General features: G+C 39.6%; 4 protein-coding genes, 1 long non-coding RNA gene, 1 other non-coding gene and 2 pseudogenes across 16 annotated transcripts; 5 read left to right on the forward strand and 3 right to left on the reverse strand.

The window, feature by feature from the left end:
• Positions 1-14,324: 14,324 nt before the first annotated feature.
• On the reverse strand, positions 14,325-50,073 carry CPNE3 (copine 3). Of its 2 annotated transcripts, none has more exons than XM_015237682.3 (16): positions 49,953-50,073; positions 42,972-43,111; positions 42,518-42,697; positions 40,900-40,974; positions 39,519-39,590; positions 37,716-37,799; positions 36,724-36,813; positions 33,332-33,430; positions 30,290-30,376; positions 29,346-29,405; positions 28,669-28,802; positions 24,834-24,888; positions 24,700-24,751; positions 21,313-21,446; positions 19,987-20,223; positions 14,325-18,096 (listed from the first exon to the last, which is right to left on the reverse strand). In XM_015237682.3, the coding sequence occupies exons 2-16, from the start codon at positions 43,101-43,103 to the stop codon at positions 17,986-17,988; spliced, it is 1,602 nt and encodes a 533-aa protein (XP_015093168.1). In that variant the 5' UTR covers positions 43,104-43,111; positions 49,953-50,073; the 3' UTR covers positions 14,325-17,985. The 2 variants fall into 2 exon arrangements, with proteins under 2 accessions (XP_015093168.1, XP_072807825.1); XM_072951724.1 differs by lacking the exon at positions 49,953-50,073 and adding an exon at positions 49,212-49,351.
• A 6,091-nt stretch (positions 50,074-56,164) lies between these two features.
• Positions 56,165-78,401, forward strand: RMDN1 (regulator of microtubule dynamics 1). 3 transcript variants are annotated; one of them, XM_072951732.1, is made up of 10 exons: positions 56,165-56,422; positions 59,386-59,503; positions 63,908-64,004; positions 65,666-65,825; positions 69,956-70,045; positions 72,822-72,877; positions 74,202-74,289; positions 75,363-75,393; positions 77,721-77,854; positions 78,277-78,401. In XM_072951732.1, the coding sequence occupies exons 1-10, from the start codon at positions 56,294-56,296 to the stop codon at positions 78,325-78,327; spliced, it is 954 nt and encodes a 317-aa protein (XP_072807833.1). In that variant the 5' UTR covers positions 56,165-56,293; the 3' UTR covers positions 78,328-78,401. The 3 variants fall into 3 exon arrangements, with proteins under 3 accessions (XP_072807833.1, XP_072807835.1, XP_072807834.1); XM_072951734.1 differs by having other exon boundaries at positions 56,268-56,391; XM_072951733.1 differs by having other exon boundaries at positions 56,389-56,519.
• Positions 61,364-62,299, forward strand: LOC140690293 (L-lactate dehydrogenase A-like 6A; annotated as a pseudogene).
• Positions 78,402-82,556: 4,155 nt separating the features above from the next.
• On the reverse strand, positions 82,557-167,177 carry WWP1 (WW domain containing E3 ubiquitin protein ligase 1). 7 transcript variants are annotated; one of them, XM_072951726.1, is made up of 26 exons: positions 166,987-167,124; positions 150,468-150,512; positions 146,989-147,084; positions 139,259-139,352; positions 135,178-135,316; positions 134,424-134,548; positions 131,646-131,783; positions 131,488-131,554; positions 128,583-128,767; positions 122,355-122,691; positions 115,188-115,283; positions 113,642-113,816; positions 111,280-111,334; positions 111,110-111,194; positions 110,858-110,986; positions 107,939-108,014; positions 107,761-107,832; positions 104,981-105,069; positions 101,135-101,294; positions 97,449-97,582; positions 97,217-97,357; positions 96,430-96,550; positions 91,710-91,814; positions 89,219-89,315; positions 88,740-88,812; positions 82,557-83,246 (listed from the first exon to the last, which is right to left on the reverse strand). In XM_072951726.1, exons 4-26 carry the CDS (start codon positions 139,329-139,331, stop codon positions 83,147-83,149), a joined length of 2,772 nt encoding a protein of 923 aa, XP_072807827.1. In that variant the 5' UTR covers positions 139,332-139,352; positions 146,989-147,084; positions 150,468-150,512; positions 166,987-167,124; the 3' UTR covers positions 82,557-83,146. The 7 variants fall into 7 exon arrangements, with proteins under 7 accessions (XP_072807827.1, XP_072807829.1, XP_072807828.1 ...); XM_072951728.1 differs by lacking the exon at positions 166,987-167,124 and adding an exon at positions 159,074-159,335; XM_072951727.1 differs by lacking the exon at positions 166,987-167,124 and adding an exon at positions 152,779-152,952.
• LOC116286001 (eukaryotic translation initiation factor 4B pseudogene) lies at positions 140,786-141,839 on the forward strand (annotated as a pseudogene).
• On the forward strand, positions 166,517-193,475 carry LOC116286030 (uncharacterized). Of its 2 annotated transcripts, XR_012065402.1 has the most exons (6): positions 166,531-166,623; positions 184,882-184,991; positions 185,092-185,167; positions 186,677-186,823; positions 188,117-188,289; positions 193,305-193,475. It is a non-coding gene; the product is annotated as an uncharacterized lncRNA (long non-coding RNA). The 2 variants fall into 2 exon arrangements; XR_012065403.1 differs by lacking the exon at positions 184,882-184,991 and having other exon boundaries at positions 166,517-166,623.
• Positions 193,476-224,193: 30,718 nt separating this feature from the next.
• LOC116286038 (U1 spliceosomal RNA) lies at positions 224,194-224,352 on the reverse strand. The gene has a single exon (XR_004195803.1). It is a non-coding gene; the product is annotated as a U1 spliceosomal RNA (small nuclear RNA).
• A 17,851-nt stretch (positions 224,353-242,203) lies between these two features.
• On the forward strand, positions 242,204-248,314 carry SLC7A13 (solute carrier family 7 member 13). The gene is given in 7 exon segments (XM_031692229.2): positions 242,204-242,270; positions 242,273-242,330; positions 242,332-242,381; positions 242,384-242,692; positions 242,695-242,877; positions 247,877-247,914; positions 248,207-248,314. Coding segments are annotated over 7 exon segments (813 nt in total).
• The last annotated feature ends 30,782 nt before the right edge of the window (positions 248,315-279,096 follow it).

The following is a 279,096-nucleotide window of genomic DNA, read 5'->3' on the forward strand; positions in this document are numbered from 1 at the left end:
CCTAGCATTAGCATAATTACCCAAATCTCATGCTGTGAGGAGGCTAAAAAAGCCAGGCTGTTGTCGGAAGTAATAATACATACAGAATTCCATTCTAATAAATGCCATTAGTGTGTAACATTAAGTTCTGTATAATGAGGCTATTTCCAAGTCCCAGAAGATGGCCACTGTAACAGCACTTCACTGAGAGTGTTTTAACAAATTAGCCCAAAAGCTTACAACATAGCTGTATTCAGCCAACCATGTTTACATCCATCACTATAATAAAATGTATCATTTGATACTCACCATTTCTGACTATAGTGTTTGGGTGTCATAGAAACATGACAAATTTTACAAAAGGCTGTTTGGTGTGTTTCAGGATTTAAGTCAATGAAGAGATGTTGCTAAGCAGGGCTTGCTTAATAAATGGGAGTTTCTGTGTGGAAAGAGTGGTTAGAAAAGCCAGAAAGAAAAGGTGGCCATAGGTCCTGAAAAAAATCTGATCATAGGAAAAAAAAAAAATCCTGCATTTGTGAATAATGTTCTCCACTTACATCCTATAAATAGATTAAAATATACCCCATTATTATGTTCTTCCCCTGTTGTTTCTTTTCCCTCCCAAAAGATCCTATTTCAGACAATAGCTTCATTCTTCCAGTCCCTCAGGCTAAAATCTAAGAATAATCAGTAATTCTTCCATTGCATCTAGAGTGTCACTAAGTCCTTTTTCTGTCTTAAGGCTTTCAAGTTGTCCTTTCTTTTTCAATTCCAATGCTAACACCTCAGTTTATATTTTCTGTTCAATTCAAACATTCAATTTTTACTGACTATCTGCTCGAATCTCTTGCTACCTTCTCCACCCTTTTGCCACAGGTAAAATCAGATCTTTCTAAAATACAACAATGTTAGTCCATTCGGGCTGCTGTAACAAAAATGCCACAGACTGGGTGGCTTAAAAACAACAGAAAGTAATTTCTCACGGTTCTGGATGCTGGGAAGTCCAGGATCATGGTCCAGCGTGGTCGGGTGACAGTCCTCTTCCTGGTTTCCCTCTGGGTCCTCTTTTATGGAGGCACTAATCCCATTTGCAAGGACAGAGCTCTCCCCAAACCACTTCCCAGAGGCCCCACCTCCTAATACTACTATCCTGGGGTTAGGATTTCAACACATACATTTTCTGGGCCAGGGAACTGGGAGGGACACTAACATTCAAACCATGACAATCATTTTTGACTATGCTACTTCTCTGCTCAGGGACCTACTAGTCCCTTCTATGGATTAAATCTTATTTATCCAAATTTAATTACCACTATCCCAACCATACCCTCTACTGAAGTTGATCTTTTTTCTGGAACCACCACCAACTTTTCTTCCTCTGGCATTTGTCCATGCTGCCTGTTACAGTGTGGAGTGTTGTCTCTCCTCCATCACTTACCTCTTTCCTTCTAAATCTTTCCCTATTGCCTCTGAAAACATCAACCCATGAAGGTTCTAGTCTCAAGGGATTATCTTTCGCACATTTACAACGTATCACATAGTATAGCACTCCACTGTTCTCTAACTTGTGCCTAATTATAAATTATAATAAGGCAAGGACTAGCTCTTACACTTCATTTGTATAAAGACAGAAAGCCCAGTTTATTTTTAAGGAGAGAGGATATTAATAGTCAATCCATGGAAGCAAAATAACTAGGAAATCAACATAGAAAAGATGCATGATTTCACTTGTGCTCAAAGAAATACCAATCAGAACAAAAATGGACAACTGCTTTATACCCATCAAAGTGGAAAATATTTGAAAGTAGATGATAATACCAAGTGCTGACAAGGATGTAAATTGGAACTACTATTCTGGAAATACACCTTAGAACTCAGCCGTATTTCTTCAGATATATACCCCAGAAAATTCTCAAGCAAGTTGATAAAAGAAAATGCAAGAGGAAAAGCATTGTTTTCAGTACAAAGGAACTGAAGACAACAGTAATGACTACACTGGGAGAGTGGTTAAAAATATATATATATGACGGAGAGAGGGTAGCTCAGTGGTTGAATTTGTGCTTAGCATGCATGAGGTCCTGGGTTCAATCTCCAGTTCCTCCACTAAAATAAATAAATAAATAAACTTAATTACCCTTCCCCCCAAAAATATGAAATGCGGGAATGTGGATGTGTTTTTAAGATGAAATTCTATTCAGCCATTAGAAGTAATTAATTAAATCTACACATAGCAACATAGATAGCTCTCTTTTACAAACTAGTGTGGATTTTTTTAAGAAAAAAGAATGAGATTTTCAGTATGTATATTTTCATAAAGCCTATCTGATCAAGACTATAAGGGATCATTTCCTTAATTCCTCTTTCTGATACTTTGTTGTTAGTTTATAGAAATAAAACAGATTTCTGTATATTAATACTGTATCCTGCAACTTTAGTGAATTCACTGATGACCTCTAGTAGTTATGTGGTGGTGTCTTTAGGATTTTCTGTATATAGTGTTATGTTATCTGTAAACAGTGACAGTTTTACTTCTTCCTTTCCAAACTGGATTCCTTTTATTTATTTTTCTTGTCTGATTGCTGTGGCTAGGACTTCAAAATTAGGTTGAATAAACGTGATACGAGTGGGCATCCTTGTCTTGTTCCTGATCTTAGAGGAAATGCCTTCAGTTTTTCATCGCTGAGTATGATGTTAGCTGTGGGTTTGTCACAGATGGACTTCATTATGTTGAATTATGTCCCTTCTATGCCTATTTTCTGAAGTTTTTTTTTTCATAAGTGGATATTGAAATTTACCAAAAGCTTTTTCTACATCTATTGAGAAGATCAGATGGTTTTTAATCTTCAATTTGTTAATGTGGTGTATCACACTGATTGATTTGTGTATGTTGAAAAATCCTTGCCTCCCTGGGATAAGTCCCACTTGACCATGGTGTGTGATTTTTAAATGTATTGTTGCAGTTGGTTTGCTAGTATTTTTGTTGAGGATTTTTTGCATCTATGTTTATCAGTGATATTGGCCTATAGTTTTCTTTTTAGTGATATCTTTGTCTGGTTTTGGTGTCAGGGAAATGGTGGCCTCACAGAATGAGCTCAGAAGTGTTCCATTCTCTGCAATATTTTGGAACAGGTTCAGAAGGATAGACATTAACTCTTACCTAAATGTTTCGTAGACTTCACCTTTGAAGACGTCTGGTCATGGACTTCTGTTTGTTGAGAGTATTTAAAATTACTAATTCAATTTCAGTACTGGTAATTGGTCTGTTCATAGTTTCTATTTCTTCCTGGTTCAGTCTTGGGAGATTATACCTTTCTAAGAATTTGTCCGTTTCTTCTAGGTTGTCCATTTTATTGACTTGTAAATGCTCACAGTAGTTTCTTATGGTTCTTTGTATTGCTGTGGTGTTGGTTGTAACTGTTCCTTTTTCATTTCTGATTTTATTGATTTGGCTTTCTCCTTTTTTTACTTGATGAGTCTGACTAAAGATCTATCAATATTATCTTTTCAAATAACCAGGTTTTAGTTTCATGTTCTTTATAATTTTTTTTGTCTCTATTTGATTTATTTCCTTGTACTAACTTTGGGTTTAGAAAGAGAAATTCGGGAGACAATCTCATTTACCATCTCATCAAAAAGGATAAAATACCTGGGAATAAACCTACCTAAGGGGGCAAAAGACTTGGACTCCAAAAACTATAAGACACTGATGAAAGAAATGGAAGATGACACAAACAGATGGAAAAATGTATGATGTTCTTGGGTTGAAAGAATCAATATTGTTAAAATGACCAACTACCAAAGACAATCTATAGATTCAGTGTAATCCCCATCAACATACCAATGAACATTTTCACAGAACAGGAACAAAAAATTGTTAAATTTGTATAGAAACACAAAAGACTCCAAATAGCCAAAACAATCTTGAAAAAGAACAGAGATGGAAGAATCACATTCCCTGACTTCAGAGTATACTACAAAGCTACAGTCATCAAAACACTATGGTACTGGCACAAAAACAGACACACATAGATCAATGGAACAGCATGGAAAGCCCAGAAATAAACTCACACACTTACGGTCAATTAACCTACAACAGAGGAGGCAAGAATATACAGTGGAGAAAAGACAATCTTTTCAATAAGTGGTGCTGGGAAAACTGGATGGCTACATGTAGAAGAATGAAATCAGAACATTCCAAATAACCAACAAACTCAAAATGGATTAAAGATCTAAATGTAAGACCAGATACTATAAAACTCCTAGAGGAAAACATAGGCAGAACACACACTCTTTGACATAAATCACAGCAATATTTTTTTGGGCTCCATCTCCTAGAGTAATGGAAATAAAAGCAAAAATAAACAAATGGAACCTGATTAAACTTAGAAGTTTTTGCACAGCAAAGGAAACCATCAACAAAAGAAAAAGACAACCTATGGACTGGGAGAAAATATTTGCAAATGATGTGACTGCCAAGGCATTAATTTCCAAAATATACAAACAGCTCATACAGCTTAATATCAAAAAACCAAGCAGCTCAATTAAAAAATGGGCAGAAGAATTAAATAGACATTTTCCCAAGGAGTACATGCAGATGGCCAAAAGGCACATGAAAAAATTCTCAACACACTAATTAATTAGAGAAAAGCAAATCAAAACTATAAGAGGTATCACCTCACACTGGTCAGAGAGGCTGTTATCAAAAATCTACAAATGATAAATGTTAGAGAGGGTGTGGAGGAAAAGGAACCCTCTATACGGTTGGTAGGAATGTAAATTGGTGCAGACATTATGGAAAGCAGTATGGAGGCCCCTTTAAAAATTAAAAATAGAGTTACCACATGCTCCAGCAATCCCACTCCTGAGCATATATCTGAAAAAAATCATAATTCAAAAAGATACATGCACCTCAATGTTCATAGCAACATTATTTACGATGGCCAAAACATGGAAGCTACACACACACACACACACATATATACACAATGGAATATTACTCAGCCATACAAAAGGATGAAATAATTCCCTTTGCAGCAACATGGATGGACCTAGAGATTATCATACGAAGTGAAGTAAGTCAGACAGAGAAAGACATATATCATGTGATATTGCTTATATGTGAAATATTAAAAAATGATACAAATGAACTTATTTACAAAAAAGAAATAGACTCACACACATAGAAAACGAACTTATTTTGGGGAAGCAGTCGGGGGAGGTATACAGTAAGAGTTTGGGACTAACATACACACTACTATATATAAAACAGATAACCAACAATGACCTATATAGCACAGGGGACTATACTCAGTATCTTGTAATAACCTATAATGGAAAATAATCTGGAAAAGAATATATATATACATATATGTGTATATATATATATATATATATATATATATATATAAACTGAATCACTTTCCCTTATACCTGAAACTATCACAATATTGTAAATCGACTATATTTTGATTTAAATTAAAGAAGATGTGGTCTAAATATATACTATGGAATACTACTCAGCCATAAGAAAGAATGAAATTTTGCCATTTGCAACAACATAAATGGACTTGGTGGGTATTATGCTAAGTGAAATAAGTCAGATAGTAAAAGACAAATACTGTATGATATCACTTATATGTGGAATCTAACAAAATACAACAAACCAGTGAATAAAACAAAAAAGAAGCAGACTCACAGATACAGAGAACAAAGTAGTGGTTACCAGTGGGCAGAGTGTAGGGATGAGACAGGAAGGAAGTGGGCAGGGCACAAGCATTGAAGGAATGACAGAGAAATTGAGGACAGGACAAAGTGGTTAGAACCAAGATGGCAGAAGATTTGATTTCCAGTAGACCTTGAGCCTCATGGCGCACCCACGGGGCCATGACAGTTCCAAGGCTGACCATAAAATGTCCAAGAGTGGGAGGGGCCCTGATCCTGGAAATCCCTGCCCCTTCCCCAAAGTAGCTGGAATAATCCTCGTACACATTAGCATATGAAATTACTGATCCCATAAAAACTAACAATTCTGTGCCTGAAGGTCGCTCTCTCTTGCCTTCTGAGTTGGCCCACACCCTGTCTACGGAGTGTGTATCTGCTGTTTCTTTAAACTAAACCCCCTACACCTTTCAGTCTCTCTGCCTCTTGCCTTCTGAGATGGCCTGCACTCTGTCTAAATAAACTTGCTTTCACTTTATTACACTTTGCTCTTGAATTCTTTCCCGTGAGAGTCAAGAACCTATTCTCTGGCAACAGGGAGCGGCCACATAGGGGAGTGGAAGGTACACGCTATTGGGTATAAGACAGGCTCAGGGATGTATTGCACAACACAGGGCAGACAGCTAATATTTTGTAATAACTGTAAATTGAAAATAACGTCTAAAATTGTATAAAATTTTTTTATTTAAAAATAATAGCAATAATTTTTTTTAAGTCTATCAGGGACAAACCCATAGACCAGCAAAGCCAAGTTTGTCAACTTGCTTCAACAAGGAAGACCCTTCCCCACAAGAAACACGGATGTCCCACCAAACACAAAAGGACAGGGTTATAAGAGGATACTGGGGAAAGGCAGAGGGTAGGGAGAGTTCAAAGGAAGTGATGTTCTGAGAGGCTCAAATGAAAGCAAGACTGCATGTAAAGGAGTTAATTTCAGTCCTGGGCCAACAAGCAGACTCAGGGTCCTGTTTCCCTGGAAACTACTCAGTTAAGATAAATAGACTGCAATGTCCAGAACCCCCTATCTGAAGTTATGTACCTGGTTGCTTCTGGTGTCAGAATGACTCAGATCCTCCAGGCAAAAGTGAGGTGGTTCAGTCTGTCGATAAGATTTGAAAACAGCAAAGTTTCTAACAATCTATGGTTTTAGAGAGCAAAGTTTCTCACCACTATATCCTTTTGTCGATGAACAAAAGCAGTGTTTACTGGCTCCCAATTTAAAACATACCCAAAACAATATACGTCTGTCAAAACCATGTACATGTCTAAAGAGCTATGTCAAATGCATTAGAGATGGTGGCCATGAGGGGAGAGGAACATGGAAATTGCAATAGGAATGGACAATGTGAGAAAAAATAATAAATCAAGAGCATCAGCTAATGAGGATAATGTGCCATGAACTGAGGAACATGCGTAACTCAATTCTATATGCTGCACTGTGCGCCGTGTCTAGGAAGAAGCCAATGAAGAAGTGGGAGCCCCATCAAACCTGGGATCTTTCCTTCAGCCTTCATTACCCTGAGCCACGCAGGCAGCCGCTGTAGACACAGCCGCTACTTCCTCTGCTCTCCGGGGCCTCACCTGCCAGGGAGGCTCTTCTTCTGCATGTGGGCAGGTCTCCACTTGACCCCTGCAGGCTTAGTGCTGGTGTCACCAAGCAGGACCCTGTGGGGCCTCCCAGAACAGACCCCTCGCCCCATGTCCTCTGCTGCAGCTCCTCTCTGAAATACCCAGACAATAGTATCCCATGTATACTGCCTGAGTTTCTCGGATGTTAAAAACCACCACCAAAGGGAAGAAACTAACTACTTGATGATCCTGAGCATGTGACCCCCGGACCTTCCAGTGCCTAAGAATCGATCACCATCAACCAAGCAGGGAGCTGTGCACAGCTGATCACGTACCCTAGGCCACCCCTTCCTCACTTGGCCTTGAAAAACGCATTGCTGAAACCCTTCAGGGAGTTGGGGTTTGGGGAGCATGAGCCACCCATTCTTCTTGCTTGACCCTGCTTTCTCTGCTCTAAACTCCCATGTTTTGTTTGGCCTCACTGTGCATCGGGCACATGAACTTGCCTTCAGTAACAATGTGACTTTGTTTGGTGATAGGGCCTTTCAGGAGGTAATTAGGGTTACGTGAGATCATAGGGTGGGGTCCTAATGCAGAAAGATTAGCATCCTTGTCCTTATAAAAAGCGGGAAAGGAGGGAGAGATACCAGGGGTGCTCATGTCCAGAGAAAAGACCATGTGACCACACACAGTGAGAAGACGCCGTCTGCAAGCCCAGGAGAGAGGCCTCAGGGGAACCAGACCTTCGGGCATCGTGACCTTGGACTTCCAGCCTCCAGCACCACGAGGAAGTGCGTTTCTGTTGTTAAATACCTATTCTGTGGTATTCTGCAGGGCAGCCCCAGCAGACTGATACTCAGTTTCGTGAACTCTGGTGGTTGGAGAACTAGGAAACAAGAATGAGGAGCCCATCGTGGGGACTCAAGAGGCAGCGATGAGACAGTCGGGGAGGTGGGTGTGGATCACAGTAGCTGCGAAGCAGCAGTGCATGAATATCCTGAGTGCCAGCCTTAGATTCATCAGCTCTGATGTTAGGTACGTCGCAAACACGGTTCCCAGAAACTTGGCTCTGGGGACAAAGAGTAGTTGAAGTCTGGATTTGTAACCTCCGTAGATGTTGACCACACTCCTCTCAACATCCTTCTTCAGAAAGCTCCACGGTATCATCATCTCCTGGTTCCTGATAGGCCCCAGGCCCAGAGCCCACTCATAACAACATTAATTCCATGCTGTGCTTAAAGATGTGAAATACGTGAGAGGGAAGGTAGGAATGTGGTAAACATGGATGGAGGAGACATTATTTTCCTATGAATTCCAAAAATATTTTCTGATTAAAAATGTATTTATTTTTTCCACTGTGGGGCAATTTATTTGATCATTGCTTTGTCACCCCCAGGAAGGCAGGTAATCTGCCCTGACCTACTAAAAACTTTTTTAAAAGGTGGGGTTCCCCCTCCCCCACGGTATAGCATAACTAACAGTTTGTGTTCAATTAAAAAGTAGCTGAGTGACTATACAAGAGCCAAGAGGTCGCCCCCTCTCTCTCCCTCTTCAGAGATGGCCCACAGTCTGTCTATGGAATGTGTACCTACTTTTGATCTGAGCACCCAACCCCCACACCTTGTGGCCTTTCTCTTGCCTTTCAGTGTATCTCTCTGAATAAATCTACCTTTACTCAAAAAAAAAAAAAACAAAAAACAAAAAAGAGCCAAGACATGGAAGCAACCTAAATGTCCCTCAACAGATGACTGGATAAAGAAGTTGTGGTATATGCACACAACGGAATATTACTCAGTCATAAAAAAGAATGGAATAATGCCATTTGCAACAACATGGATGGACCTAGAGATCAGAAAGACAAATACCATATGATATCACTTATGCATAGAATATTTTAAAAATGAGAAAATGAACTTATTTGCAAAACAGAAATAGATTCATAGACATAGATAACAAACTTACGGTTGCCAAAGGGGAAAGTAGGGGGGAGGGATAAATGAGGAGTTTGGGGTTTGCAGATACAGACTACAATACATAAAATAATTAAATAACAAGGTCCTACTATATAGCACAAGGAACTATATTCAATATCTTATAATAATCTATAATAAAAAAGACTATATGTAAACATATAACTGAATCACTAGTGCTGTACATTAGAAACTAACACAACATTGTAAATCAACTGTACTTCATTCAAAAAAAAAAAAAAGAGCAGCAGAGTGAGTGGAATCTCCAAATTAAATGTGGGATTCCCCCTGTCCAGTGCTGTAGCCAGCCCCAGCCTCCTCAACTCCTCCTGTATTATTGCTGAGATTTCTGCTGAAATAATCTGGCTTTACAACACATTGAGCCCTCCAGGTCTTATTCTTCTGTACTCTCTTCACTTTCCTCAGCTGAGGATCTATAAATTCCCAGGGAGTGCTCACTCAGGTTTTCTCTTCCTTACCCAGATCCCCTCAAGAGGCAGGGTTGATTTTCCAGCATCCTGTACTCAATTTCAAGTAACACTAAGTCTCACTGCTGTTGACAGAGCCTTCCAGATGCTACTGGTGCAGAACATCCACCCAACCTCATCCCTGATTTCCCCAAAGGCATGCTTTCTCCTGCCAGTAATCCGCATTCGTGATGCAGCCCTGGTTTCCTCTTGCCAGATGTGGGTTAGCGCTGACATCCCTCCCGGCAGGACCGCCCTCCTTCACCCATCTCCTTGCCTACACAGTGTGCTCTCCAGGGAATGCAAGCTAAATCTAGCACTGGCTTAAACCAACATCATTAAGGAAGCAAAACTGTTACCCGGGTACTATTCTCTTAACACACACTAGGGCTTTTGAAAGTGACCAAGAAAAGTTCAAATGTTGAACTGCAGAAAAACAATAAATTAACTTTTAATTGTGTGGGCTCCACCACAGGATGATCCACTCATACGAACAATGAAGAACCAAACTATTTTAAAATAAGATATATTATTTTTAATATTAGGTGAGTGGAGAGGAAACAATTATCATACACACACACATACAAACAAAAAGTTGAGGCAAAAGTTAAGTCCTCCATGCTAAGGTTTCAGATAGGCTCAAAATATTAATAGCTAACATTACATGGCATTTCCTGCTCACCAGACAGTGTTCTATGTGGTGTACCTTTCTTAAGTCATTTCATCTTAACTCTATGAGGTGGTCATTATTTTTTATCATTTTCACCCTTTTCCAGATAAGGAAAATGAGACATGTAATCATTAAGTTGCCTCAGGTAACCGTGAGTGCAAAGATTTCCCAAGTTAGGATGTTGGAAAGGACTCTCACCATACTGCACAGAGCACCCTTATACTCCCTACGGATTTTACGTAAAAGCAGTGGATACAATGCAGAAAGAGAAAAACAGCCCAGGCAAGCATGGTGGGGAGGGTCTGTTTTGGGGGGTGGGGTGGTAATTAGGTTTATTAATTTATTTTTATGCTACCACTGAGCTCTACCCTCCCCTCAAGCATCTGTGGAGGGTGGGGAGGGGTTTCTGATTAAAATTCCATGAACAAGCTCCCAGTGTTCTTAGTCATGCAAGGATCTGATCACATTCTGTTTCAGGACTGAAATCCCCACATCTGCGTAAGGGATCTAGGCTTCAGGAAAGTTCAAAGCTGAGTTTCCCAGTGAGAATCTTATGCCCCTGAAGCCACATAATGAAGCCAGGCTGACTAACCACTTAAGCCACCAGAAAACCTTCTGTGAAGACTGATTCTGGGGGGTCACCAGCAGAGTGGAGCGCTTTATCTTGGCCAAGAGTCAATACTCAGATAGCAAGGAGGTCCCCAGAGACAGAGGTTGAGTTTTCCCCTGCTGTTTCCTCTTCCTTCCCCGACCACAGCTAAGCCACGTACTCTCTTCTCTGGACCCCTGACAGCCCATGTCCACTAGTCATTTGACCAGTAAACGTGTAGTCTGTTGACTAACTGGCTAATTGACGATGCACAGATACATGGACGTCCCCCCCACCCCCAGAGCTCACCTCCGTAGTCACTCGCCAAAGGTGTAATGCAGAACGGGCTGGTTAGAAGGAGGGTGCCCTGTAAAGATCTACAAAGAAGGAAGCAGAAAGTAGGGCGCCCTACTCCTTATAAACATCAAATGGTTAAAGAGGCAAAACAATGTCTCTCTATAGAAGTGATGTGTGTGTGTGTGTGTGTGTGTGTGTGTCCCAGTGTTTATTCAACAAGCACTTCCCTCTGATTCCCTGAAGCCATCTTCAAGTGTTATTTGCTCAAAATTGATTACAAAAATTACCTCTTTTCATCTGTGGCCCTCAAAACTCAGCCCAAACTATGAGCTGTTCTCTAGTCTTAAAAAATGCCCAGCTCTGCTTGCCATTGTTAGACTACATGCATTTGCTTTTGCTAACTAAAATCTAATGACTTCAAACAGTCGTGATGCTGTAGGTTGCCAGTTTGGGCTAGGTTCAGCCGGTGGTTCTTTTGGTTTTAGCTGGGCTAATTCACACTCTGTAGTCGGCTGCTGGATTGCCTGGGGGATGCTGGGCTAGGAAGTCCCGGATGGGAAAGCTTGTCTCTTATCCATGTGGTCTCCAGCCTCCAACGGGCTCCCCTGGGCCTGGAGGCTCCACAGGGTTCCAGGAGAGAGAAAGCAGAAGTCAGCAAAGCTCTTGAGGTCTGTCCTCAGAAATGGCACATAATTACTTCTGCCACATTCTACCAGCCAAGTCACAAGACCAGCCTAACTGCCAGGGGTGGAGAAATAAAATCACCTCTCGATGAGAGGACTGCAAAGTTACATTGCAGAAGAGGTGGTTACAGAGAGGGGAAAGATTGTGGCCACTTTTGCAATCCAGCTAGGACTGCCAGCTAACATATGAGACACCCAGTTAATGGAGAATTTTTTAGTATAGCTATGTCCCATGCCATATTTAGGACATGTCTCTACTAAAAAATTATCCTTTGTTTATCTGGAATTGAAATTTTACATGATGTCCTGTATTTTTATTTACTATCTGGCAACCGTACACACAGATCATGTCAAGAGTAAAAAAAAATTTTTTGTTTATCTGAAAGAGAGAAAGAACTTCGAACTTGAAATTACTTTTACAGTGGGCCAAATATTGTGTTAGCACGAGCCAAGAGCTCTAAGTATACCCACAGGAAAGGAGTAACTCGGCCCCTCTCCTAGTCTAGGAACCGTCTCAGCTTAACACTGGTATTAAATAACCCTAAAATAATATAGAACAGAGTCTGTTTCACTTCAGTTACTCATCAGATAAAAAAAAATGCTTCACAGAACAGTAACAAGAGAAGGGTCTACACTTTCCGTAATTTGGACCTCTTCCAGACTTAATGATAACTCTTTTACCTTCCTAGGAGGCATTTTAAAAATCTTTGGAAGATATTAATCATTACGCTGTCCTGGAATTTACTGTATCTAATCAGACCAAGGATACTTGAAATTCATGTTTTAAGTACCTTCCCCATACACTGTGGTAAAATTTGATGTTTTCCTCTAAGAGTTTTTACGACTGGCTTGTATTTTTCCTACTATAACTTTTGTGACTGGAATTGACAGAGCAAAGGTCAGGTAAATGTGCTTCATTAAACAGTACAACCTGACACTTCTAGACGATTCCTCCCTCTGATGAGGAAAGGGAAGCAGTGAGAGGTCGCAACCGCTCTCCTGTCCCTTGGCCCCCCCCCCGGCCATGCCCGCCCGCTGCACGCCGTGATTCCGCTGTGAGTTTACGAGGACGCTCTGCGCTGGGACTCCTGTGTAACACGGCATTCAGGACACAGTGCTTGCCGAGAGCTATTACCCAGGCTCATGGCGTGGCTTCTCGCACCCAGCTTTAAATAAATCAGTCGTTGTTGCTTATTCCAGAATCTCAGACCTGAGAGGGAATTTGGAGATTCCTACTCCATGCCCCCATTACACAAAACACAAAATCCCAAATCCCTGCGTCCAGGACCATGCCAAGCACGATGAACGACAAAGGTGATGGTCTTGCTACACGCAAGGGTCTGGCAACACCGGGGTCTGTGTCGTCACTAGGGGGGAGCCAGGTTGGGACCATTAAGGACCTGATGAGATGACAGGGGGCTAACAGATGATTTGATGCGGAGGCAGGGCTGTGGCAGGAAAAGTCCAGAATTCAGAAACTGACTAGGAATAAGAACTCAGCAAGTGTGTCATCCAACAGCCGAGTCTCTGCCTGAAGGTGGCCACCACCACCTCCCTCATCAGGGCCTCCCCAAGACAAAGCCATTGTGGCCACACCCAAGTCTGACACAGCGTCCCACCCATCTGTCCCAAAATGCAAAGACCTCCAGTTTTTCAAAACCACAACTCTGATCACATCATTCCTTTGCTTAAACCCATTCAGTGACATCCCATTATTTTTAGCCTAGGTACACACTCCCCTGATGCCCCAGATGGCCCCTTAGAATGCAAGACCCACCAACCCCTCCACCCCATCTCTCCACTCTTGCCTGACCACTTGCCTGCTCACACTTTGTAATCCAGCAGACTTAAACGTCTTTCCATTCCTAAAACATTCAACTCCATATTTGCTGTTGACTTGACAGCATTTATGAAGGTGTGAACTTTCTTCACCCAGTGAACTTTCAGGTCTCAGCTTAAACGGACCTCCTCAGGAAAGTGCCTCTCGACAGCTAGATGGTCAGGTCTCCCCCACAATATATATATTATCTCATGTCTCTACGATTATTCATTTACTATTTCCTTACTCCCCCAGCCCATTATTTCTATGAAGGCAGCAACTGGTTGCCTAGGTGACCACTGTATCCCCAAGGCTCTGTCCAATGACTACATTGTAATGGAAGCATCTTTTTTAATGTCAGGTGGGTAAACTCTCCTGTTTAACACAACTATTAGGATTTGAGCGCCATGTCTCAGTGCACTATCTAACTAAGCTGAGAACCTGCCCCTTACTGCACCCTGAGGAGTATCTTGAATGTATTCAATATCTTTGACATGAATAAATCCCATAAAATAACCCCCCACCCCAGTGTTTAATTCAGTAAAATATGGAATACAGGTCACTTCAAATACTATATTCACTTTATTTCTAACTTTTCAACTGGTAACATTTAGAGAAAGAATAAAAACCAAAAAAAGGAATTATTGTATCACATCAAGAAATAATTTTATCCAAAGGGAATTCAAGTGGAAGATACATTTAACATCAATTCATACATTAGTAACATACACTTATTATCAAGTATGACATCCGGACAAGCAAAAATCAGTCTCTCGTGACCTCAACCAAACTTCCGGCTGACCTGATGAGTCACTCCCCTGACTATCCACCACACACAGAAAGAGACGAGGAGAAACTTACTGAGGATGACTTCCCAGAAAATTTACAAAATGAAAATGGCAAAGCAGGTCAAATAAAGCGTTAAGCAGTGAGGGGGCCCTAAATTTACTCTGGAAAGGCTGCTTGAGGCACTACCCAAGTGGACAGCTGTAAATCCCTGCTCTGACTTTAAATTTTTACGATTTAAAAATTTTCAATTCTAAGCACAAGGCGACACGACAGTGCTAACTGGTATACTATCTTCTCAGTTCAGGCAGATGCAAGAAACTTTACGTCTATCCAGGGCACCGTCACCCCCACTGCATGTCTGTAGTATATCTGTTCATATGAGGTGTGAAAGTCAACTTGTTATTTTTTCTCTAAATACATTTTAAGAACTAATGGCACTTAAGATACCACTCATATGTGGAATCTAAAAAAAAAAAAAGGAAAAAGAAAAAAGAGGACACTAATGAGCTCATCTACAAAACAGAAACAGACTTGCATACATAGTAAACAATCTTATGGTTATAGGGGAAAGGGGGTGGGAAGGGATAAATTTGGGAGTCTCAGATTTGCAAATTTAACCACTATGTATAAAAATAGATAAAAAACAAATTTCTTCTGTATGGCACAGGTAACTATACTCAATATCTTGAAACAACTTTTAATGAAAAAGAGTATGAAAACAAATATATGTGTATATGCATGCATATATATATATGCATGACTGGGACAGTGTGCTGTACGCCAGAAATCAACACATTGTAACTGACTGTACTTCAATAAAAAAAAAGAAAAAAGAAAAAGAACTAACAGCACTTGAATGAAAGCCGGCATAATAGGGAAAAGGGCTATTTTAATATAAAACAATATTAAACCAGTATGTGATGAGGTGAAACGTTGAAATTGTAAGAATTTTATAAAAACGGTAATTTAGAAACTGTAAACGCTTTGATTCAAAACTGCAGAAAGGTTATCAGCGACCCTAATTTGCTGGAATCGTGGTCCTTATGAATAACAGCATCTCCTGATGACCCAGGTCAAGACTGAATAATACAAAAGCAATTTTCAAAAGGGAACAATTTTGGTTAAAATCAGAACAGAAAATTTTGAAGACCAAATCATCAATGGGACAGTGGTGTCAGCAGCACTGTTATGTGGCCGATGAGAACCATGAGTGCGCGTGACCAGCGCTTCCCAGGGGTCCTGTGCAGGGGACTCCAGCGCCACCAGGATCTGGTCAAGGAGAGTGGGGAGGAGGCCTGGAGAGCAGGGCTCTGGACCGCGCCCCAGCTTCAAACAGGAGACCTTCTATCTGTTTTACCACAGACTGAGAATATAGTAAACCAGTTTGTTAAAGGCTTCATGTGTTTAAAAAGAAAATTCTGAAAACAACAGCAACATACATATGCTGTTTCTAAGCACGGAAAGAGAATTGCAACCAGAAAATCTTAGACAAGAAAGGCTCAGACCAGGGGAAGACGCACCAGTTCTTTTTTCTCCCCTAACTGATGTCAAAGGGACGTGTCAACTAAGGAGACATGCTACAGGGTAACAGACTGCTCATTAATGCCTTCAGGTCAACAGCACACACCCAGGGGCCAGCCGGCCGAGCGGGAGGGTGGTAACGGCTCACCTGGACGAGGCAACCACGATGGCAAGCAGGTCCCCCTCTCCTCAGCCTGACCTTGGCAATGAGCTGTTTCCGAGAAGCCAAGAGCTGCTCACGGCTGAGAGCTCACGTCTTTCAGAAATTTCAGGGAACAAAAGACATGAGCTGTGGTGCATGTTTTCAACAACAGTGACAGGAATGAATGGCACAGGGTGGATCCACTGAAGGATGTGTGATGAACACACAGTTGCGAATGTTAAAGATGAGTGGCCACTATACGGATATGCACAGTACTTAGTGCACAGGTCCTCAGTAAGACGTTATTGAATCTATTCTGAACATGTAACACTTGCTAAGAATTACGTTCTAAAGGTAAAAATTAGGAAAAAAATTCTACTCTAATAAAAAGCATGTAACAACCACTCCATCCTATGCAACAGTTGGATTTTTTGTTTCTAATTACAACAGGTTTTACGCTTAATACAAAATATTCTGGGCTTAGGAAATAGCACATTATTAAAATGTCAAATGGGATTTTAATTAATAACCACTATCATGAGTTTAAAAAATCAGACTAAAAGTGTTACCGAAAAAAAAAAAGAAAAAAAGGAGAGAATATCTTAATGAATTTATACAAGTATACAAATCAATATATGGGATCTTAGCAAGGAAAGTAAAAAAAAATTTTTTTTTAATAACTAAGACTTTCATTAGTTTTAAGGAAATGGAATTCTGAATTTCTCCTTCTGTTTTGTCCTTACAGCTTTCCTAGACAAAGCAGGGCTGACCATTTTGACAAACTCCAATTAAAATAAGGTAACAACGCTCAATCTAGGACAATCTGTCATCTCTGCAGAAAAAGAATCCTGAGTGTCTCATACAGGCAGGGAAGAGTTTGCATCTGACCATGTTTATAGTATTCCATAATGAAAATAAAAGATCTAGGAAGGGAAATAAAAAGGGCTTACTTACATGAGGCTCTTTTTACGTGATGATTGTACAATTTTAAGAACTGAATGTATGCCTTCCCTTCTCATAGTATTTTTCATGAAGTCCTGTAGGAATGCATGCTGCGTTGAACTATGCATGTCTGAACTGCAGCAAAATTCAGGTACAAGTGAAGTTAGTTCTATCCCATGGAAAAGCACTAAATATAGTTATAGGAACAAATTCAATATCATCTAATTTAATTCAGTTTTTTGGGGGGGAGGGGGGAGGTAATTAGGTTTATTGATCATTATTATTTTTTTAATGGAGGCACCGGGGATTGAACCCAGGACCTCATGCATGCCAAACACACACTCTACCACTAAGCTATATCTTCCCCTCTAACACTATCTAATTCAAGAAGCTCTTGTCATCAGCTATGAACATTGGCTTATAAAACATTTATTGCCTGGAGCAAACAGTGTATACCCATCTGTAAATCCCATCATTCTAACAATTTGCGATTCTTTCAATTAACATATACTCAAAAACACCATTTTCATCCTATGAAAGCAAACAACCACCACGACAAAATCTGCTTTTCTCACACTGGTTCCTGAGCAAACAGCCTCACCGCAATTACTAGCAATCACTGAATTGACTGGGCAAAGATTAACTTAGCACTTTCCTCCCCAAAAAGCATAAAAAGAATAATCCACAGAACCAGGTTTATATCCTAAATGCTGGGGTTGGGGAAAACCAGGCAAAATGACAGATTCATGATCTGGTGTCAGAGAGGAAGCCGTCGCCCCACACAGCACAGAAGAATCCCGCTGCGGTGACCACAGACCACACAGCTCCTTTCACTGGGCAGCCGGGTTCTTGGGAGGAAGGAGTTTGTATGTGTTGAAGTAACCCACCACCTGCTGGGGGATCTCCGCCAAGACACACTGAGCAAGCGCTTCTTTGGGAGCCTGGGGAGTAATTAAAAGCAAAGTGATTTTATTAGCAACCACGTTTTTACTGCCATTTTGATAAAAGACGAGGAACACATCACCCAAGAGGAAAAAGCAGCACTTCCCGATTCCCGGGCTTGTCTCAGGGACAGTCCGTGAAACATGGAGTTAAACTAACCAGCGTCACCTGGGGGTGCTTTATTATGCTCCCTAACATTTGTCAAGTCCTTTTTTGGTGCCAGCATTTTGACATTCAATGATTTTTTTTTTTAACTTTTAAATATGGGTCTTTCATTCACTTGATATTCATTTTTCAAAAACTTTCTATTTGGAAATAATTACAAATTCATAGGAAGTTGCAAAAATAGTACAGAGTTGGGGGAGGGTATAGCTCAGTGGTAAAGTGCATGCTTAGCACGCACGAGGCCCTGGGTTAAATCCCCTGTACCGGTAAAAATAAATAAATAAATAAAAATAAACCTAATTGCAACCCCCAACCTAAAAAAAAAAAAAAAAAAAAAAAAAAAAAAACCAGTACAGAGAGATCCCATGTAACCATCACCGAGTTTCCTCTAGATGTAACATCTTACATAACTATAGTACAGCATCAAAACCAGGGAATGAACATTGACACAGTTCACAGGACTAACTCAGATTCCACCAGTTTTTACACACATTCATTTGCGTGTGTGTGTATAGTTCTGTGTAATTTTATCATCTGGTAGATCTGTGTAACCACTGTCACAATCAAGATACAGAACTGCTTCACCGCAAAGACCCCTCATATTACCACATTTTTTAATACACACCCACCCTCTACCTCCCCACCCCACCCTCACTTGGAATATTGGAACATAAAATGGCACAACTGTGCCAGAAAAGTTCAGCAGTTTCTTTAATGATTAAAATGCAACAACCAGACAGCCCAGCAGCTGCACTTCTGCATATTTATCTCAGAGAAACAAAAACACAAAAACCCGCAAACAAATGTTTATAGCAGCTTTGCGTGTAACAGGTGAACACTGGGAACAGCTGAAGATGTCCTTCAGTGGGTGAAAGGTTAAGCAAACTGGTACACCCGCATCAAGGAGTACCCTCAGCGTTAAAAAGGAATGCATTCAATGACTGGGAAGACTCTCCAGAGAATTCAGCTGGGTGGGAAGAAAGCCAGTCTCAAGGTTATACATACTGTATGATTCCATTCACATAACATTCTTTTTTTTTTTTCTGGGGTGAGGGAGGTGATTAGGTTTATTCGTTTATTTACTTTTTTTAGAGGAGGTACTGGGGATTGAACCCAGGACCTCATGCATGCTAAGCATGCGTTCTACCACTTTGTGCTACACCCTTCCCCTCCTTCACACAGCATTCTTGAAATGACAACACTACAGAAATGGAGAACATAATAGTGGTTGCCAGGGGTTAAAAAGGAAATGAATGCGGGAGGGAAGCAGGTGTGGTTATAAGAGGGCTACAGGAGGGCACCTGCTGTAATGGACCTTGACTGTATCAATGTCAGTGTCCTGGTTACGACTCCGGGCCAGAGTTGTACAAGGTGTTACCGCTGGAGTAAACTGCGTAAAACAGCCTCCCGAGAGATTTTCATCAAATCAATTTCCAGTGTGCTTAATTCATCATATATTTGCATAGAGCTTTTCTGTTGTTACACAGGTGAAGATAAAACATATTTCAAAACATTCACAACAACATCGGTTTTAACAACTTATTGTGTAAGGGTCACACAGTATACAAGCTGAAACAAAACTGCCAAATCTAGTCAAGGGTCTTCAAATGGAAAATTCACATTTTTAACCCCAGTCACCTACTCAGCTGCCTGGTTATGGGAGGGCAAAGGTCTGGGTTCAAATGCCTCCGAGTCCACAGAGAACAGCAGGGAGTGGTACTCACGTTCTGGAACTGCCGGAAAGGCACAAACTGGACGATGTCCCTGATGGCTACCTCGCCGGATGGGGAGCGGAGACTTCCGCCATCGCCATCCAGAAACTCCATGGCACTGAAGTCGGCACCTCCAACTCCAACAATGATGATGGACATTGGCAGCTTGGCAGCATTAACAATGGCTTGTCTGGTCTCATCCAGGTCTGTGATCACGCCATCGGTAATGATTAAGAGCACAAAATATTGCTGCCGGAAGAGAAGATTATGTCCACTGAGCAGGCTGAGCTCCCAAACAATAAAAGCAATGGTTAATGACATCTCCAGCTCGATGAGTCATTTAGTCTCTTTCCTGCTCATCTGCCTGGCCAGTCTCTACCCAGGAAACCATCGACAAGAAATTTTCCAAGATTCTCTGGTGACAAGGAAATTTACTGATACAAAAACTGCAGGGTCATCAAAAGTGCAACAGACCACAAAAGAGGGCTGGCATAAATAAGCAGAAGCAAGACACCTAAACGTCAAAGATTAAACTTCCAGTTAGCATGTGAATAAACCCTTTGACGTAACCGAAGTATTAAATATGTCAAAGTAACGATCGAGGGAGCAAGTGGCAACTCCGTTCTAAAAAGATCAAATATGGAAGAAGCAGAATTGTTTATCAAACTAAAATATACTGGAAAAAAGTGAATTTGGTGGGGGGAGGGGGATCTTTCAATCCTGTCATCTCTGATAAATCTTTTTAGAGAGTGATAAAGTGTTACATAAAGTTCTGACTCCATGTTTTGGGCCATTTGAGTCTAAAATGGAAATAAGGTTTATAACAGTAGCTATCACATGATGCGTGTTTTCTCTGACTCAGGCACTGTGCATGTTATGTGAATCACCTCCTCTCACACTTTGGACAACTGTATGAAGTAGTCATTCCTGCCTTATTTAAGAATACTGAAGCTGAGCGAGATGTGGTACCCAAGATCCAACAGGTAATGATTAGCTAAAGCAAGTCTCTTTAGGAAGTAATCTGCAACAGCGACTGAAGGGGTAAGTCTTCTCAAGCCTTAACTTGTAAAATCTACTTCAAAAACATGGACAACAGGCATTTTTTTAAATTTCAAAAGATAGAGAAAATACTCATGAATATAAAGGTTGTTTTGCTGTTGTGTTGTTTTTAATGATCACGAATTTAACGACAAGAGATGTTACTCCCAAGCCAAGCACGACCATGTCATTGCTTCATGCCCTGCCTCTGTATCTTGATGGACAAAATAAATAGAAAAATGGCCCTAGGAGCAACTGCCAATCCACACTCTCCCTGTCCCCTCGCGACAGGGCACTTACCGAAGCCGTCTGTTGTTGTGTGGCTGCAGCTGCAAACCTGGCCACGTGATTTATGATTGGAGAAAAATTCGTTGGTCCATAGAGTTTTATCTGAGGAAGGCAGGCCCGATATGCCTCTACAATGCCTTGGATTCCTAGACCAAAAAAAAAGCAGGATTAAAAATTCTCAAGTACAATTTAACTGTTTACTACTCACCATGCTGGCTAATTTAATTTATATACCAACATACAGTGCTTTAAACAGTCAAAAGTGCCCTATTCAGGGGTTCCTCTAAGGTATGTATTACAGAACCGCATAGCTATATTCCATCACAAAAACCTATAAACTCTACTCACCCCTGGTAGAAGGCATTTGTTTTCATCTCAGCCAAATTATTCACTAGTCTACAGTAGGACTGTTGTATTGCTTAATTTTTTTCACGTGTTCATCAATTTATTTTCTTTTTTTAAACATTTTTTATTGATTTATAATCATTTTACAATGTTGTGTCAAATTGCTTAATTTTGATAGGTTTTGGGAATAAGATTCTGATGGAAAAATAACCATGAACGAGATGCTGCCTCATACGGCTGATGAGAAGAGGTAAGGAAAAGTAACTGATAAAATGGGAAAACTTTTACATACACAGAGGTCCTAAAACCATACCAGATGGCTATAAACTTAACGTTCATTCTAGCCAAGGGTTTACTCAATAACTCACAGGGTAAGCATGGTATCTATGGGAGACTGTTTCAACTCCAAATATTCACTTCCAAGTTATTCATCGCATTTTGCTGCAGAAATACTAATTCGTTTGTTTATTGGGCATGGCTTGGGCTGGGTGTTCTGTAACGGGAGACTGGGCAGGGCCATCTGATTAACTCTGACCAGTTCATACGAATGCACATGCCTAAGAAGATGTCTTGAGAACCACTGCCTGTTTTCACCCATTCTCTTGCTCTTCCCTCTGCCAGGGGAGCAGCATATCCCAGGTGGGGGCTGTGCCTTCAGCCTGAGACCCAGAATGAGAATAAATTGAGCAGAGCAGCTGCCTGCCAACAAGTAAAGGGATTTGTAGAGCGAGCAAGAAATGACCTATTATCACTTTAAGTCACTGAGATTTAGAGATTGTTGATCACAATAGCACGACCATTGGAAAGCTGAACAGCATTCCTGATTAAGGCACTGCTGATAATCTGCCCCTGATACTCAGTGGTGTCTAGAACGTAGCTAAGATACTGAAATCCTACAAAAATTCCCCTCAGTACTTGCTAAGATTTCAAGGAAATCTTAAAAGACTTTTAATGCAAACCAAAACATTTGCTTAAAGAAATGTCCAACAGAACATAGATCCACAAAGGAGAGAAATATTTACCAGCTGTAAAAGCTTCTTCACATGACCAACCCTCTATATTAATAATTTAAAAGTGCCAGTAAAAGAGTCCTAAGCACCTTGAATTTAGGAATAAGTGGTCTTACAAAAAACCTGAGAATGCAACTAATTCACACATAGAAGTGATTTTACATGCATGAGGTCAGCAGCTCCAGTAGTAACAAAAGTAATAATACTAACACAGGCCGGCAGGGTCTTACTGAAACGATACACACTGTAGAAAAACTGAGCCCCAAACCACAGCAATAATAGTATTTTCTTCCATTTCTATCATCTAGCTTGCTCTTCAATTGACAGGTATACAAAACTATTAATGAAATATCTTCATAATTTCAATTGCCTTCAGTTTCTCAACTAAAACTGAATAGTGCCGAAATCGTTCCTTTGCACTCAGGAAGAAAGTGAGACGTGTTCTTTCTGGGCAACTGAGTTCAATGATTCATTGGGAAAAGGGGGATTAAATTTCCTTGCCTTAAAATAAGGCTGTATTTTTTTCTGTGTAGTATCTCCCTTGTCTAAAACCAAACTGATTCTTCTTTCCAGACTTTAAAGCAAAAGCGGAAAAGCTGCGCATGGTGGCAGCCCAATGATGGGCTCCTTTTAAATCAACTTCTGAAACGAATTATCCCATGCTATAAGTCATCCAAATTTACTTGCAATAAGTAAAACCCAATTACAACAATTTCCAAAAATTTGTTCCAATATCATCAGCAGCATGAAGCATGTTTCTTTTTTTTCAATTATTAAGTGAACTTTTTATTTTGAGATAATTATAGATTCACATGCAATTATAAGAAATGATACAAAGAGATTCATGGTAAAAGTATTTTGTTTTCCCTAAGGGTAACATCTGACAAAACTCTAGTAGAACATCGCAGCTAGGGTATTGACAATGACGTGGTCAATGTCAATGGACAACCAAGGATCCATCATGTTGCACTTTTAAAGCTATATTCACTTCCCTCTGGCCCCTACCCTTTCCTTAGTAACTTTTGGCATCCACTAATCTGTCATCCTGAAACGTAAAAATATTCCCAGTTTCCTATGGCTAGGGATACAAAAGGTCATAGCCTGCCACTGAAAGTGTATCAGAGAACACCGAATCAGTACGAGAAAAAGAGTTCTGGAAAAAAAAAGAAAAAGGAGAAAATCCTCAAACGAACGACCCTCGACACAAAGCTCATGCTCTTTTACTTTATGAACATTCTGTAGGAAGAGAAAGAAAGAACACCCTCTTCAGTGAAAAATCTACACATTTTATAATTATCAAAAGGACCCTTTGCAGAAAATAAGCTTATTGTCTACAGTTTTATTCCTCTGCCCTATCTCTTTTCCTCCTCCAAACTGTTCAGTCTTATATAATTCTGTGGGAGATTTGGCATTTTACGTTGATGGCTCAGTGGTGTAAAAAGGAAGAGGTACTGGAATATTTCAGAAAGAAAGAAAAAGCGGAAATGAAAACAAATGTCTGACCCCGCTTCCTACACAAAGGTAAGCTACTCTCGGAGCCCGATTCTTTGTTCCTTGAGCCACCCCATCTCCTTGCAGAGCCCTGTATAGCAAGGAATCTGATGGTGGACACTTTCTTTGTAGAGAGTAACTGCTACTCTGAGAAAAGCCTCAGAAAATCCATATACCGAATGAGTCACTGTATTGCAGGTTTATTTTAGAATCAACTTTTATGGGAAAATAAGATGATTCTTCTTATGGATCTACCCTCAAGATTAAGAATTCTTTTGTTCTATTAACCCTCAGGAGGTAGAAGGATTTAGCTTGCAATCTTTATCATCATCATTGTGATCTGCACCACCATCATCTTCACCACGCCAACCACCACCAACTTGGTGTAATTCTACTTTAAACAACAGAAAGTGCAATAATATATATATATATATATGTCACAAAAAGGAACCTACAGAGGAAGTCTGAATAGGTTTAAACCCCAGGGGGGAGAAAAGTAACAAAGACTAGTGAGGCTTTCATTTTAAAATCTTCGTGTTTATTTTTAACTTACCATTACAGTAGGGATTGGATGGATTAAAGTTCATCGGGAATTCATGTGAAACCTGTGAAAAGAGGAAAGGAAGGCTGACGAGGCCACTTTGGCTTTGCTGGGAGGCAAAGCTCTACAATGCGGGTCCCTCTTACCTGCCACTGAGGAGGCACCTGAGCTCCAAATCCAAAAGCTGGAAACATCTTATCACTGGAAAGAAAATTTGAAAACAGCAAATGATGGTTTTTCTCAAAATAGAGTTTTATCTTTATAATAAAACCAATATCAGCTTATTTTTTTCAAATTCAAAACTCTTCAAAAAATATATACAAAAACAAAGATTAGCCACAATAATCACCAGAGAGAACCAATGTTAATATTTGGCAATTCTCATTCTTAGTATTTTTCTGTGCATTGATGGAGAAAAATGTCTCTCTCTCTATATTTATTACAGTGGAGTTTATATTCATGTTTTATAACATACTCTTTTCTACCTACATACTGTATGTCATTTCACTGAATAAACATGTAAATGAATCCATAAAGTCCTAAAAAGTACGAGGTATTTCACTCGTTTACAAAAACTCATTTGGCTACAACACCCGACCTCAACAACATGAAATTATTTATGGCCTTTACTTATGCCACTCGATATGAATAGTCATTCCTTTGGTCACTGAAACATGGTGCAAATGCCACATATTACAAAACTCTCACACTTCTGCAGCAAATGTGTGAGTATTTGGCCCCAAAGGTTTACAGATAAAGGATTATGGCCCAAACAAATAACACCATGTGAGTGGCTGCTAAGGACTCCACTGGGTGGAGTTTCCTCCAACTGATGGCCACCCAATGTGCTGCCATTATAAAACACTGCAATGAATGTACTCATTTTTCTACAAAGAATATTTTTTATGTTAACTGTTAATTGCATTAAGGATAGAACCTACATCATAAATGTCACAGTATTTTTCCCAGTTGATAGTCTGTCTTTCTTTTTTTTTTTTTGTTTTTAATTTTTTTTTCCTAAATGGAAGTACTGGGGATTGAACCCAGGACCTCGTGCATGCTAAGCATGCGCTCTACCACTCGAGGTACACGCTCCCGCTTAAGCTATACCCTCCCCGTCAGCCACTTCTGAATCACACCCTAAAAGGGAGAGCACGTGCGCTCTCAGTCCCTTTGTCCTCGCCCCACTGGCTGCAGAGGATGACAATCAGAGCAGCTGCCTCGGCCCCAGGATGGACGCTGTGAGTGGTGGAACCGCCCCTCAGACCTGAACTACTCCCCTCCGGACGTGCAACACGTAAGAGACATTAACCTCTCTTTGGTCCAAACCACTTTGTTTTGGGTCTCCATTTCAGCAGTTTTGTCTACACTCTATACAGAATAGTTTCCTAACATATCCAGGTATGAGTCAGGGATCCACATTCAGTTCCTGTCCAGCTTGACAGCTGTTACAATCCTTTCCCCTAACATGTCATCCCCATCACATACTGAATTCATATACACTCTGGGGTCTATTTCAAGACAGCTTATTGTTTCTACTGGTCACGTACAAGCTCCATACTCTTAATTAATACATAATATTATACACATGAAACTTATATAATGTTATAAGTCAATAAAAAGTTAAATTATATATACATATATAGCTTTAAAACAACTTTTAATACCTGCTGGAACAAACTCCCCTTCATTTTTTTTCTGAAAAACTTCTTGGCTATTCTGATTCATTTTGCCTTTCAGAAAATTTTAAGAGTCATTTTGCCAGGGTTCCACTGCAATTCTGATTAAAATTAACTAATTCAGGGGCAAATGTTGTATTTTACACAATTATCACATCTGCTTATCTAGAATCATGGCATGTTTCCATTTAAACAAGCTTCCTTCTTTGTCCCTCAGTACAAAAATTTTGTCATTTTCCATCACTAAAGACCCTAGACCCCTCATTCATTGTCATTTTTTATTATATTATGAATTGTGGTTTTTTACCCACAATAATTTCTTCACTTGGTTATTGCTGGCTGGTAAAAAATCGTTGACTTTTTACTTTACGTTGTATCTGACCACCTTTTGGAACTTTCATTACTTTCTAATATTTTTCACTTGATTCTCTCAGGTTTGAACTCATTCCTCACAGGTCTGCTAGAATTTATGTATGAAACTGTCTTGGCTGGTGCCTTTGTGAAGAGTGGCTCCTTGACCAGCCATTTCTTTCCTTCCACGGTTGCTGGGCTACTCTGGTTCCCTGCCTCTGGGGTCAACTTTGGTCATTTACAGCTTTAAAAAAAAAAATCCTTTAATCCAGATTTTCCAATGTAATAGCATAAGATGTTACAGAATATTAACATATAATTTTTAATTTTTTTCTGAATTTATGCTTATAATCTCTATCTCATTATTAATAGTCTATACATTTCCTCTTTTTATTGGAGGTCAGTGCTGCCAGAGTTTTTCCTAAATTCTGTTGAACTTGCAAAGACTCATCTCCTCATTTAATTTATTAATTTGGTGTGTGTTTTTTTAAACTTTCCGAGTCATTGCACTCTGTGCTTACAGGAAGCACAGCACAGCACAGCTGTGAGCCAGTCAGCCCAGGCTCAGTTCTGTCATGACCAGTTACCGGCTGAGTGACCCTGGACCACTCACGTTATCCGCTACGTCTCAGTTTTGTCATCTGAAGGTGAAGATGGTAACACTACCTATCTCAGTTAAGTGTGAGGATTAGATGAATATCATATAGAAAGTATTTTAAATTTTCTCTGACATATCGTAGCTAATATGTGCAAAGAATCTCCTATTACTATTATATCTGTATTTTTTCTTCCTATTTTTTAATTTTACTTTGTTGAAAACCTATTTCACTAACAAGCAAATCTTGTTTAAAAATAAAAGCACATAAAGCCAGAAATTTTCCTCTATAAAGACAGAACCATATATATTTCTCCCATTATCTTTTATTTCTAGGTAGTCTGTTGTTACTCTAATCATTAAAGAGCATTAAAGAATTTTTTTTATCTCCTTGTGGTAAATTTCCTTTAGTCATCCTTTTGTTAAGGGGGCAGTCTGAGAATATAAGCCTGTAAACTTTGTACTTTTTATCTGAGTCTGGTTACAATTGTGTTACCTTTGAAATTTTTATTGTATTTCTAGCTATTTTCAATTGAAATACTTTACCACTCTGTTATTAAACATGTCTGTGGTTATATTTTCATTCTGGATTATATAACAAAGTGTCTTATAAAGTAATTTTTAAATTAGATTTAGTAAGTTTTGCCTGAAATTGTACTAGGCTGATATTGGAACTGACTCCTTTGCTTAAGATTTGCTTGCATTTGCCTGAAAACTTCATCTTTTTAAATGTCATAACAAATTCATGAAAAGTTCCATCAATATGGAACGTGTCAACTAAGGAGACATGCTCCTTATTTTTTATCATAAAATAACAGGCAAAAATAAGTGAAAACTGTGCCTTAACAGATCCAGAACAAAAAATTACTAATGTGGATTGTTTTTCCTATTGTTTAGTAAACCTTCAAGGGGACCTATTTAAAGTCTACCAAAATCTATCCATTGAGAATCTTTCCAAAATATTTTACAGCAATTTTGTCAAGCTAGCCTTCAGCACTTCTTGAAAGTCACCATTATGAAAATAAACTTGACAATGACTGCCAAGGAAATAGGTTAAGAAATAGTGTCTATGAGTGTTTACAGAATGTGTCGTCTGGACTTCAGTAACACAGACAACTTATCCCTAACGGGTCAACTCCAGGGAAACCGGATCAGAGAAACAAAAGCACTGTCAGCCTCAGTGAGCTGTTAAACAAGCAAGCTATACATAATGTAACTGATCACAGCCAGAGACTAGGGAGAAAGCTGCTTCTCCCCAGCACCCTGATCCCCTCAGCTACATCAGAGACCCAGCAGATGACACAGAAACTGCCCTTTCTGGGTAGCTATGGAAACAGGTATTGGAGTCATACTCACGCGTCGTAGTCTTGAACAACCAATCCCACAGACCAGATGGCAGTCAAATACTCATTAACGCCATTGGGGCTGATGTAATGAAGGGAGTCAGGAGAACGTGGGTCACCGTTGGAGCCAGTGAAGTCCACGCCCACCTGCCAAATGACAATTGAAGCCCTTACTAAAGTGATATCAAGGACACCGTGCTCAATGTCCAGGAAAACACATGTTGAATGTTGAGACGCAAAAACATTTATTCCAGAGCCTGCTTCTGCCATCTCCTACCAAGTGCCTGAACCCACGGGTTTTCCCACAGATAAACAATAAAACCCTCACCATGAAGCAACGTGCTGTTCTCATCTTTCTAGATGTCTTAAATCATGAATGATTATACCCATGACTTAGACGTAAGGCTTGGTTTTTGTGTTTGTCTGACTAATGCTTTTGATTATTTACATTAGTTCAGGGTAAGCACTGATGTGTACATATCTGCTTTCTTGCAAGAGGAACAGATCTTATCAACAAGGCCAAAAGCCTCTGGGTGACTGTTGACAACCTGTCTGAGGAGTCCACACTCAACCGACTGTGTCAATTTCACCACAAAGCCAGTCTGGCAGTAAAAGAAAGTGTATTGCAAAATGGAGGGGAAAAAAGCAACATGTTACTGCCTACTTTGAAAAACTCAGTCTGCTACTCACAGTAAAATTCAGCTGACATCCTCCCATGATATAATCAAGGAACGTGCATTCCACTGTAATCTAAAAAACAAACAGTAAACTGAAAATTAAAACTCTCCTATTACACAAGAGAAGCAGAGAGCTCTCTGGTATCTGTTTTTAACCATTTGAAAGTGAACAGTACATGATATAAACATATGATGACTATCCCTGCATGTTGCGCTTAAGGCACCCCCGCACCTTCCCGTCATGAATCAGGAAGATTTTACTTCAAGATGATTATAGCAATGATTAGAATATTAAGAGCCAAAGATGACATACACTCACTGTAAGTTTTAAGAAACTAGTAATGAGTCTAATATGTTGAGAGCTTTAGCAAGTATAATAACAAGATTAAAAAACAAAAAAACAAAAAAATCAAAAACTCCCACATGAAACGTTAGCTATCTTGATTGTGGTGGTGGTTTTATTGGTGTATATACATCTATTAAAATTCATCAAACTGTACATCTGAAATGTGTGTAGTTTTCTGTACAGGAGTCACACCACAATAAAGGTGTTTAAAAAAAAACCCCAAACTCCCGCCTGTTTGTTGTAAGAAATCTCTCAGATTTTTTTTTCCCTTCATACATAACATCTTATCTTGAAATTAGGACCAGGATAGACGTGCTGGGTCAAGCCATTTCCACTAATATGCTGCAAAAATACCAATGTGCCTCATAGGTCCTAAGATAATGAAAAACTTCAATATTCTTTGTCCTGTGCTAAAAAAGTTGTTAAACCTTGGTTGCAAAGTTACTTGAAAGATTTCTTTAAATTTCCTACTCTCTTCTTTGCCCTAAAGCCGCCCAGATGCTCATGTAATTTTCAACTGTACAAACAACATGTCTGTTTGATATACACCATATTGAAAGAAAACTTGTAATGCGACCTCATTACACTGTAAGTAGTTAAGAGCGACTAACCTCACACTGTTTCACACTGATAATCCCTGAATTCTTATAGCTTTTCTTCTTTTGCCTCTTTTTTTCATTTATGCATTCAAATTCAATCTGCAGGAAGAAAAGACAAAATGCTTATTATTACTAGTGAGATAAGAAATGTCAATGTAAATTTAAATGAATGACTCTTTTCTCTTAGAGTCAAATCACCTACTGATGTAGGTCTGTTACAAAATACAGCTTTGAAACAATTACATAGTATGTTAAATATGTGAAATGTTTATCAGTAACATTTCCAAAAAGCACTTCTCAAATTGTCTACCTTTTAAAAAAAGTTTTTTTTTCAGATTAAAAAAATTTTTTTAATTAAATTTTTTTGGGGGGAGGTAATTAGGGTTATTTATTTTTAATGGGAGTACTGAGGTTTGAACCCAGGACCTCATGCATGCTAAGCACATACTCTACCACTGAGCTATATCCACCCCTTTTAAAATTGTGTACCTTTTAAAATAGTTCCCAAGAATAAATTTTGCCTCTGGAGACCATTTCCTTACAAATGTGCCAAGTAATAAAATTTTTCTTTGTAAAAAAGGAAATAAAATATTACTCCTAGCTGTTACCTACACAAAATACAAAAACACGCTACTTAGAAAATGTTTTAAAACCTCAGAAAACAGAAACATGTGAAGCCCAACTCTATGGTAAAATATTCAGCAAAGATCATGTCTCTTCACTGGGAGTACGTATTAGAAATAGATCTAGTACATGACATCTTCTCAGTACAGGTCCTGCTCCCAGACAGATGACCGTGCTTTCCACCTCCAACCCACCTACCCACGTGGAAGGCGTGGCTCAAGCCATCCTCCTCGGTAACACCAACTCCTGTGCTAGTCTCCTCTGATCTCCATCTGTCTCCTCAAACTTCTCCAACCACATACAGCTTAGTTACATTCTTGGTTAATATTATTCTCAATTGTTTCATTTCATTAATTTTTTTTCATAGCTAGGGTATAATCACTTCTAAGTTATACCTTGAGATTCTCACTGTCCTGCCTAATAATAAGATGAAAGATGCTCAGTGAATACTGGATAAGTCACCTTTTCCGGTTAACAGAAAGCAACGTACCTACTTTAGACAGAGTCATTACTAATTTTCTAAGAGGCAAACATTAAAAAGTACATTTGATGGTGGGGAGGGTATAGCTCAGTGGCAGAGCACATGCTTGGCATGCACGAGGTCCGGGGTTCAATCCTCAGTTCCTCCACACACATACAAACCCACAAAAAAGTGTTTCAAATAAATTTTTTAAAAAACAGCTTTATTAAAAAATAAAAACTGCATTTGATACAATGATACAAAACAAAATTATATTAAACAAATTCCTTGATGCTTCAGGATCTTGCCAAAGTCTACGTCATTATCATACATATTAATTATTCACTGTTAGAGATACAGAAATGCCCTAAACAGAATGCTCATTGGTAAAAAGCTATATTACTTCATCTCATTTATTCATAGTTTTACAGAGTGTTTACCAAGTGGCAGGCACTGTCCTAGGCACTGAGAACACAGAGGTAAGACACAGCCCTGCTTTTGAAGAACAAGAGAGGGTGAAAATTCAGCTGTAAATATCCTATTTAAAGATCTTTGAAATTTTAAATGGCAGAACTAATGGAAAATAGTGAAAACATGAACAAGCCAACTAAAAGAATGAAATGCGAGGCGTTATCTGGATTGTTGCTCCTCTGATTTCAGTTTGTTATTTTCCAGAATCAGTAAATGACATGCTTTTAGGAGACAGTGAACCAGCACCTAACTGTAAATTACTTTATGGGGCAAGCTCTCTAAGTCCAGCTAACTTGATCCAGCCCTCCCCCGTGAGAGATGAGGCTTTTAAGTGTTGCTGAATTTTGCTGTTGTTTTAATTCAGACTGTTAAAAGCCAACTGAATCTTTGCACTTAAGTCATTAGGTGTGATCTGAAAAGACTTTCCTGCTTTACACAAGCATTTCCATTTCCAGTCCCTGGGCTTTGTGACCAGGCTGCTGGAACAGGACTAGAGATCTCTACGTGACCTACTTAAAGTTCTAGTCCCACTATGTTTGTTTAAAACTCATTTCTCCCAGTTATTTAAATCAAATAGCTAATAAGTTTTATTTATTCCTTTAGTATTTAAGTTTTGATCTACAACTATCAGTATCTTGTTTTGGGTCACTTCACTTACATGACTTGGTAGAAAAGACCTTCCCACTGACCATAATCCTTTACCTCTTAAACCTCATGTTTGGATTTTCAAAAGCAAATGCTATATACATGAGCATTCTTCAGGTCTCTAAGGAGGTAATAAATAATTCATATTATTCTAAGTAGCCTATACAGAGAATTAACAACTTATTCAAACTAGAAAAGGTAAATAAGAGAAAGCAACTTGCAAGTTTTGTTTATAAAAGTCTCTGGAATAGTTTTTAGGCACTTTGCCTTAGAGACAGAGAAGTTTCAGAAGCACCCTTAGAAAGACGTGAGGATGCTAACAATAAACTGAATGTAGTTTAGGCAGATAAATGATCTTAAAATTAGTACAATTAGGTCACAGCTTAATATTACATAATTTGAAGTAGCATAACTATGCATTTATCCTTCCCGTGGGCGAAGATAAGTCAGAGGGGAGAGCCACAGGCAGACTGTAAAAGCCAACTTGGGCAATGTCCAAAAGGAGAATGAATGTACACGATTCAAGCCCAGGTATTTGTCTAGTGTTACAGATTTTAACTATTGTGGCCAACAAAATGCCAAAATCTCTAATATGAAGAATTTTGAATCCAACCATAAACATTGTTTAAAGCCAAAGGAAACCAAATCTTTATATATACAAATGTAAAAACTGGCCCCAAATAAGAATTTTGGATCACCCAATTCCTAAACGAACAAAATCCACGGATATCAGAGCATTACATAATGTAGAGTAAAAGCATGAAAAACGATTCGCTTTGCCAAGGGGAAAAAATGAACTAATAAATACAGGGCCCAACCATAAGGTATATGCAAATGACAAAGATGCAACTTACAGGTGAGTTTCTGGAGGCTCCTTTCAGCTTTGTCATGGTGGTTTGAAATGTTCCAATGAGATCATGTGACCCATCATTGTCATAATCATAACACTCTACCTAGAAGTAAGTATAATAAAAATTTGTAAAAATCAATATAATTTTTTTAAAAGGATTGGCTGCAATTAAATGGGACTTACCAAGAAGTGCACTTTTAATTAAAATAAGTGAAAATGTTTACTATGCAGTCCTCCTTGCAGAAGTAGGAACTGACTTAACTAACTTCCCAGAGGAGCAATACTGAAACGCTTTTCAACCCTCGCTAGCTATCCCTGGAATGGGGCTCTAGACTAGCTCACAGACAGATGAGAAACACAAATACTGTTCAAATTCCACATTAAGCAGCGTCCAGTTCCTATACACGCCTTTACCAGTGCTGATAAAGTCAAAAGGGAATTAGACCTTCTTTCTCACCCACTTTTTACCTTGTTATCACTATACAATGGCTAAAGGCCACTGTATGTCTACAGGAAGAAAGGAAGCCAGTATCCTGGGCAGCTAAAAACTGTGTAAGTGTAGATGACTTAGGATTATGGAAAACGTGTTTCCTTAGCTGCAACCTGGTGAGGCGAGGCTTCCCTTAGGAGTTATACATGCTGAAGTCAGCTCTGCAGTGTTCTGAGGAAGAATCTATCATACTGGGACATAATTACGCCTTCCATTTTAAGACAGGGTCAGCTCTAGTTTTAGCTAAGACTCTCATTAAATGCTTGCTCTTTCTTAAAGCAGACAGAAGAAAGTTGAGAGTATTTGATCTCCATGTAGTTTTGTACCAGGTTGACAGATGTAATTAAAGAGCAAATATTCACAAGAATACCTGAACTTTTCACTGAAATGAGAAAAATTAAGGTGGTGAGAACTCTTAGCAAGTAGAGAGTTTTTATTGGTTTCAAACACTTCAGTCACTGACCAATTCCGATCGGTTAACTCTTGCCCTGTATCTCTGACACTCAATTTTTGAAGCCAAAAGAAGATTAATGACCTTAAGAAGTTTTTCTAAAGGAACCAAAATTAAGATAAAGTCAAAAACAATCTTAATATTGTAATAATTTCATTTTTAAGAGTTTTTGTGACTATAGAAAACAGAATGTTATATTTTAGATTTGCATTCAGGAAACTCTAGTTTAAATCTAAGACAAGGTGAAGCCTTAATGAGGTCAAGATTTTATTTAAACAAAACTTAATAGAAGAGCTAAAACTGTTCATGTTTAAACTGCTCGAAACTTCAGGGGATGTAAAAATATTTTTAAAATGTGATTATTAACAATTAACAGTAATTAATAAATAAGAAAAACTCACTGTTGCCCCATTATAGGCAAATGTTAGATGCTAAAGGAAACGTAACATTTATAATGCTGGCATATATCCAAATACAGTTTAAGGTAAATGATGTAATGATCTGTCATTTAATTTCTGTTTTCGAGAATTCAAAAACTAGCACCATTGGCTGCTTTAAACAGTTTTTGTGAAACTGAAATGTATGCATATATACATATGTGCATATGTATATATGTAAAAGATTACACACATCACACAATACTACATTCACTAAGGCATTCCCAGGTTAAGCATGCATGATTATTTTTCTTATTCGCATGATCTTATGAAAATAATACATGCTAGAGTGATAACACTGACACGTTTCCACTGCAGCAAAGAAATCCTGACTCTTTCCTCTATAACTCTTTACTACACCTCTAAGTAATTTCCAAACACCAAGAGAATCACAGATGTATGACTTTCTGATATTGCAAAGAAATACAGAACTAAAGAAATAAAGACAGTGATGGCGTGGGAAACCAAGTTGTGTATAGTTAAAACAAATGGAGAAACTTTTAAGAATGGTAGACATTCATCAGAGAAAGCTCAGAAAATCAGTTTACTTACTATAATAAAATAGCCCTGAAAGCACGCCACTGTGTGCAAAAAACAAAGTTTAAAAACATTGTTTCATTGTTAACATATTATTATAAACAATCAAATAGTTTTGGTTTAGGCATTTTTTCCCCTCAGCCTTTCTTGCTTCTCAGATCTAATGAAGTTTCAACTTACTGTGTTTAGTGTGAAGAGCAAAAGTTCTAGATTTAGTGTAACAATAAAAAGCAACCTGTAAAGCTACTTTTCTACTGTTTATTTTGTACCTAGAGTTCACTGCTATTTGATACATCACACAAATCACCCTTATACTGCTTTTAAAAATTCTCTGCAAACTGAGGACAAAATTCTACAGATCTAAGAAATGAAGTGGTTTTCAATAATGACAGTATCTGTATAGTGTTTAAGAGTTTATAAAAGTTTCACCTGCGTTAACTTAATCCTTGCCTTTTCTTTTGGGTAGATATTATTTTTGTCTACTTTATAAGTGAAGAAGTTAGATGCCCTGCCCAAGATCCCTTAGCTGCTTAAGTCAAGCCTTGGACTGTGGTCCACCTGTAAGTCCGTTGCTTGTCCCATGACATCACCTTTCCTGCTTTCCCCATACTAATTATCAAAAACCAAAAACAAAAACAGCAACAAGAAAACCCAAAATAAACAAAAAACTCACCTCTTTTTGCTGACACCTGAACATAAGAAACGGCTTGTATCTGGAATCTTATGTAAAGACGTGACTCTAGTATAAAAGTGTCTTAAAAATAATGTATCTATTCTGATAAATGGCTGTAAGTGAAAATATCAAAAACAAAAAAATTCTTGGGGGCAGGGTATAGCTCAAGTGGTAGAGCATGTGCTTAGCATGCACAAGGTCCTGGGTTCAATCTCCAGTATCTCCGTTAAAAATAATATATAAATAAGTAAATAAACAAATAAACACATAGATGTTAAAAATTCTTTACTATCTGTTGCTGCTCCCTATTCTCCATTCTGCTTTCTTGACACGCTAAAATTAAAGCCATCCAAATGTTTTAATGAATTATACCTTCCTGTGAAAGTCAGTGACCACCACATCCTGCTCCGGGCTAAGGGCAGGAGGCGGCTCTGGGTTCTCAGTTAAAGTAGCATCTCTTTTCATTTGCTTGGGACACACCAGAAGCAAAGCATGGACTTAAGGTTCCTATTCACAGAGCAAAGGAATCTTATTAAAAGGAAGGAAGGCTTAAATTAAATACATTATTTAAAAAAATAAAGAATAAAATAAAAATCACAACATTTGATGAAGCATTAGGTCAAGAGATCACTCAGAATGTCTGCTCCTTCAGACTGACTACTTACCAGCAACATTCCTACTTCAGGGTTCCTAGATGTAAATAAAATTCAACCTTACATCATGTACTTTTAAAAAATACTACCTAATGAATTAATTTATAAAAGCAGTGCGAATGTGTGTATAGAACACACGTATAATTTCAAATTACCTTAATCGTTTTGTCCATATCTCCATAGCACAGGGAGTTAAGAGAGATCTTAAAAGGCCTCCAAACAGGATTCAAGTTGTTTTTAATAACCTGTGAAAATGAGGATTCAAAGACCAGTCAGAAAAGCATTCCATTCATCAAACGCTTTGCTCTTGCCTTTCCTAGATTCCTGCCACTCTCTCACCATCAGTCCTTCATCTCTTCATTCACCCAACTGTGTCCATGAAAAACTAGCTAGGACAATATTATCCACCTGTTACGCAAAAAATGCAATAGACTGTCTAGTTGTGATACATTCTGAGGAAAGGAAACAACTGAGAAATACGTGCACCCATTACAAAGCGCACTTAGAAATGATAGAAGATTACTGATTTTGTTGGAAACCAGAGTTTTCATTATAGGACACAGAAGATTCAAATACGTGATAAGAAAGGATGAGAAAGAATCTTGCTATGCTGGATTTCAATGGAAAAAATAGCCTAAAATTGTGATTTAAAACTTTTTTAAATGTGTACATAATAAACATATATACACAAATATGCACATTCCTCAGTTGTGAATGTATATGTGTGTGAGAGAGATCATGTGTGCAGGTAAGACTACATGGTGAATCTAGGAGAAAGATACACTGGTATACAGTTTACTGTTCTTCATAGGGGTTTTTTAGAGGCGGAGAGGGGAGGTAATTAGGTATTTACTTATTTATTCATTTTTAATGGTGGTGCTGGGGATTGAACCCAGGACCTTGTGCATGCTAGGCACACACTCTACCACTGAGCTATACCCTCCTCCCCTACAGGGTTTTAAAAATTAAGCATAGTAGCATCTCCTCATTAAAATTTAAAAAACTGACTATGTTGACCTTGTGTTTCTAGCAATTATATATGTCTGAACTCAGACTGATATTTTCATAAACACATAATTTTTTAAAATTCAGAAAACTGCAGTCCCAAAGGAAACTTCAACCCTACTTTTCAAATTCAGATACTCACCTCCGTTCGATGAACCATTAGCCAGTTTCCATCAGATGTCTGCTTGTGGAATTCCAAGTATGGATCTGATTTTCCAAATAGATCCTACGTTAAAAAAAAAAAGTAATTATCTTCCTCTAAACCATGTGAAATCAGACTTAATACATGCTACATTTTAGCAGTACCTGAAGCCTAATTCCACAACACGGACACATACAGTACAAAACAGCAGTAAACACAAATCCCGTCATGTTCCTCACAAACCACGTGGTCACGCCGCAGAGCAAGGAAGCTATTCAGAGACCTCTGGGGTCGGGCCAAATGGTCTCAGGAACTGGCATGCAGAGGTTCCCTCCCACAGGCCAGAGCTGGGATACTCTGAGCATCAATTAACCGACAGAGTTCATAACAATACTAAAAAATGAAAAACACAAAAAACCCACATTGGTCACATTTAGAGGGATTCGAATTCTGAAAAATGGTAAATATAAGAAAAAAAACCAAACATTTTAACTTGCCTTTTCTGGATCAACTGTAGCTCAGAATAAATAAATACCTAATGTGGAGAAGAATACTTCTCTCTACAGAAGGATTCTCACTAATAAACGAAGAAGCAATGGCAGCATGAGAATATCACTTTTTTACAGACCCCTTAACAAAATAATGTGTCTAGGTAGTTATCATCGGGCTCATTAATACTCCAAAAACACAGAACTTGACAATGTGAGCCTCCTGTTGGAATGAATGCCACCACCTATGGAACTGTCACACCAAAAGTTCAAAATACCATCAGATCGTATGTCTAGATTCAATTCCAGCTTACAGAACTCATGAAATGAAGGTGGAGAGAGGAGCATGTGAAATGATACCACAGGATTTCATCAGTTTATAAAGAGTGCAGAGCCTTCTACAGGACAAAGGAGTCAGTTTCTTTACTGAATAAATTCCATGGATGGACAGATAGGAAGGAGGGAGAGAGAGAGAGGGAACAAGAGAGGAAGGGAGGAAAGAAATAAAAGGAAGGGGGGAATTTATAGACTGAAAAAAATTAACAACATATGAACCAATTATAATTTTTAAAGAGTCTTTAGGGATACACCAAAATATTTATGGGTGAAATAATAAGATGTCTCGGAGGAGAGAAAGCAGATAAGAGTAGAGATGAGACAAAATTGGTCATGAGTTAAAATTGTTGAAGACAGGTGATGGGGACATGGAATTTTTTAAAATACTATTCTATTTTTGTATATGTTTCAATTTTTCAAAAAATAAAAAAAAGAAACTTGCTACTAGTCTAAGATATTTGCAAACTGAATTGTAAGGTAAATGTAAATGATAAAGAATATTGATTGGATTATAGAAATATATACAAAAATCACTCAAAGAATTATTAATCCATGCTATACAAAAATTTGTGGTGTATTATGCATTGTACTCACCCTTCAAAAAAGATTAACTTTTGGACGCAAAAGGGAAAATCTGTAATTAATAAAGCATGGAATTTTTGCTTTTTTCCTTAAGGTAATACGACTACACTCTCAAATGTCTCTTATAATAACATTAATGCTTGTATTAACTCCTCTTTTAAGCTATACAAACCCTTTGATTACATCTAGAGGAAGGAGATAAAGAGAAATGGATTCTGCTTAAACACACATACACCCTCACACACTCAAAGTAGAATCTGGAAGTAAACACACTCCCTAGTGATGCTTAGATGACAGAGGTCATGTCATAATATCAACTGCATTATTATTTTCTCAAAAAGGAATCACTGTGAGGCAAAACACGATACCCTTGTTGCAATCTGCATCACCTACCCACCTTATTATCCAGTTTTCTTGCTTCCATTTCAAACAAGACTACTCTGTTATCCTTTATTTCTTCAGCTGAAATCTATGAGTAGACAGGGTAAGTGAAAAAATACGTATATATATTTTGAGATTCTGATACATTCAGGAAGTACTGAGTTATTCTGTTCTCTAATAGTATATAAAGTCTATACTAATATAAACAAATTCTAAAATGCTTAATAACAAAATAGTACCATTAAGAGTTATCATGATTTCTTTTATGTATGGAAAATAGATATTTTCTGAGAACATGCCAAATCTACATTATGCAACTTCCTTTTTAAATGTTGTTGCCCAAACTGGCTCGTCCCTATTCCAGTATAAAAATCAAAGCCCCTTAAGACTGTACAACACTAGTGAGAACTCTCCAAATATAGAGAAGCATGAGGAACTCATACCTAGTGAACACTGTAAATTCAAACTATCAGATCAGTATTTCCATCCAAGGTAACTGAAAGACTTGTTTCACTTAAAAACAAATTCTAAGCCAACCATGGCCCAAAGGCAGTAAAGCTAATGACTGAGAATGTTCTCGGGCCCACACACAGATGTCAACGTCTCACCGGACTGAATATTCTTATGCCTCAGGAATTTAAACTAGAGCAAAAGAGCTGCTCAGAGAACTGTGTTTGATGATCATAGTCATCCTCAAACATGGCTCGCTCAGGGCGCCAGCCTTCCATCCTCAGGCAGACCTACAGTTAGACAGCTATCACTGTAGGCAGTGATTACCTGGACAGAAACTCTAGAAGAAACAATATTTAAAAGCACGGCATTATATAACTGAAACCTAAAATAGGCCAATGCATATATATTCATTTGCCCAGGGCCAGTACTCAATAATGGAAAACCTAGGTGGGAGGATGGCCAGCAAAGTGCAAGCACCCAAAAAAAAAATTGTTATGAGTTGAGAGGTTCAATGGCCAGGTCATAATACAAGATCATTCTGGAATAAAATCCATTACGGAAAATTTCTGTCGTGCTGAGGGGACCGCGTTTGACTTGTAGAGGTCCAAACTGATCCATTCAGACTATTACGCAGTTTCTTTCTATCTTGCGAAGTGATGCTTCCATGGGGGAAAGAGTTGGGGCAGGCGAGCATCGCCAAAGTGCTCCTGACTCCATGGGCAAATTAAAAAACCTCAAAGAAGGGATTCTCATACTGCATTTTTCTTTCTTTTCGGCACAACACAGTTCCCGTTGGTGATCACTATAGGGCAAGGGTGGATGGAGGGCAACATTCAGGATCAAGTGATAGAGCAAGACTGCTGAGTATCTTCTCACAGGTACAGTGTCTGCATGTCCTATTACACTAAACCGTTGGAGGCAAATGACAAGTATCTTATCCTCACCGTGATGCTTCCTCTCCCTGCAGGTCTGCCATTTTTAAGCACCAGTGGTCGAGTTAGCTTCTTACTGGAAACAATCTGTTAAAATTCAAAAGTGAGACAAAGAGCGATTTCACTTCAACAGGTGAACATTTAAATTGAATGGTTTCAAAAAAGAGTTGAGTATAAAGTTCACTTGACAGTCATTAGAAATGGAAACATTAAATTCACTCCTTAAAGATTTACAAATTATAGGGGGGTGGGAATAGCTCAGTGGTAGAGTGCACGCTTAGCATGCACGAGGTCCCGGGCTCAATCCCCAGTACCTCCATTAAAAAATTAAGGAAAAACAAAGTTTAAGGGAAAAAAAAAGATTTAGAGATTATAAAACGCATCTACATGTTTAAAACCCACTGGAGAAGATTTCCAAGGAGCCAGTCCTGGCAGATATAGTCTCCCCATCCCTGGTTGTTTTGTCAACTACTTCAAAGTTTAACTTCTTCCTTGTAATGAAAAAAGAGGATCAGGTTCTCATCACACACAAATCACAGAGCTGAAACTCCTGTAGCTTAAAGGTGGACCTGAGAATACTCAGTAAATAGGGTTCAATTCGTCAACTGACACATAACTTTTATAACCCCCACAAAATATCACTTTGATTAAAATAATGTAGTAGACCTAGGTACTCTAAAGCAGATGTATTTCTCAAATTCTTTATAATTTTAGATACATTGTAATTTTTTTCCCAAAAAATAAATACTTTTTAAATTTTCTCTCTGATACTATTTACCAAAGTTTGAGAAAACTGATCAGCTCTATGTTGTCCTTGAGACATCGGAAATACCATGAGCTCCAAGAACTTCAACACTGAAAAACAAACTCATAAAAGGCAAATCTGGGGGGAAAAAATGTTACCCATGGGAAAAAAAAAGCCTCCTGAAACCTTCCCCATTCTATTACAAATGGTCCTGATTTCTCCTTAGAAGTCAAACTCTGAGCTAGGAGCACAATGTTGGGCCCACAGACACAGCCCTGCTCTGACCCAACCTGTCATATACTGGAAAGGCAGATAATTTAGCAACTACAGCAAGATACGGTGAGTGTCGAGGCAGAAGCGAAGGAGGGATCAAGCGAGCACAAGGATGAGATCCAAACTACTCCAGGGCATCAGGGAAGGCTTGCTCGGGCCAGTCAGGTCCACGCCGAGGGCTAGCGGGGGAGCAAGCTAGGTAAAGGAATGCTGTTGGCACTTAGCGGGTCAAGAGGCACCAGTCATGCTAGTTAGAACGTCAGAAAAGTCGCTGTGACTTTGACAGCAATTATGACTTCAACATAAGAACAACACTGTACTGAAACCTGTAAACAGCAGACAAAGCCTAGAGCAATGGTATTATTTACTGAAATGATGAATGAAATACCCTTAACGGGAAAGAATTAATAGACTTTGCCAAAAACACGTTCCCTACCCTTATAAAAAGTAAGATAAATTCTACACGGTTCAAGGCAACCATACTAACATGTGATTTAAAGTGATTCCATGCTTTTCAACTTAAAAAATTAAACCAATGAGCACTTACTAAAGACACCCAATTCTTTGGTTCAAATTTAGACAAAACATAGGACAGCTGCCAGTTAAACTCACCTGTCCAAGGGTGCATTCACATTCTCCTAAGAAGTCATCATCGCTCAGCTCGATGGTTTTGTTGTCGATGTCATAAATTCCAAATTTCAACTTCTGAACCACTTCAAAGTAGTAATCAATAATAAACGTCTTGGAAAATTTGGGATTCAAGCAATTCTTAATCCTTTCTGTGCGGTCAACCTATACCCACCGCCCCAAAACAAAAGTTTTTTCGGATCAAAAGTGCACTTAGATTTCAACAACTTTATGTAACACATGTAACTAAATACAGGCAAGAAAGCTAAAGGAAGTGTCTACATGTATATGAAAAACTCCACAAATTGAGGACAAACTTGCCCCCAGAACTGCATTAACAGATGAGATGGTTTTATTATTTTTAATATCTTTAATAAACTCTTCATCTTGTCAACAGAGCAATTCAGATTGCTTTTCACCTTCAAGTATTTAATATTACCTCATACCACTGTTGACCACTTGTATTCAAAAACAGCACGCATAGAGGGTCGGACTTTGATCCTATGTCTGCATCCAAAAGATTGTCACAGGAAATATTCAGCTCCACCTTTGTAACACACTGGGCAGCCATCTCTTGAGCTGTAAGAAAACCAAGGAGATGAGAGCCAGTGAACTGGTGCCTTTAAGAAGCCCAGGAATTCCTAATGAAACATCTGAACTCTTAAGACAAGCGGTCAGACCAGGATCACAGAAGGAACCTGCTAGAATAAGATTTTGTTATTAGGTGTCTCCTGGTGATTCAGAGGTCCATGAGCCCAACCCAGTGATGCGGCTTCAGCCAGGTTCTCTGGCCGGGATAAAACTCATTTACTTATGTGACAATAAAATGCAGCTTTTAAGATGGGAAATAAGACATACTCATCTTCTTCTCACTTTACTATAAATTCTACCGTTCAAGTAGAATTTTACTTTTCACTTAAAGGTAAATGTAGCATTCAGCTACAAAACAAAACAGATTAAACCACAACCTTAATTTTATGGATGTTCATTTGACAAGATATTGAGTGAGCTATTTGCTATCTGCACGGAATTTTGGCTAAAACCCAAACCCGGGGAATGAAAGATCCCAAACACCCCCTTCTCTCCTCACCCCATCCCCCCACATTATAGAGCAGTGGTTCTCAATCTTGGCTGCTAAGCATGAGCTCTACCACTGAGCTCTACCCCCACACCCCTTTAAGGCAGCACATTAGATTGTAAATAACGTTAGGCTAAGGAAGCATTTTCTCCTTGCTAGAGAGCCCTGCGCGCGTGCGTGCACGCTCTCGGAAAAACTCACAGTAAAGAAAATTACACTGAGCTTGTCTGGTATTCAGAGACAGCAACGTCCACATTTTTAATCCCTGCCATGGGATGCTAGAAGCAGGGATAGGGAATTGGTCAAGCACAAAAGCACAAAAACAAAAACAAACAAGCAAAAACAGAGAAAGGGGCATGCTTGCTTTCCAATGTGCAAAAGGGACAAACAGGAAGGGTCACTGGCTCAGGAGTCAGAAACCCTGGACTGCAGCTCTGTGTCAGTCACACCACAAGGGCTGCAGCTTCTCAGTTTCTCCAGGAGTGCAATCACTTTAACTCCTAAAGCTTCTTCCAGGTAATGTTTTGTGACTAACTTAATTACAGTGAATATGGAACTTGTTTAGAAACTGGTACTAAAGGAGTAGGAGAAAAAAAAAGTAAGGTCAGGCAGAAGATTTATAAGAACCAAAAAGAGAAATGAAAGGAAAAGGATAAAGGTTTCCAAAGCCAGCCTCCATCTCCCATTATCGAAAAGCTGTATCTGAAAAAACATACATTTATAATACTTCCCACTTAAGGAGCTACCTTTGCTTCAAGTTGTCACCCAATTCCCCGTCCCCAGATGACTTGAAAAAATAATTCACATCAGCAAACAAAACACGGGGCCCAGTCTCTTGGATCCAAGCAGCATAATAAGGAAGTGAGTTTTACTACCAACTGGGGACTCTCACACTATTAAACTCTCAGCTCACAGCAGGGCAGCAAAGGGAATCAGCTTTTGGGTGCCATTTTTTTTTTAAATGAATTTCCAGAATTCTTCAATTATCCTGAGTAATATCTAAATAGTGATATGATTGCTGACACCTGAACATACAGAATCATGGACAGCAGGAGGTAATAGTAAAGTGTTGACATTTGGTCACTCCTACCTTATTTTTTCTTTGTGTGTGTAGAGGGGAGAGTAATTACATTTTTATTTATTTATTTAATGGTGGTACTTGAACCCAGGACCTCCCGCATGCTAGGCATGGACTCTACCACTGAGCTATACCCTCCCCACCAGTCATTCTTACTTTAAACACAAGAAGTATGTGCATTTCACCCTGTCATTGCTACAAACTGAGCAATCCACCAGAGCTCCTTTCTCGATTTCTCAAGAAGATTCCTAAGATATTTGGCCCTGCTCTGAGTCACAGCAGGATACAGAGATAAGTTTAACTTGTTTCAGGTTCCGCTGCCTTACTGTACAGTAAATACAGTAATAGTACTATTAAACTGTATTTCAGTAAACACTGTATCCCTTGGCTACTGTATACACATTTAAGAAATGGCACTGGTTGTATTTTCAAGCCTATCAAATGAACAGTTCATCGTAGGTGCACCAAAGTGAGGTGTTAATAGAAGTCAGCAGCAGAGACAGCTCAGGATTGCCTCACCTATGGAAACAGGCATCTTGGCAAAGTGAGCCACAACGTGTACACCTCACCTACTAAGTGAACCATCTTTTACCAAAAACTACCTTGATAAAAGACAGAACCGGATCCCCCAGCAGAAAATTCCAGAATGCTCAATTGAAATTTTTTTTGAATTATAAAGACACAGTGAAGCTGCCGACCAGCTGTGCAGCAGGCAGCTGGATATTTTATTAAGGCTGAGACTGAAGGTTTGGGGTCTCACTCCCCTCAGAGCATTTTTAAGAACTTCCCACTTTCTGCAACTTCCCAGATGCTGGACCAGCAATCAGAACATATCACCTGCCCCAATTATCCAACTCTGCCCAGCTCTGAAAGCACACTTTCTAAAACTTGGCTTCCTTCCTTGTCTTCGTGGCTGGGCACATCCCCGTGCTATCTAACTGGGCAAGACCAGTGTTTCACATTTTAACACTATATGCTCCTCTCTAGTTCATGGTCAAGGATGATAGGAAAATTCTTTCCACTTAAAGCAGCAACAACTACAACTACTTCGTCCTCAAGGTTTAAAAGTTCGTATGTTGGGAAAGGCCTGTTGAGATGTTTATACATTTCCTGATTTCACATACATTTCAGTTGTTTCTAACTTTCTGGCAAACTGCTTCATATTTCCCAATCACGAAGAGTTTAATAGTTCTATTCATTTACTCAACACTCATTCAATAAACGTTTATAAAACACCTACTGTGTGTCAGACACAATTCTAAGGGGTTGGGAGACAACGATGAACAAAACAAACACCTGAGACAGACAATAAAAAAAAGATAAATAAGTAAAAATAAACGGTATGCTAAGTGGTGGTCAAGTGCTAAGGAGACACAAGAAATCCTGAAGGTGGGGTGCAACTTTAAATATTTCATAAACTTATCTTGACAACACCATTGAGAAATACTTGTGTTGATTTTCCATTCTTTTAAAAAAATCCTGACCCCTAAGCAGATTGTACATTGGTTTTTTTTTCTCATTAAACGCTTCTAGAGAAGACAAAAGCTTAAACTTGTGGTTTGGACAAGTCAAACTGTGTCTAACAAGCAGTGTGACCTGAAGCCATGCTATAAAGACCCTGCGGGGACAGACATGACTTGGAAAGCTGGTCGGTTGGGTTAGCTTCTGGCATGGACAGTGATGACTTGCGGCATGTTCTTTCCCTGGACTGTGAAGGCAGTCTCTAAAGAAACTCTTTGCCCTTACGAGGTAATTTTCATATTTGCTTTCTGTTGAAATAACTGAAAAAGTTAAATCTCACAGCTGTTTACGTCTTATATAGAGAGTGTCATATGTACTCAAGTTGTGTATTTTTATAAAGTCAAATACCAAGAGAAGGGGGGCAGGGGAGACAAGTTGCTCCTTACAGTTGCGGATCCCTATTTTAACATCATCTTAGGGTCTAGACGCAGGGTAAACTCAATGCTCAGAATACTGAAGTAGCCTGATGACAATGCATATTGCAACCACACTGTTGCTTTGGTAATTTTCACCGGAACCAGACATAATACATCCACTTGGTAAGAGGACATTTCAAAATTATTTGCTAAAACAAATATGTAATTATTTCCTTCTATTTTTCATGGGGAAATTGTGTTAGTATGCTATCTATCTCATTTATATTGATAAATTTGACCACTGTATTGACTTTCAGGTCTTTTTAAAAATTAGGATTGCATACTCAAAAGCTGTTGTATATTAAAAGAATAAACTGTCTCTCCAAAAGAATCCCAATACCCTCCCCCTCAGCTTTCTCAAATATATTTAAACCAGCATAATTGACTTAAACATAGCTATTAGAATCTTGTCAAAATGCATACATAGTGATGATAACTTTGTAATGTAATGTATAGAAATATCAAACCTGGAACTAACAGAGTCAATTATAACTAACATAGGTCAATTATACTTCCATTAAATAAATAAATACAAATGCCTGCATAATGTCTGCTTTTGATTATCATATCAGACACTTAAATAATGTAGTTAAATAAAATCTATGATACTTCACATTTGGAGACTAATTTAAACCTCCTCCTCAGCCAACATCTCAATAAATCTTAAACAAATCTAAAAAACAAATATTCTACCTAATCGGACTTTAACCTGATGAGCAGTCCTTATAAGTGAGAACATGAAGGGATAATATTGGTGGGAAGGAAGGTCACCGGTAGGGTGAAGGTAATAATAGGTACGTTAAAGGAATGGCCAAGTTTGGCCTCCTCAAACTTGTTGAGTGCCACCAGAGAAAGAGGTCTTAATCCTTGCTAAAAGATACACCTAAAAGATCAACCTTTTGATGAGCAGTGGTGGCAGATGACACATTTCTGAAGGTCAAAATGTTATTTAATCATATTCACATCCAACACTGACTCTCTTGGTTGTGCTGACAGGCACACTTTCTAGCATAAAAAAATCACTGGCTAAAGAAAGCTTTGAAAAAAGAAAAAGAAGCCTAACAACGGTAGGAAAAAGAGCACAGAAATAGACAAAAGAGAAAGGGGCAAGGAAATCTATGTTAAAAGCTATACCAAGAATTGACAGGAGCAGGGGTGCAGCATGAACTGCGTACCTGAGCCCGTGCTACAAAGGAAATATTTCGGGCAATAGTGATAGCATTGCAAAGAATATATAAAAAGGGGGAGGGGATAGCTCAGAAGAAGAGCGCGTGTTTAGCATGCATGAGGTCCTGGGTTCAATCCTCAGTGCTTCCATTTAAAGATGAATAAACAAACAAGCAAACAAACAAACCAACCTAATCCCCCTTTCCCCCCCAGAAAAAACCAAAAAAAAATTTTTAAAGACTACATAAAAAGCTGTAATACTTAGGTTGCTTTAAATGTATGTGGAAATGGTGATCATTGTATTTAAAGTGTTCACAGCTATAGATAAAATTGGGAGAGGTGTCCAGTCATTAAGCAATTCTCAAAAGGCAAAACAAAGCAATCTTTTGTTGCCCTCCTGCTGGAATCTCCTGTCCTTCTCCTTTCTTCAGGGCCTCCATCTGAGAGAAGAAATCCTAAAAGAGAACCACCCGTGCTTCCCTGTGGGGTTGGGCCAAGCACTGTCACGGGGAGAAAGCCTCGGCAGGCATGGTCCTGTCCCAGACACTCACCTCTTGGAAAGTCTTCAGCCCAGAGTGGGATGTATTTTTCCAATTCATCAGCTAAAAGAAACTGCCTTTTAAAACATTCTCACAAAAGCAAAAAAGTGGCCCTGGGTACCACAGATTAATCCATCTGGTGTCCTTAAAATTGCCATCAGCCATATCATCTGCTCTCAGTTCTCCTTTCTTTTCTTATCCTTTCCTGCCTCCCCCCCACCTATGCCTCTAGGCACACACAAGTTGTGTTTGGCTCTGGCTGGCAGCACTCAGAGCTGGAGTCTGCTGTCCCCAGTTAATGACAACAGAAGGATATATGCAGCTATATATAGCTTACCACCATGTGCCAGACACTCTGCTAAGTGTATCCCAAAAATGATCTTCTTTAACCTTCATAACAACCCTATGACAGAGGAGGTATTTTATCTCCATCTGACAAATGCAGAAACAGGCCCTAAAAGGTTACGTCTCCTGCCCAAGGTCATCCAGCTGACAAATCTCAAAGTATAGATCTGAAATCTAGGTATCCATCTTCACCCAAAGAGTAATAATGTTCTTTACATTAAACCATGAAGTTTGTGTTCTGAATCACACAGACCTGAATTTCAATCCTAATGCTACCACTTACCAATTGTGCAATTTGGTAAATTACCCAATCTGAATTTCCAGAGTATGAAGTGGAACAGCAATACTACTAAAGTTGGTGCTCGTGAGCATTAAATGAGCGAACACGTGTAAAAATTGTCTGGCAGTGTCTGTGGGACGCTGTAAGCAATACTCACTTGCACTCAATCCCCACCTTCCTTCTACCTGACTATCAGTTATAAAGGCAGCGACGAAAAGGTAACACCAAGGATGCGCAAAAACAGAGGATCTTTACCAAGCGCAGCGTCCAGGGTAAGTTTGCTCGTCTCCCGGAGGTTCTTGCTCTTCAAAAAGAGCACTTCCTCCACGCCCTTGGCTGTAGTGAGCCCCAAACACTAGACAGAAGAATTCCGGAGCTGGAGCCCGAACAGGAGCTGCGGGATACGCCATCTCACAACCTCCTGCTTTACACCAAAGTCAAGAATCACTTTTGTCCACCCCATTTAGCAGCTCCTCCTGGGACCATCGGCTACTCTGAAGGGCGCCCCGTTCCTCTGGGCATTCGCTTAACGCAGAGCGGGGAGCGTGACCCCGTCCCTCCCTCCTCTAGGAGCTGAGGCGATTTCGGGGCGTGACACCATCCCCCCGGGCTGCAGGCCCGGCCCCTCGCCAGGGGAGGCTGGAGGACCCCAGGCACCGTCCGCCCAGGTGCACGAGCCCCAGGCCCAGGAGGGGCCTCGAGGCCCGGAGCTGATTCCCGAACTCCCCAGCTCCCCCCGGAGGCTCTAGCCAACCTGGGCCGCGCTAGAACGCAGACCTGGCGTGCAGCGGCTCCAGAGGCCCCGCGCGCCGGGGCCGATCCCCGGGCCGCGCAGAGCCCGGGATGCACTTCCAGCGCTAGGCCAGGGCGGGCCCCGCCGCGCCGAGCCTGCGGGCCCGGTTCTCCGCGCCCTGACTCTCCTCCTCCCCCAGGGGATCGGTGGGTTGCAGGGGCCCGGCCACACCACGCCCGAAGCAGAGAAAGGTCCGCACTCACATCTCCGTCTCTAGGGTGGAAATCGCGCCGAAGTGGAGACCAGGCAGACAGAGTCCGGAGTCGTCCGCCGCTGGGGATTCGCAGGAACCTGGGGCGGATCCGCCGGAGGGGCGGGACTGCGATTAGAGGGGCGGGACTGCGGTTGGAGGGGCGGGGCCGTCATAGCCTGCTGGGAGCTCTCCACGCTGATCCGTTCCTTACCTGTGCAGGCTCCCTAGCAGAGCTCACTTGCTTACCGAAAACCCCAAACTGACTTCACGCATTGGAATAAGTTGTTTTGGGGGCACCAAAATAAGTTTCTGGGGATAAAATAATTTATATTTCAGAAAATTTATGCTGCTCTCTGAACCGTGAAAGAATCAGCATCAGCATGAGAGTACTGAAATGCTAACTCCTAACCATTTTTATTTAGAGCGCTTTCAGTGTGCACACTACCAGAGTCTTTTGATAGTCTTAACTGCATTTCATTCTCAAAACTTTGTGACGTATTTAGTGCCATTATCCCCATTTTGTAAAAGAGGAAAATTCGATTAATTTGATTTGACAGCTAAGTACTTGGCTACTTGCCCAAAGTCACAGACTCTAAGTAAACAAAGTGCCCCGCATGACTGAGACAATGCTGCTTGTGATTCAACAAACTGCTATCAAAAACATTGCTGCATTTGATTGTTTGAAATTTAGAACTTATGCCCAAGAAAAAACAGGAAAAAAAATCAATAGGCAAACACATTGAGAAAAATATTTGCCACAAACCTGACATTCAAATAAAGGGTTAGTTAATATCTTAAAAATCTGATTTTTAAAAATAGAAAATTGGCTAAGAATATTTTTTTAATTACAGAATGGAAAAATGAAACAAACGAAAAATATAGACTTTTCGAAGTAAAACTTTTAATCAAAAAATGCAAACTAAACACTTTAAAATAATTGTATAAGTGAGGATTCATTCATGTACTTATTCAACACCTCCTGAGGGTCTGTTATGCGCCAAGCACTGCTCTATACAGAGACTGGTGATAAACTAGTGACAGAGAGAAGTTTCTATCCCAGAGGGAGAACAAATAATAAGTTATTAAAAATGAACTTAAATGATTTCAGATAATTACTATGCCGTACACAGGAAATTAATACAACATTGTAAACTGACTTTACCTCAATTAAAAAAAAATTCAGATAGCCGTAAGTTCAGTGAAAGGAAAATCAAAATGGAGTCGGTATTGCTAAGAGAGTTCTCTAAAATGCAGCCAGGAGCCCATCCAGGAACACATCTCATACCAGATGGACTGTTAACACCGGCCCAGTGTTCCAGAAACTCAAGATACTGATCAGACTCTTGCTCTAAAATAACTTGTGACAGCCTAGCGCTTAAGGAAAAATATCTCCTTTTCTGCATCAGAGTCATCCATAATTCTCGACAGACAACTTTAACCACCTTGTGATTTCTACCTTTTAAGCCTCTGACTCTCTCTTCCCAGAAACATTCTTATGGTTTTCCTCAAATCTATATCTTCCAAATTGCAAGTTTCACGTCCTCAAATAAAGCTCTTCGTTCACTGTAGCCTTGCTATTGATTATTGTTCAACAATTCAACAAGGAAAGCAATACAGGCTAAAGGGACAGAAAGGGCCTTGGGGAAGACAGGAACCCATTCAGACAGAGAAGGTCTCTCTAAGGTAGGGATACTTTATGTGAGACCTGAAAAATAAGAAAGAGCCAGTCATGCAAAAGATCTGAGGGCAGAGGAATGATAGGAGGGACAAAGGTAAGAACAGACCTAGCAAATCGCAGGGACAGAAATAAGGCTTTTGTGGTCAGAGCAGAGTGGGGGAGGAAAGAGAAGTGTTTTGTTTTGTCTTTACTAAAGGTTGGTAAAAACAACCTTATTGTTTTGTTTTTGATTCTGCTTTTACATTAAAGCGAAGGTCCTCAGGCATCACTAATTTAGCTGCAAGTTTCAAATGTTCCAGAATACACAGCATCAATACCCAACTTTCGTGACCTTTTATAACATAAGGAGTAGAGACAATGAAACGGTCTTTTTATTACCCAATAAACAACCTCTCATTTAAATATATAGTGCCACAGCTTGTCAAGGTACTTAATGCTCCTTAAACATGGTCTAAATTCCATTCCACTGTTGTTCTTATTTATTCACCCATGTATTCAACATGTATTGAGAGCAGATTATCTATCAGGTATAATAAGTTTCAAAAAGTAAAGAAAAAATAAGTATGGAACCCAACGGCTGGTGGAGATTTTAATAGATGTTAAAATCCAAAAAAGAATAAATAAATAAATGAATAAACAAATAAACCAGGGAGGAGGGTATAGCTCAAGTGGTAAGGTGCATGCTTAGCATGCACGAGGTCCTAGGTTTGATCCCCATGTACCTCCATTAAAAAAAAAGAATAAATAAATAAATGAATAATGGATGTTGAAATGAATGAGATATTCATAAACTACTCTGCTGTTCTTCTACCTCACTGGCTGTTCTTTCTAATCTCTGAAACTGTTTGAGCCTCATATTCCTAGATCTCATACTGGAGTGCCCCCAGGGTTTAGTTCTTCACTTTTCTTTTTTGTATCTTCATCCACACCATTAGTTACCTCATCTAGTCTTACAGCTTTGAAATCCATCTATATTCTGAAGGCTACTAAACTTGTAAACCTTGAAACTCTAGATTCCAACTCCCTACTCTATAATCAGATGTTGTATTCGTTAACTTCTGCTCCATAACACATCATACCAAATTTAGTGGCTTACAACTAAGTAGTCATTTATTACATAGCTTCAGGAATTTCGGAGTGACTTAGTTGGGTGATTCTGTCTCAATGCCTCTCATGAGAGTTGCAGTCAGGTATTATGAGGGTTGGTCATCTTACAGGCTGGAGGGTCCACTTCCAAGGGGGCTTACTCACACGCAACAGTGATGCTCTTTGTTGGTAGGAGACCTCAGTTCCTCTCCATTTGCACCTTTTAATAGGGTTGCTTGAGCAACCTAATGGCATGGCTGCTGGCTTCCCCTAGGGCACAAAATCCAAGAGTTCAAGGCAGAAGCTCAATGAGTTTTATAATTTAGCTTCAAGAGTCATACACCACCACCTTGGCAGCATTCTATTGGTCAAACAGACCAGCCTGTATCTAACAGTAGGAGTAAATCCAAGAATTAAGAATCATGGGGAGCCATCTCGAAAACTAGCCACCACAGATGTCTGTCTAATAAGCATTTCAAATCTAAATGTACCAATTCACCCTCCTGATCTCCCTCCCCAAATCTGTATCTCCCATGGTCTCCTCTATCTCAAGTAACAGCAAAGCTTCCTTCCAGCTGTTTGGGCCAAAACACTTACAGACATTTTTCCTCTCTCATATCCCATCCCATCTGGTCTGTCTGTCAGCTACTCCTGGCAGCTCTACTTCAAAATACATCCAGATTCTGATGACCCATATTTTCCAGCCAAGTTCAAGTCACCACTGTTTCTTTCTAGGTTATTATATCATCCTTCATTACTTGCTCTCTTTCTATTTTCAAGAGTCAAAAGGATTTAATTAAAATGTAAATTAGACTATGTCACACACAATTATACCAAAAAAATACACAATTAAATAAAAAAATCAAAGCCCTTATAATTGCCTATAAGGTCCTATATTCCTTGGTCTCCATCTCCTCTCTGATTTTATCTCTTAATAATCTCCTCCATGCTCATCCAGGTAGAGTGGACTTATGTTCATGGAAGATGCCACTTGCCTTCCCAGTTCAGGCCTTTGCACTTTCAGTTCTGTCTACATGTCAGGTCCCCAGATGTATATGCTATATATCGCCTGGATGCTAGGCTCCTGGGTAGCTTCATGGCTCATTTCCTCTTCCTTGGGTCTAATTCTATTCTATTCTAACTCTCCCTCAGTGAGTTCTTCTGTGGCCACCACCCTATTTAAAACTGCAATGCCTGCACAGAAATACACTCTACGCCCCTTCCTGCTTTATCTCCCTTTCAGCATCTATCATCATCTATCACATCATATATCTTGCTTGCTATCTTTCCTCAACTGGAATATACACTCCACTAAGAATTACTCATTTACATCTAGAAGAGCATGAGGCATGTTACAGATACGCAATAAATCTTTGTTTAATAAATGAAGAAACTGTGTCAGGCCCTGTTATAGGCAGAAATCAGATATGCTATTCAGTTTACAGTATAGCAAAGGCAGTCATTACTAATTCTTATCAACTTTACCTCCAAAATATACTTAGGATTGACAAATAATAACAAATATAAACATGAAATTACAAAATGCATTTAGAGCCATAAAGGAATTGAAAGTGTATTTGGGAGAATCAAGAAAAGTTTCTCCAAGGAAGTGATATTTGGGCTGAGAGTTGAAAGATAAACAGGAATTAAGCAGGTAAGGAATTGTGGAGTGGAGTAGGGGAAGGGGAAGGCTGCCAAGGTGGTGAAATAGGAATGAATCCTACCATGTAGGGACGTCTGAGAGGCTCATTGGAGGAAAGAAAAGGTACTGTGCCTGGAGCCGAGAGACAAGTATTATGGACTTAAAAGAGACTAAAGAGACATGATGACTAAATGCAATATATAATCAGAATTTGAACCGAGTTGGAGAAAAAACAGTTGAAATAAAGCACAGCACTGTGACAATAAGCAAAATTTGTATACTAAATAAGCATATTCTGTCGATTTCAATTTCCTGAAGTTGATCATTGTATTGGGACTAAATAAGGAACATCCTCGTTTCTAGGCATGAAGAGTCATAATATCTGTAATCCACTCTGAAAAGATTCAACAACAGAAAATAATAATAGAAATATAACATATAATATATGTAAAGAAAGATAAAGCAAATGTGACAAAATGTTGATAATGGATGAATCTAGGTGAAAAACATATGGGATTTCCTGCAACTTTTCTCAGGATCAAAAAATTTTTCAAGATGAAAAATTTAATTAAAATTTCAGTCTGACTGAAATATCAGAAACTTAATTTCAGGATTATCATGGCATCCAGTGGTATAAATATTTAGCAATATTGAGATAGCTCCAGTAGAAATATCTAAAAGTATATAGATACTTTTTAAAAAAAAAAGTGGAAAAGCAAAAAGCCTGGTTAAAAAGGCCAGGGTTCAGAAAAAGTTGGGAAGAGGCTCTATATATTTTTTTTAAATGTGCTTTAAAAACAAAGAAAATTGAGATATTACTGATGTAATCCTGAAGAAATGCGGCTGACTTAATGGGAAGTGGTGGAAGCAGCAATCATATAGAAGACGCACTGGACCTAGAGTTAGGAGACATGGATTCTAGTCTTCTAACAACACCTACTAACTCTGTGCCCTTGGTTAATAAATCTCTTTGAGCTACAATTTCACCTGTTCATTAACTTGGGATTATCAGTTACTTCACAAGGTAGCTGAGAAGATCAAATAAAATAAAAGTGTGTTAATTCACCACGTAGTATTAAAAGTATAAGTGCAACCTACGTTTTCAAAACTATGTCTACCTTCCTTATTGCCCATAAAAATTTTACATATAGTCCGTATAGTAGGTATTCCATTGGCAGCTTGTGTCTTCATCCACATCAACTCTTAAGTAGGTTCAAAACCTCTTCATTCCCTCCAAAAGGGTTCCAGTTCGGTGACAAGCAGTATCGCCCTTACTACATATTTGGAGAGGAAGCCAGGGGTTTTATAGCACACATCCCATTGCACACACGGTCAAGAGGCCTCCTCTCCCTACTCGTTCCTGACTAGACCAGCGTGGACTTTGAATTCTTTGTTCATCTCTGGCTTCTCTCTTCTCCCCAAGAAACTGCCTCTCACCCTTTTAATCTCTTCATCCCCTTCTTTAAGTGCAACAGTTTTTAATTCTTGCAAGCATTTTTTTTCCAAAAAGGATCTGCCAGTATCAGGATTCTCCCTACCTTTGAAGGTAGCAGAGAATTATAAATAACAAATCATTATTTTCTTGCATATGTGAATTCTCGGGTCTGTTTCCGAGCTTTCCATTCTGTTCTGGTGATCTGTCCTCGCGCCCACACCAGGACAAACCCCCAGCCCCAGCGAGGAGACGCAGAAGGGAGTCAGCGACCAGCGGCGCGCTTACTGCCGCAGTCTGCTCTGCGCAGGCGCGGAAAGGCTTCTAAGTCCCGCCCGAGCGGGCTATTTCCGGCCCCCAGAACTCGCGGACCGGAAGCTGCGGAGCGGAAGAGGCGCCCGCCAGCAAGCGGGTGGACGCGGCTTTCTTCGGAAGGGGTCGGGCGCCTTTTGCTCCGCCCCGCTCCCTAGCAGCCCAAAGCGGGTGAAGGGTCACGCCTGCGAGTTGTAGGTCATGGCTGTAGCCGTGCGGCTCGGGCGCTTTCTCCCTTTGGGACGTAGCTCCGCCCCGGCACCTCGGCTCCACAGCTGTGCTGTCGGCAACCGCGGGCGGTGCGTTCCTTGGCGACTCCGCGGCTCTGAGGTACCCGCGCCGTCCTCGCGCCCGCGTCCCTCCCCTGCCGGCTGGGCTCCGGCGGCCCCGTGCTCCTTCAGGCTTGGTGGCCCCGCACCACCTTGGGGTATGTGGTGACCTGAGGAAGGAACTAGGCCCGTTGCGCCTGGAGCGCTGCCGGCGACCCCGGCGGCCAAGTCCTCTCTCTTTCGCAAGCCTCCTTCCCTCTCTGAAAACTGGGGTCGGAGGACGCGGAGAGAGACCCTTCCCTTCCCATCTCCCCCGAGAGCCTGTCTCCCGCCCGTCTTTCCTGTGTAAATTCGGGGGGGAGGGGAGAAGACCTAGGCCGCTATGGGGTCATTTTCACTTTCAGTAATGCCAGATTCCGCAACAGCACCTGAGGTTATCAGTCTACTAGACTTTGAAAAGTTTGTGGTGTACCTTTGAATTCCTGTGACTCAGAGACATTGGTTTTGCACTTATCTGGGTTTTAAAAAAATTACTTTTGAGTTTCATGTTTTATCTGCATAATGTTAAGGGAGGCTGTCAGGATGTTGGATGGTCATCCCAGCGTTGATGTTTCTATTAGACTGTTTTGTGGGCCTTGGTTTGTTTACCTCTGAAAGGGTATTGAAGGGTGAGGGTGATCATATATATCATCTGAACTGGGTGTTTCACTATTTTAAATTCTAAAATACTTTTTGACTGCTTGCTATGTTCAGAATTATGGGGGGCGGCGGGGAGAAGAGGGAGGGATGAAAGACAGTAAGGCTTGATCCCTTTCCTAGGAAGAATTTATAGCCAGATGGGTTGATGTTAAATGATATAAGCAGAGGGGTGGGGAGGAGTACTCAGTACGAAACTAGTTAGCCTCGTTTCCATACTGTACAGCACAGGGAAATACATTCAATATCTCGTAGTAGCTTATGGTGGAAAAGAATATGAAAATGAATACATGTATATTCATGTATGATGGAAGCATTGTGCTGTACACCAGAAATTGATGCAACATTGTAAACTGACTATACCTCAAAAAAAAAAAAGAATGATTAGGAATTGGTAAAGGAAAGATGAGGACAAAAGAATATGCCAGTAAAGAAAGTAGCATGATACAGGCCTTGAGTAAGAAAAAGTGGCATTTTGGGGGAACTAAAAGTGTGACGGAATCCTGGAGTGGGAGAGTAGACTGAAATAAAGCAAGGCTGAAAAGTCAGGCATGTGCTAGTTTATTAGTTATCTGTTATTGTGTAACATTGTCACAATACATAAGGTCTTAAAGCAGCAACCTTTTATTATATCATGGTTTCTGTTGATTAGGTATCCAGGTGAGGTTTATCTGGTTGCCTCTAGCTGAAGATCTCTCCTAAAGTTGAACCAAGCTGTTTAGTTGCTAAGGTCTCATGAGAACCCTGAGTTTGGGGGTAGAGGGTAAGTTCTGCTTCCAAGCTCACTCATGTGCCTGTGAGCAGGCCTTGTTACTCACCAGGAGGGCTTCTCCTCAGAGCTGCCTCAAGACACAACAGCTAGATTCCCCCAAGGCAGACCTGCAATCGGAAGGAACACACAAGAGAGTCAGTGTCAAAGAAGGAAGACACACAATTTTTCTATAATCACATCTTGGAAGTAACATCCCTTTACCTCTGCGTATTCTGTTTCTTACAAGGGAGGCAGTTAAGTTCAGCCAACATTTAAGGCAAGGGGACTACAAAAGGGAGTGAATATCAGAAAGCAGGGATCATTGGGGGGCATTTTATTTTATTTTCTTTATTTTTAAATTGAGAGATGTAGACCTTTAACATACTAGTTTCAGGTGTACAATGATTCAGTATTTGTATATATTGTGAAATAATCACCACAGTAAGTCTAGTTAACATCCATCTCTATACAGTTACAAATTAATTATTTTTCTGGTGGTGAGAACTTTTAAGATTTACTGTCTCAGCATCTTTCAAATACAATACAGTCTTGCAGTCACCATGGTGTACGTTATATCCCCAAGATGTGTTTCTTTACCACTGCAAGTTTGTACTTTTTGACCAGCTTCACTCATTTCACTCAGCTCTTTGCCACACTCCTTCCCCCGCTCCTCCCCTGCCCCTGGCAACGACTAAACTCTTGTCTTTGACTTTGGATTTTTATTTTTTTTAGGATTCCATATATAAGGTAGACTATACTGTGTTTGTCTTTTTCTGTCTCACTTATTTCCCTTAGCATAATACCCTCAAGGTCCATATTGTCACAAATGGCAAGGTTTCTTTTTTTCCCAATGGCTGACTAACACTCCATTGTGTGTGTATGTGTATGTATATATATGCATATCTATAGATATAGAAATACATATATATATTCACATTTTTGTTGTTGTTGTTTATTGGTTGATGGATACTTAGATTGTTTCCATGTCTTGGCTATTGTAAATAATGCTGCAGTGAACATAAGGGTGCAGATATCTTTCTGAGTTACTGGTCTTGTTTCCTTTAGATAAATACCCAGAAGTGGAATTGGTGGATCATAGTAAAGTTCTATTTTTAATTTTTGGAGGAACCCCCATACTGTTTCCCATAGTGGCTGCACCAGTTTACATTTCCATTAACAAGAGTTCCCTTTTCTCACAACCTCTCCAACACTGGTTATATCTTATCTTTTTGATAACAGCCACTCTAACAGGTGTGAAGTGAGATTTCATTGTGATTTTGATTTCCATTTCCCAGGTGATTAGTGATGTTGAGCACTTTTTCATGTACCTCTTGACCATCTGTATGTTTTCTTTGGAAAAATGTCTTCAGGTCCTCTGCCCAGTTTTTTAATTTTTTTTTGCTATTGAGTTGTATGAGTTCTTAATATATTTATTTATTATTATTATTATTATTATTTTAATGGAGGTACTGGGGATGGCTTTGGAGGTAGGAGAAAATTGATGTAATTTTTACTTGAGATAGCAGCTCCCGCAGATTTTCTAAGTTTGATAACTCCGACCATAATTCTTTCCACAGGTGATGGGAAACCCAGGAGCCTTCAAAAGAAGTCTTTTATTCTCAGCCTTGTCTTATTTGGGTTTTGAAACTTATCAAGTCATTTCCCAAGCTGCTGTGGTTCACGCCACAGCCAAAGGTAAGCCTAAGCTAAACGCCAGGAACACTTAGAGTTATTTTAGTTTGTTATATTTTGTTAATAATTTAGTTAGTTTTGAATAGATAATGAAACTAACATGTTATAGGCTAGATTATTTTCTGCTTTTCTCTGCTTGTCATCTGGGATATGTATGTATGTATATATGTGTGTGTGTCTGTATATATGTATATATAATGCTTTCTAGCAGGTAGAGTTCCTTCAGTGAGAAATACTCCATTAATACTTTATAGTTTTATAGGCCCCTTGAGCTAAGGATTTTTTTAAAGGGTTGAGGGGTTGTGGGAGAAAAAAACGAATATACTAAAGACCCTATCTGGCCCACAAAGCCTCCAATATGTACTCTCTGGATTTTTATAGAAGAAGTTTGCCAATCATTTATAAAGGTGCAACAATTCTTTTGTTTCTACAACAAGGTGTTATACTCTTCTTGATGTAGTTAAGAAAGGCCCAGTTACTCTGAGATAGAAATATTTTATTTATAAATAGAATGCAGTTTGGTTCTGAATATCAAATAACTGGTTGAAAAATAGAAAAATTCCATCAAATTTTTTATTTGGCATGCCTGTAAATATATAAACATGTGTTAAGACTTGCCATATTTTAAAAATTAAATTTAGTTAAACCAGTTGTATCCGTGGATAGAGCCAAAATTTCTGTCTATTAGAGAAAAAACTTTTCTAACATTTTTTTATTGAGTTATAGTCATTTTACAATGTCGTGTCAAAAACTCTTTTAATTTATAGGTTAATATAATAAGCCTTTGTGTTTTTCACAGTCCTCATTTTTTAACCATCAAGAAGGTGACTGGAGAAAGAAGCAGAGATTTGATTTTGAATAGATATTCTTATTAACGTTCTGGTAGATGAAGATTTTGAGAATATTGGCTAAAAATTACTAGTTATTAATTGATTTCATTTATTTGTGATTCTTATATTTAATGAAAGCAGATATTTGAATTATTATGTTTTTGTTTTACCTTTTCTTTTTTTAACATCATTTTCATGAAGGACAAAGTAGAGGACTTGGGTTTGTGACTGATTCAATGACATATTTTGGCAAATATTTATAACAGCTCAGCTTTTTAAAACTTCCTACACTTTTCATTATAACTTCCAACTCTCACAGCAATCTTTTAAAATAGTTAGGACAAGCCATATTTTTCACAGTACAATGTTAATTTTTTTTTAAAACATCCCTTGAGTGATGTGCCCAATGGTTGCAGTTTTAAGATTTTTCTGTCTGTTCCATTCTATTAATTTTTGAAAGGAAGCTCACATGGTGAAACTTCTTCAAACTGAAAGTACCAGAGCAGAGATTGGAACTCTTATCTGTTTCTTTTCGAGTCAATCATAGTTTCAGTGTCTTTTAGCACCGTTTCATTACAGAAATGAGTATAAAAATGTAATGTTTCCCTAAGCAACACAATATAGCACTTTGAAAGGCAAAGCCAAAATTATTTATAGCCTAAGTGATCGTAGTCTGTTTTTTAAGTGTCCTAATGACAAAAAAGCACTGCATATTTAGTAAACTAAAAAGAAGATTTTAAGGTGCTAGGCCCCTGTGAGGCCTGCATGATCTGGGGCGTGACCTTGCACAGTCACTATAGCAGAGGTAAGGGAGTTGTTTCCTTACTTTGCACCTGAAGGAACTTTGGTGTGGCTTTCCTCCATTTTTCTCTTTCACCCCTTGAGAGAGTGGTCATGAATAACAGGAGTCCTACAGAGCAGCCAGGGAGTAGGCACTGAAGGAGCAAATCTCCTTTGCCCAGAGATGGCTGTCTCCCAGCCACTCTCACACATCCCATTCAGGGATGGCTGGCCCTTCACTCTTGTTTCCAAGATGGCAACGGTTAAGTATGAACTTCTTACGAATTCCAATTTAGAGGAAACCATTCATCACAGTAAGATCTCCATTAGTGGAACAGGGTTGGTTGGCCTGGCAGCATCTTATTAAAAGGCCTGAGTGATGAACTTGCCTTTGAGGATGGTTCTGAAGGCAGACTGGAGGCTGAGACAGTGGCGCTTAGCATGGCAGCGCTTTCACTGGACATGCCAAGTACTGTTTCCTGCAAAGGTTGCCTCATCACTGCAGACTCCAGCCTAGTGCACGCCCAGGAAAAAGAGAAACACACCTTGCTGTAGTCAAGTGAAGTGTACCCATCTCCAAATTAGTGATTTCTCATACTACCCAGTATCGTTCTGGCTGCAAACTGATACTTATTTCCAATCCAGTGGATATCTTAACTTTGTGTTTCCCAAAACCATATTACTGGAAGTGGCTGTAATCTGAACTCTACCCGTTTCCATTTCTTTATTGGGCAAAGGAATGGTATCTACTCTGAAAGCTGTCATAGATGGATCCTTAGAGAGCATGGAAACTCAACTTACCTGTGTGGAGTGGAGTGAACATTGCTGTGTCCCTCTGAAGGATCAAAACTCAAGATGTAGAAATGGGTAAAGATCCTGAGCAGTAGGAAGATGTCCATAAAGAAGTGATTATCTATGGCTATGAAACGGTTAAAAGGAAAGGTTATATTAATTGGGCCAGTAGCTTATCTTTGGCTGATTGAATAGAAAGCATTTCTAAGAATCTTAGGAGAGTTTCCACCATAAGTAAGGGCCTCTACAGAATAAGAAGTATTTCTTAGTATTCCTTGTATTCTGGGAGGAAAAGGTATTGCAGACCTTAAGGATAAAGCTGACCCCTGAAGTAGAGACCCATTTGAAAAAGAGCATAGAAAAACTTTGGGAAATTCAGGAAGAGCTCACGCTTTAACGTTGTTTAAAGCTACCATTCTGAAGTTACTGAAGAGATAATAGTTACAGGATTACATATCAAACTTTTGAATAAACTACAACTCATAGAAGTTGGAAGGAAACGGGGTAGAGTGACTCCTCTGTTTATTTAGCCCTCCAGCTGTTTTGCTTAGCATCCAGATGCTGGATGATACTAACAATTCCCCAGTGATTGCATCTGACCTTGTTTTCATTGTCACACCAACTATGACTTTTTTTCCTGCCTCCTGCTTCCACTTTTAAGGACCCTTGTGATTGTATTGGACACACCTAGCTAATCCAAGATAATTTACTATTTTACGGTTAGCTGATTAGCAGCCTTAATTCTGTCTACAAAATTACCCCCCCCTTGCCCTAGTAATCTATACATTTTCACAGGTCCAGGGATTAAAATGTGGCCATTATTCTGCCTGCCACAAATACTAGCTAAGAATACTGAGGCTACTACTTATTCTTTTTAAGATTCTTTGGGTTTTCATAACCCAAATTTGGAGAATCCACCATTGATAAAAATATAGAATAGAGTTGAAGCAAACTTAAGAAAATTAACCAGCCAAGGGAATGATATTAAACTATAGTACCTAACCAGATTGAAGTAGGATTATAGAGGAAAAAATCTTTACTTAATTGTCGGGTTTCTTTGCTGTTGTCATTTAATTTTTCTTAAATTATTATAATTACAATGATGATCTTAACTTTAAAAATAGTTTGCTTTACACAGTTTTGTCATAAATTTATGAGGTTTTGTTTTTGCTTTTTTTTGGTCTAGATTTTAATTTTTCATAAACTTAAAAACACTTTTAACCTCAAATAAAGTACATTAACTGAATACATTGGAATGTTGGCTTATATATAGAACTAAGTAATACAGCACCTTTATAGAAGACAAAATTAAATGTGTATGTTCCTTGGTAATAATTAGAATATCTGAAATTCAGACCTGGGTTTTTAGTAACTAGTCAACTTCTTTAGAGTGTTACCCTCTCTGTAAGGCTTACAGGTTTTGTTGTAATGTCTAAACTCATTAATGAGTTGGTTGGAGTATAGTGCCAATGAGGTAAGTTTCAGATCCTCTTTGTCATTAGCTTCGTCTAAGTTTTTGATGACAGATTTGATTCTTTTTCCACAACGATGTCTGTATAAGTTAGGCCATAAGAAGGATCTAGTAAAAGAGTGTGGTACAGTCTATGCAAATATAGTAATTTTCAGTGCTCTAAATGGCTGTTATGTCATCATTTTCTACAGTGGGTGGTACTTAATAGCAGCAACAACAACAAAGACTATGTGGCATAAATTCCTCATAGGAAATTTTTTAATTTTTTAAAATGTATCATATTTAGTCAGTACCAGAGTAAGTTTTCTAATTTGTTATTTTCCATGTTTTCAGTAAATCATTTACTGTGTGTGATAGCTTTATACTTATTTCTGCTGTGCTTACATCCAGATTCTTCAGAATTTCTGATCTTTATTTATAGGTGATTTCTATATCTACTTTCTTTTGCTTATATATGAAAATGTTTATTTTTCTTAGAATTATTGCCATCTGGCTTGGGAAGGCCTACTTTATTGTGTCTTTTTTCTTTTATAGTCTTCAGAATTGAAGAAATCCTCGAACAAGCAGACTACCTGTATGAAAGTGGAGAAACAGAAAAACTTTATCAGTTGCTATCCCAGTACAAAGAGAGGTGGGCTGTGTGTGATAGGCTTGGGTTTGTGGTTTCCTCAGATTTTTGGTTATTTAACACTTGAATATTCTTAGTGCTTAATTTTTATAGTTTTTTAAAATTTTTACTTCAAAATAACATTTCTTAGAGTTTAATTTATAGTGTGATTTTTTTCCTTATGTTAAATGACTCAAGTGCTACATGTATCTCATTGATTTAGAAAAGGTGGTTCAATTTACTCATTCTAATAGACTGTTGAAATATTTTTTTCCATTTTGTTACTTTGTTTTGGATACAAGGTAATCACTGAATAGATATTTATCTCATTTATGTATATTATTTATTTCTCATTTCTTTTAAATTAATTTCTTACTGGTTTAAGATTTAAGTGAGATAGGATGATTTTACACCACCATTGACTAATATCTGTGTGTCACTGTACAAGCAGTCTCATAGATGATCCAGAAATACCTCCTTTTTCTGTTTTCAATATCAGCTTATCTTTTTATTTAGTCCAGAGTCCACTAATATGTGCATTTATTTTTTGGGGGGGAGGGTAGAGTGGAAGGAGATTCAGCCTCATAAAATAAGTCAAATCAGGCTAAATTGCATTTCCAGATCACTACTCTACCTCATCCCCTAAATTAAAATATTGTCCTTTCTTTTTTTTTCAACTTCCTTTTTTAGATTCCCCAAACCAGTTTTTCCCCCCAAGGACCCAGCAAATTTACTTCCTAAAATGTCTATAGGATGCAACTTTCCTTCTCCGTTCTCCCCTCAGTAACTTGCGGTGGTTGTTTTGGCATTTTATAGTCATTTCGGTAATTACTTGAAAAGTAAGCTATAAGATAGTTACTCCTAGTCATTGCATTATAAATATACTATGGCTACTTTTAGTTTCACAGTTTTATGTGAATACTATTTTTTGTTAAGAAATATATAGGGTAGTGGGCTTAAAGACAAACATTTAATAAAAAGGAATGTAAGGTTAGTTTTAAAAAATATTTCTAACTCTAAATCTTGGTTTCCATTTTATTTATTAGCCATTTCATATTTTATATAATCATATTTCAATGTCAGTTCTTCAAGGAGTCCAAAGCCCTTGCTTTAACTATTCCATGCATCATGGCATAGATGACATTCAAAGGTAGGATTTACTTTGAGCTTACATTACATTTAATCATTCATTCATTAACAGTCATTTACCACATACCTGTTTTGTGCTAGGTACTGTATTTGGAACTAGGGATATGGCAGCTCTGTTTTATAGAGCATGACCCTGTCTATAAATTTATGTATTTTATAGTACCGTCTAAACCAGTTAATTGTCTGAAGCATAGTAGCCGCTGAAATCAAGCCTCAAGTTATATGTTGAATTTTGTAGGGCAAGTGTTCAGAGAGTCAAATATGAGATATTTTCTAAGGAACTTAGTATTTTAGATATTATGGGTTAAGTTAATACTTAAGAATAATGGATATTTTGTAGGAACTTTTAGCAGGTAAAGTTTTTGTATGATAGAAAATAATAAATTTAACATGAAGAATAATGGCTTTTGATACCATGTTGCTTGCCTTATCCTCACTGACATGAAAGATCATATGTATTCATTAGTGATGTGACTTTCAACAGTTTTTAAATGTGAGCTAAAATGGTTGTTATTTTATATTTTATTTCAAATTAGTGAAGATGCAGAGTTACTGTGGCGTTTGGCACGGGCATCACGTGATATAGCTCAACTTAGCGGAACCTCAGAAGAGGAGAAAAAGCTCTTGGTCTATGAAGCCCTAGAGTATGCAAAAAGAGCACTAGAAAAAAATGAGTCAAGTTTTGCAGCTCATAAGGTGAGGTGCTCAAAGTAATGAAAGTTTTACATGTACTGAGAGGAACTCAGGTTTATACTTACCTGTTATCCCTAATTTACATAGGAAAGAAAATTGTTCCATTTTCAAGTAGGGAAGAGATTTATTTTTATAACTTTTTTCAAAAGGAAGTAGTTTTTTTCTTTGCATTCTTGAACTTTTAACTTTATTAGTGTGTTTGATAAATTACTTTTGTGAAGGCTTTTTTTTTTTTTTTTTGCTTTTTATTTCTGTTGCTTGGGTAGGCTACAACATTTCTGATTTTATGTCAGATAATGTTTTGCCTATGTTTTCTTCTAAGAGGTTTATAGTATCTTGTCTTATATTTAAGACTAAGCCATTTTGACTTTATTTTTGTGTATGGTGTGAGGGAGTGTTCTTCAGTGATTTACATGGAGCTGTCCGTTTTTCCCAACACCATTTGCTGAAGAGACTGTCTTTACTCTATTGTGTGTTCTTGTCTCCTTTGTCAAAGTCTAATTGACCAAAACTTGTGGGTCTGTTTCTGGGCTCTCTTTGCTGTTCCATTGACCCATATGTGTGTTTTTGTACCAATACCATGCAGTTTTGATTACTGTAGCTCTGTAGTATTGTCTGAGTTCTGGGAGGGTTATTACTCCAGCTTTGTTATTTTTCTTCAGTAATGCTTTGGCAATTCTGGGTCTTTTGTGATTCCATATAAATTTTAGGATTATTTACTCTAGTTCTGTGCAAAATGTCCTGGGTGTTGATAAGGATGGCATTAAATCTGTAGATTGCTTTGGGTTGTATGGCCATTTGAACAATATTCTTCCAATCGAAGAACATCGGATATCTTTCCATTTCTTTGAGTTGTCTTTAATTTCCTTTGTCAGTGTTTTGTACTTCTCCACATATTAGTCTTTTACTTTCTTGGTCAGGTTTATTCTTAAGGATTTAATTTTTTTGGATGCAATTTTAAAAGGGATTGTTTGACTAATGATATTTTGGGGGTTTAAATTTCTTATCTTTCTATTTGTTTTTTGTTTCATCCATCTGTTTTCATTTTCTTCTTTTTCTACCTTTTGCATTTTATTTATTTTATTGGCTTAATGGCTATAACTCTGTATTATATTACTGTAGCGGTTGCTTTAAGGTCTATAGTATATACATCTTTAACTTACAGCCCACTCAAGTGATACAACACTTCATGTAGTAATAACTGCTCTTTGTGCTATTAGTGTGCTGTCTCTTCTGCAGATGTTAAAAATCCCAGAATACTTTGTTATTTTGTCTTAAACAGTTTATTATCTTTTAAAAAGACATAAATAAAGGAAGGAGGAGTCTTTATGTTTGCCCATATAGTTACCATCACGGTGTTCATCATTTCTTCCTGTAGAACATTCCTTCAACATGTGTACCTTTAACATTTCTTATAGTCTGTTGATGATGAATTCTTTTAACATCTCTATCACTGTAAAAATTCTCTTTCACTTTTGTTTTTGAAAAATATTTTTTCTGAGTAAAGAATGCTTTAAAGATAATGCTTAGCTATCTTCTAGCTTGCCTTATTTCTAGTAAGAAATTTGCTTTAATTCTTGTATGTGAGGTGTTTTTCTTTTTCTTGGCTGGAGGATGTCTGGCTGTTTCTTTCTTTATCAGTGGTTGTAAAATATTTGATGTGATGTGCCATGGTATGGTTTTTTTCCATGTTTCTTATGTTTCATAGCGTTTGTTGGATTTGTGGGTTTGTAGTTTGCATCAGATTTGGAAAATATTCAGCCATTCTTTTTATAAAAAGTTTTTTGGTCCTTACCCTTGACTCTTCCTCTTCTTCTGGGACTCCAGTTACTCATGTGTTTGCCCACTTAAAAATTGTCCAGAAGTTTTGTGATGAGCTGTGTGTCTTGGTTTTCACTCTTCTCCCTCTCGGTCTTTTATTTTGGTTATTTTCAATTCTGTGTCTTCAAGTTCAGTAAGCTTTTCTTCCAGTTTGCTCTGTCTTTAGTATCTTGCATTTCTCTACTTAATACGTTTGCCTTTCATCTTGCTTCTTGAATATATGAAATACAGTTATCAATCATGGTTTTGTTGTCTGTCTGTGGATTCTATCATTTATGCCATTTCTAGATTTTTTAATTGAGTGATTTTTTTTCTCCTCAGTAAGAGTCTTATTGTATGATTTGTGATTTTTGATTAATTGATGCCAGACATTATATACTTTACTTTGTTGGGCACTGGGTATATTTGTAATACTAAAAATATTCCTTGATAGTAATTTCACGGTATTTGTAAGTCATATCATTATGCTTTATACATCTTAAACTTAGCTGTATGTCAATTATAGTTCAATAAAACTGGAAGAATATTCTTGAACTTTGTTCTGGGACACAGTTGAGTTACTCAAACAGTTTGATCTTTTGGATTTTGCTTTAAGGTTTTTAGGCAGGACGAGAGTAGCATTTAACACTGAGGGCTTTTGTCTTTTCCTGCAACTGGTATTTCTAGCTCTTTGTGAGCTCGGTATTTCTAAACCTTTTGAGGGGTTCTTTTTCCGGCCCTGCATAGCCTCTTCCCATGAGGAGATAATCTTTACTCATCTGAATGCTCACGGGTGACCCTCTGTAGTTCTCTGGTCAGCGGTCTCTTCTCCAGTGCTCTGCTCTGTGAACTCCGCAGACTTCCAGTTCCATCTCTTCAAAGAAGAGAGACTGCTTAGCCTATTTTGCCTCCCTGGGCTTCAGCCTGGCTATTTCTCCAGGGCAGTCACAGGGCAATCGTCTCATTTGTTTCTGGTCTCTCAGTGACTACTGTTGCCCTGGATAATGTCTTGAGAGTCTTTCTTTCTTTTACTTTGCTTATTTTAGTGTTTCAGGCAAGAAGGTAAGTATAGCATCTGTTATTCCTTCTTGGCTAGAAGATCTATTATAAAACTTTCCTTTAAAATTAACTCATTACAGAAAACAGACACTTTGGAAATTGAAACAAAAGTACAAATATGGAAATAAAAACCACCCGTGATCACAGCTCCTATCATCTTGCTAGTATGAATATCATAAATTAACAGTCCTATGCAGTAACTAAATGCCAACCTCAGCAGAATGTGGAGGATTCATCCATAAGCTTGTGTTTGCTTTGTGTATAGATGATAGTTAAATGCATAAGAGAAGGTGATCTTATCTAGAGCCTTGATACATGGGAAAAGATCAGAGCACCAAACTTGAAACGCTATATGACCCCTCTAGTCGTCTGGATTTGGGGAACTGGGTAACTGTCAGTGGAGATTAAATGAGCATGGTCTATAGAGAGGGTATGTGTTTTAAATTACACTTTTTAATTTTCAATAAAAATATCAAGACAAAAGATTTTGGTGGAAAATAGATTTAAACAGAAGTTTAAGTGTTTGTTAAAATTTTTCTAGTTATAATTATTAAAATTTCACAGATGTAAACTCAGAGTAAAAGAAAAGGGGAGATGTTTATAAGAAAACTTGTATTTCACAGAACCTAAAGGCACGATGCACTTAGGCTTCAGGAAAAACTGGCTCAGTTGCTCTGAGGCTTCAGTGTCTGTTCTCTTTGCTGTTATCTGCAAATCTTTTTTAACTGAAACTTTTTTTCTCATCCTAAGTCTTGTGACTTCCCACAGCACCTGGGTATATGAAGCTTGGATATTTTGAATTCAGTTCTTAGAGAAAAAAAACTTAGATTATCTGAGTTTGGGTCTGTTTTCCAGCCATGGATGTGGGGACAAGGTCACAACTGACAAATATGGTATTATTACTGTAACAGTGCAGATGTGGGAGCAGCAACTCCCAGAAAAGAGGAGACAGAAATAAATGGTACTTACTAAATTGACCGTTTTTTCTAAATTTATATTCATACCGTAAATATGAATCATTCTCTCTGCATTCTGTTGGTAACTTTCTTAGAGATTCACTGTTCTCTGCCTTGTAATACAGTTCTCTAAAAACACGTCCTCTCCTTGAGTTCCATGAGGAATATATATTCCAGTGTATTTAATACGGTTTTTGTGCTCAGCTTTTTGTTAAATGAGAGTGACTACTGAGGAATAGTTACTCAGTTTGGCCTTGTATTGAATGGACTGTTACTGTGTGTTACTATTCTTACATCTTTTTCCTATTCTGTTTTTAGTGGTATGCCATCTGTATTAGTGATGTTGGAGATTATGAAGGCATCAAGGCTAAAATTGCAAATTCCTACATTATCAAGGAGCATTTTGAGGTACTGATGAATGTTCAAAGTCATTAGTTTTCTGAATAGATTTCTGTTTCATTTATCTATTACTGTATAGGCCCAAACATAGTGGCCTAAAACAGTGACAATTGATTTCTCACGATTCTGTGGATTAATTGTGCACAGTGGTACTTCTGTTCTGCTTGTTGTAGCTGAGGTGGTTTAGATGGCTGCATTCACCTGGGCCCTCAGCTGGGACAGGGATGAGACGCCCTCTCACCTACGACAGTTTCTCTCTACTTTTCTTTCCGTCCTTTAGTAGTCCAGCCAAAGCTTCGTTATAGCATGGTAGCTGGCTTCCAGGAGTGAACGTTCCAAGGAAAAAGTTCCAGTGTGCAAATTTACATCAAGCATGTTTGCATCACACCTAGTAAGAACTTGTCGACCTAATAAACAAGTCATGTGGCCAAGACCAGAGTATGTGGGAGGGGACCATACAGGGTCCCGAGTGCTAGGGTGTGTGGCCTCATCTAACAGGCTAACACAACTGAGATACCACTCATACCACTCCCACAGTAATACATGACTGTGGTCCCTGATTGTGTGTTATGTGTGTGTGTATTTTAATATTTCCCCCTAAAGTTAATTTACTTATTTATAGTAAGCTCTTCCTTAGGTGCCTGAAATTCTGCGGGAGTTTATATACTTCATGATGTGCTGCAAATACACTATTCCATTGTCCAGTAAAAAACAAACAACAAAAAAACTGCAGCTAAAAATCCAGAATGCTTTATTTCTTTTGATATTATAGACCATCTCAGAAAAAAAAAAACAACAAAGGAAGAGAAAGTAATGAAACACTTTATGGTTATAGTCTCAGTTCCTGGGTTTATGTAATGACAAGTGGAAAGAACACTGGACTAGGGCATATTCAGGCATCAATAGTATATACACACATATGTATATGTATATTCTTACATATATATTTCAATTAAATAATGTACATTTTTCACATTTTAAGACCTTTGAAATCAGATTGCATTACATACAATCAGCGGTATCCTACAATTGGCAGTGCTTTTTTTCTTTTCTTAATGGTACATAAAATAATTATGTGTCATAACTTTTATGGTATCTTCGATTGATTGAAATACAGTAATTTACTCAGTGGCATTAGAAAAATCACTTAAATTACTCTGCCTTGGAATATAGAAATAGATGACAAATAACTTCCAATGTGAATAATGAAAAATTGCAGAAAATATGTTAATGTATACTTTAAAAGAAACAGTGAAGGCTGTACGGTATTTAAAAATAAGTGTTTTGTGTGAGTTTCCAAGTGTGTGAAGTATATATAAAAAATGACAATTTAGTATTTACATACTAAAAAGATCATTTATACTACTTTTATTTTCAATTCCATGATTACATTTAAAGTCATAAGGAATTATTTTTGTACTTATTTTGAAGACATGTAAACTAATGGCAAAAAAAAAATTAGAAAAGCTTTGCTTGAGAGTAGCCCCTCTCAGTCTATCCCATAAGAAAATTAAACCCTAACGTCCCAAGACATCCACTGTGTGTGGTGAGTTAACTTCTCTCCCTTGCATCTGCATGGACTAGCTCTGTACCGTTTTTGGTGGAGTGGACAATATAGTTATTCATGTAATTTTTGTAGGGCTTAATTTTTCTAGTGGAACTCTCGTGAGGAAAAGTTGCTTAGAATATAAATTGTATATACTTTAAAATATAGTTTGACATATAAATCATATCACTGTATTTATAGAAAAGTAAAAATTAGGTCCGTGCTGATTCTTACCCGTGTTACTGAGATAAGATTTCTGCCAAGTCATACTTGGTTTTCCCTACTCTAGCTGTTTCCTCTCCTACTACTGACGTTAACCAGTGTTAGTGATACAGTGTCTGGTCCTTATGAAAAGTAAAAATAATAATGATTCTGGTGATAGAAAATACTGTGTTAAGCACCTCCTGTTATGTGCTCATTTAATTTTCTGTGAAAGAACAAAGGCATGGAAAGAGTGTAGAACTTGCCAGGGTCAAAAAGAGGTCATTGAGCTGTGATTTGAACCTAGGTGGTCTGGCTTCCCAGCCCACTCTGGTGACCAATACATGTATTTCAAAATGTGTGTCTCATACATTATTAGCTGCAAGTGAAAATGTGGATTTACAGAAAAGCATAAACTAGGAAGTCTTAATTTTTAAAAAAAAAAGGGTCTTTTCAATAGGATTAACATCAACCTGCGAGATTTCCTTAGCAGTTTGCAAAATAAGGGATAAAAGGAGGAGTAATTTCTTTAAAGTATTCTGTAGTTTATGCTTTACATTAACTTACATAGGACTTTCACATAGTGAGTAGAAATAGGGAGACTTTATCAACTTATATTGTACATAATTATTCAATTATTCTGTGAGTAAATAGTTATTTTTCCTTTGTTAAGTATAGACGGGGCAGTTAAATCAAATCTGCCTACGGGGAGAGACTTTGTAAAATTATTATGTATTTTGTTCTTTTAAGAATACCTTTTATTCAGTATTCATATGGGACTTGCCAAAAAGAACTTCTTTACTTATTTTTCCTTTCATCTAGAACTATTGAGAGCTATAGGTTATTTTTAAAATTAGATTCATTTATAGCTATCATGTTTGAAACAAATTAAAAGAATCAGGAGGAAGAAAGTTGATTATAGAAAAACTGAAATTCAGGGTTGCAAATTTTTTTTAAAATCATGGCTTCATCATACATAGAAAAAGACTTATTGGTGTTCAAAAAACAAATATGATTCATTTTCTCATTTCTTGTTAGAAAGCAATTGAACTGAACCCTAAAGATGCTACCTCAATTCACCTTATGGGTATTTGGTAAGAAAATTTCTTTAAATGTTTCAGTGGTATTATATGATCTTATTTTGTAGTATGTAAAAAAGCAAAATATAAAATATTTTAAAATATTATTTGGCAGTCAAGAGTGTCTAAACCGTACATTAACTAGGAGTTGTACTAGTTATTTAGTTTAGTATTTAGAAAATACTAAATTTGATTGTGATTATGTTAAACACTGTTATTTACATCATTTAGAAACATGTACTAAGACTGAAAAATAAGAAAGCATTGAGACTTTTTGTTAGACCTTTAAATTCCCTTTGTTGGGAAAGACTATTCTTATTTACCAGACTAAAATGAAATTGGATTAATCTAACTGTAGTAATACAGGATGCCCTAAGAGGATCTTTGAATCTTCAGTGTGTATCAGATACAGTCTGGTTGACCTGAGGAATAATCTGACTTTCAGTATCTTTCCATTTTTATGTAACCTTTGTTCAATGTACATCATAATTTTGCTAGTATGAACATATACCAATGTGTTAAGTGCTCTCTGGTTTAAGAGTGTCTCTTGAGACAGCTTTACCCTGTTTTATTTGGGTGTAGTCTGCGGATCTAAGTGTTTATTGTCTTCTAAGAAGGGTAACAGTGCAAAGTACTGTATCAAACTCTTTTGAAAGAGAAGTAAATATCCTTCAGGATAAAGGACATATTAAACTAACAAAACACTTACTGAGGATTAATGATAATTGAGGGACAGTCAGCAAGTTAGATGCTGGTGAGTGAGACAGTTTCTTCCTCGGGGAGTTCAGACACAAATTAAGATCCAACACTTTTTTTCCTACTTATTTCAGAAAGTTGTCAAGAACTATGGATGTTAAACATTTGCCTCACTCTTTCAATATGTAGACTTTGATTGTTGGTTGCCATTATTATTTATGCATATCATGTTTAGTTTTGTTCTCTTTTTTTTTCTCACTTCTCTGAGTTAGTTTGTCTTAGGGGAAAAAGAGGGGTAATGATTTGCTCTTATTTCGTTATTGTAAGGAGTAGAGGAGAGGAGCATTTAGCACAAAGTGAGCGTTCAGGGGTCAGTGATACAGTGTGTCACCATTGCTGTTACAAATATTTCTTACTATTTATACTTAGTCACAAAATACACCCTAATTGATGGATCAATATAAGTCAGTCTCTAGGTAATTCAGTATGAATATTAACCTGCTGGATATTATGTTAAGTACAAATTCTTTAAACATAGAACAGGAGAAGATTCCTTTTATAAATGTTAAGATGTTTAGTTCTCTTTAAGAGAAAAAAAGAAGGTGCAATTCAACTGAGTAAGTGTCGTTTTATTTCCCTGTAGGTGTTACACTTTTGCTGAAATGCCTTGGTATCAAAGAAGAATTGCTAAAATGCTGTTTGCAACTCCTCCTAGTTCCACCTATGAGGAGGTAGTGTGATGTCCTTTGTTAAGTTAGTACTGATTTCTTAACTGCTCTGCCACGCTACGGTGTCCACACATCTGGAGCTCTGATCAGTGAGGGACTTGAGCACGTTTCTAATGATCCAGTGCAACTGTCTTTATCACAAAGGCTTAATACGTATTGTCCATGACTGGTGAGTGTTTTTTTTTTCCCTTTAGGTGAGTGGCTGATAATTCTGGTATATTGTCAGCTAATATAGCTGATGGCTAAAGTCTACCTTCATTTTCTGTTTGAAATCTATACCAAAGTCATAAACCAGAACAAGAAATAGAGCAACTATTTCTCAGTATGTTTTAGGTGCACATTCTGTACAGTAATAGTCATTCACCTGGAAAATAAAGCATGTGTTTGTATTGATAAAGGAAGAGTAATTATAACATCTTTTTTAAAGCAGGTTTGAAAGGCTTATAGTGTCTTATATGTCCAGGGCCTTTTGATTTTCCTGTTAATAAAATCTGAAAAGGATTTTCGGTTTACCCATCACAAAATTTTTAGAGTAAGGAAATAGGCAATTGAAAAAGCTTTCTCAATATTTGTATAATAACAAGCTTTAAGTGGGACAGAAAGAATTAGCAGGGAGTTTCATGGGTACACCTGTGTGTATTCACTGGTGCAACCTATGTATTACTGAGTGGACTCAGCTCTGACTTTATCTAGTTTTAACAGTGGTCACCGTGATGCTTCAGGAAGAGGGAGATCAAAATACCTGAGGTGCACATGATAATGTTCTTTCCTCTCTGCATATGATGCTGGTTTGGTACAAGTTCTAAAGAGCAATCACGTTATTATTAGAAGTGGTCCACGTATTGTAATCTGTACTTTGATGATTTAATAGTGTTATGTTCAGTTTTGCTGTATTAACTAACTTCCTGTTGATGAATTGATCATTTTTTTTAAGGGGGACCATTATTTTAAGATGTTTTCATGTACTTCCTATCTTATATTTAACACAGTAATAGATCTTTCGAGAAAATGCTTTTTTAGGATTGATTCTGTTTTAATCCTTTTCCTTATGTTTGGGCTCTTTGTGTTTTTAACAGGCTCTAGGCTACTTTCACAGAGCAGAGCAAGGTAACATTTTTTATTTCACATACTAATTGTTAAAATTGATGAATGCTTCATATGTATAATAGAAATTTTTTAAACAAAAATAATTTGTTCTGATATATTTAATAAACTTTTTAGCTAGACATTATCCAATAATTTTTAAAGTCCTTATTTAAAGATCACCTGAGTAAGAGAAACAGGCCACTTCTGAATTCAGAGCTGCAGTTCTGGAATGGTCCTTCTTTCAGTGGAATTCAGCCTTCCTTTTTGAGAAGGCTGTGTAATCCTGAAGAGCTAACCTGTCAAGATTTAACTGTTTATTCAAGATTACACAGCCAATTAGAGGCATGTGTTTATTTTCATTTAAAATTTTTATTTTTTAAAATTGAAGTGTAATTGATGTATTAGTTTCACGTGTACAACATAATGATTTGATATTTGTGTACACTGCGAAAAGCTACAACAGTGAGTGTAGTTAACACCTGTCACCTTACATAATAAGAAAAAAGTACTTTTTCAAGATTGACTCTTTGCAAATTTCAGATGGCAATTAGATGAGACCTGGTTTTAAAAAAACGTGTCAGGCCAGTTTTTGTTCTGCTGCAGATTAACTGCCTTTTGTGAAGAAGAGTTTCATGTCACTCTTACTTGAAGAAATAGCCAGTCTAGAAACTAACATCAGCCTATCCTGTTTATCCTCCCTAATACTTACAGCACACACTAGAGAAGTAAGGGACAGAAGCCCTGTGTTGCCAGGAACACCGAAAAAAAGAAAAAAAAGAAAAGCAAATATATTTCTGTAAAACTTAATCAGAAGAAAACTAAAGACAGTTTATTACATTTGAGAGCCTGCTCATACGAGCTTGTTCAAAAGCTTTCATTGATAGCAAAGCATTTTTTAAAACATTACTTCTAAAGAATTGTCTGCATTTTAACTCTCTGTAATGTATTTATCCTCATTTACTGTTACCATCTTCCATTGATATCCTCTCATAACGGTAGTTTTACATATCATAGATGTGACCTGGGAATGCGGTTTCCTCAGAGAGACTTAGAAGTGTAACTGTAAAGTTAAAATAGGGCCTTAGAGACCTAGGGGTTCGGGATGTTGAGAAAAACATGGTCATACTCTTGTGGAGCTAAAATAATCCTCAGGAATTCCAGTCACCCTCCAGGCTTTACCTTGAAGGCAGCCTTTAGGCAGCCTTTCCTTACGGCTCATGACTGGTTTGGAAGCTTCTCCTATGCTTCAGTACCTCTTACTTCCACCATCATGGCCCTTACCATTCCACAGTATGAAGTTTATGTGTCTAAAACCAAATTCAGGTAAAGTGGGGACTGTCTTCTTGCTCCCAGCTGCATCCTCATTGTTTAATATAATGCTTGGCAGATTTGCTGAATAAGTAGATGAATGAAAAAATGAATGAATTTACTTAACTGCAGGGAAACCTTAAGCACATCGCCATGGCATCTCACAGTGTGTTCAAATTAAAGTAAATTTTGGGTTAAGGAGCAAATGGAGTTAATCATAAATTATATCCAGGAAAAAGTATGCTTTGAATATAGAAGGGTCCCAGGTTGATAGGAGCAAACTGTAAAGAGTTAATGAAGTTAGTGAAACAGTCACATGATTTCATTCATAGGCTTTTGTTCACATTTTTCCCTCAGCCAGGAATGTTCTCCCCTTTTCTGTTAAAATCCTCTTCAGCCTCCAAGTCAGCCCAGGTGTCAGTTGTTTTTTCTTTGGTTTCTCACAGCACTTCAACTGTGTCCACCAGTGAGAGCCTTCCTTTTACTCTCATGTGACGCTTGGTTGTGCTCATGCTTGCGTCTCCTTATTGTAAATTCCCAAAGAGCAGTGACTCTGTTTTAGCGATGTTTGAGGATAGCCCACATTCAGTAAACACTGATCGCATATGTGTGTAGCATCATGATTTCATTCACTCATCCAGCAAATGTGCATTGAGTACAGTTCCAGGCACTGTTCTAGGCACTCAGGATACAGAGAATAAAAGTGATTATACAGAGAAAACCCCTGTCCTTACGGGGCGTACATTCTCTCAGGACCATGTTTTCCTCCTACATGGAGTATCTATTTTATACACTTGTGGGAAATGAGAAATGTATATACTGTAGTGCCTAGCACATAGTAGACACTCAATAAATAGTAATTATATTATAAAATTTTTGAGATATGAATAGAATGATAGAACAAAAGGGAATTCCAATTAGCCTAATCATGTATTGACCACACAAAATATTACTGGAATTTAGGCCAAAAAACTAAGCCCTTAAAAATAAGAGCAATACTCTTTCACGTGAGATAAATTTTTTTTCTTTCTTATGTACAGTGGAACCAAACTTCTACAGCAAAAACTTGCTTCTGTTAGGAAAGACGTATTTGAAGCTACGTAACAAAAAGCTTGCTGCTTTCTGGCTAACAAAAGCCAAGGACTACCCAGTGCACACAGAGGAGGATAAACAGGTAAAATGTCACCAATAGGGTAAGGCTATTAGGTTTCCACTGAGGCACCATGAAGTACAGGTGAATTAGGAACTTCTTGAAAAGCGTAGTTGTCTAAGTGCATATTGTTAAAATAACAGTGTTAATTTCAAGTGTGTATAATAGCAAATAGCTACTATCAACAGATGTATGAATTATGTGTTGCAGTGTAGAATTAGTCCTGTTTGATATATACAGCAGATCAAGTAAGATTTCTAGAACATAAAAAGCAAGGGGTGTGTACTAATGTGGAAGGGCTCTGTGAGTCTCACCAGGTCAAGATAAAAGAAATTTTATAGTGTGCTCTCCTGGCTTTTTGGAAACTCTTAGATTTTATGAACTTAAATTTCACAAGTTGATTTCTGCTGTACTGTTGATTTGCAACATTTATTCTTATATTTTAGGTACAGACAGAAGCTGCTCAGTTGCTTACAGGTTTCAGTGACAAGAATTAAGAATTTTCCAGTGAAATATCTAACAAACACTGCCTTTTCATTAAATTATAACAATAATAAATACATTAACTGTTCCATGGATGTTTTCTCAGTTCTTTTAATGTTGTGACCATTTAACAAATTCAGTATACAAAATTCTAGATTTCTTTGCAAATAACAAGGCAAAATAAGTAACTGTCACGAGAGTGGTAGAGATGATTGTGCATCCGAGACACCAGCCATACAGAGTGGTACGAGATTTCTAAGGGGGACTGGATCACATCAGGATGGGAGGAGATCAAGAAAAGAAAGCTCTGGAAGAAGTGACATAGGGGGAGTGCCTTTTCAGGTTGGAGTGATTCAAGGTTGAGATCTTGCAGAGAAGGTGCAGTGAATGGTAAGAGGTTAGGATGTTGAGGGTTCTTGGTGTAAAGTAGGTAAAGGACGTGTCTTGGAGCCAGCCTGCGCGAAGAAAGGACTCACGTCAGGAGGACTGAAAATGGAGTGGTGTGCTTTTTAAAATGTGAAGTAGTCTCACAAGTGGATTGATTTTGTCACTAGGCAGAGCCCGAATTCTGTTCCCTAATGGGATGAAAGGAACACAGAAATCAAGGGTGAAATGGAAATTAAAATATTTAAAATAGAACGATGCTACTTACTGAGGGTGCCACCACTCCAAACTCTTATTAAGTTTTGTAAAAAGGAGCACCGTGCATGCCACGTAGATAACCTGAGTGTGTGTGTGCATGGGTTTTCCTGCTCTGTAACTTGTCACTTCAGTGCTACGTAAATGGAATCATACAGGATGTGACCTTTTGAGACTGACTTTTTTCATTCAGCGTAACGCCTTTGAGACCGATCTGAATCCAGTCAACAGTTCCTTCTTTTTTATTGTTGATCGTGTTTCCTTCAGTGGGCCTACCAGTTTATTCAACCGTCTGCTTGGGGCATTTAGGCCCTTTCCGATCTGTGGCTGTCATGAACATTAGGTAGGGGTTGTATAACATCAATTTCTATCTCTCTGGGATGAACATCCACAAGTGTGGCTGCTGGGTCTTTTATAGAGCTGTTTTCCTAATTTTTTTCCTGTTTACAAAGGGACACTCCCTTCTCCTAGATGTGGTACCTTCCCAGGCTCCTGATCCTGTGCGCTTTCTCAACCTCTTCTGACGTCCCAGGAGTCCGATTCTTGGCATTTCCCCACTCAGGTGAGACCTGCTACTTCTGGGAATGGACCCTAGGGCCCCATTATGCTCTCCCTGCGCAGCGCCCGCTTGCCTGTTCTCGTGCACCCAGGGATGCCTGCTAGTCGGAGATGCCTCTCCCCACATACGTGTAAACCGAAGCTTTTAGTATTCTGTCTTCTAAACATGTTACCAACACGGGCTGTGAGTGATTATAACGGCCTCTTCTTGTGGATATGTTCCTTCTTTTATGAAAGAGAGAAAAAAAATCTGATTTGGAAAGCGGCTGTTATCCTACAAGACCCTGAAAGCTCTCAATTTAACTGCTCGTTGCCAAAAATTTTACCCAGTATTTATAGACTGTGGACTAGCTGTGGACTTCGTAAAAATGACGTCTCTCACTCACTTTTTAAAATAAGCATAATTACAAGGAAAAAGAAAAAAAAAAGCCACCCGACCTCATAGAATTTTGAGGGCTAAAGGACACGTATAGGATTTACCGTATCAGTACATAATTATAAAGTGCTGTCAGCGTCTGGTTGCGTTCTCTCTGGTTGAGACCGGGGAGGAATCTGGAATTTAGGAGCGCCACTTTTGTACTTTCATGTCTTTGCTGTTGGTTTGGGGCTTTTGGATTTTTTGCATTCATGGGGCACTCATGATGCAACCTATTTTGGACTCTTGCCTGGGCATTATTGGGGGGAAAAAATAGGAGGGGTTAATTACTTTGGTAAGGGCCAAGGAGTTTATTTAATGAATGTCCTGCTCTGACCCACGGTACTGCCCTCTTAGAACGGGGCCTGCGTCTCTGTCTTCTAACTGAGGAGTATACACTCGTACAAAGCAGCCTCATAAAGGGAAAGCCGCCTCTGATGCGGTCTGGGCTGTTCCCTTGAGGGACAGACAAATCCCGAGTTGACCTCGAGTTTGGCTTTTAAGTTCGATGGATTATGAAAAGTGGGGAGGGTCATAAGAGAACCTTTATTCTCGCATCCACCTAGTTCAATGAGAGATTTCTGTTCGACGTCTGCAGTGTACACAAGAGGATCTTCTTAGGTTCAACCAAATATTCATACTCAAAAAGCCCGTGACAGGCTTCATTTGGCACCAGTTTGCTCAGAAGGCTACAGAAATGAAAGCTGGCCCAGCAGGTCTGTCAGGCCCCCGTACGAGCAAACGGCGCCCTTCCAGCAGCGCGTCCAGGGCAGCTCCCGGCACATCGTCTCCCCGGGTGCCCCTCAGGGGCCTCCTGAGGGACGTGTGGTTACTCGTCCCCACACTCCCGGCTACGGTTCCCTGTCGAGTGTCTGGAATTCGCCCAGTCCAGACGCAACGTCAGTCAGGGGTCATTTTTAGCGGAAGCAACACTGCCCGACAACGCTGCTGGCACCGCCCCCCCTCCCCCGTCTAGTCTGGGCCTGGAGGAGCCGGGCGGTGACCAAAGGCGGCGGGCAGCGCCGAACACAAAAACGAAAACTCCACTTGCTGCTTTTCGCGCTGGCAGACAGGCAGCTCATCTGATGAGGCGAGTCGTGCCTGTGACGCGCTGCCTGGGCTCGCTCCGGCGGCAGTGGCGGCGAGCGCCTCTGAGACGCAGTGACAGCACGCGCCGCGCGCGCTGCTCCCGCCGCCCGCCTCGCCAGGTGCCCGCCGGAGCACCGCGAGCCCGCCCGCGCGGGGCGGGGCGGGGGGAGAACGAGCCTCGGGTCTCATGCCGCCGGCTGGGCAGATCAGGACGGTACATCCTGCGGCCAGGCCGGGGTTTCTACAGCTGGCATGCAAGACGAGGCCCTGATGAGTCGTCCAAACTAGCCTTCTCCAGAAAGCTGGTCCGGCCCCGCTGCAGGCAGCTCTGTGTCCCCGCCAATGCTGTACAGTCATTTCTCACCTGAAGTGAGGAGCGGGGGACCCGCACCCTGTCTTCAGTCAAATCTACCACTGTTCTCACACACCTCCACTGAATGACAGTGACCCTGTCAGAGCAGAAGTCACCCGCAGTGGTGCGGGCTGCGTGGTGTAATTTAAGTAGCCCTTTTGAGGCCTGGTCACCCTTTATTGCATAGTCTGTCATATACATGAGGGTTCTATTTTGTTTTCAATCTTTAGGCTTCAGAATAACTAGAAGAGCAGCAATTAGGATTTGGGAAAGGAGTCTATTCAACCAAGTGGATCACTGACTTTTATTTCATCTTGACTATGAAATTTGAATAGAAATGCAGAATACAATCTAAATATGTAGAAAAATAAAATTTTGGCAAAACAAAAACTACTATTTAGGGAAATTAAATTGTATACTAATATCTTCTGAATGTCCTTGGTGAAATGTGTTACAGATAACATTCTAAGGTGTCAGTTCTATGGTTATAAAAATTTTTAAGTTAATGAAATTTACAGTGATTGAAATGATACAAATGGAAATTTAAATCTGTGTATTAATAAGGAAGCCCAGTTTGCTAAAGTAGCACTGATATTATTCACATCAGATTTTAATTTGTTATACATCTTTGTAGTTTAGCAAATGCCCTTGATAATGAAAAACAGTGTTATTTACTTAGGACAAAAATAATAATCTATAAAAAAGGGGGAAGGAGGGACCAAAATATTTTTTACATACCTATTCAGATACATAGAATTTTCATGAATTTAAGAGCAATGAAGATATTTAAACACTAATAATAGAAAATCATTAGCCTTATTTGAGTGTTCAAATGCTTACGTAAGTCTTCATCTGGTTTTATAAAACCAAAACTTTTAACACAAACAAAAGCAGAAAGGTTCACATTACCTTTTTATATGTTCCTAGGTATCAAACTGCATCAATTTATTATGAATTAAATTTAAAGAACATCACAGATTTTTAAAACAAAAGTACAGAAATGTCTGATTCTTTAATTCCACGAACACCTAGCATCCCAAAGACACATGTAAACAAACGCCTAAGCTGCTCAATGAATTCTCTCCAATTTCTAGGATAAACTACGTGGCACGGGATCTAGTATATGACTTCCATGTAAGTTACAATTTCATTCACGACTTTTTAACTATATTAGTGATGTAGCAAAGAGGGAAATTTTCAACTATTATATTTATTTAAAACAAATCGACAGGTTCAAGCACCTGTCTTCAGAAAAGCCAGCAGCATTTTTTAAAACATATTCAAAGATTTGGCCTAAGCCCTTAATACCTTCCTGCACAGCCATGCAACTAAACACCCTCAGGAGATGTTACGTGAGGGAGAAAAACATGGAGCAACTTGAACTTCTTCCCCTGGATAACAGAAACAAGGTAAAGCAAATCCAGATTATTTTTTTGAATGAACGGCTGTCATGTTTAATACACTTGGCGCTCTATAAAACTAGAGCCACTATCATATATGCTTATATAGATATATACTTATTATTTTTAATAAAGTCTCTTGCTTGCTTCAAAATTTAAGGATGATCTTTTTCCTGGTCAGTCACTTCAAGGGAACAATAAATAAAGTAGAAAAGGATGAACTGTTTTGCATATTTCTGTGGAAGAACGGAAAACATTTATACTTTGAGAGGTTCAGAAAATTCACTGTACAGAATGAACAGCTTATATACACTATCTGTGCAATTTTTCTTGGCTGGGGCATTTAAATGCAAGAGCTCCTCCAAGACAAGAAGCCACATTCATTCTTGTCCAAATCCCTCTGTCTCTTCTATTGCAAAAAGAAGTTTTTCCTTTAGTTGTTCATAACTCTTATATGGTGGTAGATCCAAGCGATTAAAACTGAACAAAAACAAAAACAAAATCAAATGTGTTTTCAATAAAACAAACTCTGAACAGATTTCTAATACAATATTTTTTAAAGCACATTTGAAAAACTAAACACATAGAGGAAGAACGTAAAAATTTTGTTGGAAGAATTCTAACACAATTTACTACAGATAATTTACTACTATGCTATTAGTTAATATAATATTAAATGTACACATTTTCTTATAGCAGTCTATTCACATTTAAGACCTATTCATAAAAATATTTTACCATTTCCCAGAGAAAACTGGAATGACAAATAATTGTGGCACTACAGATAAAAGCTGCAATTTTAAAATAATCGCTAATTTTTCTCTTTACCTATTATTGTTACATTGTGTCATGAGTCTCCCTAACTTCTCTTGGGTTGAAGAGTCCATTTCTTTCACTCACTCACCCAATTCATTCATTCATCAGTTATTTACCGAGAATCTTACTTATCATGTGTTTTCCCAGGAGCTGGTGATACAATGAAAAAACTAAAGACCCTGTCGTTCATCGAGCTGACATTCCAGGATGGAGACAGTCAGTAACTGAATGCGTACTTCTGTCTTTTCAAATCATCTCATCAAGTATAACCATTTCTAAAATAATATGTTTTCAGTTTTGCCAGACTCAAAGAATTCCCTGATGGGATTAACCAACAAAATACAGGAAATACTGAAAATGCTTAAATATCAGTGTTTTACAATTTACAAAGGTGTGGAATAACATTTCATTTTTTACGATACAGCCCTGCGTGGGTGAATTCGGACAGGGGGGTCCAGGGCTTGCCCCCCAGCCCCACCTCTGTCGGTGTGTGCTCAGACAGCTCTCAGGAAGCCAAAGCCTGTCTGGACTTCCCACTTGCTCGTGCGGAAGGTTTCTACAGGTGGTCCAGTCCCCCTCCAGCACTCCCACCGCTCCCGTCTGCCCTCGCCTCGACTCGGATGTAAGAGCCGGAAGTCAAGAGCCTTTTGAAACAAGGCAGCCGGTTAAAACGGTGCTTTCCTCAGACCATTTTCTTCTTTGTATGAAAAGTTGTTAAATATATTAACAGTAACGGTTAAGCAAGCAGACTACATCTTCCCATCCCTACCCCCAGCTCCCCTTCCTGCCTTGAAACTATGCCTCAAGGCACAGTCTGACAGTGAGCGGAGGTCAGGAGAAAACTGTCCACAGAGCCCTGCACTGAGACAGCCATTCACCTGCCCCCGTCGGATCCTGCCATTCTACCCACTGAGCTCCCCATCTTCCCCCTCCTGGTCGTTTCTACTGCTACCATAGTCTCCTGTATGTACCTTCCCATCAGCTCTTATCTGGACCATCAGAATTTCCTGCCGACTGATCTTGCATCCAATTAAAAAAAAAAAAAAAAAAAGGAAAAACTTCACAGCCTGTCTCGTCTTTTATCGCTGCCAGAGGTACCTTTAAAAAAAGACACGCCAGTTTGAAAAAACCTCTGCGGCTCCCAGGCCCTGTGGGGGCGGGGGCAGAGGGGAGGAAGCCTGTGCTGTCTGGCACGGCCCCCATCAACTTGCTTAATACTCTCCAAGCACACCACACACGTGGCTGTTCTGTGCCCGTGCTCTCACGGCTCTCCTGCGTTCTGGAACGCCCTTTCGTGGTATATGAAAGTGCTATTAAGAATCAATCCAAACGCTACAACTTCCTCCAAGACCTCTCCCTGAACAAGTTATAGACTTAATGATTCCCCTTCTCTGTAAACTCTTTTATTTCTGTTTTAGCACGTGCTAAATTATGACTGACAGGCCTACTTGAAAACATGTACAACAAGGTTCTAAGACTTTAGCCATTACGTTTTGTGCTGGTTTACAGACGGACAAAGACATACTAAAATCTGTTCGTCTTCGAGTACTTACTATGTGAATATCACAGTACTGTCTTAATTTTTTTTACCTTTTAGTTCCAGCTCTGAGTAGAATTTGCTACTTCTACTTTTTTATATATAAAAAGGGAAGACACCAACACACCCATGGGCTCTAAGGGGACAGAGCCTTACTGGCCTGCCACAGCACTGTGCAGAGCCGGGCGCCCCCTGCCCTGGGGAGGACAGCAGGATGGCCCAGCCTGAGAACGGTCAGCGCTGCTTCCCTGACAGATTACAGCCCTGCTCACCACAGTCACTGCTGGAAAACTCAAGTCTTTCTGGATCATCTGTTTTCATCTAGATTCTCGTCCCAGTACTGATCAACTCTGTTTCCTCTGATCTGACTTAAGTCCCACCTGGGGGAGGGGACAGCTCAGTGGTAGAGCGCGTGCTTAGCGTGCACGAGGTCCTGGGTTCAATCCCCAGGGCCTCCTTTAAAAATAAATCCCCACTTGAGTCCGCCATCTCAGAACTTTCCAATGCATTGGTTTGAACTCCTGCTTTATGATTTGCAGGCTTCTCTAGTCTTACCAATTCCTCTCTTGTCTTAACTGAAACCCTGCTAGTCTGAAACATACCATTGCCTCTGCAGCCAGTCACAACTTCCTCCTCTCAGGCAGACACAGTCGAGCTATGCAAACTTCCTCCTTCCGCCGTCGTCGCTGACCGTGCCCCTGCAGCCACTGAAAGCTCCGGCACCCACTTCTCAGTCCTCCCCCACCCACGTGCGTGACCTGCAATGCCAGGGCCTCGGGCTCTTGCCCTTCTTCAGTGACCTGTTTCTCTACTTCACTCACTGGTGTACCTTGAACCCTGTCATCACCCGTAAAGGAAATTACTAATTTAAATACTCTATTCTCTGACCATCTGTTCTTCCCAACTTACTTCAATTCCAATGCCAACCTGTTAACCCATTACTTTCTCGCCATCCTATCTCATCCTCACACTCCCCTCATCTTCACTTTTTACTTCATCCAAAGTCATCATTATAACTACTTTAGAGTTGTGGCCCACTGTTATAATCACTACCTTGCACAAGCTTTTTAAATCCTGTTTCCCTTGTTGAACTTAAACTCAAACTCTGAATGAATTCCACCTTCTTTCTCGTTCCTTGTTCCTTAACAGTTGAAAATCCCTGTGGGGGGGGCCCTACAACTAGACAGATTAGTGTCGCTTCAGAGGAGCTGCTAGGCCCGATGCCGCCCAGCATTCGCAGCCCTGTTTCTCTAGTAAATAGTCGTCTGCTTCCTGACACCTCTCCCTTTCTTTCTCCTCAAAAGGTTTTCCTTTCTTCACTGTTAGCCAGCGACCTCACCTTATTCCTTGCGAAAAAAGAAACCAGCAGTTGATAACTCTATTTTCCCTTCACAAAATCTAAACCCTATCTGTAGTTTGCCCCCAGCTTTTCCTCCTCTTCTGTGAAAACAAAAGAAATGTCCTTGTTTTTATCAAAGGCCAGTTCCTTAACTCAATTGTTTTCATCTTTCTTACAGAATGACTTCCTTTGGTTATGAGCTCTCTGCCCCCTGCCTCGGCCATCCCGCCTCTGCTGGATTCACCAGCTGAAGCTGCTGTTCTCCAGTGTTTTTGGTCACAGGATCCCTTTTCACACCTACAAACACTGAGAAGCGCAAAAAACCTTTTTTCATGTGAATCATATCCATTGATATTTACCATAAGTTAAAACAAACTTAAAAATAAGTTTATTTTAAAATAAAATAATCTTATTTTTATTAAAGAAAAAAAAAGACTTCGAAAAAGTAGTGCAGAGCAACTTTGTTTTCTATTTTTGCAAATCATTTTAATGTCTGGCTGAAGAGCAGGCATCTGAATTCCGATACCTACGTGTGTGTTTTTTCTGCTACACTATATTGTTTTGGGTTAAGTATATGAAAACTGTCCCCATACAGACATGCAGTTAGCAAGTAGAGGTTGACTTGAGTCATTTTTTCAGATAATGGTGGGTATTATTATTCTTTGATAATGTACTAAATTTCACAAGGTTACACATAATATGGATTTTGAAGTCATGTCAAAGAACCTTTGTACTCATGTAAAATCCACTGGTTTATTCTGCACTCTGAATGGACGTTTTACCCACACGTGAGTCTGTAACCTGATGCACTGGTCATCTGGAAATACCGGCTCACTAAGTTCTAGAGGATTTCCAGATGCTGAAGAAAGTCACATTTGCTAGTACCACCACCAGTCTCCTCTGCAGAGCCTTGGGAGCCTGTCAAGCTCATCACGGCGTATCCAAGCTTTCCACAGTTCTGCTTTTTGCATGAAACCTCAACTTTTCTCATTGCCAACAAATGCTGTTTCCCCTGAAGTGAAAACTCACTTCATTATTTTTCAAGAAAACGTCTGCCTAATACCTAAATCCGAATAAACAAGTTTGTCTGTCATTCTTTCAAAAAGAGAGTTTCATAAAAAAGGAAGCTGTTCAGCTTTCAACTCAAACAATTGCCTCAGGGCGTCCCCTCAGGACAACCAGTAGAGGGCTGTGCGCACACTTCCACTGTGTCGTCCAGAATATTAAACAGCTACATACTTGAAGCATCAAGGTTTAATAAAGTTAGTAATTTTCACTACTTCATAGAGAACAACCTTCAATACGCCTCGTTTTTGTTTGTGCTCTGAGCTTCAGATGTGCGGCACTGAAGAGCAGAGACACAGAGAGACTGCACTTTGCTGCCACTGCCTTGGCTTGTGCTGCGTCCACAGTTCTACCCGCCACTGCTCTGGCACCTTCAGTGCAAATGTCAAAACAGTAAGAAGGCAAAAAATGGCTTGGTATGAAAATAGTTCTGACCTCCTGAAAGAACCGTGCACCTCGCTGTAAGCCATCACCATCCTCTGCCTGGACACTGTAGCAGTTCTGCAACTCACCTCCCTGCATTCACTCTCCCCTCTGCTGCCGGAATGACTTTTCCTGGATCTTATTTGCTATTCAAAACTCTTCAAAGTCTTCTAATTGCCCTTAGAATCAGATTCCTTATAATAGCCAATAAGGCTCTACATAATGTAGCCTCTGCCTACGTTTCCAAATTCTATTAATCATCCCTCTCCATTCACACGACGTCATCTTTTATTTTCTTGAAAAATTATTTCTTACTTCAGGGTCTTTGGACACGACCCTGTACATGGAACACACTTCCCCCTTTCTTCCACCGCATGCTGCTTATCAACATCACTCTTTCCAAAAAACCTCTCTGAGCACCTATTATTACAGTGCTGTCCTGAATTCCTCTGAAGGATTCCTAGAATTTGCAAATAGTTATTTGTTTACCTGTTTGTCATTTGTGTCCCCCTCCCCAACGGAGCGCAAACTTTGTCAATAGTAGGGAGCACTTCAGTCTTATTTTTGTTGACTCAATGGACACATTTCTTAAGTATTTGTATTAACCAACTAGAAATCATTCTAAAGTCTTCAGTTATAGAATACTATATTAATCAGTCTGTTCTCAAAATTGAAATTCTGACTACTTTTAATGAATAAATAATTATAGTTCATCTTATGTAAAACAAAGAAAAAAAGAAAAAAAAAAAAAAGACTGGCTTTCATCCTGCTAGTTAAGATTCTTTGAACTTACCATGTGTGGCTTCTTGGTAACCAAGTGTCTTTGCCAACTTTTTCAATGCAAAATTTTTGAGGCCCATTACTTCCTAAACCAGGAAAATAAGACAAAATTTATCTGATCCTTTAAACTTTGGTTTTGATAAACAGTCAAGTAAGAGAACATGTCACGCGGTCACACAGAGGACACAGAATGAACTACAACGTGGGCTGCTGCTCACGGCTGCCGGAGCCCCAGCAGTGGGAACTGCAAAGCGGAAGGCGGCTGTCCCTGCACAATCACCCCCTCACAGAGCCAAGGCCAGGCAGCCCACGCGAGCGGACTTCATTTTCGTCTTACAAACGTATTTGATATTAACCATCAATCTGCCTGTCTCCTGGCAGACACCCTCCACAGAGCACAGAAGCGTAGTTCTTAGGTTCAAACCGCTGTGTGTCTAAAGGCCACGATTACCACAAACTTATGTGGGGAGGAGCTGCAGTGAGACCGGTTACCCATGAGCTCGGCGAATCCCCCCAGCGGCAGACGGCAGGTGCCCGTGACGAACTGCAGGAGCCGCATTCTTACTTCGTTGTCCGTCTCCTTCACAAACTGCGGAACAAAATCACATCTACTTCAGTATCAAATACGCACTAGATTATCTTCAATGATGAAAACAGTAGAGACCTAAATTATTCTTAAATTTCTTCCAGAAAAATTAAGAATTTAACTTGAAGAATAAGAAATTTAACACTGAAATTAGGTGTAAAACACGTGATGAGAAGAGGCTGCTGCGTTGATCATTTCTTAGGACCGGGCACCACGCTAAGTACTTCCATGATTCCTCAGGATTACACATAGGCTGGCCACCGTCATCAGTAAGTGCATCTGAGAGAGGAAACAGGGGCCTGGGAAGGCTGCCACTTGTCCGAGGTCGGGCTGTCAGGAGGGAAGCCGGGCAGACGTGGCCGGGCTGCACAACGAGAGCTGCCGTCGTGGACGGCTCCCGCCACGCACTGCACCATGTGCTTCTTGTGCATCCAGCCCTCACAGTAGCAGCGAGACAGGGGCTGTCGTTAGCATCCCCACCATTCACGGAAGGAAACGGAGGCCCGGAGGTGAAATAGCGTGTCCCTCTCAAACGGCTAACAGGTGGCAGAACTAACACCGACCCTCGGGCCTGGGTGCGCTCTAGCCCCTGCCGTCCTGACCGCCGTGAGCTGCCAGAGAGGAACGGACAGCTCCCAGATGCCACTCAGTAGCCTGCGGTATTTCCTTCCCCTAAACACCATTTCCCGACTCTGTTCTTCAGACTTGAAAACCTGAAGTACACATTCTTCTAAAAATATGTAGTTCACTGACTATCTCTTTTCTAAGAGGGACATAAACCAACAATGTGAAATACGGATCTGAATTGGTCTGAGTATCTCAGAAGGTGAGGAACTTAGGGAGGCCTGAGAGTAGAAATGTATCTTAAAAACAGGGACTAAACTTGAGCTAAGGACAAGACAAAATGTGGTGCTGATCACGACCAAAAGTGTGTCCGCCCAGAACTGTGCTGACACACCTATTTCATCAAGACAAAGAAACAGAGCGTATTATCAGGTCTGGCATAACCTCACCACTTTCCCTCAAACAAACCCAATTCAGAAACACACCTATTCATTTGGATTTTCACGACCCAAAGCTTCTGCTCCGCAGGGATACAGACACGAACGTCTAAATGGAAAATTGGGGACCACGAGGAGGAAGGATGCTGGTCAAGAGCCTACAAGGGAGGATTACGGACACCTGCACATGCTCTGTGAGGCGGTTCTGATGTTTCAGGCTTGAAAGTGGACTCATTCCTGCCTTTTAGTTTATTATTTTATAATAGGGCAGTCCGCACGTGCACGGTGCCTCCGCTGTCAGCTCCCCTGCCAGCTGCCAGCGCGCCGTCCCCTCCCCAGGCTGCATTCGTGCCCTAGCTGACTTTGTGCACAATATGTATTTTCCTTTTAACCAAATACCATCATACTACACACTCCTTCCTTTTCTTCTTAATATTATACTAAAACATTCTTCTCTAATATTTTTGTTAATTTGTGTTAAAAAAAAGAATGATGACAAGGTACAGAATTACAGAATGGATATATGACACTTTACTCAGTCACCCCACCCCATGACATTTAGGTGTTTCAAGTGTCCATTAGCGCACCAATAATGCAGCGATAAACACTCCAGGATGGGCCATTTCGCACATATGAAGTGTACCTAAAAGATACATTTCTAGAAGTGTCCACACTTCTTTAAAGTATGGAGCAATAAACATGACACATCCTTATGAGAAGGTGCAACTTTGGGAAAACCTTTCTATAATAATACAAAAACCCAGGCTTTTCACCTGAAACAGGGAAGTGTGAGTAAACCAGAAGTTCAGTTAGTAAGTTGCTCAAATGAGTTGCAATGAGTAAATTTATGTGGAGAATGTCCCTGGCCCAGAGATTTTAAATTCTCAAACACATAAACACCAAGAAAAGAAAGAAAGGAGAGAGAGAGAAAGGAAGGTGAGAAGAGAAGACGGAAAAGAAAAAATAAAGAAGAAAATAAAGTCACTCTTGGACATTACCCTCTAAATTTTTCTAATTTCTTGGCATATTATCACATTTAGAGGAATTAAGTATCTGCACTAATTTTCTCATTAAAAACATACTCCCTCCTCATTTACTTCTAGAATTAAGTAGAATTTGTGGACTACTTTCATAATACTAGAAAAAATGCTGTACTTACAACTATCACCATTAAACTGTGGCTTAGAGAAGATGGTCATTTACCCTTTCATTTAGGAAACAAGCAATGGAAACGCCTTCGGCAGGCGTTCACACTCCTACTTCTGACTTAAAATTCAAAAGCTAAAAAGCACATCCCAAAGCAGTCTCCATTTAAAACACGAACTGGTTTTAAATGACAGTTGCATTAGAAACATTTTCTTGGAGTACTTTGCTCTAAAAAGATAAAAGCAAATACCTGCCAGAACCAAATGATCTGCTTGCTGTTCCGCGTGTAATGCCGGTACACGGTGTTTCTCTGCCAGTCCGCCAGGTCCACCTCCTGCATGCCGCACAGCATGACCTGGGGAAGGAGCGCACGGTGGGCCGCGGTGCAGGCGCGGGCAGGGCGGCGGCTCACGCCTGGATCTGCTCGCATCCATGGGCACACGCGCGGTCCTGGCAACGGCCGTGCACGACTAACCGTGATCACAGAAAGCCAGTCTGACAGCACGCGTGACAGTTCAGCACGCACGATTCTTCGGAACTTTATCTCACCCACGTTTACTGAACGTAAACTGAAAACACTGAAATTCTTCAAGAAAAACAATAGCTGGGCCAAAACGGATGCACCCTTTCTTAATATCTCTTTTTACTACAAATATATCCCAAATTAGTATCCAAATTATTAAGTTTCAAATTTCTGGTTCTTCTTTTTTCAATCTATGCTATCTTATCTACTTAAAATTAAAAATATACTAACTTCCTGTTAGTCACTTATCTAGGCTTCGAGAATTAAAATATTCTACATGTGAAATTTTCAAATAACCTTCGTTTCTTATATATGGGATGAAAACTATTTTGGGCATAATAAATGGTTTAACAACTTATTTCTCACAAATCAACTATGATCCGTAATTTACATATGATAAGATGTATTTTAAGTACAGAGTTAGGTGAGTTCTGACAGATGCATACACCTGTGGAACCACCTCCATAATCGAGATGTAAGGTGTTTCCATGTGTCCCCTGTTGCAGTTATAACCATCATCCTCACCTTGCGCTCTAGGTGATCAATGATTTTGCCACAGATAAGATTTCTGAGAATATCCTGTGTACTGCACACCCACCTGCCCCCTTTTCTGTTTTCTGTTTCCACTCAGCACAGTGTTTACGAGCTTCATCCACGTTGTTATGGGTACCGGTATTTTCATATTGCTAAGTGGTATTTTGTCATAAATATACAACAATTTATTTATCCATTCACTTGTTGATGGACAGTTAGGTTACTTCAGATTTTTGACTTGGATGAATAAAGTTGTGATGAACATTTATCGAAAAGTCTTTGTGTAAATACATATTTCATTTCATGTGGGCCAGCACCTACTCGTGGAGCTGCTAGGGCGTAAGGCTGATGTATTATGTTTAACATTATAAGAAACTTCCAGCGCTATCCCAGAGTGGTAATTTATTTAGTTTGAATGTGCATCTCCCCAGCGACTAATGAGCACCTTTCTTGTTTACGCACCATCAGTGTAGCTTCTTTTGTGAAGTGAGTCTTTGCCTGTTTAAAAAAAAAAGGGTCTTTTTACTGAGTTATGAGTTTTTAATATATTCTGGATAAAGACCTTTGTCTCAAGAGTTTCTCCCAGTGTGTAGGGTGCCTTTTCATTTACTTAACAGCATCTTTTGAAGAGAAGTTTTTAGTTTTGATGAAGTCCAATTCATCCTATGTGTGTGTGGGTGTGTGTGGGTGTGTGTGGGTGTGGGGGTGTGTCTGTGTGGTCTACTGCTTTTTTACATTTTCCCTAAGACACTTCTGCCTACCCTAGGATTTTTCTACTTAGCTTTCATACTTATGTCTATAATTTATTTTAAATTAATCTTTGTTTATGGGCTCAAGCAGGGGTCAAGGTTAATTTTCTTCCATAAGAATATCCAGTAGATCCAGCACCATTTGTTTAAGACTTTCACTTTCTCCAACAAAATCTTTTCATGCAAATCAATCGACAATATACACATGGGCCTATTTCTGGACTCTCTGGCGTCCCACTAATCTATTTGTCTGTCCTTTCACAAATACCACACTATCTTAAATCCTATGGCTTAATAGTAATTCTTGAAATCAACTTCCTACAAGTTTGCCCCTTTTCAAGATTGTTTTGGCAAATCCAGAGCCTCTGCATTGCCTTGAGTTTAAGAAGTAGCCTGTCAATTCCTACAAAAACTTTTGGTGGGACATTGACTGGGATTGTGTTGAATACACAGATCAGTTTGGGGAAAATGGACATATTTACAATTCTGATTCTTCCAATACATAACATGGTACATCGCTCCATCTAGTAAAGTCTTCTTTAATTTCTGTGAGCAATGTTAAGTTTTTAGTTTAGAGGTCTTGCACATCTTTTGCTAAATGTTCCTTTTTTTTTGATGCTTTAGTCCAATTTCAAAATGTCTGTTGCTAGTAACACAAGATATACAATAGATATTTTTAAATTATTGCCCTTGTAGCCTATGGTCTTATTAAATTCACTCTATTATTTCTAGCAGTTTCTTGATAGGTTCCTTAGGATTTTCTAAGTTGACAATCTTAAGTTTTCAGTCTTTATGCTTTTTACTCCTAACTGTTGCCCTCCTACACTGGCTTGGGAATCCGGGGCAACGCAGAGCACAGGCGGTGAGGGTGGGCGTCTCTGCCTTGTCACCCAATCCCGATGAGAAATGCTCAAGGTATCACCTTTTAGAGTGATGTTATTAGGGTTTATCTTTTTTCTTGATGCCCTTTATCAAACTGAGAAAGTTACCTTCTGTTCCTAGTATGATAAGAGTTTTTTTATAAAGAATGACTGTTCTCTCTTCTTAAAGTTAAAACAGATTTTAACCTGTAAAAAGGGACATGATTATGAATAACCATTATTTTGAAGAATGGTGTGAGTAGCCCTTGTTGTGGTATTATTCATGGTTAAGAGAGACAATGCAGGGAGTAAGGGAACAAGAGGACTAAAAATCACGACAAAGTGAAAAAAAAAAATCTGTTTCCTCACAGCTCTGTATTATGAGCTAACGGCAAACCAGCAATAAATAAGGGCTTTAGTCTCCTTGCATGTGTAAGGAAGTTATATGGCCAAACTACTTCACGGGGCTCCACACGAGGGGAGCAAGCCTGCCAAGGGCCCACATGAAAGTGTGCCCCTGTCACTGTCCTTCTCGGTCTCCCGTTTCAGTTTCGTAGCTGCTCTCACGTCAGGCTCCCGCCACGACAGCCCTCTGTCACCGAGTGGGCCTCCAAATGGGAGGTCTTAATTGGGGCTATGGAATATTTTAGGTGAATGCATTTTGAGGACACAAAATGGTTTAATTTTCTTCAGATTGTTAATGAAGTTGGTGATTAAAAATGATCAATGATTAAAAAAGCTCTAAAAATATCTTCTATTCAATGCGTTTCTGCCCGATTGTGTAAGCAAGCTGTAAAGAAAAGATGTTAAGTTTTACAGGGAGTCTCCATGTCACGAAGTCTCAATCTGGATTTTCACATACTTTTCATGTCAGAGTTTCTAGAAGGCTAATTTCTACATAGGAATATTACTATATAAAATTTAAAATGCTAACTTTTCATACGCACATTAGATTACATGAATGAATCAAGTTTCTTAATAAAGGACCCAAAGCTGCTGAAGTTAAAATACTGCCCACTAGAGGAGGCGGAGAGGAAATGCAGGCACCCTCTTACACCCTGCCTAGTTCTAACCTGTATGGGGCAAGAAGACTGGGAATTCACAGTAACTAATCATTAGGGGAATACAAATCAAAACCACAGTGAGCTACCATCTCATACACATTAGAACAGCTATCTAAAAAACAACCAAACCAAACCAAACCAAAAAAAAAAAAAAAGCAGAAAATAACAAACATAGGCAAAGATGTAGAGAAACTGGAAGCCTTTACATTTTTGGTGGGAATGTAAAATGGTGCAGCTGCTCTGGAAAACAGTGTGGCAGTTTCTTGAAAAGTTAAACAGAGAATTACTGCATGATCCAGCAATACCACGTCTGGGTGTACACCCAAAGCAACTGAAAGCAGGGTCTCAAAGAGGTATCTGCACACCCATGTTTACAGCAGCATTATTCACAAAAGCCCAAAGATGGAAGCAACCCAAAGATCCATCGACTGATGAATGGATAAACAGAATGTGGTACAGACATACAATGGAATATTACTCAGTCTTAAAAAGGAAAAAATTCCTGCACTTGCTACAATATGGATGAACCATGAGGACATTATGCTAAGTGAAGTAAGCCAGTAATACCAAGACAGGTATTGTATGATTTCATTTATAAGAGGTAACAAGAGTAGTCAAACTCAGAAGCAGCAAGTTGAACAGTAACTGCCGGGGGCTGGGGAGGAAAGGGAAATGTGGAACTGTTTAATGGGCACAGGGTCCAGTTTTGCAAAATGAAAAAGTTCTGGAGACTGATTGCACAATAATGTGAATATAATTAACGTTATTGAACTGTACACTTAAAAATGTTCAAGATGGTAAACTGTATGTGTATTTTATCACCAAAAGAAAAAAAGAAAAAGAAAAGAAAAAAAAGAAGTCCTGATAAGCTTCTAACAATTCTAAATACAGTTAAGTATAGTAAAGACCACTAAAACCTCATGATTTAAAAATCTAGTCTTTGGGACACCTCACTTACTAAACCAGGATTTCATAAAGTTTCCCAAATTACTCACAAGGTCGCGCTCACTCCAGGAGTCCTGGCAGTTGGCACTGATTAACGACTTCGTGCTCACAACGTCATTACGTTTCAGAGAATGTAAGACCCTTACCCAGTGCTGGGGTTTTAATACCCCCTGAAGATTTGGATGAACGAGAGGACTGAAGATCGTGCCATGCATAGACATTCTTCTATCCAAGCTTAAAAACAGTCCCTCCTCCCGTTAACGTTCCCTGTTACGGCAGAATAAAAGATTCTAACCTCCAATTCTTTTTCATCGAAGTACTGCAGCCACTGCAGGGGAACAACTTCATTAAAACCGTCGAGGAAAGCTTTGGTCTGTTCTTGCACTCCTCGAGAAAAACGCCACTCCGTCATTAAACTGAAAATAGAGACGGTATTTAAAAACAGGAAATTTGTATGTGAGGTAAAAAGCTTAAAAACAACCAGCAGTTCTTAACCATCACTAAAAGAGAAGGCAAAGAAAATCAGTATGGTGTCTGGATCACAGAAACCAAGAGAAGAGTTTCCGAGCGGAGGCTGCGCTGAGCGCAAGTGAGACGCGGCGGCGGCGCAGGGACCGGCCGCCTCCGGCCAGCAGAGCGTCTCCATCCCCTCCCCTAGACACGAAGCATCTCCGCAGGCTTGCAAAGCCCCCTTTGTCAGCACCGATGTTCCCTGATCTCTGATCGGGACGGAGGCGGGAAGCACACAGCAAGCGGCAGCGGGAAAGCGAAGGTCATCGCACAATCTCCCTCAAGAACCCGGGCGCTATCGGGAACTTCGATAAATGTCTGTCAGTGCCAAGGGGAGTTTTGTGTTTGTTTCTGACTACATGTGAGTTTTTCAGCAGTGAAAATGAGCATGTTTATAAACTGACAGGAAGACCAAGTAGAGAGAAAACGATTGAAAAGGATTAAGTCAAGGAAGGAACGAATGTGGAGCATCTTCCCGGAGGAGCGGACGAGGGACAGAGGGACAGGGAGGCAGGAGCTCTGACACGCTCCAGTGGTTCCAGAAACGCGGGGCGAGCAGTCGAGCACCTTACCCAATGTACTCATCCTTGTTCTCCTCCGTCACCAGGATATTGGAACCTCCCAGCTTCAAGTCATGTGAAGTGACTTTTCCCAAAATCTCCATGTCAACAGAGAAGTACATTTCCAAGCCACATTCTTCAATGTTGTTGTCTCTGGGTGACATAAACATACACCCACTAGTTAACAAGAGACATAAATTGGTTTCAAGAAAAAACACTTAATTGAAAGATAAAATCTTCAAACCTTATCCAGATAAGGGAGTTATAAAACTCAGTGTCAATAGATTCCAAATCCTTAATAGTCAGTTTTTTACTTAGCATGCGCTTGTAGAAGGGCAAAGAGAAGCCAGTGTCAATAAACTTCCCGTGAAAAAGCGCCTGCCAAGAAACACATACAATTTACATGAAAACTTACAAAATAATCATTTTCTTATCCAGAGAACAATGATAACGGAGAAATCATGAGGCTTTATAGGCAAAAAAAAAGCACTTAATAACTAATTGGCATAAATCATAAAAACTAAAATATTATGTAAAATGCTAAGTATGAAAAACAAATTAAGAGTTAAGACAGCTTCTCTTTAACAGAGATCAAACACTTACGACACCAGGTCCTATCAGTGAGTGTAAGAGAGGATGACAGAGGAGCTTTACCAAACCTCCACTCTTTATTGGGATTATGTTTTATGAATTAAGTTAACCTCACCTGATGCAGAAATGAGTCTTGGGGCTCCCTGTGCAAGCGTCTGGAAAGACCCCTCCTCTCCCTTCTCCCACAGTTGCCCAACAGAGACTGAGGGCTAACCCCATCGTGCCTTTGCTCCTGTTCCTCACAGCTAATGCAGGAAGCCCCAGACCCCTCGGCACCTTGACTCTCCCCACCAAACTGCCTGTCCACCTCGAAATCTGATCCTGTGCCTCACACCTCCCCAAACTCTCAAACCATCTACAATGCTGTGCCCTCTGAAGTTCGTGATCCATCCTTAGCAAAATTCCCTGCATCCTCAGCTCTTTCCCTGAAGATCCTTCAGCATCGTGCTCTAACAGAAATCTGGAATTTTTCTGAGGACTCTGCTTCCCTTCAAATCTTCTCAGAGGAGGGGCCGTTTCTCTCCTACCCGCTGTTGTAGCCAGGCCTGGAAGTGGGGCGGGTGCTGCCTCCCATGACCGATTCCTCCGCCCCAAACCCGCCCTGGCCTTCAAGCCCATGCCAGCCCACCACACCAGCGGCTCCCCACCACAGCCATCCTTAGATCCCCGGGCTTCTTAGACACGACTATCACCAATCTGACGATTTCAACGTCCACGCTGATGATTCTTTAACCACCCTGGCTTTTCAGTCCTTTCCATGATCTTAGTCTTTACTCTCGCTTCGCTAAACATTCTCCGCACCATACCTTAGATACTGTTCTTAGCACTGACTGCGATTTCTTCATAAAGTCACTTTCAGACAGCACCTAATTTTCCAGCTCACTGCCTTTAGTAGTAACACCAGCAATTTTTGACCCCACTGGGATCTAAAAAAAAAAAAAAAAAAAAAATCCACGGAACCCATTACTTTATCACTGTCTCTCGCCCCTCACGGAGTTATTTCTCCCCTTACTCGGCTTGGTTTCCATCGTCAATCATTAAAATCACTCCCTCGTACACCTTCCAGTCCTGCCTCCCTGGTACAAAGGCATATACTAAGATAATACGGCTTTGCGTTGCCGGTAAAATCCAAAGCTGAGCTAAATACAACTGTCAACCCCCTCCACGCCTGTGCCTGGGCAGTGGAACACGCAGTGATGCATATGCACCCATGACGACCGGTCCCTGAGCAGCGGCCTCAGGCGGGAGCCCTGTGCCGCCCGGTTATCGTATTTCCCACGGATCTCATGCCCCCACTCTCTGGATGACTCTTCGCTCCTCAAATACCTCCTCACTCTGAGCTAAAGATCTTGCTTCCTGTTTCGCTGACGAAGCAGAGTCATCGTAAGAGAAACTTCGTGTGTTTCCACACATCTGCTCACTCACTACTGGCGCCTGAATCTGCCCTGCGATGGTGGAGAAGCTACCTGTTACCTCTGTCTGCACCACACAGAGCTCTTCCTCACTCTCCTACCCGGGGTCACTGCTCCCACGGTCCTCACCTCTTTGACCTCATCAAGTTCCTTCCTCTCTTGCTTGATCATCATCGTTAGCATATAAATGTTTTATTCCCCTCCCCTGTTTGGGAGTAACCTACTCTGAGTCATTCCCAATTTCTCTGATTCTTACAGCAAACTTCTTTAAAAGATCTGTTTATATTCATGTCTCCCTCCATTCTCTCTTTATTTCACTCCCATCAATCTTTCCTCTCCCCTGCTCCTGAATATCGTTCACCTGGCCAAACTGAACAGTTACTTTTCAGACCTCATCTTGCTCAACCTACCAGTATTTGATACGGTTGACCAATTCTTTCTTCTTGAAACGCACTTCCTTCTTCCTTGTCTTCTGGAAACCACTCTCATTTGATTCTCCTACCCTTTCCTCCTCCCTGGCTCTTCGGCTGGCTCCTTCTTACCTCCCTCCTTGTAAGTGTGCTTCAACTTCTTTGCCCACACTCACCCTCAGACGATCGCACAGCCTAACCCAGATACCCCTCAGGGTCAGACTTGTATATCCGGCTGGTCTACTTCTGCACTTGGATGTCTGCAAGCACCTTAAATGTAACAAAACTTAACAAGCGAAATCCCACTTCTTGACTCCCTCCACCCCCTAAACACGCTCTCACTACCACCCGGCCACCCGAGGAAAAGGCAACTGCGAGCAGGCACACAGCCCATCATTTTGGGGCCGTACTTGACTCTCTCTCTCACACCCTGCATCTAAACCATCAGAAAACCCTCTCAGCTCTACCTGCAGAACGCGTCCAGACTCCACACCACTTCTCACGACCCCACTGCCGCGCCACCCAAGCCCAGGCCACTGCCACCTCTCACCCGGGTCACCGCACAAGGTCTTCCTGCTGCTTCTGCTGCCCTCCTCTGCCCCCAGTTAGAGCCTCTCTTCTGCACAGCAGCGGGGCGAGCCTGCTCAAAGCTAAGCCCCGTCGTGCTACTGAGATCATGTCACTCCTGCTCAAACCCTTCGGTGAGCCCTGAAGGCCCCACCCAGTACCTCTCAACCTCACCTCCACCACCTCCTCTCCGATACGCTGCTCCGGCCATGACATTTCATTCAGAAACGTCCTTCCATCCAAGAGTCTTTTGCTTGCTGTTCCCTGTGCCTAGAATGCTGTTCTCCCAAACAGCTGCATAACTCAATCCCTTGTTTTCTTGTTTCTGTATGCATGTTACCCGTCGGAGGCCTCCTCTAATCACAGCGTATGAAAGGGCAGCACTCCCCTTCCCTCGGCACACACTGATTTCTTATTTGTCTCCCTCTCGTGGAACCTAGATCCCTGAGAACAGGGACTGCCTTTTTTTCATGGTTTCATCCATCTCATACTACGATGCCACAATAGGTGCTCAGTGAATTGCTGAGTGAATGAACAGATAATAAAGTGCAAATAAATAAAAGCAACTGCTTCTCAAGAAGACAAGAGTCTCACAAGGGCTTCTGCAGAACTCTGAAAATTCCAAAAACATCAATCAAGTTCAATTATTACACAACTCAGATCTTCCTTTTATAGAAAAGGAGTCATGCTGTAATGAGGCTTAAATGAAAAGACTTTGAAAGACCAAGTGGCATCAATAACCCTCATGTTCCCAGTCTCGGTTTCACACAGGTACTCAAAAAATAAACTGTTTTGATAACTTCTCTAGACAAACTTCTTGGTAACAAAATTTGTGAACATCCATAACCAAGGATAATGTGTAGCTTTTTTAAAGGTCCTCTCTAGAATACTTTTGAAATAAGCAAAATTTAAATAAATAAATGAATAAGCAACAGAAAGTCAGGACTCACCATAGCAATAAAGCGACCAATAAAACAGAAGTAGGAAAGGTGGTCTGGATTAATGGTTGATGCAGGATTTATCTGTAGACAATAATTGTTCTTGCCAGCATACTCAAATAAGCAATACATGGGGTTCAAAACTTCGTGTGAAAGTAAGAAAAACCATTCTCTATAAGAAAATAAGTCAACATTATTTTCAGCAGTCATATATATACGTGTGAATTTAAAAATGATCTTAAATTCACCCTTACATACCTCTGCTCAAGAGCCTTTAACAACTCCACCGTTCAGCCTCAGCCCCACACGACTACTACATCACCACACTGTAAGCTCCTCAAAACAAAAGCCACGTCTTTATATATTCTTTGTACCCTTAACTCTTATAGGCATTCTAGGACCTGTACGCAATGGGTTTTAATAAGTGTTTGCTGCTGATACTGGAATGCATAGCACTGCTGCTATGGAATGGCTTTAATTTTATTGCCAATGCATTAAAAATGGAACTAATATTTTATAAGGTGAAATCTTCAAATGTGATAGGCACTGTTTAACTTATTACCACCTAGTCTGCCTCATTTCAAATTAAGTTCAATATAAAAAACCCAACTAGATAAAAGATTGGTAATTTATATTACAAAATAAACTCAATTCGCAAAAGATTCTCTTCAACAGCAATTTCTTCTAAAGCAGGGTTCTAAGCTCAAATGCCTACAGTGACCAGTAAATGAATACAGGGGGCTTCCTTCTCTACGTGGGTTCCCATTCTCTACTCAGCCGCAAGCCCCCTTTCCTCACCGTATCCCTGACCAAAGTTACCATCAGCTTTAAGGCAGAATTACTTCTGGGCATATAATCACAGTCCTCAGACAACTGGGCAGTAGTGGCACAAAGTGGAAAGGAGTGTATGTTTCCCTCCAGGGAAAGCAGCTACTCTGGTTCAGCCACTGGCCGGGGGTGGGGAGGGTGGGGGTGGGGTGGGCAGGAGGGTGTTTTTAAAGAGAAACCAGAAATCTTGATTCTCAAGTATAATCTAGTGATCTTCTTTAATGTTGTCAAATAATGTAAAAAAAAAAAAATTTAAAACCACAATGGGGGCCAAAACTACGCTGGCTAGATCCGGCCTGGCTACCCGTTTACAAATGCCTTCCTAAAACTTTTCAAATCCAATCCTGGAAACTGCCTGAAGGGTAAAGAGAGTCCCTACACAACATCAACTGAGAAATGATAAAAACCAATTTATAAAACGAAGTTCAGCCCCAACACAGCAGCTGAACCAAGACGACTTCCCGCTGTGATGAGGCTGAAGCAAGACGTCCCCAGAGAAGAGGACTGAACAGATCTACTGAGAACATGTTTAGACACAAAAAAACTAGAAATCAAATTCCCAGCTGCTGAAGATCACTTCTAGCAAACAGCCCAGAGAAAACCAAACACATTCAAACAGAGAATGACTACAACATGACATCTAACCTATACCCTGATACCAGGAAAAAAGAAGGAAAAATTCAAACTAGCAAGAGGCAGAAGAGTTCACTTTCAATATATCCTTCTCTATATTCTCAAATGAAGAGATACAAGAGGTTGAAAAAATATTAGACAACAATGAGCTAGCAGAGCCTAGAGAAGAAAATGAAGAAAACAGTAAAACCACTAATGAAAAAATCACGTAAGAAGCAGCAAAACGCAGAGCAGTACTGCAAACAGTGACATGAGGATAGGTTTGAGAAAAACCAAGACAAAATAAAAAAGCACAAAGATACAGATGATCAGAGAAAAGATGACAGACATGTAAGACTGACAAAGGAGATTCCACATACCCATGACTGATGTTCCTGAAGAAAAATGGAACAAATGGAACAGAAAAAATACTCAAAGATATAATAGAAGAAAATTTCCCTTAAATTAAGGAAGATCTTATCATGTTCCCAAACAAAGATATAAAACAATCAACAATGAAATTAGTGAACTTCAAGGAAAAGGACCGTTTGGGTACCCAGAAGAAAAAAGTTTCCTTCAAGGGGCTCACCTCCTACTGACAGTGCTCATGTTCAACCCCAGAGGAGAGTGGAGCAATGTCTACAGAGCACTGGAGAAACTAGTGTTGAGTGAGCAATTTATATCCAGTGCTGCTGTTTCAATACAAAAGCAACAGAAAACACATTCTCAAACACATGAAACTACAGTAATATATCACCCTTATGAACTCCTGAATAAACCAAAACCAATACATGAATCAAAGTAAAGAGTTTGGGAATAAGAAAACCATGGTCTGGAGTAACTGACTATATGCATTAACACCATCAAAATATAAAACCCCAAACTGCTGAGGTGAGTAAGGGTTCAGACAAGAATGTGAATGTTATAAAGTCAGGTGCTGTGAAAGTAATAGCATGTTTCATTTCTAAGATGTATCTTTCTTTTTCATGTCTGAACTTTTCTGAAATTGGACAAGTCACAATAGATGTGATTTGAACACTCATTGTGATAAGTAGAGTTTCTTTTCTGAAAAAGCTTAATAAAGTTTTGGAAGAGAAAATATGTTATCACAATCAACTCTGCTAATTCCACATGTTTACTTCCACCAGTTGTGTCTAGTCCCACGTCTCTCTTTAAAAGCCAGTTGTATTAAAATTGTGATTTTATAATTCTGACCACCTATGAAATGTGAGTTTAAAAAGAGAGTTGTTTCTATGAAAAGCAAGTTTAATTCTTTGGCAATATTTAATGAAAATATTTTACTAAAAACTAAACTGCTCTCAAATTAGGTTTAGGCAAAGTAATTGAGGGAAAAAATTAAAAAGGATTTCCCATTCACAGTGCTTCACAAGTGTCTGTTAACAGTATATCTAGTGAATGTGGAAAACTGTATTCTCAAACGGACTGAGATTGGATTAAAAACACAAACATAAAACCCACATACACTGCTATAATAGCAAAAAATTAGAAACAACCGTATGCATGGTCCTCCATTAATTACGCTCTCTTTCTACAATGGAACATTGTGCAACCATTAGTATGAGCTCAATATGTGATATGGAAAGCTGTCCATGATACACAAAATAACAAAATCGAGCTGCTATCAACTGTTTAAAAAACAAAACAGCAATATGTACTATATAGCACACATGTATACAGATTTATATACAGCTGACCCTTAAACAACATGTTTTGAACTCTGCAGGATTTTTTTTCAACAAAGATAGTACCTGTATTTTTGTTTAATAAATCTTTAAATTAACTAAGTGTGGGGGAAAGTTTGTGTTCAATTAGGGATCCCAGTGTGTGGGACTGAAAGAACTAGGGTTTGAGTTCTGATTCCAGCCAGGCTGCTTCAGCTTCCTGCCCTTGCCTGAGTCACTCATCAAGTCCTTTGTTTTGCTTTTAATTGAATTATAGTTGATGTACACTCTTGTGTTTAAGGTGTACAGCTAAGTGATTCACTTACATGTATTTTTCAGGTTCTGTATCATTATAGGTTATTACAAGATACTGAATATAATCCCCTGGGCTGTACAGTAAATCCTTGCTGCTCCTCTCTTTTATGTGCAGTAGCTTGTATCTGTTAACCCCACACTCCTCTGTCTCCGAGGCAGAGACAGCAGGATGCATGTTTTTGACTACGTAGGGGTCGGTGTCCCTAACCCCCATTTTTCCAAGGGTCAACCATAAATGCAGAGAAAACGCATAGGATATTCAACATAATAATGGTTTCCTCTAGAATTGTGTCAACATTTCAATTTTTGTTTTTTAAGATAATTCTGGATTGCTGTTGAAAAAATGTATCTTTTCAAGAATATACCCACTGCATACAACGGAAGTACACTTATTTCAAAGCAGATGTGTTTTTTGCGTTACCTTGCTAGACCACCGTAATCAAGCCCTTCTTCTCCTCGGAATATGACATATAACCGCCTCCTCAAGTCATAGGGCTTTAACGCCATAATCTAATTAAAACAAAAACATGGATATTTAAACACATATATAACACAAAATCCTTCCAAAGCAATTCTATTTAAATTTCATCTGTATTTTCAAAATTACACATTTCCTTATCTTAGACGACAATGCTTTTAATTCATGATACATATCAAGTGATTTGTTCCACAAACTAGCACAGCTGTGTCTTACTCTACTAAGCTTTCTCTGATCCACTTTCATATAGTATCTTTCCTTTCTTCTAGTATTAAATGGTAGTTCTGCTTTGAGGAGCAAGAGAGGAAGAGTTTGACACAGTTTCTAAGGTTGGAAAACATCCCCTCCGCTGTCACTCTCCAACTTGTACCAAAATCTTGCAAAAGGTGACCAGCAGATTTCTCTGACTAGCAACACTCAATGAGAAGCGGAAGTTACTGCTGTGGGTCCTGCTTTTAAACCATGCTTGCCATTCGAAAAAGGAAGGGATCTCAGCTGTTGTAAAGAGTTATTTATAAGATGATGAATTTATGTGTAAGAAAGCGTATCTTCAAACAATACCTACACCAAATTTTTACAGTTCTTAAAGGCTTGCATTAAGGTTACTAGTAAATAGGCTTTACTTTTGGATAAAAATGAATTACTTCCACCAAACAAACGTCAGAACCAAAGCTGAGCCTGGGCTGGGTCGGGGCACAGCTCGGCAGCAGCCTTTACTTCACAGGCAGCCACAGGCTCAGTCGTGCACGGCGCGAGTCTCCCAGGGCCAGGGGACAGAGCACAGTCAAATCTACCTTGAATTTAGATGGATGCTTTCTAAAGTGAAGTTCAAACAGAGCTTTGGACTAGCTAAGAATTTATTAAACCAAAAAAAGTTCTGATAGTAGCTACATTGAGTATCTTGCCCAGACTCCAAAAGCTAGTAAAATGCAGCTGGGCAGTGAACGTCTCTGACTTCGGAGAGTTGTTACTCCATTTTGGCTCGTATACAGAGAAGTCCCCGTGTGTCTGTGTACACGGAGAATCCAGCGCATCGCTGTAATACGCTGGGAGGGGACTAAGAAGAAAAATTCTCGAACTCATCAGAAAAAAACTGACAATATTTTGGTTTTTTTATCTTTAAGTATTCTGCAGGTGATTTAGGAAAGGCAGACCTATTACATTCACCTATTCACGCACCAGAAGTTTACTAATGCCTGCCATGTGCAAGGCACCGTCCTAGGTCCTGCGCGCAACGGCAGCAAACTAAAGAGCTGTGCTCCCCTGGGGCCTAATTCCAGGAAGGGAGATAAAGGAAGCGGCCGTGTTACAGCGCAGCGGCGGTAACGGCACCGCGAGGGAGGTGAGCGGGGGTCTGCATGGGGCGCTGGCAGGTCTCCCGGGATCACGGCACTTACACAGAAACCGAGGAGGTGGGAATTAACACTGGGGTCATTAAAGGAGTATTTAAATGGAATACAGTACCTATACCAACCTAATTTTAATTTAGTAGCATTATCAAGACGTTTTTCTCTCAGTTAATAAAGTCTTAGAAAAGTAATTAAGTGTCAAAATGCATCAACTTGTTCCAGAAGCTCTTTAAGCTTCATTTTACTAATCTAATTTATGGCAGAATAATTTTGTCTCTCAGCCTAAGTACCTCTGCCTGTAAAAGGGAGATAGGAGCTGTCTCAAAGGGATGCTGTGAGGGTGAATTAAGCGAAATGGTGAATACACGCTGCTAATGCCAAGCATAAGGCAGTCACTCAACACGTGATGGGGTTTCTTACGACCAATATTATAATGGACAATCAGTAAGCAGTAGTTATTCTTTTTTTTCCCTTTTTTTTTGCCAAGTTTCTCTTGTTATCTCTTTTTTGTGGTAGCCTTCCTGTTCTGAATAATTTACAATTCTAAGTGCTAACTCCCTTTAGAGATGCAGAATGCAAGGGGACAAGTTGTACAGTGTTCCCTAGTATCCGAGGTGGGCTGTCCCACGACACCCCCACAGACACCAGAATCCGAGGATGCGCAAGCATGTAACCTACGCACATCTTCCCGTGCACTTTAAATCATCTCTAAATTACTTACAATACCTAAGACAGTGTACGTACTACTCAGGTATAGGCATGCCTCAGATACTGCCGGTTTGGCCCCAGACCACCGAAATAAAGAGAGTTACCACAACAGAACAAGTCACAGGAATCTCCTGGGTTCCCGGTGCTTACAGAAGCTACACTGTACTGTAGTCTATTGGGGTGCAAGAGCATTCGGTCTCAGAAGACAACACACATACCTAATTTAAAAATTCTTTATTGTTAAAAAAATCGCTCACCATCATCTGAGCCATCAGCAAGCCATCATCTTTTTGCAACAGTAACATCAAAGATCAATGATCACCATAACAAATACAGTAATAACGGAAAAGTTTGAAATATTTTAAGAATTACGAAAATGTGACACACAGACACCAAGTGAGCAGATGCTGCTGAAAAAAGTGTGCTGAATGACGTGCTCAACACAAGGTTGCTGCAGACCTTCAATTTGCAAAAAACATAGTATGTGCAAAGAGAAATAAAGTGCAGAGCAACACAACACGGTATGCCTGTCATTTGCCAGCGTAAAGCAGATTCACATTTTCCTCTTCTATTTTCTACCTAGTTGGCTGAAGCCATGGATTCAAGAGCTGCAGATACAGAGGGCGGGCTGACGGCACTATTCCGTTCTGATGAATTCTTTCTTACCTGTTGGAAGGAATCTTCAAACAGCGTCTGCCGGGACACGTTGATCTTTACATGGCTGGGTAGCGCGTTTGACTGAAAACAAAAACAGTATCATGATACCATGTGAGTTCCAGCCTGTGTGCTGTGTGAGGTAAGACTACATGGCTACGAGCAGAAGCTTTATTTACCACCGCAGTACCTGGCACAGATAACGGAAGTGAGCGAGCTTCCACCTAAAGCTGCGTTCGTAAGCAATCTGTGGACCTCCTTTTGTTCTAAAGAAAAATAAAAGCAAACCATGTGTTAACTCACAATAAAGCTGCATATTCAATACTCAGTATGAAACTGGAGTGTACCAGAGTCCTACAAATGACCTTGGAAACTTACTTGCTGAGAGAGAAGTAAAGATGCATTTAGTGGGCCAACAGAGACTCGAGCAATGAGGACACACAACACACACACACACCGGGAGAGTGCGTGTATGATGGATCTTTTGCAAAGAAGTCAGTTAAAATATTAAAATCTACTACTGACTATTTCACAGAAAACCTCGAGATAACCCTTAAATTGAAGGAGGACAGAGGCTCTAGACAGAAGAGACATGAACTTTAAACCTGATCCAAAACAGAAACAAACACGGCTGCAGAGAGTCAGCTAAGCAGAATCGAATTCCCAGGAACAAGTGACACCCAGGTGGCCCGGCTAAGCTGGTGGGTGAGGGAAGAGGCAGAGGAAGCAGCACGCAGGGAGAGGGTCTATTCACACTGAGAGGGGCTGGGCCTTTCGCCTACTGAGTGACAGCCTAAGAGAAAAGTGCAAAGAACTTTCACATCAAAGGGAACATTCTGGAGTGCATGAAAAATGCTCTCTTCTGTTGTCAGGGTCAAGTGAATTCATTCCACAAATATCTACAAAAATGCACAGTATGTACCCGGCACTGTTCTAAGCAGTGAGAGCATTACTGTTAATAAAACAGGTAAAAACACCTGTTTTTGTGGAGCCTGTGTGCTAGTGAAGGAGACAGACAAGAAACAGAATGAATAAGTCAACCACTATGGTAGAGGGGGATAAATGTCTCACCACTCCCGCTCCTCAAGAAGGGAAAACAGGCAGTGTGAAAAGGACATGGAGTGAAGTGGGGAGAATTTTTCACCTGTGAAAGGGTGAACAGAGTGGGGTTCAGAGACTAAGCAGTATTTGAGCACAGACATGGAGGACAGAAGCCACACAGGTGAGCCTGGGTGAAGAGGAAGCAAGAGGCCGGTGTGGAGGCCTCAGGTGTCAGGAAGGGGCCGGTGAGGCTGAAGCAGCGTGAATGAGCGGGGAAAACGGAGATGAGGCTGGAGAGACAGCTGGGGTCCGAAGCTGGAAGGACCCGGAAGCCACTGTGATTACTTCGCTTTTCACTCTGATTAAGATGGAAACCACTGAAGGGTTTTGTGCAAAGGAATAACTTTTTACTTAAAAAAAAAAAAAAGGAAAACAGTCCCCGTGTTACACAGAGAATAACATTAAATGAGGCGTGGGTAGAAAGCAGAGGGACGCTTAGAGGAACCCCTCCCGGTGAGACAACGGTGGCTCAGATCCAAGTGGTGGCAGTGGACGTGGTGGCCACAGCTGGATTCTGGATCCACTCTGAAGGCCAGGTAGCTAGAGTTCTTGATGGACTGACTGTGTGTGAGGTAAGCGGGAAAGAGAAGTCGAGGATGAGTCCAAGACTTCCAGCCCGGCACACCTGAGGGTGACACCGTCATCAAACACGACGGGAAACAGCCCAGGCCGGACAGGTGTGACGGGGCTCTCGGGAAGCGGTTATGAGTTGGAGCTATCAACTGAGCCGCTGAACGCGTGAAGCAAAACTTAAAGAGAAAAGCGCAAGCCAGAGACGCCTTGTGAGTCACTAGTGTGACCTGGACAAGGGTCACCACGGAAGGAGCAGAGAGAGAGGAGGAGAGACTTAAGTGCTCTGGGCACTTCAACCTCAAGAGGCTGAAGAGAAAAAAAGGACCCAACAAAAGAGAGGAAGAAATGAGACCAGAAAGGCAGAAGGATGCCAAGCAAGCTGAGTCAGGAGAGAGAAATTTCCATCAAATGCTCCTGACTGCGTCAGATGAGACAGACTCACAAAGCCGCCCCCATATGAACAACGCGGAGGTCCCCAGTGCCCTCAGTAAGGCCAGGACCAGGGAGCCTCCCTGTTGTCCGTCTGAGAGAGGAATCAGAAACAGCCATTCAGAGACAGCTCTTCCAGGTCATATTCCCCTAAGGGTAGCAACAGAAGTGAACTGTCACTGATGGATTTGTAAGGTGAAGAGCTGGGGTTTTTGCTTGTTTTTGACCTAGGAGAAATAACAGCTAGTGAGAATAGTTCAGTAGAGAAAGAAAAGCTGATGATGGGGGCTAGAAAGCCGGCTGCGGGGGCAGTAACTGAGAAGAGCAGGGCTCCGGTGCACCAGCGGAGGGACGACACTCGAGAGCGACAGTGCGAGCTCGTCTTCAGGATGAAGAGCGAAGCCCGATGCTGACAGGTGGGCAGATGTGACGGGGGAATCTGTGAGACTTTTATGGCTGCTTCTCCTTCCCTAGTGATGCAAGGACATCATACCTAAGTAGACTGCGGATGAAGGAGAGCGTTCAAATGCTTAATGATGTCATGTTTACCCGGAGCTTCAGTTTTGCTGACCACCGCGCTCCCTGATGCAGCAGCAGGAGATGGGCCTGTTACGGGCAGACCCTGGACAGACCGCCTTGGTCGGAAGCCACTTCCACTACCTGCTGTACGACTCTGCGTAAGTGAGTTACGCTCCCTAAGCCTCACTTGGAAAATAACAGTATCTACCTCAAGTCGCTGCTGGAAGATAAAATGAGCTAATGTACATAAAGCGCTCAGAAGAACCCAGGGCACAGAGCACTCACTGGCTACGCATTTACTACTGTTATTAAGGAACTCTGTGCCACAAACCCATTCTGTAATAAGGCAGAGCAAAGACGGGTAAACTAGAGCACTGCTTGTGTAGATTTTCTTGATGTGCAATGTGAAGTTTGCTGCTAAACTCGAGACTAAACGGGAAGCAAACCTTTATGTCCTCATCACCCAGCATTTAAGAACCTCACTTACACAGACGACTTCCCATTGCGAGGATCTTTGAAAGTTGTTGTTCTTGTGTTATGATCAACAAAGTACCTCACGCCTTCCCGGGTGTACCTGATTTCCCAGCCTTCCGGCAGGGGTTCTTCGTTCTGTAAGCTGAAAGGTAACGTTACAGTCACACGGTGAGCATCTTCTACGTGCAGGAAACACCTGAAGCCAGGCTGACCTGGCTCTGTCCGCAGACGCGTGCGGGACACGGAGGCCGCAGCACATACGTACCCTTGAGTCCTGGGGTCCTCCCACTGGGTTGTTTTCGTGTTATGATTCACAAAGTAAACTCTGTCTGTTGAATCCACTCTTTTTTCTAAAAAATAGAGTGAGCAGAGCATTTAACAACTATATGCTATATATACCTTTCAGATATTTTTACCAACAACCGATTCGCTTACCCCAGCCTGGTGGCAAAGGCCCGTACGGGTCATTTTCTGCAGCTAACATTGAAGCCTGATTGGAGAAGAGGGTGGGGAGAAGAAATTTAAAAACAGTATTTTAATATATGAAATTTAAAAGCAGTATTTTAATATAAAAGAATAAACTAAGCACTTGACAGAATCACATTTTATAATAATTCTCTAAAAAATACAATAAAGGAATGTGAATGTAGTAATTTAAAGACACAAAGTCCTAAAAATATAATAGATTAAGAGAAGTCAATCAAGTGATAAAATTTAATTAGTTTCTCTAACATGATTTAGAAATGATATACTGACATTAACATTTTAATCTTTTAGCCCACTCTGTAACAGTCTACAGGAGTCAAAGGCATGAGACAGAGAGTATATAGCAAATTGTGGTGTTTAGATGAGGTAATATTATTTTAAAAGAGAATCGCTAAGGGGAGGCTGTAGCTCAGTGGTAGAGCATGTGCTTAGCATGCAAAAGGTCCTGGGTTCAATCCTCAGTACCTCCTCTAAAAAATAAAAAATTAGTAATCCTAATCACCTCGCCCTGCCCCGCCCTGCCCAAAAGAAACAGTTACCACAGTTTTCCTTAAAGCAAATGCCTATAAATAAAATTAAACTTCAGTATTATATACAGACAAATGAACTTCAATGTTTTTATTAGTATCTTTTATATATTCATACTTAAAAATTTATTAATGCTTACGTATTACAACCCAGAAATATAGTCAAAAGAAAATACATTTTACCATCAATTTTAAAAGAATGACAAATATAAAAATCATTACCTGTAAAATCACTTCTTAATGATACAAGTATACACATCTTGATAAATATTTTATAAACAGATACCGTTAATTGTACTCAATATCCATTTTCTATTCCTTCTGTGATAACCACATCACTGTTTTATCTGTGGTATCAATGTGTCCATCTAAGAACATTCCATTCCCAGCCTTCCCTGTGGCTGCGTTAGCAGACTGACCACGTCTGGCCAATGAGGGACAGGCAGAAGTCCCTGGTGAGGGCATCCTTTCCAAGTAAAGGGCAGGGGCTTACTAGGAAAAAAGCCATCCCCTCTCCCAGTCTCCCCTTCCCTTTCTTTTTGCCTGGATGTAGAATGAGACCAGGGACAGCAGATCCAGAAGATCAAGGTTCAAAGCATGAAGCCGGAGGGGGGAGCACAAGGGCAGAGAGAACCTGGGCACTTGGTGGCACTACCAAGCCAAGGCAGAACTGGCCCAGACTCTGACCCTAGACCTGCTGTTGTATTTGGATAACCAAACCTCAGTCTGTTTAAGGAAATGTCCTTAAACATTCTGCTGTGTGCAGAACACACTTCTGATGTGCACTATCACCTAATTCTGCCATCTCCCAAAGGTTTTCATGTGTACAGTGAAGCTCAACCACACAGAGTATATCATCTGTTCACTATGCACAGCTAAATGGCGGACCCTTACACAGATTTCTGTACAAGTTATGGAAAAACCAGCAATGGCAGCAGGAGACGCGGGATGGCTGGGCTGGCCCGCCCACTCTCTGCTGGCTGCACAGAACCGGGAGCGGCGCAATCCGCAAATGAGAACTTACTACTTAACCCTCGAGGAAAGTGGAGTCGGATGTGCCAGCCTGAGGCAGGATTCTGAAGAAAGAGGTAAGCCTCCTTTCTGTATCTTTCCTAACTCCCTTCTAGATTTTGGGATTTCGAGTTGCCTCAGAACACTATCTAGAGATGCCCAGTACTTAAAATTCGTACTTCCTACTTACTGTGATCAAATCTATTTCACAAAGGGATTTTCCCCTCAATTAATATTGTGGGTGTTTGCTTATGGCAAAAAATAGACAACCAATTGGTCAAATTTTCAGACAGCATTGAGGTTTTCAGACAAAACTATCTGTAATCCCAAGAATGCATACTTGGTGGGCCAAAGCAGATGAAAGCGTTGTTTCTGAGAACCTGGGATGGGAATCAGAGTAGCTGGACTATGGAAAGACTGGCCTTAATAAACAGGAGGCAACTTGTTTTATCTAAAGCAAACAAAATGATTATAATTAAAGGCAGAGGACTGGGAATTGGCAAAGACAAACTGCTTTATTAAGAAATTGCACTGGTGGAAGTACCACTTAATAAAGACAAAAGCCTGAGTGTATAGTGATGCTAGTAAACTAGAATTAAAGAAAAACAAAAAAACTTAAAGTGCTTATGTACATCAGAAATGCTAATTATAAACAGCCACTGAAAAATAAACTTGTAATGCAATCTCTAACATTTGAGAAAAGTCACCAAGTTAGAAAAGGGCAAGTGCCTGGAGGACGCGGTTGTGCTAACGTCTTGTAACTCCCTCATTACCGAGTAGAGGTACCGCTGGTTGAACTGCTGCATGGCCCCCTGCAGCTGGCTCCGCTGGGACTGCCACTGCTCAAAGTTCCGGACAGATTCCATGGTGGGCCGCTGCCAGGTGGTCGTTCTCGTGTTATGATCCACATAGTAAACTCTTCCCCGATCATCGACTCTTCTTTCCCAACTACCGAATAAAATCAGCAGTGAGAAAAATGAAAATAAACGATCATCTCTTAATATACGAAACTACAATGTCGTTCGGTAACTCTTCACTCAAATCACTTAGAAACCAAGTCTGAGACATGATAAGTTGAAAGGATGTATTGACATCCTTGAGAATTATGAACGTGTCATTTGCTATTTATTTTAGCTGAATTACCTTCTCATTCTTCCCGTATGTGATTTCTAAGGACTGTCTAAAAAAGACGCCACAGTCTGAACAGTGCCCGTGTCAGTTTGACTTTCCTTTCTCCCTCTTTTTCAGATAAACACTAAGTGCTTACTGTATACTTAGCAATCTGCCTCTATCATCCCTGCCCAAGTACAGGATTCTAAGTCAACTAACTCATAGCTTTTAAACCCACCTTCCCGCGGAAGTGCAGAAGGGACCACACTGTGTCACCTCCCCCCGTTTCTGGGCACAGCGTAGAAATCAACTCACCATTTCAGCCTCAACCCCACTAAGGTCTTTCAGGAGCCCCATGTGAGAGCCAAACAGCTACCTGCTGGCCCCACGTGTGTCATACGTTTCATTCTATCACGGCTTTGTTTTAGTATTCCCTCAGAGTAGAAGGCTCTTCTCCACCAACCAGAATTCTCCCCATCCTCCAAGGGGCAGCTCACTTTAAGCCAATCTGTGTCATTAATTCTTATGATTTCAAAACCCTTTCAGCAACAAATCTCACAAAATAACGTCATTGTTGCCTTGAGTTTTCTGGACTTTGAGTATGTTCACACTGGCGGACCCTGAGTTGCGCGTGCAGGGACAGATACCGCGCGTGGCCAAGACAGTGAGGAGAACGTTCCGGGCAGAGGCAGAGAGCGAGGAGACTGTAAGCGTAACTCAGCCAGCTCTGGGCGCAGCGTGCGCGGTTATGAACGAGCAGGAAGGAGAAGGAAGACCGGTTTGTGAATGGCCTCGAATCACAGCCTCAGAGCGTAAACTTTTTTCAGTTTTCAAAATTTTTGTATTTTTTTCATGAAATGGGGAAGCGCACATATAAGCCGTCCTCCATCAGACCTGCGTCCCTTTCATACACGTAATTGTCCTGAGAACGTCACTAAAAAGCAACAAGGACCACAACTGGGTCAAAATTCTGCAACTGCTCTCAGTAAACTCACACCAGTGTTTGACAATCTCTTAAGGAAGCCCTTCCGACTAATTGTGAAAGAGACACAATATGACCAATCTGGTCTACTGGACATTCGCTCTCCACAAAGGCAGACCGAGGAAACTCATGCACCCCGCAGGAAGGAAGGATCATTCTGTGCTGCACTGGATAAACGTTTACATGCATGACAAAGCACAGCTGAAGATGGTGAGACGCTACGTTACCCCGGAGGTAAAGGCTGCGGCCTCTCCCACGTGGTGGTTCGAGTGTTATGATCCACATAATAGGTTCTACCATGAGGATCTTTTCTCTGTTCCCACCTAAAATGCAAACATAAAAGTCAAAGATGACAAACCAAGACAACCTGAAAAACTACTCCTTATAATCCAGAAAATGACAGATATATTTTACTTTAAAATACCGTATTTATATATATATGGATATGTATATACAAACACACACACACAAAATGAAGTTGTTTCTTTTCTCGATTATTAGTGCTTTTCACTTTTTTCATTTTTCCTTTCTTAATACCAGTACTAGAAACTCGGTAAGTACAGTTAGCAGGGAGCACTGAGTAATACCTGAATTTAAGTCACTAATTTAAGAACTCCAAATAATCACAAAACAGAAATTTAATCAAGGGTAAAGGAACTTTCAGCCTAATATCACTCCCAAAGCACAAAATGTCAATGAAGTAATATCCATTTTTGCCTGCTATTAAAAAAAAAATACACATCTGAAAGATTTTAGCAGAAATGGCCTTAAATCAGGAGGTGACACAGCTCTAGGACAATTCTTTCTTCTAGATGCAGAGTGCCTTCTTGTGCACGTCTACCCCTCTCTCATTTTGGTAAGTCTCTGAGTCTATGGGCATCTCAGTTTTATCTTTCTCTGTTTTATCTTGAAGACTCTCAATCTCTCATTTTCCCCACTCTCATTTTTTCCTCTGTGATCCCTGTTTCTTCCTCTCTAAACTTTCCTTAAAATGGCATAGAAATTTTAAATATAAAAAATAAAAACCTGGTTTTTCTGAGTTTAACATTCTTGGTTCCAACTGAAAGCAGAAAAAGTGAAGAATATTTTCCTTTCTCTTAGACACAAGGATCCAATTTAATTTGACTTCTTTTTGATTAGAGGCCTTTAATTAAGTTATTTTCCTACACAACGACCATACATATTGAAGTTTTTCCCTAAACAAGGTGTACACATATATACATACTTTAAATGGCATGCAAAAAATAATCATCCATTTAAGCCGCATCTAACATTAGTCACGAGATGTTTAAACAGTAACCATGAACAATGAAGGTGCCCAAGTTCACAGCTGACTTAGGATCACATAAACTATTAACCTTATCTATCACAAATCAGTGGTATAAAATCCTACACTGAAACACCCATGCTATCCTGTGCTACAAAAATCTAGATTTATAAGTATTTCACTAAAACTTGAAATTTCAGACTTACTTCCTTTGTTTTTATATAACAAAAAAGTTCATGGAAAGGTAGGATTTAAGGAATTTCATTTTAAAGACATTCAGGGAATACTTACCAATGGGCTACTGATTTGTATGAAAGCTTACTGGCCAAAAACAAATACCTACAAAGTGTATCAAGTTTCAAGAACTCCCTAATAACGATATCTTTGCTATTTTTAGGTATTAATTCCTACAATCAGTCGTTGAATTTGTATTGCTGTTCTCTATCAAAGTTTCCTGGTTTCAATCCTTCCTTAACAAGTACTCTTTACTGCTTTTAATTTAGGTTTGAATTTTTATCAAAATTACATATACGTCTTTTTCTCTTTTTAACAAGCTTGCTTTACTACTTGTTAAATTTCAAACATAATGTATTGATTTCTCACTATGGAAGATAAAGCTGTCTCTTTACTGCAAACATACACTCTGTAACTTGGACCCTCCTTCCAACAGCTCCAAATGCACTCGTACGCCATGTCCTTCCCTTACAATTTTTAGGGCTGTGTAAACCCTCCGACAGCTGAGCCATGGAACATAACATGATTTGTCTCTTTAATTGTCTCCTTTCCCCCCACTTTCTTATTTTCTATGTACTTCTTATTAATTTAACTCCAAATATTTTTTCCAGTTGCGTAAGTCTCTCAAAACATTCAAGCTCACTGGGTCTTTGATCAGTTGCACCTGCCTTCTGAGGAGCTACCAGTTCAGAGCCGCTGAGCGTGAGGGCTGCTCACATCTGCCACCAAGCTTCCCTTTCGTCAAAAAGAAACATAATCAAGAGCACCATCCATAAAATGAACTACGAAGCCCTTTTTTAGTTTCATCCTAAGTTAACCGCAAACATTTCTAATTTAACAGTCAATAAATACTCAGTAAGCACTCAGGTTCCAAGCATAATGCAAGCCACATGGTTCTTAGGTTTTCCACAACAAGGGGTCACTTTCAGATTTCAGTGTTTTCGTTCCAAAGAGAATTTATCTTCCTCAAACCAAACTGCTTGTTACACAGAACCTCATATTCAGAACTACTTTTGGATACCATCTTTGTAATTTTCTATGTTCGGTTCCCTAGATCAAGGGTAGGCAAACTTTTGCTGGGAAGTGCTAGATAGTAAGTATTTTAGGCCTTGTGGGCCAAAAGGCAACATCAAGAATGCCGTGCAGGCGCTTCCCTAATAAAAGCAAATCACACGGCCCCCCCGCCCCCCGTGGTAGGGCGCCCCAGGCTGCAGGCCTGCTGTGTACCAGGCGGCCCTCTGCTGACAACGCTGCTGGCCACCAGGGGAGGGGCCTGGCCAGTTTCTCCATCTGCCCAGCGACTCTGGGGTCCCGCTGTGCTTCCTCTTCTCCCAGGCAGCTGGTGCACCAGGAAGCAGCTCACTGAGCTGTCACTCCCAGAGTGACAGTCTACTTGGTAGGGAACAACAGTCGCCAAGAATGAGTCCCTAAGGCCTGGGCGGTGACCAGAGCGGGATTTGGGCAGCGATGGGGGGGCAGTATAGGGACAAAGGGGTACACCCAGGCTTCGTCTGGGGGACTCACAGTGACAGCCCACAAGAGCTGTCCCCGTGGACCCTGTAACAGTGAGGGGCTGGAACTGGCCAGAGACTGGATTATCCCAGCATAGAAATTCATGAACACCCCCAAACAGGTGTAGGTACCAGGCCGACGGGCGAGACTTCTTAGTGGAGTTCTTCAATTTCATGGAGACACAGGCCGACGTGTAACTGCCGCCCCTCACCTTCAACCACGCTCCTCCCCTCTCCAGTGTCTAGACACAGTCTCCCTGTCTCACTAAGACACTGTGTATAAATCCCCAAAACCCACTGTGGAAGGATTCTGGTAAAGACATTACAATAAAAACAACAGAATTTAGTTACTAACTGGGTCACTACTGGTTTCAAATTTGGATAATGGGTAGATGTAAGACTTGCTTTCTCGTAAACCACGATCAACAGCTGCTGGGCCGTGCCGTGCGCTTGCTCCTCTCTCTCCTGGCTCCTGCCATCAGCAGCTGACCGCCTTCTATGTCAGTCCCATTTTTTAAAACAAAAGACTACTCCCCAGTTCCATATTTCTTCTTGCTCGCCTCTACCAAACATTCCTCTTTCCCTGTATGTTCCCAGGGAAAAAGCTCTACACCATCGTTCCCCCTCTTTCAAAGAGCTTTCTATCACACTTCCAACCCCACCCCCCACCCCCTCCCCAGCCCATTCACTCCATCACAGAGACGTCTGAATACAGCGCTATTTCCCAGAAACCACTTTGTCAAAGGTCAATAATGAATAATCTCTCTGTCATTAAGTTCAATGAGTGCCTTTCAATTCTCCTCTGACTTGAATTTTCAGGAGCTTTTGACCTTGTCAACCATTTCCTCAGAAGCATTTACCAGCCAGGGGCTTTGCTCACTGACTCAAAATCATTTAATCAAGCACTAATTTACTTATAAATATTTATTGAGTACCTGCTGTATGGAAGACAGCGTTTTAGGCATGAGGAATACAGAAATGGACTCAGTAAAGCCCCCTTTCAGTCTAGTGGAGAGAAACTGACAGTAACACACAAACATATGTATGTCACCTGGTGATTTAAATGTTATAAAGAAAAATAAAACAAGTAACATCATGCTGATTTAAAACAAAACAAAACAAAACCCTGAAGAGCTCATACCAATTTCATTTATGCTAAGTTCTATAACAGGGAAAACTAACTTATAATCTACTGCGGTGAAAAATTGGGACAGCGATGACTTATTCCCTAAAAGTAGGGACAGGGACTGAAACGGGGCTTGAGAGAACTTTCTGGGGTGATGATAATATTCTAATCTTGATAAGGGTTTGGGTGATTTGCATTTGTCAAAACTCATCAAAATGGTATATTTAAGACATGTGCATTTTCTTCTATGTACATTTTACCTAAAAATCTTTAAACAGATATTGAACTCTAGTTAATGATAGGCAAGCTGAAGTTTCGAGAGCCAAAATGTACTGATATCTGTGACTTACTGAATTATGTTTAAAAATTAGACGAATGGAGAAATGAAGAGACAGGAGATAAAGCAAGCAGAGTAAAATGTCAGTTAGACACTGTGGTAGACAGATACAAGGGTGTTCACTGCAAAATTCTTTTACTTTTCCTGCATGCTTGTAAATTTTCACAACAGAAGGTTGGAAAAAAATAAGGCCAGGTAAGAGGGATGGGGACAGACGGGCCTGATTTGGACAGAGGGAATCGGGAAAGGCCTCTGGAACCAGGTAACATTTGAGCAGAGACATGCAGATATGTGACGAACGGCATTCCACACAGAAGTCAGAGCAAGTGCAACGGCCTTTGGGTAAGATCGCGCTTGGTGTTAACGCTCAGTCGCCACCCTCAGGCTAGAATTCTCTTCCTTCACGACACCGGCGAAGTTACACTGAGTAACACTAAGCTACCAAAGAGAGGAAGCATAGGAACCAAGGAGATTTCTGAGGAAAGAGGGAAGATGTAGATCTGAAAACTGCTGACTCACATGGTTACAGAAGCCACGTGCTGCACTGGCCGGAGAGCCGAGCGCGGCTCCACACCCCCTTCCACTCCTCACGCCAGTGACCATCCCCCGGCCCAACGTCACCCGAGGAGACCAGCGCCCACCTTACTGCAGGCTCCTTCACTTCTCACCTGGATTAGCAGCTTCTAAACTTTTTGGGCAAGAGCTCACACAGTAAGAAATATATTTGACATAATCATCTCTGTGTGCGCCAGACTATTTACCCACAGATTTTATACAGACAAACACACCAGAAAAGGACTTCCCAGAAATAACTAGCACACTTACCTAACACATTTAGGTATTTTCTGCTCTATTCTATATTGACATACTTCACTATGTGTTGAAATGCTCGTCACAATCTATCAACAGGTTGCAACCTGGGATCTGAAAATCACTCATCTGGATTCCTACAAAATTCTCCTAACGCAAAAGACAGCATGCGGTGGCTACAGCCGTGGAGAAGTGTTTACCTGGTCCCACAGAATTAAGTTTAGGGACTTACCATTTCAAACGGGCACGCTGCTTCTCTCCTTCATAAAACACACACCTGGCTGCTGTCCTAGCTTGTCTCCTTAGCTCCTAGCCCACCTACACCACTGCTGGAACGATCTGCACTTAAGTGCAAATATGCCACTCCCCTGCTTAAAACTCCCAAGCCCTCAGCAGGCATACAAAATTCTCCACAGGACTCCTTTCCTTGCTTTCCTAAATGCTCAACTCAAGCTGTAACAAAATCCTATTTCCTGAGTTCAGTTTACTCGCTTTCTAAGGACGCCAGAGATCTGAACACGCAGTTAGCTCAACTGAGAATGAAACCTCTCACCACCTCTGCCTCCATGACTGCCTTGTTCATCCCTACTCCTCTTTCAGAAATCCGCTTAAGGGTCATTTCTTCCAGAAGGTATTCTTTATCTCAAGAGCGCAGGTTTCTCCCCACTACCTCCCTCTGTGTATGTTCCCTCCCACCGCGCCCTAAACTTCCCTCTGGCGCAGCCTTCACTGTACTGCAGTCACTCTTTACTTATCTTTACCCCCCACCAGATCACGAATGTGCTTGACAGTCAGAACAGCTTCTTATATACCTGAGTCACACTTGCAGACACATGAGACTAGGATAAATGACTAAGTTGCCAAAGACAGAAGACAAAGGGACAATGAGAAATTTTTCAGAGGGAAGGAAAGATACTGTAGGGCCCCAAATGACTGCAGGAAGCAAGCTGAGATTTCCAGTAAGTAGAGAAAAGGAAGTTCAGACAAAGGTCTGGCCTGGACAAATAGATTTCACAGCTAAAGTGATGGGGAGGGGGTGCAAGACTCAACAGGGGAGGCAGACGCAGGAGAAGACCAAAGGCTGAAATCACACCTGCGCAACAGGCAAACCCAGACGAGCCAGAGAAGAGCACTGAGAAACAACAGTTCAAACGTGAGGGGCGCATGGACACAGTGACTGTGATGAGACAAGGAGGGTGACGAGGTGGAGACCTTCAGAGCCGCACCTCCAGCAGCTACGAGAGTAGACGCTCTAACTGCTGTGAGCTGTGTACGACGCCGTGTGCACACCCCAATTCTATTACAGCATTTTCATGTTGGATTGTATATACGCTTAAAAATGAGCGACTAAATAAGCTTCCTGAAGGGAGAGACAATGAATCAATCATGTGAGTATCACCAGAGCCAAGTAAAGAGTCAAAAAAAAAAAGACCTATTAATAAAACAGGACAGATGACCAAATGGAATACCCTTTAAAGACAAGCACAGGAAGCTGAGTAATTATAGTGGGAGATTTAAAGGAGATCCAGAATTACTGGGCAGCAGTGAAAACCCGAGTCCGTAACAGCGCTAATCAGCAGAGCTAGGGGACTCTCCCCAGCACGCAGTACTCACTGCGAAAAAAGCCAGCTACCCGTTCCCTTGCCCGGGGAGCCAACAATAAAGGAAGCTAGGGAACCTGTGTGTGTCATTACGCACAGGGTCATCAGGGTCACTCTAAACTGAAAGTCAACCAAGAATCAAACCAGGAGGGTCTTGCAAATGATGTAAGGCACATACGGCACATACTAACTAGAAGAGCAATTGTTTATAGTTTTAAAAAATACTTGGCTTGTTGGTGGGGGGAGGGTATAGCTCAAGTGGTAGAGTGCATGCCTAGCATGCACAAGGTCCTGGGTTCAATCCCCAGTACCTGCTCTAAAAATAAATAAGTGAACCTAACTACCTCCCCCCTAAAATACTTCGTTTTTAGCAAATAAACAAATTCTATTTATCAGATTTCAACTTACCAAATGGAAATATATACATATTCAACAGTCACATATTATCAAAAAGTTGCTACTTAAATTAAATGTAAGTTGCCTATCTTTAAAAAAAGATTCAACTTACCCCGAGGGCAGAGTCTCTGTGCTGGCGTTTGCAGACTGCGGCCGCGTGGGTTCCACGCTCCCCTCTGGCTGTCTTAATTTGGCTGCTTCAGAAGCTGAGCTACTTCCAGAATTGGAGGTGGAAGGGTCTAACGCGCTTCTAGCCTCAGCTCCGAATGCTGCACCGTTAGGATGAATACATTCACTGTTTTCTGAGGAAGCCAGGATTTCCTGAACTGGAGGATCTTCGACAGCAGTGCTAATGCAATTTGACGACAAGGTGGTTTCTTCAGCCACTCCTGCGGTACCCGCGGTGGAAGCATCACCAGTTGGTGCAGATGAGGATGATTCTCCATTGACTGAAAAGGGAAAATTCATGAGATGATCTGTTAATATCAAGGAATGGCAAGGCAATCAACTAACTCATCAATTACACTTATTCAGACCCTAATTTACAAGGAGCAATGTATCAGGTACTGATGGAAATAAAGTAAAACAGATATTTTTTTGTGCTCACATTTTAGATGTGAATGTATAAATAATAAAAATTTAAGAATATACATACACACCAATAACCCTAACTTAACGAAAGAGAAATCAACTTTAAAATACCAAATGTTTTTCTTCAAAATTATTCTGAAAATCTGCATGGGTTACATAAAAACTTTAAAATGACTCGTTTCAATCTCCCTTTCCATATGCAAATGTAGCTAATATCAAAAGAACTCTTGCCAATAGTGGGAAATATAACGTTGCATTAATTCTTAAGCTAGTCCTAGAGGAGAATGGAAAAAAAAAAAATCCAGGAACTCATTCTACACTTTCTAGAGAAACAGCCAGCACTGGGATCCAGTGACACAATTTCTGAATTTTCATTTTAAATGTGATTGATCCATTTCAACTACATGTCACTATAAAAGTGAGTCAAATTAAAACTGGAACGAGAATAGATTATTAAACAAAACTTATTAGAAAATTACATATTAAAGTTCTAAGCGAAATAGAGGAGGGAAATACAATTAAGAGTAATGGAATCTTCAGGTAGTTTTTTTTTTAGAAGAAAATGCTTTATTTTCTTAAAATTTTACAGTGTATTTATCAAAAATAAGAAAATACTGAATTTGAGTCCTCCTGATTAGAACTATACGAAAATGTTTTCTTTGTGATGTCTCAAGGCCAAAATAAAATGAAAGTGTTTGAAGATCTAGGTAAGACACTGCAGTGCAGAAATGATGATGGCCAAGGACCCGGCCATCTCCTAAGGGCTGTTATAGCCTTTTCTGAAAAGTCTCTCTAGAGTTGTTGAATCTATAACCAGAAACCTGGAAGAAACTCATTTCTTATGTGTCTAATGTACAAAAAGGAAAATGATTTAAAACGTTCTGTGATTTTTTTTTTGCTTTAGAATTGTTTGTTAAAGTAAAAATCAAAAAGAAATATATCGTAAATTAATTCTTCTGAATATATGTTCTCAGAGAAAGGAACTGGAATGCTAACCTACAAAACATCCATTCAAGAATTAAGTACTGTAATGCTGCACAGATACTCTAGATGGCAATTATTTTTAAATTACAGAGACTGAAGGTGATCACATTGTCTTGGATATTTTAACACAGAAGCATGAAACTCAAATATAGCTTTACTTAATGTGCATTTTTCCTCCTTGTTTATGAATTTTTCATCATATTCTTTTGACATTTGGTCTAATCCCTATTAGGCTTTTATATTACAGTATTTTTTTTTACATTCATAGACATTTGTGTCTGTTTTGATTAATACTTTAAATACATATATACAGCATACTGCACATTTTATTTTACATATATGTACTGATTATCGTTTCTAAGAACAGATTAGAGCGTTAGCTTTTTAAACTTAGTTATCAAAGGAATAAAGACAACTACAAAATAAGAATCAACAGAATGCGGTAATCCAATCATAAAGTTCAGTCAGATGTGCTTATACATATTCCAGAAATCAAAACGATAATTAGTTCATTTGTGTCCTTATTATGATTGTTATTATTTTTTAGATTCCTCATATAAATGATGTGATATGACATTTTTCTTTCTCTTTCTGGCTTACTTCACTTAGAATGACAATCTTCAGGTCCATCCATGTTGCTGCAAATGGCATGATTTTATTTATTTTTATGGCTGCGTAGTGTTCCATTATATATATGTATATGTACCACATCTTTATCCAGTCATCTGTTGATGGACGTTTGGGTTGTTTCCATGTCTTGGCTACTGTAAATAGTGCTGCTATGAACACTGGGGCACAGGTGTCTTTTTGAATTTTATTTTTCTCCAGATACATGCCCAGGAGTGTGACTGCTGGATCACACGGGAAGTCTGTTTTCAGTGTTTTAAGCAACCTCCATTCTGTCCTCCACAGTGGCTGCACCAATCTACACTCCCACCAACAGTGTAGGAGGGTTCCCTTCTCTCCACACCCTCTCCAGAATCTATCATTTGTAGACTCTACAGTGATGGCCATTCTGGCTGGTGTGAGGTCATATCTCATTGTAGTTTTGATCTGCATTTCTCTGACAATTAGCGATGCTGAGCATTTTTTCATGTGTCTATTGGCCATTTGTATGTCTTCATTGGAGAACTGCTTGTTTAGGTCTTCTGCCCATTTTCAGATTGGGTTGTTTGTTTCTTTGATATTAAGGTGTATGAGCTGTTTATATATTTTGGAAATTACTCCCGTGTCAGTCACATCATTTGCAAATATTTTCTCCCATTCTGTAGGTTGTCGTTTCATTTTGTTGATGGTTTTCTTTGCTGTGCAAAAGCTTTTAAGGTTAATTAGGTCCCATTTGTTTATTTTTGCTTTTATTTCCATTACTCTAGAAGGATCCAAACAAGTATTGCCATGATTTACGTCAAAGACTGTTTTGCCTACGTTCCCCTCCAGGATGTTACAGTAATCGGTCTTACATTTAGGTCCTTAATCCACTTTGAGTTCACTTTTGTGTATGGTGTGAGGCAGTGTTTTAACTTCATTGATCTACATGTAGCTGTCCAGTTTTCCCAATACCAGTTGCTGAAGAGACTATCTTTTCTCCATTGTATATTCTCGCCTGCTTTGTTGAGGATTAATGGACTGTAGCTGTGCAGGGGATTTGTAGAGTGGAGAAAGAATTCTGTGTGCTACTGTGATGGTGGGTACATGGCAACATGCATTTCTCAAACCCCACAGAACCCATACAACACAATAATGACCCTTGATGTCAACTATGGACTTCAGTTAACAATGATACATTTATACTGGTTCATTAATTTCAACAGTATACCACAGCAATGCAAGACATTGACAATAGGGGAGATTCTAAGCTGGCTACGGGGAGCATGTATCTGACTGGAGGGATTACTATTCATACACAGTGGTTCTCACCGGGGGGCAAATTTGTCCTCCATCCCCCCAAAGACATTTAGCAACGTCTGGAGGTGTGTTTGTTTATCACAACTAGAGGAAAGGGATGATATTACTGGCATCTAGTAAGTACAGGCCAGGATGCTGCTATTATCCTAAAACGCACAGAAAGCCACCCATAACAGAGAATTATTTGGCCCAAAATGTCAACAGTGCTGAAGCTGAGAAACTCAGGGTGATGTGTACGTGCCCAGACACGAGGCAGTGTCCAGTCTACAGGAGCTGCAAAATAAACACCTGTTAACAATGACAAAAAAGATAAGATAGACAGGGAAGGAAGGGAAGGAGAAGGGGGTCACAGGTTCCTTGCTCATGAAAGAATACAGAGAATTACACTAAGCAAGTAACTGAAATCTTACGTGACGGGAATGACAGCAGAAGCTTATGCAAAGCATTTCCTTCTCTACAGACAGACGACCACATCCACTGACTTGGCTTCTTAATGAATCTATCTCAAGCCTTACTTTCAGCCATTACGACTTTTGGGTTACAAGACAGACCTCCTTCATTTCACATTTAGTCCTTGAGAAGTAAGTTTCCCATGGACTTTATGACACACACATCTCATAGCGCCGTGCATTTGTACTCTCACAATTCACCCAAATAAAGTAGAAAAAGGTGGAAATATTGAAGACTCTGAGTATCATTTTTACTCTTTTTTAAAAAGTATGACATACACACTAAAGTTCTTTAAAAGTCAATTCACTCTTGAAAGTGGCTGCAGCTTTGAAGGAGGTAGAGAGCCAGGGAGCCTCTGGTAATGGCATAGTTCTGTATCCTGACTGCAGTGCTAGTAGCTACGTGAAGCCACACATGAAAACTGCACAGAAACACACACACACACACAACACAGGTGTAACTGATGACGTGTGGATTGTGTCGATGTCAATTTCCTGATTTTGACATTGTGCTATAGTTATACAAGACGTCAACATTGGCGTAGACTGAGAAGGGAGCATGGGACCTACCTGCACATTTCTTGGCAACTTTCTGTAAATCTGTATTTCAAAATAAAAAGCTAAAAGCAAAAGTCTAATGAACTTGTGAAATGTTAATTCTGCCTGAAACTTACCATACTGAGCTCTGATCCACTTTACTAACAGAACAATAATTATACATTAGCAATAGTCATTTCACACTAGAAGTTAAGGGTGAGAGGTGGAAAGTAGAAAAGAAAATTGTATTTTTCTTAAATAGCACTGTCCTAGGTGGTAGGTGTTTTAAATTTATTATCTCATTTAAGCTTCAAAAAAAACCTATAAGGCATTATTGAGTATTAGTCTCTTTTTATAAATGGAGAACCTAAAATTTCAGGATGTTAAATTTATCCAAGGTCACATGGTTAAAACAGTAAGAGGAGAAGCTGGGATTAAACCTAGTCCTGTTAGAAGCCAAATCTAATCTTTTCAGTCATGACTGCCTCCCATCTTAGCTTAGAACAAGTACCAATATTTACTTACTAAACTTGTTAAACGGATCCTCCGAAGCCTCAAAAGAACAGGACGGGGAAATGCACCCTACGCTCTGCTGCCCCCAACCCGCCCCGCCCCCGCCCTGCCAAAAGCCCTTACGTTTGACAACGTCTCTGGTGAAAAGAAGTCATTTGTCTTAAACTCCTTAGCACAGGCCCACAGTCCCTTATCTGGAAACTTTTGGGCCCAAGTGCATTCCAGAATTCCTAACCTTCCAGAATTTACAAAGGTAACATGGCATGCATACTATTACACTCACACTGAGCAGGACTGGGCGCTACACACCGAAATTAAACACAGTATTACTTCTGCAGCAAAATGCAGGGATTCTCGTAGTAAGTATGATAAATACCCTCAGGTCAGTCCTAGTCATTTTGCCATCAAATGAGTTTATCAAAATGAGTTTTGGTTTTAAAGATTTTAGGATTCTGGAATCACAAGGAAGGGATTAAACATGTAAGGTGTCATACACAGAATATGCACACTCCCACCCCCATCACCATCCCAACAATGAAAACTGATTTTTAAAGTTCTTTAGAAAAAGGAGTATCAGTTTTGTGCCAGCACCTTAAAGGGGATAACCCCACCGCTTGAAAAGATACCTGAATCCATCCTCCTACTGAGCAATGACAAATCATACAGTGACACTGGTGAAGTGGTTGCTACCAACACAGTAGGTTCTGGAAGCCTTTGTAAACCAGCCAATGGAATGGTGGCAGTTGGACTGTTTTATCAGATGTGACCAATGATAATCAGAGAACATGCAAACACAATCACGGAGCTGACTGGGAGAATGTCACTTAAAGCTTATTGTGGTATAAAAGATGGACAACTTTGAGACACTAAAAATCACACGCACCCAAATGAACAGGACAGCAGAGAGCTGAACGCCAGCGAGCTGGCTGTCAGTCACAGCCCCTCTTCTCCTAGCTGGGCTCTCTCTGTGCCTCAGTTCCTCCCGGAGACAAAGAGAAAAATACTAGCACCCATCTCAAAGAGCTATTTTGAGAGTTAGACCAGTAAATGGATATAGTGTTTAGAATATGCATAGCACAAATGTTAGCTCTTACTATTATTCCAATTGTCTTGGGTTTCATTGCACTTATTGTGAATGTCATGGGAATTACGTTCCACGGAGCCTTTATTTCTAGTCCCTCATGTGTGTATTTTTAAATAATCTAGAAAAATTCAAATATTATGAAAAACTGCACTGTAATCTTTGCATTTCTATCATAGAATGGAAGATTTTAAAAGACTGTAAAGTAAGCGTAGATATAGTTACATAAAATTTAATTTAGTCTTCTTTTAAACAATGAGTCACAAAGGGCCATGCTTACCAGTGTCATTGGCAGGCTCAGATGTGAGTGGTTTTGGAGCTGGTGTGTTTTTGGGTCTGGCAGCAACCTGAGATGGAGATGAGGGTGCGCTGTCTCCATTAACTACGTATGAACAGCATGAGTTTTGTACCACAGTGCTTGTAGGTACATGATTATCTATTCCATTAGTCCCCTCAGCGGCCAACCTTTAAAAAAAAAAAGAAAGACACCTTACTTCAATGAATTAAGTACAATTAAATAGCTTTTCATTAGAAGTTTCATATATCGAGTTCGTAACGTTCAAGCAAAGTGACAGGTACAGAGTAATGAACAAAAGATACTTTCATTACACTTTTTACATTTTATTTTTTACATCTTACATTTTACTACATTTTTATTACATTAAAGTTTAAATTACTTTCAGTTCGAAGTGTATCCACATTGTCATACATATGTACATTGAGGTATATAAAAATACTAAGTCAAAATGAAGCAATGACCAAATTGTACATTTAAAATATTTGTCTAAGAATATTAACATTTATTTTTAAATGCTCTGAAAGTATTTTCAAAAAGATCATAAAACTTATAAAAATCAATTCCTAAGTATTGGAATTTTACTGAACACTGGAAAATAAGACAAAAAAAAGTCTTTGACTATTGAGTGCAAGTTATGAACCAGCACTAAAATAATGAGCACTTGTTGATCAGAAAAAGCTAAAAATCACATCCCTGAGTTAGAACTTACAGTGTTTATATTACTGCAAATAAACAAATAAATACATCTACAACTACAAAATCAAACATTTTAAATCTTGGCAGTGGAAAAGGAGCTAGGTGATACTCATGTAAGTGATCAGGCAACCTTTTCCAAACACACAGGCTGCCTTGTACCTGTTCTCTACAGAGTAGCCTTCATTAAAAAAAATACATATAAATCAGACCACATCTCAGTCCTGCCCCACCCCTCCATCTCTATATCTAGTTCTTTCTCTCCAAGCTCCTCTTTGCTCACCTTGCAGCAGATATACTAATATATCAATTTTATTGTATATGAAAAACACGGTAAGTCTTCAACTTTATTACAAATTATTACATACAGGGAGTAAAATTATAGTGACTCACAAGATTATCCAAAAAAAGGGTTAAATATTATATTCTAGAGGTAGAATTTACAGAGCATAAATTAACTAGAAATACACTCAAGGTCTTGTCACTTGCTAATTCCTCTGCCTGGGTTCCTCCCTCAGAACTCTGCATGGATGGTGTATTTTTGACTTTTTAAGTTTAGCTTGATGGCACTTCCTCAGAGATGATTCTCTGACATTTCTCTTTAAAACAGGCCACTCCTGTCACCTGTCCTGTGTTCCAATGACTCCACAGTTCTGATCCCTGTCTCTGACTAGTTAGTTTAGTTCTTCACTTGTTTACCATTTCCCTCTATCCCACCAGAATGAAAACTTCACAGGAACAGGACCGATATTCTTAGTGCTTGGACTAGTGTCCGGCATCAAAAAGGCACTCACTAAGCACCTGACGGATAAACGAATGAATGAATGCCACACTCCCTTCCCCTGTCACCTATACATTTGGATGAGATATGTCTAGGAACTCAGACAGATAAAGTCTTAAAAAGGCTCCCAAGCGATTCTGATTTGTACACCCTTCCCCAAGCCACCCAGCAAGAGTCAGTGATCACGGAGTCCAAATAAAAGAACCGGACTGAAGTCTTCGTGGTGCTGCAGAATTAATTTTTGATTCAAAATATATTACTATGCAATAAATAATACTAGGTTTTAGGTTTTAGTCTGGTAGTGATTTAAGCTCCTTTATCCATCTAAAATTGTATTTCAAAAATTATAAAAACAGATATACACACACGCTAATACATTTTAATCTACCTAATTGTACCCTTTCAGTTAATTTTCTCAATGTAAATTATAATATAGACACTAAATAAATACATATATTTAACCCAAACATATATTCAGAAGACATACTTACCTGTTCAAGTGCTCTATGAAAATCAGTTAATGGTGATTTAGGAATAATGACATTAGTAACTTTTGATTAATAAAAGTCATACTGTCATATACCAACATGCTCTTTCAAATGTAACAAGTCAATTTCACAGGAACATATTTTCAGGTGTTCATTCCATTATGTTTGGTCTACTACGTGCGTTCATTCTAATTTAATCACTTCAAACAGAAGTCTACTAATTGTTATCAAATGTGAATGCACGGGCGGCGCTGAGATGGCAGACTGCCCTCTAAGGAGGGGGGGTGTAATCCGCGCAACATCTACCTCGCGGTGATGACAGGAAGCTGCCAACTCAGACAGCAATAAGATAACCATTTCCCCACACTGTCTGCCTCCATTTACTGATAAAGTATGCCCAAGTACAGATTCTAAAAAGCCATTTCCAATAAAGAAAAGAATGAAGTACTGACACTCGCTACAACAGGGAGGAACCTTATTCTAAGGAAAAGAAGCCAGTAACAGAAGGTCACATATTATACGATACCATTTACAAGAAACGGTTAGAACAGGCAAATCTATTGAGACAGAAAGCAGATTACTGGCTGCCAGGCGCTGGAGGGAAAGAGGGATGGAAAGCGGTTGTTCATGGTACAGTTTCTTTCTGAGGATGACGAGAATGTTTTGAAATCAGATAGTGGTGATGGTTACACAACTCTGTGTTATACTAAAAACCACTGAAATATATACTTTACTCTTATGATATGTATATTATATCTCAATAAAGTCATTATTAAAAAAAAATTCTGGTAAGAATTCAACCAAACGGCATGCTTAGATGTAAGCTTTTAAATTCTACGGCAAACAACTGAGGTTAAAATTTTAAACTTCATATATGGAAAATGTTACATTACTTTGCCACAAATACTAAAATAAAATATTCTACCTGGTGGCTGTCCTTGCTGAAGGCTCTCCATTTTCATGTAAGGCATCACCATTTTGCTGTATTTCTACTGAATGACAAAAAAGAAAGAAACTAGATTTTTATATACTTCTTGCTGGTTTTTTTCCTTCAAATTCTAAAAACACATAAAGTCAGCTTACTGGCTGGAGATGAGCTGCAGTTTGTTACATTTTCTTGCTCGATCACCAGTCCATCGAGCACAACGGTTAATTCACCAGTTTGCACTAAACCATTCTTGGTTTCCAAGGAAAGTTTTAATTGTTCTTTCACTCTTTCCACTAGGAAAAAAAAATCCTAATTTAAAAGCTTTGTCACGTACAGAAATATGTTTTAGAAATCAAAACTACTTATCAAGAATTACTGTATTTCAGTGCTTGCTGGCTACTCATGGAAGGAATTATTTGTTTGAAATCAGAAGATCTTTTCATACCACCCCAGGATCACATCCTTTACACCCAGCTGAGTAACTCCTCCCTCCACCACACACTCCCAGTGTCATCTTTAACTGCTCCTTTGCACAGTATAAACCTCAGAGAACATACAAATGCATCAAGACAGTACAGCAACCATGTAAACTTCCTCTCTGGCCCAAGGTACCACATAGGACTTGTGGTTAAGCCAAAATTTCTGCATGAGAGTCAGGGGGCTTGGTTACTAATTCCAGCTCAGGAACTTCGGCTGTACTTTGAGTAAGCGGTCAAACTCCTTAAAGCCTCAGTTTCCTCATCTACTCCATAAAATAAAGATAATAAAAAGCTTCAAACTAAAGGAACTGTCATAAGGTCCAAATGCAGAACCACACAGGAAGTTCTTAGCATCACATCCGATACACAGTTAGTGCTCAATAAGTGGTTATATATATATATATATATACAATGGGAGGGCTGAATAGGTGCAGAATTAGAAACAGACCCTGCCTGGACTAAAGCCGAAGGAGTACCCTTAGACTGACATCAGAGAATGAGAACTCGCCACCAAGATTACAGATCATAGGAAGCCACCTACAAGCAGAGGTCGGAAAGCATTTTCCACCAAGGGCCAGATGGTGGACACTCAGGCTCTGCAGGGCGTGCAAGTCTGTCGCACCTACTCAGCCCTTCCACTGTCGTGGGAAAGCCTCCGTAGAAAATACGTAAACGGATGAGCAAAGCTGGGTTTCTTCCACCCTTACCCCAAATACAGCAGGAGAAAGGATATATAAAAACACGAATTTATGAGAAGAAAATGTCAAGGCTTTGAGTACAGGAAGAAACTGGCTCATAAATTTGAAGGATAATGTCCAAGTGCTAAGCCAAGAGGCTGAATCAAAGGCAACCAAGAATCTAATCAATTATGAGTGTATTTTTAGATTATGCAAGGTTGTCTAGAACCAGGATAATTTTCTATTACTTCTATTCCAAATTAAGCAGCTAAGAATAATAAAACCTGTATTCAAGTCAAAACTCTGCAATTACTTCTGATCTTGAGCAAGTCACTTAGATTAGGTTATGTGATCAATAAAATGAGTCACTGGGATTACTGCCCATAGCTTTCCTCTGCCTTTAAAGCACTATGATTCTAACACAGCTTTAATTTTTGAAATTAATCTACTTTCCTTTTGTTACAGGCTGAACTGGGTCTTCCCCCCACTACATTCATAGGTTTAAGTCCTAATTTCTGGGGCCTCAGAAGCTGACTTTATTTGGAAATAGGATCTTTAAAGAAGTAATTAAGTTTAAACGAGGTCATTAGGGTAGCCCTAACACAACAGGATGGGTGTGAAATAAGAAGATGGACACAAAGATTGACAGTGGTGTTGGTTTGAGTGAACTATTAGAAACTACCTAAATGTCAAATAATGAGATCAGTTAATTCATAAACTAGAACTCTGGGTTTTAATATTCTTTGGACCACACAATATTTTGAGAATTTGATAGAAGTATGAACTCTCTCCCCAGAATTAGAAATACATGTAATACAGTCAAATTTTTGCATACAGTGGTTAGAAATTTACAAATAACTGACGCTTAAACTACTTAAAGAATCCCCAAGTGAGAAAAATTTAATATGGGAACATTATGTTCATATTATGTTCCTAAATGAAAAAAAGAGGAGAATAAACCAGTGGATACAAAGAAGAAAAATAAATTTGTGTCTATGAACAAGAAAAAGGCGGAGCAGGGTGGGAAGGGACACACTGGGAGTTCAAGATTTGTAGATGCTGACAGGTATATATAAAATAGATAAACAAGTTTATACTGTATATATAGCACAGGGAAATATATACAAGATCTTGTAGTAGCTTATGGTGAAAAAGAATATAAAAACGAACATACGTATATTCATGTATGACTGAAAAATTGTGCTGTACACCAGAAATTGACACATTGTAAACTGACTACAACTCAATAAAAAAAAAATTTTTAAAAAAGATGCCGAATTATCAGAAGTGGTTACCCCTCAACAGTAAAAATTACAAGTAATTTTTATATTCCTCTGTGATTTTCTGTATTCTCCATGTTTTCTAATAATAAACTAGTTACATAATGAAAAGAGAAAATTTAAGAGCTGTAATTTATTTTTTACAAATAAAACTGTTAACTAAGTAACAGAATAGGCTCAGATAATGATCATTTTTCCTCAGTTTTAAGGTATATAATAAGTAAGTAATAAACCACTGATACCACTGATAAGACAGTACATTCATGGACTGAGATTGTCTGTACATCTGTCGTATAGAGAAACGCCAGATAAGTATTTCCTATTTCATATAACACCATAAACTTAAAAGCAAGTACAGGCAATACATGAAGTTTTCCTGTATAAACACAAAACTGGGTTTTTTGGTTTGGTTTGGTTTTGCTTTTGGACTTCAGGATATTTTCAAAGTGTCTAAGATAAACTTGTAAAGAAACAAAGATTAGAACAAAGAAACTTACATTTTCTATTGTGTACTAAGAGGGCTTGTTTCAAATCTATCGTTGCTCTCCCTAATAAAGCATCTGCTTTTAAAGTGTGATGACTCCAAACTCGGAACTCCAATGTGGTCTGTGGGGTCACATTTCTGCGGGGGTAAAATTGTAACAAAAATACAGGCGTAAACACTAACTTCAATAATTTTTAAAAAGTCATGAATTCAGCTTACTTAAGGAAAAAATACTGTATGAAATAGTAAACTATATAATAAAAACAGCATTTACTTTCAAGTACACTAGGATTTTAATAAGCAGATAAAATTTTTTGTAATTAATAAAGCCAAACACCAGCAACACATCAAAAGTCTTACTTAGACTTCACAGTAACATTATTTCTATTTGAACAAATAGCTAAGATTTAAGCCAACTGCTGGTATTAGCTGTAATACTTTAGATACAAATTTACAACATATTTCAGAAATGACAAATGATTTTCTGTCCTATTTATTTTTACAAGATAATAAGGGAATATATGGCTATGTGGAAAATACTAGTTTGTACAGCAAAAGCAAGGATTACCATGGCTCATCTCTAAAGAAAATAAAATTAACCAAAAAATTTTTCACACTTGAAATTGTCTACTCACACTAGAAAGCAGCATTCCTCACTTTGAAGTCATCCAACCAAAAAACCCCTCAAAACACCACCACCACCGGAAAAACATTCCAAGAAGCAAATTCTCTTTGGAAAATCTGAACCCCTTACACCAGATACTTACACAGTTAGCTGCTCATCCCACTTTGGATTAGAAGAACTACTGGATTTTGCTGTTTTCTTACTTTCTCCATCTACAACTACTTCTGTATATATTGCTGTTCCAAACCAGTTCTTTTTCCTTTTTAGTTTGGCACTAGAAACTAACGGAGACATGATAATCACTAGTGAACACATTTAGCTAAAAAGCAGTCTTTTGCGGTAATAAATCAATAAACATGGAATTGTGCTCCTTGTGCAATGCAAACTCCTCACTGGAAGAATGAAGAAACAATACAAAAAGTCTACTGTTCATGTCTGAGAACCATTTGAACTTTTTTAAGTTTTACTGAAACATAATTCAAAATATACCCATTTTAACCATACAGTACCTTTAATATATTCACTCACAGAAGTGTGCAACCATCACCACAAGCAATTTTAAAACATGTCCATCACCCCCAAAAGAAACCCCATACTGCTGAGCAGTCACCCTCCTTTCCCATCCCACCTCCTCCCCCCAGCCCCAGGCAAGCACTAATCTACTCTCTGGTGAGGGAAGCTGATGCGGGGGGAGGCTACGCGTGTGTCGGGGTGGGCGTGTATGGGAATCTCTGAACTTCCTTTCAGTTTTGCTGTGAATCTAAAACTGCTCTAAAAAAATTCAGTCTTTTTTAAAAAGCACTGAGTCAGACATACCCGGATTCACATTTTAACTCTGCCACTTACTAGATATGTGACCTTAAGCCAGTCAACTAACCCTTCTGACCCTCAATTTTCTCATCTGAAAAGCAGGGGAACAATAAATAGTACCGGATACTTAGAATTGGTGAGTGAAGGCAAACAAAGTACTATTATCACCAACGAACGCCTAGCACCCAACGCTGGTGACTATTAATCTACTACTATCACTAGTAACTGTGCAGCATTAACGCTTCTGAGCTAACTGTAGATATATTTAAAAGACACCCATTGTATACTTTTAAACTGGCAAAATCTTCAGTAATACCAGATGCTGGCAGGGTATGGACAGTGATTTTTAAAAGACAATTTTTAATTTCATGAGGAATTCATAATATGCTGGCAAAAACGTGCACATAAAAAACTAGAATGCTACAATTTTTAATAATCAAAAGATAACCTTATTAATTCAAATGAGAATTCTAATTTATACGTAGCATAGATTTTATTTTCCTATCCCATGAGTTTCCTTTGGGGGTTATAACAGAGTGTCCTCTACTAAAAGATTATACGAATATGGAAAATCTATGAGAAAAAGAGAGTCCTCAGTACCTGTGTGTGAGAATTTAATTCAACAACTCCACTCACAATCATGCCCCCCAACCTAGTGATAAACATAAGCAATACATATGCATGAACAGAACTATAACCCTTCACTGATGAACATACAAGACATGCAGGGAATGACACGACTATTCCTGGACTTGGACCTTTTAACACTGAAAGATTTCAATTATCTCCAGTTTAATATGTTATCTTTAAGCATTTTAAGTGAAAACACTAATACTGGTTCTGAGGGAGGTTTCTTTCCAGGGGGGACAGAGGAAAAGGGAGGGAGACTCTAACATTAAGACGAAATGTAAAGAAAATTAGAGAATAGTAAAAGAATATTTTAAAATGCAAAGTAGTAAGAGCTTTCTCCCAATGTATCATTAAAAAGCACTATAAAATAAAAGAAATTAAAACTGACTGCACTGTAAGAGCAGAGGTGAAAAGAACAGAACAAATACAAGGGTGGCATTTCAACAGGAAAAGACAGGCTATTCCATAAATGTTGAAGCACGTGAAAAGAATAAAGTTAAATCCATAATTCACAACACTTACAAAAATGATACATAGGATTAAATTTTTTAATTTAAAAGTAACTATTAAGGTACTATAAGACATAATAGCTAAAAATGTGAATATAACAGCCCATTAGTTTTTCAGTCTCATATATTGTCTTTTTATCCATCTTGCACTTCGTTTCTGTCACTTTCCTGCAGAAAGCTGGACACCTAAACTGCTTTGGATGTTGAGATGCCACGTTTCCGTGTGCTATTACACTTATGCACGTGCCGCACTGCAGTGTACGTTAGCCTGTGTTACGTGGGTACTTTTCTCTTTGATTTTTTCTGTTATAGTTTTCCTGCTTTCCATGGTCAATGTTCTTATTCTTATTTGTTGCTGCCAATCAGATATGGGTTAAGAAGAGAAATAAGAATGAAAATATATAAGCTAACAGAGCATCTAATTTACAGAGCATGGCCTGCCAGACCGCAGGAGCAGAGGCGGCCTTAAACCTGGTACCATCTGATTATTTCAAAAATAAAGAAAAATCAATACATGGCGCTGTTATCTAATAAAAGGAGCGACAACTTGGAGTCCTGAGACCCTGGTTGGTTTTCCTATTACTAATGGAAGGCACTTAATCTGATTTTCAGTTTCTTCACCGGTAAAACAGGAGTACATATTTGTTCCACAAGGTATGTTACATCAGTAAGATTGTGGATTTTAAGGTGCTTTGTAATTTAAAAAACTAGATCAACAAAATGAAGAAAGGCAAAGACAAGGAGGAGAGAAGAGAGAAAAGCAAGGTGCTAAAATCCAGCGCCATTTAGCACAGGTCCAAGTTCAGCCTCCCAAGGGCATCACTGCATTTCAAAGAACAGTAACTGACACCCAAAGTGATAAACACTGCGGTTGCCCTATCCCGGCAACTTACACTCCTTTGCTCCACATCTATTTTCCAACTGGTTCTCTAGACTTCTGGTGATTCCACTAGTTACCTGACAGCTTTCCAATGAGCTCCCTTCTGGCTCAAAACAGCCAGATCAGGATTTTGTTACTTCAGCTAAGAACTCATACTTAGGTAAAGGCCACGAAGAAAGTTACATCTCAGATATGTTGGTCACAGGTCCTGCACACGTTTTAACACCGAAAACAAAAGATGTGGCTCTTAAGCTTACGTAGAGCAGAAGTGGGAGTATTAGAAATTATGCTTATAAGTGGTTCTCAAGTGGAGTGCACATCAGAATCATCCAGGGAACTGCATCAAAATACACATCCCCTTGGTTCACAGGAAACGGAAGACAAGCCTCCCTTAGACTCGGCTCAACCTCACTCTTAAGGAGAGAAATGGTATTTAAAACGACACTAAGATACCACTTCTTATCTGACTGTCAACATGCCTGACAACATTCTGATGAGGCTATGGGACAACAGGCACTCACAGAGGGCCAGCAGTAACATGGAAATGGTACAGGACCTGCGGAGGGGAACCTGGCAGCACAGGTGGCCTTTGAACAGCAGGCGTTTGAACTGTGTGCGCCGACTTACACGCAGGTTTTTAAAACTAAATATGTGCTACACGATCAGTGGCTGGCTAGATCCACGGACGTGGAATCATGGACACCAAGGGCCGACTGTTAAGCTACACACAGATTTGACCTCACGGGAGTCGGTGTCCCCGACCCCTACTGGGGTTCAGGGGTCAACTGTAATTGGCAGTATTACATGTGTTTACTCTTTGAGCCAGCAATTTCATTCTAGGAAAAATAAGACATGACACTCGCATGCTCCCGACTGCAGCATCTCCTGCAATAACAAAAGACTGGAGCCTCAGCTCCTACCAGCGATGAGCTGGTGAAATAACGCTGGCGTGTCTAGCCATCCTGCGACACAGGACATTCCTGGAGAACAAGGGCCTTGTGCCTTCATATATGTAATTCCACTTAGCAAATACTTGCCAGTGATTGAATGAATGGCTCAGATGGATGAAAGAAGGCCTTTACCAGCCCCCTCCTCCCTAATAATCATTAAGGACCAACTCAATGATGCTTATTCCAATACCCAAGCTCTCCCACCACCGGAGAGGATACAGCGTCTCTGCGTTCAGCACAGGTTCAATAAATATTTACTAAATAACTAAAATACTTTCAGAGAGTTTCTAGCTTTGAGGTCTCATGCAACAAATACACCGCTCTGTGAATCTAAAATAAAAGACACCTATGAAATAAGCCTGCTGAATTAGGTATTAAAAAGAAAGTTTCATCAGGGAACCACCATTTTAAATTATTATGAAAATAACTTACCAGTTTACTTACCAGTTACCTGTAACTGTAACCTTCCACTGTGGTTACCATTACTAGTATCAGACCTTGGTGAAGCAGTGGCCATGTCCCAAAATTCAGCTTAAACCTAAAAAAAGTTGATTTATTCATATGTTAAATTAGAGATTACAATTTTCAATATGATTAACACTATTTGCTTGAATTAACTAAGAAATCAGACCTAATTAAATATTTTCAACCCATCACATGTTGATATGGTCACAATATCCCCCATTTAAAATAAAGATTTAGTACTACTATAAGATTTACAGGAGAATATGGGCAATTAACCATATCTGGGTCAACTTGAGCAACAAAATAAATGATGATAGTAAAAATCCAGGGTCATTTGTTGATTTCTAAGTAAAATAAAAAAACAGGTTTATATATTTTTGTTATTAAATATTATATATGTTACACATAATTTATTTATTATCTGAACCACCTAAGTAAGCTGCCTATTTACTCTGCAATACTTTAATATGCATTTCCTAAGAATAAAAATATTTTCTTAAATAATAACAATACGAAGACAGAATTCTGGGAATTAACTAGTGCATTACTAGTATCTAATATACAATTCATAGTCTATAATTTCATCAACTGTCCCAATAATGCCCTTCACCATAATTTTAAAACATACTACCTCGCGCAGGTTTATAAAACACATTAGTTGTCACGTCTCCAGTAAAACCTGCATGCTTCTTTTTAGACCTTTCTTTACCCTCAAGTTCTGCTTCACTCCTCTACCCAATTTTTACTTTTTAAATACAATACAAAGCAGACCTACTTCAGCTTTCTTCTGCATGGCAGATATCTTAAGGCTAAACTTCTACCCATTCTTAGCCTACTAAGATAAAGTAGAACATTCTGGGCAAGATTGACAAATATTAATAAACATTCATGTTTATCCTATTTTCCCTTCTTTGTAGTCTTTTCTATGTTCTGTTTAGATCCTTCTACCAAATCCACAGACCTAACCATCTAAACATCATTATACTCTCTTCACTTATTTGTAGTTGCATATAGTATGTGTCTGTATGTGTGTGCGTGTGTGTGTGTGTGTGTGTGAAAAGATAAACAGTTGTTTACTATTTAAGTGATTCTAGTTAACATATTCACAGGTTCTGAAACCCCATTCTGCAGATGAGAAAACAGGCTCAAGGATGACTTCCACCTGCATGTACATCAGCCATCATGTTCATACGGGAAAACCAATGGAAGCCACAGAGGATCAACACACATTGAAGAAACTCAATGGAAACGGAAGGCTTTCAGTTTCTAGCAACCTGGCATACCAGAAAGGCCTTTCTGCTTCAACGCGAACAGGTCCTAGAATAATCAGAACCGACGCACTTCTCAAACACGGCTGTGTTCTCAAGAATTACAAGAAATTATCAAGCCTGTTCCCACCACACGCAGCAGTAGCCTAAAAAAGACTTTTTTTTAGTTGAAATAACAAAAAGAAATAATGACTAGTAAGCAAAAAAGGTTTTTTTATTTTAATTTTTTTTTCTGGACATGCATGCTGATAGCAGCCCTGGGATTAAGTAATAAAGAACTGGGCCTGCTATCAAGTAAGGAAAAGGACATACTAGACAAATATAAACAAAAAGAAAGCTGGGATTAGTTAAATAGCAGAGAAAGAGCTTTATTAAGGAGAATAAAGAAAATGAGACAAGATCCAATCCAGTAAGTGGACATAAAACTCCAAATTTGCATGCTTTAAGGAAACAGTCTAACTTTGGTTCCTTCCCCTAATCCAGCACAGTGACCTCAGCCAAGAAGAAAGGGAAGACTGTCTCCCTAACAGACTTCCAGGCTGAGGATGCTAACACTGGTGGAGGAAGCACCCATGTTCCCAAACCAGTCAGCTGCACTGATAACACAGGTGATCTGGAAGATGTGTCAACCACTCGGCACAGTTATGATGGTAACAGGCATATGGCTCCTGCAACTGACCACTGCATCCTGCCCACAGTCTGCCTGAGAACCCAATGGCAACCAGAGCCATCTCCCCAAATGCCACCTGACACCGCTTTTTGGGGAATCAAAATTGTGGTGACAGAAGGCATTACTGAGGAATTCTTTAGAGGATTAAATATCAGTGCGGTGCATTTAGCATGTGAACCAGCAATCCAGAGAGGTTAAAATGCTTCAATTACGCTGAGTTTGAGAACCCGGAGTCCCCGCTCAGTGCCCTGAGCCTCAATAAAGCATCTCTCGGTAACAGAATTCTGGGGGACACTGCTCAGGATAAAGACAAGCATGGCTGTGCTCTTGGCTGAGAGAGAAATCAGGCTTCTCACAGAACAGACGCAGACTGGAGGAACTGCCCTGCCAGAGACAGCTGTGATGACCGCCCACCTGCAAGGGTGAGGAGAGCTCTGAGGGCAAACATCACGACTACTGTGGAGGCCAGGATCGCTGCGATGACTACGGCAGCAGAGACAACGACAGAGGATGTGACGTCAGGATACACAGTGGCAGAAACGCACGCAGCAGTGGGTACTGAAGGCACGAGGACTACAGAGGAAGCCGGACCACTCTGAAGACAGACGGACGGGACGGCTGATTTTGGAGTTCCAAAGTCAATTCCTCTCGGGATGATCACAGGTGTGGACAGAGGACCCTCCCAGGGACCCAGCTGAAACTGAAGCCTCAGAGCGCTCCTAACGCCTCCCAGCCCAGCCCAGCAGCTCATCCATCTGGAGCGGCAAAGCCTGCATACCCAGCCGCGAGAGAGCAAGCAGGAGACCGGCTACAGACGGAACAGGAGGAGTCGCAGCAGCCACTAGACGACCCAGAACCGAATGACGGCCCTGGAAGACACAGCCACACTGGCAAAGTGAAGGGTCTCAACAACAGTAGCGGTCAAGGACAGGAAGAGAGTCATCGCAGACTGGGATCCTGCTACACCTGTCAGAAGTCAGACGTCTGACAGTCATGCACGAAGGAGAGACAGTGTTAAGTCTGGGGAAACGGAATACTCAGTAAGGATGAAGACTGTCACTCTCCAACTTCTAAACCACCCAAATCTGATTAGCTGCTAGAGGAAATGCTGGCCTCTCCGTCAAAGGAGAATGCTTGGGTGGAGTGAAGTGCTAATCCTACGGCCTGATCTTAGAGCTCAAACTCAGAGCAGCAGGCCCTACAAGTGATGGGGAAACCCCTCCAGCTCAGGAAGGATCAACCAGGAAAGATAAAAATAAGTATCCCAAGGGAATGAAAATGAGTGTCCCAAAGGTGAGAGTGGGAACCCCAGCATGGGTCATCAGATGAAGGGAACAAAGATTAACAGAAGAAAGTCTGAAAGGAAACATGGCAAAAAGGGTCAAGAACCCCAATCCCCAACCTGCACCTGAGCCAAATACAGAATCCAGCCTGTAAATTCAGAACTGTAGTACGCTGCTCTCCCACTTGAAAATTAAAATGAGGGAGATTACAAAACAGACCTGAATATTCTGTGCTTTTTCCTAGTCTCTCTCTACTCTAGATCATTTCTAAGCCAAACAAACCTCTATCCAGACAAGACAAAATAAAACTCACCATCTCCTGGGGAAATAAAGCCTCCAAGGGCTGTCAGAACTACAGGAAAAAACTGACAAACTGGTCACTGTCACAGGCAACTTCAACACACTCTAGTTTTTCATAGGTCATGTAGACCAGACGAATAAAAATAAAAACAAAATGATGAACAGGCATGATTTAATGAACACAACAGAACATTATATTCAATTATTAGAAAATATTCTCAAGCATATGTGGGACATATAGAAAAACAATACACACACTGGGAAATAATGAAATTACACTGAACTTCAAAGAATATATATCATATTGTTCCCAATCTGACCATAATGTAATTAAGTTAAAAAAAAAATGAAAGATAAATTTTTAAAATACAAATAGAAAATAATAACTTTTCTAAATATTTCACAAGTCAGAAGAAAACATACTAGAATTTTATCTAAAAATATTGAGAAATGAATAATAAAAATACTACATATAAAAATTCGTGGAATACGGTAAAAGTTATATTTAGAGACAACTCTATAGCCTTAAAGATTTATCCTAGGAAAAGAAGGCTGAAAATTGATGAGTTAATAGGCTAACCTGTTAAGTTAGAAAGATAATAAATAACAGTAAACCCAAAGAAAGTAGGAGATAATAAAGAACAGAAACGCATGAAGTAGAAAAAAAGGTAACAGGACTAACGAAGTCAGAGCTCTTAGAAAACACTCAAACAAATAAACACCCGGCAAGACTGATGAAGGGTAAGTAAAATAAAACAACATAAAGAGCCTCAGAAGAGAACAACGTATCTAGGGACATACGTCACATACGTCGCACTGCGGATACGAGCTGGGAAAGGAGAGACAATGAAACGGCCCTGATATTATCAATACGGAAAGAATTAAATTGGATCCCTACCTCACATCATATACAAAATCAATTCAAAATGGACTAGTTTCATACTAATATGAAAGGCAAACTTTAAAAGTTCTAGAAGAAATTACAGCAGAAAACTATTGTTTTATGTCCTCCTCCCAAAATGCAAAAGTTCCTTAAACAAGCATACTAACCAAAGAAGAAAAGAGTGAATATTCTGACGATGTGGAAACCGAGAACTTCTGTTTATCATAAAACATCACAAAGAAGACTTAAAAGACTTAAGAAAAAGAAGACAAACCACAAACTGGGAGATACTCACAAAATGTGAAACTGATTAAAGATTAGTATTTAAACTATATGAGAACTTCTACCAAAAATGAGAAAAAGACAACACAGTAGGCAAATGGGCAAAAAAAACCTGAACAGAAATTTTACAGACAAGGAAACCTGTTAGGCCAATAAGCATTTAAAAAGATGCAGAAACTCATTATTCATCAAAGAAATACAAGTTAGGACCACATGAGATGTTGTTTTCAACTCACTAGAATGGTAAGGAATAGGAACTTTGACAGTACCAGATTATAGCAAAAAAAAAGTGGAGCGGTCATAGGTTTTAGCACTGCTAGTACATGTGTAAATAGGTAAAATCCTGCAGGTAGGTGTTAAAATTGGTAATATTGCTGGAAAACAATTTGGTATTATCATGTAAAGTCGAACATCTCCATGTCTTTCAATGAGCAGTTCTAGATACAGACTATAAAAATTTTTGTACTTTTATGCCAAGTATAAGCACTCTTTGTAATAGCAACAACAACAAAAATCCCCAAATATTCCAACGTAGAAAAATGGTGAAAGGAATCAGGCTGACACACAGCGGAGCACCACAGAGCAGTGAGCATGAATGAGCCACAGCTGCAGGCGAGCACACGGACGGCTCTTGGGGATGTAACAGTAACTGAAACAAGACCAAAGGAGTTGTGAGTGTTAACATCTCCCTCTCACTGAGTCCCACCGCCAAGATTTAACATTCTACACTGAGGTCATCAAGAAGTGCTTCCAACCCCTCACGACAAAGAAGAAAGAAATGAATTACTTCAGCAGTTAACTTGACCTCATCTTTGGCTATGCATTTCTTTTGAAAATGCCATGATTCTATGATCGAAAAAGACACCTGGAAACCTCGGGGCACTGTGGATCCTGAGTCTCAAAAGCTCTTATGAACACCAACTGAACGAAGCCCACAGAAGAACCGCTGGGGTCCAAGGACAATCCAATGACAGGCCTGCGGAGCCGGCTGGCACTCTCTGGAGTCATAAAACCCCGACCCCTGGGCCTTCTGTGTGCCTGGAGCCTACTGACACCGTAACCCCCACTGCCCACTACAGGACCCTTTGCACCTGCATTTCTGCAAGATATAAAACACCTTCTCCTGATGTGTGTTTATCCTAACACAACTCACTGCCCCAGGGGATGGCCCAGCTCACTATATCCTAACACTCTAGGCAGGCAGGCCTCACATCCTGCCCTTGCCAAGGTCATAAAACCTACTGTTCAGAGAAGTCCCTGACAGATCTGACAACTAGTCAGGTCCCTGTGCACAAACTGATCATGCAGCCCCCTCCCTCCAATAAAAGACCCTGCATGTCCCCCCACCCCACCCCACCCTTCCAGCGCTCATGCAGGCATCTGTGCGGCTCACTTGCCTGCAGCAGTGTAACCAGCAAACTTTCCTGAACTCTTCTCGGCCTCTGGTAATTCTTCACCAACCCGCGTTACCGGCCCACCGTGCGTGTATAACCCACAACAGTCTTCCAAGGAGTGCGCTATAAATCTAAGAGAACTCTTCTGCCAAAACGGAAAAAGGAGTGTGTGGAAATACATCTTCCACATTTCTGCACTCTAGATAAGCTTTATTTTATATGTGGTACCGTAATATCCACAGTCCAAAAATAAGTCTCCAGGATTATTTTCTTGTTACAAATTTGAATGTGCATTCTGAGAATTTTAGATGTATATTATGTTTTATGATGCTTGAATGTTTTCTTTGAAATGCATAGATTTATAAATTAAGACTTTTCTCTATAATAAAATACCACTTGTGCAAGCTTTAAAAAGACTCTGGGGAGAATAGCTCAAGTGGTAAAGTGCATGTTAAGCATGCATGAGGTCCTGGGTTCAATCCCCAGTACCTCCATTAAATTTTTTTTTTTAAATAAAGAAAAAGACTCTAAAATATAACTATTAAACTCAAACAAAGAAATACATTTGTGGTAATACTGCTTTTAAAAGGAGGAGATAAAAAACCAAATTCAGATCAGCAGTGACTTCAGAGGGCTGGGGAAAGACAGGAATGTGGGATTACGGAGGGGCTCACAGACCGCTCCTTAACTGTGTTGGAACTGGTTTAGTGGTTGGTCCCCAAATGTTTGTTTTTATTATGAACTTCCATATGTTATATGTAACCTGGCATGTTCAAATTACAGAAGTTTTAAAAATGTAAAGAAAGAAATGGAAGGCAAGGAGATAGACATAGGACAGGGCAGATCACTGATTCACCAAACACGCTGCTGGCTGGGGGTGCGTCTGGAGCCTGAGAAGAAGAGGTAAAGACACAGCTTTCGTACAGATGCTGCGTAGTCAGCCTTCCAAGAAAAAGATGTTTCTTCTCTGTACAGTAAGTAAGGAACCTAAGGATAAGGGAAGGTGCTGATTCATCTGGAGGGAGATTAAAAGAAAATTGAGGGACTTCAGTGGTGAATTAGACAGAAAGGTAATTGCTGAGGATAAAGGCATAGGGTAAGTTACTTGAAAGGAATTGTAAAGTTTAAACAAAAACTTTAAAGTTAAACTTTACATTTCAAACACTGTGCAGACTGGGAAACTGCCAACCAGGCAAGAGACTGTCTGTTCCAACTGCTTAAAACTCTTTCTGAATCCAGATTCCCACCTCCACGCTACGTTCTCCCTTTGTTCTGTATAAATCAATCCTCAGACTCAAGAGCGCGTGCCTACAGCAGCCAGGAAACGCAAACTTAAACTGCAAATGACAGAGATGGTTCCAAATGGTTCTATTTTGCCTGAAGATGGAACATACACAGCAAATAAAATTATCTATTTCAACACATAATCAGTTCTCACACTTCATTTAATAACATAAAGTTGCGTGGCACTTAAAAACACACGTAATGTACTATTACATACATTCTTCAATGTAAGCGTCACAATAAACACTGTGTGAGTGGAGATCCAGCTTATAGATGAAGATATTGTACAGTTTAACTATTAAATATATATAGTCTTGGTTTAAAAAAAAATTGTTAATCACTTACTTTGCACCAGGAACTGTTCTAGACACTGTGGATATAAAGCTGAGTAAGACACGATTCCTTCTTTCAAGGAGCTCATAGTCTAGTGAGGAGACAAACCTGTAAGCAAATAAACAGCTTTCAGCAAGACTAAAATAGAATCAAAATGTCAAGTGGCACATCTGGGGCACACAAGAGAAAATGGATAATCTACCCTACAGGAACTTGGAAAAGGTTCACAGAGAAGGTGAACTTCTGAATGGACCGTCTTGAAGTGCAACTCTTCAAGAGAGAATTATGGGATGTCTGGAGGGTTCACAGGACTGCTGGTATGGCTGGAAACAGGCTGTAACCTGGTGAAAGGGACGAGGCCGACAGGCAGACAGGGTAATCTGCACTGTGCAGGGTCCCCCGGGGTAGCTCGTATGTACTCAGGATACACCACGCGCAGTGGTTCAAAGTTTATCCTGAAGGTAACTGACAGATGCCGGCAGGTTTCAACAATGAGAACTGCATTTTAGAACAGTAACTTTGGCAGCAGTGGGGCTAGATTTCAAATAGTGCATTTATCTGAACCAGAGCCCTGCTGGTGTGAAGGAAAAAGCTCAGCGTGTGTGTAAGATCTCTGACCCAACGATTACTGGATAGTGGAGGGTCAGAAAGAAGTATTCTGAACAACCCGAATCCCCCACTTCACTGTCTGGGTGGATGCTGGCACCGCAACCGGGACAGGGAACAGAAGGAGGAACTGTGGGAGACGAGGCTTTCAAGAGCCAGCTCTGCTGTCAAGACTGCTTGGATTCCGATTCCATTTCTGCCACCTAACAGCTGTATGACAGAGTAGGCAAAAGAAAAAACAGTCTTGAGTTTTAGCAAACTTTCAAGTGAACTGGTTATTCATCCAAATGAATTTAGGTTATAACCTATGCCCAGAGGATATGGCCAGTTAAACGTAAGCTGATTATGTGCAACCCAACCCTTTAAAAAAAATGCCACAGAGCTGTATGAAGGTTCATTATTATTCAAGTGCAAAGAACAGGGAGTCCTGAATGCAGATAAGCATCTATATTCCCAGTCTTCCAAGGTTACAGAACTACCAACTCCTCACTCAGAAGAGTATATTAATCGCCTGCGTACCTCAGGATGTCATTCTTAAGTCAGAAGCTACAGATCTGATCCATTCTGCACACTATGCATGGTATTAAGAAAAGCCAGAGAAATATCGTCACGGATCTATCTGCCTGGATCAATTAATAAACACACTTACTGACTGTCTAGAACGTAAAGCAGGTATGGCAAGGGCACAAAAAATGGCAGAAGACAAAGCCCCAGTTTCCATACCAGTAGTCTACCTTTGAAGACAGTATTAATACAGGGTAACACCTCAGTAGCAAAACAGGATGGCACACAGCAGCTGCTGGAGAAGTTTAGTCCAATGACTGTGGAACTTGAAAGGTTAGAAGGCCTATATTTAGGGAAAACTGTTGTATCAACAGCACAAAATTTAAAGCTCAGTGAATATGGCAAAAATAAAGATAGATGAACAGAATCCCCCTCCCCCAAGATACCCAAGATTCAGCAACCCTCAAGCAGAGAGTGAGCACTTATGAAAGCATAAACTACAAAACAGAGGACTTAATGTAAAACAATACAGGAATATTACTTCTATACAGAGATTACTTATGAAAATACGTTGTCAGTCATTTCAATGAATTTATAAAGCAGGACAGTAAACAAGAGTGCGACCAACTCATCCTGGTGTGCCCAGGACCATCCAGCCTTTGATCTGCCTCTTGGGAAAAGTCTCAGTCCTGGGCACACCGGGATCCTCCTTTCCTAGGAGTAACCGTGAGAAACAACAGAATGGCTCTAGTTGCACAGAAGGCTTTTTTGATGTGTCTCAAGGGTATGTTTTCAGTGGAATCCTGTTGTAATGAAGCATAATCCTGATAGATTTTACAACTTCTGTATGACCTAAATATTCAGAGAGGAAAAATCGGTTTTACAGGGACCACTTATCACCAGGCCTCAGTTTCGCACCCCTGGGACCACACGGCGGCAGGCAGGGAGAGGAAGCAGCGGCAGCTTTCTCCACACCCAGTGCCTCTCAACAGCCCAGAACCACTTACTTTCCCCAGACGCGCCGCATAATCACCACTGTGGTCTCCTAAGGACCCGAAGACATTTGCACCCTCCCGAGTGGCTTCCTAACAGTCCTGCTGTTCTTCCCCACCTCACGCCATCACCTGCACTCCAGCCCCCACATCTGTGCCAACAACCCCCGGCCCTGAATCTTGCGGATTTCGGTCCCACAGACTAGCGGGGACGACCCCACCCAGGCCTTGGAGCGCCCGCTGCTCGGCTCCCCATCTCTGATCAGTCACCTCTACCACTACTCTGCCTTCAGATTCTGCCCACGTAACTCAGGACCCTCGGCCCCCGGCTCTCCCGTTCCAGCAGCACCTGGCGGCAACCCCATCACCACTCCGTCTGCACAGCACTTCCCGCTCTGAACTGAACCGTCACATTCCCTCCCGCAAGGAAACGGGCTCAGGACGACCCTTCCCAATGTGAACAATGCAACATGAACATTATCTTTAATTCCTACTCCGCCTCCCAGGGGGCCTCCCTTCCCAGGATCTCTCAACCACTGTGCCTTTCCAACTCTGCCTTCAAGAAAACTTGGTGCGAAGGTCTCAATACATACTTCTAATTGTTTGGGACAGAAGCTAGCTAATTTCTTAAAAAGTTGTCTTGTCCACACTGATCTCGCTACGTAAATTTCATTGATTAATCCTCACAAGTGCAAATATCACCCTCCTGATGCTTCCAAGTGCCACAGGGTGAGAGGGAACAACACCTGTCAACGGTGCCATCCCAGTGACATGACACGCACCAGCAGACTCCCCCAGGAACAGGGCTATAAAGATGGGCACCACGGGGACCTTCTACCCTCCAACCACGGTTCAGGTGTTTATTTGACTCTGAAAATGCCTACCTAATTACAGGACCTGAAAAACACATCTTTCTCTCCTCTCTCTTTCTGTACTTTCAATTTCAAAGTCCCTTTTGGTGCACAGTATATGGCACTTTATGGGAAGAGCAAGGAAGTGTTTTTTATGAGGGAAATGTATTTATCTTCAAAATGCCGAATTTCCTAAGTTAATATTAATACCAACTCTTATCACTTATCTGCACCCAATTTCAGATTTTCAGCCAGAGGAGGTAAATATATTAATTTTCCCCAAGACTTCTAGCTCTGTTTTCACTCATCTTCCAATTTTTACCTCCACTTCTCCAGCGACACAAATCTAGGCCTCTTTCCCTGACTTTTACTTTTCAGATAAATCGCACACCTCTCCTTTCGTTAAGTTCATTCTCTTGCTATTTTTCACCTAACTCACCTTCTTGTGTACAATGAGTCTACATTCACTCATTTTTTTTTTATTTTTAAGTGTTACTTCTCTCAATTACACGGAAAACCCGCTTTACAATTAACTTACCTCAAAATTTCTCTCATTTATCTGTGTATCTGCTGCTACTTCAACCTAATAATCAAAAAAAAATTTTTAATATAAAAAATGTTTTAAAGAATCTTACATTGAAATTCACCATACACATTGCAATTGTAATTTTCTAAGCACTAAATCTTGATCCAAATCTAGATTCTCTTTTTACTGCCAATTTTAACTGTTTCCAAAGTATATGAATGCCTTGTTTTCAAAATTAGTCTATACAATCAATCTGCTCTAACCCATCAGTTACACAATTAATACAAATTTCTTTCCTTTTCTCAAATCAACAAACAAGGCCCCTCACTGTGACAGTTGGAGAGCCTTGCTGAATTTAGCCTCACGCCTCCTCAAATTATCACAGCACACGCCCTCAGACCTACTGCCCAAGAACTTCCTGCAATTTATTTCCTTGTTGTTCTTCATTAAAAATTCACCATTCACAGAAATGCAAGCCCAGTAGCTAGTCAAACTATTTAATTCAATTCTCTTCCTCAATCTAGTTAATTCTAATCAAGTTAATTCTAGATTCTGGGTACTTTAAATTCCATCGACCGCCCTGCCTTCAAAATAGCCTTTCATCACAGCAAGGCTCCAGTCACAGCACAAAACACGATCAGAGCAACTTTACCTCCTCTGCTTTTTCTATCAAAGCACTTGCTTCTGATTAACAAAAAAAAATAGTTACAATTACCTACCCAACACAAAACTAACCACGCGCCCTTTCAAGCAAAATGTGTTTCACATAAACTTCAATCCAGCAAACTTTACAGGGTCTACTTGTCTATACAGAATGCAAATTCCTCCCCAAAAAAGTAATAAATAATTAATAACAGACTTTGGACAGAGGACTAGAGGCTAACCTAGCAGTGACCATGACACACCAAAGTAAAGGCCAGTCCAGAAGATCAAATATCAAAGATATTTCTATTCTGAGCTGACCCAAGTGCCAGTTTTTCCTCTTTTCCAAGTCAAAGGTTACCAATTAAAAAAAAAAATTACATTTACTGCAAACTTAATATAAAATTCTAAACACCTAGTAACATTAGAAGTTACAAGAAACTCAAGTCTGACCCTGTCAAGTAAACCTTCACTTACAGAAGACTTTCAGACTGACTGGGGGGAGGTCGAGGGAGGACAAATGATTGAAAGTAAGAACCTACTGTTTACCAGCGTCTACTCTGAATTTGGATTCGAACGTGTGCTCCCACGTTTACTTAGAGGTGGTGGAACAGTGGTTAAGAGTAAATTCTGCAGCCACACTGCTCAGGTCCGGATCCTGGCCCCACCTGACTATGTTGGACCAGTGGCGAGCTCCTTGAGCCCACAGTGCCTCAGTTTCTGTATTTATAATATGAGAAAGATAATAGTACCTACTTCATAGGGTTATTAAGAGAATTAAATGAGTTAATATTGACAAATCGCCTAGAAAACTGCCTCGCACATAACAAATGCTTAACAGCTTAACAAGTAAGCCGACATGACCTTTGACAAGTAACTGAAACTCTCTAAGCAGCAGATGTCTCAGGAGAGGTCAATGCTATGTAAGCACTTTGTGAATTACAGAGTGCTGTCTAAATGCTAAACATTAAGAATATAACATGAAAAGAACAATGATATTAAATGAGACAATGTTTTGGAAACTATAGCACTTCTAGAAAAATACACACAGTTCTGCTGTATTTACTGCAATTTTATCAGTTAATTTTTCTGAATACTGAGATTACTCTTTTAAAACTTAATGTTTTGGCCTTTTGGGACACTCATCCCCATCTACTTATTTTAAATCGTTTCTGATGCAGATTCTTATAAAAATATACCACACATGCTCACGTCTCTGAAAATGAAGCCGATGCCCCTTCCTTCCAAAGGGACGAGTACCCACGTGACTTTCACCTCCTAGGATAGTCCTCCCTCTCCTCCCTTATGCCCTCCTCTTTCTTGGCCATCAAACAGACCTGGGGCTCAGATACTATTAAAACAAGGCAAAACAAGAGCAATAAAAAAAAGAGAGGGAGAAAAGACAAATGCTTTGACTACCTGACTTCTTCAAATAGTCAACCTTCTTTCTCACCTCCAACTCATTCCTCCACTCAGGCAGTCTGGTTGCCACCTCCCCACTCTGGCATCTCCCCTCCTCTTCCACGACCAAACAGGGGCCACCTCGTGCCCATTTCCTCCGGGACCTCCATGCGCCCTCAGACAAGGGTTCACTCAGTAAGCACAGACTGGGTCTCCGTGCTCTCCCTATGAAATCCTGACTCAAGCCTTTAATTTTTCCAGTAGAAGAGAATCAACTTACCATGGGGCAAAATAGAGCTGGTCAAATAAACAAACTAGATATTAGGTACTTCTTCTAACAATTTTCCGGAATTAAGTCACTCAGCACATATATAGACTAGGCACATTTCCAGGCAGGGTGTCAAACATTAGGAATACAAAAGCCATCCAAGATACGCTCTTTGCCCTTGGTGGGTTTATAACACGGCAGTGGGAAAGGATGGTTGGCAGCCCCAAGCTCCCTGGCAGGGCCGTGCAGAGAACGCTACAGCAGAACAACAGAGAAGCACCTAGACCAGACCGTGGGACAGGTGGAGAGGCGTCAGGAAAGGCCCCGGAGACGGCGACAGGTGAGCTGCGGAAGGATGCCCACGCAGGCGCTGTACGCACGAGAGGACACAAGTGCCGTCAAGACCTCCAGCGCGCCGAGGAGCGAGCCCACCAATGCGGGCAGCGCATCCACGAGAAGTTCTGCTCCGGGGAGGGTGTGGAGAGGGGGAGCGCCAGAGGTGAAACCTCATGAAACCACGACGAGCTAAGAAAGCCACAGAGAGCCAACGAACTTTCAGCGGGGCAGGAACATGCCGACAAACTTGGGGAAAACTGCTCTAACGGCGTTCTGAGGGTGGGCTGGGCCTGAAACAGAGGAAGACGCAGAGATGTTAAGGACGGGAGTCTGCAACTGGTGGGCTAACCAGACGCAGGAATAAGGACGGGGGGGGGGGCTAGGATGCCTTTTCACCACCTCCACACAGCCCTCTTCTCCTCGCTGCACCCAAACCGCGAGCACACGTGCTCCCTGCCCCTCCCTCTCCCCCTCCCCCACTCTCTTCCACACCATATCCATCCTCTGGATCCAGCAGTCCGGATGAGCTTTCCACAACAGGATGCATCGCAACAACTGTGAACACTCCAACGTGCTCTCATTTTAACGACAATAAACCCAGACTCATACGTGGCCCCGAGTGATCTGCTGCCCCCACAGCTCTCACTGGCACGCTTGCCATCCCTAACCGGATTACCTTGTGCTGCCCAGGGACCTCTGTGTTCACTGCTCCACCCGACAGTCCCCTGGCTGCCTTCTCGGTTTTAGGGCTCAACTCAAACACAATCCGTTCAGGAAGAACCTCCAGCCAGCCCAGGCACTGCAGAAGCCTCGCCCCTCCAGCTCTGCCAGCCCACCCTGTTTTACCTTTCCTAGTAATTCTCAATTATTTATGCTCATATATTCTGTCCTCTCACTCCTATCCTATCCCCACCCCGCCTCCAAGGGCAGAGACTCCACCTCATTCATCACTCTACTCCCAAAATGCAGGCTGAAGCCTGGCGGAGGGAAGGACCCCCCAAAATACTGCTGACTGACCAAGACAGAGTGCAGAAGAGATGCTGGAGGCAAAGGGAGGCGTAACATCCCGCAAGCAGAGCCCAAGAGCAAACTGAAGCCACCTGCTGGCAGGCGCTCTGTGAATGCACATGCAATCACCCAGGAAAGGCCTGCTGCATACAGTCAGCAGAACAGACAGCACCTAGGAACACAGCACTGAAGGGCTGCCCAGGAGAGGAGGACCATGCTCAGGGCTGAAGAAAACAAGAAAACCTCAGGGAAGAATTTCAAGAAGAGTGGCCACGCCCACCAGGTACCCTGGTAAGATCAGCAGGAAGAGGAAACAGTTTACTGGACTGCATGGATGCTCCCAGGCCCTGAGCAGGAGCAATCTGGACGGAGCGGCAGGACCAGAAGCCAGCGGCTGAGAAGCAAATGAACAGCCAGAAACGTCTGCTCAGATAATGTGACTGTGAAAGAAAAGAGACACAGGCTTAAAGGGAGGTGTGCATAGGTTTGATTTTGAGGATAGGAGAGACCTGCACATGTTTTCAGGCAGGAAGAAGCTGAAGTCACAGAAGAGAATGATGACTAAGACCAGACCTCTGAGGAGGCAGGCCGGGCTGAGATGTCACGCAGAGGCAGACACACAGCGCTCACGCCGAGACCAGAGAGAGAGAAGGATGCGTGAGAAGGTAGAGAACTCTGAAATGATCCGGGAAGAAAGCTAAGGAGGTTTTACCAACCGATTCCCTCAGTGAAGAAGGCCCTGGGAATACAATGGTCAGCAAACAGAGACAAAATCCTGTCTTAACAGGCATGTGGCCAGGGAAGGAATCCGAGACAGGCGGAGCAGACTTGGGCCCCGTTAGCAGCAGCACCAAACCCCGCAGACGTGTCCCACGTGTGACTTTCCAGGGCACTTTTATGTTCATGCCTAGAAGCAAAGACGCGTTAGAGCAGTTCAGAGCACAGGCTGCAGAAGAGAAAAAGGCACACACACTCCAGCTACTATCAAACCACCTCTGGTTATTCATCCGCATTATGTACACACCGTCGTTCACTAAAATCCAGCTAGAGATAATAAAATACCTGGTACTCTCCAGAAAAGCTCTTCACCCAGAGCTGACTAACGACATGTATTTCTGACCCACCACCAGTTATCCTCAACCTGGCTGCCACGTCTCACTCGCCTGGGGATCCTACGTGATTCTCACAGACACTTTTGGGTACCAATGACCTCCTACACGTGATTCCCACCACTCATCTTCCGAATTTCCTATCAGCCCCCAAGATTCAGCTCAAGCAAACATGGCATTCCAACCATGACTGTAAATTTCTCTATTAGTACTCATCTTTACAATTCCAGCCCCTCGCCCAGTGCTCAGCCCCTGCTATATACTCAAAGAAGTGTGCTAAATTACAATTAATAGAACATTAAACCTGTAGAACTGGTTAGAGTGGTTAGGTTAAAAAAAATGTACCTATAGAGCACAGAACTGAAACTTTAAATTAAAATGTTATAAAGGAAACCCCATGCAAGTAGGGTGCTAAACCACCTATACCCTCCCATCTTTGCCCTGGTAATTCTGATCTCCAAGACCATGTTCACCTCACCGAGTGGGATTTCATATCCACAGCGCACAATAAAAGCTCAGTACAAAAATGTCTAATATAAAAGTAAAGGACAAATGTTACATAAAATGTTCATTTCATTTATTAAACACTCAAACGTCCAAAAGTATATAAACAAAGTATATAAACAAAAGCTTATTAAACTTGGACACGCTGTCCCTAACTAAATATTCAAAGTAACTCAGAGTCATATGCTAATCCCCAAATCATATCTCAGTTGGACTCTAAAAGTCTGGGGGAAAGACGGCTGCTTAGAACACAGCACAAACTTTCCCAACAGAAATGTTATCACTGCTGGTGAGACACCAAGACCAAATCACAAAAACCTACCAGACCCATGAGAGCTGAAACACTCGCACTGTCCAAGGAAACTTAACTGTTTCAGAGCTTCCACAGATATGTATTTGTATGCATATGAAAAAAAAAAAAAAGCAAAACTCCAAAATCAATTGCTGAGAAAAAGTACCAAAAGCACTCTGCATGGTGCCTGGCACATGGTGAAGAGTAAGTGATAGCTTTTTTTCCCCCTAGTCTCCCTGACTGCAAATTTTTGTGTTCATCGAAATAGCTTTACTTTTCTCACTGCATTCTACACTCTAAGTTCCAGCGTGGAGGACAAATCCTGGCTACTGGCCTTGGATCCACCATGTCTCTCTCAAAGCCTGGCACACAGGAGTGTTTAATATTAATTAGACGATGATATTTGGATACTGTCAACGATTTGAATCTTAAAAACAACTAAGTAAACACAGGCTTAAAACCAGAGTCTTACTTAGTTTCTAGGTGCTCTTTTAAATGAACTACTGTACTTTTCAAATAGATCTTTTTTTACTTTAAAATTATATCAAAATGAAAGAAAAAAGTGTGAAAATTCATGTAGAAAATACCCCTCCAAGAGTTACCAGCTTAGAAAACACTGCTCTGGACAACAGTCTCATTAAGCGGCTGAATGAGCCAGGGCATCTAAATTGCCCTGGGCCCTGGCAACCTTACTAAGAAATGGGGAAGCGGGGGTAGAGCTCAGTGGTAGAGCATGTGCTTAGCACGCACAAGGTCCTGGGTTCAAACCCCAGTACCTCCATTAATAATTTTTTTAAGTAAGTAAATAAATACCTAATTAACTACCTCCCCAATTTTTTTTTTAAAAAATGGAGGACAGAACATATTAAGATTGTCTAGCTTAGAACCACTTGACTGTAACCACTGCACATTCATGAAAACATGAAAGCAGCAACCATCCAGGATCTTTGCACCAACCTAACTTGCAGCTGTCTTCATTTCTGTACCATTATTTTCTTTCCTCCAATATATTGTTTTTTAACAAAGTTGCGACCCTAGTGTACAAATCACTTTATTTTCCACTCCCTACCCCCACCCCCCATTTATAGTAAGAACTACGGGTTACAAATCTGAGCCCTTGGCCAACATCAGAGAACAACTTAATTTATGCTTGTAGCTGTGAAAACAACTTTGGCAACAATTTTCTGGAAGGCCACAAGATGGTGATGTTGCACTATAAAATGCACCTTTAAAAAAGAATCAAATACTCGATACCAACTTCCTGAAAAATGAAAATAGTTTTCCTCCACTACAAGTAAGGGATACCAAAAATGTTTGCACTCTGTTTACTAGAAAACATTAATAAGGAAGAAAATATCTTCATCAAATCTAGCAGCAACTATTGTAGTTTTTAAGCTAGACAGTTATGGTCCTTAAAGATAAACTAAAAACCCAGGCCTCTGGCACTATTACTGTGTCCTTGATCACATTCATCTCTCCTTCCCTCCTTGCTCCATCCCCTTCGAAAAAAACACACATTTTTACTTTCATAATTACTCTTAATTTAGGGACATAATTCCTATTCTCTGTTTTAAAAGAATTGATACTAAAATTTATGTCCATCAAAGGTAAACTACACCAAAATGAAAATGAAATCGTTTCTTTTAATTTGCTATAATTTCTCAGTTTCTTATAATACTATTATGTTGACAATGGCAAATTACCAAAACTTTTCAAACAGAAAATGTTTCCATTTGGTAATTTTTCCCACGCCTTAGTATCAGTAGAACAGGTTTCCCATTCCTGTGCTGCCTCATGTCAATTAAGAAAAAAAAATTCAAATAATAGCATCTTAAAACCTGGGTTCCAAACTTACAGAATCAACTTAAGTTACACTCCCCAGGCAGAAGAACGAGATAGCCGAGCATGGCTATCTGGGACTGGTGGCACTTATGAGGTTGTCTAAGTGACACAGAAACACGGCCAATCTTAAACCCGGAACCTGCATCCAATCTCAGATGCCCAGAACAGTAAGAATCACAGCGACCATGAGGCTCCTATTATTTGTCGGTCATGCCACAAAAAGAACTCTCTCTAATGTTATCAATTACCCTTCAAAGTCATTATTATTCCTACTAACAGGTGAGGAAAATGAAGTTTCAGGAATTGAAGTCAATTGCCCAGGGACACAGAACAAGTGAAAGTCAGGATTGTGAACCCAGATCTCATAGGTTCAAAGTCAATGCTCTTTTCACTACATTTGTGCTACAGAAACATGCTGTAAAGTAAGAAATGCTGAGCTAACCCCAAGCCTTAAAACAAGAAGTCTGCTGTATCAGCCTGCTGCTCCTTTTCTCTTTTGTATTCATTTTTATTAAAGTATAGTCAGTTTACAATGGTGTGTACATTCTCTTATTTTATCACTTGAGCAACTCCGTAGTTGGGTGGTTTTCTGGGGCGTTTAAGCTACTCATTAAAAATGCTTTTCTTGAAGGTTGAGAAAGAACAAGTCATCTAAAACAGAGAATGCGCAAAAGCACATAAGCCCATTAACAGTGAAAGTGGTGAGCTGCTGGGACTGAGTTTAATAAGTCATTTCCATGTATTCTGGGACAAACATCCAGGCAACTTAACATTCTTACTTTGCAAAGACCAAACTTCATGTAATTATATCATCTAACATCTCATATTTCAAAATCCCACAAACATTTCCATATAAATAATCTGTCATTTGTTTCAACGTGGAGTATTTTAACAATATAATACCAGACATTTTTTCCTTCAAACACCCAAATTTTCAAGGTTTGGTACCCTTCAAAGACACAGTACTTACTACACCTCATGAAGCAGCAAAAAGCAGAGTCATCAAAGCTCAAAGCCGAGGCCGAGGCCGACAGGTGAGTAACAGACTCACTCAGGGACACAAAGCTTCTTAGCGTTCACAGGCCAAAGCCAGGCCTGCTGCCGGGGCCAGCACTCCCCTGCGCTGCGCTGGTCACTAGGACATCGTGACCCAGACTTACGTTCCCCGCAAAACGTGTCCTGATTGTTTGTTTCCGAATACATTGAGGATTCTAACCTGCCAGCACCAAGCAGCATGGAGACGCGCTAACTCCAGCTCCAGGGCCGATTCCCAGCGTGAGAAGAGCATGCTGGGCCACGTAAGAGAACCCCTTTCAGACTCAGACGGACCCAGGCCCAAACTTCAGGTCTACCACTTGGGCACACTGGGCCTCTCCGAGTCTCGTTTTCTTATCTGTAAACTGAAGCCACGAAGCCGGTTTTGTGAAGGGGAAAAGAAGTGTTAGCAGTAACTCTAGGAGCCCAGAACTGGCTTTAGACTGGAACACAGAAGATGATGGCCAACCACTGATCATCCCCAACCCTCCCCCATCACCCCGCTGCCACTCTGAGGCACAGAAAGTCCGTCATCTCCCCGCCACGCTTCCACAGTGATAACAGGGCAGGAGGCTAGGAGAGGTACCTTCCTCACATGGCCGCGCTGCGAAACCACACAAAGCCAGCTCCCCCACATCAGCAGTTAAGGCTCAGATGGAAATGACATTTAAACACTTGAGAGGAACATCGCACTGCCAAAATCTCTGTTGTAAATACAAGTAACAAGATATTTTAAAGCTACTCAAGTAACAGAACACAATTATTAATTGGCTACTCACAAATATTGTTCCTAAGAATTTTAAAGCAGGCTGGTAAAAGTATGAACTTCCGGCTATCCCCATTCTTGGAGGAAAATACCAGAAGCCAAAACACACAGGAACTTTCCAAAATGGGATAATCAATTAGACAGCTAAAACTTTACTCCTGAATAACGTGATTCTTCTCATGTTTAAAATACAGGCACACAATCCACAAATCCAAAACCCTAAAAGCTATAAAGACTGAAACGCTCCTTCCCAGCAACACTGAACGGACCTGAACTCGCTGGGCAGCAGACTCTACCAGATACGTGGCGATTTATTGTCCTTATTTATCCATAATTAAACATTTGCCAAGGAGAGTGCAGGGTGCCGCCCCAAGACGTCACGGGGGCTTAATGCAACGTGGAATATACGGCGCGTTACCTTTCTAAAATTGAAAAATTAATTCTGAAACACATCTGATGCCAAAAACAAGGTATTGTAAACCCACCCTAGTGAACATTCACTGACCTCAGTGTCAGGTTTAAGCCACACAATCCACCAGTGAATAGGTACTCTTATCACCACTTTACATATGAATATCCAGTTTACACATGATAAAGCCAGGGCTTACCCTAAGGTTACCTTGACCAAGATCACTTAGCCGGGAAACAAGAGCCAGAACTCAAATCTAGGTTTGTGTCTCTTGAAGGCCTAATCTCTTAAACAGCCAGCAGTTAAAAGGAAATTTTAATCACAAAGAAAATTTTAAAACAAGTTATGGTTACCAAGGCTTCTAATGCAGAACAATGAAATTCCAGAGTACGAGGTACATTTTCTACTCTGGGTGCTCACACCTGAACACCACAGCTCACAGCTCACAGCTCGCAGGACAAGAAGAGATGAGCTCGCTGTTGCGTTGATCCCCCCAAAGAACTGGCCGCAGTCAGTAAAAGCAAACAAAGCCAGCAGGCTTCTCAAACACATGCCAACTACTCCTTTCCACTCAAATTTAAAAAGAATCATGGGCTTGGCATTTCTTTTTTAGCCACAAAATGTACTAACAAGACAAAAATAAAGTTGATACAAACATAGGTTAAGTTTTTCCAGGAACAGCCCCAGTTTAAAGATCTGCTATTCCAATGACAGATGCAGTCACTGGACTGAGGAGGGTTCAAGTGACAAAGACACAGGCCATCACAGCAAAAGTTGGAGAAAATAAGCTTCAAGTTTTTGACTGACTGATCAATTCAAAATTTAAACCTTCTCTCGTGACTTTCTACCCAAGTCAATGTCCTTCACGCTAAGCGATGGCTCTTCCCCACAGAGGCCGATTGTGGGCCCCATCCAAACTACTTTCTCCCCAAAAGACCAAATTCCAAATTAGACACACGTCAATCAAAATCTCAATTTCTGAGTAACTTAAGTGAAAAGCAGTAAGATTATCTGATAAATGAAAACACTATCCAACCTGTTTCAGTAGGCATTTCTAAAAAAGAAATACCTTCGTTCAAAAAAATGTCTTTTGCAGAAGTACGGGGAAATTTTTTGAACACGGAGTCCTGACACCTGCCTCCTGCAGGGTTACTTCTCTCGCCTACATCTTACTGAAATCACCAGGGATCACGTTTCTAGAGCTTGTCTGGATCCAGTCCTTGGCAATTATCTTAAGCCTCTTTAAACATCTGATAGGTTCAGATGTTAAGCTCTCTCTGTGTTTACATCATACATGTGTATTTACTGAACACTGTAGATTAAGAAATGGTCTCAGAGAATACTAGAGTCCCAAGTTACCGATTCAGTTTACACCAGCAGTTCTCAAACCAATGTGTACAAAATCATCTAAGGTACTTATTGAAAATGAAGATTCCTGAACTCCACGGCCAAGAACCGCACTCAAGAATCTACACGTTCAACCAAGATCCCAGATGACTGGGCAGTGACGGCACCTCAACAAACTCTGATGTGCACAGCACTTCATCCAGGGATGGTGTTAACAACTTCTTGTTTCCAGGCTGTACAGCCAAACCATCACCAGCTGATACACTGCCAGCCATGCTGAGTCAGTATCTTCCTCAGATTCATTCTTAACCTTTTAGCAACTTATTTTTTAAGTTAAGAGGTGAGATCTGCTATGCAGCTCTGCACGTGCCAAACTAAAATACACGTGTCCTTGAGAAACTAGAGGCTCACAGAAACGTGGACTGCCTGTTGGAATTTTCATCTTGCATTAGGAGCAATGAAACTGACTGAAGGGCTGCTAACGTCCCAGGGGTCACACTTTCTGTTTTACAAACGTTATTTCAATAAATCCTTACAAAAATCCAGAAAGGAAGATATTCTTTACTTTTTACGGAAGAAGAAACTGAGGCAACATTGCAATTAAGCAGCTCTGCCAGACTTTAAAGCTACGACTCTTAACCCACATGCCAGAATGCCTTTAATTTTTAAAACTTAAGAGCAAAGCGATCTAGTTTATTTACTCCTAAGGTAGAGCAGGCCCTAATTTACACGCAGCAAGTTCATTTAACTAATTCTCCTCCCCATACTAACTAAACACAAAGGGTAACACATCTTGGCAAGGTGGGGCTCTCTACGTGTCTACTTCAAGTCAGGACGCAAGTCAGGTTGCTTCTGCCGTCCCACTGCATCATAATTATGGGTATCCTAAACAGCTATCAAACGAACTTGCTTTCCTTAGTTAAACAAAAAGCTATCACACCTACAATTCTGTTAATGCTAGTACATTTTTAAACTACCCGTGTAATTTAGGGCAGGGAGGGGAGTCATAAAGGAACACTTGAAGGTAATCCTATCTACACCTTCCACTTGCCCTGGCATTTCCTATTTATATAAGCCACATTTCCCAGCACACTCACTCACCAAGTCCTCCCGCAACAGCCAACGTGCTACCATGTTCAGAAATTCGCAAAGACATATTTGCACTAGGAGGGAGGGGCCCATTTTTGAGTCTGTTCAAAATTCAAAAGTGTTCCAAATCCATACCTAAATTCTTTAAACAAAATACTGATTCTTGTTCCATTTAGAAGCTATCATGTGATAACAGGGAAACACACACTTTCTTCATTCCAGTTAGCCATAACATTACTTAGCGTGTAACCTGAACTGAAAAAAAAAAAAAGGATACTACTGAGACTGAGATAAAGTGATAAAGTGATAAAGTGATGAGAGATAAAGTTAAGTGATTAAGTGAGAAAACCCCAGCGTGTGGATCAATGAATCTACCTGTTCCTGCAAAGGATGACATCACCTTATTCTTTACACCTCTCTAAGTAGAGGAGACTCCACAAGAAAAGAATATTCTCTCTGCTACGACTCCTCCCCAAGGAAGGCTGGCTTATCTCAAACTTTTTCCAGACACTGCAAACAGAAATACTGTGTGAGGCACAAGGCTGCTCAAGGCCGAGGAGCTCCGCTATCCCAGGTCTCACATCTGATCACATCTAATCACAAGGGTCTACTCTCTGCTGAGGGTGCTGACCAGGACGTCTGTCTGACCCAGTGGGGAGACTGGGTAAATCACCAGCTCGGAGCAGCCTGAGCTCTGCGTCCTGCACTTTCTTACCCTCAAGCAGAGTGGGTCAATCCTGCCCCACTCCAGTGTCAGGCCGGGGTGAAGCCCAGAGGACCAACGCTTGCTCTTTTTTTCTACCCAGGGAGTGCCAGCCATTCCCACCTGTGTAATAAGCCAAACATGCTATCATCTGCACTCCAGACTCAGCTTGTCCTCCGACAGGCCCAGATTCAAAGCACTCAAAGTACCAGGCAGCTTAAGTCTCAGCGTTCAGTCTTCCAGAAGCTCTTTGTGGTATATAATACAGCTGTCTGCTCTGGTCCCTTTCCCCTGACTCGGACTGGCTGGACCTGTGAGTGGTTCTAACCAACAGAATGTGGCAGAAACGAGGCTAGGCTGGTTCCAAGTCAAGGCCTTAAGAAGGCCTGGTTGCTTCCGCTTTTGCACTCTTGTGAGCCAGAAGCCACCACGTAAGGCCACCAGTCCCCCTGGAAAGGCCATATGGAGAGAAGTGACCCTGAGACAAGACTGGTGAGAGACTGGTGCCGAACTGAACTGCAGGCTGGATGACAGCCGTCAGAGTGACCACCAGCAGAACCAGCAGAACTGCTCAAGTGAGCCCAGCCCAGCCCAGCCAAACTGTGAGCAGAAAAAAAATAAACTGGTTGCTTTAAGTCACTTAGTTCCAGGTTGGTTTGTTACACAATAATAAATAACCAAAACAGTGCTCACCTGGTTCCTTGTCTTTTTGCCTAATTTATTCAAAACCAGAAAAAAGGAGGGGTGTGATTAATTATAATCCCAAATAGTCACAAAATTCCAGAACATAAAGTCTATATTCTTCTCAACGTGAGTGACTCTACTGCTGTGTGCTCTCCATGCACCCAATTCATCCTTCAGCTGCACCAGCTCTCCTGCAGGTAGAAAACCAGAGAGTACAGACAGCCCAGGGAAAATCTACAACCCAAGAATCACAAAATGTTAAGAACTGGAAAGATCCTCCCAGAATCATCTGGTCCTTACTGACGAGGTGACTTCAAGGCAGTGACTACAGCCAACTGACGGTCAATTGGCTGCACACATCGTCAGATAAGAACGAAAACCATCACTGTCCTTCATCTCTGGATTCCACTTCACCCGCTTGCTAACAAATACTGGGGACATACCTGCTCTATAATATAATAACAAATAAGATAAGTCTGTCAAAATTCTCTGTAGACTATAAACCACAACACAAGTCTGAGCAGAAAATGTCTGCAGGTATATACACATCTGTCTCTACAGAAGAGGTTCTTATTGGTGACAGGAAGGCTCTGAAGGTTCTGTTGTTTTAAAAGGCCCCCAGTAATTATGAGTGCTGCTCCCAACCCACTGGCCCATGGGCTTCATGGATGAGCCTTAGGTGGTCCATGGACTCTCCTAAAATTATATCCACAAAGCACAGGTGCATATGGAAATTTTCCAGGCCAGCAGATTTCTTTAGTTTCCCCAAGGATTACTAATCCCCCAAAGATGAAGAACATCTGCTGTAAAGTAACACACATCTGCTGAAGATAAAGGTTCCATGGATGCTGCTCAAAATGGTACCGCTTTTCTCCCAACCAAACTGGATCGGAATCTTGGTTAATCTTCACCGTCTTCATTTTCTCTCTCATCAACAAATTCCACACTACTTCCTTCTCCTTTCCATTCCTATCATTACCACCACAGTTCGGACCCTCACACCTACAACCATGGCCCTCAAGAAGTCTTTCTATCTCCGGGTCCTACTTCAATTCACACTACACACTGCTGCCAGATTAATCCTCTGAAAACAAAGCTTCAATTGTTTCATTCCCAGCTCAAAAGTTTCATTTCCAACTCAAAAATCATCTGCAAAATCCCCATCACCTACTGAATTCAAGGTCACTAGCCTGGCACTAAAAGCAATCCATCAACTGGTCCGCATTTTCACTTCAAGGTCTACGACCCTTTATACTGGTCCAAATACTTTATATTCCATCCAAATGTAACTACTTGCTCCTCCCCACATGTATGAACTCTGTGCTCTCTTTGTCCCTTCTCTATGCCCGGATTACCTTTCCAGCCTATCAAAAGATAGTTCAATAATCATCTTCTAAAACAAAGATTTCAGAAACCAGAAACTCTATAACCCCCAACCCCACGTTGGCAAATAAGATGTGAGCTCTAACCTCTCTGAATCTGAATTCCGTATGAATCGTGACTATGTACTAAAAGACAAACCAGACATCTGTGTACAGCCCTACCTGCCTAACTTAGTCTGGGAAGGCAGAAATTGTTATCATCCTCATCTTTATATTCCCCCAAACACATCGCAGAGTCATGCAGTAGATGCTTACTAGTTGTGTACGGGAGTAAAGAAATTTCAGCCTTCCTAGGGTGAGCAGATTACTATCTCTTGAAGGCATTGATTTTACATGCAACATCCTCTATCGAGCCAGGCTTCCAAAAAACATAACCCTTGCTTACAGCTTTACAAAGCCCTTATGTTGTAGGTCATTTAAACAATTTTGCATTTTAAGGGGAGAAAGATTTGAAAACGTCAATAAGCTGATTCAGAAAGAACTGTTTCCCCACACACATAACACTTCTCAATTTGAAGCGCTCCTCAAACTTGGCCAGTAAATTTTCAATTTAAAAAATACTATTTGCGAAGGTGGTAATTCCCAGCCACAGCTAATTATCTACTTTATTGGCTAAAAACAAGTCACATAAATAAAAGAATGCCTTTCTTTTCCACTAAAAGGTCCATTTTGCTTGTATAATACATAGAGACTTAGTGAGACAAGTAAAGTGGGTTCATATATACGCATGAACTCTTGCAGAAGCATGCATACAACTGAACACTGGGTAGCTCAAGTAAAAACGCCAAAGACGGGAAAGGTAACTTGGGGCGTTATTCTTTTGCTATTACTATCAGCGTTTTAAAGCAGAAACTCACATCCTCTTGCGCAGTAGCTACACAAAAAGACAAAAATCTATCAAACAGAAAAGAAAGCCACATCAAGCCCCTGGGAGATATTTTATCCTGGAAGAGTAAAAATGTCAAAACAACAGATACTCTTATGGTAATGAAGGTTTCACATAATCACGGGAGCAAAGGAAGCTCGACTCCAGATCGATGGAATAAAGAAGACGGATCACAAGACTGATCGTTTAATTGTAAAAGCAATGGGCAGATTCAGAATTAAAACAACAACAACAACAACAAAACGTTTAAGGGATGAAAGGAGAGGGTCCAAGTCACAGACGAGATAAGGGCTAGTAAAAACTGCAAGGTCACTGGGACCTATCGGGTCGCGGGGGTGGAGGTGGGGGTTGTGTTGGGGGGAGCGGCAGAGTCGGCGAAGCACCGAGAGTGAGAAAACGACGTTCCACGGCCGGGAGTCCTTGGTTTGGGACGGCGGAGCTGTGGTGAAAGTCAGGACACCGGCGGTAAGTCCAAATATTAGGGGGTTTGGGGAGAGGTGTTTAGGGAAACAGGAGAAGGCAGGCGGGAGCCTGAGCACCGCGGCTGCCGAGTCACGGAAACACTTCTCCCCGCTCCAGGATGGGCGGCTCAGGCCTGTGCCGGGGCCACCTCGGGGCAGGACCCGTGACCCCACCCCGGGAAAACTCCCGGGCCCCGGGCCGGAGCCGGCGGCCAGGGCGGCACGGACCGGCCCCGACGGCCCTCGGAGGGTCCCGCCCCGGGGCGGACCGCGCTGGGGGTCCGGGCGCCGCCGCCGCCGCCGCCGCCGCCCTCCGGCCCGCGCACCCCCGGCCCGCGCCCCGCGCCCCGCGCCGCGGCGTCCTCACCCGGCGCGAAGCCGTCGGCTCCCGGCGGCCACGGCCGCGGCGGCTCCTCCAGCGGCCGGCGCCCTCAGCCCTCCGCGCCCAAGATCGCCATCTCGCAGCGGGAGCGGCGGCGGCGGCGGCAGCCAGCCAGGCGTCGGCCCCGGCAGCCCAGGCCGCCTGCAGCGACTCGGAACCCGCACGCCGCGCTCGCCGACACCCGACCCTCCCCCCACCCCCACCCCGGCCACGCGCCACCCCCGGCCGACCCCACGCCTCCCTCCTCGGGAGCGCGCCGCGTGCTCGCGCCGCCGGCGCCGCGCCCCGAGCGCACGCCTCCCCGCCGGCCCGGCCACGCGCGCAGCGCCGCGGCGGCCCAGAGCCTCCAAGTCCGGACCCGGAATCCGGCTTCCCGCGAGCATGCGCAGCCAGGGCGCCCCACGACGCCTTTGGAAAACTCCGCTCCTCCGGGTCTTCCGAGCGGTCGAGGGGAGGGCGGGGCTAGCCAATGGGAGAGAGGGGCGGGGCCTGAACCTGTGGAGGGGAGGGGCCACCGCCGGGATGTGGGGAGAGGCTTCTCTGAGCCGAGGTGGGTGCTGCAGACTTGACTTTCCGGTTCGCTGCCGAACCCTTGCCTGACTTCAGGTAAGGTGCTCGGGGCACTGACGTTCTTGAGCGCTTACAGCAAAAGGAGACTGTTAATAAATACTCCTTGACCTGGCTGAGTGTTTGACTTAGAACCCATTGCAAGAGTAAATAATTGCATTTAAGCAGATGGTCATACCAGAACACTTCCAGTCCCCTTTTACTAGTAATCAAACCATTCACTACCCCCGTCCCCGCAAGAGTACACTGATAAAGTACTGAGCAAGTACATGTGTCAGTGCAATGAATCCAGACAGCAGTCCCTTAAAGAAGGGTCTTTACCCCCCTTTATACGAGTCAGCCAGTCTAGAGAAGTGCTCTTGGTTCTGTGCGTTGCTTTTAGAACAAAGACCAGCCTGCAGATAGAAATCAGTGATGACCACATTACTCATCAGATGACCTGGTCTTCTACTTCAGAGAGATAATAAAGGTCACCCAGTATGGATTTCTACAATTTTTGCCCAACCGCCCCACCCAAACCCCACAAATTTCCTCTGTCCACACCCTGGCTTACTGGTTTTCCTCCATTTCAGAGACTGGATGTCCCTGCTCCCCTCAGAGAGAAACTCTCCACTGTCTCCTCCCTTGCGTGAGATCCTCCTTGTCATATCTTTAACCTCATCCTTTCTTTTGGGTACAACTCTTCAGCATAACCATGTTTTAAGACTTTTCTGTCTTAAATTTTTCCTCGACTTCAGACCTCTTTCTAGTCCTTTCTTCCATCTTAACAAAGCTTTTGAAAGACTTGTGTAGCGAGAACATTGGCACTCCGTCAATATTTGTAGGATTCAATAAATATCTCTTGACTGAATAAAAGCACATTTTCTTCCTCTCCATCACATTGGTTCCTACCCTCTGACTTCATACCTTGGTTTGATGCATTTTGTATCCAAAATGATTATTCCAAAACATATCTGAGCATACCACTCCACTGCTTACAATCTTTCTTTGGCTCATCAGAGCTTTCAAGACAAGATCAGCATGATCATCAAGGCGTCTTTCATGCTCCCATGCTGTCTCTCCTGTTATGACAAAATCTTCTGAGTTCCCTGATTGTCCTAACTCATCTTTACTTCGAAGTGTATGGTTTCCTCTAATCTTTCCCTTTTTGCATGTCCAGCTCCTTTAAAAATAAATTCAAGAGTATTTGTAAGCACACTCGACTGTCCTTTATGATTGGATTACTGCATTCTGTTGATTCTTATTTTGTAGTTGGCTTTATTCCTTTGATAACTACGTAACTTTAAAAAGCTAAAGCTCTAATCTGTTCTTAGAAACAATCATCAGTACATGTAAGTCAACTAAAAAAAGTACAGTATACTGTATATATGTATTTATGTGCAACATATTGTGTATGTGCAGTTGAACTATAATAATTCTACCTAATAAAACTGAAAAAGGAAAAAAATAAAAAGTAAAAAATAAAAAATTCCAGAACATGTTCATGACTACGCTCTCAGGCATAACCTACACATACCCCAGAGGGGTCTGCACAGCACCTGTGGGATGCATACAGGCCCCCTTCCACTTCTTGCTCTGCCTTCAGCTCTCCCTAGTCCTCAGTCCCCGCTCCCCCCATTCACCTCCATCCAGAAGAACTTACTCCTCCCTGAGGCCTGTAAGTTGACAGCCAACCTTGGACCCACCTTTCATTAGTAAATGTTTCTTTGGTTTCAAATGAACACTACTATAAGTGTCTTTCCATAAAGGATTGCCCATAATTATTGCTTACTTACTGCCTTAATTTATATCCTTAAAAGTAATCAAAGGTGTGAACAATTTTAGCTCTTTTGAAACATATTGGTAAGTTACCTTTCAGGAAGAACATGGGCTTAGGTGTCACATCGCCTGAAATCAAAACGCAGCTCAGCCACCCAGGGCCACATTCTGATTTTCATGGACCCTTTTACCTTTGTGGGCCTCTTCCTCCGTAAAATAATATTTAGAATTATACTTAGAACTTCTTGGATAGAAAGACAACGTACTGATATTATACATGAAAACATTTTCTTTGACCATTTTTTTTCTTCTTGATTTTAAAAGCCATTTAGACATTTTATGGGCCTCTAAAAGTATGGTGAGCCTGAGGCACTGTGCCTGTCATGACAATTGGGTAAGTCAACGCTGCTGTCATCTACGAGCTATGAGGTTTGACCAAAATCCTTATTTGGACTGTGTCTCAACCAGAAAATTGGTATAGTGCTACCATATGATGCTGTAAAAAGAAAATAAGTTGTTACAAATAAAATACCTGGAACTATGTGGCACATATTCAATAAATTACTGACATCATAATTGTTACTTTCAACTTTCCCACAGCACTGTATCAGTATGATTGTCCTCATTGAGCCAAAGTGATCATGGTATGTTCTCTCTCATCACAGGGCAAATATGGTATCTTATTGTTGGTCCCGTGTCCATTTTCTTGCTAGGGTGTTCACAGAAAGTCACTGTATATAACAGAGATATCCATCCTAGAGGTAACTATCCATCTCTTCCATATTTGTTTTCATTTATTATTTTTTGCTTTGCGAGTCCTTCCGTTCCTGAGATCATATCACTTACCTGCCTTTACTTCTTTCTACATGTTTGATCATTCCACTTCTGCCATTATGTAATTTGATCCTTTCAGATTTATTTTGGTGTGATGATTCACCTTTTGTTTCTCTAAATAGCTCACAGTCTCCCTCAACTCATTTGTTAAAGAGTCTTTCTCCAACTAGGATGTTTTAAAAATACGCCCACAAATTCGTCAGTACTCCTCCCTTCAAAAAGTGGAGTGTAATCCCCTTTCAAGTGAATGTGGGTTGTACTTAGTGACTTATTTCTAATGGATACATTGTAGCATAAGTGACAGGGTGTGCCTTCTAAGAGTAAGTCTTAAAAGATGTTGTGGCTTGTCTCTACTCTCTCTCAGATCACTTGCTCTGGGGAAGGCAAATACTATGCCCTGAAGGCATATCAGGTAGCCCTATCAGATGCCCACATGGCAAAGAACCGAATATCCTGCCAACAACCAGCAAGTATATGAGGCTTTCTGTCAATCCCCATGAATATGGAGCCATCTTGGAAGTGGATCCGCCAGCCCCCGTTAGGCGTTAGGTGATGCAAACATCTTCACTGAAACCTCATTAGAGACCTTGAGCCAGAACCCTCCAACTAAGTCTCTCTCAAATACCTGACCCATAGCAATTGTGAGATAATAAATGTTTATTGTCTTAAGCCACTAAACTTGAAGGATAATTTGTTATGCAGCAAGAGATAGTAAGTACACTAACCCACTGGTTCTCAGCTGAGGACTGTCTTGTATCCCAGAGGACGTTTGTATATGTTGTGAGATATTTTTGATGGTCACAACTGGGGAGCTGGGGGGAGGTTTCCATGGGCATCTTGTGGGTAGAGGCCAGAGAGTGCTGAGCATCCTTCAGTGCACAGGACAGTACCAGCCCCCCCCCCCAGCAATAGCAGCCACAGCAGCAAAGAATTATCAGATCCAAAATGGCAACTTTGCTGAAGATGAGAAACTCTGCACTAACCTGTCTGTTTTCCCTCCACCTTGAAACTTCTCTCTTTCACATGTACTGGTTTTATATCCTTTGCTCACCTGGGTGCTTCTTTACCTTGTTTGACCCTTGGTCCTAGACATCTAGCAATCTGCCTTCTGTCACTAGAGAATACTTTTACTTTTATAAGGATTTGCTGTTAATCGAATCAACCAGCGTGCACTTTTGTGTGTCTGGCTCCTTCAGTTCAGCATATTTTCAAGATTCATCTCTGTTGTTTCGTGTAGCCATAGTTGCTTCTTTTCTTATCGCTGGCTATTATTCTATTGTATAGATTTGCCAAATTTTTTTTTTATATTTGTCCTATTGGTGGCCATTTAATTTTTTACTTTTTTTTTTAACTGAAGTATAGTAAATTTACAATATTATGTCAATTTCTGGCATACAGCGTAATGTTTCAGTCATACATATATGTACATATATTCACTGTCATACTCTTTTTCATTATAGGTTACTATAAGATACTGAATATAGTTCCCTGTGTTATAGAGTAGAAACTTGTTGTTTATCAGGTACCCATTTAATTTGTTTCCAGTTTGGGGCTGTAATAACTTAACAATTTTTTCAACATTTGGTTAACGGCTTTTATGTTGACATATGTTTTCATTTTGGGGGGATAAATAATCCCTAGGGGTGGAGTGGCTGGGTCACATGGTAAGCGTCTATTTCACTTTGTAAGAAATTGCCAAACTGCTGTCCAGAGTGGTTGGACCATTTTCCATCCCCACCAACAAAGTACAGGAGTCCCAGTTACTCTGTTTCTTTTTCAGCACTTGGTAACAGCAGGCCTTTCTGATTTTAGGCATTCTAGTGGATGTGTAGCAGTAAGCCACTATGTTTTAATTTCTGTTTCTCTGATAACTAATTATGTAGAGCATCTTATGTGCTTAGGAATCATTCGTATATTTTCTTTTGGGAAGTGTCTGTTCAAATATTTTGTCCATTTCAAATTGTTTTTGTCTATTCTGTGTATATTCTATACATCAACCTTTCCTCAGATACATGTACTGTGACTCTCTTCTCCCAGATTTTGACTTTCAGTGGTAGTCAGCCTCCAAAGATGGACCCTATCGATCCTGGCCCCCTGCTGTCTATACTTGTGTACCACCCCACCCCCCACCTTAGAGCTGACTCGTGTCAGATATTCCAAGAGGGAACTATGGAAGTGATGGCATGTGACTTCTGAGACTAGGTCTTGAAAGACATTGCAACTTGCATCATGCATTCTTGGCTTGCCTGCTCTAGGGAGTCTTTGGAAAGATCCATACAGAGAGGACCTGAAGCTCGTTGAAAAACAGCCAGCAGCAACTTGCCAACTATATGTGACATCTTAGCAATGAATCCTCCAGCCTCTGTCAAGCCTTCAGGTGACTGCAATCTCGCGTGACACTTCAAGCCACAGCAGGCCAACCAAGCAATTCACATGGTCCTAATCCACAAAAACGCTAAGAGATAATCATTGTTATTGTTGTTTTGGGTCACTCGGTTTTGGGGACATTTTTTACACGGCAACAGTTAAGCTTGCATTTCGTTTTCTTAACAATGTCTTGTGAAGAACAGAAGTTTTTATTTTGACAAAGTTCAGTTCATCAACTGTTTTGTGACTCCCTTTTTATGACATTTTTAAGAAAGTTTACCTGCTCCTAGAGGGTAGAGTTTTTTTATGTGTTTTCTTCTTGGATTTCATAGTTTTAACTTTCATATTTGGGTCTATAATACATTTCAAATTAATTTTTGCATAAGGTATGAGGAAAAGGTCAATGTTCATTTTTTCTAAATGGAAGTACTGTTGTTTCAACACTGTTGAAAAGACAATCCTTTCTCCACTGAACTAACTTCGGCAACTTTAGTGAAAACTCAATGTCTGTTTTTTCACTCTTTAATCCATTCCCTTTAGCTATAAACCTACCTTTATCACACTGTATTGATTATTTTAGAAACTTTAGAAAGTGTTGAAACCAAGAAATATAAATCTTCCAAATTTCTTCTTTTTCAAAATGATTTTGACTCAGGTTTTTTTCATTTTCATGTGAATTTTAGAAGCAGCTATTTAGTTTTTATTAAAAAAAATACCTCCAGGAGTTTGGGGTTGTGAATATGTAGATCAGTTTAGGAAGAACTCACACATTAACAATATTTAGTCTTCTAATCCATGAATATGGTATAGGTCTCAATTTATGTAGGTCAGTTTCTCTCAGCAATGTTTTGTATTTTTAATAGTACTGGTATTGCATATACTTATCCTTAAGTATTTCATCCTTTTAATGCTATTGTCAGCGGATTTTAAATTTTCTTTTCTAATGGTTCATTGATAGTATATTTAAATACAATTGATTTTTTAATATTTTCCTAGTATGCTTGCTAATGAATTTACTAGTTCTAGTAGTGTTTTGTAGATTTCTTGGGAGTTTTCATGTACACAGTCATGCTTCTGCAAATAAAGAGAGTTTTAACAAAAACTACTAGAGCTGATAAACAAATTCAGCAAGGTAGCAGGATACAGGATTAACGTACAGAAATCTGTTGCATTTCTTTATACCAACAATGAAACATCAGAAAAGGAAAGTAAAATAAATAAATAAATAAATAAAAACCCTTTTAAAATCACATAAAAAATACTTAGGAATAAACCTGACCAAGGAGGTGAAAGACTTATACGTGGAGAACTACAAAACATTGAAGGGACAGACTGGGATTTCAAAATGTAGAATAGATAAACAAGATTATACTGTATAGCACAGGGAAATATATACAAGATCTTATGGTAGCTCACAGAGAAAAAAAATGTGACAATGAATATATATATGCTCATGTATAACTGAAAAATTGTGCTCTATGCTGGAATTTGGCACAACATTGTAAAATGATTATAAATTAATTTAAAAATGTTAAAAAATTGATAAGGAAATTAAAGATTTAAAGAAATGGAAAGATATCCCATGCTTTTGGATTGGAAGGATTAATGTTGTTAAATTGACTATACTACCCAAAGCAATCTACAGATTTAATGTGATCCCTATTAAGTTACCCAGGACCTATTTCACAGAACTAGAAAAAATAATCCTAAAATTTGTATAGAATCACAAAAGACCCAGAATTGCCAAAGTGATACTGAAGAAAAAGAATGAACCTGGAGGAATGACCCTCCCAGACTTCAGACAATACTGTAAAGCTACAGTAATTAAAACAGTGTGACATTGTGAGAAAAAAAAACCAGACATATGGATCAGTGGAACAGAATAGAGAGCCCAGAAATAAACCACACAACTTCAGTCAAATAATCTTTGACAAAGAAGGCAAGAATATACAGTGGAGAAAAGACAGTCTCTTTGACAAGTGATGTTGGGAAAATTGGACAACCGTGTGTAAATTAATGAAGTTAGAACACTCCCTCACACTGCACACAAAAATTAACTCAAAATGGCTTAAACACTTAAGCATAAGACAAGACACCATAAACCTCCTAGAAGAGAAAATAGGCAAAACATCTTCTGGTATATATTGTAGCAATGTTCTCCTAGGCAGTCTACCAAGGCAATAGAAATAAAAGCAAAAACAAACAAGTGGGACCCAAGTAAATTTATAAGCTTTTGCACAACAAAGGAAGCTGTAAACTAAACAAAAAGACAAGCTACAGAATGGGAGAAAATATTTGCATATGATGCAACTGACAAGGGCTTAATTTCCAGACTATACAAACAGCTCCTACAATTCAATAACAAAAACAAACAAAAACAAAAAAACAATTCAAAAATGGGCAGAAGACCTAAACACACATTCTCCAATGAAGACATACAGATGACCAATAGGCACATGGAAAAAAATGCTCAGTGTTGCTAATCATCAGAGAAATGCAAATCAAAACTACAATGAGGTATCACCTCACACCAGTCAGAATGGCCATGACTAAAAAGTACACAAATGATAAATGCTGGAGAGGGTGCAGAGAAAAGGGAACCCTCCTACACTGTTGGTGGGAATGTAAATTGGTGCAGCCATTATGGAAAACAGTATAGAGATTCCGTAGGAAGCTAAAAATAGATTTACCATATGATCTAGCAATCCCACTCCTTGGACATATATCCTTAGAAAAATATAATTCAAAAAGACATGCACCCCAGTGCTCACAGCAGCACTATTTACAATAGCCAAGACACAGAAACAACCCAAATGTCCATTGACATTTGATTGGATAAAGAAGATGTGGTATGTATGTATACACATGTGGTGTATACACACACACACACACACACACACACACACACACACACACACACACACACAATGGAATACTACTCAGCCATAAAAAATGAATAAAATAATGCCATTTGCAGTAACACAGATAGACCTGGAGATCATCATTCTAAGTGAAATAAGCCAGAAAGAGAAAGAAAAATACCATATGATTTCATTTATATGTGGAATCTAGAAAAATGACACAAATGAACTTTATTTACAAAACAGAAACAGACATACAGACATAGAAAACAAACTTATGGTTACCAGGAAGGAAAGGAGGTGGGAAGGGATAAACTGGGAGTTCAGGATTTGCAGATACTAACCACTATACATGAGATAGATAAACAAGGTCCTACTATAGCACAAGGAACTATATTCAATACCTTGTAACAGCCTATAATAAAAAAGAATCTGAAAAGAAATATATATATATATGAATCACTATGTTGTACACCAGAAATTAACACATTTAAAATTGACTATACTTCAATAAAAAAGTTTTATTTTTTCATTTTCATTCTATATGCTTATATATACTTCTCTCATTTTATTCCACTGACTACAGCACACAGTATAATGCTGAATAGATGTTGTGAGAAAGGACATCCTTGTCTTGTTGCTGATGATTTTAAGGGAAATCATTCAGTGTTTTACCATTAAATATAATGTTATCGCTAGATTTTTTCTGCATATATCCTTTACCACGCTGAGGACGTTCCCGTATTTTCTTAGTTGCTGAAAGTTTTTATCATGAATGAGTGTTAAGTTTTATCAAATGCTTTCAAGGGTCATCTGTTGGGATGATCTTATGTTTGTTTGTTTGTTTCCTTTTTAGCTTGTTGATATGATGGGTTAAATTGACTGATTTTCAAACATAAAACCAACCTTATTATATTCTTGAGATAAACTATATTTGCTCTTGGCGTATTGTCCTTTTCACATATAGCTGAGTTCTCCTTGACAAATTTTAAATATGCTAAGGAATCCGAGTTCATTGGGAATATTGGTCTGTTGCTTTATTGCAGTGTCTTTTTCTAGGTTTGTTATCAGGGTAAGGCTGGCCCAATAAAATGAGTTGGAGGCTTTTTATCTATTTTCTGAAAGAAGTTGTATAAGATTTTTATTATTTATTTCTTAAATCTTTGAAAGCTTTCATCAGTGAAGCTATGTAGGCCAGGAGTTCTCTTTCGGAGAAGGTTTTAATTATGAATTAATTTTGTTTGTAGATAAATGACATTTTAATTTTCTATTTCTTCATGTGCCAGTTTTGGAAATTTGTGTCTGTCAGGTTTTTTTTTTCTGTTTTATTTAAGTTGTCAGATTTATTGGCCTAAAGTTATTTATAATACTCCTTATTGTTTAACATTTGTTTAATATTTGATATCTCATTGCTTATTCCTAATATTAGTATTTTATGTTTTCTCTTTTTTATTTTATTAGGTTAATTAAAAGTATTTTAGTTTGATTGATCTCTTCACAAAAGAAGCTTTGGTTTCATAAATTTCACTACCTGTTCATCTTCTGTTTCATTTATTTTAGCTTTTATCTGAATTATTGCCACATTTATACTTATTTGGGGCTTTTCTGCTCTTTTTCTAGCTCATTAAGGTGAAAGTTTCCAGTGTTCACTCAGGACCTAATTTCTTTTCTAACATAAGCATTTGGAGAACAGATTTCCTTCTGAGCACGGCTTGAGCTGCCTCCCCCAAATATATTTTCATTTAGTTCTAAATATGTTCAGATATTCCTTGTGCGTTCTTTAACCCATGAGTTATTAGGAAATACGTTGTTATGTTTTCCTAATATTTGGGGATTTCCCAGATTTCTTTTTGTTATTGTTTTTCTGATTTAATTCCAATGTGGTTAGAGCATATGCTCTATCATTTCTGTGTTTTTAAATTGTTGATGTGTGTTTTTAAGTTATTGATGCGTGTTTTATTCCCCAGCGTTCTTGGTGTATTTTTCATTTGCACATGAATAGTGTGATTTCTTGTTGGACACAGTGAAGATTATTCTACACATGGCTGTTAGGTCAAGTTGAATGATTGTGTTGTTCAAGCCTTCTGTAGTTTTACTGAGTTTTGTCTACTTGTTCTTTCAATTACTGGGAGGAATAAAGGAATCTCTAACTATAAATCTAGACACACCTTTTTATTCTTTCAGTTCTGTCAGCTGCCAACTCATGTATTTTGTAGATCTATTATTAGCTGTTCACACATTAGGATTGTTATATATTCTTTATCATTACAAAATTTCCCTCAATCTCTGTTAGGGTTACCTGTTCTGGATTCTCCTTTTTCTGATTTTAATATATCGACTCCAGATTTCTTATGATGAGTGTGTGGTATCTTTTTCCATCCCTTTTCCTTTAATGATTCAATGTCTTCATATTTAAAGTAGTTTCCTTGTAGACAACAGTAGTCAAGCCTTGATATTTTAGAGAATCTGGGCAATCTCTGCCTTTTAATTAGAGTGTCTAAACCATTAAAATTTAACATGATTGTTGACACGAATAGTTTTGCTTTTACATCTTAAAGTTTCTTTTCTATATGTACCATCTCCTGTTGCTTTTTCCTCTTTTCCTCCTTACGTTGGACTAGACAAGTATTTTTTAATGTTCCATTCAATCTCCACTATTGACTTATTAGCTATAACTCTTAGTGCTTTTCAGTGATTGTCTTAGGGTCTATAGTATACATCTTTAATTTACGCAATCTAACTGTAAATAATAATATACTACTGTGTGTTTAACGTAAGCAATTTACGATAGTGTACTTCCAGTTTCTCCCTTCCTCTTCTTGGTGCTATTGTTGTCATAGTAATTTTAAGTTCTGCACGTATCTATATTATTAGCATTTTTGCATTTTTGTGTTAAATAATCAATCTTTTTAAAACATAAAAAAATGAAAAAAGTTTTACACTTACCTACATATATACCATTTCCAGTGATATTCATTGCTTTGTGTGGATCTGGATTACAAATGGATTTCTATTTCCTTTATTCTGAAGGACTTCCTTTAATATTTCTTATAGTGAAGGTCTACTAAGTTTTGTCTACTTGTTGGCAATAAGTATCTCAGATTTCATTTGCCCAAAAAGGTTTATTTCACTTTTCATATTTTAAAGGATTTTTTTTTTCCTGGATAAAGAATTCTAGTTTGATTGCTTTTTTTCCTTCAGTTCTTTAAAAATGCCGTGCCTTGTTTTCTGGCTTGGGCAATTTCTCATGAAAAGTCTGAAATAATTTTTATTTTTGTTTTTCTGTACTAATTCACCTTATGTTGTTGTTTCTTTTAAAATAATTTTCTTTATCAACAGTTTTGAGCAACTTGATTATTATGTGTCTTTGCATGATTTGCTATGTATTTACTTGCATAAGGTTTGATAAACTTCTTGAGGTTTTTTTTTTTTTTCTGTCTGCACTTCGGTTTGGATAGTTTTGGTTGTTATATCTTGAATTTCATTGATTTTTTTTCTTTGGTAGTATCTAATCTACTATTAAGTTCATCCAGTTAAATTCCTGTTTCAAGTTTTGCATTTTTCAACCCTAGAAAGTACATTCGATTTTTTTTTTAAATCTTCTCTTCTCCTCATTATATTCATATTTTCCTTTAAATATTTGACCATGTTTATAATAGCACTTTTATCATTCTTATCTGCTAATTCTATCATCTATACCATTTCCCAGTCTGCTTCTATTAACAGATTATTCTGATGTGAAAAACATGTTCATGCTTGTCTAGTAAATTTTAATTGCATGCTGGACATTGTTAAGTCTGAACTTGCTGAGTTCTAGGTTTTCTTTCTTTACTTTTTTTAAGAATGCTAAACTGTGAAGCTTTGTTCTGTAGCTAAGTTACTTGATAATTGGCTAGATTCTTTTTTAAAAATTGAAATACATATTTAATTTAGAGTGCAGCAGTAACAGCATGATGATAAACCGACACAAATTTTTACCAAAATAGAATACAATCTTTAAATCTTGTTTTCACAAGTAATATAAGTATAGCCTTATTATTAATTGGTACTGAAGTCAAAAATGATATTTAGATTCTTCAGCTTTATTAATAGGTTTTATTACAGTGATTTATCCTTACATTCTTGTATTAGTCTTTTCTTGTTTGTAGTGGTTCTTATATTAAACAGTCCATTGAAAGCACTTGACAACAACTAGGCTACCCCATTTTGAGAGACCTCAGAGGACTTACAATACTTATACCCCCAACTGAGGGATTCTTTTTTTGCCCAATATACCAACACTTGACAATAACTGAGCAGAGCAACGATGGTTTATTTTTAAATTAGACTGCAGCTTAGGATGTGGTCTGGAATAAAGGTTTGCCAACAGTCTCCCAGAAGATGGTGATAATACCAGACACTCAGAGAGAGAAACAGATGACAGAATGGCTGGGAAACAAACAGGCTTCACAGGGAGAAGCAGTAATCAGAAGCCATGGAGTAAAAGTTTATTGTTATGGCGTGTTCCGGAATCCAGGTGTCCATAGATTGGTTGTATTAATGACCCCCTCTAATGGCCTCCATGACTCCACAGTGTTTGTTCAGTGACTTTAAAGTTTCCTCCCACCCTGACTCTGAGCTTGGCATGTGACTTGTTTTGGGTAATAGGATGTTAGCCAACATGGCACAAGCAGAGACTTGAAGAGTGAAAATAAAGGCTCTTTTTTTTCCCTCTTGCATGACTGGGCTTGCTCACTGTTCTCCTCTGCCATGTTGTGGGAATGTGCCTGGGCCAGCCCACGGGAAGGGTGTAAGAGACACATGGAAGAGAGCTGAGTTGTTCCACACATCCCAGCTAGGGCCATCCTACGTTAGCCAACTGCCAGCCAGCCCCCAGATACGTGAGGAAATCCAGCTGAGATCAGAAGAATGTTCCAGCTAAACACATTTAAAATCATCAATGTATAGTAAACAAAAGCATGCTTATTATTTTGAGGCCCTGAGTTTGAGATGGTTTGTTATGAGGCATTACTGCAGCAACAGATAATACAGAGATGCCAAAATAGCAATTAATCAGTGTAAGGAACTCCCTGTGTATCTGAGGTGCCAAGTCAGAGATAACAATCACAGATGGTAGATATTTTCATATGTTCATGTCTCTGTTTTCTTCTGTCTCTGAAAAAACTCATTTTACTACCCAAGGAAGAGTAATGGATCAGAGAATGTCCCCCTCTGGCACTTCTGTAGCATTTTAGGCACTAGATTTGTCAACAAAGGAGTCTGACTTTGTTTGTTATGCAGTCTTTTGGTATTTGAAGTGTTAAGAAGGTAAATGGCTTTTAAGTGATGAGGATGGTAGAGATAACGATATTCTCAAATTCTCTGCCTCAAATTCTCATTTAAGTGGCTGGTTAGAAGGAAAGAGAACATAGTCAAGTTTGTGAATGCTTTCCATTTAATGACCTTCCCTGATGTCTCATAGAATGTAGATACCTTGTAAATAAATCTAGAAATTGAGACTGTCGGGTGAACTCTTGGCTCTTAAATTAGGCAAACAGAGGCTTCTAAACAGAAAATACAGAGGCTTCTGTTCAAGGTAGCAAACTTTTATTGATCACTTGTTATGTACTGGGCATTAAGGACAAAATCAGTGAAAATTAGGCTCTGTTCTAGAGAAACTTAGGGTTCAGAAAAGAGACAGACCAATAAATCTTGATTTCCAAATGGTAAGCTCAATGATGGGGCATTTACACGAAGCATGTGGTGACTGAGGGGGTGTCAGATGTCAGATGGGTAGTTGTGTGTGTGTTCAAGAAATTTAAAAGATCAGTAGATTTCGACAAGTAAAAGATGGGCTTATGTGGAAAAGAATCCCAGCAAGGAGCAATGATGTGAACAATGACCTGGGGTGTGGAAACAGCATGGATTATACCGGAAACCACAGAACACCACTTGGGACCAGAAATTGCCCTTGTCAAAATGTAACCAGAGATCTGTTAATTATTTGCTTATATTATCAAATATGCAATTATCTTTGGTAATAGAGTTTTTGTTTTATGTTACATGTTTGGAAAATAATCTTTGAGCCTTTTAGAACCTTCTGGATTTCTGTAAATTCCATGTGGACAGAGACCAAGTTTATCTTATCCTCTCCTGCATCTCAGCACCCAGCACAATGTCTGGCTCCTCATATGGATTCTATACATGTCACTGAATTCTTGAACCTGTCAGCCTCTGGCAAAATCCAACAGATATTTATCTTTTAAATTATTCTTTTAAATTTACCCGTAAAGACTTATTTTCTTGAATAACTTATCTTTCTCAAATTTTCCTCAATTACAATAGCTTAATCTTCAGTTTTATAATTCTCTCTACTTTTTTTCTTTCAGTTATTGAGATGTGATTGACATACAGCACTGTATAAGAGTGAACTACAGAAGAGTCCCTTTTTATAAATTTTAAAATATGTGCAACTTCTGGTGTTTTCTCCCTAGACATCAATCTATCTGATCAGTCAACATGTGCTTACTGAATACTTGATTAAATGCCAGCATTGCAATACACCCTAGGGGTTGAGCAGTAATATTTCAAACCTGCTCTGGGCCCCAGTGGAGCTTGTAGTCTGGTGAGGTAAACTGGCCAATACTGAACAAATAATTTACAAGCACACTGAGTTTACGAAACAAGAGTAAGGAGTTCTATGTGAGTGGACAACAGCTTCTTTAAGCCTCTATTCAACATGAATTATCGCATGATGATGATATAACATGTTCTCTTTGGTATGTTTTTACTGTGTCCTCTGCTTCCTGTTTTATTATACCACATTTATAATTTTTAAAATTTTATTTTATTGAGTTATGGTCAGTTTACAGTGTTGTGTCAATTTGCAGTGCAGAGCACAATTTTTCAGTTATACGTAAACATACATATATTCATTGTCACATTCGTTTTCACCATGAGCTACCACAAGATCTTGTATATGTTTCCCTGTGCTATACAGTATAATCTTGCTTATCTATTCTATATATGCCTGTCAGTATCTACAAATGTGTAGCACATGGAGAGCACACTAAAAACATGACTTCATTAAGTGAATGAAATAATAAACAAATATTTCCTCATAGAATTTGCCTTTTATTGTTTAATTATTATTTTGATACCGTTGCTCAAATGCACACGTACTCTTTGTGGGAAGAGGTACATATTTTTCTCTTGATGATACATCTGTTAATTGAGTGAAATATTCATGGGAATAGTAGAGGTCATTTGTACTGTCTAAAACTAATTTGTACTGTTCAGCACTCCGTTAGAGCCCTGATCCATATGGGCTTAATTTCTGTGTACAATGAGATTATTGGCCACATCTATTTGGTTATGTGGTTTTAGTCAACACCTATTTGTCAAAAGTTCATGTAAGTTATGTGGCAGAGGTGGGGAGTCCAAAGAACAGGTTCCCTTATGGAAATTGCAATCTGGGGCAACAAGACAACATAGCATATGAGAAGTTAAAACCGATTTAGCACAGAAGAACATATGAATTACATATCTTCTAGACAGAGTATTGGGCTAGGGAATGTGAGGAATAAAAGAGAAGAGTAAGAAGTATGCCGTGCCTGCAAGTTGCTTTTGATTCAGATGAAAAGGAAAGACAAATATACCTAAAATGAAAATAACACCAAACAATAAATGACACATTTTAGTGCTGGAGAGGATATGGGTCTGAGGCCTCCAGTGGATGGAACTCTCTCAAAGGATTGGCATGTTTCTCACTCAACCAAACATCAGAATAGTTACTCCAAAGTAGGGTGTGTGTGCTTCAAGGGAACACAAGGCAATCCAGCAGAGGAAATAACAGTAGTGGTTTGGGAAGAAAATACTAAAACGTCTACCTGTTTAAAAATAATCTTAAAAAGACGCTAGTCCTTACTGACATATAATAAAAAGGACTGACAACGGGCCGTCACAGGCTATAGCCCGTGGATGTTGGACATTAGGATTCGTTATGGTGTCCGTGGACATGGAAGTGGGAATTACAGCCCCCCAGAACAAAGGGTCCCCCTTTCCATTCCTTCACTGTGGGGCATTGCAAGTTACCTGGGCTGCCTTAAGTTTTAACTAAACTGACTTGCATGAAATGGGCAAGTCCCTCAAAACATTCCCACAAAAAGAGGGAGGGTACATCTCAGTGATGGAGCGTGTGCTTACTATGCACAATGTCCGGGTTCTATCCCCAGTACCTCCGTTAAATAAATAAATGAATAAATAAATAAACTTAATTACCCCCCTCAAAAAAATTCCCACAAAGAAATAGCAAATAAAATTTAAAATGCAAGCAAAATTGGACACAAAAGAAAATCTTAGCTGTGACACTTATCTTCGTGAATAAGCTTTTTGGCAGCCATATTATTAAACAAGATGGAGTCAGATCTAACAAAAGTCACCTCCTCCCAGATTCAAAGTCATGATGAAATGAAATGGTGAAGAGGGTGTGGAGAAAAGGGAACTCTTCTGCACTGTTGGTGGGAATACAGTTTGGTGCAGCTATTATGGAAAGCAGCATGGAGATTCCTGAAAAGATTAAAAACAGACCTACTATATGACCCAGCAATCCCACTGCTGGGCATATATCCAGAGGGAATCTTAATTCAAAAAGACAACTGCACCCCAATGTTCATAGCAGCACTATTTACAGCAGCCAAGACATGGAAGCAACCTAAATGTCCTTTGAGAGATGACTGCATAAAGAAGATGTGGTATATTTATACAATGGAATACTATTCAGCCATAAAAAATGACAAAATAATACCATTTTCAGCAACATGGATGTCCCTGGAGAATGTCATTCTCAGTGAAGTAAGCCAGAAAGAGGAAGAAAAATGATATCCCTCATATGTGGAATCTAAAAAAAAAAAAAAGACAAATGAACTTATATATAAAACAGAAACAGACTCACAGACATACAAACTTGTGGTTGCCAGGAGGAGCGGGGTGGGAAGGGATAAACTGGGAGTTCAAGATTTGCAGATACTGACTGGTCTATATAAAATAGATAAACAAGTTTATACTGTGTAGCACAGGGAACTATATTTGATATCTTGCAGTAGCTCATGGTGAAAAAGAATATGAAAATGAATATATGTATACCCATGTATGACATTGTGCTGTATACCAGAAATTGATGCAACATTGTAAACTGATTATACCGCAATAAAAAAAAATTTTTTTAAGTCATGATGAAATAATTTAAAATGTGGATTTTTTGGTTATTATTGTTAATGAAGATCCTTATCTAATCCTTATCTGCATTGTGCCTCAAGGTTTGCTCATGATTAGGGAGACATTAAAAAACTAAGTATCCAAAACATAAGGACAGCCTTTTATGGTTTTTTCAGAAGTTTTCAAAGTCAAGAGTTACTCAATCTGACATTTAATGACATGCCACTAAACTTAATAACAAATGTTTAGAAGTTTACTGATTAATAAAAGAGCCTTTGGAAAACTGTTTCCCTTCCAGCATAGAACTAAAATAATCCATGAAGCAATAAGACACAAATGAATATGTAGTCCTTCAGTAGTGTTGGAAGAAGATACGTAGAAAACATTTCTGAAGACTTAGAGAAACAGGTATTATAACAAATTATGCATGTAGCAATATAATTTATACAGTGTTAGAACAGAGTAGATCTATCAACATTTCTACCATGTCCCAAATTTTATTTGCTAGATTGCATTTCAAAAAGAAAATTCCTGATTGATCACAATTTGATGCCTCGAAAGGAAGAGTATGCTGAAGAAGATAGGTAAGTTCTCAGCAGTAAGAGAATCCTTGCTGGTTTTCTTTTAAAAATGTTTTAGGAGAAATATGTGTTATACTGCTTTGCCTGGAGTGAAAACATTTTTGAAAGATTCTAGTGTAATGTTTTCCTATGTAAAATTTCTTGACTGCATCACTGATAGGCAAGTTTTTCGTCAAAGAAATTGAAGCCAGGAGTGCGACACTGATGTTTTTAATTTCATAAGAACATAATTCTTTAAAATGCCATCAAATATTTATGACTTTGTAATGAGGGAGGACTAACAGTGATAATATTTGCTACCACAGAGAAGTTCATATTATTTCACTGAAAAGTGCTTGAAGGAGCTGCTGAAATTAAAGACAAATTAAGCATTTCATTTACAAAAAAGGTAAGTGCTGAAAATGTGTTGCCCTTTTCACTGATGACAAAAAGCTATCAACTGAGTGCTACTTAGCATATTTTAAAAACAAGCACACTTATCCTTTGTGTAACATTAAGTCAAGGGAACATTTTTATAGTGAATGAGAAAGTAAACAATTCAGGGAAAATTAATATTATGAAGACTATTTGGAAAACAGATGATTGGAAATATTTCCATTAATATCTGATATTATGGCTGAAAAATGACAGAAGTGTGTCATCTATAAGAATGCTTTTAGTTGCAAACTTTAAAACTCTTCAAATAGAATTTTCTACCCTATTTAACATCTTCCAAATGAAAAGTTTGAATCCTTTTAACTTTTTTTTTTTTTTAACCCAATGGCTACATCAAGGTGAACTGAATTACCTGCCTGAATTTCAACAAAAAATTTGGCATAATTGGTGTCTGGGGATGAAAAACGAGTATTGTATTTTAATAACTAAGGACAATGATATACTTAGCCCATTTGTATCAATACATTTTTTAAGTTTCTTTTTCATTATAGCTGTTAAACTTGGGTGTTGAATCAACTGAACTGAGAACCCAAGCCCTCAAAACAGTATGTTATTAAATGTCATGCCAAGATTAAAATAAGATGATCTCACAAACTAGGAACAAAAAAAAAATATTATTAATAAATACAATAAAATATTGCATTGGTTTTAAAATACGTATTTCATTGCTGTCTAACCTTTCTTTTTCCTTTTTATTTTTTTGCTTATGGTTATGAGTGTACATAAAAATATCAGTACAATGATACAAGTATGCAATTTATTTTTTAAAAGTATGTAAATTTATACACAAATTTACTCTCCCTCATTTAGTAGAGGTATGAGTTCAGACATTTTCTACCAATCAAGATATGTGATCCAAAACAGTTTGGAAATCATTGAACTGGTAAAAAGGACAGAGATGACTTTCTAGAGAGGGCTAGTCTGATAGAGTAACATGATATAATTGGGAAGGAAAAAAAAGCAATATAAACAATTTTTAATACCATAAAACAGAAAAAACTGGGAATAATTTAGTGTAGAGATCAACAATGCCACACATTTCCAAATCCTCTTTATATTTTATATTATTCATTTCAGTTAACATTTGTTGGATATCTATTGTACTCTGCTTGGTCCTGGCAATGAAAAGATGAATGACGTGGCCTCCAGTCCAGAGCCATCCTCTGTCTAATGGGGAAAACAGAGTGTGACCATATGAAGCAGTGGAATCATGTGACTAGGCAGGTAATTTCCATAACACATTGTAAGCAGAATACAAGGGGTTCTATGAATCATGTAAGACAGTACCTAGTGATGTCTGATGGGATAGGGTTGGAGAAGGCTTCCTGGTGGAGGTGGAGCCTGAACTAAGCTTTCTTGAGACCATATTAGAGAACAGTATAATTAATTCATAAAAAGGAATTTGAATAAATTGGAAAGTATTTATCTTGTTTAATGAAGCAGAAAAATCTGTAAGACAATCTGTCTTCAACATACAAACAGCCACTAGGCACATGAAAAAATGCTCAGTGTCACTAATTATCAGAGAAATCCAAATCAGAACTACAATGAGATATTAACTCATACCAGTCAGAATGGCCATCACTCAAAAGTCCACAAACTATAAATGCTGGAGATGATGTGAGGAAAAGGGAACCCTCCTACACTGTTGGTGGGAATGTAGTTTGGTGCAGTCATTATGGAAAATAGTATGGAGATTCCTCAAAAAGCTAAAAATAGACTTACCATGTGATCCAGCAGTCCCACTCCTGGGTGTATCTGGAGGGAACTCCAATGTGAAAAGATACACATAACCCGATGTTCACAGCAGTATTATTTACAATAGCCAAGGCGTAGAAACAACCTAAATGTGCATCTACAGATGACTGGATAAAGAAGTTGAGGTATACACACACACACGTGCACGTGCACACACACTGGAATACTACTCAGCCATGAAAAAGATTAAAACAATGCCATTAGCAGCAACATGGATGGAACTGGTGATCGTCATTTTAAGTAGAAGTAAGCCACAAAGAGAAGGAAAAGTACCACATGATTTCACTCATATGTGGATTATAAAAAAAAAGACAAGAAAAGAAAAAGAAACTAATGAGCTTGTTCAGAAACAGACTGACAGACATAATAAACAAACTTACGGTTACCAGGGGGAAAGGAGGTGGGAAGGGATAAATTGGGAGTTCCAGATGTATAAATACTAACTACTATTTATAAAATAGTTTAAAATTTTTTTCTTCTGTATAGCACAGGGAGCTATTCAATATCTTGTAGTAATCTATAATGAAAAAGAATATAAAAACAATTATACATGTGTATGACTAAAACATTATACAGTACACCAGAAATTGACACATTGTAACTGACTATACTTCAATTTAAAAAAAAAAAGATTTGTCTTCATAAAACATTTTAGAAGTTTCGATCGCTGAAGGTATAAATTTCACTTATCTGGAACATTCCTCATTGTACATTTATGCCAGATCAATAACATACTTTCCTTTACTCTCTCTCATTCAGGCAACACTCCTTGACCACCAACTCTGTTTCAGGCACTGAGATGGATGCCAGGAGTATACAGTCAAGCCAGACACTGTTTCTGCCCTCAGGGGACTTAAAGTCACATTGCAGACACAGTGTCGCAAAGCAGCGCATCCAAGCGTGAGAACTGCTGTGACCAAGGTTGAAACAAGGTGCATGTCGCAGTGTTGATCAGAGAAGAGACTGATAATCTTTGCCTGAAAGAGGGAAGTGGACCATCTTAGAAAAGGCTTCCTCGAAGAAATGGTGATTGATCTAGTTCTTAAAGAATCAGTAAGGCTTTGCCAAGAAGATGGTAGAAGGAAAAACATTCTAGAGAGAAGAATTTTCTAGCCCCTCATAAACTATTTTTTCTTCACATTCTTATTTGCCACTGCTTCACAAGTTCTTGCTTAGCTAGACAAATTCTATTAGATCAAGATTTACAAAATGTCTCTCTTCACCATATCTACAGTCTGATTTGCCTTTGGAAAGGGCACAGATTTAGAACTACATTCTGTACCAACACTGGGCAATTCAAATGTTCATGCAAGTTGGAGGCACCAGATTCTTTATTTCTGTGTCCTAGAAAGTGTGGCCTCATAGGTAGTTGCGAGTGGTGACTTGAGTTTACAGCTTCGCTGGTCCTGTATGCTAATCATTGCCTTTCACCCTGCCCTTCATCTAAGTAGATCTTTCCCCTGACCATACCCATGGCGACCAAGCTTACAGACAGAATATTAAGATCCTCAGCCCCAGGGGCTTGTCACAACTGACTAGACATAATCCAGATCACAACAACCCATAGCTCAGTTGAGCCCATCAGACTCTTTTTCTGAGATTCTGATGATAAGTTGCTATGCTTTGAGCACTTGGTAGTAAAGGTCTTGGGATAAGATATCTAAACTTAGCTCTGCTAGTTGGCAGAGATAAACTACCCATCAGTACCAAAATGCCAGTGGTCTAAGACGGATACCTATGGCCAGGTAGAGGCAGCAAAGGTGGCATGGGAATTCCTACCCAGGATTTACTCGGCCAGGGGCCAGATTGCTCTACCAAAAAGTAGGAGCTGCCTTGAATAGTTATGTACATTCCCACTACAAAGTTATTCACATGGGGGGCTGAGAAAGATTTTCCAGTGGACCAGGTGGAGAGGGAGTTTATTTGAAGTCACCATGGGAATTTCACACAGTCCAACTGCGGCTAGCACCACTAGGCTTCCTAACTGCTGGGAGGAAACCTTCAGACAAGCTACTCTCTCTCCTTTTTCCAGCACCATTTCTCTTTGCTGCATTTTTATTTTCCTTTTTTCTGATTTTTTGGGGTAATTAGGTTTGCTTTAAATTTTTTTGTTTTTCAATAATGGAAGTATTGGGGATTGAACCCAGGACCTTGTGCATGCTTGGCAAGCACTCTACCACTGAGCTATATCTGCTTCTCTCTCTCTTTGTCTTTATTCTCCTTAATGCAGCCAGTTTCCTTTCGTGAGGCTCTTAGTTTCTGTTTCTGAGTAACTTCAGTTGTCTTTTTATTGTATTATTTAATTATTTCATTGTGGTGGGGGGAGGTAATCAGGTTTATTTATTTTTAGAGGAGGTGCTGGGGATTGAACCCATGTGCTCTGCCACAGAGCTATACCCTCCCCACCGAGTAAGATCAGTTCAACATGAGCCCCTCCCTTGCTCCGGAGCCATTTTGGCATGGATCTGATGTTCCAGCTCCAGTAGCCACTATTGCTTACTGAGTCAAACTCTTCTGTCACTTAGTCTGAACATCTGTGCCCAAGGGTATACCCCTCAGACAGTTGACATGTTCGGTACCGATGGGTAGAGTTTTTCTCTGCCAGCTAGCAGTCTGAGAGTTTAGATATCTTATTCAGGACCCTTTACTACCAAGTGGTCAAAGCATAACATCTTAACCGCAGCTGGCAAGATGGTCTAGATAGTGTAAGATTTAAAAGGCGTGGCTGGAGTGTTTGTAAAAATAGGCCAGTTGGCAGAAGTCCTGCTGCTGGCACAGGGAAAACAAAGGCCAGATTCTGCCAAGGAGTCGTCATTGTGGGCATGTCAGCAGCATGTTCCATCCAAGCTGCAACTAGTGTTGTATCCTCTCGAGAGGATTAGGCAAGCTTGTTTTGGTGGAGAGAAAGCAAGCAGGGCAGTCCAGGTGCGGTGGTCGAGAAAGGGGGCGAGGCGCGAGGTTAAATGGAATCTGATACCGATGACATTCAAGAAAAAAGAAAGAGGCCATCAGCCAGGGCATGCTTGGAGTGGGTGGTTATTTCAGTCGACAGCATTTACTGAAAGAGGCCTGTGGTTTCAGAGTTGCTCAGAGCCACTGAACAGCATTCCTGCCTCTGGACTGTAGAGCCTTCTGTAGCCAAAGGGAGTCTAGGACCAGTCCAGGGGCTTCAGGGCCATTGCCCAAGAGGGATGAGTGTGTCGTCTTCTGCACAGACTTGGATTTTGAGAAGTCCATGACCTCCACAGGGGCTCTGATGGGTCACACCCCAGTGGTGCCATGCCAGCCTGGCACCTCGGAGAATATTTCATTCTACTGAATATCAAGGTCACGCTCTATCGCATAACCTTCATTTCGTTTCTTTATAGTACTTATCTCCATCTGGAAATCTTATTTATTTGATTACTTGCTTACCTTCTATCTCCCTGCAGTAAGATGTAAATTCCTTTAGAACAGAAACATTAATCTTTTTTTTTCCATTGTTGTGTTCTTAACACCTAGAACAATGTTTGGCTGTTAGTAGGTTCTCAGTCAATATTTATTGAATAAATAAATAAGTCCATGAACTTGATGACATGGTCAAGGGCCAAGGGCCTGGACAACATTCCAAGTCCTGGTGAGTCCCCTGACAGACCTTGACTGAAATGAAATGTCTGCATTTTTAAATATACTTAGAAAACCTGACTGGGTGTTAACAACTGAACTGAGCTCCCGGCCCATCCACACCCAAATTCTGTTGTCAACTGATTTAGCAAATTTTCTAAGAGGAAAAAAAATGTGACCATGCTCTTCTGGTAAGAAGAATATGTATCTACTTGTTGCCATTAGACAAGCCTTGAGCCACAGATGTTTTCTCCTTTTCAGCCTGCTTCTGAGATGACTCTCCAGCCTCCTCCCCCAATCAGCCCCCAACTTTGCCTCTTTCTTCCCCATAAACAAACGTCTCAGTTCTCACACGTAATCGAACCTCTCAGGGGAGTGTCAATGAGCGTATTTTCAGGAAACAACTGAAATTTCTCCATGTTCTTTGCTTTCTGAACAGCAGCCACGTGGCTCAGTAAGTGTACAGCACGTGTTTACTTTAACAAAGAGCCTCCGGCTGAGTCAGCCTCCCTTCCTCCCGACTTCCTTTTCCATTCTTAAAAGATTGTTCGAATGAGTCCAAACTTGGCCCAGCTCTTCTCGACATGTAGTGGGGCAACAGTTATTAGCGCAAACACTGCCTCTCTGGAAATACGCATTTCTTTAGAGAGTGTAATCAAAATGAAAACAGCATTCTATTAACAAAAGCAAGCCTGGAGTTTCTAAGAGGATATGGTGACTTTACACACAATCTCTTTCTTTCAAAGCCGCAAGTTAGAGTGAATTTTGTTAAGGGATGGAATGAAATAATCAGTGCTAAAATTCCAGTAATGAAATTTTCATTAGCGGCCAAGTCGATCAACAGATATTTACTGAACACCTTCTACACAAAATGATCGGAGTTGGGCAATCAAGGAACATACACGTGTTCCAGGCTGGGAAGCTCTATTTGGGAAGATGGGCTGTTACCTCACAGGCGTCCCAAACTTAACACGATCAGAACTGAACCACTCACGTCCCTACTAGGGCCCTTCTTAGTGTTCCTTATTTTAGTAAGTGGTTCGCAATCTAGTGGAAGAAATAGATAAAAGTCAACATGAAACAGTAATTGTGCATTAATGGGGTTAGTTAGGTCCGAGGTATTGTGTATGTTTAAGGAGGGGCATTTAATGCAGCTAAGCGCAATGGGACATTGAAGTCAATATTCTTCATTACCAGAGAAGAATTTCTTGCTATCATTTAAAAACAGATTCAACCATACATACTGGGTAACTCTTTTCAAATGTATTTTTTCCTTCTCTTAGATGCTGTCTGTCTTATGGGCTGATAGAGTTATACCCTCAATGACGTGGGTCATTCTTTCTGATGTTTCTGCCTGGGGACTGAGTGCCTTTCTGACTCATGTATTTTCCTTACAAAACAGAATTGAACTGTTATCCAAAAGGGCCAGCTGCTTTGAATTTTTCACAAAGATTAAAAAGTTCCCTCTTCTTCAGCTCTGGCGATGTCAGTAATGACTATTGTGGTGACTGTTCTGAGGCTCATATCAGTTTAATTGCTTTGATAAACTAACTTCACTTTGCAGTCCCCTTCGAACTGAATAATTAATGATAGAACTGTTAAAACTGAGGACCCAGTTTTAGAATTTAATGAGCTTTATAATTTGTCCTCTGTTTGAAAAGACGACTTTAGCTCTATAATATTGGAAGAATATATTCAGGATTTCAATATGGAGAATTATTTACAAGCCAACTAATTGTAAAACATATAATGATAATGTAGTCTAGGTCTAATTTTCCAGTGTATTGGTGTGTATCATATATAAATCCTATTCAATATGAGGTCTCTGTAGTTCAGGGCAAAATATTTTCCCATCAGACAGATGAGAAGCTTCCTGAAGCAGTTAGGCAAAAATGATTACTAGTCTCTTGACAAAATTAGTTTTTATTTTTATGGGTCTATTCATGCATACAGATGAAATTTTTTTAAAAATCCTTAATGAATTGCTAACGAAATACTATTGTGTAGTACTCAGTACTCAGTAGTACTCAGTAGTACTCAGTAGTACTGTGCTTGTGACGAGCAAGATCTTCTGCCCCCCCAAGTGTCAACCCATCCCCTACCATTTTCAGTATTTTATCTTTATTCTTATGAAACTGAAAAGTTTTTTGGTCTTCAAAACCTTGATACATAGGAAGATTTTGACAGGCATAAAAAAGGATTAAATGGGTTCCTAATTATAGAAATATAAATGTGCAAAAATTTAGAGGCATGAAAGAGCATGTTTGGGAAAAATAATTTTATCAGATAATATCTTAAAAGTAATTCAATGACTGGTATTTATTATATGCTTATTATATACCAGGCGTCCTGAGAATTACTGCACGTAGATGACCACGTTTAATCTTCACAGAAATCCACTTCTAAAGAGGGCTACCTTTCAAAGTGAACAAAATTAATCCTAGAAATGTGGAGGTCAACAAACGAGTCAACAAACCCTTTGGACTTTGCCTTCAAAATATTTCCAGAATTGGACCCCTTTTACCACCTTCATCCCTGTTGTCTAAACCATCGTCATTTCTGACTGGACCATCACAGTAACCTTCAAACTGGTCTCCCTGTTTCTATTTTTTGCTCTCCTACAATGCTTCACATTGCATTCAGAAAAATAATTTTAAAATTGATGTAAAACCAGGTCACTTCCCTGCTCAAAACTCTCCAAAGATTTTCCACCCAAAATAAAATCTGAACTCTTTACTATAGCCTACAAGGCACTACATGGTTCCAGGCTTTAGAGATGCCCACGTATTACAAAAACGCACAAAAATAGATTTATTCGAGGACACAAGGGTAACTTTGTCACGCAGGAGCCATTTCTCGGTGCACTTCTGGCACAGAACAGCCCTATCCCAAGCAACCACTTTTATGACTAACACTGTTCAGGCTGCAGGGAAATTGTTTGCCCATGTCTTTAAAATGCTGTAAATATTTGTAGATTGTGCTGTTACCAACGTCTGAGAGTGACATGACTTCCAAAGGCAGTGGAAGACCTTAAGAGAAAAAGCAAATTAATTAACTTCTCAAATCCTTTCAGATAGCATGAATACCAAAAATTCTTGTATAATGAAGTACTATTTGCCAGTTGCACCTTGCATCTTTTTCTGTTCTGATTCATGGTTCAGAAAAATTGTTGCGGAACAATCATTGCAGGCGGTACAATGTTAAACAACTTATATGTACTCTCAAATTTGTATGTAAGTAGATCTAACATAACATGTGAAGATTTATACCAGTTCTTTACATTGGCAATTAGGCATAAAATGTAAAGCTGCAAATAATTTTCTTTCTTTGATAAAAAGTTAGTAGGATTTAATTAAAATTTTGAAAAATACATTTCAAATGTTGACTTTATTTAGACAATATTAATTAAACTTTTTTGTGGTCCATTAATCACAAGTTGAATTTTGCCCTTTAATTTTAATAGACAATTCTAAACATTATAGAAAAAATAAAGCACTTTTGAAAACATGAACAAAAGTTTTAATTTTTTTATTGGTTATATTTGGGGATAAAATAGATATTCAAATTATGAACACACTGAATACAATTTCATATAAATGTGTATACATATACATAAACATATACATGTATTATTCTTTCGATCCTTCAGAAGGACAAGCTAAAAACATCATGGAAATTTAAAAATACAAAATAGAGCCCTCCAAATAACAACAAAAAAAAAGCCTGGAAAGAAAAATGAAATAGAAAATCTCCAAAAAAACAGACCGCTTAAAATTTTAAAGACTGGAAACAATGAGAGTCAAGCACAACTCACATAAAATTCATGAGAACACATTATCATACTCTTTATTTAATGAAGAATTAATTAGTGATCAAAACAGTAAAAACAAGCAGGAAAAGTATTCTCTTCAAATCCACAGCGTAATGCGTGTTGTGATTTCTGTGCAATTTCGAATTCTTTGCCAAATGAAGATTTAAGAACCAATTAAAACAGAAACAACACAGGTGAGCCTCCTTTGTACTCTTGCTGTGAGTTCATAAATGTTCATAAAAATGGATTCATGAATGTTAGTTAGATATTTCTTATTTTTCTTCATAGAACTTTCCGTGGAATGGCATATTAGATGTCTGTTTGTTTGTTCGTTCTAGGTGTCCTGATAGATTTTAAGTTCAATAAGAGCAAAACTCTGCTTTCTTCATATTGCTGTCTCTTTACAGGAGTAAGACAATGCCTGACCCAAAGTGTGGGTTCCAGAAATTTTTGTGAATATGGAGTCTAAGACATTAACCGTCTTAACTACCAAATATACTACATTCCACAGAGAGGTCTGTGTAAGCCTCTGGGAAACGGCTGGGGGAAAGGAAAACAAAGTTCAAATCACAATATTAGCTGATCTTATAGCAAACATTTAAGCTTACCCTTCTAATGCTACCAATGAGACTGGCTAAAGTCTTACCATTAACCTAGCACTACGTGCAAAGCATTGTCTTGGGTGGTGTGGAGTCAGGGAGAAATAAGACATGATCCGCTTTATTGTAAATTGTATCAGTGTCAAAATAGTTGCCGCCCCGCCTTACTGGGTCTATCTTGACAGGAAGAACCACAGGATAACTCTTAATGGTTCTGTTCAGACTTGATGTGAGTCACTGCTATGTACATTTCACTGGCCAAAGCAGATCACCTGAGCAAGTGTGAGGTCAGTGGGTTGGGAAACACACTCCTGTTAAGATAGACACCCATCCTCCACCACAAACTGGTCTGTTGAGAATCTAAAAAACAAATAAACAAACAAACAAATTGGTCTGTTGCAGACAAGGGCAGCTCTTTCAACCTGTATCCTGGAATGAAGATGACCTTAGGCAGGGTTGAAGCTGAACCACAAAGAACTTGTACAGTGAACAAGAAAGAAGCAGTTGCTGTAAAGCTGGTGGTGTGCTGGAGTTGGCTTGCACTGGCTTGTTGGAAATGACTGGACTCATCTCTTCCCAATTCTGCACTGGGTGATACACATTAGTAGCTTAACATTGCCCAAGGTGGGAGTATTTACATTATGAAAATCAACAAATACTACAAGTAAAGACTTTGATTTCTGGAAGAGCTTGTTGTTAAATATTTATCAGTATTCCAATGTTTAAAGTCACTAGGAGTTGAGGTTGTTCATTACCACAACACAACTTAGCTTAAGCTGTCTGTTCTCAAACAGTTCATGACCTGTGGGAGCTATTAATAGGACAAAACAGAATAGGATTTTTACAGGTGACCCTTGAACAACATGGGTTTAAACCATGTAGGTCCACTTACATGGGAGTATTTTTCAATAGTGAACACTTCAGTACTACCTTGTCCGTGGTTTGTTGAACCCACAGGTGCAGAGGGCTGACTATAAGTCATACATGGATTAACCCTGAAGTTGTTCAGGGGTCAACTGTAGCATGTGCTACATTAAAGCAAGAACAAGATTTTTATTATTATTTATATTGAGGTAAAGTCAGTTTACAATGTTGTGTCAATTTCTGGTGTACAGCACCATGCTTCAGTCATACATGAATATACATATATTCATCTTCATATTCTTTTTCACTGTGAGCTACTGCAAGACATCAAGTATAGTTCCCTGTGTTATACAGTATAAACTTATTTATTTTAGATATACCAGTCAGTATCTGCAAATCTTGACCCCCCCCCCCCAGTCTATCCCTTCCTACACACTCCCGCCAAGAACAGGATTTTATGTGTATCAGGAACTGTGAAGATGGAGATGTCATCCTATTTGCAAGCTCACAAGGTAACCTGTCAGTTTCACGGCTGCTGGCAGAGGACATGAGATTCCCGGATCAGAGACAAAGGACTTGACCACTCACAGCACAAACCACAGCACAAGCTTCACCTTCATGTCTGCTCTCCTTGCTCCCAAAGTCACAGGGGAAGTGGAGCGGTCCAGGTAGACGCTGCACGTGCAACGAGTTCGTGTGGCTGCTAAAGAAACCTCAAGCTTAAGAAACCCTATTCTTTTTTGATGCATTGCAAGCGAACTTCCCCAACTTTTGTCCTGGAGGAAGACATTATCTTTATTATATTTGACAATAAACAAGCCTGTCTTCTCTAGAGGGAGGCACTGTCTCTATCCTTCAAGGCTGTTTGTTATAAACGTTCTTGAAAAGACTTTGTCTAGGACAAAGGCTTTGCCCACTAGGGCAGAGATGTGAGAGACTCCTAGAGATCTGTCTCCCCAGATGGATACTGTTCCTGAAGAGCACCTCACCTGGGCAGGAAGGTTTCCATGATGTCCCATTCTCCCATCTTCCTATGGTCTCTCTTTCAGAGTAACACATGGTAGCATATTTCTCTCCTCCTCTTTTCTTTGATTTTCTGTGTCCTAGGCTTTTGTTAGATCATTGAACTTAACTTATCATTGAACTTAATGACATGAAAATTGAGGGGTTAATAGTGGACGACACTTTTGTTGTTCCTCTGAGTGACAGTATAATAGGGAAGCAATTGCTCAGGCTCTGTAGTCAGTGCCACCTGCAGAACATTCCAGACTTTTCACTCACTAGCCACTTAACCTTGGGCAAGTCTAAGGAGGATAAGTATGAGTAATGGAAGAATTCTTGTGCAATATTAACAGAGATGTTCTTTATTCTTGGTGTATCCTGGGATTAACCTCCTTGTCCTGGGCTTCCCACCATTAGAATCAATATAGAGATGGAGGATTCAGTGTAGAATTAAAAAGTATTGCTTATCTTTAAGTTTGCAAAAGGAAAGTTAAAGTCTGTAATGGATAACCTGAGAGACTGAAGACGGGATGAAAGAAACTGTACTTTCCTAGTGGGAGACTTTGAGCACCACAGGCAGGCATGGGGTTGGGTCCACCTTAATGTTACGCCACTACTGGCTAAAGACGAGACCAAGGGGGAGGTTGAAAATTTGCACTCACTGAGATTGAATTCTGACTTTGCCTCTTTTAAAGTCAGAAGCGTCTGAAATTACTTTGATTGGGCAAATTTATGTTTTTCCTCAATTAGCGGATGTAGGGACCTACGGATTAATTTGTATTCAATTCTAGAGAAATGAATGAAGCATTTTTGGAGCATCTGAGAGCTTTTTGACTGTTCATTTCAAATCTACTACCCACGTGGGGGGTGGAGTTGGCACACTGCCACACAGAATGTATTCAATTAGCATGATTTATTGTTACTGATGGCATTACGCACATAAATTTCCAAAGCCTCGGGGACAACTGAGAAGTGTTTGAAGTCTGTCTCAGGTGTATCTGCTTAGTACTTTTCTTCTCATGTATTGCTTCAGATCTCTCACTGCCTTATTTAGTGACTAATTCTCTCTAACTTGTTCACTGATAGATTTACCCTTCCCGGGAATGTTTTTCTGTCGCGTAAGACGACTAAACACGAAAGCCCTTCAAGACCCAGAAAGAATGCACATCTAATTACAGGGTGCCACGTCTGAGGCTAGCCTAACCTTGGAGATATTTTGGGGCAGAGGAGAGGGCTTGATTTTCTCAAATTATACGTCAGAAGTGTCTGCCTACTTGCTTTTTTTCCAAGCTGCACAGTTGAGTGTAGGAGCCTCAAAGTGCAAAATCCAAGTAGAGGGTAAAAGGAGATTTATGTTCTTCCTGGCGGACTTCAAGGAGACGTATTTTGGCCAAGTTTTCAAATTCCCTCTCCATTTCCCCACCGCTTCATAGGCCTGAAATTATACTGTTTGGTGTCAATCTTTTCCAACTGTGAATAGCAATCGACATGAAGATGTTATTTGTGGGTTTTTTTTTTTTTATCATTGATGTTTTTCTGCTTTGAGAGCTGTCTGATGAAGTACAGTGATAACACAAACTGGTCCACGGGAACTCTCATAAACGATTCAGTCTACTTTGGTCCCCAGAACGCTTAGCCTTACTGCCACTGTTCCAAAAGACGGACACTGCTTAATTAATCTTCTTAAATATTCATTTTTGGACCAATATCTTTTAAAAAATAACTTACAACATCTCTTTGAAAATCAATCTTAGCTAACAACTTAATATTAGCTCATTTTTCCCCATTAATTATCCACTGTTCCCTATGTCTTTATGGGAAGATATATAAAAACGTATATGGACTTTTATAAACAGCACTTTTTAAAACCTGTTTTTATTCTATTGGCCAGAAAACCTTAATTTCTGCTTAGCTTTGAGCCCAATGATCAAGTTTCCACAGATACATTTTAATCTATATCTTCTTCTTTTTTCTATAGGAATTTTCATTAGAATTAACTTGAATGAGCTTTCCATTTTATTCCATTTAGTTTGAAAAAAAAACTTAATATTTAAAATTACCATTGAATACCTCCCTTTTCAAAGTGTCTGGAAACAGACTCTCCAAATTCTACATAAAGATAAATCTTTGTAAAAACCATCAGTGTGAAAGTTCTATACACCTTTTTTTTTTTAAAGCATATCATGTATCTGCATATTCCTAGATATATAGTGTGTAGCATATGGTAACAGGTATGTTTTTAAAATTGCACAGAATTTATACCTAAAAAGCACCTTTTTTGTTAAAATGAAAATCAACTGCCTTTGTTCACATGGCTGTTTCTTTAGAACGTGCAGGATAGAGGCGGCTGTGGTTCAGCCAGCTGGTACTTTTGTTTCTTTTTCCACAAGGCTGCATCTGCCCAGAGATGGTGCCTTTTTTTCCCTTCCTGGTAGAGACATCCCATTTTCATACCTTGATAAATGATAACCTGCCCCTCCCACTCATCCATTCTTTTTGTTCCCTTTCTCTTCTCTATTAAATCTATACCTCATTCTGAATAAAAGTTAGTGACAATAAAGTCTTTTTCTCTCCTGACACCTATTTTAGGTCTTGATTTCAAGTTAAGAGGCCAACTTCATTTGCTCTGTTGGCTTTTTAAATTTCTAATACCATCATCTTAAAACTTAACTTATTTTGTTCTCTGTGAACATTTCCTGGTATTCTTAAATGCTGAGGACAGCATTTCTATGTTTTTATACAATTGCAAATAGGGTATATACTTAGAGCTATTTTATTTGTATTAACTTTAATCTCCAAATTATTCTGTATGACGCAGCTGGCATAGTTACTCGCGTTAACACAAAACCCATTTCAGATTCAGACATGGAAACTATTTAAATAACAAATAAGCGGAGTTGTAGAATGAAAGCACCTCAAAGATAGGAGGAGGCTGACATGTGTATAGCTTGCCTAACTTGTATGGCCTCAGTGATGGACAATTCGCTATCTTCAGAAAATTGTGAAAGCCTGTCGATTTCACAAATTGGTGACAAATTGGTGAGGTCTAATAACTCTTTTATTTAGGTAGGAAGGCAACTATTTTTCACGCCTTAGTCTACGTTTCTCTAGGCTAATCATTCTCAATTTCTCTGTAGAATGTCTGGTTTTGATCTGATTTATCAACCTGGTCACTTTACTTTATAGACTTTCTAAATATGTCATTCCCAAGAATGAATGCAATCCCTCCAGAGAGAGCCTGACAAAAGAGGCGCAGGGCAGGACTGTGTCTTTGCTGATTCCAGATGTTAAGTATTTTGACTCTGAGACCACACACAGGTTCATGGATTTTGTAAATCTCATACCAAAACTAGAGCCTGATTATTTCACTTACCAAAGATGGTAAATGAGTCCTCCAAAGGAACATACTCTTCCAGAAGAAGATAAGAAATTAGATAACCATGACAGAAAGGAGAAATGGAAAATTCATCTTCAAGGGAAGTTAAATAAATTTTCAACATGACTTGTTTCCTGCATTTTAAAATAAGATCTTCTAGAAGAACACATTCAGTCAATTTATTGTCTTCAAATTCCTTCTGTACAGGTACTAAACATTCATGCAAACTCTGGGAGCCATGATTATACTGAGTGGTGTGAGGTGTGAGCAAGGATTTTTAAACCGGTATCCCTTTGAGGATCTAAGGGAAATTTAATTCCAACACGAGGATGAAAACATTTCCAGAAATACCCATTTTGTTGTGTAGACTATTCCACTGATGTGTGTACCACACTTTGAGGATAAAATGTAACAGACACCTAGACTCCGGGGTAAAAGGCTAAGCAGATCTTTAATGACTGGTTTGTCAACATGTAAACCAAGAAGGAGGCGGTGTACTGTCTTTCACTGACTGAGATTAAATTCTGAATTTACTTTCTTTAAAATCAGAAGTATCTGGAATTGAACACAGTCACATGCAGAGTCTTCCAGTCTTACATCGTGAACCCATCCTAGCCTGCCCGATTCGCCAAGCCTTTTGATCCCTTCCGCCTAACTTGACCTGGTAAACCTGTTATCTTTGTTTAATGTGGGCCATCATTTTTTTAAAATTACTTCTATTTATTTATTTTTAATTTACTTTTATTTTGGGGGAGGATTAGGTTTTTTATTTAGTCACTTATTTATTTTTTTAATGGAGGTACTGGGGATTGAACCCAGAACCCCATACATGCTAAGCACGTGCTTTTCCACTGAGCTGTACCCTCCCTGGCCATCATTTTTTTTTTTTCAGCTTCCAAGAACTACACCATTGCAGTAGCACATTGGAGCCCTCACCCAGGGCCCTGACCAAGATGTTAAGTGTTGCATTATGGGAGAGCATCCCCATGTTGACAAACACCCGTATCCAGTTTTATATTCCATCTGTCTTGATCCAACACTCTCCAGACACGCTTACTACCCCAGTTCCTGCTGGGACACATTAGCCAGGTCCTCTGGCAACTTATGCACGTACTCTCCTTCCTCCCTTGGCAGGCCCAGCACTTCTCCAGTTGATTATGTAGACGTTTGACTTCAACTGTGTGTCTGTAGACAGGCAAGTGAAAGCAGACCTTGAGGAAGGCCGTATGGTCTTGTAAGGCTTCTGCCTTGTGTGAAGACTCCACATAGGCTTCAAGCAAGGAAGTGAAGGTGGATCAGTCCTCCAGTAAGAGAAAGTAGGTTAACTCTGCAGGCCAAAGGGTCCAGGGGAATTCAGAGGCTCAGGGCTCTGAAGTGCAGCTACCTGGATACCCTCATTCCAGATCTCAGTTCAAGTCCTTCCCTATCAGAACCCTGGCTTTGCCATAGGAGGTTTGCCAAAATGAGCATTTAGCCTTCTCTGTGGTTCTGCCACTTTACAACCAAACCTGTACCTAGTCTTCCGTGTTTCAACTACAAGTCTTGAGGTTCTCTTTCAACACAGCCAAGGAAGTCCTCTGATTTTCGTATTTTGCTTTAAGTTGTCGATTAATCAATCAGAGTCTGTTATTTCTGCTCTTCAGTGAACCAGGAACACTTGGCATCTCATTCCAATGCCTGTGTCTGCTCTTTCTCTAATACGTCTCAAATGCCCAGAACATAGCACCAGCATTTATACGCCCTTACACATCTTTACAGTTTGCCGGAGATGAAAGTCTTCACAATTGCACGGCGACAGCCAGCCAGTGACTCTGACTACTTCACACATTACCCATCATGGGTCCTCATTGCCATTCAGCTGGCAAGTGGTCCAACGCCAGAATCTGCTCCTTAGGACCACATCCTAGAACATAAACAGAGCTTGAGACCGGGGATCTTATTGAAATGATTAATTACAGGAACATGCTCAGGATAAGGGGAAGGAAGGAAGGAAGGAAGCAGGATACAGCAGGGGATTACAAGCTCAGCAAAATTGTGGTCTCAACTAGAAGCTAACTTTAGTCTCTCCTGGGGAGCTCTAGAGCAGCAATTGTATCAGAGTTAAGGTCTTCTTTATTCATTTCTTTCTAAGCAAAGTAGCTCTCGTTTGGCTGAGGGCTAGACTCTGGAGAAGGAGACCATGAGCCAATATCAGCCAGTAAAAGAATTAAAAGTTATTGGTAACAATATTTACATGTGCTTGGAAGATGTAATACTGCTGAAATCAATAATTGAGAGGAAAAGCCTCTCTCTGGTTTTCTATGCATTGCGGTTTTTTTGGAAAGTCATCATGTTTGAGAACTTCTTCCGCTTGTTCTCTTTTTCCACTCTGTATGACTGTTATGAATACCGCTGCAGAAACTGAGCAAACCTCATGTGTTATTTTATAAACATTTATGGCATTGTTTTTTTTGCACATTGGCCATTTTCACCAAAACTATTATCAACCCATACCAACACTTCCATTCTGGAAGAACTCCATGAGCTTTTTTTTTTTTTTCCCCATCTCTGATGGTTGAGCTTATTTTATTTATTTATTATTTATTTATTTTTATTTTTAATTATCTTTATTTTAAAATTTTTTTGTATATATATTTTTATTGAAGTATAGTCAGTTTACGGTGCTGTGTCAATTTCTGGTATACAGCATAAAGCTTCAGTCATATGTGAACATATATATATTCTTTTTCACATTCTTTTTTGCCATAAGTTACTACAAGATATTGAATATAGTTCCCTGTGCTATATAGTATGAACTTACTGTTTATCTATTTTATATATATTTGTTAGTATGATAGTTGAGTTTAAATCTCAGACTTGAGCTACAATTACTGAACAATAATCAGCCTTTTCTGGCCTTTCCTTACTGTCAATTTTTACTTTCTAATAACATTTTCATCTGTTACTTTTCTGAAGGCTTTTTCTAGAATATATTTTTTATTGAAGTATAGTCAGTTTACAATGTTGCGTCAATTTCTCCATGAGGTTTTGTTAGTAACATTAAATAAAGGAGAAAGGAAATCCTGACTGCTCTCCTGGAGTATTCTCACTTTGTAACAATCCAATCCCAGTTGAAAAGGGAGAGATACCAGTTGTGGGGGTTGGCAAACATATCTAGTTAATGAATGTTAACAAGGCTTATTGTGGTAACCATTTCACATTGTATACAGATATCAAATCATTATGTTATACATCTAAAACTAATGTAACATTACATTAATATAATATAATGTTATATATCAGTTATACTTCAATTAAAAAAGAAACAAGGAAGGTCTGACATCTGTGACAACACGGATTGAAACTGAAGGGCACGATGCTAAGTGCAATAAGTCAGAAAAAAGTACTGTGTGATATCGCTTATATGTGGAACCTAAAAAAGTTGAATTTATAAAAATAAAGAGAAGAATGGTGGTTGCAGGGACTTAAGAGGTGGGAAAAATGGGAAGAGATTGGCAACAGGGTGCAAACTTTTAGTTTCAAGTGGAATAAGATCTAAGGACTAGTGACTCACATGGTGAGTATAGTTGATAACACTGATTGTGTAACTGAAATTTGTTAAGAGAGAACTCAAGTGTTCTCATTTTCAAAGGTGAAAAAATTATTATGGATAGTCCTAGAAAGAAATATTTGCTTCTATTTGGAGAACATTTCTCAGGCTTCAGGGAGAAGGTGGCAACTTAAGCTGAGTCTTGAAAAATTATCTTGAAGAGAGAGTTCATTTTAGCGAGAGTGAACAATAGCAGTCAGGCTACGGAGACAGAAAAGAAAAGGAGGTGTACTGAAACTGACATTTTACCCAAGGGGGCTGTAATCTAGGGAATCTGTAGTGCCATGAAAATGACAAAAATCACTGAAGGAAGTGCACAGTGAAAGAGACAGAGGGAAGATGACACAAGGCGAGGCAATGCCAACTCTTCAGAGACAGGTGACAGAGGAGAATCTATTCAAAACGCTAGAAAATTATGTTCTGAGAGAACTAATCTAGTTCCAGTGAAGGAAGGGTTAGTCAAAAGAGTCCCATGCCTTGCAGAAGTCAGAGGGGTCAGAGTGGGAGGAGGACACTTGTAGACTGCTTTCATCTCTGAGAAGGAAGGAGAAGGAAGCCACGCAGCAGAAAGGAAGAGCTATTTCTGTGGCATTTGTGATGAAAGAAAGGCAGGATAGAATGGTAATTTGAGGGGAGAGCAGGATGAAGAAAAAACTTCTATAATAATCGTAAATCTTTCTGGCTGCCATTAGCCAACTTCCCCTTGTTCCGCTACTGGATGGGGTAGAATAAAAGTCAACATCATTCTCCCTAAAGAAGGTTTTAGAAAAGTTAACAGGCAAGTTATCCTGCCATCCTTCCCCGACCACTGCTAATTCATTAGAAGAGAATGTGACCCAGAGCTGCACTGGAAAAATGTCAGTGTTCACTGTGGGTCTGGGAGGGATTTTTTTGGTTTTTTTTGGAGAGGGGAGGTAATCAGGTTTGTTTGTTTATTTCTTTTTAATGGAGGTACTGGGGATTGAACACTCTACCACTGAGCTATACCCTCCTTACTATGGGTGGAATTTTTAATTTGAAATAGAATGTTTCTTATACAAGGATAATTGAAAGGCAGTTTGGATTAAGATTCATAAAAAGTATTTATTCTATTATCCATTGGGTTCAAGCTCAGGATAGATGATAATGGTGTTTTAATATCCTTTATTAACGTCAGTTCTAAGCCTTATTTCTTCTTCCAAGTTTAGTTGGGTATGAGCACAGGTGGGTACAGAGAATCCAAACAGGTATCATTCTTCCTACCAACTCCTTGAACTATTAGTATTATTAATAGTAATAATGACTTACTAAATACCTATTGTTTTCCAGGGATGTTAATTACATTATATCTAATCCTTAGAACCACTGCAAGGTAGATATTATCACTCTTTTTTTAAAGGAAATTGAGGCTTACAGAGTTAGCTTAAATTGCCCTAGGTCACATTGCTCGTAAGAAAGAGACCAGAATTTCCTGTTCTCGCTGTCTATATTAACCATACTTTTTAAACCAAAAATTGGGGCCCACAGCATGAAAACAGGATGTAATATTTGAAACTAGGTTTCAGTTTCATAAAATTTGCAACATTGTGAAAAGTCAGTGATATGTATCTGAAACATTACTGTTTATTTCCCTAGAACTGCAGAAATCAGAACTAATGAACAACATTTTTTTTTTTTTCATGATCTTTTCTTCTTTCCTTTGTTGTTTAGGGAAACTGAAGTATCCCAGATGATTCCAAAACATATAGTTAATGACAGTGCTCCTAATGGCTGTGGTTTCTACTCTGGTTACTTTTTCAGACCGTCTGGGAAGTCCTCTGTTTATGTTTGACTGCACATAAATGAGAGAAAAATGAACTGATCTCATTCATCAAATGCTTAAGTGCCACTGAATTATTGAGGAATGTAGTTCTCATTCTATATGTGGAGAAAAGTTGTATTTACACAGTTTATATAATTACAGTTACATATAGATATGGAATTGTCTATCATAAAGATTCAAAACTGTTTTTGTGTAGGAAAACTTTTATCCCTAAATATAATAATATATTTTTGATGATATAGAAATTCATTTCAAATACTGTAAATGAAACTGCATAGTAAAGATCTGACTGAAGTTTCTGATTGCTTTTTCAGTAACCTGTTTCCATGAGGCTTTCCCTAAGCAGCATATAAACAGTTCTACCTTCTACAAAACCTTTGAAAGGATTTGTGTTTCAGAGTTCTTAATTGGAAATAAAGAGTGCTTATTCTTATTTATTTGTTTAACTCTTCTTGTTGCCTTTTTTAAAAAGCTGTTTAAATCACATCTATAACATAAAGCTTATAATTTTAACTATTTCTCAGTGTACAGTTCTGTGCCGGTAAGTACATTCACATTGCTGTGCAGCCATCACCACCATCCATCTCTAGAACTTTTTCATCTTCCCCAAACTGAAACTCCATAACCTTTAGCACTAACCTTCCATTTCCCCCTCATCCTAACCCCTGACAACCACCATTCTACCTTGCATTTGACTCTATGCATTTGACTACTCTGGGTACCTCATATAGGTGGAATCATACAATATTTCTCCTTTTTGACTGATTTATTTCACTTTGCATGATGTCTTCAAGATTCATCCATGTAGTAGCATGTGTCAGATTTTTCTTTTTTTTTAAGACTGAATAATGTTTTATTGCTTGTATATACTATATTTTGTTAGTTCATTCACTTTGTCAGTGGACATGTGTTACTTCCATCTTTTGGCTATTGTGAATAAAGCTGCAATAAACATAGGTATACAAACAGTTTGAGTCCTTGCTCTTATATATATACCCAGAAGTGTGATTTCTGGATTATATGATAATTCTATGTTTAATTTTTTGAGGACACTTTATACCATTTTCACGGTGGCTATACAATTTCACATTTCTACCAGTACCACACTAGGGTTCTAATTTCTCCATATTTTTTAATTAACCCTTGTGACTACCTTTTCTTCCTCTTCTTTTTTAATAGCAATCATCCTCATGGGTGAGAAAGGGTGTTTGCTCTTGAAAGAATACGTACTGAAGACTAATAGAAACACTTGCCAAAACCCCAACAATTCCTAATACTCTTATGGGTATTTGTTGTAAAGTCAGCTGGAAAATAAATCCTTAAAATAATGAAAATTATGTAGAGCAGTATTTGAGAGTTGCTGTTAAATACAGAAAATGGGGGGAAAAAACCCCAAGAATCTGCACCACAAAAATCTGGAAGGGAAGAATGTGTATTAAATAGGAGTAACATAACCAAGGAAGATGAGGAAATGTGGAAAAGAATGAGAACTAGAGTGGAGGAAATTAGTAATTTCCTAAATAAAATACTAAACCTTATTTACTTATCTAATATAAACACTGAAAGCAAATTCCTTTTAGTACGTGACTGTTAACGTCTTTGGTGAATATTTAAGAGGCTTAGGAAGCCTATGGGAGACTAATAATTGTTTTTAGTTTTACCTCTGTACTTAAATTATGCCAAGAGTAAAAGATGTAGAATTTTAGTGATCTAGCCATACTAGGGACGTGTTAACTAAACAAAAACAGGAGCGATTTTTCTGGTAACAAACCTTAAAAGCATTGTGTATGAATGAGGATCGATTCACTTCTATGAAGTATGAGTGTATTGTGAATGGATGTTAATATAATTTTTGTATTTTTGTTTGGGTGTGGAAACGCTATAAAGTAAATAGAATGTGACCTGATTAAAATGTGACCTGATTTACTTTTATTGAAAATATCTACTCTTAGATCAATTTTGGGTATAATTTAACTTTTTAAAGCTTTAAAAGTTTAGAATCAGTCTTTGATTCTACTTCTAGATGTTTAGAAATTCATAATCTTTGCTTATTTATTTATTTATTAATTCATAAACTTAACTGAGTGCCTACTGTATACTAGACACTTTTTTAGGCACTGAGGATCTATATGTGAAAAAAATGAGATTAGAATATTTGTTTTCGTAGAACTTACGTTTTAGCAGAGTGAGAGAGACAATAAATACTAAATATAGCAAATAAATAATTACTAAGGTATTAGAAGATGGGTATTCTAAGGTATTAAGTGTTATTAAAAAAATCAAGATAAGGGGAATGGGGAAAAAGACCCAGCATGGGTTATGGTTTCAAGGGGCAGTCACAAGAGGCTTTATTGGGAGGGTGACATTTAAAAAAAGCTTCAAGCAGGTAAGGGGACAGGGAAAAGGGCCTTCCAGACAGAGGGAAGAGCCATTGCAAAGTTCTTCAGGCAGGAATGTGTCTGGCATTTTGAGGAATAATAAGAAGGCAAATGTGACCAGAACAAAGAGTAAATAATGAGAACACACTAAGTATGAGAAAAAAATCAAAGATGCACAAAGGTTTACGCACGCTGATGTGCAGTAATGGGTACTATTGAATAAACTAGGTAGGGTATGAACATGTATGGAATAGCAAACAGCTCATGTTTATAATGAATATTTAATGACCTAAAAATAGAATGCTTAAAGCTTAATGGTAACTGAGACATGTGCTATAATATAGAATGTATAATCATAGATATAGAATAGACTTATTTACGCATGTGTAGTTACACCAAACTTTAGAGTCATCATCTATTGTTCATGTTATTATGGGCAATTTTTATTTATTTTCTAAATTTTCTAAATTATCCATACATTATGTTCTTACTTTGGAAAAGATATTTCCAAGCTCAAAAATTTTTCTTAAATTAAAAAAAAAAGATAGTGATTGTTTTCAACCAACTAAAAAAATTACATTAAAAAACTGTGAAGTGGCATCTATTAGGTTGAATGAACTAGTCTGCAATAATTGGGATAATTATCCGGCAAGTATTCAGTCCCTGTGCCCTCACACTGTAGATGAAGTATACTACAATTTCATGACGTTGGGCTCTGCCTGTTGGCTTGCTTTGGCCAATGGTTTGTTAGTAGTCATGCTGTGAGCAGAAGCTCTAAGTGTGTTAATTTGGATTGCTCCTGGAATTACAGTTACATGCCTTGAGGAGAACATGCCTCAGCCAGAACAAACCTGAGCCTGACCGATAGTTTGGACTGAAGCCAGGAGCACAGCCATTTAGCTGAGCCTAGCGTAAATCAGGTGAACTATAGTTGACTTGCAGATCCTTGAGTCTAAGGATAAATGCTTGTTTTCAGAAGCCATTGAATTTGATTTGATTTGTTATGCAGCATTATTGCAGCAATAACTACTACATGTTTGATGTGTTTTTCTCGGTCAACCTGGAAAAACTCCCTCGGAGCTGTAATAAATAAACAAGATTGAAAAGAAGAGCTAGGAAGTCAGCATTCTTGTGGATTTTTATACCTGGCCCAGGTACTGAACTCTGGCCTGTTTGTTCACATATTGTTCCATTAGAGGAATTGAACATTGACCTAATTTGTAAGTAAATTCTGTTTGCAAGAGTGGGATAGGTTACGTAAGGATGAAATTGCATAGCATTATTGTGGTTGCCAAGAGCAACCTGGGTACCAATGCTCGCAGCATCTCAGTTCAGTACTTTTATTCTCCCACAGGTGTTAATCCTGAGATCACTCCCCTTAACGTTCTGCATGTAAATCTATTTCAACTCTATTTCCCAGGGAACTGACTTAAGACAGCAATGTTTGTAGTTTTATCTTACACATGTAACAAATAGTGAATAGATACATGTTTTCTAAGCTCATGTATGCACATTTGTAAATGTCTAGAAAAAGTCTGAAGTGATGTAAGACATTGTGGATAAAGAAGATGTGGTATACATATAAAAATTTAGCTATATGTTTAGCTATAAACAAAATGAAATATTGCCATTTGCAGCAACATGGATGGACCTAGAGATTATCATACTAAGTGAAGTAAGTCAAGCAGAGAAAGACAAGTATTATATGATATCACTTATATGTGGAATCTAAAAAAAAAATCAACTTATTTACAAAACAGAAACAGACTCACAGACATAGAAAACAAACTTATGCTTACCAAAGGGAAAGGGGGAGGGGGATAAAGAATATTGAAAAAGATTAAAAAAAAAGAATAAATATGATTTAAAAAAAAAAAAGCTCTTGCAGGTCTACTAGGGTAGAGAGCTGAAGCAAAAGATCTGCTGACTATAACCAGCTAATTTTACAAAAAGTAAGTGTATGTGTAAATTTCCTTAATATTCTAACAGTAGATATACCCAAGCGTGTAACACCTAAAGATCCACAGTCTAGGGAATGCAAGAGACAATTTTTCTTCTTCCCGTGTAATATTATTTTTATTTTAATAGTGTGGGATCAATATAAAGAAGTTAAATAATGAAAAAGAAAACTTTTAAAAAGTTAAAAGAAAAAAGCTACTGTTAATCCACCGTTCAGAAATAACTACTCCAGGTATTTTTCTAGGCGTAGATATAGATGGAAGCATAGGTACATGAATTGGTGAAAGTAATTCTTGAATGAGATCATATTCTAAGTGAAAAATATTGTATTTAAGCTTATGAGTATTTAAGAGGAATAAAATTGATGGGATCTTATGTTCTAAAAGATTTCTCCAAGCTTAAGGAAAGAGATAATAAAATGCATTAAGAAGTTGGAGTCATTCTTAAGAATTACTTATTTCCATCTTAAGCAGTATTGACTGAAGCCTCTGCTCTGAAAAGTGAGGACATTGCTAACAAAGCTAACACTGATGGAGTGATTATAATGCGCCAAGAACTATCCTAAATGCTCTAAGTGTATTAAATCGTATAATCCTTAAAACAACCCCATGAGGTAGAGGTATCATCCTCACTTTTAATTTTTAAATTATTTATTTATTTATTTTTCTTTTTCCTTTTTCAGTTTTATTAGGTAGAATTATTACTGTTTGATTGCACATATTCATTATATTGTTTGTAAATACATATGTAGGGTATATGGCACATTTTTTAGTTTACATATATGTACATTGTTTACATATATGATCATTGTTTCTAAGAACAGATTTGAGCTTTAGCGTTTTAAACTTACATAGTTATCAAAGGAATAAAGCCAATAATTAAGAATCGACAGAATGTGGTAATCCAATCATAAAGGACAGTCCCATGTGCTTATGCATATTCAAGAAATCAATCATCTTAGTTATAAATAATAAGTAGTTCCTCTGTGTCCTTATTTTTTATTTTTAGGAAGAAAAGGAAGATAAATAAAATGTGCATGATTGCCCAAGGCTACATAATTAAGAAACCAGTAAAACTCAAATGCAGACCTGGGCCCAGAGCCTTGGGTCCCTCACTCCCGCTGCCCCCTTTCACATTGGTGCCTGCATCCCCATTGGTTAGTTGAACTCTTTTTTTAAACTGTCAAATTGCATTTTACTTCTATTATTTTACATTCCATTTGTTTTGCTTTGTTTTTGAGTTTAAGGTCAAATTGAATTTTTTTCCTACCTCTTCTCAGTTTTTACTTTTTTCCCCAGGTTTATTGAGACATAATGGACATAGGCCACTGTATAAGTTTAAGGGGTACAATGTGATGCCGAAATTTTTTTTCAATTTTTTTTTTTTTACTTTTTTTTGGTTTTTTTGGGGGGGGGTAGGTAATTACATTTACTTATTTATTTATTTTTTAGAGGTGTTACTGGGGATTGAACCCAGGACCTTGTGTATGCTAAGCATGCTCTGTACCACTTGAGCTATACCCTCCCCTCAATGTCAAATTAGATTTACATGTATTGTGAAATGATTACCACAACAGGTTTTGTTAACATCTGTCATCTCACTTAGATACAAAAAAAGAAAAGAAAATTTTCTCCTTGTGATGAGAACTCTTGGGATCTACTGTCTTAATGACTTACCTACATGTCCTACAGCAGGGATAACATGTTAACACTAGAACTTATTTACCTTAAAACTGGAAGTTTGTACCTTTATGACCACCTTCCTCTCACTGCCCCTACCCCAAACCTCCGCCTCTGGTAACCACCAATCTGATCTCTTTTCCTATGAGGTTGGTGGGGTTTTTTTGTCTTAGATTCCACATATAAGTGAGTTCATACAATATTTCTCTGTCTGACTTATTTCACTTAGTGTAGTGCCTTTGAGCTCCATCCATGTTGTCACCAGTGGTAGGACTTCCCTGTTTTTTTATGACTGAATAATATTCCATTGTATATGTACAGTTGACCCTTGAACAGCTTAGGGGTAAGCGATGTGAACTGCCCCTCCCCGCCAGCAGTCAAAAATCTGCATGTAACTTTGCAGTCAGCCCTCCATATTCACAGATCCAAGCAACCCAGAGTTGTGCAGTACTGCAGTATACATTTATTGAAAAAAATCCGTAGGTAAGTAGACTTGTGCAGTTCAAACCTGTGTTGTTCAAAGATCAACTGTATACCACTATTTTTTGAAAATAATATGTTAGTATTTATTCCACATTTAGGTGAATTTCATTCCACCCCCGGTTCCCCCCTCAAGTCCTTTTACATAGATTTTCCATTTCTGAGTTCAGTAATTTGGGGGTTTTTTCTTGCTTTTTTTTTTTTTTTTGCTTTTCTTCCTTTCTTCCTTCTTCCCTCCCTTTCTCCTTCCTTCCCTTCCCCTAGTAACAACCCAGGAGTCCTGCATTCCTGCAGTTTTTTTTTTTCAAATTTGGAAGTTCTGTTTGATATTCTGACCTCCTGGTTGAGTGTCATCTCCTTGGACCATATGGGTTTTTTTCCCTTTGGACATTTCCTGCATGTATTTCTTCACTATGTTTAGTCTTACGTCGTGCTGTGCCTCAATTCTTTCTCCTTTCCAGTGGAATATTTTTTTTCTGCCCAGTGCCTGAAGAACATCTTCTTTTACTCACTTTTCCTTTCCTTGCCCCTGTTCTCTCTCCCCACTCCTTTTTCTTTCTTCTGTTGGTTTTCTTTATTTTTAAAATGTTGTGGCTTTACTAAGCTATGGCTTGGTTAGCGTTGATAACGTGTGTTCCGTCTGCTGGAATCGTTCTTTATTTGCAGGTTATTTGTTGATGGTAATTCTTTGGAGGCTTTTGTCATTACACTTGTTCAGTTCTCTAGTTTCAGGATGTCTGCCATTTAATTGCAGATATCTGTGCTCCTTATCTATTTATTTATATTTAATTATTTCAATACCCACCCCCTTCTCCCATATTTTAACCTCATGACTGATCTTATTAGTGATTTTCTCAAAACTTTCATCTCTTTCATGAATTCAATTTTCCTCTCTGTCCATTCATTTTCTTTATCTGTAGTGATGCTGTTTTGCCCCTCAAATGAATTCTTAGTCTCTCATTTCATCTCCTGTTCTTTTCTTATCATCTTACTTTTAGCTCTTATTTTATTGATTAAGATAGTAGATTGTCTACCCATTTCTTTTCACCTTATCCTTATTTAGTTAGTGTTGTTCAGAATTCATCTTTCTCTAGTACATTTAATTACTGATTCTTTTCCCACTGTACCTAAGGGGAGTTGACTTTCTTTCCTGTAATACAATTTTGAGATATTTTCTGCAGCACAAAGCAAGATAAGAGGAAGGGATTATTCAGAGGAAACTCTATCTAGTGTTTGTAACAATGTTCTCCTCCCACATCTGAAGTTTTCTTAATGTTCTGTCCAGGGGTTATCTATTAGGGCTAAACTATCTGCCGTAACGAGTCATTCTCAGAACTTGGGAGATTTAACACAATAAAAGTTTATTATAGTTCACTTATGTCCTAGTCCAATGAGGCTATTGTGGGGGGAAGGATATCGTAGTAATTCCAGGACTAAACTCCTTCTATTTTGTGAGGCTATCTTCAATTTATGTGGCTTCCAGGGTCTTCATGGAAAGCGAAGAGAAAACGAAGGATCTCACATGGGTCTAGAAGTATCATTTGTAACTTTCACCCACATTCCATTGGATGAAACTTAGTCTCATGGCCCCATGTTTTTGCAGAGTAACTTGGAGATGCATAGAAAATGTGTGCTCAGCAGGAACTTTAGGTGGGTTTGGTGAACACACAACATTGTTTCCGCCAGAGCTTCACTACCTGCTTGACAAATAATTGCCAAGAATGAGTACCATCATGTGGCAGATCAGTCCTCCAGTTCAGTGTGTCTCACTGTGTGTGAGTCAATCTCATGGTTATTTCCCCAATTGGACCAGTTTCTCCCATCACTCAGCTCTACAGCAAAAATTAGATGACTCACTTACCTTTACTTCAAAGGCTAAGTATTGGAATATTAGGGAGAATTCTTAGGAATTTGTTTAGTCAACAGCATAAAGGAGTGAGACATAAAATTTCAAGTGCTACATGACATCCTTGAGCCTCAGAGGCCTTACTGTGAGTTCTCCTGCTCTCACCAGATATGCCTCCCACCCATCAGGAGAGGGTCCTTGCCTGCCTAGGTCCTCTTTCAGCTGGACCAGCTGTGTGAAACCTAGTCCCTAACTTAAATGGGTTTAACCTCTGCTCGTCTGCAAATTATTCAAAGAAGCAATTACAGCCTCCCGCGGGAAGCAGGAGGCACCCCATCCACTCGTTACTACAAAGCACGCCTCTCACACCTTTGTTGGTTCACTCTGCTCCTGAGTGCAATCCCTGTGGGGCCCTCCATGGTGCACAGTGTCTATTTACCTTCATGTGTGAGTTATGTGACTAATAAACTGCTGTCATTCTCACCTGTCCAGTGTCAAGTGTCGTGTGTTCAGCCATCTTGTGCTATTTGGGGTGATGAATCCCTTTCTTAGTCACCTTGTTGGTGACTTAGAAAGGGGTCAGAACAGGAAGATTAGGAGGCTCAGCACATTGCATGGTCCAACTTTGCATCAGCATCTTGTGGATTTTTTCCTTTCATTATTTTTGTGAAGAAAACAATATTAGGTGACATTTCTCGCATTATTTGGTTTGGTCATTTTTTTTGGTTTTCTGGTTTGTTTGGGTTTTGTTTCAGTTATTTAAATGTGGTGGCTAGACAATTTCAAAATAATTTTGTTTCAAAATTCTTTATAGGCAATGGTCTTATAGAAAAGTATAGAGGGGCAAGATGTAGAAGTAAGGGTATCCGGGAACAGCCAGCATCAGTATTATTATTGGACATAAACAGTAAGTGAGATAGGAGGAAAACCTAAGGAGATTGAGACTATTTGGATACTGGCATTAGAAAGTGAACAAAAGTAATTCATAAGCTTTTAAAAAATGAACTCATCGAAGCTATAAAAGTGTTTGAACATATGATGTCATTGCAATTTCATTGTGCTGTGATTTTATCATTCTTATTATTTTATGAGAGGCCAATATGTTGATGCCATCAAAGGCAAACTAGAGCCACCGAAGTCCTTAGAGCACCTTACAGAGCAGACACACCCCAGGGACACTTCCTGTCGTAGGTCCTAACTCTGCTTCTGAAGAGCAATTCTACAGCTTGTCACTCATGAAAGTTTGAAAACCATGAATGGATCAACCATGAATTAGCACCTGCATTTCTTCTTAATCATGTGACAAGGAGAGCAGACAGCTTCTTAAGTGGTGCTCTGAGAACTCCTAACCCAAAATGTCAACCTGCCATCTTAAAATTGCCATCTTAACCTTCTGGTTTGGTTTGGGTTTGGAAAACTATTGGGCCTTCAACGCCATGAAGGATAAGGCGGATTTTGACAGGAAGAATAAGTAGGTTACAACATTCTGATTATAAAGAAGTCTTATCCAAAAACTTCTTGACCTTATAATCAGTGATAATTCTAGTTACTGTAGGCAAGCCTACCACTTACATTGTAACCAGGTGTTTAAGGTGTCTTTTAAGTCTTTTTTTAGACAGTTATTGTTGTGCTTTGATGCTGTTGCAAGAGGTGCTTCACCTTTAAGATTCACAGAAACATTACAGAAGCGGTTACAACAGTTCCCCGTCAAGATGATAGCTATGTGAGAATTCCAGCCCATACTGCCCTCAGACTCCAGAAGCAAAAAGCTGTCCTGCCCCTGCGGCCCCTAGATTAGGCATTCAGAAAATTTTATCAGGCAGGGTCAACGCCCCTATTCAGCCCTGGAGTAGCTACAGAAGACAGACTGCCACCACCATAAGATTATGGGAGTAAAATCTCTGAGAGGGGAATGAGGCGGGAGGGGAATGAGACAGGAAGGAAGGGGGCAGGACATAGCTATCAAAGGAATGCCACAGCAATTAGCACCAAGATGGCGGAAAACTCAACTCCCAATAGACCTGGAGGCCCAAGGTGGCGGGAGTTTCGACCTCCAGTGGACCTTGAGCTTCATTAGCTTCATTAGCATGGTGAATGACACACGCACCAGTGCCATGACAGTTCTGAACCTAACCATGAGAGGTCAAGTGGAGGGCCAGTTCCTGGGAATCCCTGCCCCTTCCCCAGGGCAGTTGGAACAATCCCCTCACTTGTTAGCATATAAAACCCAGCAACCCTGAGCCATGCAGTTGCTCCCTCTCTTGCCCGCATGCTGTCTCTGGAGTGTGTATCTGCATTTACCACTCCCCTCCCCGCCGTGTACATCTCTCTAAATGAATCTACTTTTACTCAAAAAAAAAAAAAGTTCTTGACTTAAACCATTTAGGAGAAGATACTCTCTCTGTAATTATAATCTTGAGTCAGATACTACCACTAGTACCATTACTACTAACGGCAGCTAACATGTAGGAAGCAATTACAGAGCATTAGCCTTATTGCTAAGAATAGATCATGAACGATCATATCTAATACTTACATCAGCGAAAATTTAGAAACTTTCATTATCTATGTTTTGCAGGCAAAGAAAGTGAGGCTTAGAGAAATTGAGTGAAGAACCACAAGATATACAAGTTTTGGGGCTGAGACTCTATCCTTGGGTTTCTGACCCTGCTGTCAGAGCTCTCAACCAATGTGCCAAGAGGATTCCGGGCTGTGGGAAGGAATACTTGGCACACAGATGACTCGGGCTGTCGTCTTCAAAAGGATTTCTCTCAAATTCTAACTTAATTACTAGTTTATTTATCCAGCAATTATTGGCCACCAACTATGGTCCTGAGACCGTGTTAGATATTGTGAATATAACACATGAATGAAATGAATGAAAGATGGTCCCTGCCCTCAAGCAGCACACAGGCCAATGGAGAAGCTAGAAAATAGATGAAGAAGTGTAAATGCAGCATGGTGAGGACATGTGGGGACAGGCAAAGAAGGCTGGGCACTCCGCAGCTGGCACCAGGGAGGTTTTAATGACTGGCAGTGGTGACACTACACTATGATTTAGCCTTTTTTAGGAGTTCTGAGAGGTACCGTGTTTTTCCTCGCTTTCTTCTTTTCTGTTCTTTGTCCCGCTCTTTGATCAAACAGTGCACATAATTAAACAAAAATAAGCAGGTGAGCCACACAATGGTTAAGCGCTCAAGGTTACCTTTTCCACTCTCAGCTGTGTGACCTTGACCCGGTTACTTAACCTCTCAGAATCTCCTGCTTTTTCATTTGTACTTCTTAGGTTTGCTATGAATATTAAATGAGACAATATCATCCCTTGTTAATCATCTTTCTCCACTTTTTATTTTTCAACATAGCTCATGATCTGTTGATATTGTTTATCACTAATATGTTTACTCCGTGAAAGCAGGGTTATTATCTGCTTTCTTCAGTGCTATAACATATGTACCAAAACTAGTGTTTGGTCCTTAGTAATTGAGTAAATAAATGAATGAATGACAAGGCACTTGGATCATAGTAAACATTCAATGAAGATGAGTTTTTAGGATTATGATTGGGGGACGGTGTAGCTCAAGTGGTAGAGCACACGCTTAGCATGTGCGAGGTTCTGGGTTCAATCCCCAGCACCTCCTCTAAAAAAATAAATAAACCTAATTACCACCCCCCCAAAAATAAAAAAAAAAGGATTATGATTATTCCCTGACATACATGTGCATTTTAAAAGTGGCGAAGCTAGCCTCAGTCATAAGGGAGAGCTGGCTAACATGTGTCCTGTATGCTCTGTTTAGCTGTCTTCTGTCTATTCTTGTTTCTCCAGTAACCTCAGTTTGATTACCCTAAAAGGTATCAGGTGAAAGGTGTGCCTTTCACACTGTATTTAAAAATTAAGAGAAAATGCCTGAATGCAGGATGACTCAACTGCAGAAAGATAAATCTTCAACTGTGTGGGTTGAGATTAGTGTCTGAAATAACAGGACCCGCGGTGGAGGTATCAGGGGGCAAGGGAAGTAATAAAGCTCAGGGATGGCTGCGGGAATTGTTGATCAATGAAACACTTTTGATTCTCCACCCCCTTCCCCTATTCCTTCCACCTCTAAATGACACCACTAACCTGATGCCATCTGACGGAGCCAGTTGGATGATGTGTTGCGGGTTTATAACGTGAACTCTTTCTAGCTTGGGATTCCATCACTTGTGTTGCCCTGAAGAAAATCTCCTTAAGCCTCTGCTGGCTGGGGCAGCGAGTGGTCCTAATGCCGACACACACAAGTGGGGTTGTATAACTCAGGAGTGCTCCTTCCAGCTAAGCAAAATCCTGACAAAGACGCCCTCTGAAATCATCTCCTTTTACTTAGTTTCATTTTACAGCTTCACAGGTGGGTCAACTTGCTTTAGGTCCTTTTAACCCAGATTCTATTCTCTGTATCATCAGAGAAATAGGCAGATATCTTTTTGTGGGTTTTCATCTCTACAGCGTTCATCTATTTTGGTTGTGATCCCAATGTCCACATCTCCATTTTAATCTATCTATAACATTTTCTCTGTGGGATATGTTTTATTTATTTTGGTATCCTTTAAAACTACATTTCATTTTGTTTTGGTGAAAATAATTGATTTATAATCACTATCAAATACTTCTTTACCTCATGTAGTTGATAATGATGCTGTAACAAACATCACTTTGTGAGAATACTCCAAATTCCAAGTGAAGAGTCAATGTCTGCTAAGTCAACAGTGGTGGAAATCCACTAATACATATATTTCTGAAATGAGATACTGTGTAAATATGCCTAAATTTAAACCTAATCTATTGTGGGCTAATATTATTTTACATAATATATATCTCTTTAAAATTGATCTGCATGATTGTTTCATTAAATAAGTTACTCATATGCAATTAATTTTTCCTATATTTTATTGAATTTGTAAGTTATGCTCAATTAAAAGGAAATAATTGCAATAAAATAAAATATTCTGTTCAGTTTTTCTAAATGTTTCTACATGTTTCTACCGATACTGGTTTGAAGATGAGAGTAATGCCATTTACCCAACCAATACTTTTTTCCTAGGGTTTTATTCCTTGGAGGGAGGCTGATCTAGTGGGATATTTATCTCTATGTTTTTTCCCTGTGCATTTTAATTCTTTTTACGAATTCTCAAACGCCTTAGAGAAACGACGTTATTATGTGCGTGTGTATTCAATTCAAAGTAAGACGCGTATCAATTTTCCGCTCAAGTGCCGTGATTGCATGGCAACATTAGACTCTTGAGACTTCAGGTTTGTTGTCTTTATTCCCATCCTTGCAGATTCAGCCTCACAGCTTCAAATGCACAGTATCTGGCAGCTACAGAAACTGCGAATGAGAATAATCACAGAGCAGGATTCTCATCTCTCTAATTCTGCATATCAAACTTTCCTTACTTGCTTTGGAAGCCACATCCAAAGCAATCATGTGCTGTGTTTTATATAAAACATGTTAATCTTTTACATAAAGTTGTGACTGTTAAGCCACACTTTCTCTTCCTGGTACTGGATGACAACTGTCCTTAGATGAAACTGAGGCGGTTACCAATGGAACGTAGTTCAACGAAGTAGTAAGAAAATGTTTTCATTTTCATAAATATATATTTTTTCCTTTCTCCTTCGTGCTTTGTAAATTTTACTGCCATTATCCTAGGTAAGTGTTCTTTTTCAGTGGTTTCGTGTGTTGGCTTGTACCAGTTCACAAGAACTGACTGTGACATCTTTCAACCCCAAGTTTAGTGACATCAGGTTGATGGCTTGAAATTGGCCCTAGTGGGAAGTAGCAAATATGACAAGGCCAGAGTTTTTTTTAAACCCAGAGAGCTGGTTGTTAAACATTTACCAGCTTTCCACCGCTAGTAGTGTTAACATTGTTAATGTCCTGATTTTAATCATTGTTCTAAACTATGTAAGGCAATATCTTTGTTTTTTTAGGAGACAAACGCAGAAATATTTAAGGGCAAAGAGATATGTCTGCAACTTACTCTCAAGAAGTTTGATGTATTTATAAATATATAACTGTACACAGACAGAGACAAGACGGAAAGACAGAATAGTAAAGAAAGCATGGTAAAATGTTACCATGTACAGAATTTGGGTGATGGCTGTAAGAAATTCTTTGTGTTATTTTTGTAACTTTTTTGAAGTCAGAAGTGATATCAAACAAAGAGCTAAAAGAAGTGTCCTTGAGGCTGAGATAAAGTGTTGTGAGAAAAGGAGAATGTGAAAGAGCTAGAGCAAGCTCTTGAGTGGTTATGCAAGGTCGTGGACAGGAGCCTAGAGCAGAGAGGAGGGGGGTGGGGATGCAGGGGGGATGGGCTTACCAGGATTCAAAGGCCAAAGGTCAGCTCTGCTAGTTATTTTCTGTGGACTTGGCCCACTGACCCTCTCTGTGCCTGTTTCATCTGTAAAAAGGGGTGATAATCATAATATTTATGCCATGCGGTTGCTATGGTGGTTGAATGAGTTAATGTATAAAGCACTTGCGTTGGTGCCCAACCCCCGAGTCAGCAATTGCTATCACTTTGATTAGTGGCTTTGAGTTTTAATACAGGGCATCAAAGGTTCCAAGAGCCAGGTGCTTGGGAGAGAAAAATGCTCTCTGAATTCTAAAATCTTGACTTATAAGCATTAAGAACCAAAGCCAAGGGCTTGAAGCAAAGAGTATACCATAACACAACCGTAGGATGCAGAGAAAAGAGTGATTTTAAGTCACAAGGTTTAAACTAAAACAGAAACTCAACAACCAAAAATGCGTCCCCTTGGTTTGAGAAAGATTTCTGGGGAGGATTTGGAAAGAAGAGCTGGAGAGTTGAGATCCAATGTGAAGCTTTACTCTCTGCCTGCCCATTTGCCCCCATCCCTTCCTGGATGAATTCTTTGTGAGTGTCAGTGATGACGGCGGTGTTTCCCGAGAAGTAACCATGTGTTAGAGTGTTCTAAGCACTTTATAAGGATGACCTTTTATAATTCTCCCAACACCTCTTCGTAGGTGGAATTATTAACTCCATTTTCTACATGAGGATTCTGATGCAGAAATATCAAGTAAGCTGCCCAGGTCACACACTTAAAACATTTTGAAACGGGATTTGAAGCCAGACAGTAAACTCCAGAGCAGGCACCATCCCTGATGAGTTTTGGCCTCAAAAAGGACTTGTGCCTTGCATCCCATGTGGAGTTCTGGGAGAAGAGAAACCTGACAGACTATTCATGGGAGAGTCACCCTCCACGATGTCCCCCAGGGGTGTCCTCCTCCTGGAATTTTCACACTGGTGTAGTGTTGCTCCACAGTGTAATGGTGTGCCCAGGAGAATGGTGCACGACTTCCAAGGTAAAGTCACAAAGGACAATGTGGCTACTTCTTTGTTCTCTTTCTCAGATCACTTGCCCTGGGAGAAGCTGACTGCCACGTCCTGGGGAGTCTTTGGAATCTCGGCAGAGAAGCCCACATGGTGAGGAACTGAGAACTCCTGCCAACAGCAATATGAATGACCCTGGAAGCAAACATCCTCCAGCCGCAGACAAACTTTCAGATTAACTGCAGCCCTACTGACATCTTGATTGCAGCTTCATGAGAGACCCTGAGCCACAACTACCCACCTAAGTTGCTCCTGAATTCCTGACCAACAGAAACTGAGGTAATACCTGTTTGTTGTGTTAAAACACTAAATGTTGGGGCAATATGTTATGCATCAATGAGTGACTAATACAGTCTAGCACCGATGGAAGATAGCTTCGATAGAAATGGTGCTGTGGCACCTGTTTGTACAAAGAGAGCAGGAGCTCTTCCCCACCCAATCTTTTTGATTACAAATTAAGATCTTGGAGGGGGGCCCAGGGCTAGGGTTATGGACCCCTGTAGTAGGGTCTGCAGGGAAGATTACCCATGCCAAAATAACAGACTTCATGTTTGACCAGCTGAGAATATATACGAGAGGCAGTCGAGACAGAGGCTACTATTCAAGGTCAGGTAGCCCAAACTTCACTCCTTCAGTCATACCTGAGACAGGTCAGCCCATCTCTCCTCTCCCACAGGCATAAGTCTCCTGGGAATTTATAAACTCCCAGGAGTTTTACCCTGGGTAAATGGTATAAAGGAGAAGAGAGATGGAACAGTCATAAGAGATTAAGGTTTAAACAGAAAGTGACCAAGTTCCCTTGAATTGCCAAGAATGAATTTTCCACCACAGATACCGATTGGGGCTTGAGAATAAAATTAATTTCAGTTACGGAGAAACAGAAGTTATTTACAGAGTTTTGCCCAATCAGCGCTTGTATTTACAGACACTTCACAGCCACTATTTCACAATTGGTCAGGACTTCTCTATCCCAGCTCAAGGTAAAAGAAATAGGTCATTGGTGTCACAGAAGAGCAGTGCCAACTTTCTCTGTTTAGAGATGTAGCTGCATTATTTTTGGTGTTGAGAAATAAACCTCTATGGAGAACAGAGAGGATCTTGTGCTTTGCACTAATGTTGGCTAATACTCTTAATACACAATGTTCCAAGAAGTTGTTCTCACCTTTTTACAAACACGAAGCTCATTCTGTTCTCACAGCAAATCTATGGGGTGCTTATTAGCATCAGTCTCATTGAAAAGTGGGGAAACTAAGGCACAGGAAGATGAAGCAAACTGCCAGGTCATATACAGCCCGTCTGGTTCTGGAGCCTATGAATTTAACCACTGCCTTCTCACGCTCTTCACGACGAATCTTATATTTCTTCCAATACTTTATTTCCAGTGCGTCAGGTTTATCCTAAGAGCTGTGACTAAGTTAGAAAAATGTAAGATTTGGACCCGTATTAAATGTGGATTCTCCTGATGACTCTAGACAGGGAGCTTCCTGGCTGATTTCTAAAATAAGGTTAATTGCACTGCTCTCCATGCACGGATACTTATGGAGATGATTCCGCCAGTCTCTGGACTTCGCTTTAATGGTGAATAGCGTTGGGTGCCCCTGCTGTGGAGTGGAGAGCCATACGAATCTTTAAGGACTGCCTGGTAAACATGTAATCAGAAGATCTGGTGCTGCCCAAGAATCTGGAGCAGGTTTTAAATAGCTCACAGAGAGCTAAGCTGGTCTTTCCAAGTCCAAGTTATCAAAAATAGTTTCCTAGTTTGTGTGTGTGACCTTTCCTGGCCGCAGACACTGAGCCATCAAGACAATTTTCCCTTTGCTTGTCTCCGGAGGCAAGAGCAAATTTATGACATTTTCTAATATGAACTAGAATTTGAAGATTGAAATTAATCTCAAATATGGTGCTAGCGCACAGCCCTGTGAGGCCCTTGGGTTTCCCTGAATTCAGTGAAATCACTCTTTCTACAAACACCTCTAAGACAAGAAACAGGGCCCCTGTGGCCAGGTCCTGCCTTCATCAAAATATTCAGCCAGAAACACAGTCATAAAGGCCTAAGGATTCTTTTATAGACAACTTGAGAACCTCTGATACTGTTGATTCACTTATTTTTAGCTGACTTGTCTAAAATTCACTGGAAGAAGACTTTGCTCACTTCTTTTTTTCAAAATTTTATTTAAAAAAATTGTTTTGGTAGGGAGGGTATAGCTCAGTGGTAGAGTGCATGCTTAGCATGCACAGGGTCCTAGGTTCAATCCCCAGTACCTCCACTAAAAAAAAAAAAAAAATTAAAAAATACATAAATCTTATTACCACCCCCCCACATTTTTTTAAATTTTATTTTAAAAATTAAAAAAAAAACATTCTTTTTTTCCCTTCTAGTTTTATTGAGATATAATTGACATACAACACTATATATTTGTAGGGGGAGGTAATTAGGTTTTATTTTTATTTATTTATTTTTCTAGCACGAACGCAGTCCCCCACTGCCACAAATTATGCAGTCGAGTTTCCCACGTTTGGGGAAATCGCAGAGGTCAGCACACCCGGAGAGCGATGGATGAGCCTCACTCTGGGAAAACCACCTTCGTGATCATGGTCTCTCCCCTGCCAGGTAAGTACAGGTTTTATGTTTTTTAATGGAGCACTGGGGATCCAGGACCGCCTGCTTGCTAGGCACGTGCTCTACCACTGCGCTCTATCTCTGCCCCCACTTTCTTTTTATTATGCTTGGAAGATAGATTCTAGCAAACATTTCTAAATCTATTTCATAAACTTTCCCTTTGAGGACAATTCTGACCAACACCTATATGTGAAGCCAGCAGGGAAGAAGAAATATGATTGTCAAGCTGAGATATTTTCTAGAAAGCTAATCATACGGAAATATTGTGAAACATGAAAAATAAACTAAATAAAACTAGAGGATAAACATTCAAAGTACCCTGGGAGCAGAATTTTGGCTTTATTCTCCGCTTTAAAAACATCTGCTACTTTGATTTAGAAAAAAAAATGTAAGTTTGTGTTCTTTTCTGTAAAGGGATGTCTACATTGCCATCTGGTAGAATTTGCTGTGTTCATGCAGAATACTGGGTCATGATCGTCTAATACCCTGCTGGGGTTTTTAATTGTTTTTATTTTCACTTTTCCAACGAGTATTTATTATTAGTTAAGCCATGATTCAGGATCCCAGGGTGGGGATCCCAATGAAGCCACGCTCCCCTTCACCACCCTGGGAGCAGGAGCGAGGACAGGGGAGGTGGGTGGAGCCAGTTCAGATCCTCCCAGGAAATGTAGTCCCAGGCTGACACCCAGGATACGGGGTAGGGTACCATCATTCATTCCTGGTACCGTTTCCACGGAGACGCGCCCCTTCAGCAGGCGTTGCCTTCTCACAGCAGCGCAGGTCCAGCGGGTTCCGCTCGCAGTTCCAGGTCTGGTTCTGGTTGGGGAAGCAGCTGTCAGAGAAGCGGCCCGGTGGTCCCTGATTCTGGTCTTGATGCCTCCCGCCACAGTGCTGACTCCTAAAGACGCCCCCGGAAGCCGCTGGAAGCTCAATGTCTGCTCCCACTGTTCATCAACAAAGGCCTTGGGTTAATTTTCTAGGTGAGTTAGTTGCAATTTAACACTGTTTATTTTGCCGATTCATAATTGTAAGCCAACATTTTTTCAGAGACTGGAATAAATCCCATTTTATTTTCCTTTATAAAATAAATAGCTATTTCTTAAAACTTTGCATGACTCATTTTCCACTACTTTAATGTGGGCAACTCACGAGGTCTGTTGTTTTTTAATCTACCGATTCTTCTTTTTTCTCTTTTGAAGAGGGTGCTAATTAGGTTGATCGATTGATTGATTGATTTTTTAATGGAGATTTTGGGGATTGAACCCAGGACCTCCTGCTTGCTAGGCACGTGCTCTACCACTGAGCTATACCCTCCCCTCTAATTGTAGATTCTTGAATCGTGCAAAAACAAAAACAAACAAAAAAAACTGTTGAACCATGTATTCTGGGCATTCGTCATTTACCCTGCAAACTTCTGCTGTCAGAACTTTTCTTGCGTGTGGGGTCATTTCAACCTTGTGGAACCCTTTCATGTTCACAGCCACGGCTGCTTCTGGCTCTGTTTTTCAGTTTTCATTTCTCAAGTGAGGATTCCGACTGGCTTGGGTCATCTTTCAGATCAGGTCATAGGGAGCAACACAGGCCACTGAATGTGGCATGTGTTGGGTCCCCTTGGGCCGGCTGCCTTCCCCTGGCAGCCACGGATGCTGGGGAGAAGCGAGTTCTCACAGGAGCAGGCAAGCAGTGCTGGGCACTGTTGGCATTCTGATTACAATATGAAACAGGAACCTCAAGGTGAACCTAGTACTTAGAATATTTAGTTCTTTCAAAATAAATTCTTCACAAGTTATTATGGAGCACTTGAACTTGATTTATTTCATAGTAAGGATCTTAGGACTAAGAACTAATAATAGCTCTGGAAGTTGGGGAGGGTATAGCTCAAGTGGTAGAGCACTTGCTTAGCATACACAAGATCCTGGGTTCAATCCCCAGTACCTCCTCTAAAAATAAATAAATAAGCAAACATAATCACTGCCCCCCCCCAAAAAAAAGAAAGAAAGAAACAGCTCTTGAAAGGTATTGCAGACACTGCCGGTTGGTTGATCCAACAGTTCTTCCTACCCCTGGGGCTGGAGAATTTCCCTTATTTCTTACCTTTCTGGTAAAAGAAACATGTGTGGCAGCACTGCCCCTCTCCCCTTCCTCTGGCCCTGGGTGCCAGTCTGGGCCTAAGCTCTAGGGGCCATCTTGTGACTGTTAGGGACCTTGGCAAAGATCAGTCACCCAAGTGATGGCTACCTCAGCCTTCCTCTGATACAAGAAAAAAGATGACTATATTTTTCATAGCCTCTCCATTTCCTATAACTTGATTTGCATGTAGTCCTAAGTGATACAATAAAATATGGTTATGCCAAGTATGGTCATGCCAAAGACTCAGAGGACTGAGGATGATACCGAGGCCAAGCTGGAAATTGCCCCATTTCTCAGTGCAATAGAAGATTTCAAGACCAATTTCAAAATTGAAGAAGTGCATTTACTAATTTGACATCGCCCTTTTTCATTTACTGATTTTCTCTTCATAAGCCTAACTGTAAGTACCACCTCAAATGAACCGGGCAAATCATATTGTCTTACAAGCAGTGGTTTTTATATATGGACAGTTTCTCTCAAGGCATTATTATAAATCAATAGGAAAACTTCTACTTTGGGAGAACTCCTGAGATTTGAGTAGTACAATTTAATTAATAGCAAAGGATAAATCAGATCACCTTTCTTTCTTCTTTATCTCTGTGTTTCCAACTCTTTCCTTCCACTCTCCACGTTTCTTTTTATTTAGTCTTTCTACTCTCCATTACTTTTTTAAGATCTTTCTTATGGTTGGTTCTTTTCTTCTATCAGTGTAATGTGATATAATTTTCATAAAGAATATCCAGCCATTATGGAAATAGACTTACCATATGATCCAGCAATCCCACTCCTGGACATATATCTGGAGGAAACCCTAATTCAAAAAGACTAACGCACCCCAGTGTTCATGGCAGCACTATTTACAATGACCAAGACATGGAAGCAATCTAAAAGTCCATAGACAGATGACTAGATAAAGAAGTTTTGGTATATTTATACAATGGAATACTACTCAGCCATAAAAAGAAGGAAATAATGCCATTTGCAGCAACACATGGACCCATAGATTGTCATTCTAAGTGAAGTAGGCCAGAAAGAGAAAGAAAAATACCATAAGCTATTATTTATATGTGGAATCTAAAAAAAAAAAAAGAAAGAAAGAAGACACAAATGAACTTACTTACAAAGAATAAACAGAATTACAGACATAGAAAACAAACTTATGGTTACCAGCAGGGTGAGGGGTTGGGTGGGAAGGGATAAATTGGGAGTTTGAGATTTGCAGATACTAGTTACTAGATATAAAATAGATAAATAAGTTTCTACTGTATAGCACAGGGAACTATATTAAATAGCTTGTTACCTATAATGAAAAAGAATCTGAAACCCAATATATGTATGTATATGTATGACTGAAACATGGTGTACACCAGAAATTGACCCAACATTGTAAACTGACTATACTGCAATAAAAAAACGAAAAAAAAAAGAATATAGACATTTTACTAAGTATTTCGTTACCTTTGTGGTAGACATTTTTTTCCTTATGCATTTTGTGGAGATTTTGCCAGCATTTTGTACAACATGCTATATGACATAATCAGTAATGGAAAAGTTTTTCAAATTTTCAGTTTCAAATAATTTTCCCCATTTTTTTCCCTGTAGAAATACAGTTATCCTTGTTTGAAATCCATGCTATTTAGTCATAGTTGGGGATTTTTGATCTAAGCTAAAACATGAAGTCACACATAATAATTATGTTTGATATTTACCAATATTTTCCCATTCACATGTACAAAAATATTGTGTATTTTAATGCTACACCTACTAACTTCATCAGTGTCTGAGCAATAAGACAGGAAGAAATAAGATAATTTGGTATGCTGTAGATGTTTTAAACTGACCACGAACCAAAAAAATGCTTATTGAGCAAAACAGATTGAAAGCCAGTTTAAACAATTTCCCTGCACGAGAGGGACCACTTAGCTACAAATGAGAGAAATAAAACAGAACATATTTTCCAGTTTTTACCAAATTCAAGAGAGTTAAAATGATGTTTTGAAACAACGTTTCTCTGCCCATATTAGTCTGAAAATCTGAACAGACATTATTTAACCAGAATCCAAAGTTCAGGGACAAGATTGTTGAAAGGTCTTTAATTTAAAAGCACTGTTTGTAGAAGTAAACCTTTGTTCCTGGTCTGTAAATTATTAAAATAAGTAAATAATGCGTTCCCAGGCTTCCTGGTTGGGACTTTTGGTACACGCAGGCATTGTTTCCTGGTACCCCTCACTCTCTGGCAATTCATCATTAGAGATGGTGCGGGCACTCTTAGACTTGCAAAGCCTGCGCCGGGATTCCATGACTGCCGGCTCAGATCCTTATGCAAATTACAGGCCAGCTCTCGCAGCCACATTCTTTGCAACTTCAAGTTTGGGAACCTCTGTGGAGCATCAAGTGCTTGCTTCAGAAGCTTGTCTAATGTTCAGTCCTTCATTTTCTGTGTAATTCACTTTGATTTTTGTCTCAAAGTTCTTATTTTGCCTGAGGCAGAAAATGTCATTTCTAAGTAAAAATAAATTCAGTTATTTCCAGTCACTTAATTTTTTTCTTGTTTTTAAAAAGCTTTTAATTTATTTTTATTTTATTGGGGGGGGGCAATTAGGTTTTTATTTATTTATTTATTTATTAACGAAGGTACTGGGTATTGAACCCAGGACCTCGTGAACGCTAAGCATTCACTCTGCCGCTGAGCTACAACCTCCCCACTAATTTTGAAATTTAAATATATTCAAGATGCTCCCCCTGTGCAGTTTTTTTCTTACTATCCTTTTTTCCTGGGTTGGATTTGTGACATTTTAGGGGCTTTTGCAGCTGTAGGTGATGTGAGCTTGGCTTGATCTCATGTAGGGCTTCATTTGTTCAGTCCTAAGCTGGATCCTTACTTTCTATATAATTTATCCTATCAGATTCTTGGCAAAGGCTAAGTATGATGCTTTCTCAAGTGGCAGCCGGACAGAATGTGGCATTTATCTTGGCACCTACTCTGCTTCATAGCTCTGGCACTGCCCTGAGCCCAATCTATCACTTGTTTTGAGAATGGTCCACATAGGACCTGCTGAATATATATCTCCTCATCCAAGATATAGGACCATCCCACGCTTTCTGCCAGTTAACTTCCGTGTCACATGTGGGACCCAAAGGAACTTTCAGAGCCCCTGCAACACCTCACAGTGCCACAGGTGTCTCTGGAGGACGTGGATGCCTCTTTCTCTCTTATATGCCACACTACCATCTCTACTTCCCTAAGATGGTGTTTGAAGACTCCGTTTCCAGCGTGAGGGATGGTGGTTCCCCATGCTTCCAACAAGCAATTCTGGTGTCTGAGAACTCAACTCAATTCTAACACTACATACCCGGAGACAGAACCTAATTCCATAGATAAAGCGCTCAGTCCCACCCTCCATCTCAGATGCCAGTCACCAGCACAGACTGACTGGTTATGAACACGAGGGGGTCTCCTTAAATTTGATTAATTTGCTAGATGGCTCACAGAACTGGGGAAAATCCATTTACTCACTAGGTTACCAATCTATTATATATGAATCAACAGCCCGAGGAAGAGACAAGTAGGGTGAGGTCCTGAACAAGAGAACTTCTGTCCTTGGGGCACAGGGGCATGTGGAAGCATTCTGGTTCCCCCACATGGATGTTCTCTGAAAAAAGAACCAAAAAGTTGTGCTTTGGGGGTTTTAATTGAAACTCATTACAACATCGTGATTGGCTAAATCATTGGCCCATGGCAATTGTTTCCACCTCAAGCCCTTCTCCCCTGGAAATCAGGGGGTGGGGCTCCAAGTTCCAACCCTCTAACCACGTGGTTGGTCTTCCTGGCGACCAGCCTCCCTTCCTGGAGTGTGATCCAAAGTCAGCCTCATTAACATAAACGCAACTATGATGGAAAGGACTTGTTATGAATAACACCCGTTTCACCCTTATGGCCCTGAAGACAAGCAGTGAGGACAAGCGACCAAATATTATTTTAAAAGATGCTCCCATTGCTCTTACTGATCAGAAAATTCCAAGGGTTTTGGGAGCTGTGAGCCAGGAGCTACACGTGAAACCAAATATATCTGAGAAATGTATTTCGGTCCTGTGAATGGCCAAATATATGTATTTCTTATAGATCACAATAGAGCATCCACCCTTTGCCTATTTCCTGGAGGATGCAGTAGGCTCCTGACTTTCAGAAACCTCAGATGGACATCAGGGCACAAATTTCCTCTGTTCTTAGTTCCCCACTCATACTCCTGCATCAGTCCCTCAGGACCTGACTCAGAAGGTCAGGAGTAGGCTGACCAACTTTCCTGATTCGCCTGAGAGTGAAGGGGTTCCTGGGATGCAGGACTTTCAGTTTAAAAACATGGGAAGTCCTGGAGTTGATCGCCCTGGAAGAGGCATGTCCTTCCCCGTGTGCTTAGCTCTTTTTCCTCTCCAAAGTCTCCTACATTTGACTCAGAGGATTTCTTATCTACTGTGGGTCAGGTCGCTTTCTCTCCTTTATATATTTTTTGTCTGGAAAGGAGCTTTTCAACTTAGAAGTAAAGAATTTGATATTTATTTTTTCCCCCTTCACCTTGGAAATTACTTGAGGAAATACACACTTCTATCTTCCATGTAGTTATATTTGGGAAGGTCAATAGAAACCAGGAGGAATAAGAGAAAATACCAATTAATACTTCACATATCACAGTACATTACATCTTCTCAAAAAAACTTTATTGAGGTATTGTCATATCGTAAAATTCACCCATTTCAAGTATACAGTTTAATGATGTTTAGTAATTTTATCACATAGTGTTACCACTTCCATAAAATAATTTTAGTACATTTTCTCCTTCCCAGTAAGATCCCTCATGCCTATTTACAATTTATCCTGATTCTTACCCCAGCCTCAGGCGAACACTAGTTGACTCTCTATCTCTGTAAATTTGCCTTCTCTAGACATTTCACATAAATGGAATCATACGACATGTGGTCTTTTTTGTTTAGTGTCTTTCATTTAGCACATTGTTTTTCAGGGTCATCCATCATGTACCATGTATCAGTAGGTTGTTCTTTTCTAGGTTGAATGGTCTTTAATTGTACAGATATACTACATTTCCCCCCTTGTCTGTTCAGCAGTTGATGGGCACTTAGGTTATTTCCAATTTTTGCTTAATATAAATAATATCACTTTGAACGTGTTTGTGCCAGTCTTTGTGCAGATATATATTTTCATTTCTCTCGGGTTTAGGAGTGGAATTGCTGGGTGATATGGTAGTTTGATGTTTAACATTTTGAGAAATGAACAAACTATTCTTCACAATGGCTGCTCTACTTTACTTCCCCACCAGCAACACGGGAGGCTTCCCGTTTATCCACTTCCTTGCCAACACTTGTTAATGTCAGTGTGATTTATTACAAACATTCTGGTGGATGTGAAATGGTATCTCATTGTGATTTTAATTTGCATTTCATTAATGGATTTTATTGAGCATCTTTTCATATACCATTTTTATTAGTCATCATAGATCTTCTTTCATAAACGTCTGTTCTCATTTGACCAGTTTTGATGGATTATCTTATTGCATTGTAAGCATTCTTAATAAATCCTGGGTATAAGTCCTTTATTGGATATGTGTTTTGAAAATATTTCTTTCCTATGTATTGCTTATCTTTTCATTAATGGTACCTTTTGAAGTGCAAAAGTTTTAAACTTTGATGAGGCCCAATTTAACAATTTTTCTCTTTTATGAATCATGCTTTGGGTCTTTCTCTAACACACAGTCTTGAAGATTTTCATCTACATATTCTCCTAAAAGTTTTACTGTTTTAACTCCTGTACTCAAGTATATAATCCACTTTGAATTAATTTTTGTGTATGATCTGAGATAAAGGTTGAAGTCCATCGTTTTGTGCGGGTATCTAATGGTTCCAGCACCATTAGTTAAAGAGAATATTCTTCCCCCAGTGAATTGCTTCGGTATCTTTGTAAAACAGATCAATTGACTGAAATCTTGGTCTTTATTTCTGGATTCTCAGTTCTGTTCTGTTAATCTGTATACAGTTGACCTTAAACAACAACTGGGGGTTAGGGGGACTGGCCCTTCTCACATTCAAAAATCTGCATATAACTTATATTCTGCCCTTCATACCTGAGGTTCCTTCATATCTACAGTTCTGCATCCATGGATTCAAACAACTGCAGATCATGTAGTACTGTAGCATTGACCATTGAAAAAATTCCCATATAAGTGGACTCTTACAGTTCAAGTTTGTGTTGTTTGAGGGTCAATTATATTGACATGTCTATATGCCAGGACTTGATTACTGTAGATTTTATAGGTAGTTTGAAGTTAGAAAGTGAAAGTTCTTCAACCTCATTCTTATTTTTCAAAATTATTATTTTGGCTATTTTAGGTGTTTTGCATTTGCCTATACATTTTAAAATTTGTCAATTTCTGTAAAAAAGTGGCTGCCAGAAGTTTTTAAAATTAACATATTTTTGACATATAATGTATAGATTTAAAGTGTGCAACATGTTAATTGGATACATTTATATATTGTAATATGATCGCCATTGTAGTGGTAATTAGCACCTCTATCACATTACGGAATTTTGATAGGGATTGTGTTGAATTTCTACATCAGTCTGGGTGAGAATTGCCCTGTTAACACCATTGTGTCTTCTAATCCATAATCACAGAATGACTGTTTATTTAGGTCTTCTTTAATTCACTTCAGCAAAGTTTTATGATTTTTAGTGTATGCTTTATACTTCTCTTGTCAAATTTATTCCTAAGTATTTTATTCTTCTTGGTGCTACTGTGAGTGAAATTTTATTCTTAATTTTGCTTATAGCAAAATGCAATTGATTTTTGTGTATTGATACTGTATCCAGCAAACTTGCTGTACCTTTTTTTAAATTAATAGACTTTATTTTTTAGAGTAGTTTTAGTTTACAGAAAAATTAAATGGAAAGTACAGAGGAGGGGGTTCCCACATATCCCCTCTGCCCACCACCACTCCCCTCCACCCTGTCTACACAGTTTCCCCTGTTACTAACATCTTGTTAATATGTTGTGCAATGCTAAACACTTGATGATCCAGCAATTGCTAGATCAAGTGTAATAAATACACTTGATGAGCCAAGATTGATACATTGTTATTAACTAAAGTCCATGTTTACATTAAGGTTCACTCTGTGTTGTACATCCTATGGGTTTCTACAAATGCATCCACCATTACAGTATCCTACTGCCCCAAAATTACCTGTGCAACATCTGTTCACTCATTCTTTCCTCCCTCCAAATCCCTGGAAGTCACTTATCTTTTTACTGTCTCAGTAATTTGGCCTTTTCCAGAACATCATTGTTGTGACTTTGTTAAATTAGCTTTTGTTAAGTAGAGTCCTAGGGTGACAGATGGTGAGCTCTGGTTCAACAAAAGACCACAAGAGAATTGAAATAGAGAATTTATTTTTCTCAGTCCTGGAGGAAGTACACAGCATACGCCAAGGGACTCCGTGGGGGAGATCAAGGCAGGATGTAGGCAGAGAGATGAACAGGACGTGGGGCATGTGCCTTTATTAAGGTCCATGGGTGGAGTGCCTTAGGGTTCCCAGGCTAAGCCACATTGATCAATTCACACCAAAAGAGTGGGCTCCGCCAGCTGTCTTACCTAAGGGGTTTGCAAGGGGAAGACCCTGGAGGGAGGGGTGACTGCTTATCACAAGGGCTGTTGGGGAAGTCAAACCAGGAAGTGACATTTATTTGTGACCCTGAAGGCTGTTATCTGGGGAATGCGCTTGCATGAGGGTCTAATGTCAGTTTAAGGCCCCTGCAAGTTTCCTGGTCAGAGAAAATGGATGCCAAGGCAGCAATACCGTGGAGCAGCTTAGCTAAATTCTCAGCAGACATGTAGTTGGGATCATGTAGTATGTAGTTTTTTTTATTTTTATCTCTTAACAATATACATTTAAGGTTTCTCCATGTCTTCTCATCATTTCTTTTCGTTGCTGAATAATATTCCATTGTATGCCACATGATAGCATTTTATGAACATATCAGTTTGTCTGTTCTTTCACCCTTGAAGCACATCTTGGTTGCCTCCAAGTTTTAGTAAGTTCTGAATAAAACATCGTGTGTGGTTTTTTGTGTGGAGGTAAGGTTTCAACTCATTTGGGAAAATTCCAAGGAGTGCAGTTGCTGGATCATACGCTAAAAGCCAACGTGTAGCTTTTTTAAGAAACTGCTGAATTGTCTTCCAATGTAGACATACAATTTTCACATTCCCACCAGCTATAAGTGAGAGTCCTCACTGCCCCACCAAATCCTTCCCAGCCTTTGGTGCTGTCAGTGCTGTCCTCAGGGATTTCAGCCTTTCTGACAGCTGTGTAGGGTTACTTTAATTTGCACTTCCCTAATGCCATATGATGTGGTGCATCTCTTCGTATGCTTACTTGCTATCTCCGTATATCTTACCCGATACGGTATCTGATCAGTTCTTTTGCTCATTTTTTAGTTGGGTTGTTTGCTTTCTTACTGCTAAGTTTTAAGAGTTCTTTCTATATTTTGGGTTCCTTATCGGATATGTGATTTGCAAATACTTTCTTGCAGGCTGTGGCTTGCCTTTTCATTCTCTTAACAATGTCTTTGCAGAACTGAAGTTTTAAAATTTAGTAAGAGTCTGATGTATCAAGTTTTTCTTTGACAGATTGTACATTTGGTGTTGTATTTAAGAAGTGTCACTAAACCAAAGGTTACGTCAATTTTTTTTCTTATGTTGTCTTTAATAGTTGTGTCATTTTGTGTTTTACATCTAGGTCTATGATCCATTTCGAGTTAATTTTTGTAAAAGGAGTATGGTCTGTGTCTGGATTCATTTTTTTGCATTTGGATGTTTAGTTGTTCAGCACGATTTTTTTTTTTTTTTTTACGATTTGTTGAAAGGAGTCTATTTTTTCCATTGAATTACCTTTCCTCCTTTGTCAGAGACCAGTTGACTATATTTGTGTGGGTCTATTTCTGGGATTTCTATTCTCCTTTGATCTGTTTGTCTACTCCTTTGCCAATACCACACAGCTTTGATTACTGTAGATGCCTTATATTTTTGATTTCTAATTTAATTCCACTTGTATTCCACTTAAATCCATTTAAATTTATTAATATTTATTTACTAATGCTTTACTTTTTAATGCTTATTAATACTTCTCATTATTGTCCAATGAGAAGTTAGTGTCAATCTTACTGAGAATTTCATATGAATTGTTTTCTCTCGTTGCTTTCAAGATTCTCCTTGTTTATGTCTTTCTAAATTTCAACATAATGTGCTAGGGTGTGGACCTACTTAAGTGTATTCTACTTGGGGCTCGTTTGTTTTTTTTAAATCAATTTGAAAGAACACTAGCCATATTGGATTAGGGCCCTCCCTAATGACTTCATTTTAAATGACTGCCTCTGTAAAGAGTCTATTTTCAAATAATTTCACATTCTGAGGTACCAGGTATTAGAACTTAAAATTGTCTTTTGGAGCGAGAGAATTCAACCCGTAACATAAACTTTATAGAATTAGTCCTGGAAGATGATTAAACACACATACACATCCTAGCAGCAATAACAACAACAAACTTTGTGGAGGAAGGACCTGATTTCCAGAGTCGCCACACTTATATTATCTTAAATGCCCAATTTCAACAAAAGTTTATGTGACTCATGAGGATGCAAGAACAGCACAGAGGAAAGAGAATATATGAAGACACAGGGGCAAAAGAGCATGTAACTGGAGTCTTGCATCTACAAACCAAGAAATGCTATGGAGTGCCAGAAATCACCAGAAGCTAGTCAAGATGAGAGAGGATTCTCACCTAGAGCTGTCGGAGAGAGTGTGGCCCTGCTGAGATCTTGATTTTGGATTTCTAGCCTCCAGAACAATGAAACAATAAGTTTCTGTTGTTTTAAGGCACCCAGTTTTGGTACTTGGCTACAGCAGCCCTGAGCAAGGAACACAGTCCATGTCACAGTGCACAGCCACCGAATTCTCTATTAGGTGGGCTCTGTAGTGAGCTAATGACTAATCAGAGATTTCCATAAATAAATGCTTGGAACAGTAAGTCTTTGACTCTTTGCCAAGTAGCTCTCTGTATGGGGTGAGGCCCTGCTCAGGGGAATTTTTAGTCTAACTTAAGCTTCATTTCCTGTTTTCACAGGACCTCAGTGTCCATCAGAGATGAGAGATTGGGGCATTTATACAGCCCTGAGTGTGCACATGGCCTTCTAGATATTCAGCAAAATATCAATGCTTTCCAAAGGACCTTCTGGACATCTCTTCCTCCAGCTCTTCCTTTTAAATTTTAGGCTGAGATCCCTCCTCCCCCACTAAACTGGCGTCGCTGCCTCTGGCTGCCACCGTGTTGAACAATTGCAGTTGACTGTTTGAGGTAAACACTCTGCAGATAGGGATTTTTCCAAGCCCTGCATGTGGGGTTTTTTTCAAGGAGCCAAGAGACATGTCCAATGAGAAGAATGCTCTGGGGATAACAACCTTTGAGGAGCTCCTGGTTTGCCTCTTTCCAGTGACCACAGCACTGTTCATTTCACAGCTACCTGATTTCAGGGCTGCTGGTTTTCGAGGCTAGTTTGGAGCTGGTGAAAGGAAAATGGGAGAAGGCCAAGTTTAAAATCCCACAAACAATTATTCTAATTGAAGTTCAGAAGTTTTTCTTGGATGAATTCTCCCTCCATCGTTGTAGGTCTTGGGTTAGTTTCTAAAGTACAAAGAAAGTTGATTTTTGACAAACTTTTCAGTATTTTGCAGCTTTAAAAAAAACTTTTTTTCTTGCTTTGTTTTTTTTGGGGGGGGGGTAGGTAATTAGGTTTATTTATTTATTTTTAATTGAGGTACTGGGGATTGACCCCAGGACCTCATGCACTACCACTGGGCTACACCCTCCCCCTGTGTTTTGCAGCTTTTATGGAAGAAGAGCTGACACGTGGGGACCCTCAATCTGACATTGTGGCTATTATATTTATTTTTAAAAATCAAGGCTACAAAAAGTAGAGTTTACACATTAAGATCATGGACTTTGTAGTGTGAACGAAAACTACTGCAAACCATATCGGTAAACAAAGAACGCTGAAGCCATCAAGTCATCAGCGGCTGCTGCCACCCCCCAGTGAAGACAAGCCCTCAGCCTGGCCTCTGAAGCCACTCACAGTGGTGCCCCCTGAGGGGACTCAGAACAAGAAAGGAAAGGACACCAGCCCTAGGTAGCCAGGTGCTTGTCAAAGGAATGAATTCAGGGAGCCCAAATGTTTGCTTCCTCCCATACACAGAAAAGGACTAAATTCTTTAACTTGAGATGCCTGGCTTTCTTTAGATAACAAGTAATCTTTCATTGTTCCAACTACCTGGTCTCTGTTGTAAAGCCCCTATGTATCCTAGCTCCTCCTCTGCCTCTTGGGAGCAGCCCCTCAGGGAGATCTGAGAGGCTGTCCTCCCGGCTCGAGTCCTCCCGCCAAATAAAACAGAACTCTCAACTTTTAGGCTGTGCATTTATTTCAGTCACAGTAGTAACACAGGATGGGGGGCATATGGGTTGAACAAGTACATTCACTTCTGTAAGCCTCTTTTTGCACATCTGTACAATTGAGTCAATGACAGACAGTCAATGAGACTGACACCTTTAGGTCTGCCATCATGACAGATCTTCTCTAAGTAGGGCAATTATAGAAAAATAAAGATAAAAGGGAATAACACTGTAAACCCTTCAGGCTAGCATCTCCCTGTAAAACTTAATGTCTTTCAAATGTCTCCTCTCTGCTCTTCCTAATCTCCTGTTTCTTAAGTCATCTGTCAGCAGGCATCGGCGTGGCAGATCTTCATTTAGCTTTCCAGAGTTTCTGTCCAAGGACTGAGCTCACCCACGTGCCGTGTGGAAGATAATTCTCTGGGCAGTGGAGGAGCTGTGCTGTTGAGTCTAATATTGGATGACTTACACATTTTCCCCTTTGATGCAGTAGCCCCACATAGAATCTCCAAGAATACCCCCCTTAGAGTAGGGGCACTGTTTCAAAAAGGGCTTCCCCTTAGTCTGGAGAATCTCTGATAGTCCTGAGAAAGCCAGAAATGGGGGTTGATGTCCCAGCCCAAGTCTCTTTCAGCATCTCAGACATACCTGAATACTCTTGGACCAGGGATGTATGACATGGTGTCGCTTTCTGCTGCCTGCATCAATTAGGGCAGCAGAAACACTGGGAATTTGTATCTATAGCTTTGTCTATCTACCTATATTATCTACCTCTATAGTTACATCTATCTCTATATCTTTATCTGTATCTATATCTAAATCTCTATTTCTAGCTCTATCCAAATACATACCTACATAAATTAAAAGGATTTGTTTGTTACAGAGATTTGGCTTAATGCAATTGCGGGAGCTGATTAAGTAGCTCTATTAAGGCTGTTGTCCTCAAGACTGATGCTGGGAAGTTGAAGTTCAGGTCACACAGAAGGGATGATGGACGTCAAAGAGCAGGAGAGCAAGAACAACCTGGAGCCCACAGGGGTGGACTGAAATCTGTGTCAGTTTTTATAACCACTCACCTTGATGGTGTGGGTATCTCACAGATGTCGGGGCCCTTCCTGATGGAACTAAACACACACACCAGAGCCAGAAGCTGGAGGATCCAGGGGAGGGACTTGGTGAAGCTGGAGCCGTGGTAGGCTCAGTCACACCCTTACGAATGGGATAAGCTGGCAGACACAAGACAATTACAGCAAAGGGGTGGGCCATTGTGTATAACACAAAGTATATTGTAAAAGAAAAATTGCCCAGAACACTGGTTAGAAATGGCAAGACCTATTTTATTTGAGCTACTGCAGTATGGGAAAGAGACTTCAGTCTAGAACTGAGTTCAACCACAAATATAGCAAAGATAACTGAAGGATTATAGCCAATGGACAGAGTGAGGGGGTCAGTGGAGGGAAACAGAGTAAGAGGAACTTGATTAAATATCCAGGGTGTGGGTATTCTTGCTAAACTGTGCTGAGAAGACCACAGATAGACTAGTTGAGAAGAAGGCTCAAAGGAGCTTGATTAAGTTTGATCAACGACGGGTTCCTTGTCAGTATGAAATATCAAAATAATTGCTGTTCCAGCATGGCACTGGCACAGCGCCAGACATACAGATCAATGGGACAGAATACAGAGCCCAGAAATAAACCCACACACCGACGGTCAATGAATCTTCGATAAGGGAGGCAAGAACATACTATGGAGAAAAGACTGTCTCTTCGGCAAGTGGTGTTGGGAAATACGGACAGCAGCATGTAAATAAATGAAGTTAGAACACTCCCTCGTGCCACACACAAAAATAAACTCAGAATGGCTTAAAGACTTAAATATAAGACAGGACACCACAAAACTCCTGGAAGAGATCATAGGAAAAACATTCTCTGACATAAATCTTAGCAATGTTCTCCTAGGGCAGCCTAACCAGGCAATGGAAATAAAAGCAAAAATAAACAATGGGACCTAATTAAACTTATATGCTTTCCCACAGCAAAGGAAACTATAAACAAAAGAAAAAGACAACCAACGGAATGGGAGAAAATATTTGTAAATTATGTGACTGACAAGGGCTTAATTTCCAGAATACACAAAAAGCTCATACAACTCAATTACAAAAAAAATAGACACCCCAATCCCAAAGTGGGCAGAAGACCTAAACAAGCATTTCTCCAAGGAAGACACACAAATGGCCAACAGGCACATGAAAAAATGCTCAATATTGCTGATTACCAGAGAAATGCAAATCAAAACTAAAATGAGGTATCGTTTCACACCAGTCAGAATGCCCATCATTAAAAAGTCCATAAACAATAAATGCTGGAGAGGGTGTGGAGAAAAGGGAACCCTCCTACACTGCTGGTGGGAATGTAGTTTGGTGCAGCCATTATGGAAAACAGTATGGACATTCCTTAAAAAACTAAGGATAGACTTACATATGATCCAGCAACCCCACTCTTGGACAGATATCTGAAGGAAACTCTAATTCAAAAAGATACATGAATCCCAATGTTCATAGCAGCACTATTTACAACAGCCAAGACATGGAAACCACCCAAATGTCCATCAACAGATGAGTGGATAAAGAAGTTGCGGTATATTTATACAACAAAATACTGCTCAGCAATAAAATAATAATATAATGCCATTTGCAAACATGGATGGAGCTGGAGATGGTCATTCTAAGTGAAGTAAGCCAGGAAAAGAAATAAAAATACTGTATGATAACACTTATATATGGAATCTTAAAAAAAAAAAAAAGACACCACACATGAACTTATTTACAAAACAGAAACAGACTCACAGACATAGAAAACACACTGTGGTTACCAGTGGGGAAAGGAGATGGGAAGGGATAAATTGGGAGTTCGGGATTCGCAGATACACACTACTATATATAAAACAGATAAACAAAAAGGTCCTAGTGTAGAGCGCAGTGAACTGTATTCAAGCCCACAATGAAAAGTAATTTGAAAAGAAATAGCTATAAATGAATCATTATGCTGTACACCAGAAATTAACCCAACAGTGTAAGCTGACTTTACTTCAATTAAAAAAACGAAAAGAAAAGAAAACAAACTGCTTTCACTTCTGCTCTTTGGATCTCACACAAGAACCTTCCTTACGGTCCACTCTGGCTGAGAAATTTGGGAAATGTAGGTCAGCATAGCCAACACACTACAAAGTTAGCGCACTGTTGGTTGGGAGCCATGGTTCTTCCTGGATGCCCTGGATTTCACAGCAGGAAAATAAGACGACCAGAATGACGGCTGGGCAGGGGACAGGCTTAGATTGCCGGCTCTTTCACTCCCTCACCTTGTTCACTGGTACCCATGAACCGGATGAAAGGTCAGTATTTTGGTTCTTGAAAGCTCGATGATAAAAAATGGGAGGAAGACAGAGTGGAGTACGGGACAGGATAGTAAGTGAGCTAATTCCACAGTGTCCTTGGGACGATATTTCTTAAGCTGAGATATTTAACAATAAAAGTGTTTTCTGCCAAAAATTTGGCAGATACAAACTACTGTGTACAGAAGAGATAAACAACAAGGTCCTACTGTACAGCATAGGGAACTATATCCAATAGCTTGTACTAACCTATAATGGAAAAGAATATGAAAAAGGATATATATATATATATATGTATAACTGAGTCTCTATGCTATGTATTAGAAACAAATACAACATTGTAGATCAACTAAACTTTAGGAAAAAAGTGCTCCCCCCCAAAAAGAATAAAAGGGTTTTCATATTGTTTACAGTTATGGAAGCAACTACCAAAAGAACTAAAACCATAGATGTTTTTAAATGGTTGTTTCCAGAGAGAAGAGCTGGGATGTATCGGGAAGGAAAGAAGCCAAGCAGGGAACCCCTGCTTCGTGCTGTCATGTTCTAGCTCATCAAAATCCTTTTTTTCCACCTGAATGCATTATTATGATAATAATTAAAAAATAGGTCATATCCAAACCCTTCCAAACGACCCTACATTATTTCACTTGGATGCATCACATGTATTTTGTTAATTACCGAACACAGACTGTATTTAACGAAGGCGGAACGGAAAGGGAAGCCCTCTTCTGTGTCAGGGAATCCACGAACATCCTTTCCAGCAATACAGGCAGGAAAATTTAGAGGTTATAATTTATGTACAATTCCTAAACTCTTCCATTACAATGGATAAAAAGAAGATACAGCTTCAGAGAACGTTTGGATCCTGCTGGGGTGTAGGTTTTTCACTGTTAGTGTCATCGGAGCAGGCATTTCTGTGGCCCCCGGCGGGGTGCCGAAGTCCTGCGCCAACGGGGGTCTCCCTGTGGACCCGGGCCGGCTGCGCTCTGCTGCCCCGAACGGCCCCCTCTGCCGGGCAGAGATGCGTGTGACCTTGCCATGCCGTGGAGCTCACTACCATTTTCTCAGGAGATGTTTCGGCAACTTGATCTCTTTCCTGAGTCTCTGGCCAGCCTCGCTTCTGGGGCCAGGGCTAGCGGCCAGTCAAGCCCTGCTCCTCGCTGAGTGCAGCATCCAGCCGTTTTAGCCCAGCTGCTCTGCTCCAAAGCTGCCAAAGAAATGTCTGGCCCTGGCCGCACCGCGGACGGTGGGAATTCTGAATCCTCGTGGTGTGAAAGAGGTGACTTGGCTTCAGATAACTAGCACCACGCTGAAATGGCCATACTCGGCCTTAATTTCCTCAGTGGCGCAGTGTTGCTGGTGAGAGGAGGGAAGCAGAATGTAGACATATTTTAGAACCTTTTTAATGCTGAGTTTCCAGAAGCCTCCCAGTTTATAGAAGCCATCTTCCCAGGATATGTTGCATATTCAGGTGGAGGATGTGTTACCTTTATAGCAGGTAATTAATAATACGTTGAGAAAAAAAAGAAAACCTCAAGCCTTGACTTAATGCATGCAATATGAAATGCACATCTTTGATTATATTTTGTATTTCATTTTATTTATTTATTTATTTTTATTGAAGTGCAGTCAGTTACAATGTGTCAATTTCTGGTGTGCAGCACAATGTCCCAGTCATGCATATATATACGTATATTCATGTTCATATTCTTTTTCATTAAAGGTTACTACAAGATACCAAATGTGTTTTTATTATAAATGATTCAATGTTTCTTTTCTTCTTTGTTACTTCTAAATCAGATCAGAATACACCAGCCTAGCACATATCACCTACTCTTTAATTTTTCCCACATTTATTGAAAAGTACTTATTTTACTGAATAACTTCTCTTTTTCATCTTGCTTCTCTGGGACCACAGACATGGGACCTCCATGTCAATCTAATTTCTTTTCTATTAATGGACTCCAGGGTTGTGGAAATTGTTCCCTTCCATGAAGCTGTGAATCCAGAATAATCCAACATCAGACTGTATTTGTGTTGTGGGTCGGTGTGACACGCTTTGGCTCTTGAGTGTTTTTAAGAAGAAATAATCATAGGTACCCTTGGTTGCTCTGAGGCTGGATTTAATGCTCTTCCCTTCAACACCAGGACAAAAGTTTTCTCTCCATTTTCACAGTCATTCTCTTCCCTTGAACTCTACCTATCTCCTTTCTCTCTAAACTCAGGAAACTTTCACATTCATGTATTTCATTTTTCTCAGCTTTAACCCTTTAATCAGTTCTTTTCCTTGCCATTTAAACATGAGGCAGACTCTCTACTATTGAAGAAGAGTTTCCTTTAACCTTAGGACTCCTCTGTAGTCACTGATATGTCCACCATTCATTGAATCATTCCATCAGCAGGTAGTTTTTTAAACACTGACAATTTTAAAGCCCTGCATTAGTGTCTTAAGATGAGTGAGATGTAGTCCTTATCCCAAAGAGAGGCTTGCTGTCTAGTAGAACAGGCAATCCCTGGATTTAGGCTTGGCTGCTTCCACCTGCTAGCTGTGGCAAGTATCTTTACCTTTCTGGATTTACATATTTTTTCTCCATCTGAAAAAATGGGCACTGTAGCTGAAAATCACTATAACTCTGTGCTTTATGAACAAATAATGGCATGATAGCATTTAATAAGCGGCCATCAAGGAACAATGTCATTACTATGGAAATTCAGTAGAAGGGAAGGTCACCTTTTGTTGTGGCAAAGTAAAGGTAGCAATTTGAATTGAAACCAAACAAATTCCAGCAGTAGGAAAGTATGAGTGAAGCTACGGAGACCAGAAGTGTGCAGGTGCATATAAGACATGGCATGCAATGTTGGGTGACTGAAAAACGGTGTCCATCTGATGGGCTTGACAACAGATATGATGACTAAACCAAGAACCCAGAAAGAGGTAGAACAAAATGGCATAGGATTGGGGACAGATGACTGGGGGATGCCAACTTTTAGGTGATAGGTGAAAGAACAGCCAATGAAGAAGCCAGAGGAAGTTCAGAGAATTATAAAAAGAAAATCACTATATTTTTCCAAAAGAGAGTGTAATCAGTATGGCGAAATGCTTCAGAAACTGAGGAGTAGGAGGGCTGATCAGAAACTGGTGAACTTTGAGCATAAGAGGAAAGGCAGTCTGCACTGAAGTTAAAAGTGAGGTATTGAGAAAAGAAAGCTACAAGAGATTACTCTTTCACGATTAAATGAGCAACTACAATTTGAGAGGCTAGCACTATGAGCAAAACTTTCTTTTTCTCTCATTTTGTCTCTCTCTCTTTCAAAGACAGAAGAGAGATCTTTGGCTTCTATTTGTGCCGATTTCATCTTGTCCCATTGCCAGAAATGTTTCATTGCTAGGAGATTTTTCTCTGCTGAAAACAGATTAACAAAATTTGCCAACCTATAAACTATTACAGAATTTTTCAAAACCAGCTAGCAGTAGACAAGCACTGGAGGAATTTCAGCATATGCTAGGATTGTTAATTTGCTAAATAAGTTTTAAGTATAACTAAATTCTAAGGGACACTTTTACCAGTGAAGTGATAATTTATAGGCAGCTGACTGCATATGGAAGGCCATCCATCTTTTAAGTTCAAGACCAAGGATATTCATTACCTGTCTGGCTATTATAACCTTACATTGTATTAATTCCTTTATCTCCTCTATAAAAATCTAATACATGATGAGAAAGAGGAAAAGACCTAGAGGAAAGTATAGGTTATCCTAAAAGTTGCTCCTTTGCTTTTTCAAAAGCTGTAATAACCATAGTCATTAATAACTTAAGTGCTAAACATTTAACTGGAATTTTAGTGTCTATATTTTCCATATCTCCCCTTACAAAGGAAAGGAAATTGAAACCTTGACAGTCAATAAATTGTCCATAAGCCCACAACTAGGAAGTGGTTGAGGCAGTATTTAAGTCAGAGCTTTCTAATTCTTTACTCTTCAAGTCCTTAATCAGCTCATAGTAAGGTATGCCATGGACATTGCATTCAACCCCAGCCAGATGCAGATGGAAGAAATCTGAAATATGTCAAAGGACAAATATTTATTTGCTAGAGAGATTTGGCTCTAAGTAACAGAAATCCACACATATGCGCTTAAACAATCAAAGGGGAACTTGCTGGAAGAATAATGCTGTATTTCGAGGAAAATCTAGGCAACTGGTCTTCAGGAGCAACTAGAATTTGGGAAGCTCTAGAACTTAGAAACTAGAGTTATTAGCTTCTTTAAAAAAAAAATTTGGTGGAGAAGGCAATCAAGTTTGTTTATTTATTTTCTTAAATGGAGATACTGGGTATTGAACCCAGGACCTCGTGCTTGCTAAGCATACTTTCTACCACTGAGCTATGCCTCCCCATTAGCTTTCTTTTTTGACCTCCACTACATTGCTTTTTTCCTGATGCTAATGATCAGTTGATGCATATGATTAATATTATTAATGTTTAATATAATGTTGTTATTTATCATAAATAATTCTAAAATTTATGGTGGCAAAGGGCCCTGAACATTGGAAATTTGACTAAAAGGTAATTACTTAGGACCCTAATTATAGAATAAAAAATGAAAGAATTGGAAATCGTAAGGAAATAAACATATATTTAAAAATGAGTAACAGATTCAAGAAATAAAAGAAAATTTGGAAAGAAATGAGGAACAAGAAATATGAAAGACTTGCAATAGCCTCAAATCAGTGTTAAACTTTGAGTTACCACTTTTGATGATAAGCCATTAGCCAGGCCCTTTAGGGCTCATATCTTCTGAGTAGCTATTACTGGTTTGGTAAATCTTTGGGACACTGGAAATAAATCTAAGAGCGGTTTAATATAAAAGTCCTATCATACTGCTGTGCAGCCAGCTGCCATATGCATGGTGTCCGGGTTGATTCACAATGGTCCAGCTCTGTTAAGGAGCTATAAACTAGATACAATCAAGATTCTGAGAATTTGTGGAAACAAAGCAAACACTAAATTGAATAAGAACAAGTAGTGATTTACTAACCACTTTGATTATGTAGAGAATCAATTTTCAAAGCTAACTATGGATGTGGTCAGGGCTGCTGGTCAGCTGGCTTGGCCATGATGGTTCACTGAAGCTGACATCTGTTATGTCCAGTCTTCTGGCCATACCGGTTGTTAAAAATTATGAATATCTCTTCTGGGGTGCTGTAATGCTTGCAGCAAATTTGTGGGTGGCAAAATAGTTTTGGCATGTGTGGAGGTCTCATGCAGTGTTTTGAGTATAATTGCTTATAATTTGGTTTACAGTACTTACTCTTTTCAGACGTATAATTCTCAAACCTTGTTTAAATTCTGAAATAATATTTTTGATTTCAAATATCTGCCTTTCATTGTATTAGGAATTTAAATTAAGAAAAGAATCAGAGCTAGACATGAAAAGTGTAGGTATAGGAACAACCTTCATAGCATTACATGTAAGAGCAAAAAAATGAAAGATCATCAAAATATCCTATTAATTTGAAATAAATGATTTATGAAAATCCATATAATAGACCATTCTGAGCTTTTTCAAAGGTCATATTGTTGATGAATACTTAAGTAAAGGGACGATGTTTATAATGTAGTAATAAGGGAAAAGGCAATGTACATATTACAATATAAAACAGAAAGTAAGTAGTGAAGAATGGAGCTCTGCTGGAATGATATTGTGGGTGACTTTTGCTTTATTCTTTATTGAATTTTCCACATTTTCTTTAATGAACTGAAAAATTCATAGAATAAAGAAAAAATTACAAGCAAAAGAAACAAATTCCTAAATGAAGGAATTAAGGAGTGAATGTTTTCAATCAAATGGGTATATTTAAAAGACATGAAAAGTTCCCAAGGGATACAGAGCACCTAGGATGTGCTGTGAATTGGATGCTATGTTTTAATTGATGAACACTGGAAAAACAATTATACCAAGCTGTGATAGATATTAGATTCTGTGGTTTACATACAAAAAGAACTAGGGATATTAATGGTGTAATATTTTCGTTTGTGTCGGTGTCAGAGTCTGTTTCTTCACTGATTATTCTCTTAGAAGGAAAAATAACCTTCATTTTGAGTAAGTTCTCCAACACTGTGGGGAGTTCTGTCTGTCTAGAATGAGGCTTGGAAATGTCAGAGTGGGGAGCCCTGGTCCCCGGCTTTTTCAGCCTGAGGCTTTCAATGTGTCTGAAGCTCTTCTAACACAATATGGACAGGGGCGCTCTCACTTGGTGTTCTTAAGAGTTCCACGTTATATTTAAAACTGGAAAGTACTGGCATAGGAAAAGATCACCTTAAACACCCTATTCCTGCTTGCTAAGGCCAACCCCTCCCAGCCCCCCTTTGGCATATTGGTAAATACTATTCAATCTTAAACAATAACGTATTCAAGTTAGAGGGATAGACGCGTCAATGCAGCCTATGGCAAAATAATTCCTGGGCTTTAGTTCCGTAGAAGTCATTTGCATTTTGCAGGTTCAGGATCAGAACTGCAGATTCCGGAGACCTGGAAGGTATTTAAATTACAAGTGAGAAGAAGTAAAGATTTAATTAACATTCGACTTTTAAGAAAGCTTAAAGTTCTACAGGAACACTCCCCCTCCCATCCCCCTTCCCTCACCCCACAAAGTAGCTCCCCTGCTTATACTTGTATACTCCCTGGGGCGGGGAGGTCACTACCTGTCAAGTATGCTGGTCTTATCTTGGCCACCTCTGCCTTTCTAAAAGCCTTTCCTAATATGAAGCTGAAATGACATTTCTACCTGTTAAATAAGTCTAACCGTCTTTCACGTTACATCCTTTCAGATTTTTGGTGATGGTCATCTCATGGCTCTGAGTCTTCTTCAGATTGAAACCCCTCAGTATTCAAGAGTTGCTGCTTTTGAGGACCGTGATCCCTCCACCCCTCAGTAAGCTCTTTTTATGTAAAGAAATCCCTAAGTGTTTATGCTGTAAACAAGACTGACTTCCCAGATAGGGTCTGACTACAGCAGGGTGGAGGAGAGCTATCATTTCTGTTGTTCTAAATATGATAATTTTGCTCCCTGCTTTGGCACCACAGTGCATGTAAACCTCTTAAGTCTTTCTATCAATTATGACTGAGACACACCTATTCTAAGACTATGTGGATACTCCCTAGGCAAGTCTGAGAGCTCAAAATGATTTCTCAGGGAAACTTTTATTTCACAACAAGATAACATGAAATTGGCTGATGGTAGCAAAAGCCAGGGTTTAAAAATTGTCTTTCAAGGAAAATTGTAACATGAATTTTCTGAATAGTTTTTACATATATATTATATATATATAAGTGAAATAGGGTTTTCTAGGATATTAATATAGCAAATATTCTACTTTCTAATTCTTTCATACCACCCCTGACTATTGGTGTTTAATCTTCCTTTAAGAAGAGTCATCTTCTCTTTAAGGAGAGTCTGTTTTGTTTAGCACAGGGAACTATATTCAATATCTTATAGAAAAAAAATGCGAAAATGAATCTGTGCATGTATGTGTATGACTGAAACATTATGCTGTACACCAGAAATTGACACAACATTTTAAACTGACTACACTTCAATTAAAACAATGAAAGAAGAAGAGTCTGTTTTGAAGTAAGCTGTCAAGAATTCCTTTGATGAAGTTAGGCAAGGGGCTTCTTTGTTGTCGTGTGAAGTGAAATTAATGACACCTGCTTATTTGACCAACGTGCACTGTGGAGGCCAACCAGTTGTATATGAACGTCCTTAGCAGTGCAAACATATAATTTCATCTGTGCTATGTGCATAGTGCCTCAGAGATATTAACGCCTGTTTGCATCATAAATTGGCAAAGCAATGCCACCTGAGAAACTTTTACTTCCTCTCTAGCCAGAGCAGGTTTAGAAGAGCTCTGAGAAATATGTTCATTTCCTAGAGGTGCCATAATAAATCATTACAAATTTAGTGGCTTGAAAAAACTAGAAATGTAATCTCTCCCAGCTCCAGGGGCTAGAAGTCCAAAATAAAGGTGTGGGCAGGACTGGTTCCCTCCAGAGGCTCTCAGGTCTGTTCCATGCCTCTCTCCTAGCTTCTGGTGGTGGCTGGCAATCCTTGACACTCCTTGGCTTGTAGCCACATGACTTCAACATCTGCCTCTGTCTTCATATGGCTTTCCCCCTGTGTCTCTCCATGTATCAGATCCTTTCTCTGATTAGGAAACTAGCCATTGGGATTTAGGGCCCACTCTGAATCCAGGGTGATTTCATCTTGAGAATCTTCACTTAATTACATCTGCACAGACCCTTATCCAAATAAGGTCCCATCTGCTGTTCCAGGTGGATATGTCTTTAGGGGTCCCCTATTGAACCCACTAAGCCAGGTCTCCCTTGTTGTCAAATTCATCTCCCGGTATGTTTGGTGGTTTCTTCCAGCCACAGAGGCTGATTCATGAAGGCCGCCCTGTTGTGTTTTTTTGGTGGGTACCAACTTACGTTGCTTGCTAGAGTTGGAACTAAACATGCAGTCTGGAAGGATCTCGAACACTCAAGTAGTATGTGAGCGTCTGTCTTAGCAGTGTCTCCTGAAAGGATGTGGGATCAGCACTTTAAAAGAAACCATGAGTTAGACTTGAAGATCATAGCCAGGCAATCTCTAGAGCTGGATTATCATGATCCCGGTGTCAGGGCGCCCCACCAGGCAAAAGGAGCCCCGGTAAATCTCGACAAGCAAGACGCTTGATGTTGCTATCCATACTATGTTTTGTTGTCTTGACTCATGTTGTGGTTGTGAAGGAAGTAACTGTGCTTCTGTGGCTCTGCTCATTTTTTTTTTTTTTTTGGTGGACTGGGAGTCTCGGAGAGAACAGCTCTTGAGTTGCTGCAGATCGCAGCTTTGTTCAATGTCTTGTACATGAACCAACGGGGACAAAAGTCATTTTGTTGTGTCAGCTCTGTGATAGCGGGTTCTACACGCTGGGGTATTTCCCAGAACGTAGAGTGTGTGGTCATTTAGAAGCATGAGAAACAAACTACTTGAATGTAAAAAAGTCACAAGGAAATTTTGGAGGGAGCAGAGTTTCAGGAATATATTGCCTAATAAGGGCAATGTCAGAAGAAAGTTTAGTTCTTTAAGGCCATTTGCAGGCACATTATCTTCATCCAGACGATTTATTCTTGATACAGGATTTTAAGTTAATGTTTACTTAAAGCATGTGTTAACGAGCACTTCTTTCCATTTCTGTAAAATAAATAAGAATCTTTCTAATCTCTCCCACTTATTTTCACTTTTACTGGCATGGCAGTGATTATATATCGGAAAAAGTTTCAATTCAGTGACTCCAAAACCTGACCTATTGTTCAAATCATGAAGGAAGATTTTGAAGAACATAGATTCAAAGATCCTGGGAAATTTAATTTAGTAGGTCCGGGGGGAAACCTATAGCCTTATTATCTTTTCTTAAAATATTAAATTTATTCAAAAAGTAATATACTCTTATTATAAGAGATCCAATTATACACAAATGTTTACAACAGGATGAGTAAAGATGAACTTAGGAAGACTTCTTTTTTTTTTTCTTTGACAATATTTATGAATGCGATACTTTAATTATTTTTTCCAACTGGCTATTGCTGGCATTTAGGAAAGCCCGCCTTGGAACTGCTTGCCTCCAGACTTCTTTTTATGTGACTTAATTTAATATGCTTATCATTTAAGACACATTTTATACAGCTATTCTACTTTAAATCCCCAAATATTTTAATTGGCACAAGTGGTAAAATGCAGGGTGTTGAGTGGTCACCAAGTGATGAGTGATGGTAATCAGTATCTTTAAACTTGTTTTATCACTTACAAATTGGAGTCAATACCCACCACTTAGAGTTTTTTTATGAGAATTAAATGAGATAATACATTTAAAATGAGATAACGTGCTTTACTCGGTGCCTGGTGCATGGTAAGCTCTAAACAAATAGTGGTTAACATTATTTTAAATTAATTAAGACCTCTGCTTTCTTTCATTTTAATACCTGTTTCAATAATACTCATTATTTGGCCTAAGAGACTATATACATTGGGGGCAAACATAACCTTATATACACTTTTTCACATCTAGTATGCGGCACATAGTAAATGCTCCATACAATTTACAAAAACAAGTGAACATGGTAGGCATGCAATACAATTTTATTAAATTAATAAAAGAAAAATAGGTGAGTGAGCGAGTGAACTAATGAGTGTCAATTGATTCCAGTGACTATTGGCTACTCTAAATTTTTAGAAGAAATGTGACAGGGTATCCAAATAAATTCTGTGAAAAAGTTGATAGATACAGTTCCTCCAGAGAACTCAGAATAGCATGATGATATGAACTCTTCGTAGAATATTGTGTCATGACTCTTAGCGCTGATAAAGAAGCTCATTGAATCATGGGAAGTTATCCCGGAGCTCTTCATGGGAAATCTCTTTGAATGGTGTTAAGGACAGACCTTGCCTCTCACCCTATCTAGAATTTTATCTGAGAATCTTACAGTCTTACGCAGCAGTAAGTTTCAATTTACGTAATACACATTTAGCATTTTTCCACAAACAGAACTCATTAAAACAAATGGAGTGCACCAGCGAGAACAAGGTGCAACTCATAAAAGCCTGCGGCGTCTCTAATTCTCTTTGCCTTCTGAACTGATGGGCTTAATCTGGGCACCAAGCAGAGCTCCAACTCAAATGTCATCATCTGTTGGTCCCAATCTTATCACAACAGTTTGTGTTTTTAAAACAAATACATAAAACTGAAAGATAATACTCTTTCCTTTCGCTCGCAGGAAACACGCATTGTATTCTTCACTGAAAAAATTCTGGCTCACAGAGCTCTTTACGTCACAGCAGATCTCAAAGCCCACCCTTGTTTTGGAACTTCTAAAAAGCCTGATTGCAAGTTCTGCAGAAATCAAAATTTGGAAAGCAAGAGCTCAAAACTCTGTGACGTTTTTGATGCTGGTTCAACAGAATTCAAGTTACCTCGGGTCAACATGAAGGAAAGACGTAAACCCATGATTAAATTTGTGTAGAGTCCTCTGGAAAGAAGCAAATGATTTAAGTCTAAATATTTTATGAGCCTAGAGGCTGAAACTGAGAAATATGATTCTGAAGAGCCAAAGCCATTGAAGAATTAATGCTTTCATTTCTTCGGTTGCTCTTCTGAAAAGCCATGAGAGATTATGGGCACACGTCTGTGGTTGAGAGAAAAAGCCACTAATGGGGCAGTGCCATATGACTTCTTCATCTTGTATACGAGCTGAAAGATGACCCTTGTTGAGTCTTCAAGACCCAGTCAGTGGAAGACTCAGCTTGTGGTCTGATAAGGACAAATGTTCATTCACAAACTTGCGAATCAGTCATGCCAGAAGGGACAGTGTGGCTGGTTTAAGTAGAAGCTGACTACATTGAGGAAATTTTCAGCTGTGGGAAAACTAGGAAAAGGAGGGCTTAAACACCAGTGTGAGAGAATATTCAGCCAAAGATTCTGTAAAGCAGGGTATTCGAAAAGTTTGAAAATGACAGTTTCGCTCTCTGTACTGGAAATGTTTGCCTCTGCACACTGATGATGGAGGTATGCTGGACAGCATCCCACCCTCCTAAAGTTGTGAGGCTTTATTGAAATTAGGCCTGTAAGAATGACTCAGTAATTGTTATTATATGTGCAGCAAAAAATAGCCATTCTCCAGAGGCAATTATTCACATTATCTTTAGATGCTCCTCTAAATCAGACAACTATGAAAGGAGAAGTCAGCCACTCTACCTCAGACACCCGTGAGTAACTGATGCTTATTTTTATAACAAGATAAAATGGATGAAAGATTTTCTGACCTAATCCTCCCTACACAGTGTTGCTTTCCTGGTACCTGAAGAATATGCCATGAGTCAGTGTGGACTTTACGTGATGCAGTTTCATCACGTAAAAGATTAAAGAAAGAACCACCAAGAGACCAGGTCCACACTGCACCTTATGTAGGACTAAACTTCGCTCTATCATCGACCCAGTTAGAATTACTTACTCAATGAATTCACTTAATATATTTGTTTAAAAAAAATTCAGGGTTATTGGTTTTAAGCGTTAAGAGGTTCAGGTTCAAAAACTTTTCACAACTGACTTCCTGCCAAATTGTTCATGAATGTGCAGACTTGGTCAGACACCAAAGTGGTGGTTCCTCTACGCAGCTTGGTTTGCATCTCCCTGAATGTTATCAGTGATGGCTCTGCACTGACTTATCTGTCAAACTAACCATTTTATGGGCCAGAGAGCTTTTCACGGAGCTGGGGCCACGTGGCACCTTCACAAGCTAGAGTCTTGGGAACTGTTCCCAGTTGATGTTGATGGTGGGGTGGGAGGTGCTCCGGTCCTGCTAGCTCATCCACTTCCAAACAGCAGCTGAGGAGCTGCAGGTGGGGCCCCAGGTACATATTAGAGGAAGCTCTGGAAGAAGGCTTGGAGTAAAAAGAAGGAAAGGGCAGGCACATGAGAGGCAAATTTGACTTTGGGTGGCCTGTGGTTTCATCATCACCACCACAGCTCTGCCATGGGGGAAAAATACATTCCTGCCGGATGAGAAGAGAACATTGAATCTAACTCATCTTACATCCTACGTTACCATTCATGTGGGCATCAGTGTGTAATTATTGAATGCCTACTGGGTACACACACTTTATCGAGGGACTGTGAAGGGAAAACGATGGAGAATTTCTGGGACATTGAACAGAGAAATGAGTAGTCACAGATTAAACATTCAAAGTGTATGAAAATACACATATCCATGCAAAGTGAATGACTATTGATAGACAAATGGCCGTTTTGGCTTTGAATTAGTGTCCAGATTGAAGATGACATATTCCAACTCAGAACAGTTGATCAGCACTTTATAGTCACAGCAATATAATGAAAGCATTTTTATAATGTTTTTCAATAGTTACTGAACTAATTGCTGTGACATTAAGCTTAAGAAATAATATGCTCTTTAATAAAGCTCAGGGGTGAAGGTATTTTAGGTCCTCAGAGTACTGTGTTTTTTAAATCCAGAGTATTATCATGACACTTTCTTCCCACTCGTGGTCCCATGAATCTCTGGAACAACTCGGATAGCAGTGACAAACACAAGTCACTTAATATCTGTGGGCTCTCTGGCCTCATAATTATGGGCAAACTCTTTGGAAATGAAAATATTAAGGACAAAGTGAACTACAGTTATGGTCCCTTCAGGATTCTGGATCTCTAAAGAGCATAGAATGAGGAGATTTGACTTGGTCTGAGGACTCAGGGAAGATTCGAGAAAGACCAAGAATAGAGTGAGCACCAGGGATGTGTTGGACATGGTCTTCGAATATTTAAGAAATGGTGATTCTACATTAGGCCAGGTGTTGAAGGCCATCACCTGAACTCTTTTCTGCATGACTTCTTCTGCCTGATGTGGTCTTTGGACTTGAGGGAGCACTTACAATTGTCTTGTAGATAGAACAGTCAAGGGAAGCAATGCAATAAAATGAAAACTATTTAGCATCTTCTAAGACACTGAATTAAGATGAGTGATCAAACAATAGTGTCTAGTAAGTTTTATAAACTATGAGTCTTACAAAAAGGAAAAAAAATTCCTAAATTCTGGACAGAAAAATGTTATTGGTATTTAAATTACAATGCTCAGCTTAAAAAGAAAAAGCAGAGTGGAATGTTTCCTTAAGGTAAATCTACATGAGTGAACATATGAGGACATCTGATGCACACACAGAATTCAAAGGAAGACTACAAGCTATTTCTCTTAGTAAAGAAGAGAATGAGGTTATTTTTGGTCTAAGTCCTTGGCTTTTTGTCTACAGTGATCAAATGCAACTGATACACTGTGCAACTTTCTGCTCCCTTTATGCAGACTTGGAGCCACAGATTGATTACAACTAATAGTGTGTACTGATGGGGAAGTGGCATCAAATTAGAACAGTGCTGCACTGAAAAACAGGAAGCACTTTCAGAATGATAAGACACACAGGCGACTTTAGTAACGTGAGGCAACATACAGTTTTACAACCAGGGGATATCGCACTGCTGGATGGCATCCAGATCCAAGAATAAGGAAACCGTGACCAACTCACGGGATAAAGAGTTGAGCACATCCGATTATCCTGGTCTAATTCCACTGTGGTCTGAGAGCAGACATTGTATGGTTTCTTGCCTCTTGAATTTGTTAAGATGTGTTTTATGGCCAGAAGTGTCGTCTATCTTGGTGAATGTTCCATGTGAGTGTAAAATGATTATTCTATACAGATTTTTGTTTCTGTTATGTCTAACGTGTGGATAATTTGGACTTGAAAACACAGGACATTGACTAGATCCTCGATATTAATCCAGAACCTGTCTACTTAATCATATCTGCTATCAAATTTTTAAAAAAACAGTAATTATGGTTAAGAGTAGCTATTTACCCCATATTACTTTGACATATTAAACTGTTTTCCCATTTTACTTCATGATGGAGTATCTTAGTCTCCCCAAATTAAGATGCAGTTCTGTAGAAGAAATAGATAAGAAAACTATGACTTTGGTGAAAATATCGCCTTGGTTAGTTAGGGCACGTGCTAAATTAAATATGATTTGCATTCAGTGCTCCGAGGATCAAAGAAAATGTTCAATGAGAGGAAGAAAGAAGCATGAAAAATCTATGTATAGTTAAAAATATTGATAGCAAAATAGCCATGAACATATTTCTTTTCTATATAAGTGGAAAATTCTACCAGTGGGTATAATCTTAATTATTATGATGATGATGCAATTTTCACTTCAATAGAAGTTACTGGAAATGTTTTCCAAGAGAGTTCTGGTCATTTTGACAAATGTCTTTTGAGAGGAAATAGTTTAACATTATGTTTTAGCTACTTCATTGTGTTAAGAGGAAGAGTATGTGTTTCTGGAAAGCTGACTTTTAACGTAGGAAAGAAGAAATGACAAAGCATTCCTTGTAAATATCACCCTTGTCTGTTCTGACCTAATTTTATTATGATAAGAAAAGTCATATCCAACTCAAGCTAAATAAACATTAATATCACAGTTCAGTGATGACTGTTTTATAGAAATAACAATTCACCATTTTGAAAATGAAATGTGACACTATCTTAAGTGTAAAATAGAAAAAGCTAATGAAAATAGAAAGAAATACATTTGTTCCAGAAGCGAAGCATATTTTAATCATGCAGTGTAAATATCACGTTCATACTGACAGGGTTTTATCATTGAGGCATTCTCATAGGCACCACATTGTTTTGAGACCATAAAATCCACATGAAAGCAGGTGTGTATTCAGTGGGTGCTTAAAGAGTACCTACTATGTGCAGGCACTGTTAGGCGCTGAAAATATGATTTTGGGCCAACAGAGTTACCAATATCTTGGGGATTGTAGTCTCCTGCAGAAGAAAGGCCAATATGTTTCCTAATCCTTAAATAGGAGGAAGTATGACTTATTAGAGGAACTTAAAGTTGGTCAGTGTGGTTGAAGCAGAGGCTGCAAGAGTGAATCTGAGGCTGGACAGAAGAATAGGCGGTGGTGTGATGGTAAACTGGTTCTCCCAGAAAAAGAAAAAAAAAAGCCCTGCCTTGTAGCATTTGCCAGTTTCCACAGGATCCATGTTCCTACCACATCCAACTTTAAACTGCCAATTGTTCAACCATCATTTGCAAAATTCCAGAAAATTTAACCATCTGCATGCCAGTGCCAGCCAGAATGAGCCAGCTCCAATGCATGCTTTTTCTCAAACAGGGGCCAGATCATTGAGGGCCTTATAGGCCATGATAAGGAGTTTATTATATTAAAGAACACAGAAAGCCATAGAAGGAATTGTATTTTTAAAGTATAACTTTGGCTGTATGATGGAGAGAAGTTTGGAGAAAAATAGGATAAGAGGTTATGAAATAACTTCTGAGGTTCTTGCAGGAGCCCGAGTGGCTGGTGATGGCGGCTTGGACAGGGTAATGGCAATGGGAAACAGAAGTAGAAAAACTCAAAAATATTTTGAAGGTAAAATCGACAGGACTTGGTGACAGATGAGGGTGTTAAGGAATAGGGTGGTGTCTAGTATAATTTACAGGCTTCTGACTTGGAAAACCAGATGGGTAGTTGGGTAGTAGAATCAAGACAGGAAACCCTAGGGGAAAAGACCATGAAATCAATTTTGGATTTGTAGGTTCTGAGGTGCCTTTCAGGTCTCCAAGTAAGAGGCTGAGTGGGCAGTAAGATACACATATTTGGAGATTAAGAGAGGCTTGGGCTAAAGGTAACCTTTTGGGGGTCAAGGGTTCAATTAGGTGATAATTGATACCATGTGTTTGTATTACAGCCTAGGAAGAAAATATAGAGTGAGAAAAATGAGGGCACCTCAGGATAGGCCTTGAGGACTTACAGCATTTAAAGGTCAGGCAGAAGACACTGAGCCAGCAAGAGGGACCCCATGGCCAGCGGAGTGGGAGGAAAGCCGGAGAGCGTGATGTCACAGAAGCCGAGAGACAGGGCTTCAGGATGGACAGAGGGGATAATATTGCTGAATGCAGACTGAGGGAAAACTTGTCCAAAGTTACCCTGGGGACTGGGAGCCAAGTATCCTCACTCTGTGCTAGTCAGGAACAAAATTTTAGTCTAATCGGATCAAATAGAAAGATTATTACAAGAATACAAAAATGTTGTTGAGACATAAAGACCGGATCTGGGACTGATGAGAACTGGAACTGAAAGACGTTAACTTTAATTACATGTCATTTTATTTTATTATAAATGTCATATTGTACTTAATATGTTATATATAATTATATAGTAGTTTGTATCTGCTAATCCCAAAATCTTAATTTATCCCTCTCCTCCTTTTTCCCTTTCACAACCATAAATTTTTTTCTATGTCTGAGTCTGTTTCTCTTTTGTAAATAAGTTCATTTGCATCATTTTAAAGATTCTACACATAAGTGATATCGTATGATATTTGTCTTCCTCTGTTTGACTTATTCCACTTAGTATGATCATCTCTAGGTCCATCCACGTTGCTGCAAATGGCATTATATCATTCTTTTTGATGGCTGAGTAGTATTCCACCAACTATACCACATCTTCTTTATCCAGTCACCTGTTGATGGACATTTAGGTTGCTTCCATGTATTGGCTACTGTAAATAGTGCTGATATGAACACTGGGGTGCATGAATCCTTTTGAATTAGAGTTTCCTCCTGATATAGGCCCAGGAGTGGGATGGCTGGATCATAGAGTAATTCTGTTTTTAGGTGGGAATGTAATTTGGTACAGTCACTATGGAAAACAGTATGGAGATTCCTTATTACATATAATTATATTATTAGCATGAATTGTTAGTTTACTATGGGTCAGATACTGCTCAGTACTTCGCATATATATTTCTTTTGAGTCTAACAACACTTTGAAAATGATACTACTGTTAGCTCCATTTTACAGATGAGAAAATTGAGTGTTAAAGAGGTTAAGTAATTTGTGCAAGTTCACACTAGTGGATAAGGAGCCAGTGCTCAAACTTAGGTTTAACTGATTCTGAAGCTCATACTCCTGATTAATATATAGGTTGGTATGAATCAAGGTAGCTGCTCCCTCCACTGACCTCCCTTACAGGGGTTCACTTCTGCTTCTCTCTTTAGGAGTCTTCCAATCTCTTCTTTTTTATGTATATATGTTTTTTTTTTGTTGAAGTATAGTCCGTTTATAACATGTCAATTTATGGTGTATAGCACAATGCTTCAGTCATACATGAACATACATAGATTTGTTTTCATATTCTTTTTCACCATAAGTTACTATAAGATATTGAATATAGTTCCCTGTGCTATACAGTATGAAGTTGTTGTTTATTTTATTTATATTAGTATCTGCAAATCTCAAACTCCAATTAATAAATTAATTTTAAATTAATCTAAATTAATTAATTAATTAATTTTCATCTGTTAAAAAAAAAGGAAGTATAGTTGATTTGCAACATTGTGTGAGTGTCAGGGGTACAGCAAAGTCATCCAGTCTCGTCTTCGGGATGGCTGGCGTCCTCAGTTTTAGCTCGCACACGGTCCATCATAGTCTTAGCCCTGACTCTTCACGAACCCAGTCTCTGCAAGTCTAAATTCCAAGAATCTGATCAGACCAGCTCATCTACGATACAGAAGGAAGTCAGGTGCCCCTTCATGAACCAAACAATGCAGCCAGGAATTGAGGTCACAAGGACAGTGGAGATTTGAGGCAGGGACGGTTCCTTCAGAAGCCAGCTGTGGGCAAACAGAAACAAGACTGTCACCTGGACTACACTCATATTCTTGGTCTTTTGGTATCCTCAACCTTTCTTTTAGCTTCCTTTCCTAAACATGTAAGCATGGTGCTCTCAGTATTAATTGAACACTTTAAATGATAAATGACTGAAATGCAACTAGAATTTACTTAAGCAGGAAATTTTATTATAAAAGATTCATTTTTGCTAATTTTTTAAATTAAAGTATAGTCAGTTTATGACATTATATCAATTTCTGGTATAAAGCATAATATTCAGTCATACATATACATACATATATTCCTTTTTGTATTTTTTTATTATAGGTTACTACAAGATATTGAATATAGTTCCCTATGCTATACAATAGAAATTGTTGTTTATCTATTTTATGTATAATAGTTAGCATATGCAAATCTTGAACTCCCAATTTATCCCTTCCCACCTCCTTCCCCCCGGTAACCATAAGTTTGTTTTCTGTGTCTGTGAGTCTGTTTCTGTTTTGTAAGTAAGTTCATTGGTGTCTTTTTTTTTAGATTCCACACATAAGTGATATTATATGGTATTTTTCTTTCTCTTTCTGGCTGACTTCACTTGGTATGACGATCTCCAGGTCCATCCATGTTGCTGCAAATGGCATTATTTTATTCTTTTTTATGGCTGAGTAGTATTCCATTGTATACATATACCACAACTTCTTCATCCGGTCATCTGTTGATGGACTAAATACTCTTTCTTGACAATCCCTTTCCTTTCCTCTGTTTATTTTCTGTTATATCTGCTATTTACTGGTCGTCTTCCTGTTATTCTTGATTTTCCAACTCCGTCTTCTTTCCCTTGGTCCATCTTCATTGTAGTCTCCAGCCTTCATTGTAGGTTCCATCCTGAGGTCTGTGCTTATGCTAAATAATTTACATATGAAGTCTCATCAATACCCATACTTTGAATGGCTACCTAATGCCACTGACTCAGAAATATCTCTAGTTTTTCTCTCTTCTGACTGCAGACCTTAGTACGCACTTGGCCTCAGAACGGTTTCAACATTCTCTTTATCGGTTCTTCCTCCCAGTTAGCAACCCCAGCATCTAGCCTGCTGTCTGAGAAAGAAGACTGCCTCCCCCGGCACCGCCCTTGTCTGCTCTATTTCAGTTTTTGTGTAACTGGCCTTCTTCTCTTATTCATGCTCTTTTTCGCCTGCTGTTAAAATGGTCTTTCTAAAGGCAACACTGATCATGTTATGCCCCCAAATCATCAATCCTTTACTCTCTGTTGTCTGAAGCATCTGGTCCACTCACTTTAAAGTTGTATCATAGAAGCTTCAGGGATGTGCCTTTTCTTCCAGACTCATTTTTAACAACTTCTCCTTCAGATGCCCAAATTCCGACTACTCACAGCTCCCAAATAAGCCATGTGGTCTCTTATTTCTACCCTTTGTAGGTATCATATGCTTTGAAAATACATTTTTCTATAGCACATACCTCCCATCGCTCTCTCATAACCAACTTCCACTTATCCTTTAACACACAGCTCAGATACTCTTTTCTCTAGAAAGCTTTCCCTGACGTCTTCAGGTATTTGAAGACTGATTCTTTTCCTCAAAGCTTTGATAACTTCCTAAATACGCACAAGCCTGAACTTTATCTGTTAACGATGCTAATCGTATTGCTTGTATATCTGCCTCTCTGACTTGAGCGAGGGCTTTTCTTCTTATACCGGAGTTTTGTCTTGTCCCTGGCACACTGTAGGTCCTTGATTAAGTATTAAAAGTATTCATTAATTTGTAAAGACAAAAACATAGGAAATCCAATGTTCTTTTTACAACCACATGAATCTGGAGCTTGATTATGATGTCACCAATAGCAGTAGATGGGACCTGGGGTTGCTGCCCAGTGCACAATGGTTCTCTGAGTGGCCTTGACTGTGTTCCCTCCCCTTTTGCTCTCTCCCCTTTATCCTTGGCAGAGGCTGTTAATCCAAAGGTAGAGATGATAACTGTGACGGGGCCAGTAGGTTATTCCCTCCCTAGACGTTTGGCGATGAATGGAGAGCTGCAGAAACTGACGCTGCTCAGAGCTGCGTTATCTGCTGCGAGTGTCCTAGAGAGAAGGTTCATGGGCGACGAGCTCTGATGATTTCACTGGACCTGTTCTGAGTTCTGTCCTCTGCAAGGTCTGCACTGCCCTTCCTTCGACTTTCTGAGTGACCCTGTAACACACTCTCCTAGTTCATTTGGATTAGCTGGAGCCAATTCTCCTTTGGCTTCAAATCCAAGAATCTTAACCAAAGCGCCAATTATAAAAGGCCTGTGACTTTGATTGGCAGATCCCCTGTTCTGTGGGTTAATGATTACACTCTCAGAAACCCACACAGAGAAGCTCTTGGAGCAGACAGATTTTATAGCCCTCTCAGAGATTAGATTTCACAGAAACGAAAGTAGACAAAGACACAGTCATCTTTCCCACAAACCATAATCACCTCAATTTAAATCTTGTTTTGTTTTGTTTTTTTTCTTTTCAAGTGTCCCATTCTCAAGATTTTCATTAAAGGAATATATTTTTCTCGTTCAAAAAGCTAACTTTTTTGCTTGCAATTTTGAAATGCCACGTCAAGTCAGTAAAGAATTTTGGCTTAATTTGTTCCTAGAGATTAGGTCTACTTTGCCTCAATGCCAATTAAAATGACAGTCTGACAGAAGGCATATCTGACGTTACATGGCGGCTGATACTGAGCAGCTCTGCTTACTAATTAGCCTGAAAGTACACCCTGAAACTCCCTCTGCCCAGAGACCAGAGGTTAGGAAATATGGCCTCTTTGTAAATAAAACCTTATACGACAGGAAACCAAAAAAGCAAAATTTATCCGGATGAAACAGAAAGGGGAAATGTGCTCAGCCAAAGCGTTCAAGCTGACAGTTGGCAGGACACTGGGGAGAAAAGATCCCCTCCTGATTTGTTATCACCCGCACACTCAGTGGAATACTCAATAATCAGAGGGAATTAAAGGCTTGCTTTGTAATGCAGTTTGGCAATCCGCATCTCTAAGATCCAAGGTCTTTAACTTTTGTCACGAGGCGTGATTTAACACTGATTTAGAGGACATATCGGTCTGCTGCTTCTGCTCCACCGCTTCCTGTCAACAAGAATGCTAAAATTATAAAACCCCTTCGCGTAACCCAGTGGTTATTTAGCAAAGTAATCTCAGCTCTCAGGAAATAGAAAATAATCCATCAAGCCAAAGGGCTTACTGAGAATTCAAAGCTGCATCACAACACCCAGGTACTAAAGCTTACCCTGAGCTCCATTTTCGCTTCTTTTAGACCCAATTCTAACTGGTATGAAAGTACAGTTTTATTGCTCCCTGCAGGTGAACAGCAAATTAGATTCACTAGAAAGAAGCTAGAGAAAAGTAATAAAAAATAACTTCTGTGTGTAACTGACAGTGAGGGAGGGGGCAAGAAAATTAGCGAAGAAGCAATCATAGAACCACGAAACTTGTACTTGCCACGAGTCGTTTCAAAGACTGGCAGATGGGCTCATCCAGCTTAACAGCCCTCCGGGCAATTCAGTGTTATTATTCTATTTGGCCTTTTTAATGCCTTTTTATGTTCTGAAACTATTACATAAGATACTAACTTTCTAACAGTAATATTTTTTAGAGTGGCAGCTATAAATTTAACTCCTAGATACAAGTCTATATGGTGCACTGAAAAAAAAAAAAAAAGGAAGGTGGCAGTATATCCAGTGGTAGAGCGCATGCTTAACATGCACGAGGTCCTGGGTTCAATCCTCACTACCTCCATTTAAAATTAAACTTTTTTTTTTCTTTAAGAAAAAAGAAAAGAAAAAAAATGCAACAGCACCCAAAGAGAAGGCCATGGAGAGGGTAGTTGCACTTGGGTGGGTGCTGATGTGCGAGGTGCCCGGAAGCCGCAGGTGAGAGGGTCGTGTGGCGCAGAGGGTCACGATCCCAGTGCTGGCCGCTCTGCAGGCGCCCTCACCCCTCCTGGTGCAGGGAGATGCCCCCGTCCTTAAGGACAAGGCAAGGGCACGATGGCAGGTGTCCAGGTCCCCTGGGACCTCTCTTCATCTCGGACTTTGTGACCCTACAGATAGATATTTTTTTAAAAGGGCAAATCTTTAGCATAGAAATCAAGACAACAAAACAAAATGGAAAAGCAGGTGATGGAGGAAAGGATCTCAGACCACAAAGAAGAGTTCGTTTATAGTCAACGTGGAAGTCTGTTTAAGAAGTTACGGGGCGTATTTATCTAATGTTCTGTTAGAATTTATCGTTAAGACTGCGCTGAGGCCTGGGGAGGGGAAGAGATTGAAAAAGTGGAGCGATGACTCCCAGGAAACAGAATAGGAGACGTGACTGCGGGCTAAATGGTGCAGTAAAGGGCTGGGAGAGGGAAGAGCAGAGGGAGCTGGGAGCAGTAACTGGAATCGCAAGCCCAGCACGTGAATGGCTCTCAGAGTTTGGGGAAGGCAGGAAACAGAAGAAATTACTGTACACAAGAGACCACACAGTGCCCTGCAGGTTGACGTGGAAGGCGGCGGTCCCCACTTACTAGAATTAATTAATCAGCAGCCAACTGTAACCTGGGGATAAATAAAATTATTTTAGTCATATATCTGTATTTGTCGATATCCAGTAGCAAATGTTTGATTTTCTTTTAAAAGCACAGAGGATTTATTTTTGGCAAACATTGTGCTGCGCACTAACGGCACACAAAGCCAATGATGAGATGGCTCTCTCTTTCCAGGTGCTTTCAATGTAGTGCGTGGGACAGTCACGTGCACAAGTCATTCGAGTGCAAGTCTGTCCAGAGGAGGTAGGAATAGGACATTACTGAGCTCCTCTTTGGTGCCAGCCTGTGTACTGAGCGTTTAGACATATTATTCAATCTGGATTCCCATTACAATCTTAAGAAGAGTTATCATTATCTCACTTTCCACAGATGGGTAAATACTCTTAAAGCTCGGTGACTTGCCTAGGGCCACAATGTTCTGGAAATTAGGGAAGACAGATTCAAATTCCTGACTCTCAGACTCGTTTTCTCAAAAGCTTTTCTGCTCTAGCCAATTACTTTCTGAGTCTAAGTGTGTTTGCTTGTTGATGCCACACAAGATTGAGCCACGGGGTTCTGAGGCCCTTGTCTGGTGTGCTCTGCCTCGCAGAGTCAAGGCTGTCTGTTTTGGAGGATGGAGCAATGATGTTAAGGGGGAGGACCTCCACCAGGAAAGGCCTCTCCACCAGGAAGGCCCCTCCTGAAGGGTGACTATGGAGAATGAAGCCCATCTCCGAAATCACTGAACACTTTGATTTTTTAAATGCCAACACCCATAGGCTTACAGAAGCAAATAACAGTCTTCAAGACAGACTTGTCTTAAAATATTTCTCCGGAACTGTGAAGTTCTGGGGAAAGGACTTAAGACAGATGGTCGAAAGAGCAGCAAAATCATGACCAGAATGTCCGAGAAATCTTTGTCTTTGATCACCTTCCTTCACCTTGGGCTGGATTTGGTCTGCCTTCCAATGTTTAACTCAAGTCTTAGGACTATGGAACTGGTTAATTTGAGGAGTGTCTCTTTTGGAATGATGCATTTGAGAAACATTTAGCAGCTCAGATTTATTGTTTAACTGCCTAGAAGAAGTGGGTGTCATGGAGGCATCACAGTGCCATTCAACGGGGAGTACATTTTCAGCATTCCTCGCCTTGAAAAAGAATTGCATAAGGACAGAGGTTTCATAAGACTCCTTGCGTTCACAGGACTTAGCCTGCATCTGGGCGAAGTTTGCTCAACCCACATCTGAAGGAGTCCACGGTGGAGTGGCCCTCCCTCCCCGAATTCCGCATTTAACTAAAGAAAAGAGTTTGTTTCGAACAGATGTCTAAATGCCACCTGACATCAGGAGACCATACTAAGAGTATGTAATAAATGTGAAACCCCCAAAACAGTCATTTACAAAGATTTCAGATTCTCCTGTAATTGACAGTAGCTTCTCTGAGTCAGCCTTTTTGTTCTTGATGGGATGGGTGGGGTGTGGCTTGGTGCCTGGTGGCTGGAGAGACACTGGTGTCAGGAATGTCGGGGACTTCGCAGTTCAAACTCAAATGCCATTTGCAGTTGTTTGAAATAACTTCCATCCCTCTCCTTTTTCTAAGTATCATTCCTCTTTTCCCCCTTAATATACCCGTGAATTTTAATCCCTGAAGTGGAATATTCTATGCTTCTGTTTTTATGTACATGCCTTGAACCCTTTGAAGGAGAAGGATAACATGATTAGTTGAATAAACAAACAGTGCGTGGCAGAGTAAACCTCACTTGATAATTCAGTCTCACGTTTTTTCTCTTTTAATACACTCCATAAAGGAGTAGCCAGTTCTTTATATGTTTTAGACGCCTGTGAACTGCAAGGTGGGTGTTACGTGTTGAGAGTCATTAGCAGGGTTTATCTTGGTATTCAGAGAACACCATAGAGCTATTCTGGTTAACTTGCCTGTCCTTCAAGTCTGTCTTTTGTAGACACCTGTGTTTGTAGACAGCAGGAAGCAGGCTGCATTTAGTTCAGCAGCTCTTGGCCGAAGTGTGTTTGTGTGATTGCATTGCCTTGGCTTCTGACTGTGAGCGCTGTGCCAAATGTGACTGCAGGCAAAGAACGGGGATGGGTGCTGGCTGCAGATCCTGGGTCACTGTTTCTCCGTTTTGTTGCAAACTCAGGTGTGGGTGGTGATGCAATGCTTGCTCCACATACGGGTTTCCTTGTTCAGCAAATATGTGTCGGAGGCCTGCCATGAGCCGAGGGTCGCAGTACCATCCAGGGGAACCAGCAGGGCCCCTGCCTTCGGGCAGGTTTCTGTGTTTTCCCTGCGTGAGGTGGTAGCAAGCTTTCAGATGCAGTTGCTTTGGCTTTTCTATCTTCCCGGGCACTGACAGTGTCTGTGACCCAAAGGAAATGTATGGATCCCCGAACTAGTTATGTTTTGACTTTCCCTTCTATGAAATTAATTACACAAGGAGGCCGTTAGACTGAAGTGGTTCTAATACCTTAGCAGTGTTTGTAAGCAAACCAAAGCCGAGGCCTATAAATGCCTCAAGGTTAGGAAGTCAAACCGAAGGGCAACCCACCCTAAACAACGAACCAGGCTTTTCCAAACAAGGCAGGCACTTAAGCTGCAGACAATCAAATAATTTCCTTGCTTTGCTTCTTCCTTTTCTCCATAAAAGTCCGTCCCTTAGCGCCTGTCGGTGGAGCATTTCTAACTACTTCCAGTTGGGAGCGATCCAGTTGAAATTGATTTTCCTTAAACAAACTTAACATTCTTAATATACTTCACTTTATCTTTTAGCAGTTCTGTGATTTGAACTTGTGGATTTTGCAGGTGGAAGAATTTGCTCCTTCATTCATTAAACAAATATCTATTCAATGCTGCCATATGCTAGGGTCTCGGCCAAATATTGAGTATACAGCAATGATGAAAATAATAAATTTCCTACTCTCACAGAGAGTAGTTGGATGGGGAAGACCAACATTACAAAACAAACAGATACATTGATGGCTGCAAATTGTAAAATCTAGGAGGTAAAGAACAGGATGCCTTCAGAGAGGCAATACAAGGTACTTCCTTAAGATTGGAGGACGTCTAAAAACAGACTCATGGACGTAGACAACAAACTATGGCTACCACAGGGGAAAGGGTGGGAGGGGTAAATTAAAAGTATGGGATTAACAGCTACACACTACTATATATAAAACAGAGAAACAACAAGACCCTACTGTATAGCACAGGGAACTATATTCAATTTCTTGTAATAACATATAATGGAAAAAATCTGAAAAGAAAATATATATGTATGTATATGTATGACTGAATCACTTTGCTGCACATCTGCAACCAACACTATAAATCAACTACACGTCAATAAAAAATTAACAAAGAAAGGTTGGAGGAAGTCTTTGAGAAGCTGACCACGCATGATTGTTGCGTACTGTTGGTTTGCTCAATTCCATAAATATGAGAGGTGCCCACTTGGAGTTGGACAACATGGCAAAGTGATCTTGCTAACACCTGAAGGAAAGGGTCAGCCAAGTGAGAATCCAGTGGGGAAAGATTGCATGTAGAGAGAAGAACATGGTAGACCCCAAATGGGAACAAGTTTGGCAGGGTATTGGAAATCTGAAAGGCCAGTGAGAAGGGGGTAGTGGACAGAAAAAAGCCAATGGGAGAAGACAATGGAAAGATAGCAAATCCTTTCTGGCTTATAGGTCATAGTAAAGTTTTGATTTTATTTCAAATGCAATGGGAAACCATGGAAGAGTTTAAAATAAATGGATGATAAAGTCTTAGATTTTTAAAAGCTCTCAGTTGTAGTAGGGATAATGACAGACTAGAGACCAGTGAGAGGTTTATGAACCTCATCTACACAAAAGATGCTGAAGGATTGGATTTAGGTGGTGGATTAAAAAATATTTTTATTGGCAGAATTGGGAAAATTTATTGCTGGATTGTATATGATTGGCGAGGGAGATTAAGATGTCATGATACAGCTTGATTACTCACATTTTAAATTTAAAACCTTAATAAACAAAACTGTGCTAACTAGCATTACAAACAACTTTATGTGCTTGGCACTCAGCATTGAACAATGGCAAAATGACTTTCAAAATTACCCTGAGCATGGTATGGGCTGGTCCGCAGTAAAGGCTCAGTGTTTCAGTAATTAAATGATTTAAGTGATTAAATAAAGTAGGTAATGTTTCTACTGTTTCCATAATTTATAAGAGTAAATTAACATATTTTAGAAGTTCTTCCTGATTTCTCAAGTATTAGCAGAATAAGAAATACTATAATTGCGAAGATTTGCATGAAATGCCTTGCCAGGCCGGTAGCTGTCAAATCCAGAGCATTTGTTGTTATTGGACAAGAAGGACACTCTCCGCTGGGCTGGGTAGCTGGTAGAATGTGACTCTGGGCTGCTGCTGGTCGTCTCTGACACGACATGAGGAAGACAGACTGTTATAATGATGAAATCTTTGAAGCCCTGGGTCCAGTGTCATCAGTTCTTCCAGTTCCCAAAGACATGAGATAGCAAGTTTCCTTTTTGTATTTTAAACTAGTGTGATAGGATTTCTGTCATTTTTCACAGAATATATTTGTACCAGAAAAGGACCTTAGTCTTAAACTGGAGGTAATAACTTAAAGAGAACATTAAAAAATGAAACCATCACTAAGAAATGAGAATATATATATGTCTCTGTGTATATGTGTGTGTGTGTGTGTGTGTGTAATGGAAGTGACCTTGTTTTGACTCCTCTACTCTTAGCTCTTCTGACTGTAGTGTCCTTATCTAGAAAACTAGTGTCCATTCTAGTTCTGAAATTCTTTTTTTAATGAAATATAGTCAGTTCACAATTTTATGTCAATTTCTGGTGTATAGCTTAATGTTTCAGTCATACATATACATGCATTTTTTCCATATTCTTTTTCATTATAGGTTACTGTAAGATACTGAATAGAGTTCCCTGTGCTATACAGTAGAAACTTGTTGTTTATCTAGTTTATATATGGTAGTTAGTATCTGCATATCCCAAACTCCCAATTTATCCCTTCCCACCTCCTTGTCCCCCCTGGTAACCATAAGTTTGTTTTCTATATCTGTGAGTCTGCTTCTGTTTTGTAAATAGTTCATTTTTGTCTTTTCTTTTTAAGATTCCACACATTAGTGATATCATATGGTATTTTTATTTCTCTTTCAGCTTACTTCACTTAGTATGATAATCTCCAGGTCCATCCAAGCTGCTGCAAATGGCATTATTTTATTCTTTTTATGACCAAGTAATATTCCACTGTATACATATACAACAACATCTTTATCCAGTCATCTGTTGATGGACATTTAGGTTGCTTCCATGTCTTAGATATTGTATATAGTGCTGCTATGAACATTGGGGTGCATGTATCTTTTTGAATCGTTCTGAAACTCTAAGTACCCATTTGATGCCTGTATTTCAGAATCCAGGTTAAATCATCCATCTTATTTCTTGGTCTTTTTAGGGTAGATAACAATAGTGAGGAAATACAGACGTGTTTCTTAGATGGCTATATAACAGAAATGTTTAGCCTAATGTACTAAAATTGTCAGATCAAGATAGGACCATTAAAGTAGATAGATTTATAGTAGAAAAATTAATGGATCACGCACATTTGTCAACTTATTTATAGAGATGCTGTGTTGATATGAGTTTTGAATTTGTGCTGTAAGACAGAGACCCAGCTCCAGAAACCGTGGAGAATGCCTAGCTCTCAGGCACATACAAACCAAACTGTGCTGCCCAGATGTTCTGAGGCTCATAGAGGGCATCAAAAGACAAAAATGGGCCCTGCTTGGCTGGCTGGTATTTCTTTAGAGGACCTACGGGTTACTCATCTGCTATCTTGCTTGATTAAAACAGTGCTTCCTTTACTTTCCACATCATTGTGGGCAGATAAACAACAGTATTTGCACGGCATGTGAAGTCAGCAGGGAAGCCTGTGGAGGGGCAGAGGAGCCCGGAGGCCGTGGGCCCCCTAAGATGCAGGGATCAGCGTCTCCCTACCCACCTCACCCGCACGAGGCACAGCTGTGTGCTTTGACACACTGGCTGAGAAATTCTCATTTAAAATAATACGTGTGATTTTTATATCCCCATCAGTTTTTTATTTTTTAAATTAATGCTTAAAAATCCCTTTTCTTAAATTCGGGCTTTTGGCTTACATCAGTTGGCAGCATCGTTTGGTCCCTAAAACTTCGTGTAACAGGGTTGTTAGCACTTCACAAGCTTGAAAAGGAAGACTGTCAATTTACATCAGCTTTGTACAACAGGCAGACTCATTCATTGTTTCCAGTTAGTGAAAAAGGAGCTTTTCCTTTGTGCCTGCAACCACATTCGTAGAATGCCAGAGGTGGGGGAATTTCTTTCCATTAACCATTTGTTGATTTTGAGATGAACTTTCTTAAGCTTTCTTAAGCTACACGTAGAACACTTACGTGTTCTGCACTATCATGGTGGGTCCTTCATGTTGAGCAAAAGCAGTCATACTGCCTTATCTTGGTCTTCGAGAGGTTAAAACCTGTTGCTTCCCTAGTGCCTGTGACTCAGGTTTGAAATCAGCATTAAATTTCTTGTTCTGAGCCTATTCTCACCTCATTAAATTTAGTGCTCAAATGGGTATACACTACTGGGAAAATATACAAGGAAAAACTTAGAAGAACTTAGAAGGAAAAGGTTAAAGCGTTAATTTGACTTAAAAAGAAAATGCTTTTTACGAGTATTTTTATTTATTTTTAAAGAGTATTCATTCAACATCCACAAGGTATTTGCTTTTGCTTATTTTCCTCAGGTAAGTTGTCTGCTGAAGCAGGCTATTCTCCTGGCTTCAATCCAGAGCTAATTTTGAAAAAAGTCATTTTCTCTGTTGACTGCTGATTTCTGCTGTATTTTTCCAGCAGCATCCCTTCTCTCCTTGTTGCTGCCCCCCCCCCATTTTAAAACTGCTCCTGTCTTACGTCAACTGATGCTCCCCATGTGGCTCCGGGAGGGAGCTGGCTAGCTGTGTGTCCAGCTGTTTTTGATTTATATGCACAATCACTCTCTCCGCAGTCTTGCCTGAAAATGGCCTCATCAGCCCAGGACAGCACGGGCTACTTCCTGAATGTAAAGATGTACGTTTCCTTCTAGGAAATATACCGATTTAAATTTCCACCTGCTCTTCCTAGATTTATAACATTTACTAAGGAGTTTATGTATGTGCCCTGCTTTTCCCCTTAGCTTTTCACTCAGCTTTAAGCAATAAAAGATGACTTTTATGTAAATAAAAGCAGGTAGAAATAATTCATTTCCAGGCACCATGAGGGAATGTGAGAGCGTAGTTTTCTTCTATTTCACTGAAGGTGCAGCCTTAAAAGTAGTTTTTCCCATTTGATCATTCAATCCTGAAGGTAAGCCTCAGGGAATAGCAGCTGGTCAACATTTATTTATGTTTTTAAGACTTTTTTTTAAGAGCAGTTTTAGGGTTGCAACAAAACTGAGAGGGAGGTAGGTACAGAGATTTTCCCTATATTTCCCACCCCCACTCACAGTCTCCCCATATCAACATCACTCACCAGAACAGTACATTTGTACCAAGGGTGGGCCTATATTAACACATCCTAATTACTCCAAGTCCATCATTTACCTCAGGGTTCACTCTTGGTGTTGTACATTGTATGGGTTTAGATAAATGTATAATGACGTATCTCCATCATTACAATATCATACAGAGTATTTTCACTGACCTAAAAATCCTCTGTGCTCTGCCCATTCATCTCCCCCTCCACCACCCCTGACAACTACTAATCTTTTCATTGTTTCCGTAATTTTGCTTTTTCCAGAATGTCATATAGTTGGGATCATACGGTTTGCAGCCTTTTCAGATTATTGTTTCACTTAATAACATGCATTTAAGGTTCCTCCATGTCTTTTCATGACTTAGTAGTGCTGAATAATATTCCATTGTCTGGATGTACCGCCATTGGTCTGTTGACCTACTGAAGGGCATCTTGGTTGCTTCTAAGTTTTGGCAATTTTGAATAAAGCTGCTATAAAATTTGGCTTGCATCAGGCATAAATTTTCAGCTCCTTTGGGAAAATACCGAGGAGGAGGATTGCTGGGTTGTATGGTAAGAGTATGTTTAGTCGTGTAAGAAACTGCCGAACTACCTTCCCCAGTGGCTGTACCGTTTCGTGTTCCCACCAGCAACGAATGAGAGTCATGTCGCTCCACATCCTCGCCAGCATTTGGTGTCCATGTTCCAGATTTTGGCTATTCTAGTAAGTGTGGAATGGTATCTCACTGTTGTTTTAATTTGCATTTCCCTGATGACATATGATGTAGAACATCTTTTCGTATGCTTATTTGCCATCTGTATATCTTTCTTGGTGAAGCTTCTGTTAAGGTCTTTTTCAGTTGGGTTGTTTATTTTCTTATTATTGAGTTTGAAGAGTTCTTTGTATGTTTTGCTAACAGTCCTTTATCAGATATGTCTTTGCAAATGTTTTATCCTAGTCCATCATTTGTCTTGTAATTCTCTTGATGTTGTCTTTTGAAGAGAAGAAAAGTTGAATTTTAATGAAGCCCAGGTAATCAATTAGATAAGAAATTTCATAGATTGTGTCTTTAGTGTTTTCTCAAAAAAAGGCATCACCATACCCAAGGTCATCCAGGTTTTCCCCCAAGCTGTCTTCTACAGGCTTCACAGTTCTGTGATTTACATCTTGGTCTATGATCCATTTTGAGTTAATTTTTGTGAAGGGTGTAAGGTCTATGTCTAGATCCATTTTTGGCATGTGGATGTCCAGTTGTTTCAGCACCACTGGTTGGAGAGACTATCTTAGCTCCATTTTATTATGTTTGCTCTTTTCTCAAAGATCAGTTGAGTGTATTTATAGGTCAGCAATTATTTTCAACCAATCCATAAAGTTTTCACCTCCTTTTCTTGCAAAAAAACTAGTAGCATTTTTTAATGTATTTGATGGCTATGTACATCAATAGCTTTAAGATGTAGCATTAGATGTTTTGGATTATAACTTCAATTTAGTATGAGAGCAAACTGATTGTGACTTCCATCCCTCCATCATCTCCGTGATTGATGTGACTGAACTTGCTGGCCAGGTGGGGAGCCCTTTCCACCAAAGCACCAGCTTCCATCCCAAAGTCACTTGCTCAGCTCAACAGGATGCCCTTGTAAGAAATGAAAAGGATGTATGAGTACCCAGATTCTACTTATTAAATTAAAATCCTTTCCAGTCTATTACTTTCTGTCTTTTTTTTTTCTTTTAATTAGATTCACAGAGATTCTGATTCTGAGAGTCTGGTCTTTTTAAAATTTTATTTTATTTTGGGAGGGAGGTAATTAGGTCACTTATTTATTTATGTATTTATTCTTAGAGGAAGTACCGGGGATTGAACGCAGGGCCTTGTGCATGCTAAGCATGTGCTCTACCATTTGAGCTATACCCTCCCCACTAGTCTATTGCTTTCTAATCTGTCATCTTTCATTCCTCAGCCTATGCAGTGGAGGTTTCTAATCTGAAGTCTGTAGACCTCTAGGTTGCTCATAATGGATTTTAGAGGGTCCATGGTCTTTTCAAACAGTATGCAAATTTTAGGTGAGTGTATAATGTCTATTATTCTAAAGGAAGGTGTCCATAGTGCTCATCAGATTCGTAAAGGGTTATTTGAATCCGAATGATTAAAGCCACTGTTAACGACTTATGTTAAATTCAACGGCTCAGATAATGTTGGTTTTTCACACAATTACATCCAGCACAGGGCGCAGCTGAAGTGTGAAGTGTTAATTCTCTATGATAAGATTTATGTTTATTTATTTGTATTGTGTGGATCTTGCATAAATTTCCTCTGATCTTCCTACTGAAAAGCCTTTCTATTGTTCCATATAAACCACTCAGCACACTACCAGGGTGAATCCTTGAACATGACCACGTGATCTGGACACTGGGAGCTGGGGATTGATGGTCACGCCCTCTTCCATGCCTCCACACATCTTACACGTTATTGAATTTTTAAAAATATCTAATCATGAAGATTACTAAAATCTTACCTATGTATTTCCTTTTAATTTCCACTTACATTTAGAATCTAAAAAAAATGTTAAATCTTGTAGAAACAGAGGGTAGAAAAGTGATTGTCAGGGGCAGGGAAGTGGCACAAATAGGGAGAGGTTGGTAAAAGTGTACAAACGTTCAGTTATAAGACAAATAACTTCTTAGAATCTGATGTATTATGTGGTGACTATAGTTGATAACACTGTGTTGTATAAATGACATTTGCTGAGGGAGTAGAAAGTTTCCATACTCACGAGAAGAAAGTTTTCAGATTGATGGGGGAATTCTTTCACAATGTATATGTATATCAAATCATCATATTGTACACCTTAAGTATCTTACAAATTTATTCGTCAATTATACCTCAAAAAAGTTGAAAAAATTAAAAATCTTTTAAGTAAAAAAATTCTTGATGTGGCAGAAATGAACTGTAATATATTAGTATTTCACTCTTGTATTTAAATGCAAACCATGAGAGTTTATCATACTAACTGAAGTCAGTCAAACAGAGAAAGACAAATAGCATATGATATCACTTATATATGGAATCTTAAAAAAAATGATACAAATAAACTTATTTACAAAACAGAAATAGACTCACAAACATAGAAAACCAACTCTTGTTACCAAAGGAGGAAAGGGGAAGGGGCAGATAAATTAGGAATTCGTTAACAGATACACACTACTGTATATAAACTAGATAAACAACAAGGCTTTACTGTAGAGCCAGAGAACTATATTCAATATCTTGTAATAATCTATAAGGGAAAAGAATCTGAGAAAGAATAGATACATATGTATGTATAACTGAGTCACTTTGCTGTACAAACGAAACTAACACAACAGTGTAAATTAATTATATTTCAATTCAAAATGAATAAACAGATAAATCCAAACTGAAACAAGCCAAAAATTTAAAAACAATGAACATCTTATACAATGAAATATGCATTCCATATTATGCAGATTACTAATCTCCACATTAACAGTTGAACAGAGAATGAACTGCTTTAATTTTAAAAGACCTACAAAAGAAGCATCTGAAAATGCATAAATTATTTAAAATCTAAAATTGCTGTTTGTTCAACAAATGACAAAGGTAGTAAGGATTTTCACCTCTGGAGAGCTAGACTCAGTGTCAGTAAATCAGGTGCTGCCAGATGTTATTGGAAAGCAAGATGCTACATTGTCACCTGAAGTTGCTTGTTCATATAGTAAATATGCATAGAGGTAGTCCGTCCAGCTCAGAGGTGATATGTGCAGAAAACTGTACCTGCCCTGACCACCTGCAAAGGTGATTGGAGAGCGGATGACTTAGACAGGCCACAAAAACCTGTCGGACACATTCACGGGATGACTACCAAGCACCACTGCTCCATTTGTATTATTGCATAGAAGCACTCCAGACATAGTGGTTCGAAACAACAACCCTTTTATTTATGCTCAAGGATTCCGTGGGTCAGTAGGAAGGACTTGCCGAGGTAGCTCTTGCCTGGAATCTGACCTGCAGTATTTGGCTTGGGCCTTAGTATCTGAAGGCTTGACTGGGCCAGACTTCCAAGATGGCTCCCCTACATGGCTGCTAACTGATGCTCTTGGTTGGAGCTCAACTGGGACTGTCATATAACTTCGTCTTTCCATGTCGTGTGAGTGTCTGTACTTGGGCTCTTTATGTGGCTTGACTTCCTCCCAGTAGGGGAGGCTCAGTGAAGCTGGACTACCTACGCAGTAGTTCGGGACTTCAGAATCCAGTAAGCAAAGGAAACTGCATTGTCTTGGAACTCACACAGCATTGCTTTTCTGGATTTTGTTGATTATGAGTAAGTCACTAAGGCCAGTCAGTTCACATTTAAAGAGATGGGACAAAGACCCCATCTCCTGGTGGGAGGAGTTTCAGAGAACATGCAGACACATAAAACCACAGCGGCTGGTCCTCGTGACAGCCGACTCTGTTGACTAGGAGCCTAGTCCTTGCTACCTGAAATGGAGACCTCATACTTTCTCATTTATTTATCGATTTATATTTAAAACTTGTTTCCAACATTGAGAACCACACTGGCTGGAACGTTAACACCATTCCCAGGGATGCTGTTGCCAAAGCTTGGCCTCTGCACCCTATTTACCAAACTGAGACTCGAGGACAGAGTTTTGGATGAAGTAGAAAAGGCAGCTCTATTTCTTTGCCAGGCAAAGGAGGTCACATTAAGCTAATGCCTTTAAGACGGTGAGCCTGCTGGGGAGAGAAGGCAGGGGGTTTTACAGTTAGAGTGCAGGGGGTTTTACAGTTAGAGTTCAAGGGGTGGCACTGGTTTCCATAGAGATCACATACAGGGTAACAATGTGTTGCAAAGCTGTCTTTATTTTTGTAGATGCAGCAGTCCTTATTCTGCTGGGTATGATATTCACCTCGGACTTTGGAACGCTTCTAGCATCCTTATGCCTAGACAGAGGTGCTTAGGAACGGGGTCTGTGGAAAAGTGCTCTAGAGAAAAACTTGTACAGTTTCAAGTCAGGTTGATACATGTTTCTGGTGTTTTAGGCAGGCTGAGGCCTGAACCCTCTTACTGCAGAGTTTGCACGGACAGCGACAACAGAACACAGAGAAACCATAAGGGGCTAAAAGTAACTGCAGACATGCGCAGTCGGGGTGAGTTGTGAACAACAAGATGCACAAAGCACCCAACTGCTGTCTCTGAGGTGTTGGGAGCAAAACGGGGGGGATGGGCAGATCACCCAAGTTCCCACCCCCCCCTTCCAGTCCAGTCCTGGTGAGCAAAAACAGGAGAAAAACCCTTTAAATTATTATAGAGTTAAGCAGTTACAGATACCATATGGTCACCGATGACAACAGGGCCCTGCTTGGTTACAATACCAGAAGTCTGCAATTGTCACAGAGCTACTGATAAATGTTTACAGCTTGTCAATGATCCTGGCTTTTAAATGGCATTTTGTAGATCAGGTCAAGTGATAATCCTCAGGGGACAATTCCTTTCTAATATATCGATTGACCCTAGTCTCTGCGTGCATCTTCTTAACTTACTTTCTTTTCTTTCCAAAGAGAATTCCACCTTGCCTTCCCTTGCATAAGCCGCCAGATGTTGTCCATGTTGAGCAGTGCTCTGACCAGCTGGATTTCAATTAGTGATCAAGCCATCAGTTGGTGGTGGAAACTGAAAACTGCCGCCCAAGGTGACCAAGGAGAAAGCAGTAGAGTGGAAAGGTAATTGATGGGAGGCCAGACGGAATAATGAAGATGTAAAAGAGGAAAAAGAGGCTGGGAAATTGCTTAGGGCAGGTGGTTTGGCTCTTTTGATGGTTCCTGCATCCTATTTTCATATTTATAAAGCTTATAAATTTTACGACTATGTGGCAATCCAAAATGACATCTGAACTCCTGGCATCAGCTCTTGTGAGACATAAGGGGGGAAATCACTAAGAATGATATGCTCTGATATTGTCACATACATTTCTCAGCAATTCTATTCCATACACGTTAGTATTAATGCTGCCATTTGCTAAAGGGAAGAAAAAATGACTCAAAATGACCGAAATGAATCAAACAATACGGAGAATTTTGTCTGCTGCTGAAACTAAGACAAAACAGGGTGAAATTGCAATTGTAATCTTCTCATAGCTACATCTTGTCTGTGAGAGCTGACGTTATTAACAGCATTTTTTTTAAAGTGGTAGACTTAAAAATTACTACCACCGAAGCCCCTCCAATCCGATCGTCACCAAGTCTTTCTGTTACTGAGTCCAGACTTGCTCTGCTCTCCGCACAACAGGCCAGTACATCTGGAGACATGGTGTTGGGGCAAGCAATAGTGACGTTATTTGGAAAGCTGGCAGACCAGGAGGCCGGCAGATTAATGTCTTGGAGAACCATCCTCCCCCAGTCAGAATATATACTCCTTTTATACAAAAAAAAAAAAAAAAAAAGCGGGGGGAGGGGTGTGGTTGGTTGTTACAAACTTCTTGGTGCAAGAATTCTTTGTTCCTGCAGCCCTCCATGTGGGTCAGCTCATGGTGCTCCTGCAAAACCTCCAGCAACAAATAACAAATGTTATTCTCTATTCTGCAACTATGTTATCTTTATGTGACTGCAGAGCTCGCAAGACTGAGCCTAGAAAACAGGGCACGGGGTTAAAGCCAAAGGAACAGATATAAAATGGAGTCAGATTTGTTCCTTTCTATTACATTTCTTCACTCTACAAAGACTTACTTAACTTTCTCAATGTCTTATTATATTGCTGCCATGCTGGGGGGAAATGGTTAACTGAATTCCTCCACTGTGGAGCAATAGATAGCCTTGGTCCAACTCACCCAGATTCAGAAGGGTTGTTTCCATTTGCTCTCAGCATTCCTAAAGCATTGTAACAAATAAAAAAGGACTACACATCTTCTATGTTCTCCAAATATCATGAGACATGCAATTGCTACTTGTGACTCCCCTAGAGCACCACTAATTCTCCTGACTGCAAAACCTTCCAGGTCTAACAGGTTCCTGCCTAGGATAACTGATAAAGGACTCTGGAACCTGTGAGAACAATGCTAAAGGGAGCAGGCATGACAAAGGGGTGGGAGTGGCTGGAAGCCTGCAAGGGGCAGAGGCAGGGCTGGCTCCAGACTGCCGGCAATTCTGGGTATAGAATTCACTGGGATAGAGTGTTTGAAGACCAACTGTAGCAGGCTGGAGAGGTGGGAGTCTGAGAGACTGACGGAATACTCTTGGGAAGAGGGTGGGAAATGGGTGGTGAGAAGCCTCAGCTTCAATCACTTAGA

The sequence above is a fragment of the Vicugna pacos genome, chromosome 29 (assembly GCF_048564905.1).
Source record: "Vicugna pacos chromosome 29, VicPac4, whole genome shotgun sequence".
Classification (NCBI taxonomy): Eukaryota; Metazoa; Chordata; class Mammalia; order Artiodactyla; family Camelidae; genus Vicugna; species Vicugna pacos.

Bases quoted from the DNA above. Each gene is read 5' to 3' on its own strand.
- CPNE3 (XM_015237682.3), bottom strand. From the start codon at position 43,103: ATGGCTGCCCAGTGTGTTACAAAGGTGGAGCTGAATATTTCCTGTGAC. The intron at 28,803-29,345 runs GTGAGTAGCAGA...GTCATTTGGCAG, and splicing joins GATGTCAGCTGAATTTTACT to GTGGGCGTGGACTTCACTGG. The intron at 18,097-19,986 runs GTGAGTACCACT...ATTACTCCCCAG, and splicing joins CTTTCCGGCAGTTCCAGAAC to GCTCCCAAAGAAGCGCTTGC.
- RMDN1 (XM_072951732.1), top strand. From the start codon at position 56,294: ATGGCTGTAGCCGTGCGGCTCGGGCGCTTTCTCCCTTTGGGACGTAGC. The intron at 59,504-63,907 runs GTAAGCCTAAGC...TTTCTTTTATAG, and splicing joins GGTTCACGCCACAGCCAAAG to TCTTCAGAATTGAAGAAATC. The intron at 77,855-78,276 runs GTAAAATGTCAC...CTTATATTTTAG, and splicing joins ACACAGAGGAGGATAAACAG to GTACAGACAGAAGCTGCTCA.
- WWP1 (XM_072951725.1), bottom strand. From the start codon at position 139,331: ATGGCCACTGCTTCACCAAGGTCTGATACTAGTAATGGTAACCACAGT. The intron at 107,833-107,938 runs GTACTGCGGTGG...TTTTGTTTTCAG, and splicing joins ACTTCCGTTATCTGTGCCAG to TCAAACGCGCTACCCAGCCA. The intron at 89,316-91,709 runs GTATTTGCTTTT...TTTGTTCCGCAG, and splicing joins AGATCATTTGGTTCTGGCAG to TTTGTGAAGGAGACGGACAA.